We start from the raw sequence: 267,873 nt of genomic DNA, 5'->3' as shown, positions 1-267,873 counted from the left end.
TGGCAACCCTAGGACTAATTCCCTCGAAAACCCTAGGAAGGCCCTGGAAACCCAAGTGCACTCTCATCTCCTAGAAACCCCAAGATTGCACTCATATTCCCTTGGCAACCCCAGGAAGGCTCTAGCAACCTAGGCACACTCAAATTCCCTAGCAAACCTAGGAAGGCCCTGGCAGCCCCAGGCACACTCAGATTCCTTGGCAACCCTAAGAAGGCCCTAGCAACCCCGGGCGCGCTCACATTCCCTTGCAACACCAGGCGACAACCTCGGGAAGGCTCTAGCAACCTTAGACGCACTTAGATTCCCTAGAAACCATAGGAAGGCCCTGGCAACCCCAGGTGCACTCATATTCCCTTGCAACCTTGGAAAGGCTCTAGAAACCCCAAACACACTCAAATTCCCTAGCAACCCCAGGAAGGCCCTGACAGCCCCAAGTGCACTTAGATTCCCCAAGAAGGCCCTGGCAACCCCAGGTGCGGTCACATTCCCTAGCAACCCCAAGCGCACTTAGATTCCCTGGAAACTCCACTAATAGCCTTCACCCAATGGTCATCTCGACATCCATCAACAATAGAATATGATAGCAGTCGAATCACTCACCATCGACAAATACTAAGAATTGAACAGTCTTTTACACCGTTACACAGGGGGGGCTTCGCCCTGCTAGGCCATTAATGATAGCACCCTTCTCCAATCCCCTTTTCGCCGATAATAGCTAGGGGCTTGACACTCCAACAAATACCCTTTCGCCAACAGCTAGGGAGCTAAAATTTACAAACCGAACGTAAGTTTGCCCCTTAGCAGAAAGGAGACGGTCGGCAGTAGTAATTCGTAGTGTCTTTTGCCAATTTCCTTCCCATCAACGGTCAAGGGTGCTAAAACACACAAACAGAGCATAGCATTGACCATTGATAGGAAGGAAATCACCAAAATACAAGGGGGCTAAAACCATGGAATGCAAGAAATCTCCACCGCAAACACAAGGTGCACATCATCTACAAAAATAGGGCAAATTCCCAGACCCAATGCACGCAAACGAACCCACCACAAGATCCAAAGATGAGAAAGCAAGTGCTTATCGACAAGCTCCCACTTACCAATAAGCAGGGGGGCTAATGTAGGCATATAGTGTTCATTCAAACCTTCAGAGAACATTAAACACTATATTGATACCACACGGATGCGTGTGAATAGCCCACAGTCAACTTCCCTTTTGCGATGAACCTACAGCGTGCATCATAGAACCACGATAAATCCTTATTTCACCGCACGCTCTCGACGAGCCCACTTGTAGCCCGAGCCAAGGCAAACCTGGGCCAAATCTATGGCGAGACCTACACATGCCTAGACCTACGATAAACCCTCAATTGTCACGACACCATGGCCTATTAAGGAACCATGTCCAAATGCCACCCATGCGAGTAATGTCCAAGGGACGAAAGTGGCAAGGTGCCACGTAGGGCTGACAAGACGTTGCCCGCCAGGTGGTGACGTCGTTAGTGCAACGTCAATCAAGTGAGGCATACAAAAGGTGGTAACACACGTGAGTAATGATGGTTCCTGAGTGAAAGGAAAGCCAATCCTCAAGAAGATCCCTACGAGACACATGGCAAAACCCTAGTTGTGCACTTAATGATTGATAGCAAACACAGTATCCCCTTTCCTAGCAGGAGATGAGCATCTTTATCTCCTACCTTTTAGGATCTCGAGATCTCCCCCAGAAATAGAGATCCTCCTCGTATTGAAAGATATTCAGCAATTAAGCACCCTTTGCCTTTGACTCCCAATTCTACCACTCAAACCGAGCAACCTATCTTGAGATCTAATCCACCTTCAACCCTTAGTCTTTATCTTTCAAAGAGACCATCCCCCAATTTAGCCTTACCCTACCTACACATATTGTTTTTGCATTTTTTCACAACTTTTCCTTACCCCTTGTGCATTTATGTCAACCCAAATCCCCCATTGGATCTAATGAGTAAATGGTTCATTTAATTACATTCATCTTCGATCCTAGAAACTCATTTCTTGATTCTAAGTGCTTAAATTTCCTCAGGCATCCCCCAACTGGATTCTTTATCTTAATCTTCGATCAAGACAGTTATCATTTTCCAAAAGGGGATAATTTTTCTTAGCATTAGTTTATTTTCAAAACCAAGAAAAAATATATTTTCTTAAAAACAAAAAAAAAAAATAAAAAAGTTTCATAGTACAAAACAATTCAAAAAATTTCAAAAAAACCCCTCAAAAATAAAAAAAGCAAAAAACTTCAAAAATCCAAAAGTAGCTTTCACTCATGCATTATTTTCAAAATATCCAAAAAAAAAATGTTAGCATTTCATTGTCTCTAGAAACAAGATTTTCATTGGCACTGAAGCACATTGAGAAGGATTTGACCTATTGACATGCGAAGCTAAACTACCTACTCAAGATTAAATGGATCCTAGAAATATTGAAGTTTATGACTCTCTACCTGGAAAGTTGGTCAAGTGTTGGAATCATAACAAGAACAAAAGTGCATCACCATTTGTCGAGAATTCATCAATCATCGTGAGTAAAAAAAAAAAACAACTAATTAATCACCAGGGCAAGTCATCAAAGTACATCCCAACATTGGTTTGCATCGTAACAAAATCACCTATCATCAGCACATCCCAACATTGGTTTGCATCGTAACAAAATCACCTATCATCAGCACATCCCAACATTGGTTTGCATCGTAACAAAATCACCTATCATTAGCACACTTGTTATCTGATCAACACTTGGCATATCATCAATTATTAGTCTAGTCCACAACAAGGAAAGTCGCTAGCATGACAAGTTACCTTGATCTGCATCATGCTCATACATCTGATCAACATGTTAAATCAACATTGTGAGGTCCTCAACATAACAAGTCAGCCTATCAACTCTCAATGCAACCCCTTAGCATGACATCTCAATCGAGCCATATGTAGTAAATTCCACACATGTCATCAATTCAGGTATGATTGGACCTCTTAAGTTCAAAGTACTTGGAAATAGGGCTGTTCATAAGAATGCCCAACCTAACCAAACCGACCAACCTGGACCGACCCAACCCGAGTCGGCCGGGTTTTCATTCGTACCGGTCAGTTTCGGGTTGGGCACATACATAAACCGAAATCTCGGGTCGGTTTCGGTTTTCTTGCGTGAAAACCGAAACCAACCCGGCCCCAACCGAATAGTTTGGTAGTTCCTACTTCCTAGTTTGGTAGTTCCTACTTCCTAGTTTGAGTAGTTCCCTAATTCCTACTAGTCTTTTACTTTTAAACTTCTACTAGAACTAGAACTCTAGAAGGCCCATTCATTAGGCAATTACAATTAGAATTCAATTAGGTGTCCTTTTTTAGTTTTATACCTAGATTAGAATTTAGAAGGTTTCTAAATTTTTATTTTATTGATTTACCTACCTAGATTTACCTAGTTTTTTACTCTAGAAGGCTCATTATTGACACTTGTTTTTACATGAAGAATTTATTGATTTTATTCTTTACCTGAATTAAATTTAGATTTATCTTGGACTCTTGAATATCAAATTATCAACTAATTCAGATTTTATTTGGCTTTGTACAGGAGAAAAACCGAAACCGATTGAAACCGACCCAACCCGATTCAAACCGACCAGGTCGGTTGGCCTGTTAGTGGATCGGTTTCGATTCCCACCTTAGCTAACCCGGCCAGGTCGGGTCGGTTGGGAAAATCCCAAGAAACCGATCCAACCCGACCCGTGAACACCCCTACTTGGAAAAAATGAAAAAAAAAAGATAAAAAAGATAAAAAAGAAAGAAAAAAGAGCCAAAAAAAGAAAAAGAAAAAATGGAAGTGTCATTTCCATTCTTTCCTAACTCTTATGAGACTATGGGCAAAGTAGTCGATTAAGGTTGACCAAAAAGAAAAAATGGAACTTAGCCCTTCCTCTATGAACCATGAAATTTGACCCCTGAACCCTTTCATAAGTGGATATTTCATCTTCTCAATCTCTTTAAGCAACAAGAAAAATAATCTAAAAAAGTTGAGTGAGACAAGGATTCTTTGAGTTAACCATCTATATCTTAGGCAAGGGGCAACAAAAGCCTTTCGGAATCCACAAAAGGGGAGGCCATCTTTGGCCCAACACTTACCTTGAGCCACCCATGATCACATTTTAATCCCTTGCAAGCCACTTTGAACCTAGCTTTTCCTTTCTACAACCTCAAAAAAAAATTTTCTTTTTACACCCTTTCACATTCCCTAGGGTCCTTTTGAGGAATATTCACCCACCTCCATCTAAACTAGGGGCAACATGGTCATGAGAAAAAGAAGTTTAGTTTTTAGAAAAAAATCCCGAATAAAGCTAAAAAAAATTCAAAGAAATAAGAGAAAATTCAAGTAGAAGATAAGTCAAAGTTGCAGTCCATCATAACTGCAATTATCCAATCATTCAAGTGAGGTAATGCAATGCACTCATAATCCCTCAATAAGCCCCCAAGTGCCATTTTCAATTTAAGCCTTTTATTCCTTCATTTTTTCACCCAAGCCCTGGGTTACATTTCATCATAAGAAAAATTTCTCCTTGGTTCCCTAGGCAACGGAATCCTTAAGCCAAACAAGATAGTAGAAACGACTTTGAGAAACTCCCTTACTCAAAAAATAAAATAAAAAATAGCCCCACAAAAAAATCAACAAGAAGGTGACCCTTGAACACTTACACCCCATTGTCATTTTTATAAACCAACAAACCATCAAAGAAACCTTATGTCCTCTATCCCTCTCTTTCCTAACCTAAATGCCAAACCACATTTTGTCCTAAACAAAGTCCTCTCTAAATCTTAAGAAACTGCCAAGCACCTATTATCAAAATCAATTTCCCTAGAACTGTGCTAGCTTGATCCCACATTGGGTACATAGGCAATTTAGACCCTTGTTCTAGATGCAGCCATTCCAAAGGAAGGGCATCTCCCTAGCTCATTGAGTTGAAATTTTGAAAGGGCAACTCAGGCAAAAGATATGGCACAAAAAAAAAAAACAAAAAGAAAAAAGAAAAAAAATGAGAAGTAACCCTAATAGATAAAACCTGAAAGGGCATCTCGACCAATGATAAGACATGAAAAAAATAAGCGGCACGACCAATGAAGTCCATATCCCTTCAAGATGAGCTTACAAGCTACACATATATGAGGATAAAGGAAATTCAAGCCAAGAACATGACTTATGTTGAGCTTTGCTAAAAGATTCCAAATCAAGGAGATCATGAATGACTAATTTGATGATAAGGTCTAGACCTAGGTAGATCTGGGTGACATGTATATCTTGAGGAAATAGCTAAGCTTCTAAGTCAGTAATCTGAATCAATTCTTTATGTGTAACGTGCCGATAATAGTTCAATAACTTAATAAGTGCTTCTAAGGCAAGAAAGTCCCAACAACAAAAAAAAAGGTGCTAGCTTGGAATTGATGCCAATTCATGGGTGGATGTTGGTGCATAGAGTGGGGGTATTTGACATTTTAAATGTTTATATGTCCGTAGTGAAATTTAGAAATCTACATTGGGCCTGTCCGTACTTTTCTATAGAATTTTTTGGAAAAATGCATTAGAATAGATATTCCATGCCTTTTTTTTTTATTTAAAGAGTGAGAGTTAACAACTTAAATATAGGACTTGGAAAAATCCCTTATGAAGTCCAATTGCATTGGATTGGAACTACTTTTTAATAGCCCTTTTATTTCACTTAATTGAGGCAACTTAAAAAGGGATGCCATGTAGTGAATTTTTTCAGAAAATAAATGTTATAATAGGTAATTTATCAGATTGGTTCTTCTAATTATTTTTTGTTATATGTTTATAATTAGTTTTTCCGTTTGTAAATTTTTTGTTATATGTTTATAATTAGCGTACATTTCTTTTTTATTGGATGATTTTTAATGGGAGGATGAGGTGGCATCTATCCACATAAATGACTTTTATGGTTCAACAATGACTATTACAATATTAAACGTCTTAATTGGTGTTTTGTTAAAGCGCACATTTGTCTCAAGAAATTTAATGATTAAAGGATAATTTATGTCCAATGAAAATTCCATAAATTTACAATATTAAGAGTTCGTTTGTTTCATGATCGGAATTGGAATCGGAATCAACCATTTCCAATTTTGCCCCTAATAAAAAACATATAAAGAAATAAAAAATCTATAAAAATTCCATGTCCAATACAATCCAATTAAGTCTTGCAGAAACATTAGAAACAAACGAGAACAAGCAAGTGATTAAAGAAAGGACGAATCGAACCAGAAATGGACGACGGAGCAGGAAGACCCATGCAGAACATAAATGAGAAGAATAATTGCACACTTTTCAGACAAGCTTCAACAGCCACCCTCTTCTCCCCATGTCTATGGGGTTCCGGACAATGCACGTCGGCTATCGTAAGGCGTTGATGCGACTCTCCGAAATGGCTTCTTCTGGAATTTCCCACTTGCTCCTCCTTTGTACCCTCCTACCGCCATTTCCATGAAAGATCGATCAACTGCAAGCTCGACTCAAGACACAAAAACGGAAGCAACGCCTACCTATAATAGGGTTTTTACTTTTTCATTTCCCAAAAGAAGAGAAGGGGAGAGAGAGAGATCCATGATCACTTACCTGGCTAGAGTAGTCCACCGAACTGTTGAAGGGTTTGAAGGAGGGAGTGACAAGAGATGAGAAAGAGGGTTGGAAACATGGAATCAGGGGTTTGAGGGGCTTTTTGTCATTTTCATTTTTCTTGTGTTAATTGGCTAGAATGGGAATCCGATTCTAAGGGGGTGGGCCGGGAATGGCCATCCCCTCAAATGGGGGAATGCCATTCTGCTCGGAATGGGAATCCAATTCCAATTACACTCAACCAAATGGCTGGAATACCCTAAATGTCTTAATTATGGTGTTTTGTCAAAGCACACATTTGTCCCCAAGAAATTTAGTGATTAATGGGTAACTTATGTCCAATGAAAATTTCAGAAAACTAAAATTTAAATCTTAATTATGGTGTTTTTCAAATTACACATTTGCCCCCCCAAGAAATTTAGTGATTAAGGGGTAACTTATGTCCAATGAAAATTCCAAAAAAAATACAATTTAAATGTCTTAATTATGGTGTTTTGTCAAAGTACAAATTTGTTCTAAAAAAATTCAGTGATTAAGGGGTAATTTATGTCCAATAAAAAATTCCAGAAAACTAGACCCTATTCCCACTAGGTAGGGGTGTACATTCGGTCAGTTTGGTTCGGTTCAGTTTAAACCGGGGACCTAACTGACTATTCAGTTTTACCATTTCCTCTAACTAAACTGAACCAAATTATATTTTAGAACTAAGCCGACCCTAACCGAATTCGGTTCGGTTTGGTTGGACCCTGATTCCACATAAATGACAAGCATTGAAAAGTTAAAATTCCCCAAAAGCCAATGGTTTTAATTAATTAATTATTAACTATTATTATTTAAAAGTTAGAATGACCCCAAAGTCCAATGGTTTTAACTAATTAGCTATTATTAATTAAAAGCTAAAATAGGCCCAAAGCCCTACGCCAATGGGGAATTGATGAATTGGTCATTTTCAAAAGTAATTAATGATTGATGAATAATTAATGACTAATAAGCAATTAAGAATGAGTCTAGGTTTTAATTAACTATTATTAATTGTTCATTGAAAAATATAATAATTAATTAGTATAAAGTATTAAATAAAACATTAATGATTAATATATTTAATTAAATAACGACATTAATTCGATTTTTGGTTCGATTTAGTTGAAAATTTCAGTCAATCCAAATTAAAACCAAAAACCGATTTTTTTATAAATACAAACCAAACTGAACCGATAGCTGAATTAACCAAACCGAATTAATTTATTCGATTTAATTTAGTTTGATTTTCGGTTTATCAACCAAATTTGAACACTCCTACCACTAGGGGTTGGTCAGTCAACTCACATTTAAATTTGACATACGTGTATATATGTATATGAAAAGATATGCTTATACTATGTATATATATAGTTTAGTTGGACAAGTTCACATCGTCCCTAGGTGGGGGTGAGGTCAGGCCAAAGTCCTAACTAGGGTTTCCTAACAACTAGGCCCAGGCCTAATTTAAAAAATAATAATCAAGCCTAACGTTTTGAGCTAGGTCCATTCGAAGGACCACAAATCCAAAGCCCAACTCAAATTGTGGGCCGGGTGGGTTTGGGCTCAGGTTAATAAAGACCAAGTTGCACTCGATAATCATGCCTTATCTTGGTAATACAGTGGGCCAGTATAGACCGGTAATTATATCAATTGGGACGTGCTGGACTTATGTAGGAGACCAGATCGGATCCTCTTACATGCGCCTCACACCTCCTTACACGCATATCATAATACCATGCAGGGGACATTTTCCATACTTTTAAATTATTATTTACGAGAGATATTTCTAATACACAGTGAATGTGTATGTGAGGCGCTCAAGTGTGAATGGGGAGATGTTCTTAATGCACGGGAGGATGTGCATCTGAGGCGCCCTCTATGAGGAGGAGCAGATCCGATAGTGCAATAAAGTGGGCCATGTTGGCATGACACAAAATGGCGCACACATACGTTTATTTATATGTAATATATTAATATATAAATATAAATGTATTATAATGTGTTGCTTTCAATATTATTATACTATTTTATTTCATTTTTTTTAATTTGTTTCTTCAATTTCATTTTGTTATTTATACATAAACATTATATATATATTAAAATTCGTATAGAATAAAATTTTATATTCTTAAAATTTTTTCTATCTTGTTAATTTATTTTAATATTTTTCATTATTCTTTTAATTTTTCTAAAAATATCATACTGCCCACGAGTCCACGGTACGACTGACCATGGGCCCCTCTAGGCTTGTGACACGGACTGTGTTAAGCTTCCCTTTTTGAGGGGTTTCGGGCCAAACAGGCACGACCCACAAAACAAAATTGGATTCAGTCCTACTAATAAAACACCTTTCAATCCTCTACCAACATAATCTCACACCGCACATAGGACTGGATCCGAATTCCGCAAAAACACCTCTACGGCTGTACCTGATAAGGCTGAATGGCTGATAAGTGATAACCAATCAACCTGTATTCATTAAAGTTTACGTATAGGGTTTTCAAGTGTCATCCCTTTTTAGGTATCATAAAAATTGCTTACTAAAAAAGAAAAAAAGAAAATTACCATATTGTTTTCCCTCGTTTTTAAACCAAATTTAAATTTCAAAATGAAGCCGAACAATCAAACAACCAAACAAACAATCTCGCGTTCCACAAATGGAAAGCTGAAAAAGAATCCGCTCCGACTCGTCATCTTCGCTTGTCTTCGTTTCCTCTTCTTTTGTCGGCTTGTCCCCCCTCTCTCTAGGTCTCAGTCTTGGCTACTCTAATCTCTCCGATTTATGATATGTGCTTTCGGTTTGATCGTGTTCCAGGGTCTATCTTTAGATTGTTGAGAAAGATGGGGTGTTTCTTTGGTTGTTTTCGAATTAAAGATGCAGACCGGTCTCAATCTCATATCATTTCTGATTCAGTTGCTTCAAAGGGCAAGGTAGTCTTTTTTTTATTGTTTATTTTGTTTCAATTCTGTAGTTACACGTCTTCTTAGTATTGGATTTTTTAAGTAGATGAAGAATGTATCCTTTTTTCTGCTTATTAGTTTGTGAATGCATGCGTGATTTCTTGTTGGTTTCGTTTAATCTAGCAGGGTGGTTCCATTGCATCGAGAAATCAACTATCGTCTTTACTTCTATCTGAAGGTAAAAACTGATGTTGGAAATTGAGGGTATCGAATTGTTTGTGATTTGAGTGATTTGGATTTCACCCCTGTTTTGTAATTAGGATCTATCTTGTGAGGTATTTGTTAGTGTAAAACTGCATTTGAGGTGATCTTGATTCATATTTTTATCTTGCCATTTTGGTAATTCTTACTTTCTATCAACTATGGAATTTCTGATTATTTAAATGAACTTTTCCTTCATCTGTAGAGTATCTGATCATTTAAATTAAAATTTGCTTCATCTGTTTGTTTTTGTACATTTTCCATAAAGTATTTTATAGTAGTACAGCTGAATGGACTTCTATTTTTTTTTCTTCTTAAAGAGAAAGAAGGTTTTCCTTGCGAGGATCTGGAGAATCATAATCCGGGATCTCCACTCCCTGATGTTTATGGAGATGGTGATGTCAGGGAGCTCAAGGATGAGGTGTGAGTTGTCTTTATTTATGCCGTTAGATTTTTTGCAAACCTTTTGGTATCCGTAGCTTGATCTGCTTTAAAAATTGCACTTCGAGAGAAAATACATGTTTCTGTGATCATGTTCTAACTGGTAAACAACTAACAAAATATAGTTCTGTTTGGTTACATGGAAGTTAAATAATAATGCATTTATTGAGCCTTGAAGTTTTGAAGATATTCTAAAGCAAGCATAAATTCATATATAAAATTTATTTATTTCTCTTGTCAGATTAATTTCACAAGGTGTAGATTACACTACAGTAACTGTGATATTGCATTTCCTTTTCCTTGATGTGTTCCTTAGGTGCTCTACTATTCCAATGTATTATGATAGAACAGTGATTTTAGTGGATACTTTAAGTATTTACTTTTTTTTTCCTTTTGGTTGCATTTAATTTCTTGTAAAATGACAGAAAAATGATTCCTTTCATTGACAAATGATATCCAAATTCAATATGAAAACAAAACATTTTCCTATTGCTTGATTTATCTTGGAGAATTAGTGCTGTTAATAGGTCTTGACCTGGACCCTACTTAATAAGTAAAAGTGCAAAACCACTTCCAAACCAGACCTATAGGGTCTGCAATTGGGACTATTAGGTTTGACCTGATAGTCCTGATTATAATTGACAGTTATTCCTTTGAGATGTAATTTGACAATAACCTAAGTATTTGATAAATTGGCACATTTGGAGATCATAATATGGTAATTCTACAGTTATATCATGGTAAAATAGGTATTCTTGTGAAGGAAAAAGTAGGTATCAGATTGAGGTATCTTTGTAATATGCGGATATCATAACCATCATCGTCCAAGCCTTATCCCAACCATATGTGGTCACGAGTCCTGTTTCTCCATTCCATTCTGTTTATCCATTGTTAAATTCTAGGTGCTTAAATCGTTTTTTACTACTTCAATCAATGTCTTTTTTTTGCTTACCCCTAGTCCTTCTAGCCCCTTCAACTTGCAACAGATCACTTCTTATGGGTGTTATTAATGGTCTTCTATGCATGTGATCAAACCATCTCAGTCTACTTTCTCTCATTTTATCACCTCTTGGAGTTATTCCTAGGATTTATCGAATGACTTTATTTTTGATCCTATTCTTTTTAGTTTTTCCACTCATCCATCTAACTGCATTTTTGCCACATTCTGTTTGGTACCGTTGCTCTTTCTTCTTAAACATTTTGGGTTGACCAATACAAATTGTTGAAAAAAATATGCTGTCACATTACATAATATAGTCTTCTCTACTAAAAAATGCATATGGGGAACTAATCATTGCTATTTAGAGTTGAAGCCTTAAATTTGATGTTTTACCACTAAATGGCAATGACATGCATTTTTTCGTTGAAGCGAGTGTTTAATGTGATGCGACGAGATAAATGTCTCACCAATTTGTATTGATCAACCCCAAATGTGTCAAGAAGAAACATCAATGGTACCAAACTGTTCAAGCACAACTTTAGTTGTTGGACATGTTTCTTGACTGTCCAATACTTTGCTCCATACAACATACCTGTTCTTACAATTGTTTTATATAAATTTCCTTTTAGATTAAGTAGTATTCACCTATCACATAAAACTTTGGATGCACCCTTTCATTTTGCCCGTCCTGCTTTAATTCTATGTATGCAATCCTCCTCAATCTCTCCCTTGTTATGAATTATTGAACCAAGGCATAGGAAAAGGTCACATTGTGTTTATCTCTTGGTCTCCATTCCTAAGTGAACGATTCACACTCCTATTATTATTTACCTGTCATATATTCCATATTAGTCCTACTTATAATAAAACTCTTTTTGCTAAGACATTTGTCCATAGGCTTAATTTTTTCATTTAATCCTTCATTAGATTCATCAATTAAAACAATGTATCAGCAAACAATGCACACCATGGGACCATGGGTAACCTCTTCAATATGTTTAGCCAATTCATCTATGCTTAGTGCAAATAAATAAGGGCTAGGTGCTGAACCTTGGTGAAGATCCATTGTTATTGTAAACTTTGTTATATCTCTTGGGTGCTTTAACATTGGTTGTTGCACCCTCATACATATCCTTAAGAAGTTTCAAAATACCACAACGTATCCGTGTGTATTGACTGATATGAATTAGTTTTTAGTGTCAATGACATGTTTAATATAAATATTAAAAGAATTCATTCTTTTCAAACTCAATGTGTTATATGATAGATCTCTTGTGAATTTTCTAGACCAAAAAATATAAAAAATAGTTTCAGTCAAATGAAAAATTTAATTTGCATATGGGGAGTATTGATGCTTTGAACCTTAATTAGCTTTCTCTAGGTAAATTAACACCATATGAAGATCTCTCTTTATCTCTTTAAATGTTTCTACCAATTAAATATGCATATACATGATTATATATGTAATTATATATAATCAGTCTTGGGTCTTAATTGTTTTAAAACAACCAAAACTTAAACTAACATAATTACAATAATATTGATCCAAACCCTATATATTTTTCTTGTTTGATTTGGATCTGTTAGACCTACCTGATCCATTGACAACTCTATGGAAAATGAATTTGAATGATTTAATGTCATTAGATTTAATCAGGGGGGTAAACCCTCACTTCAGAAAATAACTCATGGAAAGATAGAGGGCATGCAGGTTTCCCACAACTACTGCTCAAAATTTCCAAAACATTTCTCAAAGCCATTTTACATGCAACCAAGCACAATATAATAAGTATCATTTTTTGGACAAATCATTTGCTTTCTTTCATTTCAAATGCAAGTATGCAACCATATAGAGCCTTGTGCAAGTGAAGTTTCTAAAAATTGTGATATTTTCTTCAACTCAACTCAACTCAACTAAGGGCCTGTTCGTTTGCTTTGAAGTCTGACATTTGAAAGTGCAATAATTACATTAAGAGGTCTATTGGAATTGGTCAACTTTTCTTTCCTCTGAACTCTGAATGCAGAGAATGTTGTTCTGAATTTTGAATTCTGAAACTTATCAAATATCCATTTTGACCCCCATATATGAGAGTTTTTGTTTGTCTTTTTGGGGGTATTATTGGAAAACAAAAAATTGTATGATTGCACTTTAAGAAATAAGAGATAAGAGGAAATAGACAACTATTTTTCTCTTAAAGTTAAAAGATTCCTCTTATGAGGTAAGAGTTAAGAGGAAATGAATAGGCCCTAAGCCTTGATGCCTTGTCCCAACTATATAGGGTTCCACATAATTCCGTTCCCAAAATCCACTCTGTTCGGTTCCCTATCCATTTTTAAATTATGGGCCATTTATATATTTAAACAACATTTTCAATCTTCTTTTGATCTCATGAATTGCTTTCTTTTCCATTTAATATTTTGGGTTGCAAGCATACTTGAATGACTTAATGGGCTTGGTACAAAAGTGGCTCGTAAAATCGGGAATGCATAATGTCTAACATCACATTGGCTCTTTGAAGTAATGCAATTGGAGAAAAAAAATAAAGAGGTTGAGAGTTTTTCATGTTGGAATTTGTTTTGTATGTTATACATGGTTTTATTTTTGAATTTTCATGTTAGATATGTTTTACATGTTATGTTTATGTATTTTAATTTGAGACAATAGGTTTTTAAAACATTTATTTTAAATTTGAGTTTATATTTTTAATTAATATTATGTTTCATATATATATATATATTTATCTTTTGCAATTTTTTTTGAAAAATTTGGCATATTTAATTTTTTTTTGCATTTTTGTGCCTTGCTTTGAAAAGGCGTGTGCCTCGTACCTCAGGTGCAAAATGCCCCTTGCACTTTTTTTGTGCCTTGTGCTTATAAAACACTGGTTCTATAATTTTGGCTTTCTTTTTTGAGGGTCACATTTCAGTTTTTGGAATGCCCAATAAGTTTCTGTTTTGTGTTCTTTATATAAAGCTTTTTCCCTAACAGGCAAAATTCCTTAAAGCTTGTGGGGCACTTCTTGAAACTCCGGCTGAAATTCGGAAAGTGTCTGAGAAAATCAAAGATGCAGCAATCCACAATGGAGATTCAGAACCTTCCAATTTCCACTCGTGGCTTCCTGGTGCATCTATCAAGAAACTCCAATGGGATGAGCATCCCAATCAGATTTCCATTTCCCCTGTTAAGCTTTGTGAAGAATTGGGAAAGGAATCGGATTCTCAAAATCATACATCTATCAGGTTAAATTTCTCTATTCAATTCATCATGTGTGAAATAAGATCTATCATCTATGCTTGATTGTTAATGTTATGGCTAAATTGATTTCAACCATTTATATATGATACATGGAACTCTCCTTAATAGGTAGAAGAAGAAATATGGCAGAAGATTCCTTAAACAAAGCCTGAAACTTGTGGTGACATACCCATTTTTTATTAAGATATGTTCCAGAGAGATCCAACAAACCATTTTTCTTTTAGTTTTTACCATATGTATGAGCATCCACTGGTGGACCTCTGGTTTCATTTTCACAAAATTTGTGTAGCTAGCTAATGTTTGACTGTTTTCATTACTTGAAGCAGCATGCCAAAGGGGCAGGAGCTGGTAGGAAGGGACTATACCAGGCATCATGAATGCAGTGAGGTTGAAAATCCTAGTACGGCAATAACATTTCCTCTTCATCCTAGTACTAATGAAACATCCGCATTAGTTACTCCGGAGATACCAGCTGTTGCTTCTGAATCTAAAAGCAAGTGTGTGCGTTTCAAATGTGAGTTAGATACGGAAAATCTTCCTTCAAATGGAAAAAGCTTGAAATCTAATTCCTCGGGTAGACACAATGAATCAGAGTCTTCTCCTTATCCAACTCCATTAAAACTAACTGATGAGATGCAAACACCTGGAACCATTTATCCAGTAAACCTAGACAAATATGCAAATGGGAATAATGCTCGGATCAGGTCCCAGTATGTTTATCCAGTTCTGAACCCTGTTGAGAATTTTTCTCAGTGGAAAGCACTGAAGGAAGTAGATTTTAGCACCCATCAGGAACAACTTGGTCACACAGGAGACTCTCTTGAGGAGATTGCAAGTGCAGTTCCTGAGTATGCATCTGTTTCTTACTCAAACAAGTTAGAAATGGAACAGGAGAGAGAAAGTATGGCTGTCAAGGAGTCAAAGGTTGACGCAAGCTTGTCTCACTGGCTGAAGCCATCATCACCCCCAAAAGATGATGCTGATCAAAATTGTGGGGTTTTCCCGGGTGGAAGATCTTATTCTTCTAAAACTTCTGATGGGGATAGGCCTATTCTTGGAATGGTTGCTGCACACTGGAATGATGAAGAGCCTTCTCGTATCTCATCTAAGTGGTGGGATGGGAATGGGATCCCAAATTCAACTAACAAATACAAAGAGGTACTTCATTATATTTTGTATTGTTCATTTTATATACACCTACTTGCACATGTAGAAGTATACATGTATCTATGTATATATTTATGTATGGCCTCTTAGAGGTTACTAAGGTTTTGAAGGAATGTTATTTTGTTTATAGGACCAGAAAGTCCACTGGCATGCAACACCATTTGAGGAAAGGTTAGAGAAGGCATTATCAGAAGAGAGTCTTGGCTACAAAAGGTGCGCATTGCTACTTATAACACTACTTGAAGTGTGAAGGCATGTTGCAATTTGCAAATAATAGTTGTGGTTGAACATGTTTTGATGTGTCCAAGGCTCCACCAGAAATACAACCATGTTGGTTGTGTAGTTGTTCATCTATAGGCCACAACCCAGAAATTGTTATCAAATATATGGACCATGTAATTGTATGACAGGTCCAACCCAGAAATTGTTACATCATAATGTAAATGTGAGTTATATACTACCCCAACTTCTATTACTCCAACTCCCTAAGTAGCCCTAACAAATTGAAATTTCAAATTTTAATCTAAAAGCTATTAGAGAAGAGGTTTCTTGCTGGGAAAATTTCAGGTCAATAGTCTCTGCATGTGGCCAAAGAAGCTCTCTTTTATTTCTTACTTAATTTATCAAACTCTATTGATATTTTAACTGCTAGAATTAATAGGAGCAAAGGTCCAATACATGGTGGAGTGTAGATGCCATCGATTGTTTGTGTTTTTTTAATATACTTAACTCATGATGCAACTATATCACATATGCTTTCTCTATATCAATGGATGCTAAATAAAGATTTCACCTTCTCTCCAAACTTTTTAATTAACCTTCTCAATAGAAAGATAGCTTTCATGGTTGTTTTTCTTGTTGTAAAACCAATTTGGTTTTATACACTTGTTTCATGATGTTACCTTGCTTCATTACACTCTTCCTAAGTTTCATAATGCATTAATGTGGCTCATCAGTGTTGAATCTCACAATAATTATTACAACTTTGTATTTTGCCTTTGTTTTAAAATATATGCACCATAGAGCTTTTCTCAAATCATCCAACATCTTCTTTGTTTTGATAAAAAGGGCAGCCCAGTGCATGAGGCTCTTGCCAATGTGGGGTTTAGGGAGGGACAAGTGTGTGCAGCCTTACCCCTGCTCATGTTTTGATAATCTTATTAAATAGTTTAATTAGCCATACTAAGCATATCTCTCCCATGACTTTCCAAGCTTTTATTGGGATACCTTTTTGTCCTAAATTCCTAATGCATTTCCCTTCATCTTTTTTATCAAATCCTTTACTTTGGAAACGTCAATTTTACAATGGTACACAACAACATACTGTTTCCATTTATATTGGAGTTCTAGTACAACCTCCATTAGAACCCTCTTTATGTTCATTAAATAAATTTCCTAAAACTTTCAGCTTTTCTTAGTTTCCCCATCTTTTATTAAGATTCTTTAATCTTCCTCTTTGATGCATCTAATATGATTTAAATATTTGTTTGAATGCAGTGCAACCCTAAAATTAGACTTCTGTTTCAGCTGGCAAGTATGTTCTAGTTTTGCAAACATAGGTTCAAAATTCCATGAGTTTATATTTTATAATACATGACAGAATCTTCATCCTGTTTATGGTTTCTTTGGCATAACTTTGTTTACGAAGGCCATGTGTTAGATTCCTTGGTTGTCCGGCTGTAACTGTAACACCTCATTCAGTAAACTATATGCCTGGTTTTCTCCCTTTATGTGTAAAGATATCTTTGCTTCATTTTCTTCTGATATTGTACAAAACCACATAATATCCCTTTTATTACTTTTATCTCTGGATTTGTCCAGTGGCTTTCTATCTTTCTTTTTCCATTCATCATCATCATTGCCAACATTATTTAAGCCTTGTCCCAGCGATATGGTATTTCACCATTCTGTTCTGTTCAGTGCCATATCCATTGTTAATTTTTCCTTTTCCTGTACTTGAGCTTATTTGGCATTGAATCTGTTATCCAGATCATATCTAATTCTTGGTCTTTTTGACTCCAGGAAACTTATTAATGGGAGACCAATAGACTTTGAAGAGAATGAGGAAACTGATACTGCTGTATCTCGACTACAGTCTTCTTTACATCCTGAATCAGTGGTCTCTTTCTGATCGTAGGTGGCAATGCCTTTAGTCATTGATGATGCAAGGTTGATTATAGCACTATGCATTCTTAATGGGGTCTAAGTAAAAGTTGTCTGCCATGTACTATTCAGTGTAGTGTAAGTATGCAAGGCTGATTTGGAGGATGTTATTAGACTTCGAACATACTTGGGAAAGCTTGGGTTTTCTTCGAGTTACAATGTTTTGTTGTTTTGCAGTCCAAAAGAGCTTCTTGCTATGTATATAGTAATTGACATTGTTTGTGAAACTATGTGAAGAGGTATATCATGGTTTCAATCTTTTGAATCTTTTAAACATGGATGATCTGTATAAGATCATCCGATTTTGGTTTCAGTTCATCTATTTTTTTCATTTATGATATTTACAATCCAGATAGAAGAGTATTTAGCTATTTTCTATGTATATAGTAATTGACATGGTTTGTGAAACTATGCGAAGAGGTATATCAGGGTTTCAATCTTTTGAATCTTTTAAACATGGATGATTTGTATAAGATCATCCGATTTTGGCTTCTTGCTATTTTTTCATTTATGATATTTACTCTTCTGATGTGGTGTCTTGATCTCGGGGAAGTCGGGGATGATAACCTGCTTAAGGAGGGGGTTCGCCCAACATGTTAGGTAGGTCGCTAGCTGACTCAGGTCAAGTCGGTAGAAGTGGGTTGCCTTTCATGCCGACTTGATATCTTGCCTGGGCCAAGGTAGTTCGGTGGAAGCAAGTCACCTCTTACATTGACCTCAGGTCCCACCTAGTTGTGTCGGTCGGTCCGACCTAGGCACAAGGTTATTGGGGACTCAAGGATGCCACACAACCATTAGGTCGTGTGGACGTAAAAAATGTGCTAAACTGATCATTAAGGCAAGGAATCACCTTGCCTGGGCCAAAGTTAGGTCGATTCCTTGACTTGAGTAGCGGAATACGAATCACCTTACCCTCACAAATTGTTTGATCCACTTGATCTCAACATAGTCCATAGTTTGGTTCATCTGCCTATAAATAGGACGCTTGAGGGCTCATTTTTCTCATCCCTATCTTTGGGGTTCCTGGTGAGATCGTGGAGCTCGGCATTATCAGAGTGATTGGTATTATCAACTAGGTCGGTCTGTTCATCTAGCAGTGAGTCTAGAGAAGAGGGGGGTCCGTCTTGTCAGGTCGAGGAATGGACCTCGGCCCAAGACCGGCGAGTTTCTCATAAGAGGGCCTTGTCTTCACATGGACTAAAACACCAAACCAGTTTAGTCCCTCCGAGCTCTCTGTCGACAGTCTATGAGCTTACAACTTAGTATAAGATTCTGAATCAGTTTAGATACTCTCTTCCTCTTGAGGGGTACCCGTGGGAGCATGGGGATGATGAGATTGCTATCTTCGAGGAGGCCCTGAAAGTGGGTCTTTGGTTCCCCCTTCATTTGCTTATTCCCAAGGTACTAAACTATTACAACATTAGTTTAGATCAACTTCATCCCAACTCCATTTGGACCTTGATCAGCACTATCTCATTCTGTCACCACGTCGGCTTCCCTTTAGATATTAAGATCTTTGTCGGCCTGTGCTATATAAAAAGAACCCTTCCAACACTCCATTGACTTAGGTGTAAGTTGCTGAACGAATTTCCCTCCAAGGTACCGGCCTGGAAGTAGAGTTGCAAATGGATTGGATTGGATTCGGTAAGGGTATATCTGATCCGACCCGTTAAGAAAATATGATTGATCCAAATCCGATAAGGATTCATCGGATTTTTAAATGTATGATTTGAATTGGAATTTGAATATACTATTTGATATTCGATTTGATTAAAATTATATTTATAAAATAATATATTATATTATTTATATAGTATAATAATATATTAAAATATATAATATATAATAATATATAAAATATACATATATAATATGTAAATAATATATAATATATAATATTTCATAATTAACGGATCGGAGTGGGTCACAATGGATCAGATAAATCAATATCCAAATTCGATTCGTTAAGTTAACGGATCGGCTTTTCCGATTCGATCCGATTTGTTAGGATTTGTTAGGATCTGGAGGGATATCTGAATCTGCTTCTTAACTGATCGATATCAGATTCAGATCGGATCTGATCTGACTTATTTGCAGCCCTACCTGGAAGAGGAAGTATATCTTCCTTGACTTGAGTAGCGGATGACCATTCTTGATGACCTGGAGAGATGGAGTGAGGGACTCTGGGGAGGAAACTCTAAGTGAGCGACTGCAGGTAAGAGTGTAGGTCCTAGTGGGTGGACCAGAAGTCGATGCTGAGTGAGTACTTGGTTGAGGAGAAGCTGATCCAGGTCGGGATCAGTCCTCCAGGTAGGTCATCACCTTAGGCTTGGGCATTTTCTTTTTCTTCTTTACTTTCTTTTCTTTTTATAGTTTGACTCACCCTTGATTTCTTGTGCAGGAGACATGTCGGGCATGCCAACTTCCAGGCTATTCCAAGCCATGAAGAGGAAGGTGGCCTACCAAGAGGCATCCTAGATCGCTACTCTAGAGGCTGCCATGCGAATTATTGAGATCGAGTCGGTTGTCGACCTAGTCGAGCGAGACCAGCTAGGAAGGACCTTGCTAGAGCCCGAGGCCACCCATATATCCGAGGAGCCCCTTCAACCACCCGAGATCGGGGAGTCTGGAGGCTCAAACGCTGAAACCGATCCTAAGGAGAGGCACACCACCATGGACTTTCAGACTGCCCTAGTGAGGAGCAAGGAGGTCGTCTTTTTTGAAGAGGTTGTGAGGCTTTGCAAGTCACGTCTCGGTGAGCTCGGGGGAAAGCTTATGCATTGCCTCATGATGGTATGTTCCCGACCTTCTCGTTGTATTCATTCTGACCTACATTCTGGATTCATTTCCCTTTATATCTTCTGTAGGCAAACACTTTGGCGCATTCTTTGTTGGGGTAGGCTGAGGGTGGTTTGGCTAGGGCCTAGGCGACTTGAAGGACGAGCTCGTGGTGGAGCGAAGTCGTAATGCAGACCTAACGAGGGAGGTCAAGAAGCTAAACAAGGAGCTCAAGCATAAGGACCAATAGTTACAGGAGAAGGAAGCTGAGCTCACCGAGCAACAATCAAAAGTTTCTTGACGATGTCCATGTAGTTGAGATCTGTGTAGTTGAAGAGTTAAAGGCTTCTCCCAACTTCTTGAAGGAGAGGGAGGAATTCGAATTTGGCACCTTTCATAAGGGATTTGAGCTGTGTCAGATACTAGTAGCCTTGGTGTGCCCGGAGTTCGACCTCAGCAAGTTAAAGTCCTCGGTATGCACCGACGAGATGATGGGTCAGGTTGATCAAGAGCTTGACTTCGAGGAGGAGGACGAGATAACTGATGCTAGTATGGAAGATATGGGGGCAGACGAGCCCCAAAATGTTTGATTTTTTTACCTATTTTCTTGGACCTCCGATGTATATATATTGGGAATCTGAAGTTGCTCCAGGTTGAACCATTTGATGTAGTGAATAGGTTGGCCAACTGGTTCCAACTCTTAATGGAGCTGGTGGCCAACCCCAAATACCACATCCGAGCTGTGCCCCAGAAAGTGGTCGAGAAGGCCATGCAAAGGCTTGCATTGGTTACCCTGTGTAGTTGCATCAGGGCCTTGAAGTCTTTTGGTCTTGGTGACAGCTCGGATGTCAGACTGAGTAGGTCGCTAGGTTGAGTTGCAAGAGAGAGAGAGAGAGAGAGAGAGAGAGAGAGAGAGAGAGAGAGAGAGAGAGAGAGAGAGAGAGAGAGAGAGATCAGAGTGTCCGGGTTGCTTGAGTCAGCAAAGAGTGTTGAGAGAGCTAAAAGGGAGAAAGCTAGAGAGCTGTGAATTTTAAGTCGTGCATACCTTTTCAGAGGAAGGGAATGCCTTTATATAGGCAAGCTACTGTGAGGCTCACGAAGCGTGTCCGAGATCTCCAGCTCGTCTGGTTCGGAGGTGGTTTCACACCTGGAGGTTGACTTTGCGTAAGCGAGTAGTGTTTATCCAGTCGTGCCTGAAGTGGGCAGGTGATAACCGGGTCTTTCGACATGATGTCTTGATCTCAGGGAAGTTGGAGACTATAACCTACTTAAGGAGGGGTCGCCCGACACGTTAGGCAGGTCGCTAGTTGAACTCAGGTCAGGTTGACCGAAGCGGGTTGCCTCATACCGACCTAATGTCTTGTCGAGGCCAGGGTAATTTGGTGGAAGCAAGTTGCCTCTTACACCAACTTGAGGTCCTGCCTAGTTGTTTATGGTTCGGTTTACCCAGGTGGTGTCGTGGTCATTGATACAGCTATGAAGAGTCCGAATTAGTTTGCTTATGTGGTACCAAGGTGTCACCCAACTGTTCTCCGATGCCACGTGTCATGATGTCATTGGAGGACCAAAATCTAGGTATTTGCAAATGAACTTTCTGAACTAGTGGTTAAAATGCTTATGTTTCAAGTAAAACAACCTACTTTAAAATCCTTTTAATATCTCAATTTTATACAATACTGGTTTTAAATATATTTAAATGGAATTAATTAATTTAATTATGATATGCAGATAATTAATGAAGCTAATTAATGTTATAAGTGTTATGTTAAATAAGATAAATTATGGGGTCAATCATGATGATTTAATGGGTATTAATTAAGGTAATTAAATTTGAATTTCAAATTTGATAAATGATAGCAATAATAGGATATGTCAAATAATAATCAGGTAGAACGGGTCAGGACAGGTTACGTGGGTTTGGGATGAGAAGGGTTCAGGAGAAGAAAGAAGTGGAGAGAGAGAGAGAGAGAGAGAGAGAGAGAGAGAGAGAGAGAGAGAGAGAGAGAGAGAACTTTCTGAACTAGTTACAAGTAGACCCCCTATGTTAGAATCTTCTAATAAGAGGTACAAAATGTCCAAAATACCCATGTCCCATGCATTTACTTTTGACCAAAATGTTTATTTTTCAAAAATTTCTTCATATCAAACACTACCAAAGCCTCTCCAATCTAGTTTGTGAAATTGATTTATTTTTCATATTTGCTTTTCATATTAATCACTCAAAGGTAAAACTATAACTTTAAACTCCTTTTCTTGTTGTTCATAAAATTTGTATTATTTTTTTTTATGTGGAAATCAGCCTATCAGAATTAGTAGTAACTTTATGGGTATTTTGGACATTTTTGTGCCTCTTATTAGAAGATTCTAACAGAGAGGGTCCACTTGCAACTATGTTTGAAAGTTTAGGGGAGGTGATTGCAATTACAAAACTTTAGGGGAAGTTTCATCAATTTATCCATGAATAAATAAAAATGAATATCTGTTGGAGTCCATACTATTGTTGACTCTCCACTCCTGTTAACTTTGAAATTTGATAGTTGAGTTGAGCTGCAGGCGTGGTGCATTGCTATTGAAGGGTCTAGGTAAGTGCTGGAGTGCTAGGTCCAAGGGAAAACATGGGATTTCACAGCAACATAATACAGATTTCAACCAATAAAAAAATGACTGAACAAAAAATGTAGACATGAAACTTTAAGTAGCTTGAGGGTGATTGCTCCCAACTCCCATGCCCAAGCCATTGGGTACCGTTGTCAATGACGGCCAGCTAACCCACCCAGTATCTAACCCACTCAACTCGCCCTTTTACTTGGCGGGTTGGAAATGGGTTGTTCATCCATTGGGTCAATTTAAATGGGTTGGGTTGTGGATAACCATTGGGTTAACCACTAAAGATATACATATTAATTCCTTGGTTATTCTTTTTAATTTTCTTTATTTGAATGAAATAATTTATAATTAATACATTAGTTTTCTATTAATTATTGACTAAAATTAGTTTTGTCTCGAATCAATACACTTCACCCAAATTGACATAAATCCAAATCAACTTGACCCGAGTCTGGACCAACACAACTTGATCTAAATATAAACAAACCCGATCACCTCGGTTCGGTTCGTTTGGGTCGGCCAGCCCAGTCTGAACCCAATCTGATCCAAGGCAGGCCGATTTAGGTTGACCTAAATCTGAAATGGGGCTGGGCGGGACCCTGCTTGCTTTGGCCAATCTGATATGAGTCCGGCCTGACTCATATCTATACAATCCGACCCGAATATGGACCAATCCGATTTACTTCCCTTGACCTGCTTCGGGTTAGTCAGTTCGGTCCCAAACCCGTGCACAAACCTGATATGGGCTGGTCCAAGTCAATCCGCCATTGACTGAACCGGTTCGGTTTGGTCTTGTTGGACTGATCCGAATCCAAATGGTTCAGCTACTCTTGATGTGATTAGCTCGAAGACAATCCAATTAGATAGTTCAAGTTGGTTTGACCAATTTGAACCTAAGTGGTTCGGTCAAACCCAAAACCCAAACATAGTCAAATGGCTTTGCCGCTTGTGTGAAAATAATATGCATGTAATGTGATTTGAACCTTCGCCACTTGTGTAAATAGAAATTACTATTAGCACCAAGCTATGAGCAACTTATTTGTCAAGAGGGAGTTACTTTTTTTTTTTTTTGTTTTAAGTACATAAATATAAGATTAATGGGTTTGGGTGGATTGGATTGGGTCAAAGTGGGTTTGAGTTGAACCCAATCCATTTAATTTTATATAACTGGGTCATTAATGGGTTGGAAGGTTAGATGAATTGGGTTAAAGGTCAACCCAAACCAAAACCAATCCAACCCGCCTAATTGCCACTACTACTTGGGTCACTGTTGTAGTGAGTTATTCACCAGCACAAGCCTTGAGTCGTTGTTGCAAGCCTTGGGTTTCTCTACTGAGTTGGTTGTCGTTGCAAGAACAAACCCTTGTCATCTCTGCAAGTGGTGATTGTCGATGGCTAATACTAGACAAAGGGGATTGATAGATATTGCCTTAGCCTTGAGACTCCTATCGTCTAGTATTGGGATTCCAATCCTCCAGAGTTGAGTCTTTCTATCATATGTAAATGGTAAACCCCACGGAAAAATGGAATAAACTACTCCTTCATACATACATACATACATACATACATACATACATATATATATATATATATATATATATATATATATATATATATATATATATATATATATACTTTTCTTATAAATTTAAATGTAAGCCATAAACTGTTGACTAGGTTGAACAGTTCAATCATCTGATTCAGCGGTTTTCTGCTCTTTTCAAAATTTTCTTAGCAAATAATAGTTCAAGGCATAACCATACCTGGAATCATGATCCATTCTTGTTTTGAATGATCTGATCGTTTGGTCAACAACATTTTAAAAGTCATGGTATCAGGCATATCGTATCCTATTTTTAAGGCATTGAAATGCCAAAAACACAGAACATCTAGCCACTTACGCCATGTTTGGTTGAATTTTCATTCTTTTTCATTCTTATCCAAGATGAAATTCTAAAATGGACATGAGTGGGTAAAAATAGGTAGAATGAGAAAATATTGCTATGAACCGAACACTTTTTTCCTAAAAATGAATTCTTTTCATACTAACAAATGTCCTATGTTTTTCGTTTTCATTCTTAAAAAAAATTCATGCCAGTATTCACCAACCGCTAGCCTAGGTCTCCAGCAATCATTGTTTACAACTTGGCATAGATGTTTTGTAAAAGTACTTCCATAAAAGTGCTTTCATTAAAGTACTTTCATAAAAGTGCTTTTATAAAAGTACATTCCTAAAAGTGCTTTTGTAAAAGTACTTCCGTAAAAGTGCTTTCATAAAAGTACTTCCATAAAAGTGCTTCCACAAAAGTGCTTTCATAAAAGTACTTCCATAAAAGTATTTTTGTAAGTCCTTTTATAAAAGTACTTTCCTGAAAGTGCTTTTGTAAAAGTACTTTCGTAAAAGGCTTTCATAAAAGTGCTTCTATGAGTGCTTTTGTAAAAGCGCTTCCTTAAAAGTCCTTTTATAAAAGTGCTTTCACAAAAGTACTTTCCTAAAAGTGCTTTTATAAAAGTACTTTCCTAAAAGTGCTTTTATAAAAGTACTTTCCTAAAAGTGCTTTTATAAAAGTACTTTCCTAAAAGTGCTTCCATAAAAGTGCTTTCGTAAAGGCACTTTTGTAAAAGCGCTTCCATAAAAGTGCTTTTGTAAAAGTCTTTTTATAAAAGTGCTTTCACAAAATTACTTTCTAAAAGTGCTTTTCTAAAAGTACTTCCGTAAAAGTGTTCATAAAAGTACTTCCATAAAAGTGCTTTTATAAAAGTGCTTTCATAAGTCCTTTTCTAAAATTGCTTTCGTAAAAGTTATTTTATAAAAGTATTTTCGTAAAAATGCTTTTATAAAAGTACTTTCATAAAAGTGCTTTAGTAAAGTACTTTTATAAAAGTGCTTTCGTAAAAGTGTTTTTATAAAAGTACTTTCACAAGTGCTTTTGTAAAGTACTTCCACAAAAGTGCTTTTATATAAGTACTTCCAAAAAAGTGCTTTCATAAAAGTGCTTTCATAAAAGTACTTTCGTAAAAGTGCTTTCATGTAAAAGTATTTTTGTAAAAGTACTTTTGTAAAAGTAAACATTTATGGCAATAGTTTTGTAGGCAGAGTTTCCTCAAAGAATGAAATGAGCAAGATGGGGTATGATTATTTTTCATGATACAGGCTACTCAATTTTCGTGCTATGAAGTTGATTTTTCATTATAAAAAGAATGTGGCCCTTGGCAAGAATTTTGTAACGAAACACTCTAATGTTATTCATTCTTGCCCATTCTTGCCTAAAATGAGAGGAGGCCCAGAGGAGCGAACCAAACATGGCCTTATATTTCTGCCTTTGTCCAATTTTTTCATACAGTTAAATAGATCTCCAATAAGAATATAATTTAGGCCATTATTCAATTAAAAGGATGGAAGTTTGAAAGGAGATTTGAGGGCTCATAATTGGTAAGACACTAAACATAAGGAAGGGAATGACAAGATGAAATTCATGTAGCCAACCCAAATTAGGAGATGATGATGATGATGATGATCTTTAATCAATTCAAAGAATTGAATTAGAGAGAGAGAGAGAATATTAATTGTTAGATGTTGAACCTCTCCTATAGTTTCCTAGTGCTGCAGTTGCACTCTATCTTTATTCCCCGGTTTTTTTCAGACAGCGTAGAATGATTCCCAACTTCCCTAATAGTTCGGATCTCCACAAATGGAACTCTATTACACCTTGTTCTTGCTTACCAAAAAATGAAGAAAAAGAAAAAGACTATTAATTCTTGGGTTTGTTTTTGTTTGCTTTAAACTTGTCCTCTAGCAACTTCAATAGGAAGAATTGTCCTTTAGCAATTGCAGGTTGCTGAAACCACGTCCAATGATGTCTCTCCTACACTATTTCTTCTTAGTTTCCATCAATGTGTTCTTCTTAGTCCCGGCATATGGTGGTGAGTCTGGTGACACAGTGCGGTTCGACCTGATTCACAAGAATGACCCTCGTCTCCAGGGAAAGCCTGGTATGGGGCCACCGACAAACAATATGGAACAAATGAAGCAACATGTTCACTACGATTCTCAGCGTGTCCAAATGATCTCCCGTGCGATGAAAAAGAGGAGGAAAGCTGAAGAGACTGCTACCGATGATGTAATAAGAGCTCCATTCTTCTCTGGGGCATCGGTTAGGTCAGGCCATTACCTCATTCCTCTGAAAGTGGGGACTCCACCCCAGCAGTTGATTATGATCGCAAACACAGCTAGCGAGCTTACATGGATGAAATGTGGAAGTAATAAAGATGAAGGGAAGCAGGTGTCTTTCGATCCAACAAAGTCGTCTTCCTTTCAAACAATTAATTGCTCGTCCACGATGTGTACTCAAGATCTTGGGGATTTGTTTGCTTTGGGTATATGCCCCATGCCAGATAGCCCCTGCAAGTATGACTACAGGTATGTATTGGCTGCCTTCTTCTCTAGCTATAGCTAGCTAAGCTCTCGTCTTCTTCTGTTCGATCTATATATATCCATCCATTCTTCTCTTTTAATTTGGGTGTTTCTAATTTGATCATCATCATCACTTGATTCTATATCTATAGTTATGGAGCTGGGCAGAGTGTGCTAGGCTTCTTTGCCAACGAAACACTGACCCTACAAATGAAGAGCGGCACGGAGAAAAAAATGGAACAATTCCTGGTGGGATGCAACGAGATAATTGAAGGTATAGAGGAAAATGACGCTATCGATGGTGTAGTCGGGCTGGGATACAGCATCTACTCCTTCGCCGTGAGAGGTTCAGAAAGTTTTGGCTACAAGTTCTCATATTGCCTGGTTGATCATTTCAGCCCCGAGAACGTCCGCAGTTACCTTGTCTTCGGCGAGACTCGACATCCACCACATATGCAGCACACGGATCTAGTCCTTGGCAAGGTCCTTACGTTCTATGGTGTGAATGTGGTTGGCATCTCACTGGATGGTGTTATGTTAGACATTCCGTCCAAAGTGTGGGAGCTGAGGGATGATAGGGGAGGAACCATTATTGATGAAGGTAGCACCTTGACGTTTCTGGCAATGGAGGCTTACAGGCCTCTGATGGATGCTTTGATTAAGTCTTTGACTAAGTACACCAAGTATGAGGATCCTCGTTTTGAGTTCTGCATCAGCGTGAAACCGGGAGAGTTTAATGCCACTGAAGTGCCTAAACTCAGAATCCATTTCACCGGTGAGGCTCGAATGGAGCCGCCGGTGAAGAACTATGTGATCCAGGTGGATGATGGAGTAAGGTGCCTTGGGTTTCAGCCCCTTCCTCCTGAAGGCGGTGTCTCAGTCATTGGGAACATAATGCAGCAAAACATGTTTTGGGAGTTTGATTTGAAGACCAGCAGGTTGGGCTTTGCACCCTCCAGCTGCACTGATGAATAGCTTGATTCGATCCCTGTGATGATAGCTAGTCTAATCGAAACAGTGTTGTTGTAGAGTTGAAATTAAATTAAGATGATCTTTTGGGTGGTTTTGACAACCAGAACGATTTGATCCAGTTGAGTTTTCTGTTCTCTAGCTATCCGGTCCAAGAGTACTGGTTTTCAGGTTGATCATCTTTCAATTGTAGTGTAATTTTTTTTACCCTTAATTCTTTGCTTTCTCAATAAATACACATTTGTATCTTTCTTCTTCTTCTCAACAATAAACCAGTTTTATAGGGTTTAATTAATGCAGCTAATCCGATACTTGGATTGTGAAAATAAGGTTGTGCATTCCTTGTTGCTGTTGTTACCTGAAACGTTTTTTTATGCACCTGAAACGTTGTGGGTTGAACATTACAAATGGGTGGAAAATATGTGTTATCACATCATATATCAGCTAGAAAAATATCTGTGTGGGAACGAGGCTTAAACTATTTGTGCAATATCACAAGATTCAAAAGGATGATATACTTGGGCAATGTTTGGATAGATTTTTTTTGTACTTTGTATTTTAAAAAGTTCCAATGTATAAAATGCATATTATACTTTTATTTAGATATTTTTATTTTGAAATGTGTGTAGATATTTCCAAAGCATACTTTTCAAAATAAAAGCACTAGTACCCATATATAGAAAAAATATAGGGCAAGTTCATTTTTTTTTTTCATTTTGAGAGGGGGAAAGTTGGTTAATGGGATATTGGTTTTCATTGAGGAAGAAACCCATGTTCTTTTTTTTTTTTCAGATTTATGTGGGGCCTATAAAAAAATTATTTTCCCAGGTAAGTGATTCCCATCTCCTAGGTGAATAAATAACTTTCTCACCTAAGGGAAAAGTTGCCAATACTTGGATGAGAGAAAATTTTCACTTTTAATAATGACATTTTATGGCTAGTTAAAGCTGTCATTGTCTTATATATCTGAGAAATAAAAGAATATGGATAAATGCACTTACCTAGTTAATTGCATTTACCCATATAAATAACTTACCCAAAAACGAATAGGACCATAAATTGAGTTCTGATCCCATTGCTTTCGAATTTGGAGAATTAAATAATGGCATCTCTACCTTCAAATGCAAGTCTGGGTCGTACATTTTAATGATCATCTTGCTGACTACTTTATGATAGGGTGCCATCTATCCACACATAGGTTGAAGCCTTTTGTGTGGGGAATTAGTAATAGATGGGAATTAAACCCATCGCTTAATTTCCAAAAAAGTTGTTAGACAGTTTTGTATGCCCTTAGCTTCAATCTGATTTGATGTACTTTTGTTATTTAGTGGAAATAAATAAAGTGCATGTTTGATTCATGTTGTTTGGTTTAATTCTGTGTAAAACCCTAAAACTGGACATTTATAGAGACTCGTGTTAGTTTTAAATGTTCACAGCCATTGGATAAGTCTGGGGAGATTTATCCTGCCAAGGCTGATACTGGTGTGCCACCAAGTGTTGGGATGGCCTGTCTCAGCCACCAGGGTAAGACACGAGGCACATGCAGTATGGGATTACTTGAATCCTTGAACCGGACCAGATTTCCAGTATTGCCCTGGACCTTGGAGATAGATGGGCAAAACTGAAAAGTTACACCTGACCCCTAGACTCGATTATGACATTTCACTAGGTGTTGGATCAGGCTGCTTTTGATATGCCATTCAGTGAGATCCTTAGCGGGGATCAAAACCTGGGTATGTTAGGGCAGTTTGAGAATTCATCTGAGTGGGTGATCATAGTGACAGAATCAGCCACTTTGTCGGACAAAGGGTAATGATCGGGAATGCACTCTCTCTGATGGAAACCAAACTGCCGGCAGTTGATTTCAATCGTTGGAATTTTGTTTTGCAAAATTAATATATTTATATATATATGTACGGTTTCGAATTGTTTGCAAATGGTTTTAATTCCCGGGATCCATGTGAGAGGAGAGTGCAGCACTGTTCCTTGCAGCCGAGGGAGAGGTCATCTCTTGTCGGGCAGTGCTTGATCATTAAGGGATGAGAGGTTAAGTGTAAGACCATTGAGGATAATACCTGATGGCCTAATCTTGCACCTGCCCACAGTCCCTGTGTTTTTATAAGATGGCTTGCCCCAGGGACCACTTAATGTAAGTGTTGGGCCCATAGGGTCCATATGATGGACTCAAGGGGTTCATTGAGTTTTTCAGTGAATTCAGCTGGGCCTTGTTTTAGAGGCTGGGCCGAACCCATGTGGCTGGTGTGTAGATCAATGCTTGGGTCCCACGCCATACAAAGAAGCCCAATTGGGCAGCAGATTGGAAAGTAATTAGACACTAAACACTTAATGGGCCAAAAGCTCATTTCGAGGTGGGCTGATATGATCACCCATCCATGGGGCAAATTTGAGATTAAAGTTAGTAAAAGGATTGGGCCTTTAGCCTTATCCACTCTTAGAGACCAAATTCAAATTAGATTTGAATATGGTAACCTCCTGATAAGATCAGGAGTAAGCTAACTCTATATGCAGAAATGATTAAGATTATCCCCTATCCAAATACTGATTTGGATTGGGATAACTCCTAAAAAGGAGTTTTCTTAATCAAGAAGAAAGGAGGAGATTTCGAACCACCTTGAAGAGGTATAGGATATCTCCTATGAATTGAGAGAGGATCTCATTCATACTCTCCAGAAAAACAGAAAAAGCAGTTCAGCCTTTTTCGGTTTTTGGAGATCTCCTCCTGCCGCCGCCATCTGCCTTTGCAAGATTAGATCTTTGCAGAAAAAAAAGTCAAGAAATCTGTTCTTGACATCAGTCTTGCAAGAAAGACTGAAAAAGATTCAGTGTTTAATACTTTTAGAGGATTCTTGTGAAGGATCCAGTGTGTAGGACGCACCCTACTGGTTCTGTTCCATTCACAACTGTGTCATCTTCAGCAGGAACGGATCTTGGAGCATTCTTTGGGCGTGAACACCAACTTTGGGAGATACTGTTTCTCCGGATCAGGTATATTCCTCCCATTTATCTTTTGGTACAGATCTGGTTTGATTATGGTTCAAGTAGGATCCTTGAATATTGTATTCTAAATTTAGGGAATATGATTCCCAGTTGAGAGAAGGTAGGAAATTTTTGAAATTCGCCCACCCATTCCGCAACCTTTATGGCATCCATTAGATGGATCCTACCATTCTTTCAGTGGTATCAGAGCCACAGGTTCGAATCTTGAACCAAAAGAAAATCAGATTTGACCCTGCGCAGATGGATAGAAGGTGTTCTTTCAGGATTTGCGCAGATTGTTTTCTTTATTTCAAGAAACTGTTTCTTGTTAAGGGCGATTGATCTGAAATTAATTTTATTAAATCCAAAACTTATTTAGAATTGTTCTTTATTTGTTTTGATTTAATGGACTGTTCGAACCTGGAGATCACAGTGCAGATTTGGCGCAGATAGTCTGCGCACCATTTTTCTTTCTATTTATTTATATTCGGTTTGTAAATAATTTTTTTTTTTTATTTTAGACTGAATGTATAGGATTTGATCAAGAATGTAATTAATAGAAATAGGATTTCTGTTATTTTTTCTTGATTAAAGAAGAAGGAAGAAGAAGGCGGCGCTGGAGATTTGCAGTTGGAGAAATCGCTTTCTGCGATTTGCAGTTTGTGAAACTGCAACCCTTGTGATTAACCTCTGTTTTGCAGGTGGTGCGAACAGTCCATAGTTTGATTTGTGATTGTTTGAAATCAAAATTATTAATTTCAGATCTTTCATGAATTAATTCTTGAATTGAAAATTAGTTTTGGATCCTCTCGGACTAGATTGGACCAAAACTGTTTGGACCGAATCTGGGGTTCGATAGGGACTGTTTTTCAGTCTGTATTTCTCACACTTGCTGTTCCAAATCTGATGTTCAATTACAAGGATTAATTCGGCCCACCTGTAAAGCCCAGTTTTAAAGGGTTAAAACTGCAAAAGGCCCATTACTGTGAGATAAGCTGTATGGGCCGAACTGCTATCTGCGATTCAGCCCATACACCTAGTAGACATTAATTGTTAATGACTTGGATTTCAATGGGCTATTCGATGGGCTTTACAGCAGTTAATTGATTGGATCAATTCCTCCTTTACATGTGATGTTTGGATGTTTGATGTGTTGCGACCATGGGCCATAAGTACTTGGCCCATGAAGACTCGTTAGTGGCTCTTGCGCACACCATGGCTGAATGCACATCATTGCCATAGTGTCCTTCAAGGTCATTGGATGACCCCTCTTTGCTTGGTGGGCCCCACAACCCTGAAAAGGGATGCGAATGGAACCCCTAGCCGATTAAGGCCCACCAGAAATCTGACTTTATGAAAGTCAGTGGGAGCCACTCTGGTTTGACCTAAATTAAAACTAGGGCGTTTTTGTTCCCTCCAGCAAATATGAATGCTTGTGATAGGGAGACCCATGTGATGGACTCTCTAAAGGCCTTCCGTCATTAGCACAATGATGGGTCCTTCAGTAATGAGGAAACACACCATAAAATTGGGCTATCCATTTGCTGTTGGATCTATTAGAGTGTTTCATAAGATGATAGGGGCGTCATAGACCGATGTGGGAGGGGCTTCACCAGAAAATGGGAACTCTCTCACGGTACCTTGGCGTAACCTGAATATGATGGGTAAGCACTCACTGGACAGAAAGGTTTACCTGAAAACGGCTCTGAACCTTGTCTGACAAAGGCCAAAGGGAAACTCATTTGATGAGTGGATATGATCCGTCACAGAAAGGTGGTGAGGTTATGCAGCTGAAACAGTTGGCTTCACACACCCCATGTGATTTCCCACATTTCCAGAGACATTTCGTCATCTCCGTCACTGAGAAAAGAGGGAAATCTCAGAGATGAACAAATGGGATGGAACATAGATTAAAAGCCATATTTATGTAGGTAACATGAATCAAACTAAGGTTGTGGACTAATGATTTTGCTATTTTATCAGAAAATGGCAAACGGTCAATTTGCAAAGCTTCTAGATGATAACAAGCTTAAGGGCCCAAACTATGCCGACTGGTACAGAAATCTTATGCTGGTCCTAACTTCCGAAAAGTTAGACAAGGTGGTGAAAAATTCTGCACCGGAACGTCCGGGTGATAGGGCTTCTGAGGCCCGTAGGAGGGACTACCAAGAGTGGGAGGATAAGAACTCCCTAGCCCGCTGCTTTGTCGTTGCCTCATTAGACAACTCAATACAGAGGCAGTTCGATCAGATCGAACTAGCCAAGGACATATTGGACAGTCTAAGAACAATGTATGAAGAGCAGAACCGTTCTACTCGACAGAAGGTCCTGAAATTGTTCATGACCGCGCAGATGACCAAAGGGAAGAAAGTTCATGACCATTGTCTTCGGATGATGGGTTACATTAACGAACTTGAAGCTCTTGGATCCGGGCTAGATCTTGGCACGCAAGTGGATGCCATCCTCAATTCTTTGCCCTCTTCCTTCAATGCGTTCACAATGAACTACAATATGAATAAGCTGAATGTCAGCGTCCAGGAACTCAACAATATGTTGCAGAGAGCCGAGGATCTACTCAAGAAGGATGAGCCTGTAGTTATGCTTGCTGAAGCTAACAAATCGGGCAAGAAAAAGAGAAAGGCAAAGAAGGCTCAGAAGAAGGCTACCAATCCTAAGAAGCAGAAGAAGAACAAGGCATCTGATGTCTGTCACTTCTGCAAGCAGACTGACCACTGGAAGAGGAATTGTCCTGCCTACCTGGAATCTAAGAAAGGTAACATCGAAACTTGTGTCATAGAAACTAACATGTTAGTTACTTCTGTGTCCTGGTGTGTTGACTCCGGGGCTTCAACTCATGCGTGTAACTCACTACAGGGGTTCAAAGTTAGCAGAAGGTTGAGTGAAGGTGAAGTGACATTATTCTTGGGAACAACTGCAAGTGTTGCAGCAGCGGCAATAGGAACCGTAGAATTAGTTTTTAAAGAAGGATTACTTGTACTTAAAGATTGTCTTTATGTACAGAACTTGAGAAGAAATTTAATTTCTGTTTCAAAACTGTGTGCTGATGGATATACTGTTTATTTTAGTAATGTGGTTACTGTTAAACGGAATAATAAATTCATCGCATGCGGGGAACAAGAGAACGGTCTCTATGTTCTACATCCTTCTCTGGAAACTAACTTAACCGAAACTACGTCGGTCGAAAATCCCAAGAAAAGGAATCGTGATACAGTAAGTCCCACGTGCCTCTGGCATTACCGACTTGGCCATATTGGTATTGACCGAATCACAAGGTTGGTAAAGGATGGTCCTTTGGATTTTCTAACTGTAGAAAATCTTCCCACTTGTGAACCTTGCCTTCAAGGTAAGATGTCTAAGCGGCCATTTGACGGTAAGCCTGAAAGATCTAAAGGCACACTTGACCTAATACATACTGATGTATGTGGTCCCCTGAGTGTTAGGACACGGAATCAACACGTGTACTTCATCACCTTTATAGATGATTTTTCACGATATGGTTACGTGTACCTAATGAGACATAAGTCTGAATCATTTGAAAAGTTCAAAGAGTTCAGACAGGAAGTCGAGAAACAGTTAGGGAGAGAAATTAAGGCCCTTCGATCAGATCGAGGTGGCGAGTATCTCTCTGACGAATTCAGGGACTACTTAAAGGCCAATGGGATAGTGTCACAATTAGCTCCTCCTGCTACACCTCAACTCAACGGTGTCTCAGAAAGGAGGAATAGGACCTTGTTAGACATGATCCGGTCACTTCTCGTATGCTCACAATTACCCACATCCTTTTGGGGATACGCATTAGAGACTGCTATCTACGTGCTGAATCGGGTTCCAACCAAATCAGTTCCGAAAACTCCATATGAACTTTGGACCGGAAGGAAGCCAAGTGTAAGACACTTGAAGATTTGGGGTTGTCCTGCACACGTTAAAAGAACAAGTGCGGACAAGTTGGAATCTAAAACCAGTCGTTGCCTGTTTATAGGCTACCCAAAGGATTCGGTGGGTTATCTATTCTATGACCCGAGTGAGCAAAAAGTGTTCTATAGTCGAAACGCCCAGTTCTTAGAATCCGATTACATCCTGGACACCCATCGTCAGGAAATAGTTCTTGATGAGGAAAGCTCAGGAGCAGTGGGAGATGTCCCACAAATTCCAGGTAATGACCAACCTAGAAGAACCACCCGGGTATCCAGACCACCAGCCCGATATGGTTATGACCAGGATAGTTACCTGGTGGAAACCTTGACTAGTGAAGAGGATCCCGTGACTTACGCGGAAGCTATGTTAGACATAGACTCCTAGAAGTGGGTGGAGGCCATGAGAGCTGAAATGGACTCAATGGAGACCAATGGAGTCTGGACTCTAGTGGATCCGCCCCCCAGGGTAAAAGCAATTGGTTGCAAATGGATCTACAAGAGGAAGAAGGGCCCCGATGGCAGGATTGAGACCTTTAAAGCTCGCTTGGTGGCGAAAGGGTATACTCAGAAAGAAGGCATCGACTATGAGGAAACCTTTTCGCCCGTGGCCATGCTTAAATCCATTAGGATCCTACTAGCTGTAGCAGCGTACCATGACTATGAGATTTGGCAAATGGATGTCAAAACCGCATTCCTGAATGGAGATCTTAGTGAAGATATCTACATGCAGCAGCCGCAAGGCTTCATTGCTGCTGGTCAGGAACACATGGTATGTAAACTTAATAGATCCATATATGGACTTAAGCAGGCTTTTAGGAGTTGGAACATCCGTTTTGATTCTGCAGTCAAAACGTTTGACTTTGAGCAGAATCCGGATGAGCCCTGTGTTTACAGAAAGTCCAGTGGGGATAAGATCACCTTTTTGGTGTTGTACGTGGACGATATCCTACTCATTGGGAATGATGTAGGAATGTTGACTTCGGTCAAGGTATGGCTATCACAGCAGTTCTCCATGAAAGATCTTGGAGAAGCTTCATACATACTGGGTCTTCGACTCTATAGAGATAGATCGAAGCGGATAATTGGATTATCCCAGGCTGCTTATATTGACAAAATTGTCAAGAGGTACAACATGGAGAACTCCAAGAAAGGAAACGTTCCTTTCAGGCACGGAGTCACTCTCTCCAAGAAGATGTCTCCCAAGACTTCTGAGGAGATTGAGAGCATGAGAGACGTTCCCTATGCCTCAGCCGTAGGGAGCATCATGTATGCCATGCTGTGCACTCGCCCTGACATTGCTCAGGCGGTGAGTGTGGTAAGCAGATTCCAGGCAAACCCAGGGCAGGAGCATTGGACTGCTGTAAATAACATACTCAAATACCTTCGAAGGACAAAAGAGTTTTGTCTGGTATTCGATGGTAGTTCACTACAAGTGCTAGGGTATACCGATGCCGATTTCCAGTCAGATCCAGATGATAGAAAATCTACATCTGGGTATATTTTCATGATAGGATCGTGTGTTGTTTCCTGAGTGTCAGCAAACAGGGGTCTTAAGTTGCAAATTAATAGTCAACAACCCAAGCCAAGCGCATTGCCGTAAGTGATGCTGCCTTATGAATGAAGGTGTTCATTCATGAATTTGGAATTCAGCACATCACCCATTCCATTGTTGTATGACAACACTGGATCTACGGGAGGGTGATAGCAAGAGGTAGCATCAGCGGAGAATGTGGTAGACCCATTGACTAAGCGACTGACACAGAAGGTGTTTGAGAAACACGTGGACAGTATGGGACTCCGACTTGTACCAGATTGGACCTAAGTGCAAGTGGGAGCTGTTAGACAGTTTTGTATGCCCTTAGCTTCAATCTGATTTGATGTACTTTTGTTATTTAGTGGAAATAAATAAAGTGCATGTTTGATTCATGTTGTTTGGTTTAATTCTGTGTAAAACCCTAAAACTGGACATTTATAGAGACTCGTGTTAGTTTTAAATGTTCACAGCCATTGGATAAGTCTGGGGAGATTTATCCTGCCAAGGCTGATACTGGTGTGCCACCAAGTGTTGGGATGGCCTGTCTCAGCCACCAGGGTAAGACCCGAGGCACATGCAGTATGGGATTACTTGAATCCTTGAACCGGACCAGATTTCCAGTATTGCCCTGGACCTTGGAGATAGATGGACAAAACTGGAAAGTTACACCTGACCCCTAGACTCGATTATGACATTTCACTAGGTGTTGGATCAGGCTGCCTTTGATATGCCATTCAGTGAGATCCTTAGCGGGGATCAAAACCTGGGTATGTTGGGGCAGTTTGAGAATTCATCTGAGTGGGTGATCATAGTGACAGAATCAGCCACTTTGTCGGACAAAGGGTAATGATCGGGAATGCACTCTCTCTGATGGAAACCAAACTGCCGACAGTTGATTTCAATCGTTGGAATTTTGTTTTGCAAAATTAATATATTTATATATATATGTACGGTTTTGAATTGTTTGCAAATGGTTTTAATTCCCGGGATCCATGTGAGAGGAGAGTGCAACACTGTTCCTTGCAACCGAGGGAGAGGTCCTCTCTTATCGGGCAGTGCTTGATCATTAAGGGCTGAGAGGTTAAGTGTAAGACCATTGAGGATAATACCTGATGGGCTAATCTTGCACCTGCCCACAGTCCCTGGGTTTTTATAAGATGGCTTGGCCCAGGGACCACTTAATGTAAGTGTTGGACCCATAGGTTCTATATGATGGACTCAAGGGGTTCATTGAGTTTTTCAGTGAATTCAGTTGGGCCTTGTTTTAGAGGCTGGGCCGAACCCATGTGGCTGGTGTGTAGATCAATGCTTGGGTCCCACGCCATACAAAGAAGCCCAACTGGGCAGCAGATTGGAAAGTAATTAGACACTGAACACTTAATGGGCCAAAAGCCCATTTCGAGGTGGGCTGATATGATCACCCATCCATGGGGCGAATTTGAGATTAAAGTTAGTAAAAGGATTGGGCATTTAGCCTTATCCACTCTTAGAGACCAAATTCAAATTAGATTTGAATATGGTAACCTCCTGATAAGATCAGGAGTAAGCTAACTCTATCTGCAGAAATGATTAAGATTATCCCCTATCCAAATACTGATTTGGATTGGGATAACTCCTAAAAAGGAGGTTTCTTAATCAAGAAGAAAGGAGGAGATTTCGAACCACCTTGAAGAGGTATAGGATATATCCTGCGAATTGAGAGAGGATCTCATTCATACTCTCCAGAAAAACAAAAAAAGCAGTTCAGCCTTTTTCGGTTTTTGGAGATCTCCTCCTGCCGCCGCCATCTGCCTTTGCAAGATTAGATCTTTGCAGAAAAGAAAGTCAAGAAATATGTTCTTGACATCAGTCTTGCAAGAAAGACTGAAAAAGATTCAGTGTTTAATACTTCCAGAGGATTTTTGTGAAGGATCCAGTGTGTAGGACGCACCCTGCTAGTTCTGTTTCATTCATAGCTGTGTCATCTTCAGCAGGAACGGATCTTGGAGCATTCTTTGGGCGTGAACACCAACTTTGGGAGATACTGTTTCTCCGGATCAGGTATATTCCTCCCATTTATCTTTTGGTACAGATCTGGTTTGATTATGGTTCAAGTAGGATCCTTGAATATTGTATTCTAAATTTAGGGAATATGATTCCCAGTTGAGAGAAGGTAGGAAATTTTTGAAATTCGCCCACCCATTCCGCAACCTTTATGGCGTCCATTAGATGGATCCTACCATTCTTTTAAAAGTTTCATTTCAATTTCAAAAACCTAACTTTTCTCCCCTTTCTTCTTTGCACCATTGTCTTCTCTAATCAAAACACCTAACTAGTCAATTTCTTCTCTTCTTCTTTGAACTGTTGTCTTCCCGACATTCTCAACTCTTTGTCACTGCTGTGGTGCTTCTCTCATTGGCGCTTCTACAAGTGGTTCATATAGCTTAAGATTTTCTATAATTTGCATCCTTTCAATTTTTCCAAGCTTCCTGTGACATTCATATATAAGACTGTGTACAAGCATTGCACAAAAGGTTTTTGTCTTCTCTATGTATGATACTTTGTTGGAATCTCCCCCTTCCCTTGTTCTATATAATTCTAGTTTAAATGACCCATGTACAACCATGGCTTAAGATTTAGTTTCGCGTTTTTATCTAGGTGGTGTTAATTTTATACCTATCGTGAAGCAATATAAATAAGACAGGATGGAAAAAATGGAGAAGACCTTTTTCTAGGTGTTGGAATGCATAGTGATAAGGGTGATTCATTGGGTCAAAACTTCATACTTCTCCGAGCTGATTTCGTTTGATGATATTTGGAGGAATTGGGGTTTAGTGGTGAAAAGTTCTTTCAAGAAGGAGATTTCTATTTTCTCGTTGTCACCACCAATTAAAGACTTTGTAAAGCTTAATTTTGTTGAGAGTAGTGCATTTAGAAACAAAGAAGGAAATGTTCTTGCACTCTTCTTGGGACCATCATATATAGTAGGAAATTCAACTAGAGCTGAACCCCTTGTTGCAAAACAATTGAATTGACAATTTAATTATTGAAGGAGACTCTAAGGGGGTAATAGGCTGGCTAAAGGATTTCGAATCGACAAGATTGGATTATAGAGAAGAACTGAAGTAATTTGAATGGTTAACTAGTGGGAAGAAACTAGAAAGGAGGTCGACTAATGGTATTGCGGGTGCTTTAGATAAGCAAGGGGTGGCTAGGGACCTTTTGTTTTGGGCTTAGTTGTAATGGTTTAGCTGATAGGGAGAGGATGCACCCTATACCTCTCGTTATTTTTTTTATAATGATAGCCACTTCAGAAGTTTATCAAGAACATGGGAATCTTCTCTGAGATAACTCTCTACCTATTTTCTCTCACTCTCCAACTCAATCTGTTGTATTTCTTATCATTAACTACTCTTGCATTCTTATCTAAAATTTGTATATATGCACTTCACCAAAATACACAAGTAGTGGAGAATAAAGTTTTCTCTTATTTTGTCATGGTATCAGAGATGTTCTGGGACTCACGTCATCTATCTGAAAGACATGTCTTCTATCAGTGGATCGAGCAACTCAAATAATACTGCAACAAGCACTCCACCATCACTAATGGCTCAGACCGTTTCTCCCACCTTTCTGCAGCTAATTATACTTCAACTGACTGGATCGAACTATTATCTCCTGTCCAGGTTGAGAATGATTTGATCAGCCATGAAGTACTTGGCTATGTCGATGGACCTCTCTCTTGTCCATTAGATGAGAATGGAAAGTCTTCCTCGACAAAGCAAGATCGATTGTTATTGAGTTTACATGTCGCCACTCTATCAGAACCCATTCTTGCATATGTTGTTGGCTCCACAACAAGCCGAGAGGTATGGACTCACTTGAAAAAAATCTATGCTTCTAAGCATTTGTTTGGCATCGATGTTGTTGCTCTAGAAAACGGTAACACATCAGCACCACATTGGAAAAAATGGTGCTCTAGGAAATGACTGTTTGTTTAGAACAATTTTTTTTATAAAACAATGGTGCTCCAAGCCACGCCTTAGAAATAAAAAAGGCATGGTTTGGAGTAACCCCGAATTTAGCATTTTCTCAGCATCTTATTGCTGCCAACGAAGATGTGATGTGGCAGTCATATGGACTTCCTATAATGGGTACCAGTGTTGAAAACATACATGGAGCACTGGTACCAAACAGAAAGTATCGATATTGCTCTAAGAAACGTCCTACCTAGCAGCAATGTTTCCAAACAGAAAAAAGACACTATTTTCTCAGTAAACAGTATTTCCAACCAACATCAGCAGCACCGAACATTAGTATATCTGCAGCATCAATGTCAAACATGTACTAAATCAACTGCATGAGCCGTTAACGTCAGAGATGTTGTTACCACTCTTCGTAAAGGTAACTTATCTATGAATCAATATCTTCAAGAAATGAAATTCTTTGCTGATCATCTGTCATCCTTAGGTGAGCCACTCACAAATTCTCAACTTATACATCACACCCTAAAAGGGTTGGACTTTGAATACGAATCATTTATTACTACAATCGCTACTCGAAATGATGATAGAACCTTTGAGGACTAGCAATGAAAGGCAATTGCAACGACCTCAAGAAAGGCTATTCTAAGCCAAGTTCTAATCAAAGATCCCTTCCAATGATAACGTAAACCATGTCAAATTTGCAATGGGAGGAATCATGCCACCTAGTATTATTACAAGCTAAAAGCTGCTATTGAATATCTAAGAAGTCAGAAGCAGGCATATACAACTAACTCTTCAGCCAAGGAATCATACTTCTCTCAGTGTAATAATGCCTAGATTTCAGACTCCAAAACGACTAATCATCTTACAAATGACCTGAATCGACTCAATGTTAACTCAGAATATCAGGGTGCTGATCAAATTTCCATAGGTGATGGGTCAGGTTTGGGTATTTCTCACACTGGACATTCTTGTATTATCTCTTCTATTTGATCTCTATTAATATTGTGTGACATCTTACATGTTCCTTCCACACATAAGCACTTGGTCTTTGTTTCAAAATTCACCAAGTATAATAATTGCTTCTTTGAATTTAACCTTGACTATTTCCTTGTGAAGGATTGACGAACGGGACAAATAATGCTTGGCGACATGAATGAGTATGGCCTATATATATCAACTATGAGACTCACCGTGATCTGCCTTTATTGGAGAATGAGCTTCCCTTGATGTTTGGCACAAACGCCTGGATTATCCCTCTACAACCCTTGTTAAGCGTATTGTTAATGAGGATGAATTATTAGTTTCTACAAACAAATCCCCTCTCCTTCCCCCTTACCTGTGGCAACTGTTAACACACATCCCGTGATCATTCATGCTAAAGCCGGAATCGTTAAACCAAACCCCAAGCATGCCCTCACGGTCTAAGCCGGCGGTTTCAACCGGCGGTCTGAATGACCGCCAGTATAGTGATGTACATTGGGTTCGGGAACAGACGCAGCGGAGGGCGGTTTTAAAATTAAACCGGTCTAATACAATCACGCGGATGCGAGGAGTCCAAATTTTTTCCCCGCGCAAAGGCAATCTGGTTCTAGCTAGGTTTTTGACGAAGATTCTTATAGAGGGAGAAACATTGATCAAATGGGGAATGAGAAAGAAATCTAAGTTATAAGTGCCATGCGACTCTAAACTAGCATGGGAAGATTTCTTTTGATTTGGAGATATTCAAGCCAGCATCGGCCCTTCTTCGTTCGAGTAAGAGAAGAGAAGGTACTTCTATATAAACCCTTGATGGCTAATTGTATTTTGGAAGTAGGAGGTCGACAGGTATAAGGGATTCTAAATAGGAGGTCGAAGGGTTTTGGAGAGGCAAACCATTTAACTACTTTTTGCTTTCCTGCGTGCAATGCACAATTGTGCTTAAATTAGTTTTTTTTGGCATTCTTAGGGTTTTAGAACTCTGCGTTGTGTGGTTTCTGCAAATCATATATTTTTTTTCATGGTTGATAGTGGCCTGGCATAATGTCTCAAGTCTATGTTGGGAACTTAGATCCCAGAGTTACTGAAGGAGAACTCAAAGATGAATTTCGAGATTATGATGTTATTAGGAGGTATGGTTTTTATTTTTAAAGGTTTAATATGTTATTTTGATAAAGATGATTGTTTCTTGCTTATTTTTAAAGGTTCTACTCATGTAGAACATGATTCATCAGTATCGGTTTTAAAAACCATGCTTAATTGTTCTTATCAAGGTTTTTGAACCGTCGTTGATCCAAACGGTCAGACCATTCAGCCCGGAAACCATTCAGGCAACTAGTTCCGTTTTACCTAAAACCCGCATTTGGTCAAAAACATCGAAAAAGTCAATAAACTGTTGAACTGGGCTATCGAACCAGGCGGTCAAATCATTGAACAAGCAATCGATTCATAATTTTTGAAATTTTAATTAATTTTTGATGTTTTTCCATTATTATTCAATATTTTTTGATTGGCACGCCCTACTAGATCATGATTAGGAGGAGTTAGGGTATCCATCAATTGATGAGAAGGGAGGGAAAGTTCAATATTAAAGTTAAAATTAAAAATGATCAATCGGGGGTAAAATTTATCCTCCATCCTTGATCCCCATTCATTGTTATTCAATATTTTTTGTGATAAAATATAATTGATTTGTTTTTTTATTATTTTTTTGTATTTTATTTAAGCTTTAGGTTTTTCAGAATTTTTTGATTTTTAATTAATTATTGATGTTTTTTCATTATTGTTTAGTAATTTTTGCATATGAATATTGTCCAATAATTTTTGATTGGCGCGCCCTACTAGATCATGATTAGGGGGTGCAAGTTAGGGCTGTCAATTGGGTCTAGTTGGAACCGAAATCAACTCGATAAGAAAATTTAAGGACATATAATTGAATTGGACTTGACAAGCTTTATAATTTTTAGACCTATAATCGAACTTACTGGTTCTCAGGACAATTGGCTCTAATAATGTATTAGGACTTGAAACCAACCCAAATCGATTTTTTGTCCATCGGGTTGTACTTGACCCATTGACAGCCCTAATGCAAGTTAGGCTAGGTTATGTCAAGTATAGGCCCTAGTTCATACTTTTTAACTCTAACTTTAACTTAAATATTAGCCTAATGGACCTACTCCAACCCTTCTCAAAATTTTCAAGTTGCAGGCCAAGTCATGCACCTAAATTGAGCACTCACCCCTAATGAACAAACTAGTTAATTAATTAATAATTACCAATAAAATTAAAATTATAACATAATAGAAAACATAATTAATTAATTAATTAAAATAATATTTAACATTTAATTAATTAATAATTGTTATTGGGGTTGCTTTATCTACTATTTTTCTTTTTTTTTATAACCAACCAATCAAATGTAAATATTTCCACCTATTTATTTATCTATCATTACTAAAATTAATGTATAAGTATTTTAATTATAATTAATTATAATATGGATATATTTAAAATTTTTAATATTCAAAATAATTTTAACTAAAATGAGAGTATACTTAATATTTGAATATAAATTTCTAATATTAATGAATAGACTAATAAAAATAATTAATTAATTATTTCAAAAACATTAGTTATACTTATAAAACTTAAAAATAATTTGCAAAAATTAAAACTATCACTTAATATATAAACATATTTCTATATGTATTATCAAATAATAATAATAATAATAAGAAGAAGAAGAAGAATGATACGTGGTGGTAGTAGTAGTAATAATAGACTAAGTATAAACAACTAAAAATCAATTCCTTTAACGACGTTTACGATAAACGTCAATATAGGTTCAAAAGTAAACGTCGTCAGATGTGTTTTGACGACGTTTGAGACAAACGTCACCGAAAACATATAGCGGAAAGGAGAGGAAATGGCGGGAAATTTTTTTTTGCGACGTCTTTAAACGTCGTTGGCAACAATTATTTATAACCGTTGCAACAATTATTATAACCGTCACAACAATTATTTATAACCGTTGCAAAAAGTTCCTTTTTTGCACCGTTTAACATTAACGTCATTAAAAGAGGACTTTTTTACGACATTTCGTTTAAACGTTACAAAACTAACGTCACTAAAACCCTATTTTTTTCTAGTGCAAGCAAGGTGAGGGAGGAAGTGAGCATAGTAGTTGCACATCTAGCTCCTATATTGTTGTTCCAACCCTCCCCCTTGGTGCTAAAGATCCTTGCGGCCCCAAGGCCAAAATACTTCAAAACACCCGCCTAGAGGTGTACGATGGGAAGTCCGATCCTAACGACCACGTCGATGCGTTCCAGTCTCAGATGCTCCTTGCCGAGGCAGATGAGGCAAGCATGTGCGTGGCCTTCTCCATCGCCTTCAGAGGGTTAGCTAGATTGTGGTACACGAACATAGCACCAACCTCGATCTAGAGCTGGGCTCAGTTCATCGTCACTTTCATTGCTCATTTCATCACTAGTAAGAAGTGTTTGAAATCCATGTCAAACCTTCTGAATGTGGTACAAAAAGACAATGAATCAATCAGAAGCTATATCGTGCATTCCAATGAAGAGTGTCTACAGATACTTGACCTCAACCTAGCCATACGCCTCACCACAACTCAAAAAGGAGAGAAGCATGTTGAGTTTGCATGGCACCTCGAAGTACACCAGTCAAAGATGATTGAGAAGTTCCTTTCCAACGCCGAGAAGTTCAGGAAGTCGAAAGAGGCCCTAGGCTCCAAGGCAGAGATTTAGTAGGGGGAAAAGAGGAAAAGAGAAGATGAAGGGACCCGTAGCAGCAAGCATCAGCGAAGGAAGAGCAAGTCACCAAGAAGAAGCAAGTCTCCACCTCGGGGTTCTAGGTCAGGTCGGCGATCTAGGAGCCCCCCCAGTAGAGAGGACCACCTACACCCCCTCAACGCAAAACAAGGTGGGATTTGATGGCAATCAAGGATGTTAACTACATCAAGTGGCCACCCAGGATGCGGGAAGACCCAACAACCAGAAACCTGAATGTCTATTACCACTTTCTTTATGACATTGAGCACAACACTAAGTATTGTCAAAACCTTCGCGATGAGATCAAAGAACTAATTTATTGTAGGTATCTGAAGAAATTGATGCGGGAAGACCCAGCAACCAGAAACCCGAATGTCTATTGCCACTTTCTTCATGGCATTGGGCACAACATTGAGTATTGTCGAAACCTTCGTGATGAGATGGAAGAACTAATTCATCGTAGGTATCTGAAGAAATTCATTCATCATGAGGATAGGGAGACAGTGAGCCGGTAGGCCGACCAGAGAAGAGAAGCTCCAAAGTCAAGCAGAAGAAACAATCAACCACCTCGCAACAGCCACCGCCAGAAGACAGACTGATTTGCAGGGTGATTAGTATGATCACCGGTGCATCTATTGTTGCGGGGTGCAACACAACGGCAAGGAAGACATCGATCTGAGAATTGGAATATGAAGCAAAAAATCTGCCTAAGCGACCTCGGGTAGAAGAGCCTATTTAATTTACCGAGGACGATGTGTGTGGAATATAGTATCCACACAATGATGCCCTCGTTGTCAAGCTCGTAATCAACAAATTCGAGGTAAAACGGGTATTGGTAGATTCCGGGAGTTCAGCAGATATCTTGTTCTTGGAAACATTTGACAAGCTACAGTTAAGTTGGAAGGACTTGAAGCCCGTAGACACACCATTAATCGGGTAGTATGAGGTGACTAGCTCGAATCACGTAAGTGCTACGTGGTCGCGTTGAAGGGCAAGGCAAAGTTGGTAGAGGATGTTGAGCTAGAGCTTCCTCCCGAACATACAGAAGAGCAAGCTGCACCAATGGAGGAAGCTGTCTAGGTTCCAGTCTCCAACGCCAAACCGAAGAAGACATTCTAGATTAGCGCATTGCTAAGCGAACCACTTCGGTCGCAACTAGTAAATTTCTTATTCAGTAAGTTAGATGTGTTTGCCTAGTCCACAATAGAAATGCCCGGTATAGACCCCGATATCATAACTTACAAACTTAATGTGTACCCATCTATCAGGCCAATTAGACAAAGAAAATGAAACATCACCCCAGAATGGTGGAAGGTAGTCGATGAGGAGGTCAAGAATCTCCTCATAGAAAACTTCATTAAGGAGGTTCAATACCCAAGTTGGGTGGTCAACCCCATGCTAGTGAAGAAGGCCAATGGAAAGTGATGCATGTGCGTCGACTAAACTGACCTCAACAGAGCTTGCCCGAAGGACTACTTCCCACTCCCTAGAATAGATCGCCTATTAGACACGACCTTAGGGCACGAGTTGCTGAGCTTCATGGACGCTCACTCCGGCTATAACCAAATTAGGATGGACATAGCTGACCAGGACAAGACCGCTTTTGTAACCGAACTAGGGCTATACTATTATAAAGTGATGCCCTTTGGAGTAAAAAATGTTAGAGCGACCTTCCAACGCCTTGTAAATAAAGTCTTCAAACCGTTAATTGGCAACAAAGTTGAGTATTACATTGATGACATGGTCGTGAAGGCCCAATTTTCAAATTCTTTAATTGATGTCTTAAATTGCGTTTTCCAAATTTTAAGAAAATTTAACATGAAGCTCAACCCAAACAAGTGTGTCTTCGGGGTCACGTCGGCCAAATTCCTTGGTTATATAGTAAACCGACGTGGCACCGATGCCAACTCGGATAAAATAAAAGCCATACTGAATATGAGACCATCCCAGAAAGTAAAGGAAGTTCAAAAACCAACTGACCTAGTAGCTGCCCTGAGCCAATTCATGTCTATATTGGTAGGTCAATGCCTATTCTTTTTTAAAGCCATAAAAAATAATGAAAACTTTGAGTGGACCAAAGGATGCCAACTCATGGTCGATGATCTAAAAAGGTACCTAAGCACTCTACCGATTCTGACTCGACCTGAAGAAGGAGACGACTTGAAGCTGCACCTCTCAGCAAGTGATAAGGTGGTCTGCTCGGTACTAATCTGAGAGGTAGACCGGGTCCAACGACCCATTTACTATGTAAGCAAAGTGTTGTAGGCAACTGAGACTAGATATCCCGATATCAAAAAGTTGCATAGGCATTAGTAATAGCAGCTTAGAAATTGCACCCATACTTTCAAGCTCACACAATCGTCGTCCTCACCAATAAACCCTTAAGACATGTTCTACTGAAGCTCGAGGTATTAGGAAGGTTGACAAAGTGGGTTATCGAGTTGAGTGAATACAACATCCGGTACGAGCCATGTCCAACGATCAAAGCTCAGACCTTGGTGGATTTCATTGTGGAATGCACATTCAGCACGTTGACCCCTGAGGTGACTGAACCTGCAGGCACGTTGGAAGTGACAACCAATGTGGCACCGGTCCCAATTGAGGAAGCCCTGACTTGGGACAAGGATCCTTGGATCCTCCACATGGATGGCTCGTCTAATCAGCGAGGAAGTGGTGCTAGGCTGAGGAGATTTTTAGTCGTGGTAGTTGACTACTTCACGAAGCGAGTGAAAGTTGAGCCGCTAGTAACAATTACAGTCAGGAATGTCAAAACTTTTCCTAGAAGAGCACAATTTGTCGCTTTGGGCTACTCAAAGCGCTAATATCAGACAATGAAAAATAGTTCAATGATATTAAGTTTCGGAACTAGTGTGCCAAAATGGGGATCCAACAAAATTTCACTTTGGTTGCATACCCTCAAGCGAATGGACAGGCCGAGGTGACGTACAGGGCAATCCTCCGCGGACTAAAAGCTCGTTTCGAGCGAGCTAAGGGGTTGTGGGTGGATAAGCTACCCAGTGTCCTCTAGGCCTACCGAACAACTATCAAGACTGTGATCGTAGAAACGCCATTCAATTTGACATATGGAATAGAACCCATGATTCCAGGTGAGATCAAAGTACCCACCTTGCGTCTCGAGGTGTACGACGAAGATGCCAACAACGACGAACTACGAACCAGCCTTGACTTGATCGAGGAGGTATGCGACCTGACCTATATTCGGACTGCGGCCTAACAGTAGTGAGTAGCTCAATACTACAATGCCCGGGTCAAGAAACACCAATTTTGAGTTGGCGACCTAGTGCTCTAGAAGGTGATGGTACCTGAGCCCGAGGTCGGTAAGCTTGGTCCGAACTGGGAAGGTTCGTGTAGGGTAAGGAAAGTTTTTAGCGAAAGCACATATGAGCTCGAGACGGTGGAGGGGAAGCAAGTACCCCATGCTTGGAATGCTGACAACTTAAGAAGATACTATGTATGAGCATATAGACTGGACATACTCAGGAAAGCAGACTATGAGTCACTCCCAAGGCTTAAGGGCTAAGTCAAGAAGACCACCAAGCTGGTCAGTTCGTACATAGGAGAGTGGACTATGAGTTGCTCCCAAAGCCTAAAGGCTAATAGGTCGAGTTGGGAAAAGACCTCGACACTATAAGATCTAGTTGCCTTGTCAACACAGACAAAATGAAAATAGTTCACGATCAACCTCAATGGTGCACAGGCAGGTTGGGCATACACCTTACAGTACCCGCACACCTCGACTTATATTGACTTCAGATCTATCCATACTTAAAAAATTCTTTGCACAACAGAGCAAAATGGAGAACTAAACATGCTTCATTACTTCAAAAGGGGGATGGTCCTAGTACATACAAAAAAAGGGGTAGGGGAGAGTGAATCTGATAAGCCAAGCTCGGAGGATCGATATAAGTATATATACATGGAGGTACAAGAAAAGAGGCAGCAGATCAATCAACTCGGGGCTCCTCACCCCCGCCTTCGACATGTTTGCTAGATCTAGGAGGTTTGATCTCCATGGAATCTGCAACAGCAATAACCTCATCGGTCCCAACGACCTTGTCGACTATTGTCATCCCCTCTCCCTCATCAAGTTCGTCGTCACTCGCCTCATCTGAGTCTAGGTCCTGCTTGGCTTCTGTAGCCACAGCCTTAGTGACTCGCCTAGTAGTGATGGTGTGAAGGCCAAGCTTGGGGAACTCGCACCTGGTCAGCCACCGGTACAACTTGAAGCCTTTCCTTTAAGCAGTGGTGCCGATCTCTATTTTTAGCACACAGAATTCCTCTGAACTTTGATACTCCACGAAAGCGGCCTTCCTGGCCTTATCGATCTCCTCATCAGAGGCAGCCTCACACTCTTCCATAGTCTTCTTCAACTTCTCGGCTTCCTTCATCATGTGCTCGAGCAATTCCTTCTGAGTCCACGCATCATTCTTGAGCTTATGGATTTGGCTACAGACCTTCGACAATTCAACCTGGGCAGAGATAGTCCATTCATCTGCTTCCTCAACCTTGGCCTTACTAGCTCAAGCTTCCTGTTGATGTAGCTTAAACTATTGGGCGAGGGAGTGTAGTATGGAATTCACCTGCGAGACAAGAAAATTTAGACCAAGTGTTGAAAACCAAAGAAGTTAAAGGAGTCTAGGCTGGAGACATACCACCATGCAAGTACTCACACCCTGAGACAACAATTGCTCGATAGGCAACTCGGAAAACTTCTGGACTTCAGAGGGGAAGACAACATCCCTACTCTTCAGATGGTTGGCTTTGATGTTCAGGATGCTCGGGACCACCTCGGGGCCCTTGCTGGAGGAGCCAACCCTAGGGGTGGTGACCTGGCGTGATGGAGATCAAACTGCTTCGGGTGGAGGAGGTGGAGTCTGTTCATGGTCTTCCTCGACAATACTAATGACTGGAGGTTACCGAGCACTGGTAGTTGAGGGCTTGGTGGTGTGAGTGCTGGCAGCCTGAAGAGGGGCGCTACTCCTTGATGATGTCCTCTTCTTCCTCTTTTTATATTCCCGACAAGCTTAGCGTCGGGAATGTCAGCCATAGTTACTATAGAAATCACAACAGATTAGTCGAAGTAATCAAAAAGGCAAACAAGAAAAATCTTATGCGTCGAGGCACTGACCTACCTGGAGGACTTAATTTGGCCTCCACAAGCATCTTTTTAGACAAATAATCCTCCATAGACAACTAGAGATCGACCAAGAAATATATCTCCCATCGCTGCTCCGAGTTGAGCTTGTTTGCAGGGTCCTTAATACAGGTCCTCCAATGAGTAGGATAAAGGCTACCCCTCTTTGGCAGAGACAGTAAAATACCTCATTTTTCAAGTCGGGACATTGTTCGGGTAATTGTGGAGGATTTTGTACCCAAATCGAAAGGAGATATAATAACTCCACTTGTCTTCTTGGATGAGGGAATCGAATTCTTCTTGACCCCGCAAAGCGAACTGAAGACATCTAATTCTAAAGGCAAGCTAAAGTTGCAGAAGACCGAGATGGTTCCTATGATGGTTCGAATGAAGTTTGGGTGCAACTGATCTACGGTGACGATGAAATACTTAATGACCTCAACAAAGAAATGATGAAGCGGGAGACGAAGCCCAGCCACGAGCTGCTCCTCAAAGATAGTGATTTCATTGTGGTCGTGCTGCCAAGGATGTTGCCCCAAGGGAATTGAGTAACCAAGGTTCTTGGGAAGATTGTATTTGAGGACCAAGGCCTGAAGTCTTTCGGGAGATAGAGTTGAAGGGCCGAACTTGTTTGGACCCCAGGATTGCTTGGCACTTTTCTCTGGCCTAGACGATTTTTTGGGTGGTATGGAAGAAGATGCCTTCCCACTAGATGACTTGCATTCTCGAAGGGCCACCTCGGCCAGACTGGGATCAATAAGACGCATTGAGGAAGTCACCTCGGTGGTGCCGACCTCATGTTCTTGGGCCGAGGTGGTAACCTCGTTCGGACCGGACTCGTGCTCACTAGCCAAGGAAGAGCTAGCTGAGGAGGTTTCCCTGGTTTAAGTAGACTCGCCATCACTAAAGGAAAAACTAAAATCACTCATGTTGAAACAAAGGAGCAGACTGAAGCAAGGAGAACTTACCCCAAAGAGAAAGCAACCCCATGGAGAAAAGAAAGTGACTTCAGACACAAAGGCGGACACCACCGAACTAGACACCAAGGTGCGGGCTCGAGACACGACAACTCCAAGTACAAGCAACAAAATGGGACCTCCAAGGCCCCTATTTATAATCGGAATAACTGATATTGGACGGTCCAGATCTGAAGCATCCAACGGTTCTCGTTCAAAACCGGTTGCACGCACCTCGAGATGAAAATAGTTGACCGCGTGTTTTGACGTCTACGGAGTTTTGGAATTTGCATGATGTCCGCGCATTCCTAACACGCGATCTATGCTTACAGTCGGACCGGGTGGGTCGCTAACGATAGACCGCCGAGCTGGGTGATGACCCAAAAGAAGACGAGCCAAACCGACCTAGCCTCGTCGTGACCTCCCCGCACCAGGTCAGGACCCCTGGCATAGGAGTGGGGGAAAACTGATGAGGGGTGATTTGGCCCAACTTAGTAAGCAGCGGACGCATGGATTCGATCAGGTGACTGGACATGTGACTCAACATCCTCAGCTATTTGGCAAACTAACTTTGCATACCTGATCACCTCAACAGGTCAGGCTACTCAACGACCACCTCGGCTGGTCGCTTCACCTCAGGCACATTGGCCACCTTGGTTAGTACCTAAACCCAGGTACCCCAGAAGACCGCACTTATTAGGATGATACATGGCGAATGTCTAGAAGGCTAACTGCTGTCTCCGAGCTTTCGTGGGAACATTGCGTAATCATAGGCATTGATTCTATCCCATCCTAATCGGAAGGAAATAGTAACTCTCGTTAGTTAGCAGAATCCTCGCCTTTTGGAAATGGACTCCAATGGCTCAGAACGAAGATCCCGGGGACGTTTCACAAGAGTTATAGTCACCCACCTATATATGGGCTTCAACCATCCGAAATCGAGGTATGCATGTCTATCTGCTCTCTAGCTCTCTAGCATTCAACCTATAGCTCACACATCTAAATACTGGCTTAAGCATCGGAGCGACCTCCTTGGGTTAGCCACCCCGGGTTCTCTGATATGTTCATCTTGCAGATTAATTATCCTACTAAGTAAGTGACGTCAACAGCACTCTCCAGCTAGGAGCATTTAGGTCGTGCACTATCACCATGTGTATTTCCTTTTCTCATGCATTTAGAGAAGGCAACGAATATGTGGACGTCTTTGCTAATAAGGTTGTGTTTGGTTTGAAGAAAATGGTAGCCTAAACGTATCAATGAAGGAAACTTCTATGTTACAATTCTATCAACGAAGGAAACTTCTATTTCTTTGTATAGGTCAATGGTATTGTTGGTTTATGATTGGATTTTGTTTTTCTAAATTTTGAGCGGCCTTATATTGGGTTGGGATAAGAAGGTGAGGTTGTGTGTAAGGTTTCGGGGCAAGGCGAGTTTCATCCTCACTATATATATTGATTTACCTCCGTATATATATATTGGTTTATCACGCATATGTTAATGTAAATGCCTTCAACTTGTGATTGGATAGGTAGCATCTTATCATGAAGTGATCAATAAACTGTGGTTAATAGATTCGTACTCTTAAACTACACTTTGTGTGGATCAAAGCTCTCATGTACAAAACACTGCAATTCATTCATGATTGATTATATAGCCCATTATTCACCATACGGTACAAGCACAAATGTATAAAGTTGGCTATGTGATCAATCACGAGAGAACTCATTATAGAATGTTGGGGCCACATTCATAATTGTGTGCAAGCAATAGATCTCGATGATCAAAAGCGCATCTCCCAGCTCATCGTATTTAGTATATTGGTGGGTCCGAAAATGGGCATCTGGGACCAGCATGACCCGACCCCTGAGTTCACATCTCTGCCCCACAAGGGGTTGCCTCACAACACCTTACAATACATTCCCGCCATGTATTAAGAACATCACCCAGCCCTTGAGTTCACATCTTCGCCCTACAACACCCCACAGTATTATTGGGAGATGTTTCCAATACACGACGGGGATGTGTTGTGGAGTATTGTGGGGCAGCCCCTTGTGGGGCGGAGATGTGATCTCCCGACTCCTAGGCTGGGTTAGGCTGCAGCCTATGTGGGCTCATGCCAGCATGACCTGTTTGCCAGGAATGACATACCCATGGCATGGTCCACATTGCACCATTATATTGATATTTTAAGCATTGCATTTACATTTGAAACATCATATTTAAGTATCAAATATAACAATTTGTATTGAGAAGCTCAAACATTTCAGTTAGAAAAAATCTCTCACTCATGAAAATAACAATTTTACTAAATACAACGGTTTTTTTTTGTCAATTAACAAATACAACATAAATAAATAAGGAAAAGTTTCCCACTAGTACTCTGTACTTTGGGCCTAGTGTCAATTTGGTACTTAAACTTTAAAATGCGATAATTTAGTATCTGAACTTTCAAAACATGTCAATTTAGTACTTATCGTTAACCAGCCGCTAAGTGACATTTAAAAATATACAAATGCCCTTTGAGTGTCATTTAATTTTCTTTATCAATCATCCAAACAATGATAAAAAAAGAACAGTCCCAAATCCTTTCATCTTCTATTCAAGAAAATTGGGGTTACCAAAATGATGTAACCCCAACTTTCTTGAATAGAAGAGATAAGTATTTGGGATTGTTAATTTTTTGTCAATGTTTAGATGGTTGATAAAGAGAAATAGATGATACTTGAAGGTATTTTTATCTTTTCAAATGCCACGGCTGATTAACAATTGGTTAATGATAAGTACTGAATAAACATGTTTTGGAAGTTTGAATACTAAATTGTCACATTTTAAAGTTCGGGAAACAAAGTGTTTAGTAGTGGCCATGAGTCGAGGTTCTTACGAGCTATTCGACTCGTCTCGTGAAAAGCTCGGCTAGGCTTAATTTAAATTGACCTTCGAGTCGAGCTCGAGCCTGTTATATAGGCTCGTTTGTTAATCAAGCCGAGCTTGAACCTAGCAAAGCTCAACTCATGAGGCTCGTGAGCTTAATATAATAAATAAATAATTTTTTATTATATACATACATACATACATATATATATATATGTATGTATGTATATATATATATATACATATACATATATAAATATATAGAATAAATAATTTTTATTATATAATAATATTTTATATATAATATTTTTATTTTTAAGTATAATGGTAATCACTTGAACCAAACCGAGCTCAAACTTACGATCTTTAAACCGAATTAAACTCGAGATCAAATGTCTGATTCGAATCTAAGTCGAAATCGAGCACAAACCTAACACAGTTTCTACGAGCCGAGCTCGAATAGCATGTATTCGGCTCGAATAGCATGTATTCGGCTCGGCTCGAATACACGCGAGTAGTGTAGTGTGAGGTTAGTAATCGGGAATTATCATAAGCGATTTTGCTATTTTACATTTGTTTGGAAACCAATGTTTAGGTAATCTGTGTATAAATATGCAGGGGAGCTTCCGTTTGGGCAACACAGGGGAGAGCGAGAGATGTGGGTGGGCGTGGGCGACGAAAGAAAAGGAGTGAGCGAAGGGACTCGTAGCGGCAAAAGAGAACATGTGGAGAAGAAAACAGAGGCTTTTCACAGTCTCTCTGAGGGGATCGTGATGGTGATTTTATAGTTTTCAATCTGAATCAAAGAATCGATTGCTGCTCGTCCCTTGCACTTCTTATTTTTTCCTCTCTCTTTCTCTCTGCTCTTTCTTTCACGCTCTCCTCCGGCCTGATGATGATTTGAACTCCGTTTCTGAAGGTCAACTGGTAGATATCTAAATTCTTTTCCTTGTTCCGTTTCAAATCGTTTAGGATATTTCTCTCTATTTGCATTTTGCCTTTTCTTTCTTCTTTATATGGATTTATTGCGAGATTTGCATAATAGAAACCATGATTTTTCGGTTCTTAAAACCCTAGTTTGCTTACTCGATGTCAATGGGTTTTCGTTTGTGTTTTGATAAATACAAGGGCAAAAGAAGGGCAGTTTGTAAGGCAAAAAATTTTCTTTGTAAGAGATTGATTAAAAATAATAAAATACAACCCGCAAAAAGTCACTATCTGTTGAGCCTGGGACTTGGCCAAATAATTAGTATAACCAATCGGATTTTTTTTGTATCTAACCAATCAGTTCAGGTTTATTAATACAATTTCTATCGATTAGCATAAATGCAAGCATTGAAACCATTAAGTTTGTTGATTCAAAGAATTTGATTCCAACATTTCAAGAGGAAGTAGCCAACTGCACCAAGGTCTCTCTGCTGCCATCAAAGTTGGGGGTTTGCATGGATTATCGATGGTAATTTCATCAGAAATTTGGGGTACCCAACCTATATCAACCCAAATAGAACCTGGTTATCAAAGCCTTAAAGTTTGACTTTATCAAAACCATGTCTCATGCATGGTTAATTTGTTGCTTTTAACCTCAATCGTCCAGGATTCAGGTTTTGCAAAAACAAAAGGTGGATTAATGGTAATAAGCTAATTTAGTAGCTGTTTCAGTGTGACACTTTATTTGGTGTATAAAATCCATTAATCAATCCAATGGTCAAAATTACATGTGAAAGACCAATTTTCAGATCCAACTGTAGAAATATGATATAACCCACATCTAATATTGGATACATGACACTTTCACTTTGACTCTCTCTCTTTCTCTCTCTCCTTCTCTCTCTCAATAGTTATTACATGACGGCCATGGATAGCATGGGCGTCTTGATGGTTCGAATTGCCTAATCTTTTCTGTTTGATGAGTGTGCTCTATACATGCTTTTTCATGGCGTTTATGTGAATATGTTGACGGAGTCTTCGAGGTGGTTTGTGGTTTTGAAACTCTTTTAGAGTTTCAAATTTTGAACTTCAAAACGTCCATTTTAGTTTTGAGGTTTCTTCCTTGGATCAGATATTTTTCTTTTAGATATGATCATATATAGTTATGTTTCTCTATGCATGAAGGAAAGCATAAGAATATGGTGAGGCATAAGAATTTGAGGTTTCTTCATTGGCCTAAATGAGATTTCAAGGAATGGCCTCTAAACCCAGATATTCTCTTTTCCTTTATGAAATCTATTATTACATACTTGTTTTCTATTCCCTATGTAATTAAACCCAGTAAGGCTTTTCAAAGCTTGCACATTTTTTGTAGACATAAATGAAACAGTAGATGGTTGAACATGAACATGTGGAATCATTTTGTGCACTTTATAGACATTTGGTTAGGACTCCATGTCATTAAGTTCAATTCAATTTGGTCTAATCTCATAGTACTCTCTCTCTCTCTCTCTCTCAACTGCATCCAAGAAAATAAAAAAAATAAAAAAGAAAAGCACAAAAGCCTTATGTGTTCCATACTAACAAATATGCACTGCTAATTAACAAGTCTGATAAGTTTTTGAATATAAGCCTACATCACTATGAGATCTATCAAGCTTTAGTACATAGTTAAATTCTAAAAAGTCTATACTACTAGACGGGTTCCATATTTTTATCATTTTATTTCATAAGCTTGAATACTAGAACAACCAAGCATACTCATACCCAAAATATAGGATATTGCAACCACAACAAGCTAACAAAGCAATGTTACTATTATTTGGTTGTGGTTGCACAACTAATGAAGAACGGTGTTGTCTTGGAGCATTCCTACCCGGTGTTGGGTATCCCCATTGTATTGGTCTACCCATATAAAAGCGCTCATCTGATCCCCTCTCAGTGGACAACGGAAAAACCACCGTCCATAGTTATTTTTAGTCCTGACCATATGCAATGGCATTTCTCCCTTTCCACATGAGCATATTGGCAAAAAAAACTCCCTCCGTCATTAGTAACTGCATATAATTTTATATGGCAATTGTAAAAACAAGTATCATGAATAAACTAAAGGGTAACATAAAAGTGGAATGAACAATTGCAATGTGTATAAATCCTACAATTTTAGCTAATGTCTTGTTATCGACTTAGTCCAGTGCATAATAAACGTACGAAATAAAAGCAAATTGAACACAATCCACACTAGATTGTAAATATGCTAGTGTGTCATTTGATATCTCTCCCATAGCTCATTGATAATCTGATCTCGCACTAAGTTGATTCGTCGGTTGCTACTAGAAGCATGTTCACTATTGTGCCAACCATCACCACCATTTACTTCATCATCTTCATTGTCGACTATTTGTTCCCCGGCCCATATGTTTAGATGTACATCCTTATGTGCCTTGATGAAGTTATAAGTAATGAATAGAGGTGTAAATTGAGTCAGGCTGCTCGTGGCCCGGCACAATACGGCATGAAAGCCATGGGTCATGCCAGGCCTGACACGAAGGTTCATGCTGTGTTGGGCTGGGGGTTCGAGGTCCACTAGTTGGTACGATTCAGCCCGTGGCACGGCCCGCAACACAGCCTATCATGGGCCGGCATGGCATGGCTCATGAGGCTCGTAATGGGCCGAGCGTGGCCCACTCGGAATGTAACCGTTGGGCCTGGGGCCTAAAGGGGCCCAACGGTTAGTTTTAGCTTTTGGGGTTTTTACAAAAATACTCCCAATAGCTATAAATAGCCATATTAGGGGGTATTTGTGTATTTTGCTTACGAGGGTTGAAAAAATGACATAAAGGCCCATAATAGTTATAAATAACTTTATAATGACCAAAATACCCCTCTTAACAACTAAATAACAGCTAGTTTTTTGGGTATTTTGGACAATTGAATTATGTTCAATTCCTATAAATAGCCCTATCCTCCACCATTCTCATCACACCAATTTAACAATTCTCTTAATCTCATCTCTCTCATACTCATACATTCTCAATTATCTGCAATTTGAGTAATTCTAATTAGCTAATTGTTTGATTATGCATTCTCCAATTCTCAAGTCTCAACTTTATTGAAGTTTCAACTTTCAACAAGAAGAATACTTGTTCAACTAGCTCAAATATCTCAATTTGGGAGGCTTGGGCGTTGAAAGGCTTCAATCGTTGAAATCAAGTTGGGATTTTGAACTGACAATCTGAGTAAGTCGATTTAGACTAATTTTTATCTTTTTAGAATTAAAAAAATGGCTGGCTCTTCTGAAAACCAATCCTCAACATGTTCACCATTGATGATATTCAATCGCATCATTATAGTGTTAGTACTAATGCAATTGTTGTCGATGAAAGTTGAACTTTCACCCCCAGTACTGATACTAGGGGAAAAAGGAGGGCCTCTAAGTTGAGTAGTCCGGTTTGAAAAATTTTCAAAGTAGAGGATATTGAGGGGAATGGGAAAATGGTCGTTTGTCAAAAATTTAGAAAGAATTTTACTTATTGTAACAAGGGTGGTACGGGTCATTTAATTAGACATTTGTTCACACATGAGAAATAAGAAGATGAATGGATTGAAACAACCCTAACACAAATTGGGAGGGGGAATAGTTTTGGTACTTTTAAATATTCACAAGAAAAAATGAGACAAAAACTTGCTATTGTATATGTAGAACAACCATTTATATTAGCAGAAGATCCAAAGATAGAAAAATGGTTGCATAGTTCTATAAACCCACAATATAAAAAAGTTTCTAGGAATACTATAAGAACTAATGCTTTAAAAATTTTTTATTCATATAAACAAAATTTAATTTATTTGTTAGCAAATCTTAATTCTAAAGTTGCAATTACTTCGAATGTTTGGACATCCAAATTTAATATTAGTTATATTTATGTTACTGACCATTTCATTGATGAAAATTGGCTATTGAATAAAAGAATTTTAAGTTTTACTAGGCTTTAATGGCTACATAATGGCCCAGCTATTTTAAATAATTTACATGCTTATGGAAGTTTTGATAATACAAGCAATAATGATTATGCAATAAATATTTTAAAATCTCAATTAATACCATACTTAATGGTAAGTTATTTCATATTAGATGTGCATGCCACATCTTAAATTTATGTATTCAAGATGCATTGAATATCATTTCTACTCATATAACAAAAACTAGAAATTGTAATATATATATAATATAAAGTTCAGGGGCAAGAAAACAAGAATTTAAATATTTATGTCAAAATTATGGTTTAAAATATAAACATTTTATATTAGATGTAAAGAATAGGTGGAATTATACTAATGCTATGTTAGAAAGTTGTATATTTCATAAACAAATTCTTTCTGATTTTTATAATTCAAAAATGTCTAATGATATGATATTTAAGGAAGACTGGGAAATGACAGTTTGTATAAGAGATTTTTTAAAACATTTTTATGATGCAACTAATGAATTATCTGGAATTTATTATCCAACTAGTTGTAATTTTTACCTTATCAATTAATGGTAATTAATGATTGTTTTGCAAAATATACAAATAATCCACAATTTCAATGTATTATTGAAATAATGGAAAATAAATTTAAAAAATATTGGGAGAACATTTCTCCCCTCTATTGTTTAGCTACAATATTAGACCCTAGGATTAGGAAAATATGAATATTGATATAGGAAATAAAAAAGAAGAAATTAATAATTTATTATTTAAAATGTACAATTTGTATGAATCTAAAATTGTAGGAAATATTTCTACTTGTACATCATCTTCTACTTCTGACCTTGAGCCCAATAGTAGAAGAGAAAAACTTTTTTATTTAATAAGTAGAAGGCATAAATCTGCTAATTCTACAACAAGTTCATTTACTGAACTTAATTTTTATTTACAAGCAATTTTGTTTTTATTTAGGTGAAAGATCAAGTAATTTTGATATTTTAGCCTAGTGGAGTGAACATTCGAAAAATTATCCAATTCTTGTCACCATGGCACGCAATCTACTAACCCCTTCGGTGTCTACAGTTCCATTAGAGTCTTGTTTTATTGCAGGTACCAAGGTGCTCGATGACAGAAGAAGTTGCATGAACGATGAAAGCATAGAGATGTGCATCTGCTTCAAGGATTGGGTAGATGCTAGAAAAATAGATTACAAGACAAAAAAAAGGCATGATACTACACCTGATATTTCACCCGAAGCAGATGATGAAAGTCATGAATGATGATGATTCATGAATTTGACTACTTGTATAGAATTTTTTATTTTTCAAATTATTGTAAATTTTTTAATTTATTTAATTTATTTGATATTTTTTTAATTTTTGAACAATGTAATTTTGTATTTTTAATTTGTAACCATATTGTATTTTTTATATTTTATTAATTTACTCCATTTTCATATTTCATTCATCTAAGTGTCCAATGATCCAATCATTGTATTTGTAATTTGTACCATTCAAATTTAAATGAAATAAAATTCCTATTTTTCTTCCAATTTGTTATTCCACCATTCTTATTTCAATTTGGTTAAGTATTTTTTTTCATTTATGTGTTAGATAACTTAAATTTCTCATTTCTTAATTTTTTAAATAGTTCCCAATTCCCAAAGTTCAAAGGAAATTTAAATATTTTAGTTTTGCAATTTTACTTAGAAAATAAATCAAAATTAAAAATAAAAAATAAAAAAGAGACAATGCAGCTCGGTTCAGCCCAGGCCCAAGGCCTGCCTTGTGGTCCGACCTGGCATGGCCCAAGCCCATGGCACGGCCTGCAGCCCGGCCCGGCCCAGGTCCATAGCATGGCACGACAAGGCATGGGCCCACACGGGCCTAGGCCGTGGGCTATGCCGGGCCAACCCCCAAAATTTCCACCAGGGAGGGTGGCACGACCTGCCTTTTGCGTGGGCTACCCATAGGCCATGTCGTGCTGGCTTGGCATGGCCCACTTTACACCTCTACATACATACATACATACATACATACATACATACATACATACACACATGCATATACATACATACTACATACATACATACATACATACATACATACATACGTACGTATGGGGGTATTTGACATTTTGAATGTTTATAGATCTGTAGTGGAATTCAGAAATATACAATGGGCCTGGCCGTACTTTTCTGTAATTTTTACTTTTTAGAAAAAAATTGACTTGTAATCCAACTCGAGCCAAACCAAACTCAAACTTGCAAGCTTTAACCAAGCTGGGCTCGAGTTAATTTTGCCATTGGATTTTAATCGCATAAGTGTTAGGGGTTTTCATTTTGTGACAGGGGGCTAAGAGTCATTTGGCCATAATAATTTAAAAGCAATTCCTGAACTTAACAATCAATACGATATGGGGCATATCATATCCGTATCTATGATCATGGATACAGGATATGCTACGACTGGATGCATATCCCATGAGTCATGCGTATCGGTATGTTATGCCTTCGTATCGGTGGATATGGTTTGATACACACTGATGCGAAGGCGTATCCGTGTCTAGTTTGACAAAATTGTACATTGATTACTTTTGGATTGTTTTTCATCTTTAATACAAATTAAAAATAGTATTATGAAAAATGAAATAAATAATTTAAGATTTATTTTTTTCAAAAAATTAATAAAAACTAAAAATTAGTTATTATATAAAAATACTAAATAAACAAATTTTCCCAACAAAATTAATGGAAAGCAGAAAATTATAATTATAAAAACTGAAACGAATAATTTAAGATTTAATTTTACCAAAAGATTTAACAGAAATTGAAAATTAAATATAATTTATTTTATCTACCTTAAATGGTTTATTTGTTTTATTTTACAATTATGTAAAATAAAAATATTATATGTTAAAAATGAAAACATATTTACTATTTAAAAAATAGTTGTTATTTAAATAAAATATTAAATTAATAAATATTCTAAAAAACTAATAAAAATTGAAAATTATAATTATAAAATTGAAAGAATAATAATTATTGTACAATGTTTGAATGTTCTAGGATCCCCATATTGTTTATTGTAATATTTCTCTTCATATAACCTATTAAATTATGCATTTCTCATATCTTTGTATCTTATTCATAGATAATTCAGCTTTTGGTTTAGTATTATTAATATATTTATGTGATTTTTACCCATTTCACCGGTGTATCCCAGTGTTTATATTTGCTATCTATAAATTTTCAAAACTTATCCCTTTCCGTATTCATTCCGATACTTTGATCATTGCTAGGAGGTTAATGGTCTGTCCTCCCTGTATCGCAAATTGTGTGGTCTACTACGATCAAGTTCTCCACTTCCTTTTCAGGTTTGTGGAAGATAAAAGGGTAAAGGAGCTGCGACTACAACAGACTGATCATTGAGAGAAAGTGATGGAGAAAACGGAGCTCGTGTTTCTTCCGGCATTTGGAGTTGGTCACCTGTTCTCAGCAGTTGAGCTCGCGAAGTAACTTATCGATCGAGATGATCGCCTCTCCATCACCGTCCTGTGTATGCAGCCACCATCTTCCTTCGGTATTGACCTTTATGTTGAATCGTTTGCTGCCTCCACCCCTGACATCCGTTTCATTGGTCTGCCTCAGGTCGATCCACCATCGCCGGAAGTTTATACAAGTCTGGTAGGATTTGCATCTCTTCATTGAAAGCCACAAACCACACGTTAGGCACGCTCTCACCCAACTTATGTCGTCCGATTCTGGTGCTGCCGCTGGCACGGATCGAGTCGCTGGGATGGTGATTGATGTCTTCTGCACCCCCATGATCGATGTAGCCAACGAGTTCGGCATCCCTTCGTACTTATTCTTTACTTCTAACGCGGGGTTGCTCGGTCTTATGCTCTACCGTCCAACGCTCGATACTCAGATTGCCACTGGTACCGAGTTTAAGGACGCGGAGACAGAGTTAAAATTCCCAACCTTTGTCAATCCAGTTCCTCCATTCTCCTTGCCTATGCCCTTATGGAACAGGAAGGGAGATGGCTATACATAGTTCGTCTATCACGGCTGCTGGTTCAAGGAGGCGAGGGGCATCATAATTAACACGTATGCAGAGCTCGAATCCCATGCCGTCAACTCGATGTCTGATGGTCAAACACCAGTGATTTACCCAGTTGGACCGTTGCTTCAACTCGGGGGTCTGTCCAACTTCTTGTCCGACTGCACCCGCACCCAATACAGCGAGATCATGAATTGGCTCGACGACCAGCCTCCGTCGTCGGTGGTGCTCCTGTGCTTTGGCAGCGTGGGCGTGTTTGATGAAGCCAAGGTAAAAGAGATAGCCATTGGCATTGAGCGGAGTGGTCACCGGTTCTTGTGGTCGCTGCGTCAACCCGGGGAGGGGATGACCATGCCTAGTGCTTATCCGAATCCGGAGGAAGTTCTGCCTGATGGGTTCTTGGGAAGAACAGAGGGAAGGGGATTCGTCGATGACTGGGTCCCGCAGGTGAAGGTCCTAGTCCACCCAGCCATCGGAAGGTTTGTATCTCACTGTGGATGGAACTCGACACCAGAGAGTCTGTGGTATGGTGTACTATGCGGAGCAACATTTAAACGCGTTTCAGTTGGTAAAGGAATTGGGGTTGGCGGTGGAGTACCGGAACGGTGCGGATCTGGCGAGTGCAGAGGAGGTGGAGAGAGGTATAAGGTCTCTCATGGCCGCTGATAGTGAAGTGAGAAGAAGGATTAAGGAGATGGGGGAGAAGAGTAGGGCGGTTTTGATGGAAGGTGGATCTTCCTTTGTTTCATTAGAACGCCTGATTGAGTATCTGATGCGAGGAGAGTAGAGAAATCTCTGAAATAGTGCAGTAATTAAAGTAGTTTTTGTATTTTTATCCCTTTTATTTTCCTTTTTCTCTATTCTGTCATCTTGGTGAACAAATTCCGAAGTTACTTTGATAACGAATAAATGTAATAATTTTTGTAAATATTACTTAGTAAATATATAAAATTATATTATAGTCATTATTAATAAATTTATAAATTAATTTTTTGTCATAATTAAATTAATTTAAGCCCAATTTCAAGCTAAGAGCATTGGAATATTTGTAATTAGACTGCACCAAATCAAGTATAACCTATCCATACATTATTTCTAGGGTTTTAATTATTCATATCATTCAAATGAATAAAAAAAAAGGAATACAGAATGCAATAGACAGGAAGTGCAAAATTAAGCTCAACCGACGAAACCAATTACACCGGTCAAGCACCTTCATTCATCAAACAACTGCAATGAAATAACAGAAAAAAAAAAAAAAACTCCAACTATTGAGAAAATGAACCGTTGCAACCTATCCATTAGACCTACTCATGGGCGGGGCTGGGCTTAGGCCGGACTTTGCCTCTTTATTAACAGAAAATGTGTAGGTTCGAGACCGAGCCTAGCCCTTATATAAAGCTCGAAACTCTATCTGTAAATAAAATGTCTTATTTTTAATGTACTTTTATAAATTAATATTATATTAATTTACTAATAACTTAATAAATTAATAAACAAAATTGTGTCTCCTAATAGTAAATTAATATTTATTAATAATTTAAAAAATAAATATATTATAAATAACATAAGTAATTTTTTATTATATGTAAGTATCGGGCCTAGACTGGACTTATTTGAAAAAGTCCAAACCCAAGCCCATAGACCTAAAATTTTGTCCAAAACCCAAAAAATAATGGGCCGGGCCAAACCGTTGGGCTACCCGGCCCATGAATAATTCTACTATCCATGGGACACTAGCTCTTCAACTGCTAAGAAATAATAGAAATGGTCTCTCATCTATTATAAAACTAAAACACACATTTATCTTCTCAAAAGGTCTTTTATTCTTGGAAAGCTTCTCAAGACGACGAAAAGGGCCATCACCACCACTCCAGCTGTTTTCTTCTTCCCTTTCCATAGACCAAAACATAAAAGTCAACAAAACCGTGGGAAAAATTTCAAAACCAAACCAGATGCACACAAAGAAAATAACAGTACTAAAAACAGGTTTCTTGAAACCCGACTATGTGAAAAACCTCTAACAGAAGTTGTTTGAATCTGTACTTGGTCGTAGGCTGTTTTCAACCAATAAAACATCTTTATATAGTTCACTGCGCTTCCTCTCTTAATCCATGGCTCCTTCTCCACTGGTTGAGGCTTATCACTTTGGGTTCTCAACTGAAACGTAACATCAATTCTGCTCTGCGAGGGTTGGGAGTTGAAGAATGAAAATAGTAAGAATAAAAACAACGAAAAAAGTGTCCAATTGAAAGTGGCTCCGGATCTCCCAGCCACTCGGGGCTCCCAACATTGCTCCCCACTTTATAGGATAGTGACATTTGTCCCTTACATCATCTTGCTCTTCCATGTGTGAGCATAAGCCCATTTTGCATTTGCCACCACTACTTAAACTTGCAACTGCTCCATCAGAATTAAAAGAGCTCACCTGAACTCCAACCTATCTTCTTCTCCCTTCATCTGTTCCTCTCCTATCTAACAACAGTGTTCGAAGACCATTGTTCTCGAGCTTTTCTCCGGTGTGAGAATGCTCCATTTTCACGTTTCACCAACAAATAGGGTGCTTCTAGCAAGAAAGAGCAAACCGTAGGTGAAATGAGCTGGGGAGATCGAGATCTGAGGGAAGGGCAAAGTTGGTTAGGATTCAGGCAACTTATATAAATAATGGGAGAGGAATTTTTTTTTGGTACAAAATATTTATCTCTTGCGTGAAATGAGCTAGGGAGAGAATAGGTCTGTTAATGATACCCAAAAATTTGAGGCCCAATTTGACATCAGATCCAATTATCGTAGATTTGAATAATGCATTTATGTAATTGGATTGGATTTGGGTTTTATAATCTACATCTGATTAATAATCAGGTCCAACTCTGATTATATTATAATATTTATTTATTTTAATATATAAGTTTTACATAACTATATTTAAACTTATAAAAAAATATTTTTATATATTATGTTATCTATGAATATATATAATAAATTTTGTATGTATATTTACATTAATTTATTATATAAAAGTTGAAATGTAATTAGATTTTTTATTTTTGATATTTTAAAAAAGGGCAAATTACAAAGACCCCCTGTACTATGGGGCCTGTGACAAAGATCCCCCTATACTTTGTTTTGTAACAAAGACCCCCCTATACTATGACCTGAAGGGATAGGAAATCCATCACATGGACGCCCAAAGATTGCGGAATAAGGGGGCGAATTTGAAAAATTTTTCCTCTCCCTTCAACTGGGAATCGAATTCCCTATTTAGAAAATCATATTTTCAAAGATCATTCTTGAACCATAAACTGAACCAGATTTGAACCAAAAGGAGTAGGGAGAGATAATACCTGATACAAAGAAGTAGTATCTCCCAATGGATGTGTTCACGCCCAAGGAAGGATCCAAAATCTGCTCCCACTATAGATGGCGCAGTGTAGAGTGGAGCGGAATCAGCAGTGTTCTTCCAAAAAAACTTGATCCTTCTCAAGAATCACTTGGACGGCTTGTGAATACAACTCCCACCAATCTTTTCTCCAAAAGATTGGAATCAAGATCTAATTTTGATTTCTCCTAAGAACTGGAGATCGAACTGCTGTAAGTGGCGGTTGCAGGAAGGAGGCGGCAAGAGAGTATTTGCAGGGTGCAGAATTCTTTCCTCTATGATTTCAGCTCTGAAGACAAGACTATCTATTGCTTGCTTGTGAGGTCTAAAGGCTGCCACCCCCTCTTCCTTTTATAGAGTTAAAGGGATAAGCTCCTAATCCCATTAGGAGCTGCTAAGCCAAATCATATCTGGATTTGAAGTCCCTTTAAGATAAGGGATAACCCTTATCTTATCTGCAGATTAGATTAGCCATCTCCTAACCTAATTAGGAAATTTTCAGATCCAAATCTTATTTAGAACTTGGACTCTCTAAGTGGATAGGGTGTGGGCCCAATCCTATCAGCTGATCCATCTCAGAATTCGCCCCTTAAGTGACTAATCAAATTAGCCTAGTTCGAAATGGGCTTAAGGCCCATTTAAGGTCATGTATTCATTTAGCCTTCCAAACTACTACCCAGTTGGGCTTCCTTGTATGGCATGAGACCCAAACATTAATCTATACATCAGCCACATGGGTTCAGCCCAACCATTGTTACAAGGCCGAATACACTGTTATGGACAGTGCACCCCTAAAAACCCATCAGATGGGCTCTATGGGCCCAACACTTACCCTAAGTGGTCCTTGGGCCAAGCCACCTTATAACACCCTGGGACTGTGGGCAGATGCAAGATTAGCCCATCAGGTATTATCCTCAACGGTCTTACACTTAACCTCTCAGCCCATAATGATCATACACTACCCGACAAGAGAGGACCTCTCCCTCGGCTGCAAGGAACAGTGTTGCACTCTCTGCTTATATGGATCCCGGGAATTAAAACCTTTTGCAAATCATTTTGAAACCATAATTTATATACTTTTATATCTCATATAAAATATATTTTGCAAAACAAATCTTTATGATTGAAATCGGCTGCCGGCAGTCTTGGTTTCCATCAGTGAGAGTGCATCTCCGATCATTACCTTTGTCCGACAAAGGAGCTGATCCTGTCACTATGATCACCCACTCAGGTGAATTCTCAGACTGTCCCAACATACCCAGGTTTTGACCCCCGCTAAGAATCTCACTGATTGGTACATCAAAGACAACCCAATCCAACACCTAGTGCAGTATCATAATTGAGTCTAGGGGTCGGGTGTAACTTTCTAGTTTTACCCATCAATCTCCAAGGTCTAGGGCAATACTGGAAATCTGGTCCAGTTCAAAGATTCAATTAATCCTACACTGTATGTGCCTAGGGTCTCACCCCGGTAGGTGAGACAAGCCACCCCAACCGGCTTGGTGGCACCACAGTGTCAACCTTGTCAGGATAGGTCTCCCCAGACCGACCCACTGTCTGTGAACATTCTAAACTAACACGAGTCTCATTAAGTGTTCAGTTTAAGGGTATTACACAAAAACATACCAAGGGAACATGAATCAAATATGCACTTCTTTTACAATAAACTCATAAAGTACATCATTTTGATTGAAGCTAAGGGCATACAAAACTGTCTAACAGCTCCCACTTGCACTTAGGTCCAATTAGGTACTAACCGGAGTCCCATGCTTTCCACGTGTTTCTCAAATACTTTCTGTGGTAGTGGCTTTGTCAATGGGTCTACTACATTTTCCGCTGACGCTACCTTCTGAATCAAGACGTCCCCTCTACCAACAATCTCCCTTAGTACATGGTACTTCCTCTCGATGTGCTTCGACTTCGAGTGGGCTCGTGGCTCCTTAGCCTGAGTAATAGCTCCATTGTTGTCACACAACAATGGGATGGGTGATGTGCTGGACGGAACTACTCCCAACTCGTGAACGAACTTCTTCATCCACACGGCTTCTTTGGCAGCCTCACTTGCGGCAATGTACTTGGCCTCGGTCGTGGAGTTGTAGTAGACCCCTGTTTGTTGCTTTTCTAGCAAACAACACACGATCCTATCATGAAAACATATCCAGATGTAGACTTTCTATCATTTGGATCCGACTGGAAATCGGCATCAGTATACCCTTGGATCTGTAGTGAATTACCATCGAATACTAGACAAAACTCTTTTGTCCTTCGAAGGTACTTAAGTATGTTTTTCACAGCAGTCCAGTGCTCCTGCCCTGGGTTGGCCTGAAATCTGTTTACTACACTCACTGCTTGAGAAATATCAAGAGGAGTGCACAGCATGGCATACATGATGCTCCCTACGGTAGAGGCATAGGGAATGTCTTTCATGCCATCACAATCTCCTCAGAAGTCTTGGGAGACATCTTCTTGGAGAGAGTGACTCCATGCCTGAAAGGAACATTTCCTTTCTTGGAGTTTTCCATGCTGTATCTTTTGACTATTTTGTCAATGTAGGCAGATTGGGATAATCCTATTATCCACTTCAATCTATCTCTATAGAGTCGAAGACCTAGTATATAGGAGGCTTCTCCAAGATCTTTCATGGAGAATTGCTGTGAAAGCCATACTTTCATCGTAGTCAACATTCCTACATCATTCCCAAAGAGTAGAATGTCATCTACATACAGAGCCAAGAAGGTAACCTTATATCCACTGTACTTCCTGTAAACACAAGGTTCATCCGGATTCTTCTCGAAGTCAAACGATTTGATGGCAGAGTCAAAACGGATGTTCCAACTTCTAGAAGCTTGCTTAAGTCCATAAATGGATCTATTGAGTTTACATACCATGTTTTTTTGACCTGCAGCAATGAAGCCTTGCGGCTGTTGCATATAGATATCTTCAGTAAGATCTCCATTCAGGAATGCAATTTTGACATCCATCTGCCAAATCTCATAATCATGGTATGCTGCTATAGCTAACAGGATCCTAATGGATTTAAGCATGGCCACAGGCGAAAAGGTTTCCTCATAATCATTGCCCTCTTTTTGAGTGTACCCTTTCACCACCAGACGAGCTTTGAAGGTCTCAATCCTACCATTGGGGCCCTTCTTCCTTTTGTAAATCCATTTGCAACCGATTGCTTTTACCTCGGAGGGTGGATCTACTAGAGTCCAGACTCCAATGGTCTCCATTGAGTCCATCTCTGCTATCATGGCCTCCACCCACTTCTGGGAATCTATGTCCAACATAGCTTCCACGTAAGTCACGAGATCCTCCTCACTAGTCAAGGTTTCCACCAGGTAACTATCCTGGTCATAACCATAACGGACTGGTGGCCTGGATACCCGAGTGGATCTTATAGGTTGGTCACTACTTGGAACTTGTGGGACATCTCCCACTGATCCTGAGCTCTCCTCATCAAGAACAATTTCCTAACGATGGGTGTCCAGGATGTAATCGGTCTCCAAGAATTGGACATTTCGATAGCAGAACACTTTCTGCTCACTTGGGTCATAGAATAGGTAACCTACAGAGCCTTTTGGGTAGCCTACAAATAGGCAACGGCTGGTCTTGGATCCAACTTGTCTGCACTCGTTCTTTTAACGTGTGCTGGACAACCCCAAATCTTCAAGTGTCTAACACTTGGTTTCTTTCTGGTCCAAAGTTCATATGGAGTGTTCGGAACCGATTTGGTTGGAACCCGATTCAACACGTAAATCACAGTCTCTAATGCGTAACCCCAAAAGGATGTGGGTAACTCTGAGTGTATGAGAAGTGACCGGAGTTGTGGTGTAGCAGGAGGAGCTAATTGTGATACTATTCCATTGTCCTTTAAGTAGTCCCTGAATTCGTCAGAGAGATACTCGCCACCTCGATCAGATCGAAGGGCTTTAATTTCTCTCCCCAACTGTTTTCAACCTCTTGTCTAAACTCTTTGAACTTTTCAAAGGATTCAGACTTGTGTCTCATTAGGTACACATAACCATATCGTGAGAAATCATCTGTGAAGGTGATGAAATACACGTGTTGATTCTGTGTCCTAACACTCAGGGGACCACATACATCCGTATGTATTAGGTCAAGTGTGCCTATACATCTTTCAGGCTTACTGTCAAATGACTGTTTCGTCATCTTGCCTTGTAGGCAAGGCTCACAAGTGGGAAGATCTTCTACAGTTAGAAAATCCAAAGGACCATCCTTTACCAACCTTGTGATTTGGTCAACATCGATGTGGCCAAGTCGGTAATACCACAGACACGTGGGATTAACTGTATCACGGGCTCTCTTCTTGGGGATTTCAGCCAACGTAGTTTCAGTTATGTTAGTTTCTAGAGAAGGATGTAGAACATAGAGACCGTTCTCCAGTTCCCCGTATGCAATGAATCTGTTATTTCTTTTAATAGTAATCGTATTACTAAAGAAGACAAAATAACCATCTGCACACACTTTTGAAACAGAAATCAAATTTTTCTTAAATTTTGTTTATAAAGACAATATTTCAGTACAAATTTTCCTTCTCTAAAAATTAACTCCACGGTTCCTATTGCCGCGGCTGCAACCGTTTCTCCTTCACTCAGCCTTCTGCTTACCTTGAACCCCTGCAGTGAGTTACACGCATGAGTTGAAGCCCCGGAGTCAATACACCAGGATGCAGAAGCTACCAATAGATTGGTTTTATAACACAAGATTCAAAATTACCTTTCTTGGATTCCAAGTAGGTAGGACAGTTCCTTTTCTAGTGGTCAGTCTTCTTGCAGAAGTGACAGGCATCCGATGCTTTGTCTTTCTTCTGCTTCTTACCCTTAGTGGCTTTCTTCTAAGGCTTCTCTGCCTTCCTCTTTCTCTTGCCCGTCTTGCTAGCTTCAACAAGCATAGCTACAGGCTCATCCTTTCTAATCAGTTCTTCGGCTCTTTGCAACATATTGCTGAGCTCTTACAAACTGACATTCAGCTTGTTCATGTTATAATTCATGATGAACGGATTAAAGGAAGGAGGCAAAGAATTAAGGATAGCATCTATCTGGGTAGCAAGGTCCAGCCTGGATCCAAGAGCCTCCAGTTCGTTGATGTAACCCATCATCCGAAGACAATGGTCGTGAACTTGTTGGCCCTTGGACATTTGTGCGGTCATGAACTATTTCAAGAACTTTTGTCGAGTAGAACGATTATGTTCTTCATACATCATCCTCAGGTTGTCCAATATGTCCTTGGCAAGTTCGATTTGATCGAATTGCCTTTGTATTGGGTTGTCCAAGGAGGCAATAATGCAAAACCGGACAAGGGAGTTTTTCTCCTCCCATTCCTGATAGTCTCTCCTTCGGGCGTCAGAAGCCCTATCACCCGGACGCTCTAAAGTAGGATTCTTTGCCACTTTGTCCAGCTTTTCAGAAGCTAGGACCAGCATAAGGTTCCTGTACCAGTCGGCATAGTTTGGGCCGAATTAGGGCTGAATTAGGGTTACCCCGTTAAAAATCCATAATATTAACCATTAATATTATCTAGGTATATGGGTTGAATTAGGGTTACCCAGTTCGGCCCATATAGCTTTATCCTTTGAAGTGGGCTTTTAGCAGTTTTAACCATTTAAAACTGGGCCTTTACAGGTTGGGCCGAATTAACCATTTAAGTAAGTATCAATCCTCAGGCCCATTAGTGGGAAAATTAGGGCTGACTTTCAGCCTTGATTAAACTCTAGATTTGGCCCAAACAGTTTGAACCAATCTTGGTTCGAATGGGTCTAGGGTTTGATTTTTAATTAAATCTTTAATTCAAGAAAATAATCTGAAATTAAATAACTGATAAAAGAAAATCAAGAATCAGTCAATCAGGGTTGTTCGCACACTCCATCTTGCAACATAGAGGTTAGATTACATATTGTAGTTTCACAAACTGCAAATCGCAGATAGCGAATGTCCCATTTGCGAAATCTCCTTCTCTGCGCCGCCATCTTCGATCCAAAAATAAAAATAAATAGAAATCCTATTTCTATTAATAATTATATCAGATCGAATGTTTGTACATTGAGTCTAAAAATAAAAAAAAATATTTACAGACCAAATGTAATAAATAAATTCAAGAAACTACAAATCTTGCAGTTCTCCCTACGCAAACCAAGAATTCGATCTCCTCTTGTACGAACAGTCCATAAATCAAGAAAATCATATAGAACTATTCTAAACAATAATCGGATTTATATAAAATTAATTTCAGATTATTTGCCCATCAGTTTTGGGAACAAATTTCCCAAAACCCATATCTGCGCAAATTGGGTAGAACGCCTTCTCCCTATTTGCGCAAGTTCAGATCTGAAATAGAATGGTTCAAGATTTGAACCATGGCTCTGATACCACTGAAGAGATAGGAAATCCATCACATTGACGCCCAAAGATTACGGAATAAGGGGGCGAATTTGAAAAAAAATTTCTCTCCCTTCAATTGTGAATCGAATTCCCTATTTAGAAAATCATATTTTCAATGATCATTCTTGAACCATAAACTGAACCGGATCTGAACCAGAAAGAGTAGGGAGAAATAATACCTGATACAGAGAAGTAGTATCTCCCAATGGAGGTATTCACGCCCAAGGAAGGATCCAAAATCTGCTCCGACTGAAGATGGCGCAGTGCAGGGTGGAGCGGAATCAGCAGTATTCTTCCAAAAGAACTTGATCATTCTTCCTGCTGTAGGCAGCGGCTGCAGGAAGGAGGCGGCAAGAGAGTATTTGCAGGGTGCAGAATTCTCTCCTCTGTGATTTCAGCTCTGAAGACAAGACTATCTATTGCTGGTTTGTGATGTCTAAAGGCTGCCGCCCCCTCTTCCTTTTATAGACTTAAAGGGATAAGCTCGTAATCCCATTAGGAGTTGCTAGCCCATATCATATATGGATTAGAAGTCCCTTTAAGATAAGGGATAACCCTTATCTTATCTGCAAATTAGATCATCCATCTCCTAATCTAATTAAGAAGTTTCCATATCTAAATTTTATTTAGATCTTGGACTCTCTAAGTGGATAGGGTGTGGGCCCAATCCTATCAGCTGATCCATCTCAGAATTTGCCCCTTAAGTGACTAATCAAATTAACCTAGTTTGAAATGGGCTTAAGGCCCATTTAAGGTTATGTATTCATTTAGCCTTCCAAACTGCAACCCAATTGGGCTTCCTTGTATGGTGTGGAACCCAAACATTGATCTACACATCAGCCACATGGGTTCAGCCCAGCCTTTGTTACAAGGTCTAGCCAAATACACTGTTATGGACAGTGCACACCCTGAAAACCCATCAAATGGGCTCTATAGGCCCAACACTTACCCTAAGTGGTCCTTGGGCCAAGCCACCTTGTAACACCCAGGGACTGTGGGCAGATGCAAGATTAGCCCATCAGGTATTATCCTCAATGGTCTTACACTTAACCTCTCAGCCCATAATGATCATACACTGCTCGAGAAGAGAGGACCTCTCCCTCGACTACAAGGAATAGTGTTGCACTCTCTGCTTATATGGATCCTGGGAATTAAAACCTTTTGCAAATCATTTTGAAACCATAATTTATATACTTTTATATCTCATATAAAATATATTTTGCAAAACAAATCTCAACGATTGAAATCGGTTGCCAGCAGTCTTTGTTTCCATCAGTGAGAGTGCATCCCCGATCATTACCTTTGTCCGACAAAGGGGCTGATCTTGTCACTATGATCACCCACTCAGGTGAATTCTCAGACTGTCCCAACATACATAGGTTTTGACCCCCGCTAAGGATCTCACTGATTGGTACATCAAAGACAGTCCAATCCGATACTTAGTGCAGTATCATAATCGAGTCTAGGGGTCAGGTGTAACTTTCAAGTTTTGCCCATCAATCTCCAAGGTCCAGGGCAATACTGAAAATTAGGTCTAGTTCAAAGATTCAATTAATCCTACACTGTATGTGCCTAGGGTCTCACCCCGGTAGCTGAGACAAACCACCCCATCCGGCTTGGTGGCACCACAGTGTCAGCCTTGTCAGGATAGGTCTCCCCAGACTGACCCATTAGCTGTGAACATTATAAACTAACACTAGTCTCATTAAGTGTCAAGTTTAAGGGTATAACACAGAAACATACCAAGGGAACATGAATCAAATATGCACTTTTATTCATTTACAATAAACTCATAAAGTACATCATTTTGATTGAAGCTAAGGGCATACAAAACTGTCTAACATGATCGTGAGACAAAGACACATTTTTATTAGCTTTCCGTTGAAATCCGCCATTGCAATATATTTTAATCCCTATACTACCTTTGTAATAACTATTCGGACAACTGGGAGAAAAACACTGTTCATCTTCCCTGACCTCACAATACATGAACAATTGCGGTGGTAACCCATTCTACCTCAGATTCCTTCACATTTTTCTCTCTCTCCACCCTGATCTCTCTTCTTCCCCTTTCTCTCCTCCCCTTTCTTCTTCCCGCTTTCCTTTGTTCTGTATGTTCTATCCAAAGTGTCCAAATATTAGGGTTTCGAGGAGGTACGGGGAGAAGATGAGGTTCCCTGGACATCAGAGTTTGGGATTGGGAAAGGCGGCAGCTGCAACGACAACGGAAACACTGGGTTCATCCCAATCTAACGTGCAAGATGTGTTCTCTATCGGCAATGGTCCATCCAAGGCGTCTCGCATCGTCACATTCCATTCCACAACCCGATGGAAAGTTCACTTCGACTCCTACAAAAATTCCACTAAGCTGGTAATTAAATTACCTACACAAAAAAATAGTAAAACACGGTTCTCTCCTAGCTATTTATTTATGTATATGAATTAAGCCTATCAATTAGGGATCATCCCATGTTTTCTTTTTCCTTCCAACCGAAGATGGTGATCTATTTCATGGTGTCGTGGTGCGGGCCTTGTCGATCCATGGAGCTAGCACTCGACGAGTTCGCTGCCAAATACACAGACGACATGGAGTTTGTCATGATCAATGCCATGAATTAATGGTATTCTCTCACTCTTTCCCCTCTCCATTTCTGCTTTATTGAATGTTTCGATGGTGCATCTGAGCATTGAATGAATGGATGATCTAATTCTTGGGTTTTTCTTGATTGTTTTGAATTCTGATGATCAGGAGATGTTGGATGAATAGTGTTTTCAAGTTGTTTCTTCTCCTTTTCTTCTCAAGAAGCAACGACGTTCATCTTCGCCTACACTTGAAGAATTAGTAGAGACTCGACAACAACAGATTACTGTAGCTCTATGTATTTCCGTCCCTCCTTATGTTCCGACTAGGGGAATCTCTATTCAGTTGGAACAACAACAGTGTGAAGCTATGAATCCGAAGACCCAGATACGCTACCGATCAATGGAAGCTCCTACCTTCATCATCCCAACAGCAATAGCGAAATCCACAAATGACTGAGATTAATAGCAAATCGAGCCCGTCTCCGACAGATAACCCACAAGCCCAAAGTCACAGCACTGCAGAATCCTCTTCTCCAACAGCCTCGTCTCCCTCGCACTATCCTCTCCCTTCTTTATCAGCTGCGTCGGGCCATGACACCAACAAGCCGGACAGCCAGCAGTTTCATCAACAACTTTGACAGGGGAAATAATTTCATCAACAGCCAGACACCAACAATTTCATCAACAACGGGAAGAAGAAAAGGGAGGAGAGAAAGGGGAAGGGGAAGAGAGAGAGGGAGAAAGAGGGAGAGAGAGAGAACTGTGAAGGAATTTGAGGAGATTACCGTCGTTGTTGTCTGTGTGTTTTTCTTTCAATTGTCCTTATTACAAGGGTAGTATAAGGATTAAAAAATATTACAACAACAGATTTCAATGGAAAACTAACGGAAGAGGGTCTTTGTCTCACTGTCATAATACAGGGGGGTCTTTGTCGCAAAACAAAGTATAAGGGGATCTTTATCACATACCCCATAGTATATGGGGGTCTTTATAATTTGCCTCTTTAAAAAATAAAGTAAAGTTGAATTAAATCCAAATACGATGCAAGTTCGTAAAGGATTTGAATTTGAGTATGAAGTATTTAAGTCTGATTGTATTTTAGATAGGATTTAGATGCAAACTTTCTCGGATCGGAGTCAGATTTTGTTGAATACGATCCAATTAATTACAGCCCGAGGAGAAACCAAGTGGCTAAGATGAGAGAAAAATAGGACTAAGGTGGTGTTTGGTGGTGTGGATTGGCCACGATATATTCAGTTTCAATCCACACCACCCCTATGGCATGCATTCGGTTGGATGTAGTGTGGATTGATCCACACTATCTCATAGATTGGTCCACATCACGGTCCATTTTCTCATCCATGGGTTTATCTCGTGAAAGCATTTACACCACACCGTTTTGCATATGGAATAACGATCCCATACTTCGCATGGATGTTTAACCCTAGTATAAGACCTCATTTCTTTTTACCGTTGGAATACTTTTTTGTGAGCTCGCCGATGTTATTCTTCTCTAGGGGTGAGCAAAAAAAATCAAAAAAGCAAACCAAAAAATCAGTTAACCGAACCAATAAGTTCGGTTTCAGTTAGCCAATATAGAAAACTGGCGGTTAACCGAACCGACCAGTATACATATATTTCTATATATTTTTTATATATTATAAATTAATAAATATGCATTATATAAATAAATATATATAATATGATATATTATTTATTAATTAAAATATAACATTATATATATTTTTAATATATATTATAAAAATTAAAAAAACCAAAAAACCAATGAATCAAACCAACGGTTAACCGAACCGGTCAACTGGTTAATCGACTAGTTTTGGTTCGGTTTCGGTTACCAATTTTCCAAAAATCGGTAGTACCGGTTCGGTCCAAGAAAAAGCCCCACAGTTCAGTCCCCTATTCTTCTCTACTTGTCATTGCTATTCTTCTTTATTTGAACTATGGTTGTAATTGGATCAGATTCAGATCGGATGCAACAAAACCCTCATTCAATCCGATTATTGGTAACCTACATCTGATTCCAATTGGCTTGGATTCGAATTCAAATCCTAACGAACTTGGATCAGATCGGGATTTAATTCGACTCCGCTATAAATTTTCTAAAATACCATAAAAAATAAAATTTATTTATTTTTCAACTTTTATATATAATAAATTAATATAATATAACATACTAAATTATTATATATAAATTCATATATAATATAATATATAGAATATATTTTTATAATTTTAAATACAATTATATAAAATTTATATATTAAAATTAATAAATACTATAATATCTGGTTTCATATTTTAATCGAATTGGATGGGGTCAAATTCGAATTCAATCCGACTATTAATTTGATGTAGATTGTAACATCCGAATCCAATTTGATTACATAAATACATCATTTGAATCTGAGATAATCAGATCGGATGTTAGATCAAGCATTAGATTTTCAAGTATTATTGACAAACCTAGTTTGAACTACTCGTGACTCCTCCGACCACTGTTGCATCACATTATCGATAGTAACTAGTAAGTATTCATCCTTTGTTTATTCTCATGCTATATTACTCTTCTCTATTTGAACCACTGGCCACTACTACTCATGTTTATTAATTAATATTAATATTATTTTATTAATTATTAAGTTTCAAATATTACTTTTATTAATATTAATTGTTATTGATATTATTAATTATTATTAGAATTATTGTTAATATTATCAAATATCATTAATGATGAAGGAAGATTTGGCCCGACCTCACTGTTACGTGACACGTGGCAGAAACAACAGCTCGGCAAAAGGGGCCAAGCCTAAGGCGGGAACAAGGGGACACCAGCGGACCGAACTCCCTACGGGGGGCCCGAACTCACCCTTTGCCCAAAACCAGAATAATCCGAACTGGCCAACCTTGTAACAGCTCGGGATACACCTCGTCGAACTGACCCACCTTGTAACAGCTCGGGATACACCTCGCCGAACTGGCCAACTTTGTAACAGCTCGGGATACACCTCGCCGAACTGACCCACCTTGTAACGGCTCGGGATACACCTCGCCGAACTAGCCAACTTTGTAACAGCTCGGGATACACTTCGCCAAATTGACCCACCTTGTAACAGCTCGGGATATACCTTGCCGAACTGGCCAACCTTGTAACAGCTCGGGATATACCTCGCCGAACTGGCCTGCCTTGTAACAGCTCGGGATACACCTCGCCGAACTGACCTGCCCTATAGATACCTCCGAGCTCAAGACTTCGCCTCGCTCAGCACTCCGCATCACCTTATGGGCACCAAACCAAACAAGTCGTACCATGCCTGACACTGAGGAAGTCCGTGCCCGAGGGCGTCGCACCTGACACCGCCATCTCCAGTTAGAGAGACGGTTGGGCAGTGACAGTTCTGTCCTAGCGGAAAGGACGACGACCAAATTGACAAGCACAAGGGTAATCATACCCGACCCGACAAGGACCTTGGGGCGAGTGCACAAAGTGATTATAAGAGCCCCCTACCCCCAACAAACAAGGTATGCAAAACTTTGCGCTATCTAGTATTATCTTGCTTTTGAAGGATTCTAACTTGAGCTTCGGAGCCTCTACATCGGGTTCCCCCCGGAGCTTCCTCATCTCCTCCGTTTTAGGTTCCTTGCGACCCCGTTCAGAAGCAAGGTCGTCGACAGCTAAGACCGGCCGGATCGCGCTCCATCAATTGGCGTCGTCTGTTGGAACGCTTCAAAAAGCCTCCCTCCAAACTTCCATAACCCCTTTTCTTCAAAAAACCCAACACTCATGGCCTCCTCCAGCAACACCGGACGTGGCACGGAGACAAACACCACCGAGGAACAACTTCAAGTCCCCGTGGTGTGCGTTGGACAGTTCACCATCCCCCTTTCGGTGGATGGGATCCCCAGCTTGAACGCGCCACAAGCAGTGGCGCCCGTAAATCTTCCTGCCACAAGCATCCCCTTTCCTCTCCCCATTGGGACAACCTTTACTGAACCGACTGCCGTCCCCCTATCAGCTAGCCAAAACCAGTTGCACGACCTGATGCAGTGCATGCGGGCAATGCAAGCCCAAATGCAACAGTTCCAGCAGCACCAGCTTCACCAGCACCAAGTACTACACAACATCTCCCAGTATCACTATCAACAGCAGTTCCCCCAATTGCCACTGAACCAACCACTACTTCCACCTCGCCACCCCGCTCCGATGTCGGTCAAGGCCTCCCCGCAGGATAGACGCCCCCACCAGGCGAAGGCCTCCCGGCCCCATAACCCCCCTAACAGCCAGGCCTCGTCCCTAGGCCGAAGAGAGAAAAATATCATCCCCGCCTCGCAACCCGCAGGCAGGTCGGGAACCTCGCCCGCGAGGTCGGCACCCCGGCGCTCCAAGCCCGAGTTCCCGCTCACCGAAAACCGATTCGGCGCCCTGGCGGCAGACTACCAGCATTCCGGGCCCATCGAGCTCGATAACACGGAGGCCAGCAATGCCAGTACAAGGCCCGCTCAACAACGAAGGCGTCGGTGAAGTCGTCGAACCGCCACCCATGCCTTGTCAGAACTCAGAGGCAAAGAGACGAGCTCGGACAAGGTAGAAGCTGCCCCGATTCTCTCGGTTCCTTACCATCTCTGGACAAGTACGACGGGTCCTTCGACCCCAACAACCACGTTGACGCCTTTCAGTCCCAAATGCACCTCGCCAGGGCCAGTGAATCGTGCATGTGCGTGGCCTTTACCACCACCCTCAGGGAGTAGCCCGCACTTGGTACAAGAACTTGGTCCCCGGGTTGATAAAGTGTTGGGCCCAGTTCGTGCAGGTCTTCACCGCACACTTTGTCACCAGCCAACGGTGCCCCAGAACAGAGGAAAGCATCTTCGGAGTAGTCCAAAGAGAAGGAGAATCCATACGGGGCTACATCAAGCGATTCAACAAAGCATGCTTGCAGATACCGCGGTTGGACCCCGCAGTGCAGCTCGCGGCGGCCAAAAGAGGGGTGACGCACAAAGAATTCAAATGGCACATGGTGGCTAACCAGCCCGCAACCGTGGCCGAATTCCTCAAGCTCGCGGATAAGTTCATGAGGATAGAGGAAGAAATCAACCAACGAACCGAAGGCGGGAACGAGAAAAGAAAGAGAGAAGGTGAGCTCTCCAACCCGGTCGACAGAAAAAACCCGACCCGGGAGCCAAAGCCGAACCAGTCGTTCCAGGCTCCCCTAGTAGTTCAGACAGACTACACGCCGTTAAACACGAGGCGGACGGAGATCTTAATGACGATCAAAGACGCCCCGTACGTGAAGTGGCCACCCCGCCTAAAGGAAAATCCGAACGAGAGAAATAAGAATTTGTATTGTAGTTTCCATAGAGACCATGGTCATAGTACCGAGTAGTATAATAACCTCCGGGACGAGATAGAGGGGATCATCCGTCGCAGATACTTGAGAAACTTTGTACAGCACAACAATAATAACAATAAGGCAGATCGGCAAGGGGAGAACGAAAAGGATGCCCCCGAGTCTAGCAATAGACCTGTCGAACCGTTGCAGCGGCAGCCTCCGGAAGAGAGGCCAGTTCGGGGAACCATCCACGTAATTGTGAGAGGTTCGGTGGTAGCGGGGTGTACCTCGGCAGCGGCCCGGACTTTAGTTCGTGAAGCGGCCCTCGAAGAACGGAACCCCCCAAAGAGACCAAAGACCGAAGAACCAATCTTCTTCACGGAGGACGACGCGCGAGGGGTCCGCTACCCCCATGATGACGCGCTTGTCATTAAACTAAGGATCAGCGACATCGAGGTCAGACGCATACTCGTAGATTCGGGCAGCTCAGCGGACATCCTCTTTAAATCAGCATTTGACCAGCTGCAGTTACAGAGGAGCGAGCTGAAGCCCGCGAACACTCCCTTGGTGGGTTTCAGCGGAGAGGAAGTCAGGCCCCTCGGAAAAATAACAGTACCTGTGGAAGTCGGCACATGGCCTTGTGCAGTCAGACTCAACCATGATTTCCTAGTAGTCGCGACCCCCTCCCCATACAATGCCATAATAGGGCGGCCGATCACGCATATCCTACGGGCGGTGGTCTCCACCTACTATTTGGCCATGAAGTTCCCTACGGACTTCGGTGTAGGGGTAGCGCGGGGCGACCAGCTCGAGTCCCGCAAGTGTTATGTTGCCGCCCTGAAGGGAAAAACCAAGGCGGCCGACGACCTCGAACTGGAGCGGCCTGCGGAGCAGGGTGAGGAACGAGCTTCGCCCACGGAGGAAACGATCGCAATCCCAACTTCGGCTACGGACCCAGCTCGCACACTTCAGATCGGAGCTTCCAACGAGGATCCCCTACGAACCGAACTGGTGAGTTTTTTACTTCAAAATTTAGATATTTTTGCCTGGTCCGTGGCCGACATGCCCGGCGTTAGCCCCGGCCTGATAACTCACAAACTTAATACTGACCCTGTAGTCAGACCCGTTAGACAGAAGAAACGCAACTTAGCCCCAGAACGCTGGAGGGCAGTCGACGAGGAGGTCGAGAAGCTCCTCGCAGCAAACTTCATAAGGGAAGTCCATTACCCGAGCTGGGTGGCCAACCTGGTGTTGGTAAAAAAGGCAAACGGCAAGTGGTGCATGTGCGTCGACTACACCGACCTGAACCGAGCTTGCCCGAAAGATTGCTTCCCCCTCCCCAGAATTGACTGCCTAGTGGACGCGACCTCAAGAAATGAGTTGCTAAGCTTCCTGGACGCCTACTCGGGCTACAACCAAGTCAGGATGGACCCATTCGATGAGGAAAAAACCAGCTTCATAACCGAGTTTGGCCTATATTGCTACAAGGTCATGTCCTTCGAACTAAAAAATGCTGAGGCGACTTTCCAAAGACTTGTAAATAGGCTATTTTGGCCCCTAATTGGCACGAAAATAGAGTGCTATGTAGACGACATGGTCGTCAAGACTCAGTTTTCACAAGAATTAATACAAGACTTAAATTTTGTCTTCCAAATCCTGCGTCAGTTTAGCATGAAATTGAACCCCAACAAATGTGTCTTCGGCATCACCTTGGGCAAATTCCTAGGGTACATTGTCAATCAGCACGGTATTGAGGCCAACCCAGACAAAATAAAAGCCATTCTAGATATGAGACCACCTCGGAAAGTAAAAGAGGTTCAGAGGCTAAACGGTCGCATAGCCGCTCTAAGCCGCTTCATGTCCAAATCAGCAGACCGCTGCCTACCCTTCTTCAAGGCAATCAAAGGCAAAGGGTTCGAGTAGACCCAGGACTGTCAGCTCGCGTTTGACGAGCTAAAAGGTTACCTCGCTAGTGTGCCGACCTTAGCTCGGCCCGAGGTGGGCGAGGTCTTAGAACTGTACCTCTCAGCAAGCGACGAGGTGGTCAGTTTGGTACTAATAAAAGAAACAGACCGGGTCCAGCAACCCATCTATTATGTTAGTAAAATTTTGCAGGGAGCAGAGGCAAGGTACCCACAGATAGAAAAACTAGCATACGCCCTAGTGACAGTAGCTCGGAAACTCTGCCCATACTTCCAGGCTCACACCGTCATCGTCCTGACTGACAAACCTCTGAGACAAGTTTTACTCAAACCCAAGGTTTCCGGTCGACTGACGAAATGGGCCATCGAACTCAGCGAGTATGACCTTCAGTACAAACCAAGAACCGCTATTAAGGCCCAAGCTTTGGCAGATTTTATCGTCGAGTGCACTTTCAGCCACGAAGCCCCACAGGTCAAGCCCGAGGACCCTAGTTCGGACGAACCCGGAGCTCCCGAGCCCATAGAGTTCGAACCCCGTGAAGTAGCAGCTAGTGTGGCATCTCTCCTGGTCAAGCAAAGCGCGAATTGGGATGAGGAGCCCTGGATCCTTCACGTGGATGGTTCCTCGAACCGGCAAGGCAGCGGAGCTGGAATAGTCTTGTGCGGCCCGGGCGGCACAAAATTAGAATACGCACTACGCTTTGAGTTCGCGGCATCCAACAACGAGGCAGAGTACGAAGCACTGATAGCCGGGTTGGACCTAGCGCAAAAGGTAAAGGCAAAACACTTGGTCATCTACAGCGATTCTCAGCTCGTGGTCAACCAAGTTACAGGCGAGTATGAAGCACGCGAGCTCTCCATGATCGCATATTTGGCCAAAGTAAAAGAAGACCTACTCAACTTCCAGTCACACTTCATCAGGCAAATCCCAAGGTTAGAGAACACTGAGGCCGACGCCCTGTCCCGTTTAGCCAGTACAAGTCACAACAACATGAGAACTGTTTACATAGAGGACTTACCTCGGCCTAGTATTCTCGGGGGGACAGAGGAGGTCGCTCCCGTCTTGGAGGCAGAGCCGAGCTGGATCGACCCACTCGTGAGCTTCTTGATAAACGGAACCCTTCTTGCAGAACGCAATGCGGCCAAGATGGTGCAGTGCCAGGCAGCCAAATACGTCATAATAGACGAACGGTTATACCGACAGTCCTACACGCTCCCCTACTTGCGTTGTCTGCGACCTGCCGAAGCCGAGTTTGTACTCCGCGACACTCATGAAGGCCTGTGCGGCGGACACTTGGGGGGCAGAGCACTCGCCCAAAAAGCACTTCGACAAGGATACTACTGGCCAACGATGAAGGCAGAAGCTGTCGAGCTCGTCAGAAAATGCGACAAGTGTCAGAAGCACGCCAATATCCACCATCAACCTGCCTCCAACCTCAAATACCTCGCCAGCCCATGGCCCTTTGCACAATGGGGCATCGACCTCCTGGGGCCATTCCCACCAGCAATAGGTGGAAGAAAATTCCTAGTTGTTGCAGTAGATTACTTTACAAAGTGGATAGAAGCCGAACCTCTGGCAACTGTTACGGCTCGAAACATATAGAACTTCTTTTGGAAGAACATAGTATGTCGCTTCGGGTTACCTCGGGTACTAATCTCCGACAACGGCAAGCAGTTCGAGGATATCAAGTTCCAAGAGTGGTGCCAGAACATGGGGATTCGACAAAACTTCACGTCAGTCGCGCACAACGGTCAGACGGAAGTAATGAACAGAGCCATCCTGCGCGGACTGAAAGCATGTCTGGATCGAGCTAAGGGATTGTGGGCCAAAGAGCTACCAAGTGTCTTATGGGCTCACCAAACTACCGAAAAAACCGCCACGGGAGAAACCCCCTTCAACCTCACCTACGGCACTGAAGCAGTGATCCCGGCAGAAATCGAAGTACCAACATTGCGACTAGAAACATACGACGATCGGACGAACGGAGATGAGTTACGTACCAACCTTGACCTATTGGACGAGGTAAGGGACCTCGCGCACATCCGAACAGCGGCATACCAGCAGTAGGTAGCTCGCTACTACAATAGTAGAGTAAAGCAACGAAGCATCCAAGTCGGCGACCTGGTCCTTCGTAAGATTATGGTGCCCGAACCCGGCGTGGGCAAACTTGGACCAAACTGGGAAGGGCCCTATAAAGTAAAAAGAGCGCTCGGGGGGGCATACGAACTCGAAACCTTGGAAGGCAAACAAGTACCTCGAGCGTGGAACATCATGAACTTAAGGCGATACTACCTATAAACCACCAAGAGAAGTGGACGAAATCAGGTCCTATGTGCCACGATGCAAGCCAAGAGGAACCTCGGCGTAAACAAGCAAAGAAGTCGAGCATATTATCAGCTCGGCAAAAAACTAGTTCGCTGCAAAAAAAAAAAAGCCTTCGCGACAAAACAGGTCGCAGAAGTATAATAACCCGGACAAAGTGGCATCGACAAAGAATCAGTTCGGGGAAAAAGAACACGAGCAAAAAGAATATCTATTCCATTGCAAGAAACAGGAGTACATTGGCCATCAGAAAGGACTTACAAAAAAAAAAGGCCTTCGCGGCAGAACAGGCCGCGGAAGTATAATAACCAGGACAAAGTGGCATCGACAAAGAATCAGTTCGGGGAAAAAGAACACGGGCAAAAAGAATAACTATTCCATTGCAAGAAATAGGAGTACATTGGCCATCAGAAAGGACTTACAAAAGAAAAAAAGAAAAAATCACATGCCCGGAGCCACTTCTTAGCCATCAGAAGGCACTTCAACAACACCCGAAGGCCCTGCCTCTCCTTTAGAGTCTGGCTCGCCATCGACAGCATTGGCCATCTCCTGAGTTATACACGAAGTGGATATGGCACTAACATCGAGGTCGGGGTACGTATTCCGGATCATCCACCTGCCTTCTTCCTGGCGTCTTCAATGCCTTGGGAAAAAATATGTGTTCTCTCCCTGATGTCCTCCTGAAGATATTCAACTTGATACTGCAAATCCAACTTCAAGTCCGCCATATGCTTGACAACTACCCCCATGGCCTCGGCATCACGCTGAGACCTTGCCTGCCTGGCCATCGTGACGCGAGCAGCCTCTTCAGCAGCGTAAGCAGCCGCCTCAGCAGCCCGGGTATTTGCCTCTGCAGCACGGAAAGCTTCTTCAGCAGCATGAGCGGCAGCCTCAGCAACTCGTGCCTGTCGCGAGCTCCTTTCCACTTGGGCCGCCAAGGCATGAATTGAAGAATTCACCTACCAAAAGAAACAAGTGAGCAATAACAGCAGAAGTGACAGAAAATGAAAAAGGCAGACGAAATCTAACTTACCACCATGGCATGTGTTACGGAGCGGCAGGCGACCTGATTCAAGGGAAGATCGGTCCACACCGCGATCTCCTTAGGAAAAGTAGCCTCCCTACTCTTCTGAAGAGCGTAGGCGTCAACACGCTCCTAAACTCCCCTTGAGCTCCCGAGCCCGAGGGCCCAGCCCGCGTATGAGCAGACCCGGAGTGAGCAGGAGCACTTGAGTATGCAGGAGCGCCCGTATGAGTGGTCTCAGCGTAAGGCGCCCCGGCAGTTTCGTGCATCGGTGGAGTCACCTCGGGCTCCCTGGGCAGATCCTCCGGTGTGTGGTCTGGAACTTGGGGCTCATCATCCAGGGGCAGCTCGGTACGAGTTCGCTTGGCGACCCGCTTCCTCCTCTTCATACCTTGGAACAGACGCCCCCCACGAGTTCTCTCTGTGTCCATTACACCTGTAGAAACGAGTTCGACATCAGAAAAAATGAAAAGAACAGAGCAAGCAAGAAACCGCATAGCTAGAAACCTACCCGAACTCAGGACGGCCGCAATAAGCTTGGCCTCCGTTAAGTAGTGGTGGCACTTTAAACCTTGTCGTGCCCATTGTCGGAGGCCCTTCACCGTCTCTTTATTGAGAGTCACACCTAAATCAGGAGCAGCCTCACCCCACCCGGTCTGAAAGGGCCATCCTTGTGCACTTCGCACGCCGAAGTAGTCCCGCTTCCACGCCGGGACCTTATTAGGAAGATCGTGCAGAAGCTTAAAACCCTGGCGAGGAGAAAGGTAATATGCCCGTTTTCCCCCAGGAAGAGAACCCGCATGTCTCTTGAGCATCAAGATAGAGGAGAATATCTCTAAGTCCAAGGGGAAGTTCTGCTCGCAAAAAAGGGAAACTGTCCCCACCAGGTTTCGAGTAGAGTTTGGATGAATTTGGCCAATGGTGACACCGAAGTGGTTTATGACTTCGACGAGAAGGGGATGGAAAGGAAGTCGCAACCCTGCAGCGTGCTGCTCTCGAAAAATCACGATCTCATCAGGACCGTGTTCCCAAGGAAAGCTACCCGAAGGAATAAAATATGTATACCCCCCAGGAAGGTTGTAAGACACAAGTATGGATTGAAGCCCCTCAGGCGTCATGGTCGAAGGACCAAACCTGTCTAGCATCCAACCTCGGCGGGAGGTAGACGCCAAACTGCCCGAAGCGGCTCGGCCTACTGGTTCATAGTCCTCAAGTTCCACCTCAGGATCACTGAGGCAGTCGGGGGACACGGCTCGGTTGGTGGAACCTACGTCGGCCCTACTTGAAGAATCATCTGAGCTATCAAAGCTAGACATTGGGGAAAAGATGGATTCAAGAAAGTACTCACCGGAAGAAAGTTTGAAGGCTCCGGAGACTGGAACAAGCCAAAGAACCGTGAAGGCTATATAACCAGCCTTGACGCGAGCTGGAAAAAACTTGGACGCGAGCTCAGTAGACAAACCGCAGAAGTGACAAACCGACTGGGGTCCCCCACTATTTATAGCTACAGTAACCAAGAATCGACCGTGCAGATCGAAGATGATCCGACGGCCCACGTTTTCACTGACCGCACGTCCCATAAGGTCGAGACGTGATTGGCGCACATCTTTCCGAAAAAAGCGAAATGGCAGCGCACGTCTTTTTGAAACCAACGTCGCTTCGACACGCGTCTTTCCGAAACTAATGCGCCACACGTCTCCCTGACAGTCGCCCGCGCACGTACAGCAGTGGCATGCCTTTTTGAATGACCCGTTGTCACGTCCCAGCGGCGCGAATTTTTGAAATTTAAAACGCGCGCTGTCACAACCATCAGCGGCGCGAATTTCCAGCCTTCTCGGAAACCGAAGAACCCTAGCAAAAGCAACTCGCGCAATCAAGATTCGAAGGACGGGACAAATCCACTGCTACCTCGCGAAACTCCCCGCACCATGGCAAGACCCTTGGCGCGAGGAGTGGGGGGCAATTGATGAAGGAAGATTTGGCCCGACCTCTGACTCGTAACAGCTCGGGATATACCTTGCCGAACTGGCCAACCTTGTAACGGCTCGGGATATACCTCACCGAACTGGCCTGCCTTGTAACAGTTCGGGATACACCTCGCCGAACTGACCTGCCCTATAGATACCTCCGAGCTCAAGACTTCGCCTCGCTCAGCACTCCGCATCACCTTCTGGGCACTAAACCAAACAAGTCGTACCATGCCTGACACTGAGGAAGTCCGTGCCCGAGGGCGCCGAACCTGACTGACTTGGGATCTGACGTTTGGCGGCCGTACTCTAAACGGCCACCTGCCACCGCCACTGACACCGCCATCTCCAGTTAGAGAGACGGTTGGGCAGTGACGGTTCTGTCCCAGCAGAAAGGACGACAGCCGAATTGACAAGCACAAGGGTAATCATACCCAAACTGACAAGGACCTCGGGGCGAGTGCACGAAGTGATTATAAGAGCCCCCTGCCCCCAACAAACAAGGTATGCAAAACTTTGCGCTATCTGGTATTATCTTGCTTTTGAAGGATTCTAACTTGAGCTTCGGAGCCTCTACACCGGGTTCCCCCCGGAGCTTCCTCATCTCCTCCGTTTCAAGTTCCCTGCTACCCCGTTCAGAAGCAAGGTCGTGGACAGCTAAGACCGGCCAGATCGCACTCCATCAATTAATATTACTACTTGTTTTTAATTAATATTAATATCATTATATGTTATTTAATATTATTAATTATTACTAATATTATTTTTATTAACTATTAAAATCCTTGGCAATTTACTAATATTTTTCTATTATGTATATTACAAAAAAATAATATATTGTTTTTTAATGATTAACGACATAGATTATCTCAAGTGTTGTAGTTGAGATGCATAGAATCAAATGCAATGTGCAGACTGAAATATGCCACACCTTGTAGAACACTCATGGAAGTGTGGTGTGGATCAGTCCACACATTTTTGTCTACAGTGTAGAACAACTACCTTGTTGGAGTGTGGTTTGTTTTCATCCACACCACACCCATGGTGTAGAAAAAAAACACACTAACCAATTTCTCGTCTACGCTATAGAACACCCCCCAAGTGGATTAGGTTTCTAGTGTCCTACTCTTTGAAAGTTCAAATGGAGATGAGAGAATTTTTTTTGTTTCAAACATTTTTTATTTTTAGATTCCATTAACTAATTAATGGGATTGATTTAATGAGTTAATGTCCTTCCCATTATAGTGACCAATGTTTTCAAACCGTAGTTGACCCAGACGGTTGGATATGCATAATTAAAAAGAGAACACGAGAAAACCATGGCCGGACTGAGTCGATACTAAGAACTTACAAGGGTTTGTTTGGAAAATCAGCTCTATTGGTTCCTTCTCTTCCAAATTCCAAGCTCAACAACGGAAAAGAAAAACTACGAACTAATTACAATGTGAAGTATAACCGGACTTACCTGAAGATATATCGGCCTAAACGTTGACGCAATGAGACACAACTTTCGATCATAGATTTCGAGTTCGAACGGTGGAGTTGGGCACGCTTTATCTTGAGAAGCTAGAGAACAGAGATGGGAGATCTCAAGACAAACTTTGATCTCAGATTATTCATCCTCAGATAACAGCTGCTTTGGAATAGTTCCGTCGGGAGGTTGACGGAGGTAAGACAAGTTTCTAGCCGCAAGGATAGCAACTCAAGTGATGACTACAACGACTCTGCCCTATCTGGTCGGTGGAAACAATGACAAGTAGGGCAACTATGTTCGGTGGTGACAGAGTGCGAGAGGGCAAATAGTGAGAGAAATAATAGGAGAGAGGGGGAATGAAAAAGAGGATAGAGAAGAAGGAGAGAGGGAGAGGAAGAATGACATCACTACCACTGGTTCGGTGGTGATTCAGAGGGTGACAACTATGGGAAGGAGCGGAAAAAGAAAAAAAAAATGAATAATAAAAGATAGAAGGGAGAGAGGTCGGTGGTGGGTTCCCTACCACTTCCGATTTTGTATGCGGATGAGATCTGCCGCTTCTTATAGCCGGGGGTGGATTCGAGCCAAGCCCAGCCGAATAGTACGATGCTCGAGTTCGGCTCGCTAAGGTAGTACACGGCTCGAGCTCTGGTTTGGTTCAAGCTAGAACCTTAAGCGTAAGCTAGAGCTCGGCTCGAGTTCGAGCTCGACTTGAGAAAAATATTTTATAAAAATAAAAATTATATATAAAAAATATTTCATTTGATATTCAAAAAATTAAGAATTATAATAATTAATAATTATAATACTTTTATTATATATATTATTTTTTATAATTTTATTTTATATATATATATATATATATATATATATATATATATATATTCGAGCTCGATTCCCAAGCCTCACGAGCCGAGCTCTATTAGGCTCAAGCTCGGCTCGTTTATTAATCGAGCCTATAAATTGGGTTCGAGCTTGGCTCATGGCCACCCCTATGTTGCAACAGCAATAATGAAAACAAGAACAAGAGGGGAAATGTAGGAAAGAGAAGAAGAAAAAGAAGGAAGAGAGATCGGCGATAAGAGATCGGAGAGGAGATCGTCATTGAGTTCGAGGCAGAAATGGAATAGAGAAAGGGAAAAGGGGGAAGAAGGGCAAATAGGGGAATCTAGGGTTAAAACTTTATGGGAGGGTATTTTGATGTATCCGGAGTTTAATGTCTGATTGGTTTGGATGTGTTAAGATGAAGAGGTTCTGGGTTTCGAGTGTTTAGTCTAACGAGAGGCATCAAAATGGAACATTTACTTGATGAAGGGATAAATGAGGGAATTTTGGGTTGAAATTTCATGGGTAAGTGTTTTGGGAGGTCTTGGGTCTGATGGTTGTGTCTAATCTAATGGTTGAGGTGTAAGTAGGGGTTTATCAGGGCCATCAGATAGGTATCAGATAGGTTTAGCGATGAATCTGAGGGCTCTTGGGATGAAATTCGGGTTTTTTGGCTTTTTAGGGTGTTTTGGGGAGATTGGAAGGGTCTAATCAGATGTTTAGGTGAGTTAAAGGTTAGGCGAGGCACTGAACAAAAATCAGGTGCTGACACCCGATCCTAACACCCGATCCTATAATCAACTTTTTATGCCAAGAAAAAGGCAATTCATTCAAAAGTTAGTTCAGTGTACAATCCTAGAGAAATGAAGTAAGTAAGAAATCAGGAACTATGGACCAAATATAAAAAGATGAAATGTTAAAATCTTTCTTGTCCATGGTGTCTATCACTTGGTTTCCCAAGTGCTTGATTTAAGGCCAAAGCTTCTATCTCCACAGATGAACAAAGAGGGAAGGCGATGGAACGAGCTATTATGAGTGAACCCCAATGATCTCTTGCTATTAAACCAACCCTGGATTTGGTAGAAGATGTTGCTCCAACGAAATTTATCTTAATATGTAGGGGGAGGTCATACCTAGATCTAAAGAGAAGGAGACAAACCAACATTTGTACTAGGGATTTGGTCTTGAGCCTCAAATTCAAATTGTTTTCAAGATCTAAAAATGGAGAAGATTGTTTGCAATGGTAAACAGATTGAGAGATTTTTTGTTGAAGATCACCTCACACCGTGCTTTCTAGATCTGCTAGTAGGGTTGGCAATCTTGTCCCTAACCCATTTGACCCACCCAACCCACCCACTCTATTGGTGGGTCGATATGGGTCAAGTAACCCATTAGGGTCAGTAGAAAAGGATTAGGGTGGGTTGGGTTGAGGGTACCCATTAGGGCCAAGATGAGTTGGTCGCACAGATTTGGTCAAAGTCAATTCTATCTATACTCACCAAATCTCAAAAACTAGAAGTTGTAGTAATTCAATTTCAAACTCATGCCTCCTACCATGGCCACATCTCATTAGACTTTCAAATCAGCATGCCACATTTCATTTTGAGATTAAAAGTGAAATTAAATAGATTTTATTAACTTTTGCATTGGCATGCAATTTGACAAAAGTACTTTTATAAAAGTACATTTACGAAAGTACTTTTCCAAAAATACTTTTACACTAATGCATTTTATGAGAGTACTTTCTGAGAACACTTTTATGAAAGCATAAAAGTGCTTTTATAAAAGTTCTTTTATGAAAGCACTTTTACAAAAGTACTTTTACACAAAAGCACTTTTATTAAAGTACTGAAAGCATAAAATCACTTTTATAAAAGTACTTTTGTTTATAAATATACTTTTACGAATGCACTTTTATGAAAGTACAAAAGCATTTTTATAGAATTTTTTTTGAAAGAACTTTTATGAAAGCATTTTTATAGAAGTATTTTTGTAGAAGTACTTTCATAAAAAATACTTTTGCGAAAGCACTTTTATAAAACTTTTGTATTTTTTGCATTTTATGTATTTTCTACATTTTCTTTGCAAATTTTTGGTATTTTTTCTGCATTTTTTTACGATTTTTTTGGTGCTTTTCTACATAATTTTTGCATTCTTTGGTGTTTTTCATGCATTCCCTACAATTTTTTGGTATTTTTTGCATATTTTCTGATTTTTTCTACAAAAGTTCTGAATTTTATGTAATGTTTTAGTTTTTTTTTGTTTTTTTTTTTTTGTCTTTTTTGTGTTTTCCTACATTTTTTGGGATTTTTTTTTTGCATTTTTTGCATTTATCTGCAATTTTTGCATTTTCGGGTATACGAGTTGATCAGACTCATTTTTGTCACATGGCAATCTTGAGAGAGATTATTCTCTCAATTTATTATTTTGGATATACAGGTCATCTCGACTCATTTTTGTATTTATAAGTGAAGATAAATGGTTTAGTATGGGTGATGGTGGTTAAGGGTCAATATGAATGGGACATAATGGATTAAAGATAGGGTGGATTATAACCCTTTAACAATGATTGATGATGGATCATGGTGGGTTGGTGGGTCAATATAGGTGGATTGGTATTCCACCCTAACTCAACCCAATCCAATCCACCCATTTGCCACCCCTATAAGGATTAGAGAATTTGGGGAAATGACGAATGATAGTCACAAGTCCCACTCACTTTCTTATTGTGAAGAGTGACATTCATGAGAGTTCAATTGAGATAAAACTATAAATGGTGATCGTGTAAAGGGATAGCTATTTCTATTAAGAGCCCATTTGGGAATTGGGACGGCTTCAGCTTTGATTGATCTGCACTAATTGAACTAGCAAAACTAATTTCAAGGCAGTTATTAGATGAATTATCACATACTGAACTCATTGCCGTAATAGCCATTACTGAGAATATGAGAACGGTCGGCGTATCTGCATTTCTTCTTGGGACTATCATTCACGAACCCATCATAGCAATTGGATGTGCTGGGTTACTCTGCAGATTCATCAAGGTCGAAAGCATGTCGAGGGACGGCCTTAGTGCTAGGAATCTTGTTGGATCCTGTCCCGAATTTGTAGAAGCAGGAGATTTTCACATCAACTAGTGTTTTCCGAAGCATGCCAGCCGCAAATTCCTCATTCCCATCTCTGTGATGTTATTGCATCCTTGAACCTCGAATTTGGCCAGCCTTGGGCAGCCATGAGAGATGGCCAGCAAACCAGAGTCAGTGTAATCACCGGTGTTCTTCAAGGACAAAAAGACTCCAGCCCAGTACGGAGTGCAATGCCGTCATAGACAGATCAAGCCGATTGATCAGTAAGCAAGAGATTGAAAGGCTAACGCAGGCAGAGCAAAGAGCGAGAAGCAGAGAAGGTTGGTTTGATGTTGAGTGAGCAATCCAAGTGTACGCATCAAGTTCCCCCGACCCCGACGGCGACGATTACACTTTCACTTCAGTTCTCGAGGCCTGTACCAGTCTCGTTGGTGTAGTAGATGGCTGTAAAATACATGCCGTGGTCACCAATTCAATCCAAAGTTTAGGTACTGGATTCACACCTTATGAAGTTCAGGGACCAAAGTGAGATTAGGTCCAAAGTACAGGGTACTGATATGTAATTTTCCTTAAATATAAAATATTAAAATAATAAAATCCTAAAATTCAGAAAAAAAATTAAATACTTCTTACTCAGTTGCCAATTCAGTATCCAACTTGATTTCAACTAATGAAACTTCTAAACCTCTCGAATTGTTAACTTGAAACACTTGAACAAATCAAATTGTTATTTGAAACACTTGAGCAAATCTTCTCCGTGTTGACACTTTAAATAAAGAAAATTAGGGACTATGGAATAAGAAACTAAGAGAGTAGGAGAAAATATGTAAGTATATGTGGAGTATGAGAGTTTATGCAATGAGAATGAGGGATGGTAAGAGTATTTATAAGAGTTGTGAATTCAATTAATCAAAAAACCCTCATAAACTAGTTACTCACAGTTGTTCAGAGGGGTACTTTGGTCTTTCAAAAGTTAATTAATCACTTTACCAAGATGTCCTCCCAAACTAATTGCTATGTAGTTATTTTTTTCTTGCAGTTGTTATGTAATTGTTGGGAACACATTTAAGTCATTTTTTGCCCTAAGGTAAAGTACACAAATACACAAATAGTTTATAATTATTGGGGGTTATTTTTGTAAATTTTCCCGAAAAGTTGAAAATAGCCATTGGAGTCCCCAATGGCTATATTCCTCAGATAGGATGACATGTGTAGGCTTCATGCCAAGTTGGCACGCGAGCAGTACTATGCTAGCCCGACATGGGCTAATTTCCAATGGCGTGTCATGCAGGCCCATTGGCCTCAAAACTCAACCCAACCCATCTAACCTGCCAATCCATTAATGACCCAGTTATAGAAAATTAAATGGGTTGGGTTCAACCCAACCCATCTAACCTGCCAACCCATTAATGACCCAGTTATATAAAATTAAATGGGTTGGGTTCAACCCAAACCCGCTTTAACCCAATCCAACCAGCCGAAACACATTAATCTTATATTTATGTACTAAAATAAAAAACTAACTCCCTCTTAACAAATAAGTTGGTTATAGCTTGGTGGTAATAGTATTTTCTATTTACATAAGTGATGAAGGTTCAAATCACATTATATGCATGTTATTTTTACACAAGTGGTGAAACCATTTGATTATGTTCGGGTTTCAAGTTTGATCGAACCACTTAGGTTCAAACCGGTCAGACCAACTTGAACTATCTAATTGGATTGTCTTCAAGCTAATCACATCAAGGGTGGTTGAACCGTTTAAATTTGGATCAATCCTATTGGACCAGACCAGACCGATTCAGTCAATGGCGGATTGACATGGACTGGCCTATATCAGGTTTATGCACGGGTTTGGGACCGATCCGACTAGCTCGAAGCGGGTCGAGAGAATTAAATCAGATTGCTTCAGATTCGGGTGGGCTTCGAGTCAGGATGGGGTCGGAATTTAGACCAAACCAGCTCACGCGGACCTGTTTTGTATTCGAGTTGGCCCGTATCGATTTGCCCTAAGTCTGGTCAGGTTTAGACTAGGCTGGCCGACCCTAACGAACCGAACCGAGGTGATCAGGTCTGTTCATATTTAGACCAAGTTGAGCTGGTCCAGACTTGGGTCAAGTTGATTTGGATTTATGTCAATCTGGGTGAAGTGTGTTAATTCGAAACAAAACTAATTTTAGTCAATAACTAATAGAAAATTAATGCATTAATTATAAATTATTTCATTCAAATGAATAAAATAAAAAATGGTTAAGGAATTAATACTTGTATCTTTAGTGGTTAACCCAATGGTTATCTACAATCCAACCCATTTCCAACCCGCCAAATAAATGGGTGGGTTGGGTGGATTCAGCAGGTTGGGTGAAAAATTGCCACTCCTAGCTTTGGATAGGTGAGCCATGTTGGGCCATGCTAGCCTATGGGTGGCCAGACTGAGTTTGGCTTCAATCAATGCAAGCCCATGCTCACACCGTTCGAACAACCTCTTGCCACCTTGCATTGGGAATATCTCCCCATAAAATAAGACACATAAGTACGGAGATATTCCTAACGCAAGGCTATAAAGACTGTTAAAACGGTTATTGCCCTGACTGAAGCTGAGCTGGGCTGGACCCATCTTACAGCTCTAGTTTTGTTGCCTCTTGTACATAACACATTATCTTGTGTTGGATAGAAAAATATTTGCAATAAATATTCTTCTAGTCAAAAATACAAATATCGACATGAATTAGGTAGCATATCATGCTTTTTAAATAACCAAAAAATATTTGCAATAAATATTCTTTTAGCCAAAAAGACAACTGGACCTGAATTAGGTAACGTATCAATATTATGGTAGATTAGTACCACTAACATTGATAGTTTTTCAGGCTTTTAGGAGAAAAGCTTACATGTTTACTCTAGTACTGATGAAGGATGATTTGGCCCGACCTAGTAAAAAGAGGACACGTGGACACGACTTGACTAAGATGACAACTCAGCCTGACATGCCTAGTCCGCAACAGATCAAGCTCGGATATTCAACCACCTCGGGACAAGGTCACCTTAGGACGAGATCACCTCGGTACAAGATCGCAACAGGATAACCTCGACCCCAAGGCACTTCGGCATTCAATCCAGTTCGGAACTAAAAAGCATCAACTCGGGGATACCAACTCAGACCTCTACGTGATGATCCCGAAAATCCCTCCAACGGATTCCAAACCTCACAGGATCATGCCGTGTAACGGCAAGCTTTATATCATCCCCGCCCGGTTTGGGTGGAATTGATAAGCCTTATCAGTTGATAATGTTATCCTCCAATTAAAGTGAAAACAGATCCCATCGTGATGAAGATCTCGGAACCGATCCGCAAAACCCACGAGGACTCAACTATATGAAAGCTCCAACCTCGATGGCTCAAGGTACACGTGATTTCTCTGCTCTCTAGCTCTCTAGCTCTCTACATTCAAAGCTATTTCAGCTCGCAAACAGCTTACTAACTTAAGCATCAGAGCGACCTCGACGGGCTAGCCACCCCGGGTTCTCGTCTTATTTTGCAGATTTACCTAGCTCGTTGTCCGACTGGAAGCCAGATCATTCTCCAGAAGGGAGCAATCAGACCGCGCAACATCAATTGGCGCTGTCTGTGGCAATCGCTACAAAAAGCCTTCTCCACATTCAACAGCTCATTTGAAATCAAGGGCATCCTCTAGTCACGTCGGACAGAGCATTGAAATGAACGTCTCTGGGGGGCAACCTCAACTTCCATCAGTCAGCATCGGTCAGTTCACCATACCGCTCACTGTGGATGGGGTTCCAACACTAACCATGCCGCAAGCTTCTACGTAGGTAAACGCACCACTCCCTCCTAAAGTTGGCGCGACCTTCGCTGAACCATTTGTGGTTCCCCCCGGAGTCAGGCAATCCTAGTTCGATGACCTGGTACACTGTATGCGGGCCATTCAGGTCCAAATGCAATAGGTCCAACAATTCCAACAATACTGGCAATAGATGTTTCACTAGTTCTACCAGCAGTAGTTCCCTCCACTGCCGCAAAGCCAGTAGCCGGCTCCACCCCGGCACCCAGCAACTCAACAGAACCGACCTCGCATGCAAGATATCACTCGATCTCCCCATCGAGAAGAGGAGACTTCACAGGTCCCAGTCCCTCTAAGGAGCCAAGTCTCACCTCGTGGAAGGAGGGACGGGCACATCACTCCGCCTGCTTCGCAAGATAACCTCGGAAACAGGTCCGGAGACACTCAGCCCGCCAGAGCCATTCTTCCTCTGCGTTCGCATCAAGGTGGTTTGTTCGCAGGTAACCGGTTCGGAGTTCTAGCTGCGAACTCAAGGAAAGGCCCTTCCATCAATGGCAGTCAGACCCAACGTCTAGGGAGCCAAGAGCTACCTCGCAGCAGAACAGTACTAGACTACACAGAGGTTAGCAGTACCAATGAAAAGCCGACAAAGAAGCAGCAGTGAAGGTGTCGTAAGGCACGCCGAACCTCAGCTCAGAACAGCTAGCTCGCAAGGCTCAATCAGTAGGAACAAGTAAAAGGTAAAGAGGAGGCGAGCTCAGTAGCCACAAAGACCGCTCCTCTTCTCTCCAGGTTGTCCCCTCTTTCCTCTGAGCTATTGGCGACCCCAATGCCCAAGGACTTCAAAATGCCTCCCCTCGACAAGTATGACGGATCTTTTGATCCTAATGACCATGTAGACTCCTTTCAGTCCCAGATGCACCTAGCCGGGGATGACGAGCCCTGCATGTGCGTGGCTTTCTCCACCACATTTAAAGGAGTAGCTCGCACATGGTACCGAAACCTCGCACCAGGAACAATCAAGAGTTGGGCGCAATTCGTGGAGTTGTTCACCTCGCACTTCATCACCAACAAGAAGTGTTTGAGGTCCCAAGAAAGCCTCCTCAATGCAGTTCAAAGAGAATGGGAGTTCATCAAAAGTTACATCAAATGCTTCAATGACACCTGCCTGTAGATCCCCGACCTAGACCAAGTGGTGAGGCTCACGGCAGCAAAGAAGGGTATAACTCACAGGGAGTTCAAATGGCATGTGGTGGCCAACAAGCCGAAAGACATCACAGAATTCCTCAAGCTCGCCGATCAGTTCATCGGGAAGAGGAAGAGATGAATCAGATGACTGATAATCCAATAGAAAAAAAAAAAGAAAAAGAGAAGGTGACAACACAGGTAATGACTGGAACAAGAGAAGAAAGAGTAAGTCCCCCACCAGGGGAGGAAACAAGTCTGGGAGCCGATCTCCTTCGCGATCTCGTAAGTCAGGTCAGCATTCCAGAACTCTACCTATTGAAAGGATGAGCTATACACCCCTCAACGCGAAGCAAGGAGAAATCCTTATGGCAATCAAAGACTCCTCCTATGTGAAGTGGCCACCTCGGTTGAGGGGAGATCCCGCCACCAGGAACAGGAATGTTTACTATCACTTTCATAAAGACCATGAGCATAGTACAGAGAATTGTAGGAACCTCCGCAACGAGATCGAGGAGCTCATTCATCGCATGTATCTAAAAAATTTTATACAAAGAGAAGAAAGAAACCAAGCAGATCGGCAAGCAGACTGATAGGGGGACCAGAGAAGAAATGCTCCCAAGTCCAGTAGCAGACAGAGTGAGCAGTCGCCATGGTAGTTGCCTGAAGGAAGGCCAATCCGCGAAGTAATCAACATGATTACTGGCGGGACCATCATCGTAGACTACACTTTGGCAGTAGGTCAAACTTTAGTTCACGAACTAGAAAATGAGGAGCAGAACCCGCTGAAGTGACCCAGACTTGAAGACCCTATCTACTTCACAGAGGATGATGCATGCGGGATCCAATATCCTCATGATGACACCCTGGTGATAAAGCTGAGGATAAATGATTTCAAAGTCAAGTGCGTCCTAGTGGATTCGGGTAGCTCGATCGACATTCTGTTCAAAGATGCCTTCAACAAGCTGCAGCTCTAGACAAGCGATCTAAAGCCGACGGATACTCCTCTAGTAGGCTTCAGCGGTGAGGCGTCAGACCTCTAGGGTGAGTTTCGGTACCCGTAGAGGTCGGCACGTGGCCAAATATTGTAAGGTTTGAGCAAACATTCTTAGTGGTCGCAACTCCCTCCCCGTACAATTCCATAGTAGGTCGGCCCATTATGCACGTACTATGTGCGGTAGAATCCACCTACTAATTGGCAATGAAGTTCCCTACAGACTATGGAGTAAGGGTTGTGCGAGGCGACTAGCTCGAATCTCGCAAATGCTACGTCGCCGACCTCAAAGGGAAAGCCAAACTAGCGGCTGATGTCGAGCTCGAGCGACTATGGAGTATGCCGAGGAGCGAGCTACACCGATAGAGGAGACGATTCACATCCCGGTCTCAACAAATGATCCAGCTAAGACCCTACATATTGGTACTTCGATCGAGGAACCCCTTCGCTCTCAACTGGTAAGTTTTTTACTTAAAAATTTAGATGTATTTACTTGGTCTGCGGGAGAAATGCCTAGAATAGATTCTAAAGCCCTAACTCACAAACTAAACACTGATCCCTTAGTTAGGCCCGTTAGACAAAAAAATGCAACCTCGCCCCGGAGCGTTGGAGGGTAGTTAACGAAGAGATCGAGAAGCTCTTAGCGGCAGACTTCATCAGGGAGGTCCATTACCCGAGCTGGGTAGCTAACCCAGTTCTGGTAAAAAAGGCCAATGGTAAATGGCGCATGTGCGTCGATTATACCGACATGAATAGAACCTGTCCAAAAGATTGTTTCCTGCTGCCTAAGATCGACCACCTAGTGGATGCGACCTCAAAGCATGAGTTGTTGAGCTTTCTGGATGCATATTCGGGTTATAACCAAATTAGGATGGACCCTATCGATGAAGAAAAAACAGCCTTTGTAACTGAGCTTGGATTGTATTGCTATAAGGTTATGCCCTTCGGACTAAAAAATGTCGGGGCAACCTTTCAAAGACTTGTAAACATAATTTTTGAGTCGTTAATCGGCAATAAAGTTGAATGTTATGTAGATGATATGGTCATTAAGACCCAATTTTCAAAATTTTTATTAAATGATTTGCAATATGTTTTTGAAATTTTACGAAAGTACAACATGAAATTAAATCCTAACAAGTTTGTCTTCGGGGTCACCTCGGGTAAATTTTTTGGTTACATAGTCAACCGACGTGGCATCGAAGCCAACCCGAAAAGGTAAAGGCCATCTTAGATATGAGACCACCTCACAAACTAAACGAGGTTCAGAGACTAAATGGTCGCATAGTTGCTCTGAGCCGTTTTATGTCAAAGTCGGCAGATCACTGCCGACCTTTCTTTAAGGCCATACAGAAGAGCAAAGACTTCGAGTGGACTACGGAGTGTCAGCTTGCTTTCGGCGAGCTAAAAAGATACCTAGCTAGTATCCTGATTCTGACCTGACCTGAGGAAGAGGATATTTTAAAGGTGTACCTCTCCACAAGTGACGAGGTGGTTAGCTCGGTACTGATAAAAGAAGTAGATCGGGTCCAACAACCCATCTACTATGTTAGCAAGGTTTTGCAGGATGCTGAGACAAGGTATCTGGAGATCGAGAAACTGGCGTACGCACTAGTCATAGCAGTTCGGAAGCTTCGTCCATACTTGCAAGCCCACACCATTGTCATCCTCACCAACAAGCCTCTGAGGCAGATTTTGCTCAAGCCCGAGGTGTCTGGAAGATTGACAAAATGGGCTATCGAACTCAGTGAGTACAACATCCAATACAAACCTCGGACGACAAATAAGGCTCAAGCCTTAGTCGAATTCATGGCAGAATGTACGTTCAGCACTGCAATCCCTGAGCTGGCCAAGCTCGAGCACACGAAGGAAACTTCAACCAGCGCGGCACCAGTCCTGGTTAGAGCAGGTCCGACCTGGAACGAGGAGCCCTAGATCCTCCACGTTGACGGCTCGTCCAAACAACAAGGAAGTGGTGTGGGCATAATTTTGTACGGCCAAGCGAGGTGAAGCTGGAATATGCGCTCTGGTTCGGGTTCGTAGCATCCAACAACGAAGTAGAGTACGAGGCATTAATAGTCGGGCTCACTTTAGTGAAGGAAATAGAGGCTAAACACTTTATCATCTGCAACGACTCCCAGCTCATGGTCAACCAAGTCAGTGGTGAATATGAAGCCTGCGACCCCACCATGGCTGCTTATTTGGCCAAGGTCAGAGAGGTCCTACATGGCTTCATATCTTATTTCATCAGGCAAATCCCGAGATTCGAGAACGTTGAGGCTGACGCCTTATCCCGGTTAGCCAGCACAAGCAACAATACCATGTGGACCATGTACATAGAGGGCCTACCTCGGCCTAGCATTCTCGGGGGGGGGGGGGATTTGTAGGAGAGTTCGCTCCTGTAGCACAAGCAAAGCCGAGCTGGATTGATCCACTCACGAATTATCTGCTTCACGGGACCCTCCCTATAGATCGCAATGCAGCCAGAAGGGTAGAGCGCTAGTCAGCTAAGTACGTCATTATAGATGGACAACTGTATAGGAGATCCTTTATGCTTCCCTACTTATGCTGCTTGTGACCCTCACCGAGCTCGTTCTCTGCGACACTCATGAAGGCCTGCGTGGCAGACACTTGGGGGTAGGGCTCTCGCCCAGAAGGCGCTTCAACAAGGCTACTGTTGGCTCACAATGAAGGCAGACGCACTCAAGCTAGTCAAGAAGTGTGACAAATGTCAGAGGCACGCCAACATTCACCATTGACCTGCGGCCGACCTCAAATACCTTACCAGCCCATGGCCCTTCGCACAGTGGGGAATCAACATACTTGGCCCATTCTCGCCTGCGATAAGACAGAAGAGGTTTCTAGTGGTAGCAGTTGATTATCTTACAAAGTGGGTGGAAGCAGAACCCCTAACGACGATTACTGCCCACAACGTAAAAAATTTCTTCTAGAGGAATATAGTATGTCGCTTTGGGCTACCTCGGGTACTCATCTTTGACAATGGAAAGCAATTCGAGGACATCAAGTTTCAGAATTTGTGTGCTGAAATGGGAATACAGCAAAACTTCATTTCGGTGGCACACCCCCAGGAAAACGGGCAAGCAGAAGTCATCAACAAAGCCATACTCCATGGACTGAAAGCCCGCTTAGCTCAAGCAAAAGGACTATGGGTGGACGAACTACCTAGTGTGCTATGGGCTTACCGAACCACTATCAAGACTACCACGGGTGAGACTCCCTTCAATCTCACTTATGGCACGGAAGCGGTGATCCCAACAAAAATTGAGGTGCTAGCACTACGCTTAGAAGCCTACGACGAGGATACAAACAATGACGAGCTCCATAGCAACCTTGACCTGGAGGAGGAAGTACAAAACCTGGCATACATCCGGACTACAGCTTACCAGCAGAAAGTAGCCCGGTACTATAATGCCCGGGTCAAGAAGCGACACTTCTGTGTCGGTGACCTGGTTCTTTGGAAGGTTATGGTACCTGAGCCCGGTGTTGGTAAGCTCGGACTGAACTGGGAAGGCTTGTACCGAGTAAGATGGGTATTTGGGGAAGATACATACGAGCTCGAGACCTTGGAAGGGAAACAAGTACCTCAAGCGTGGAAAATCGGCAACCTAAGAAGATACTACCTATGATCACCGAACTGAAGAGAGAACTGCGAGTCACTCCCAGAGGACGAAGGGCCATGATGTCGAGCGAACATAAGACCTCGGCATTACGATAAGTCCCAGTCGCCTCTTCAGCATGGGCAGACAAGTCCCAGTCGCCTCTTCAATATGGGCAAACAAGTCTTAGTCGCCTCTTCAGCATAGGCAAATCACCCCTTAAGCCTAAGGCATAGACAGTTCGGGTATAAACCCTACGACGTCTAGCCCAGTTTGGCATATAATAATAGGTTGGACCCACTAGCTCTAAGGGACAATCGACATCTAAGCAAGTAGCCCATGCGCAGACAGGTTGGGTATATACCCTACAATGTCTGCTCACCTCGACGTACATTATGTGAAGTTACCCTTACTAGTAGTCCAGCTCGGTAGCTCGGCAGTTCGAGGTAACCTGCACTTGGAAAAATGTTATTTCGGTTATCCCTACTTGTAGTCCAGCTCGGTAGCTCGACAGTTCAGGGTAACCTACACATTTCTACTCCTACTTGGTTAGTTCGCCAGTTCGGGAGTTATTTACACGGAATATTTTTGAACAAAAGATGTCAAAATGTGCATTTCATTGATTTCAAACTTCGAGTACAAGTGAAAAAAAGGTCACTATAAACCGAGCTCAAAGGCCCAAGGTACACTATAGGAGATAAAAGAACTCTATTCATCTCGATGCTCCTCCCCCTTGTTCGAGGCTTCGGCAAGAGCGTCCATACACTCACCAGCACCTGTCTCCTCGACGTCACCGAGCAGCTCGCTGTCGCTTTCCGCTTTGGAGTCCGGATCTTCAGCAGCTTCGGCAGCCATTTCCTCTATGACCCTCAAAGTAGTGATGGCGCTAAGGTCGAGCTGAAGGAATTCACGTCGGGTCAGCCACCTACTAAGCTTCAAGCCTTTGCGGTAGCTCTCCATCCCCACCTCGATCATTTCCCTCTAGTACTCCTCCGAGGATTTGTATTCCTCGATAGCCTTGACTCTGGCCTCCTCCACAGCTTGAAGGAGTATCTCAGTTCGCTCCTTTACGTGGGCCTCGAAGTTCTCCACCTCCCTTTTCAGCACCGCTTTCTGCCTCGTTAGCTCCTCCTTCTCGAACATGAGTAGTGTGATCAACTCCTTTTTAGCCCGCGCATCTTTCTTTAATTGGTTAACTTCATTGCGGGCCAAGTTTAGCTCGGCATGAGCCTCGCGGGAAGAAGACTCAGCAGCAAGAGCTCACTTCATATGTACCTCGGATTGGTATGCCAGGACATGTATAGCAGAGTTCACCTGCCAAGAGAAGGACACAAGAGTTAGTACAAGAAAAGTTTTAAGTACAAAATTGAAGAAGCTAAGGCAGAACTTACCACCATGCAATGGGTAGCCGCTCGCGCTCCGAGCTAAGCGACTAGTAGCTCGGCCCAACTAGCAACCTCCTCGGCATATACTGCGCTTTGGCTCTTGAGAAGGCTATACTTCGGGGTCAGTATGCTCCAAGTTGCTTCATCGCTGCCTAAAGAAGCAGCAGTTGCAGGGGCAGGCTCCGAAGACGCCTCCTCGGGCGTGTGGGGTAGGGAGACCTTCCCGGATTCCTCCTCGACCAGATCGATCATGGGAGGTTGCTCGGCGGAGGGCTGCTCAGGCTCTAGAACGGCAGCCTATGGAGACTCAATACGAGCTCTTTTGGAAGCTCGCTTCTTCTTTCCCTTCTTCATGCTACCGAAGAGTTCGGCCGCTGGGATTTTCATGGTTGCTGCAACAAAGGCAAACGACCAAAAATGACACCGAAATAAAACAAAGGGAACACAACAAGTGACGACCTACCAGGACTCAAACCAGCATGCACGAGCTTGTCTTCGGTCACGTAGTCCATGAACTTGAGACCGAGCTCTGCCCAAGATCAGAGCGCTTCCCTTGTCTTCAAGTCCAACCTGACACCGAGATCTTGAATGGCCGCCCTCCAGTGGGTCGGGAAAGGCCACCCCTCCAATGGGTCGGGGACCTTATTTGGGAGCTCGTGCAAGAGTTTATAGCCTGGACGAGGTGATAGGTAATAAGTTTGCCTGTGTTCAGGTAGAACACAGGAGGAAATTTTCTTTATTGAGAGAATGGAAGAAAAGATATCAAGGTCAAGAGGAAGGTTATAGTTGTTGAAGAGGTAAATGGTTTCTAGTACATTACGAATGGAATTCGGGTGTAGCTGATCTATGGTAATGTTAAAAAGTTTTATGACTTCGACAATCAAAGGGTGAAGTGGAAGACAAAAACCAGTTGCGAGTTGCTCCTCCAAGATCACGATCTCGTCGTGACCGTGCTCCCAAGGAAAGTTTCCTAAGGGAAGACTATAGACAAAGTTGCTTGGAAGCCTATACCGAGTTACTAGGGACAGGAGCCTGTCCGCCGTCATTGTCGACGGGCCAAAGTTATATGGCTGCCAACCTCGATGCGAGGTGGACGCCGGATCACCTGAGGCCTCTCAAGCCTCTCTGGGTGATTCCACCTCGGGAGGATCGTGGACCACATCTTGACCCGAAGTAGCTTTTTTGGTATGACAATCTACGATATGATCCAAGGTACCCACCTCGGCCCTAGCGGATTCACCGCTCTCATATAAAAGATTGTCAAAACTAAAGGTAGACATGAAAAAGACACGGAATCAAAAAGGAGAGTTAGAGAAGACTCACCAAAGAGAGACTGAACTGAAGGAAGACACTGAACTGAAGAAATCGAGCTAAGGAACTTGAATGCGACCTCAGATCAAAGGCTAGCGAATTTGTGGCGAAACAAATGTGTCTCGGGCCACCTATTTATAGCCGCTGTGTCCGAGAATCAACAATCGAGATTGAAGTGATCCAACAGCTCCCAAGAAAACCAGTTGCGCGGCCCCCGAGGTTGAAATTGGTTTAGCGTCCATAAAGTTTATAGATTGTGTGACGTCCGTGCGTAGACTAGACGCGACCTGGGTTATTCTTGGTTGAGCCGGGTGGCCGAACAGGTCCGACCAGCGATTTGTCTGACAAGCCGCCTAGACGTCGAACCAAATCCACCTGGACTCGTCATGAACTCCCCGCACCGAGTCGGGACCCCTAGCTCGGGGAGTGGGGGGCAATTGATGAATGAAGATTTGGCTCGACCTAGTAAAAAGGGGACACGTGGACACAACCTGACTAAGATGGCAACTCAGCCTGACATGCCTAGTCTGCAACAGATCGAGCTCGGATATTCAACCACCTCGGGACAAGGTCACCACAGGACGAGATCACCTTGGTACAAGACTGCAATAGGATCACCTCGACCCCAAGGCAGTTCGGCATTCAATCCAGTTCAGAACTAAAAAGCATTAGCTCGGGGATACCGACTCAGACCACTAGGTGATGATCCTGAAAATCTCTCCAACGGATTCCGAACCTCACGGGATCACGCTACGTAACGGCAAGCCTTATCTCCTCCCCACCCGGTTCGGGCGGAATTGATAAGCCTTATCAGTTGATAACGTTATCCTCAATTAAAGCGGAAACGGATCCCATCGTAACGAAGATCCCAGAACCGATCCGCAAAACCCGCGATGACTCAACTATATAAAGGCTCCAACCACGATGGCTCAAGGTATGCATGATTTCTCTGCTCTCTAGCTCTCTACAATCAAAGCTATTTCAGCTCACAAACAATTTACTAACTTAAGCATCGGAGCGACCTCGCCGGGCTAGCCACCCTGGGTTCTCGTCTTATTTTGTAGATTTACCTAGCTCGCCGTCTGACTAGAAGCCAGATCATCCTCCAACAGGGAGCAATCGGATCGCACATCAGGTACTATGAAAAAATCGAAATGAGAAAATATTTAATAATAAGTCACTTCCCCCTATTATACTTAGAAAGAGGTTGGAATACGTCTTTCTTTTACGGTGAATAATTTGGGGATTTGCAAAGAAAAGTCGTGGATCCTTGTTCTTTGGAAGAACCCATGCTTGGATGCTATAATGATTAATTTGATGCCTCTTGTATAATGGTTTATATTCTGTTCATATGGGGTTCAACTCTGATATGGAAAAGATATTGTATAGGAAAAACAATTGACCAATAAATTGAAATCATAAATATGGTAGCAAATAAGGTGTTATTTATCAAAATTCATGGGTGGATTTTGATTGGTCAAAACTCTTTCTATATCATATCTTTTCTGCATCATAGATTTTTAGGTTTATCTGTTGCTTGTGTGGCTAGGGACCACAAGTCAAATTCATGACTTGAAAATATATAATATTGGTACAACTACACAGATCAGATTGGCACCCCACATGCACATCTCAACGTGCATTGAGAACATCTCCCATACTTGTCATTAGGAGATGTTCCTATTACACGACTAGGAAGTGTTGTGGGGCACCAATCTGATTTCACAACTACGATCGCTTTAACTGAAGCCTAAGTCACCTAGGTAGCCACAATCTTACTTTGAATTTCAATAATAAATACATTACCATCAAAGGTGACTCTAAGTTGGTGATTGACTGTTTAAAGCCCCACGCAAGGTTTAAACTTTCATAACATATCGGCCCGTATTGGCCGATACGTACCATTTCCATTAGAAACTGATACACAAAACATGTAAAATTCATGTGTTCCATTTCTTTTTGTATGTATTGATCGGTACGGGCCTGTATCGAGCCGTATCAGATCTGTACCAGCCGATACAATCCCAATACAGGCTGATACAAACCTTGTTAGTATAAAAACTACAAATATTAACAATAGCAAGAATCAAACCTTGGTCACCAGATTTTGATGCACATAATTTCACCACTAAACCAGTCCAATTTGTTTGTTGTAATTACATGCATTTTTAGTTTTAAGTCAATTGTTTTTCTTTTCTTAGTGATGCTTATTAATAAATGCTGAAATTAATTATTAAAATTTATATATTAATAAATATTAAGATAATTATATCGGTTATTTGAAAATTGATGTATATACATTCATATTTTAGTTTTTTTTTCACATTTTAATTATCCCATCATTTTTCAGTGGCTACTACTTATGTATCGATATGTCACATTTTATATAAAAGTTAAATTATGATTTTTTACATTTAAATGATTTATTTACAATCATATAAAACTTATAAGCATTGTTAATAACATATTTTTTCTAATTTATTTGAACTTTTTAACATATTTATGCTATCTTGATTTTTCATCTATATCTATACGTATCCAAAACGTATCCCGATACACCTTGCGTTTCCGATACTTTAAACCTTGGCTCCACGGAGATTAAAGACGATTATTGATAACTATAGAGCCTTATGCGAGATGGAGGGTGATGACTGATGAGTACCGTCATGTCTATCTTGAAGCCAACAAGGATGGATGGTAAGCTAATTGTGCCAAGTCGTGTTGATGTTACTAACCTCCCTTAGACCCCTAAACTCTAAAAAAAGCTTGCGTGTTTACAAGTTCAGCTCTCAGAAGGACGCTTGCATATTTCCTGGAATGAGCGAAGATGAACTACCTGCTATAGCTTATAAGTAGAACTAGACTACTAAGGATATTGCATGCATCAGGTGTCTAAAATTCAATTAATGATGTCTTTTTAAGGAGCAACCTAGCCATGGGTCTTGGCCTTCTGAATGTTCAACATGCAGCCAGGTATGGAGCCACATCTTAAATCGGGTTTTAAAATTACCTTGAATAAATATAGAAATGAATGATGACGGTTCATTCATTAAGAAAGCAACTACCGTCTTACCCAAGAATATATTTGATCCATTTACCAAAAAAAAAAGAAAATATTTGATCCGGCCAATACCATGCAAGTAAAAAGATTCAAGAAGCATTGATGAATGATGAACACTGAAATTAGAACGTTGGATGTTAATTAACCCATAGAATAATAATAATCCATATTAAGAGGGTAGCACAGAGCTTGGTGACAAATGACAACTGACACTCTCTAGCCCGATCCCGATGTCAAGGTGGAAACAAATTTTATCCCTAATCCAAATCATGTATCCTTATATAGCCTTCAACAATTTCCAATTGTTGTACGTCGGCTCTCTTTTCTCCTTTTTCTCATACATTGCAAATAAGCTGTGTATCTTGCTGGATTTGCAGCAGCCCATGAAATGTGTAAGCAATGAGGTAAAAGATATTTATACCAGCAGGGCTCAAGGCTCATTCCTTAATTGGAGTTCTTCATTAGATACGCTACAATACATCCCAAAGTCGCACCGGCAGCAACCTGTAACCATATAAAGAGAAGTAAGATCTCCTCAACTGAAAAAGAACCACCAGAGTGGAAAATATAGGCATTGTATTCAGGAACTCAGAGAGGCAGGAATAGGAGGGGTAATCAGGAACTCAGAAAGGAAGATGATGGCATTGTATTCAGGACAGGTTGGCATGGGAAATTCTTTTAAGGCTGAACTGTTGACCTTGCTGCAGGGGCTCAGATTAGCTAAACAGTTGGGCCTTTGATCGATTGAGGTACAAGGGGATTCAAAAGTAGTTATCTCTTGGGCAAACACAAACAAGCATATCCCATGGATTTGCCGACTCTCTTGCTAAGCAAGGAGTTACAAGACAACACCTGTTTTGGGCTTCTGTGTAACATGGGTATAAGGAAAGGGTTTGTCTACTTTATATTCATGTTGTACTAAGCCCCACTGTCACTATTTTTTATTTAATGAATTAGAATTAAATTTCTGCTGATCCAAAAAAAAAGAAGCACCAGAGAGTGATGCCATCTTTCTTGCATATATGTTCCTGCTGGTGTAAATGAAATGAAGTGGTGCCCAACCTCTGAACATGGATTCCCAAAGTAAAGACATGGAGGGACATTTATATTCCCCTAATTGGAGTTTGAGTCTGAGAGCAGCCACTCTGTGCAAAAAAATGTCTAAGGTTAGGACAGTATCCAGTCTACCCCTTCCAAGATGATAGCTGGGATTGACATTGGATAATGGCCTACACACACAAATAGTATGGCTGTATGCATGTATATGTATATGGGTAAATCTGGGTATGATACCGGAAGAGCTTTGATGAACCAACAAGAATTGGATGTTTGAAATCTTCTGTGTTAATGCTAATTGGATGTAATATATAATGTTCATTTAGACAACAAGAATTGAAAAACAAGTGACATCTGAAAACAATGAGTTAGGAAAATATTAAATCTGTGTGTGTGTGTGTGTGTCTGTGTCTGAGTCTATCTTAGTGGAAAGAATGATTTTTTACACATTGAAGGGGCTAGAAGAGCTAAAGGTAGACCAAAAGGGCACATGGGTACAAGTAAGAAATGATTTAAGCACTAATAATTTAACAGTGGATGCGGCTTTAAATAGAACGGATTGTTGAAACAGGATTCATGTAGCCAATCCCATATAGTTGGGACGATGTTTATTATGAGCAACTCAGCCCAACCATGAGCATTCATATGCCAAATTTAACCAAAGAAACAGATATTATCAAGTTGGAAAATTCTGAAATTTGGTTATCAAAAATCTATGCATTAAATAGCTGATTGGAGAAAACATATGCAACATCTGAAGGTAAATGAGAAGAAGAATTCATACAAATGAATATTCAATTATCTGAAAATAACACATATAATCAAATGCAAATCTGTGCCACTAACCTGAAGTGGAGTATGACCAAGTGAATCACGCAAAGGCCTAGCATTAGACAATGGGTGTTCAGGAGGAAATTCACACACTATTTGGTTCAGCAACTGCAATGAGCACCAAATACAATTGCATAAATTCAAATTACCATGTTAGTTTAGCTATAGTTAATTCAGTAACATCCACTGAACATGTTTCACCCCACAACTCAAAACAAAAGATGACCAAACACAATTTAACCACAAACTGGGCAACCACCTAAAGATTGCAATGAATTTTGAGATTCCAACCACATATCATGAATGGCAAAGCTTTTTTTCTTTTCTTTTTTTTTTGAGAAATAGTAAAAACATTTTATTAGATAAAAAAGAGGAACATAAGTGGATGTACAACACAGACGGGAATCCCCAAAAGCTTACACAAAACCTCCAAAAGAGCACCAAATTTAGTTAAGCCATATGCAATAGGATTTAGCTCCCTCAGAATCCAGATCAGGTTTGCATTTAAACAATCCAGAGAGTCCCTAGCCTCTGCCAAAAAAATGACTCAATCTCCATGGTGCACCCTCCTTGTCCCTTGGCCATTTTATCGTATTTGCTGAATCCCCTACAATATTTAAGTTCTGAAAACCCAAGTTTCTCACTACTCTAATTCCTGTTAGAGAAGCCAACACTTCGGTCTTCGTAGAGTCAGCAAAGCCTATTGGACCCATAGTTGTCAAGGTGACGCCTAGGCGACAAGGCACCCTTGGAGGCTGGCCAAGAAGTTTTGCAATACTGTGTAATAAAATACTTTTATATTGTTATTTTTTTAGATTATAATTAACCAATAAGTAAGGGAAGAACAAAAAATTTTGTCTAATCAACACATTTCTTCTTCTTCTTATGAAAATTATGGATAGTTATTAAAGAAAGTTGGTTACGGAACCTAGTGAACTACCCTAGGATATGTCATTTTTACTTCAAAAAATCCATCGCCTAGGCGACAAGGCACCGCCCTGTTGCCTAGCCTCGCCTTGGGCCCTTGGCACCTTGAAAACTATGATTAGACCACTGTAAACCCAGCAGACATTACCCCTTTCATCCCTTATAATGCCTCCAATGCCAGCAGCCAGCTACTGCTAAACCAGGATTACCTGAAGCGCTTCCATTAAAGTTTAGAGTTGTCATTCCTTCACAGCTAAAGACTGGCCCTCTCAAGACAGTTTGAGAAAGTGTGGGAGGAACAGAAAAGTATGAGCACTTCTGCTAAGGCCATTAACTGAGAAACCTCTGAACAAATCAAAATTAACATCCCATAGATTGCAAAGGTAAGTAATATAAGAAATTAACTCTTCAAGGAGCTGGTCTTTTTGTCAAGAAGGTGCTTATTTCTTTCCTCCCAAATTCCCCACATCATTGTATGCAAAACAGTTTTCCGGTAAATTTTACCTCTTTTTCTTAAGCCTCTTCCTTGCTACTGTTGTATAAAATCCAGAATATGCTCTGGAACAACCCAACTGTAACTCCTACCAAAATTGGAGCTTTTTGTTGAGAGGTGTACCATGGGAAGATCAACACTGTGGACATACTACAGAAAAGGAGACCCCCCCCCCATTATGCTTATCCCCACGCTGGTGTACTCTATGTAAATCCAATGAAGAGAATTGTGGAAGAGAATTGTTACCACTTACTAACATCCTGTCCTTTTGCTGCAGATATATGGGATTGGCTTTTCTCTTTGTTAGGTTGCAGGTGGTCCTTGCCAATGGAGGTAGACAAGCTTTTTGACCTTTCTACCTTTGCCAATGGAGGTCCTTGCATTAACCAATGGTGGTCCTTGGCAAAGTTTTATCTTTTACACTTTCAACTAACATGGTTGAGCCATAAACATAATACTTTAACCAATGGTATCAGATTCTGATTTTGCATTGCATATGCCAGAGATGTTTATCGTTACATGAATGCTATGAAGGCAATGGTTGACATGAGAAATTGCTAAAACCTATGTTGACCATATGCAGTTCAGCAAAATAGATAAAGAAGAAAACAGTCGGAAATTAATGAAGAAACCAAAAATAATGATAAAGTTCAGAACTTCAGATTGAATGTCGAACCAATACTGCACTACTTTATACAATTTTTAAGTACAGTAAATGACCTTTCTTTTTTATCAGCACAGTATATGACCTTTTCGCCTAGAAAAAACAACCATCAGCCTGATAACAAGTCAAAAAGGTTATATAGAGGGTCCCAAGATAAGGGCATTTTTCAAACTAGTTGCATGGAACCATGTTTAGGTCTTTGTCATCATATACTCATCAATGACCCTAGGAGCAAACTGTGAGAATAAGCAGCAGACCTCCTATTATGGTCACACCAACTGGCAGCGCACTGCGGCGCAGTCATAGGCAGCAGCATGCACAGCTGACCGCACAGCAGCAGGCACCGCCTGGCAGCGCCGCACAGCAGCACGCACCGCCGACAGCGCGCAGCACGCACCGCCCGGCAGCGCGCACCGCGCACCGCCTGGCAGCGCACAGCACGCACTGCCCGGCAGCACACAGCACGCACCGCCCGACAGCGCAGCACAGCAGCGCAGCACGGCAGCACACACCACCCGACAGCGCACAGCATGCACCGCCTGGCAGCACGCAGCACGCAACGCACGGCAGCAGCACCGCGAAGCGCGCGCACCGCCCGGCAGCAGCAATAGGGCGGGGCCCACATGACAGCTCATCAGGCCGGGCCCACACTTATCTTACCACATCAGCTCTGCCCGCCAACTCACCACCAACTTACCTTATCCCTTATCCCTTATCTTATCCTTATCTTTATCTTATCTTAAGTAAGAGTGTGTTACCAATAGGAGTAGGTAATTAGGAGTTTGAGTTCAAGTTGGAGTTTGAGTTTAGTTAGGAATTTCCTTCTGTAATCTCCTATTTAAGGAGCTACGAATTGAAATAAAGGCATTCAGTTTTCACAGTCAAGAAAGAGAGTGGGGAGAGTTCGGGTGATCTCTTAGACAAATCACCCATTAGGAGAGTTTGAATGATCTCTTGGACAAATCACCCATTAGGAGGGTTCGGGTGATCTCTTGGACAAATCACCCACGCGATTGCCACCATAGGGTCTGTACGCAAGGGCAAGGGCAAGGGAAGACAGGAGTCCCTCCCGATGGACCGACCCGTGACGAGATCCTACACGCGGGCCCATAACATTTTGGTATCAGAGCCAAATATCACGGGCGATACGGAGCAACTATCATTCAAGGTCAACGAACTGGAACATAGGCTAGTAGAAACCAGCACGGAGGTTCGTGAAGTCAAGGAAGATGTCCGGGAGATGCAACGCCTGCTGGAAGCATTCCTCTCCAACAAGGAAAGGAGTTTTGTGGGAATCGCCAACACAAACAGTCGTCGTTCGGACTGGGCAGAGGCATCCAACGAACAACAGATCGCTGCCCCTACAGCCACAGTTATTCCCAAGGATCAGCGTGCAGAGGATGAAACTGTAAAGCCTCCTCCTTTGGCCGAGGACAATGTCACGAACATTATATTGGTACCTGCAGAATGCGCTCCTTTGTCGAAGACAGGTGGGTTGGGCGATGTTGCTGGGGCTTTACCAAAGGCTTTGGCTCAGCGTGGACATAGAGTTACGGTTGTGGCACCACGGTATGGTGCAAAAGTCCAAGAAACAGGGGTGCGCAAGAGATATAAGGTGGATGGGCAAGATAGGGAGGTAACTTTCTTTCAAGCTTATATTGATGGCATGGATTTTGTGTTCAGGGACAGCCCTATGTTTCGCAATATGGAGGAAAATATATATGGGGGAGGCCGAAGGGATATTTTAAAATGAATGGCTCTCTTCGGTAAGACTGCTCTTGAGGTTCTCTTCTGTAAGTATACCCGGTGCATTCCTGTGATCCACAACATAGCACACTGGGGCCGTGGTCCAATACGCGATTTTTGTTGTGTGGATCTTCCACAAAACCACTTCAAACTATATGACCCAGGAGGTGGGGAACACTTCAATGTCCTTGCGGCTGGCCTGAGTGCAGCAGATCGTGTAGTCACTATAAGACATGGTTACGCCTGGGAGTTGGAAACTAAAGAAGGGGGCTGGGGTCTGCATCAAAGAATCCAACTTTATGCACTGAGCTACGGGGCAGCCCCTATTGCTGGTGGACTGAGAGATAGTGTGCAGCCGTTTGATCCATTGGAAGAGTTCCAAGCCCCGTATCCGAAATTCGAGCTTGAGGACAAGCTCGTTGTCCAGGAGGGGTGTAATGTTATGGTCACACCAACCGACAGCACATTGCGGCGCAGTCATAGGCAGCAGCACGCACAGCTAGCCGCACAGCACAGCAACACGCACTGCCAACAGCGCAGCACGGCAGCACGCACTGCCGACAGCGCGCAGCACGCACTACCGACAGCGCGCAGCATGCACCGCCTAGCAGCACGCAGCACGCACCGCCCGACAGTGCGCAGCACGCACCGCCTGGCAGCACGCAGCACGACAGCAGCACGCAACGCACCGCACGGCAACAGCACCGCGAGGCACGCACACCGCCCAGCAGCAGCAGCGGAGGGCGGGGCCCACATGGCAGCTCATCAAGCCGGGCCCACACTTATCTTACCACATCAGCTCTGCCCGCCAACTCACCACTAGCTTACCTTATCCCTTATCCCTTATCTTATCTTAAGTAAGAGTGTGTTACCAATAGGAGTAGGTAATTAGGAGTTTGAGTTTGAGTTCAAGTTGGAGTTTGAGTTTAATTAGGAATTTCCTTCTGTAATCTCCTATTTAAGGAGCTACAAATTGAAATAAAGGCATTCAGTTTTCACAGTCAAGAAAGAGAGTGGGGAGAGTTCGGGTGATCTCTTGGACAAATCACCCATTAGGAGAGTTCGGGTGATCTCTTGGACAAATCACCCACGCGATTGCCACCATAGGGTCTGTACGCAAGGGCAAGGGCAAGGGAAAGGGAAGACAGGAGTCCCTCCCGATGGACCGACCCGTGACGAGATCCTACACGCGGGCCCATAACACCTCCAGCAGACACTTAAACAACCTCAGCAACAACAGTGGCTAGGTTCCAACCGTGCTTCCAGGATTTAATGGTACCTTATTAGATTTTGTTGCCCCACCATTACAAGGTGTGATTGTAAAATATCAGGCTGTCAAGTGTGAGGATGCGGGTTCAAGTCTGAGAGCAGTCACTTTGTGCAAAAAAAAAAAAAGGCAAAGGTTAAGACCATAAATCCCATATCCAGTCCACCCCTCCCAAGACCCAAGATAGCTGGGACCCACATTGGGTAATAGCCTTTTTCTAATCAGATTTCGTTGTCTCCACCAGATCCAACAAAGTCCAACCTTGCTTCAAGGATTTAATATAAGTAATACCCCAATTAAATTGTGTTCTCCCTACCAAATAAGCAAGCATATATAACATAGGATCCGAAGCCCCCAACCCCTCAAATCTTAGTCCCCTCTCATCCCAAACCAATCATTTAAAGCTTATGTTATATTCTAACATAAGCTTTTATACCAAGAAAATTCAGGGTGGAACCATCTTACTTTTGGAAGAGAGTAGACAAAGTGGAAGAGAACATCATAGTTCACCTATAGAAAATCCATAATAGGACATCTGATGGGGTACTAACTAACCCACAATACATGTCATCCCTTAAAAAAAATAAAAATTTGGTTTTACTAAAGCCACATAAGATGGTCACTTCAGGTTAAAGGATAATAATCTTCACTCCAGACGATAAAACAATGAAGAATAGAAATATCTTTGTCACATCATCTTCTTATCCCCAGCCTATGGTTACAAAGAAATCCATAATTTGAGATGCATGGCTATGTGGACCAGATGAACTTGAGATTAAATAGTTCTGTCTTGTATTTTCATGTTAAATACTGAATCTAGGGGTGCAATTTGTGTCGGGTTAGGGTGGGAACTTGTTAAATTTTCAATGGGCCCAAACCCTAACTCAAGCCTGATGTAAAGGAAATTCCTCAAGTCAAGCAACCTGGCTTGCAGCCCTAATTGAACCATTTGGTTAAACAGTGGGCAAACTTCTTGTGGAAGGTGGTTACTATTATAACTCAAAAAATAGGTAGTTACTATTATACAACTTTTAATACTACTAAATTCTTAAAAAGTTTCAGCTACAACAATACTGACTAATGACTTGTAGACATATTTAGGTACATTTAATTAAACAGTGGGCAATCTCTGAACAAGAAACTTAAAAGAAAATATTCATAATATTAAAACAAGACACGTTTTACAATTGATAACAGGTGAAAATTTTTATTTAATAAGGAAAAACAAACTAAACTTTAAAGAAAAAAAGCTAGCGAAAAGGATGGCTAGCTCACCTGTAATGTTTTAAAAAGAAGAGCAGATTGAGTGGTTGAAGGAGGTTCAACCAAAACTGAACCTCTTCCTGGTCCAGTATAGATGGATTGAACCTTGTAAACCAGAGTTGAGAACTGTTAGAGCCAGAGTGGTTGAATTTTCAGTTAACTGACCAGCACAGTTTGTAAAACATTTTTCACCCAAAACAAAACCCTGAATCATTAATCAATGTTTTCAAACCGCTGTTGACCCAGACGGTCAGACTGTTTGGCTCGGGAACTGTCTAGGCAACCAGTTCCGTTTTACCCCAAACTCGGTCCCTGGCTAAAAACCGTTGAATTGGTCAATGACCCATTGACCTGGGCAGTCGAACCATCAACCCGTTCAATGGTTTTTGGCCTTTTATTTTATTTTTTTTGTCAGAACGGGCCGTCCATTTGAACTGAACGGTTGAACTGCCAGCCCAGAAACCAGTGGCCAAAACAGTTCAGGTTCCGGGTTGTTTTTTAAAATATTGATTCAATTACATGATTTAGATCTTGTTGGTTAGACAGGTGCTTAACCAAGGTTCATCTATCAAAAAGAGGTGGCCAAGGCTTAGAGGATAGTAACCATCCGTTTCTTCACTGCTCTATCTCGGCTAAGATCTGGAACCACTACTTTTCAGCTCTGGGTCTTGCCTGGGTTATGCCTGTTTCTGTGAAGGAGTTGTTGAGGTGTTGGGACTTGGGAGTTACATGGTCTGTCAAAGCTTGCTAGAAGTCTGTGGGGGTCTATTCCAGCTGCTGTGATCAGTACTATTTGGGTAGAAAGAAATAAAGACTTTTCCACAGCATTTCCAGAGATCCAGAAGAACTTATTGCCTTTTCTTTTGGAAAATTGCTCTCTTGGGTCTCGACTGTAAAGGGAATTTAGATCTCTCATCTTGGAATTGTAAATCAACATTGGGTATATAATTAAGTAGGTTGTTTCTGTTTCTTCCCTCCCTCTCTACAAAATAAAGGAAACCGAGGATTGGTTTGACTGTAGAACAGGGGACAAACTTGACTCTGAAAGGTTGGAAGCTCAGTTACTCTGCGGAAAGAGGAAACCGTGATTTCACTCTTCAGGCATTCAAGCTTCTTTCGTGATGATCAATCCCACGCTCCAGTTAGGGCATTGAGGTTACTCCAAGATGGTATATGGTACCCATCCTAACAACCCCAAACCGCTCAAGCTAAAACTAAAGGACAAACAGTGTTTCCGCAACCAAAGAGGCTGTGGAAGACTGGAGGCACAGAAAGCAGGTAATCATTACAATATGCTCTACATTTCAGCTGTTATTGGCTTCTCATTGCAAATATTTTGGTTAGAGTTGGTTAAAATAAGACATTGAGGTCTACAGTGACCTAACAACCAGATGCTAGCATAATCCTATGATATCACAAACTGCAACTGGGTATGTTGCCTCGTCAAATATCATTCTGGTAGAAGCTTCAATAAGAATATTGTTGTTAATTTGCTACCAATCAAATCACTGGTTGTTTCACTTGCTAATGTTCTGGATAGGGATTCTTGTACATCGATTTTCCTTATATATAAGTGCCATCTTGCCGATATTTGGAAACAGGACCAGGATGAATGGTTGGGCTTAGTTGAAACTTTGGTGGCTCTGTTACATGCTGGTTATAAGAAATTAATTGCTTTAAACTGTACTGGATTGGACTCAAGTTACCATGTTTCATGCAAGGGAAACCCTATAACTGACGATTGGATTCCTGTTTCCCTTTTTGCTTCCTAATGTCATTTATCAGGCTGCTTCAAATACAGCACATAAAAATATTCCCTCAGCCTCAACTCATCCCATCATGTGTAGGTCTCGTCCTCAGCTTCTCTGTCGTCTTCTGCTATGAAATTATGAATTCCCCAAAAAGGTAATTCTAGATTTCTGGTTTAATCTATTAAGAGAGTTTAGGCATTTACATTGTTTTGATATTTAAGGCTTCTTAATTGTATTGTCTTTTGTCCTTTGGACTCATCCATTGGGTTTATTTATATTATAGAAGGTGAAGTTTAGAGGAAAAGTTTTATTTTGGATAATATCCTTATTCTTCTTAGAATTGTACCTATGCTTTTTCCTGGCCTGTTGTGTTCTGTTGTTTTTGGAAACATAAGGGGAGCTTAGAAGAGAGTTTCTTTTTAGTTAGAAGTTAATATAATATGGATGAAGCTAATTTAATATGATATTTGATACAAAATTTATGTTTTCTGTTTGGCTTTTAATCATCTCCAAAAATTATCAGGCCCCTAAGTATCTCTAGCTTCAATGTTCTTTTTTGGTATTAGGTGCTACACATTAGAGTGGAAGTGGTGGCCAGATCAAAGTAGGTTGCATACGAGGCCCACTAGCCATTGAGAGCTTGTAGTTCCACAGATTTGACCCCGTGCCTACTAGGAGGTGCCAAGTGACCATCTGGATGATTGAATCATTGGTTCCTTTCACTATTCAAATGAATACATTTTTGTTAGCTCCATCACTGAGGTTCTATTTGTCCACTCTATGCCAATCTATGGGATTTTTTTTTTAGATGCATCATCTATGGGATTACTTTTTCCCTCCTTGCTTTGTTTGCAAGTCTATGAGATATTGGTATTGTTCTTTCCATTTACACATATGATATTACCATAATTTTGAGGCTTCTGAAGTACTGTATCTAGACTTTTCATACAAGCATACTTCCTGTTGATTGTATGGGGCTTGCATGCTGCATGAAGGTGATGTATTACTGCACATTCAGCACCTTGTGTTACTTTGGTATTCATCATGTTATCTTGCTACAAATATTTTCTTTGATGGTTCAAGTATGAGGCTTTGCTATTCATCTCACTTTTCTTGCTTTGTATTATTATTATTTAGATTTAGATTTTGGGTCCCAAAATGTCCTTAGCTGAGTAATTATTGAATAAGTATTAAAGAATAAATTTGTATTAAATGAGTTTGGTAAATAATGAGAATAGCTACTAATTGTAGCTATTTTGCAACAATTGAATAAGTGTAACTAAAACTAAATGCACTCACAAAAAATCAGTGAGTGCATTTAGTTGAAATTTGTGTGTATTGTGTGTAGATCTCAACTTCTCAAGTGGGATTTGTTGTGTTATTCCTTGTAATAAATGGATATAATTTTGGAAATATCTTTTACAATCCTTTGTAAAACTTAGTTGAGGATCTAAATCTTTGAGGTTCTACTATGGTTTTTGGCAGTTGTTTCTCAAAGCTGGCCTTTTCCACTCATAATTTTTGTTTATGTATATTTTGTGAAATAAATGAAAAGAAGAGTACAGTTCTTGCAAACCTAAAGTTTCCGTTTATAGGTGTTATGTTTTTATTTTCTGATAGCTAGTTTTTTCCATTTATAGTTTTTGTTTATTTACTTTGAACAAAATCTAAAGATGCTTTTAGTTCTTGCAACCAGAGAAGAAGCTCCTTACTTTTTGTCATTATTCTTATTCTTCAATATTTCCTTTTAAATTTTCTATAATGTTCTTACTACTGAAATTTGCATAACCATTATTTTAATTTACTTTTTTTCTTGAGGGATATTTCCAGTAACAAGATTAGTGACTCCATCCTTTCTTCCCTTGGTGACTTGAAGTATTTTGTAAACCTATGAGTTCCGCCAGTACTCTATGATCTAGAATATTCTTATTCTACCTCTGGAATTTGCTTAACGATCATTTTGTTTTACATTTTTTCTTCAGGGATATTAGTGGTTCCATTCCTTCTTCTGTTGGTGATTTTGAATATCTACTAAAACTGCAAGTTCTACCATATGGTGAATCTCTTTCTGTAAAAAATAAATAAATGCTTTATATAATATCGGCTTTTTCCCAGAAAAGAGATTTAAGCAAGATTCATTTATCTAAGTTCATCCCCATTTCAGTCAAATTGTCCTGTATTTAGTTGAGATTTTTCATATATCTTAAAAGTAAATTATAGTGGCCATTTGAGTGATGCATAGGCTGAGTGAACTTAAATTAAGTTCAATGAGTGTTCCCTTGAGGATAGTTTCAGGTGTTGAAGGCATTGTTAGGTTGTTCCACAAACAATTAGTTGTTTCCCTTTATGGCTACAAAAAACTTAATGTGAAAAAATCAGTCGGGAGAAAGTTCTGACAGTAGTAATGGAGACTTTCAGGATCAAATGTGTCAGTTGTCCAAACAACACTGAATCAAAGCTTAATCCAAAATGCACATGAGAAGATAGATTTATTTTGTATTTTTTTTGTTTGGTCAATAATAGATTTATTTTGTATTATTTGATGCATAGGATAAATTGATGAATCCAAAATTGTTATGTGAGATCAAAATAAAATGTAATTACCCAGTGAAGAACCTAAAACAGTGGTTTTGAATCTACCCATGGACCCAATGTATGGTGTGTACTATCTCAACATTGCACGAAGATATGAATTTGATTTGGAGAACTGAAAACCCACTCCCCCAAACATAAGGAAAAAGAAAGTATAAGTAATAATGGTAGAAATAATTATTACAATGATGACAACAACAAAATTCACAAATAAAAGTAAAGATTCTTTAGAACAAAAAGTCAAGAAGCATATCTCTAAAATTTACACCAAATGAGTGTATGACTGTATGTAAAACTAAAAATTAGGTTCTCAACCTCAATGCGTATTATGTATTTACTTGGAACTAAGTTATTCAAAACTCGTATTATTTATTTCTGAAAGTCAGATGCAAGTTGCTATAGTCACTTTTTCCATATTTTTCTTTTTTGAGAAAATGGTAACTTTCATAGAAGAAAAAAAGGGAAGGATGTAAAAATCAGAAGGACTAGACAACAGAAGAACAAAAGCCCTTTCAAGAAATAGGTAATCTTACTTCAGCTTGCCGACCAGCATGAAGTCTAACTCCAGTTGCATCATACATCACCTGTAGAAATTCCACAACAATTTTAATCCTGAAAAGATATCTAAGATATCTTTTATCAATCAAAAAAGAAAACATATCTAAGATAAATGCATAATTACAATAGAAGATGCTTATCCAAGAAAGGAATTAAAATCAGAGATAGCAGAAACAATTTTTTTATATCTTTGGAAGGGCTACACAACGGGGGTAACCCATCCTCCAACCCACGTGCAGGCGGGATTCAATCCCAAGTCTCCGCTACGACCAACAGGAGACCTTACCAACCTGCTGGTTGGCACCTCGCAAGATAGCAGAAACAAATTATGAGATCATAAAGGGAGTAAAGGTATTTAGAAATTACAATCACATAATGAATGTAATAAAGCAATTGCTTTATGGAATAGATCAGACATGAATCCAATCCATAAGTACTTTTTCTGTTGGCATTGTTGTATTCCTAGTACTAATTAGAAATAGAAGTTCATTGATCAAAATTGTTGGAAAAAGGCTCTAAATGCACTAGATTAAATATGGATTGAGCAAAAGAAGGAAATGTCTTTTTTTTTTTTTGATAAATGAGTAAGATTTTATTAAACCAGCAAATAAGAGTTACCGGCAACCCATGGAAAGGCACGAGGTGCAACCTTTCCTTTAAAACTAGTTACAGAATTATAAAAGAAATTTCCTATACTTAATTACCAAAGTATAGGAAATTTCCAAGGTTTAATTGTTAATAAATGGTTAAATTAGTTTCAAAACCTTAACAAAATCCATGAAAAAAGATTGCAAACAACATCAATAAGAAAATGGAAAAGAAAATATTAGAAAAAAAAGGATTCTAAATGCACTTGTGACAGGGAAATAGACAATAAGCAATAAAACAACAACCATATCCAAATAAAAGAATGAAGAAAACCCAATTAATAGGTACATACAACAGATGCCAAAACCACTGCAATAGCAAATGCTGATCCTCCTGTCCCGTCCTGTAAAGCAATAGCCATTGCAAGAGCTGTCACAGTTGCTGAGTGTGATGATGGCATTCCACCTGACCCAAGCAATCTTCTAGAATCCCACCTCTTCTCCTTGAACCTGCACATCTAGGTGAAATGTTTTGGAAAAATTAAGCCAGTAATTCATAAAGAAATAAAGTATACTAGGAAATTCTTACAAGTTTTCACACAATAGACAAGCAGATCACTTTCTAAAAAAGAAATTTATGTTTTTCTATCCAATAAAAAGCAACAAGTACAGACAAATGGTTATAGCTCATTAACATAGGATGATACAAGGAACTGCTTTTTCTTAAGAATTAAGACCAACTTCCGATGCATAATATAATGAACTTAGAATATCCATGCTTCAGAAGAAAAAATCCCATAACCAAGGCTTTTTTGTCATACTTTCTCATTGATTGAAACAAAACAACAGTGACATCAAGCATTCCCTTTGGTATAGGTCCAATTAACCATACAACCTAAAAACTAGATGGTAAGGAAACTCAAGCATAGATTTAAATAAAATTTAAAAAATCAAAAAATAATAGAGATAGGATTAATTATGAAAGATAATACAAACCAGGTGGTGAAAAGCTTCAGAAATTGGGCAAGAGCGAAGGCTAACAATGCAGAGAGGAGTGGAAGATTCGAGGGGAGAAGAGAAGGTGGAGATGTCACCAACCGGGAGTTGGATGACGCATCGGCAGCGGTGATCACCTCATCCATATCCGCCACTAGCAAATCAATCAAAAGGATTCAAACAATTGATTATTACTCACTAAGAAGAAGAAAAACAACTTTGTACAAATGAAAAATAGACCTTGTGAAGTCTTTAATATGATTGGTTAAAATTTTGATTACTGTGAGTATCGGGAAATAGCTCACTTGGGCTGATAAAGAGTCGCCATCCATCATTGAATTGAGTTGGAGGTGATGGGCCCTCCGGACATTATAGAAAATTCATTTGGTCCAATAGCAACTCCATATGCAAGGAACTGGTTTAACCAATCTGAGTAAGACTCGGATGAGAGATGGAAAGGATTAGGCACCCCTCTCCCATTTCAAATAGGTGGGGTCCATAGGGGAGGCTCCCAAAGCAAATAAGCACGCAATGATGGAAATTACCAAACATGAATATTGCATAATTAGATAACAAAGATCATTTAACAGAAGATAAAAAATAAAGCCTAATTAATGTTAAGAGAACATATAAGAACAAGAATTATTTCATTTAAACTAAAAAGGAAAAAAACACATAATGATAAGGGATACATGCAAATTAAAGCTAGGAACCATTAGCTAAAAAAATAGATTACCAACAGCACTACATAACCATTATTGAATGGCAGGACAGATCATCCCGAAGCCTACGAAATAGGTTATCTAAAAGCACATAAGAAACTCTTTATGAGAGAGAACAGAACAGATAAATGAATTACTTACCAACATGAATCGAGATTACCACTATAAATTTCGATGATAAACACCAAATCAAGGTTATTTGGTGATATGGGAGAACAACAACTAATAGCCTGATACGAACTGCTTAATGATCTAAGGAAGCAAAATCTTTGACTGATACTAAGATGATAACATGAAGCCTTCTATTTGAAGAGAATGAAGAGGAAAAAGAAAAAGAAAAAAATGACACTCTAGAATGATTCTACAAGACAATATTAGAATTCCAGCATTATTTTAACAGATGAGGATTAATACCCTAGACACCTCATGCGATAGAGACAGGGTCCATAGGGTCAGAACTCAGAAACATCCTAGAACGTAAAATGCATGCAGCAAGCTTACCTTTCAGACCAATAGGCCATATAACGGCACAGCATAACCAGGGGAAATGACACACTGAACCACTCAATTCCAGAAAATGTCAGGTTCAAATCACTTGACAGAGCAATACAAAGACAGATAAATGATCAAATATCAGAAGAAAGCAAAAAATCATCACACAGCCTGTATAACAGGATTCATTTTGCAATACGAAAATGGTTGAACACCCTTGGCATTAGCATTGATGGATATTACAATTTAAGAAAATCATGGCATGACGCAACAACCATGGTAAGATGAGGATTCGTGGCATGGACATGATACAATAAACAAAGCAAAAAAAGGACAAAAAAATAAAAAATAATTAATAGAGACATCAATTAACTAAGCGACCCAATCATTCTTCTTACCTCCACCAATTCGAAATATGAATTGGTAACTTAAACAGAAACTAAAACGTTAAGCAAGAACAAATTGCCGTAACCAAACATTACAAAGAAAACCGAGGCAACGATATCACGACGACCCGAACTAAGATCATAGCAAGGACAGCACAATAACTCAAAGGAGGAGCATACCTCCTTATTATGTAACCTTGGAATCAATGGCTGAGTGTAGATGGTAATATGTGCACAGTGAACCGAGCTAATGAAGATTATCGAAGAGATTACCGTCGCTGATGTATCCTACCAGGAACTCCCAAAATTCAGGTCTCGTTTCAAAGGAAGAGCCAAGAAGAGAGGATTCGAACCGTCCAGTTGGTGGCGATAGTGCGGACTCAGTTCAGCAATGGCGAAGATGCTCTGTTTTCACACTTATTGCATCAGCAAGTAGGGAGGAGAGAGAAAAGAAAAGGAGGGCAAAACGAGGAAAGAGAAGGTGAGGGAGGAATAGAGAGAGGAAAGGAGGGTGGCGATTCAGATCTGGTTTGTGGAAAAGAAACAGGGAATGGGGATTTGAAGAAGAGAAGAAAGATTGAAGGAAAGAATAAAATAAAAAATAGGGAGGAGAAAGAAAGATCAGGTTTTAGGGGATTTCCGCCGCCGCTGGTCGTCTCCGGACAATGAAATGAAGAAGACGCTACCGTGATGGGTTTTTTATTCCACCCAATTCATTACAATGTGGGCCAATCAGAAAAAAAATTTATTACATCGGGAGGAATTAATTAATCGGGGCGGGTTTGGGATAAATCCGGCATTGTCGAGGCCGCCTAGAATATATATGTTAATTATGAAATGTTAGACTGATTCATTTGACCTATAAAGTTAAAATGGTTTCATTTCTTAAATTTTGTATAGCCACCCCTTAATTGTATATTCAAAGTTCGTCACTAATAAAATATATTTTATCATATATGTATTTTTTAATATGATAAATATATAATAGGGAAAATTTCCAATTAGTACCATGTAGAACTTTAAAACAAGGACAATTCATTACCCAAACTTTCAAAGCGTGCCAATTTAATACCTATCATTAACTAATATGTTAACTAACTATTAAAGTGGCATTTGAAAAGACACAAATGTCCTTTAAGTGTCATCTAATTTTCTTTATCAACAATTCAAATGTTGATAAAGAATAAACAGCCCCAAATATTTCTCTTCTATTCAAGAAATTTGAGGTCACTGGAATGTCCGTTGAGATGTGACCCTGATTTTCTTGAATAGAAGATGTATTAATTTGGGATTATTCATTTTTTGTCAACAATGGTTGATAAAGAGGATTAGATGAAACTCACAGGGCATTTGTGTCTTTTTAAATGTCACTTAATGGCTAGTTAACAGGTTGGTTAACGATAGGTATTAGATTGGCACATTTTGAAAGTATGGGTATTGAATTATTCCATTTTAAAGTTCAGGGACCAAAATGGAACTAGGCCCAAAGTACAAGTACTAATTGGGAATTTTCCCTATATAATAATAAAATGTGTCTAATTTTGTTACCAATTTCTTTTATTTCTATATTTTTTGTATCTTTTATATTTCTAAATTTATATTATTTATTTATGACATACTGGAATTATCCATTTGATCCATATGGTTGAAATGCTTACCCACCACCTAGATGGAACATATGGTTTCATTTCTAGGTTTATTTTAAAAATATATAATTCCATTTTTATTGATGTTATTGTGTACAGATTTATTAGTGGAATTTATTGATGAAAAAGAGGCTTTAAAACAATGATGAGAAATAAAAGTAACTTAAATGTTTAATTCAATGAGATGGAGAATGAGATTTATTCAATGACTTAAATACAAGACTTAGAGGTAATTGAATGTACATAATAGTATTATTTTATAGGTAAATTGTAGATTAGTACCCTATACTTTGGGGCTAGTCTCACTTTAGTACCCAAAATTTAAAACATGACAATGTAATACTTAAGCTCCTAAAAACTATTAGTTAGGCCCCACCATAAGCATTTTGTCAATATATGATGCACAAGATATCACATGTTATTTGAAACATTTTAAAATTCCAAAATTACCCCTTAAAAGAAGACACTATTCATTGTATTCTTCCTTGAGATTAAACCAGAGCAATGATGAACAAAGTCCCAAATAGGGGTGGATTTCAGCCAAGATCAGCCAAATATTTGGCTATTCAACCTCAATTTGCCAAAAAGCTATGAGGCTCGAGCTCTATTTCAGCTCAAGCTAGAGAGCCGAGCTTCTTATAAAATAAAAAAATTATAAATATAAAAGATATTTTTTTATTTTATATATGAAAATTTAAGAATTATAAAAATAAAAATATTATATATATATATATATATATATATTGCTCGATTAGGCTTGTGAGCTTTACAAGCAAAGCTATATTAGAAAATGAGTTTATATGTTGAGCTTGAGTTTGGCTTAAAGCTCGGTTTAAACCAAGTCGAATCGAACTTTTTCATGAGTTGATCTAAAATAGCTCGTGAAAGGCTCAATTTGTTTCCACCCCTAGTCCCAAATCCACCATTGGTTACAACCATTACCTGAAATATGTTTTTCCATGGATTTTAATATTCTTTTTTAGCTCTTGTCATTTTCAAATAAATAAATTTATTAAAAAAAAACAGAGTTTATTCATAAATCATAAAGACTAATTATAAGGCTCTACTTTTGCAAGAGGAATAAAAAAATGCTCAAATAGGCAAAGAACTATCAATCAAGAAGAAGGAAAATATTTAGAATGACGGAGGGGTTATTTGTTCTCGTAACTAGGACCGGTGTTGGAAAGAACCTTGTCAAATGAAATTATCAAATACCACACAAACTGTTGGAATGATTAATAGTGGTGCAGCTCAGAGGGGAGAAGTAGAAAAGCTCCATGAAAGGAGTAAATCTGTTAATAGCTACCCCTGGGAGGCTTCTTGACCATCTTCAAATTACCAAAGAACTAGTGGAGACCCGTGCAATGCACAAACTTTGTTTTTTTTTATGAATAATAATAAGTTTATTGATTCATAAGCAAATTAGAGTGAGTTCATACATCATCCCAATGAGAGGCGCGAACTGCAGCCCCTCCTTGAAACTTACAAGTAAACTAGGAAAGAAAAACAAGAATCGTAACTGAGCCCAAAATAATTCTTCCATATTTACCCCTTGCTTAGCTAACACATCTAACAAGGTATTTGCTGATCTTCCCACCCACTGTACAGTGACCAACATATTCCTTGTCAACCAACTAAATTTCTCCATTTCATTCTTGTATTGCCACATAGCCTCTTCAGAATTTTTCAACCAACCCACCACCATTTTGGAATCCCCCTCGATTATTAGTTGTTGTACCCCCAACTGGTTTGCAAATTGGACCCCATGTATAGTAGCTAAAAGTTCTGCCCTGATGGAATTCCCAATTCCCAAAGAACCTAAGTAGAGCAACAAAATCTCTCCCTTCTCATTTCTCAAAGCACCCTCCACTCCGGATAATCCTGGATTACCCATACTGCTTCCATCAAAGTTCAACTTGATTGAGCCTTCGGGTGGAGGAGACCAACTTGTAATTGATTTGGCCTTTAAAGATGAACACCATGCTACTGCTGACCAATTTCTCCAAATGTCATTAAATGAGAACTGATGAAAGATTTCCAAGGTCTTTAGCCAACGTAGTGCCCTGTTTAACACACAGTCTTTCAAATCTTTGTTGTTTCTTTCCTTATCTTGAAAATTTATGAGATTCCTTTCTTCCCAAAGAGTCCAAGACAAGGTAGCACGACCACATCTCCACATAATTCTCCCTATTTTTGTAGGCCAATAAAAAGTAGAATGGTTGAAGAGCATGTGAACTTCTGTTGGTAGAGTCCAACTACCCTCAAACAACGAAAGTAGCCAAGCCCAAAAGTCTGCAGAAAATGGACAAGATACTAATAGATGGTAACAATCCTCACCGTGAGCTCTACAGAGGATACACCAATTAGGAGAAATACAGAGAAAATGTCTTCTCTTTTGTAGGTTGTCTAAAGTGTTAACTTTCCTATGAAAAACTTCCCAACAAAAAGTCATAATTTTGGGGGGGACTGGCCTACACCAAATTTCTTTTGATGGAAAGGGTTGGTGAGTAGAAAGTTGAGAGATGGACTTGAAAAAAAAAGCACAAGTGAAAGTTCCATTGGGTCTAGGAGTCAAAACCCTCTTATCTGGCTTGGAGGGATCCAAACAAATCTGATTAAGACATCCAAGCAAAAAAGAAAATGCACGGGCTTTGTTAAGCAATAGTGAAAGAACATCAACGTATACCATTTCTAATTGAGGTTTGTCCCAATTGGAATAACCATTATTCTAATTTACTAATTTACTTATTTACTTAAAATAGTAACTTTATTAGTAAATTATTAAATAATTTTACTAACTTTCTATTTCTATTCTAATAATTTAAGTAATTATGATAACTTTATTAGTTTACTAATTTTCTAACTTAGTAATTTATAGTAACTTTACTGATTTATTAATGTTCTAATTTACTAATTTAATAATGTACTATTTACCATAAATTTTACTAATTATTAACATTTTACTAATATACTAACTTCTAGCAATTCAAGTAATTATTAATGTTATTGTTAACTAACTTTACTAAGTGATTAATTTTAAGAAATTCACTAGTTTAAGTAATTTTCTAGTTCAATAATTTAAGTAGATTAAGTAATTTAGTAATTTAAGTAATTTTCTAATTTAAACTTTATTGGTTCACTTACGACAAACAAATTTATATACCTAATACATTAAATTTAATGGATCAATCCGAGTAATTAAGAAATTTACTAATTATAATTAATAAATGTTCACCTTTGTTTTTTAAGTAAATCAATGATTAGCTAATTTTAGTAGTTTATATATATATATATATATATATATATATATATATATATATATATATATATATTGAATTATTTAATTTCTAGCAGAGTTTTTCTTTTCCTCCACCTTCACGTACCTGGGTTTTAGGTAAGTTTCCCTTCCAGATCAGGATTTGTGTGGAGAGAGAGAGAGAGATTTATTTTAGAAAAACTTTTAGTTGGGGTGAGAGTCTGAAACGTGAGTGGTTGAATGTAGGTATTATGTGACTTTTATAGGAGGGAGTAGGGACATCATGGACTATATATATATATATATATATATATATATATATATCCTACCAAAGAGTAAATCATAGGAGGGACATCATTAACAAACTTCAGATTGGAATCTACATAGCATCTATAGCTCCTCTTGTAATTGTATTCATCTAAACCGATCTAATGGTTAAAAGAGGCAATTCGTGTGAATGTCCCTATACTGAATCTCGACCCTCCTTGGAATTTCATATGTTGGATGCATAAAGGAAGAAGGAATTGCCTAATTTGCAAAAGGATGGATTCATCAACAAAGCAATCACCTGAGAAGGACAAAAATAGAGGAATATTCCCAGCACCCAGGAAGGAAGAAAGGAAGGAAAGAATAGGTGGATGCAAGGTAAAGCAGATTCATACGATGAATCACGAATCATGGATCATGTGCAACCGATTTTCAATTAAGAGCTTTGGTGGGTCCCATAACTTTTAACTTCTTTTAATTCTGTGGATGTCAGAACGGCTATATGCTACCATTCCGATCAGGTGGGGTTATAAGAAGTTTAATGGTAGTAAGAAAATGAGCTAAAGTTCTGAAACCATGTTTGGTGCGATGGATTGTATGCATGAAATCAAACAAAAACAAATGGAAAGATTTGATACCAAAAATGCTTCAAAACGAGTTCGACCATGATACTTGTACCTGAAAGACATGATACTGAATATTAGTCAAAGCCCTTTTGATATCATGTCTTTTCGACAGCATAGTTTTCCTTGAAACAAAAGGCTGTAATCAGCAAAACCAAGTGTAAAGCAAATAAAGAAATAAATAACTTCAATTAGTGATAAAACAATACATCAGTATTAAAAATAGACTAATTCACCTTGTAAAATATAAAATATGATTGAATGAAAAATAAATCTTGTGAAGTTTTTAACGTGATTGGTTAAAATTTTGATTACAATGCATCAAGTATTCAAAATATACCATAGATTTGAAAAACAAAATCATATATATTGGCGGTCATCCCTCAGACACTCCGTTTTCTAGATGGAAACCAGTCCAACAATCAAACTGTAATCACATGATTGCACTTGCAAGTTGCAACTACAAGTAACGTTCATTTAAGTTGGCAGATCAATCCCAATTTCACATGTACACTTGAAGAAGCAAGTATCATTACCCGCCACTAATTGTGAAAAGCTTGAAAACCGTATTGAATTTTGTACTGCAGCATCGCAACAGTAGTATCATTCATATCTTTTTCCCAATTTCATTGATGTGTGCTGTACATGCTAATTTGGCCCAATACACTGTTCAATGATCTATTTCCTCCACACTTGAAAAGAATACACAAGCTCGCCTCAAAAGTCAAAACCAGTGAGGTAAGGGCAAGGTTACCTGCTCCCTACCTTAACATTTTGCTTGTCTAGGATAACATTCAAGATTCTACCTGGAACATATATTCTCTTTTTGATTGTCTTTTCAACCAAATATTTAGAGAGCTTCTCATCTAATGATGCCAATCTGAAAGCTTCCTCTTCCGAACATCCCTCCTCAACCTTTATGGTACCCCTTGTCTTGCCATTTATCTGAACTGGTAGGACTATTGTTGATTCCTTCAAGTATTCAGGGTTGGCCTGTGATTCAGACGATTTAATCAGAAGGTTGTAAAGAATTCCCCAGGAGAATAAAGACTTTTACAGGTAAATCTCCCAGTCTTGGAATGTCAATGAAGCAAGCAACAGAATTTCAGAATAACTCCAATTTAGAATACTCGTCAAGCTTCAAATTAAGCATTCAAAATATGAAAGAATAATACGTAGGAAGGAATAATAGAATGAACTAGCAGTAACACATGTTTTACATTACACTGAAGATTCAACTGGAAGCCAAAATTATCGGAAAAAAATAAGCAACATCTGGACCCCAAGTAATTCCTCCATTCTCATATATCTAATCATCTAACTAGATGACATTCCGCCTCATCTTTAAAAGAAACCTAAATACTACCAAGATCCCAGTTTTAACAGCTGGAGTGTATAATGGAACACAACACAATATTTTTTAATGAAATTCAGATACATGCAACAGCTCACAGCATAAATACCCTAGTTATCAGAATCAAAAGGATCTACATTAGTTTACACATAAAATCCCCTAGTTCTTTTTTCCCCCAAGTACCCAATCCACAGAAACTTTTGATCATGAATAACAGGAAAATATATTAGTGCTTAACTACATTCTCTGGTCATGTTCAAAGACACTAGTTTTTAACCCACCAAGCTCATCCAATGCAAATGTGAACAATCATACCTCAATTATATTCCAGCATAACTCACAGAATAACTTGAAAAGGAAAAATAATACTTAATCTTCATCTAGTTAATAGAAAAATTTATAATTCACAAATAAGACACTAGAAATATATATATATATATATATATATATATATATATATATATATATATATATATATAGTATCCATTTATTCTGCATGTGTGAATGATTCAATTAACACTAGTTCAGTCCTAGGCCTGAGATAAGTAAGAAGGAAAGAAAGAAGAAGAAGAAGAAGAAGAGAAAGAAGAGAGGAGAAAATGAAAGGGTTCAGTTTGAGAAGAGGAAAAGTCCATCCCTCCCAGCGACCACCTTATATTTATACTCTTTGCATTAGACTACAAAAGACAAATCTTTCCCTCATTAAATATGGGACACACAACTTAAACCCACACAAAATAGACAACCCATCCTTAATTAAATAGACAAATGACCAAACTACCCTTGTATTGTCAATTCTAACACCCCCTCAAGCTGGAGAGTATATATCATATAGTCCCAACTTGTTACATATGTAATCCACTCTTCCCCGACTCAACCCTTTTGTAAACAAATCTGCCCACTAGTTTCCTAAACTCACATGAACTATATTTATCACTCCACTGATCACTTTTTCTCTTACAAAATGACAGTCAACTTCAATATGCTTTGTTCTTTCGTGAAAGATTGGATTAGAAGAAATATGGATTGCAGCTTGGTTATTATAATACAATTTCATAGGTCTGTCAATTGAGAACCCCATCTCCTGCAAAAGATTTTTCAGCCACACTAGTTCACATGTAGTATGAGCCATGGCCCTGAATTCAGCTTCAACACTGCTTCTTGCTACTGCAGTTTGTTTCTTGCTTTTCCAAGTCACTAGATTGCCACCAATGAAAGTACAATGCCCTGTAGTGGATCTCTTGCCGGACACAAATCCGGCCCAATCAGCATTTGCGTACCCCTCTATCTCAAGAGTTCCTCCACCCTTGTATAACGGTCCACGACCTGGAGCTCCCTTCAAGTACAAAACAATTCTTAGAACTGCCTCCCAATGTGGACCTCGAGGATGTTGCATAAACTAACTCACCATACTTATTGAACATGATATATTTGGCCAAGTAATAATCAAGTAGTTCAATTTACCCACCAACCTTCTGTACCTTCTAAGATCATCAAACTCTTCACTTGCATCAATGCTCAACTTGACATTTGGTTCCATGGGTGTTTCAGCTGGTTTGGCACCCAACAACATTGTTTCTTCAAGTAAATCAAGGACATACTTTCTTTGACACAAGTTAACACTATGTCTTGACCTTGAAACTTTTTTTGTTTGATAGATAAGATTCAATTGATTTCATTAGAAGCAAATGATAAATAGTTCATTGCAAGCATCCCAATATGAGGCGCAAGGTGTAGCCTCATTCATTGATACAAAAACATCATAAAGTTACAATTGGGCCCAATACAATTGTTCCCTAGTTACCCCTTGTTTAGCTAGAGAATCAACAAATAGTATTACTAATTCCTTAAACTGTTCAGTGACCTTTTTCCCTTCTTACCGTGTGATTCAGGATCTGGCCTCGGGGAGGACGATTGGTAGAGGATGTATGGTTGATGGACTTTACATGCTAGAGAATAAGGCTGGTCTTCAAGTCACAGAGTCTAAGTGTCAGTCCTGTAAGAGTCAAGTTTATTTATGGCATTGTCGTCTTGGTCATATATCTTTTGAGTCTTTGAAAGTGGTGTTTCCAGAATTGTTTAAGTCAGTGTCCGTTTTAGATTTCTCTTATCAAAGTTGTCAATTGAGTAAGCAGTGTAGAACTCATTTTCTTTCAAAAAATAATAAATCTGAATTTCCTTTTCACATTGTTCATTCTAATGTGTGGGGCCCTGTTACTTTACCATTTGAGAGTGGCTACAAGTATTTTATTACCATTATCGATGATTATTCTAGATATACATGGGTATACCCCATGCAGACTAGGGATGAAGTACCAAATATTATCCAAGATTTTCAGCGGATGGTCTTCACCCAATTTTCACTTCACCGTAGCTCTTGTACCCAAACACCACAACAAAATAGTGTTGCTGAAAGAAAGAACCAAAACCTCCTTGAAGTGGCCCGTGGTTTACAATTCCATATGAATGTCCCAAAACGCTTTTGGCTTGAGGTTGTCCTTTGTGCTACCTACCTCATCAACCGCATGCCCTCTCGTTGGTTAGAGTGCAAAACCCCACATCGACTTCTCTTTCCTAAGGCCTCCCTTCTTCCCATTCCTCCTCGTGTGTTTGGTTGTTGTTGCTTTGTCCAAAATCTGTCACCCACTCATGGAAAATTGGACCCTCATGCTATTCCTTGCATATTCCTGGGGTACTCCCTTACTCAGAAGGGATACAGTTGTTTTGATCTTGTTTCTTGGAAATTCTATATTTCCATGGATGTCTCTTTCTTTGAGAGTGAGCCTTTTTTCCCTGTTTCTCCTTAGGGGGAGAGTAGGAATGAGGAGAAACTGGTTCAGCTCCCTCATGGAAAATTGGACCCTCATGCTATTCCTTGCATATTCCTGGGGTACTCCTTTACTCAGAAGGGATACAGTTGTTTTGATCTTGTTTCTTGGAAATTCTATATTTCCATGGATGTCTCTTTCTTTGAGAGTGAGCATTTTTTCCCTGTTTCTCCTTAGGGGGAGAGTAGGAATGAGAAGAAACTGGTTCAGCTCCCTCTTCCTGATCCTCCTCCTTTTCGTGTCTTCTTCTGTCGTCACAAAGGCCAACCAAATTCAAAAGCTGTGGAGAATCCAGAAGTAGTACCTCCAATGCCATTAAACGCTTAGGGGGCGGATCATACTCACTCAGGTATCTTGGTTCCCATTGATGTCCCTGACCCCATTGCAATTGATACCTCTGTTGCTAATGACCTTGACCTTCCTATTGCTCACAAGAAAGGTGTTAGATCATGCACCACTAAACACTCCATTTCCCACTTTGTTTCCTATGAAAACATTTCACCCTCTTTTCGAGCCTTCCTCACATCCATTGACAATATCCCTATCTCTAAGAATGTGGCAGAAGCTCTTTCAGTACCTGAATGGACAGATGCTATGAAGGAAGAAATTAATGCCCTTCATAAAAATGGCACATGGGAACTTGTAGATCTTCCTAAGGGAAATGATCCAATTGGATGTAAATGGGTGTTCATAGTCAAACATAGGGCTGCTGGCACGGTGGGGAGGTATAAAGCTCGTTTAGTGGCAAAGGGGTTTACACAAGTGTACGGAGTTGATTATGTAGAGACTTTTGCACACATTTCCAAGATGAACTCAGTAGAAGATCAAGACTGTAATCAGTCTTGAATCCTAAAAGGTTTTAGGTTTGCAAAATAGAAGAGACAGTGAGAGAAAGGAGAGAGAATAGAAGAGAAGCAAGAGAACACAAGTTGTTGAAAGGAAGGATAGATTCTAACAGATCTACCGCCGCCACTCTCTTAATATTTATAGGTTATGTTTAGTACATAATGGAAAGGACACATCTGCCCTTGGTACTTACATAATAAATAAAGTAAATAAAAACTGAAATAAATAACAACTGAATTGACAAGTTGGGGCCCACATCAGTGTTCTCTACACTCCCCCTCAAGTTGGGGGTAGATATCTATCATGCCCAACTTGGATAGGTCTGTCTCTAACTTCTTCCTTGGTACAACCTTGGTGAGGATATCCGCGAGCTGCATATTAGATGTGATGTACGGAAGACACACTTCTTGTGATGTGACCCTTTCTTGCACAAAATGTCGATCAACTTCGATATGTTTAGTTCTGTCATGCTGCACTAGGTTGTGGGCTATATTAATAGCTGCCTGATTATCACAATACAACATTAAGGGCTTTTCATAGTCAATACCCAACTCTTCAAGTAGTGACCTCAGCCATAAGATTTCAGCCACTCCATTAGCCATTGACCTGTATTCCGCTTCAGCACTGGAGCAGGAAACAACACTCTGCTTCTTACTCCTCCAAGAGACAAGGTTACCTCCCACCAGGGCACAATATCCAGAGGTAGACCTTCTGTCATCAACACTTCCAGCCCAATCGGCATCTGTATAGACTTCCACCCTCATGTGATTATTGTTCTTGAGCAATATACCTCTACCCGGGCATCTCTTCAAGTATGCTAATATTCTCTCTGCCGCAAGAAGATGAGAAGTTCTAGGGGAGTGCATGTACTGGCTAACAATACTAACTGCATAGCTGATATCCGACCGAGTGAGGCAGAGATATAGAAACTTTCCAACCAACCGTTTGAACATAACTTTGTCTTCAAGAGGCTCCCCACCCTCTGCAATAATCTTGTGATTTTGTTCGATGGGTGTATTAGCCGGCTTAACACCCAACTTTCCAGTTTCCGCCAACAGATCTAGAACATATTCTTTGAGAGATAAAAATCCCCTGCTTGGATCTAGCAACCTCAATACCCAAAAAGTACCATAGTGCACCAAGATCTTTCACCTCAAACTCTTGATGAATGAGCTATTTGAGGGACTCAATCTCATGATTGTCATTTCCTGTCACCACAATATCATCAACATATACTGCTAGTAGTGTCAGAGAGGACTCCACCTCTTGATGAATAGTGTATGATCTGACTGGGCCTGTACATAACCAAACCTTCCAAAGACTAATCTGAACCTATCAAACCAGGCTCTAGGTGACTGCTTCAAACCATACAATGCCTTGTTCAGTCGGCAAACCTTCTTACCTGTCTCTGTATCATAGAATCCAAGAGGCAACTGCATGTAAACCTCTTCTTGTAAGTCTCCATTCAGAAAGGCATTTTTAACATCCATTTGAAACAGGGGCCAAGAATGATTTGCTGCAAGGGATAACAAAACTCGAATGGTGGTCATCTTGGCTACTGGGGCAAAGGTCTCCAAGTAGTCTATACCGTAAGTCTGAGTGAACCCCTTTGCAACCAGCCGGGCTTTGTACCTTTCAATAGAGCCATTAGCATTATGCTTCACAGTGAACACCCATCTGCATCCCACCGGTTTCTTTCCTTTTGGTGGGTCAACTAGTGCCCAAGTATAATTCTTCAACAGGGCATCCATTTTGACTTGCATTGCATCTTTCCATTCTGGAACTGATAAGGCTTCTTGCACTGTTCTTGGAATAGGGACATCGGCAATGGGAGTGAGATAGGACCGATAAGATGGTGATAGACGATAATAGGATAAGAACTGTGAGATGTTGTGAGCTGTAGAAGTGGTGCAATGTTGTTTCCCTTTGCGAATGGCAATAGGGAGATCAAGGTCATCCACAGGAGAGGAAATGGCAACAGTGAGAGGTATCTCAGTAGGCTCTGGATCTAGAGGTGCAGAAGGAACTGGAGCTGGCCGGGACTACCAAAGACTAGGATCAACCTGCCTGCATCGCCTGTGATAGACTCTCAACTCTGGCTCCCTCTAACCACCCTCACCACTACAACCTTCATTACCCATTGGAATAGGTAAAGGAACAGCCCCACTTCCACTCTCACTGCTCTCCCCCTGAGGAAAGAAACTCAAAACAGCCCGACTCTCACTGCTCTCCCCCTGAGGAGAAACCCTAGGATAATAGGGTGTCTCCTCAAAGAATGTGACATCCATGGAGACAAACCGTTTCCCTGAAACCGGATCATAGCAGCAATAACCCTTTTGAGTTTGTGCATAACCAAGGAAAATGCATTTGGAGGCCTTAGGTTCAAATTTGGAATGATGAGACCCGAGAAGCTGAACGAAATAAGTATAACCAAAGGTTTTAAGAGGAACAATGAACAACTCCTCGTCTGAGTATAGAAGGGAAAAGGGGGTTCTCATATCAAGGACCCGGGAAGGAACTCGATTAATGAGATAAACTGCCGTGAGGATAGCATCACCCCAGAAGCGAATAGGTACATTGGAGGTAAACATAATGCTTCTAGCCACCTCCAAGATATGCCTATTCTTCCTTTCGGCAACGCCGTTCTGCTGTGGTGTATAAGGGCAAGTGCTCTGGTGAATAACTCCATGGCTAAGAAAGTAGGAGGCCAATGGCTGAGCAAAGGCATTATCAGATCTAAGGACTTTGATTTTGGTCCCAAACTGAGTGAGAACCATCTGATGAAAGTTTTGGGTCAGAGCAGGAACCCCATCCCAAGAACGCATAAGATAGACCCAAGAAAACCGGGTATGGTCATCAACAAACAGTAGAAAATATCTGTACCCACCCATAAAAGAGATATGATATGGCCCCCAAACATCAATATGCACAATATCAAAAGAGGAATTACTCCTTTTATTACTTAAAGAATAAGAGGTTCTACAATGTTTGGCAAACTCACAACTCTCACACCTCAACTTTGATAACTCAACAGACTCAAATAAAGCAGGAAACAGACTCTTCAAAGACTTAAAAGACAAATGACCTAATCGGTTATGCCAAAGCATAACCAAACTCACAGACTGGGAAACAAAAGACTTCTTATCCACTGACTCCTCCCGACGAGAACTCTCTCCAAGCAGATAGATCCCATTCGTCTCACGGCCAGTCCCAATCACCTTCCTTGTCTCCAAATCCTGAAAAAACACATCGATCAGGGAAAAAGGTTACTGAACAGTTCATGTGTTTGGTAATACTACTAACTAAAAGCAGGTTAGCATCAAGCTTAGAAACATGCAAGACAGAAGATAAAGAGATAGTATCCGATAGCTTGATGTCCCCCTTGCCCGAAATGGGAACAAGAGAGCCATCAACAATGGATACTCTATCTCGGCCAGAGGACAAGTGATAAGAAGTGAACAAAGATGACAAGCTAGTCATATGGTCAGATTCACCTGAATCTATTACCCAACAGTGATCAGTATTACCTGGAGCTGAAGCATGGTAAGCTGAGGCTCGAGTACCTGAATGTGCAAATGCAGATGTGGCAGGAGCTGATGGTGACTGTGATGGCTGAGCTGAACTCCCAACTTCCTTTTCCAACTGTATGAGGGCAGCCCGAATAGCAGCTAAAGTCTCCAGGGATGTGCCTGATGAGGATGTTGAATCAGTGTTCACTGCCATATGAGCATTACCCTTCTTATTTCTTAGTTTTGCTGGGACCAAGTGAGGATGTAGCTTCCAACAAGTATCTTTTGTGTGCTTGGGTTTCTTGCAATGTTCACATACCAGATCCCGTTTATCTTCCTTCTTCCAGTCCCTTTCTGAGTCACCCCCTGGCTTGGGTTTAATAGCTGTCAAGGCTGGGAAAGAGGGCTGAGGCTGCATCATAACTTTCCTCCTGGTCTCTTCACTATGCACCAGGGAGTATGCTTGAGAAAGGGTCACACTATCTCTTGTCAATATCTGTTGTCGCATAATGTCATATTCTGAATTCAAACCAGCCAGAAACTCAAATACCCTATTTGTCTCGACTTGCTTTCTGTGAGTCTGTGCATCTTTGGGACTCTCCCACTCAAGGGTCTCTAGATGGTCAATCTCATGCCACAAGGATTTCAAGGTAGAGAAGTAGACAAAAATTGGCTTCTCTCCTTGTTTAAGGTTGTTCACCTCACACTTCAGTTCATAGGCTCTGGCAACATTAAGGGGTTGGGAATAGGTTTCTTTCACAACATCCCATATCTCTTTGGCTGTCTTGGCCCACAAGTGATTTCGGCTGATATGTGGTTGCATAAAATTACATAGCCATGCCATAACTAAATAGTTCTCTTGAACCCACTTGGTGTATGTTGGGTCCTCCTTGGAAGGTTCTTTCACATCTCCCAAGAGGTAACCCAGTTTTCCCTTTCCTTCAATAGCCATCATGGCTGATTGCGCCCACTCCAAATAATTTGACCCATCAAATCTCATAGTTGTAATCTGAAACCCAGTTTCAGATACATTACCATAACTGTGGTTTCCAAAACTACTTTCTCCCTGACCCTTAAACTCCATCTTTGATCAAGATTTAGTGGCTACAAACTGTTAGAGCAATTATACCAGAAAACAGAGTCAAGCAAGTAAGTCTGAAATCTGATCCGAAACCAACACAAATCTGATCTGATCTGAAATCTGATTTGATCCAATCTGAAACCAACCCAAATCTGATCTGAAATCAATCGGCATTCACATTATCAGGCAGCCTATCAATCTGAGTTGCTATTTTCTGAAATCACTACTGTGGGGCCCACTGCTGCGAGAGCAAAAATAGGGTTTCAACTGTAGGTTTGAAGTAAGTGCTCAGCTGCACTCTCCAAGCAGTCCACACAAGTGGGACTTGTCGTAGAGCAATATGAAACCCTAAAAACTAATCACCTTTGAAGAGGGTTCGGCCCAATAGTCAAACCCTAGAAACAAACTTAACCACAGTTCGGCAAGCCAAACCCTAGAGCAAACTTGAACACAGTTCGGTCCCTCTTTCTAGATAGGTCCAACCTATCTCGGCTGGTTGCAGTCTCTGAAACTCAATAAAAAAAAAACTTACTTACTGATTACCTGTCTTCGGTTTACTGTCTTCTAGGGTTACTTGAACCCTAACCTTCACTGCCTCTTCTTGATTACCAACTCTCTGCAAGCCGCGGCAAGTCTTCAACTGCTGCGAACCTCTCCTGGTAATCTCCAAGATTCAGCCACCGAAAAACTTCTTCAAAGCTTCCAGCCCTAGCTAGTCCTCATGTGGTCGACTGGACTAGACACACATGAGAAGCCCTAGATAGGCTCTGATACCAAGTAGAAGATCAAGATTGTAATCAGTCTTGAATCCTAAAAGGTTTTAGGTTTGCAAAACAGAAGAGAAAGTGAGAGAAAGGAGAGAGAATAGAAGAGAAGCAAGAGAACACAAGTTGTTGAAAGGAGGGACAGATTCTAATAGATCTTCCGCCGCCACTCTCTTAATATTTATAGGTTATGTTTAGTACATAATGGAAATGACACATCTGCCCTTGGTACTTACACAATAAATAAAGTAAATAAAAACAGAAATAAATAACAACTGAATTAACAAACTGACTCAAATTGACACTACTATAACTGAAATAAATAACTACACTGCTGTTCTATTCTCTCTTGCTGCTAATCTTGACTGGGATCTACATCAGCTTGATATCAAGAATGCATGATGGTGACCTTGAAGAGGAAGTTTACATGATACAACCCCTTGGTTTTCAGGATCGAGGCAATGAACAAAAGGTGTGCAGGTTGAAGAAGTCTTTATACGGGCTGAAACAATCACCGAGAGCCTGATTCAGCAGATTCCATGCAACGGTTCAGCAGAAAGGATACGAGCAATGCCAATCTGATCACACATTGTTTGTGAAAAGAGGAGAAGGTAAAATTGTTGCTTTGATGGTATATGTTTATGATATAATTATCACTAGCGACTGGAAGGATGAAATCCAAAAGTTGAAGAGTTTTCTTGCCACACAGTTTGAAGTAAAGGATCTAGGTCCTCTAAGATACTTCCTAGGAATTGAAGTTGCCTGGTCAAAAAGGGGTATCTTCATTTCCTAAAGGAAGTATGTCCTTGATTTACTCCAGGATACAGAAAAAATGGGAGTGAAGCCAATTGATTCCCCTATTGATCCTAACCATAAATTGGGTGACAGCCAAGGTGAACCTATCAAGGATGTAAAACAGTTTCAGAGACTTATGGGAGATTGTTATATCTTTCTATGACCTGCCCAGACATTGCTTATGCAATTGGTGTCCTTAGCCAGTTCATGCATGCCCCTATGACCACTCATCTTGAAGTAGCAGAAAGAATCCTCCGATACCTTAAAAGGTTTCCAGGTGCTGGCTTGTTGTTTCAAAGGCATGGACATTTGAAAGTTGAAGTGTATACTGATGCAGATTGGGCAGGATCCCTAAATTACAGAAAGCCAACTAGTGGCTATTGTACCTTCATAGGAGGAAATCTAGTTACATGGAGAAGCAAAAAGCAAAGTGTGGTAGCTAGGTCCAGTGCTGAAGCTGAATATCGAGCAATGGCTCATGGAGTGGCTGAAATTATGTGGATAAAGAATTTGTTGAGTGAGTTGGGTTTTCTAGTGGACAAACCTATGACCCTATTCTGTGATAACAAAGCAGCCATAAACATTGCTGCTAACCCTGTGCTACATGATAGAACTAAACACATCGAAGTCGACAAACATTTTATCAGATAGAAGGTTATCACAGGGGAAGTGTCAACTTTGAGGATCAACTTGCAGACATCTTTACAAAATGACTACACCACTCACAACATCATGATTTATGTGACAAGTTGGGCATGATTAACATTTATGTCCCAACTTGAGGGGGAGTGTTAACAGATGTTATTTTTCCTATGTATAGTACCACAGGGGTACTATTGTACTTTTACTCTTTTTATTTTAGTTGCTGTCGCCCTAGTATATATATTAAAAAAGTTGCGCTGCCAGCAGTATCTTTTGCTCTCAGTTCTCTCTTCTCTATTCTCTCTTCTCTCTCTCTCTCTTTTCTCTCTTCTTCCATTCTTCTCTCCTGCATAACAACTCTCAAGAACACTTCCACTGATTTAGGCCATGGCACATAGTTCTCATCATTTAATTTGATAGAGGTCATTTGAACATTCAGGTAATCGGGGGAAATGATAACACTGGTTTTATTATCACTACCCTTTTCAGTTGTTGCCAATATAACAAAATCACCACACACCAAAAGAAGATTCAACTACAAGAGACAAGGTCACCCTTCACTATTCAGCACTAGACCACACACCACACAATAAAACACTGTTGTTACAACACTGCTGCTGTCATAGGTTCAGCACCAGAAACCCTACTGTTACCACACATATTCAGACATAAAAAGAGAGAAAAGCAATCCATACGCATACCTATCAATCAGCACTGCCACTTGGATGAAATCCAGTGCAAAAGAGGGAGAACACACTACATTATCAGCTGACTAGAGAGTTCTGTTCACACCTGTCCACAACCAGCCCTCTTCGAGTCATCGATTAGAGGGTTTCTAGCAAACCACCATCACAGCAATTGGAGGCATAATTACCTCCAAGAAGGAAAAGCGACCACTCCTTTTTGGTCCCTTATTGATCCTCCAATTAGTTTGGGAGTTATTTCAACAGGAAGTTCTGATATGGCAATCCAAGGACAAAGGAAAGAAATTAAGTTCTAGACTGATTTTCTAGTGCTCTAATACCATGTGAAAGATTCAATTAACACTAGTTCAGTCCTAGGTCTGAGATAAGAAGAAGAAGAAGAAGAAGAAGAAGAAGAAGAAGAAGAAGAAGAAGAAGAAAGGGTTCAGTCTGAGAAGGGGAAAAGTCCATCCCTTTCAGCCGACCCACCTTATATTTATACTCCTTGCATTAGACTACAAAAGACAAATATGCCCCTCATTAAGTATGGGACACACAATTTAAACCCAGACAAAATAGACAACTCATCCTTAATTAAATAGACAAATGACCAAACTACCCTTCTACTGTTGATTCTAACAGCATGCATGCCACATACCTCAGGAAAACCTTCATACACCAATGAGTTCAAGTGTCCAAGCCGAAACCAAAGCTCCTCTGCCATGTGTGGCGCATAAGGTGAAAGCAACAAAACAAATGCTTCAATTATTGACTTTGGATGCTTATCCCACTAGAAACATTAACCATAGAAGGTTTGGTTAGATAATATGCAAAGAACAACTCAAGTTGGATACAGAAATAATAGTAAACAAAAAAAATACCATCTAGGCCAGACTAATGCAATAATGTACAAAAATAACATCACATTAAGAAAAACACTTATAAGAGACAAAAAAGTGGGAGCTCTTTTTCTTGGTGGTTTTTTTTTATTGGGGGGGGGGGGGATTAGAAAACATAAGAGAAAATCCCAACTGCCAAAACCTCAACCAGTAGAAACCAAAACTTCAAATGGGTATTCAGAACACCATTGCTTGATAAACCAAAACATCATAGGAGATTACATCCTTATGGCATCAGAGATAAGATTCTGTGATGCCTTAAACAGATAAATAACACAGTTAATCTGTTTATATGGGTATATGCATATATGATGGGACTGTTACATTATCGAGCTTGGGTTAGGGTGGTTGCTTAACTCCTCAACTCAGGCATCATCAACTCCTCAGCCAGATGTTTATCTCTTTGGTCAAGCAGATCCTAGTATCAAAAAAAGTGAGCAATACCCATCCTTGAAGTCAGGATGGGTCAGTTATTTGGTACAAGTTGAGCCAACATGAGTAACAAGTGAAGCTCCCTAGAAACCATAGCATGTACAACCAGGTAGCAAGCTCTTAAGGTTGTGAAGGAAGACCTTATATGCTGCATTAATGAACTCCATCATTGCAGAAATTCCAGTGTTGAATCTCATTCCTTCAATTTCATCTGTTACCTGCAAATAAAATTAGGTCATTAAGAAAGATAGTTACAATGCTCTTAAGAAAATATAAAAACAAGACATGCAGGAATAACTGCAACACATATATACACAAAACACACTATATGAGGATAGCCTTTTTTTTCTTTTCTTTTCATTCATTCTTTTTTTTTTTCCACTGGTAACTGGTAAATAGTAGCCATTGACTTTGACCTGACAGAATCCAAAGGACCAAAACCTGCCACCCAAAAGAGCCCATCCTATACAAAAGGACCAAGATATACCCCTACTTTCTGACAGACCTTAAAACAAAAATTTTGACAGCATTACCACAGATACTACTAACCATCAAGAAGAACCATGGCCACCATCAACCATGAAATCTCAACCTGTTCCTTTCTCAAGTAAAAACCCCTAAATTACATTTCAATAGACCTAGAACCCCAACCAAAAAGCATTAACAATTTAACAAGGAACAATTTCCTTATTATTCTGCTATAAAAAAATCCTACCACTAGAACCCACACCTTTCCCCTTTCCCCCACAGAACAGTTCTTGTTGATTTTACACTGAGGAACAAACCTGATAAGTAGTGATTTTATCCCATCTACCTGCCAAACCCAGGTCCCTTCACCATAGACTTATTCACCTCCTCATCCAACAATCTATTCCAAACAAATGAAGAAATCATAACATGCTAACCACAAAGGGCCCACCACAAAGGAGAGCATAGTATATGATGCTATAGGTCTAGCAGCACTGCTTTGAGAACGAATATTATCACTATCAACAAAAATTGAGTTGGCATTAAGATAATGAAAGAAAACTAACACCAATAACTACATCAAGTTCAGAAAAGAGTAACCTTCTCAATGCATTTGTGGAGAGTGCGAAGCTGTTCCAAAGTAGGTTCATCATCAGTTGCCACCGCTCCATCTCTGAATGATCCATCAGGCAAAGGTGAACCAACAACTAACCTCCAAGTCCTCCCCAGAAATCGATGGACACCTTCAATACCACTGGTACTCCATGTTTTCGAATCTCTACAAAAGCGAATGTGTCAGAGAGCCATAAGAGAAAACAGATCCAATTTGTGCTCTAACTCTGAAATCTCCAGAGAGAAGAGCTAAAAGGTGCAAATGATCAGCGAAATAAGTACATGATGAAATGTAAACCTCAATTTCACTACCTTAGTGGTCCCATAAACATTTCATATAAGCGAAGAGAATCTGCACCATATTCAGCAACAACATCATCGGGATTGATGACATTTCCCCTACTTTTGCTCATTTTGTGAGCCCGTGCAATCAGACGAATGTTTGGGTTATCTTTCAGCACAAAGTAATCACCAGACTTCATTACCTACAAAAGGGGAAACAGTGTCTCTTAAGCAAATAAATAACATGATAACTGTCATAGAGAAGTACGATTTATCCTATTTCAAGAGTTGAAGGGACTATTGCAGAAACAAATGACATACTATGCAGGTAGGCAAACAAACCTTGTCTTCTGGAACTCTTTCTTGCTGAAGCTCACCTAGAGCATCAGTAGAGTCTGCAGATATTAGCTTCCCTTCTAGGTCTCTGTATGCTGTGTACTCAACCTGTTAATTTAGATCAACAGAATTTTTCTTATGGATCTTATGGATTACATCACTTCACATGGGAAAGAAACTCTACTTACTTCCCCAAGTATTAGCCCCTGATTTATGAGGCACTGGAAAGGTTCTTTCGTTGAAACAACACCAATGTCATAAAGCACCTGAAAACGGAAAGGCCAATAAAGTCTTAAAAGAATTACACAAGCAAATATCAAGATTCAATATCCAGTTAATTAATACAAAAGCTTTTGTCATATCCTAGAAAAGGAAAGATTAGATGACTAATTAGGTATGACAACAAGAATAGTGGATCAGGATCAATTATTAAGCATCCTGATTTCTCAAAAGAAACCAAAATAAACTATTGGACAAAGGAAGAGAATCAAACAGAAAAGAGAGTTAAAAGAGAGGCAGATTATAAATATTGATGAAAACTTAGTTTATCAAGAAGCACTAGGTTGTAGTATGGAATAGTTCTTATAAAGATAATATTGTGCTAGGTTCTGAATATTTCTAACCAAAATGGAACAATTTGAGCTTGGGTTGAGGAATCACCAGCAATATATAATTCTCAATGAGATTGTGAGTTTCTGTCAATAGTGCATTCCCATGTACCATGCTTCTACATGACCAAATAACTGTTTCTTGGAAAATTAATTACACAACATTGTTTAAAGTTGCTTATGAATCATAAAAGGCAATGCATATGACTACTTTTTTTTATGGGAAACTATTGAGCTTTATTTGATTATGTATAAATATTTAAACTGATATAACTACTGAAGCTCATCATCATCATCCATGCCTTATCCCAACTATATGGGGTCGGCTACATGAATCCAGTTTTGCCAATCCGTTCTATTTTACCAGTCCTGCTTATCCTAATTTCTAGACCAACATTTTCTAGCAAGAAGATGTTAAGAGCGGGGAAAGGCTTAGAACATTCAGCATGCATCTAAAACACCCATGATTTATGTTGCATAAAAACCTAGAAATATGGATTTGGATAGTGCAAAGAAAATGAAGTAAAAGAGAGATAAAGAGAACCAAAACAGAGCACACACACATTTACGTGGTTCGGCTTATTGCCTATGTCCATTGGCGATGGAGGAGCAGAATCAACTAAAGAAAACTGACAATGGAGGATACACCTATGTTCTCACTCTCTAACTTGCTCAGTTGTTCTCTATCTTCTTTTTTCTTTTTTTTTTTTTGGATCAATAACTGAAATTCATTAATTCATTAATAAATCATAAAAAGAAGATGCAAATAAGGAGGAGATAAACTCTCTTAACTCCCCCAGAGTGAAGCAAGAAAATGGATTACAGCATAGCCCAGAGATTAGGTTTTCTTCCCACCCCTTGTTTAGCTAAAGCAACAGTCATGGAGTTGGAATCCCTCTTTACTCAATTCAGCTTGATATCCATTCCTTGTGTCAAATGTCTAAATTTCCTTTTCTATTGATGTAACCCCACCATCCCCTCTCCTCCTCTTTTTGAAGCCAGCCAATAACCAGCTTAGAATCCCCTTCAATTAGGAACTTAGAAAGGTTAAGCTCTTTGGCTCTCTTGGCTGCTTCCAACGCTGCAAGGATTTCTGCCCTTAATGAGACCCCAACACCAATGGGCGCAGAGAAAAGAGCCATGATATTGGCATCCTCATCCCTGAACACACCTCAATACCTGAGGGCCGGGGGTTTCCTACACTACTACCATCAAAATTTAGCTTGATGAATCTATTACTAGGGGGAGACCAAGTAGGCATAACTAACTCCTTAAATGGCTCAAAATCAGCCACTTCTCTCCACTTCCTTCTCAAATCAACTGCTGGAATTCCATAAAAAATTTTCAAAGTTTTCACCCAACGGATCACCCTAACTAACTCCTTGCTCTCTATCTTCTTGTGCAAGACAAAAATTACATAATAAAGAAAGCCCTAACAACATAATGTATTCGGGATGGACCCACAAACTGAAAATGGATCGGGTCCATACCGCCAGTTGTCTCCACTTCCACCACAGACCACTATGAAATTTTGCCTTAGGGTTTTTCCAACAAATGCAGGTTGGGCCATGGAGCAGGCTGCAACAAGAATTCAAGGCATGACTCAACAATTTATCATATTGCCTTATATCTAGTCAAGGTTATACACTAGGAACAGTAAGTGAAAGGACCAGAGGATAATTATTAGGAATGAGCTTGAGGAGTGGCATGAATGTAAATGAATTTTATATCTTCTTCTCAAAATTCTGATCCTGCAGAGACTATGAGGGGAAAAGTTCCATTGTCTATTTTTTCTAGTGTATGAGTAGAAGTTCAGGACTGTTATCAGCCTTGAACCTTAATGGATTTCAGGTTCGAAAATAAGGAAGGTAAAGAGAAAAGAGGAGAAAGAGGGAGGAGAAGCAGTAGAACACAAGAGTTGAAAAGGAGGAGCAGAAGCTTGATTTTTTGCTGCCGCCACTTTAATTAATATTTATAGGTTATGCTCATTACATGGAAATGACAGATCTGCCCTTAGTCTTTACATAACAAATAAAGCAAAAAGACTGAAATAAATAACACAATTGTAACAACTAAATGACCAATAGATAACCCTAGGAAGACTAGAACACCTTCTACCCTACGAACACAGTGGGACCGTAGCTGTGGGGCCCACATCAGTGTTCTCTACACTCCCCCTCAAGTTGGGAATAAATGTTTATCATTCCCAACTTTGATAGATCCGCCTCTAGCTTCTTCCATGGTACAGCTTTGGTGAGGATATCTGCCAGCTGCATGTTGGAGGTGATGTATGGGAGACACACTTCTTGTGATGAGACCCTCTCTCGTACAAAGTGTCGATCAACTTCAATGTGTTTAGTTCTATCATGCTGCATCGGGTTGTGTGCTATATTAATATCCGCTTGATTATCACAATACAGCATCAGGGGCTTCTCATACTCAATACCCAACTCCTCAAGTAGTGATCTCAGCCAAAGAATTTCAGCCATTCCGTTAACCATTGACCTATACTCAACTTCAGCACTAGATCGGGAGACAACACTCTGTTTCTTACTTCTCCAAGAGACCAGGTTACCTCCCACAAGAGCACAATATCCAGAGGTAGACCTTCTGTCATCAACACTCCCAGCCCAATCGGCATCCGTATAGACTTCCACCTTTATGTGGTCATTGTTCTTGAACAGTATACCTCTACCCGGGCATCTCTTCAAGTATGCTAGTATTCTTTCTGCTGCTAGAAGGTGCGTGGTTCTAGGAGAATGCATGTAATGGCTGACAACACTAACTGCATAACTAATATCTAGCCGAGTGAGGCATAGATATAGGAGCTTTCCACACTCTGCACTAATCCTATGGTTCTGTTCAATGGGTGTATCTGCAGGTTTGACACCCAGCTTTCCAGTTTCAGCCAACAGATCTAGAACATATTTCCTTTGAGAGACAAAGATCCCCTGTTTAGATCTAGCAACCTCAATACCCAAAAAATACCGTAGTGTACCCAGATCTTTCACCTCAAACTCTTGATGAAGGAGATGTTTGAGAGACTCAATCTCATGGCTGTCATTTCCTGTCACCACAATATCATCAACATATACTGCAAGTAGTGTCAATGAGGACTCCATCATCTTGATGAACAGTGTATGATCTGACTGGGCCTGTACATAACCGAACTTCCCAAGGGCTAGTCTGAATCTGTCGAACCAAGCTCTAGGTGACTGCTTCAAACCATACAACGCCTTATTGAGCCAGCAGACCTTCTTACTTGCCTCTGTATCATAGAATCTAGGAGGCAACTGCATGTAAACCTCTTCCTGCAAGTCTCCATTCAGGAAGGCATTTTTAACATCCATTTGGTACAAAGGCCAAGTGTAGCTTGCTGCAAGAGATAATAGAACCCGAATGGTGGTCATCTTGGCTACCGGGGCAAATGTCTCCAAGTAATCTATACCATACGTCTGAGTGAACCCTTTTGCAACTAGCCGAGCTTTGTACCTCTCAATGGAACCATCCACATTGTGCTTCACAATAAATACCCATCTGCATCCAACTGGTTTTTTTCCTTCGGGCAAGTCAACTAGCTCCCAGGTACTATTTGTCAATAGGGCATCCATTTCAACTTGCATTGCACCTTTCCACTCCGGGACTGATAGGGCTTCGTGCACTGTTCTTGGAATAGGGACATTAGCAACGGAAGTGAGATAGGACCTGTAGGAGGGAGATAGGCGATCATAGGACAAAAACTGGGAGATGCAATGGGCTGTAGATGTGGTACAATGTCGTTTTCCTTTACGGATGGCAATGGAAAGGGAACAACCCCAAAAGTATTAACCCTACCCTCACTGCACTCCCCCTGAAGAAAAGGACCCAAATCTCCATGCTCACTACTCTCCCCCTGAGGAGAGACCCGAGAATAGTAGGGTGTCTCCTCAAAGAAAGTGACATCCATGGATACAAACTTCTTCCCTGAGATAGGATCATAGCAACAATAACCCTTTTGAGTTTGTGCATAACCAAAAAGATGCATTTGGAGGCCTTGGGTTCGAACTTGGAGTGATGGGGACCGAGCAGCTGAACAAAACAAGTACAACCAAATGTTTTGAGGGGAACAGTGAACAACTCCTCATATGAGTATAGAAGGGAAAAAGGAGATGACATATCAAGAACCCGGGAAGGAACCCGATTAATAAGATATACCGCCGTGAGGATAGCATCACCCCAGAAGCGAATAGAGACATTGGAGGTAAACATAATGCTTCTAGTCACCTCCAAGATGTGCCTATTCTTCCTTTCTGCAACCCCATTATGCTGAGGTGTATGAGGGCAAGTGCTCTGGTGAATAACCCCATGGGTAAAGAAGGTAAGATGCCAATGGCTTAGCAAAGTATTCATTTGCATTATCAGATCTAAGAATTTTGATCTTGGCATCAAACTGGGTTAGGATCATTTGGTGAATGTTTTGGGTTAGGGCGGGAACCTCATCTCGTGAACGCATAAGATAAACCCAAGAAAACCGGGTATGGTCATCAACAAATAACAGAAAATATTTGTACCCACCCATGGAAGGAATGTGATATGGCCCCCAAACATCCGTATGCACAAGATCAAAAGGACGATTGCTCCTTTTATTGCTCAACGAATAAGAGTGTCTACAATGTTTAGCAAACTCACAGCTTTCACATTGCAACTGGGACAACTCAACAGACTCAAACAAATTAGGAAACAAACTCCTTAAGGACCGAAAAGACAAATGGCCCAATCGGTTATGCCAAAGCATAACCGAACTCACACTCTGGGAAACAAGTGACTTCTTATCCCCTGACTCTTCCCGACGAGAACTCTCCCCGAGCAGATAGATCCCATTCGTCTCACGGCCAGTCCCAATCGCCTTCTTCGTCTTCAGGTCCTGAAAAACACACCGGTCGGGGAAGAAGGTTACTAAGCAGTTCATGTGTTTGGTAATACTACTGACTGAAAGAAGGTTAGTATCAAGTTTAGGGACATGTAAGACAGAAGACAAGGAGATGGTATCTGATAGCTTGATGTCACCCTTGCCAGAAATGGGGACAAGAGAGCCATCAGCAATAGATACTTTATCCCTACCAGAAGATAGATGATAAGTGGTAAACAATGAAGGCAAGCTAGTCATATGGTCGGATGCACTTGAATCTATTACCCAACAGGGTTCAGTGGTACCTAGAGCTGAGGCATGGCAGGTTGAGGCTCGAGTACCTGAATGTGTGGAAGCAAATGTGGCGGGGGCTAATGGTGACTGCGGTGGCTGAGCTGAGTTCCCAACTTCCCCTTCCAACTGTATAAGAGCAGCCTGAACTGCGGCTAAGGTCTCTAAGAATGTACCTCTTGTGCCAGACGAGGATGCTGAATTAGTATGCACTACCACATCAACGTTACCCTTCTTGCTTCTTAGCTTTGTCGGGACCAAATAAGGATGTAGCTTCCAACATGTTTCTTTTGTGTGTTTGGGTTTCTTACAATGCCCACATACCACATAACTGTTGTTCCCAATACTGCCTTCTGCCTGATCCTTAAACTCCATTTCGATCAAGAACCAGAAATCTCAAAATTAGGGTTACTACAGTCAAAAACAGCACTTGGACTATCAACCACAATCACAAAATCAGTATAGAACCAATCTGTACTCACAGTGGATGTACATGAAACAGGTATAAAACTGATTTGGAATCAGTAACCACACACAACAGCAACAGTCCGAACTGTTTTCACCCCCTTAGAAGAGTTCGAAACCCTAAAAGAAAACTGAAAAACAGTTTGAAGAACAATCTGATATGTTGAAGCCGAATTGGGGTTTTAATCAGTCCTAAAAGTAAACTCTCAGCCGTTCACTCCAGACAGTACCGTACGAATAAGGTTTGTAGTAGGATTAATATGAAACCCTAAAACTGATCAAGGTTGAGAACTATTAGGGTTTGCCGTAGTATTAGATCACAAGGTGCAGTCAGCACTAGGGTTTGCCACAGGCTTAAGACAAAACCCTAGAGAATAGAAAGATAAAACCCTAGAGTGGTTCGGCCGCCCTTGCTAGATAGGTCCAACCTATCTTCTCTGATAGTACTTCTCTCAGAAAATAAAAAACTTACAATAGGATGTTGTTCGCTGCCTTCCAAGGTTACCCGGACCCTAGCCTTCTCTGATTCTAACTGATCACCAACTTGTTGCAACTGTGGCAATTCTTCAAACAGCTGCTAATCCTCTAGAGATCTCCAAGAACCAGTCAACGAACTCTACTTTCTCAGCTTCCAGCCTTAGATGGTTCTCATGTGGTCGGCTGGACTAGACTCACATGAGAAACCCTAGCTCTGATACCAAGTAGAAGTTCAGGACTGTTATCAGTCTTGAACCTTATTGGATTTCAGGTTCGAAAATAAGGAAGGTAAAGAGAAAAGAGGAGGAAGAGGGAGGAGAAGCAATAGAACACAAGAGTTGAAAAGAAGGAGCAGAAGCTTGATTTTTTGCTGCTGCCACTTTAATTAATATTTATAGGTTATGCTCATTACATGGAAAGGACAGATCTGCCCTTAGTCTTTACATAACAAATAAAGCAAAAAGACTGAAATAAATAACACAACTGTAACAACTAAATGACCAATAGCTAACCCTAGGAAGACTAGAACACCTTCTACCCTATGAACACAATGGGACCGTAGCTGTGGGGCCCACATCAGTGTTCTCTACAGCATGCAAGTGTGGTATTGAAATCTGGACACTAATATCACACACTTGTAGTGCCTACCTATACGCTAATGATCTCAGTGGCAAAATCACAAAAGACACAAGTAATCAAGATAAATACTATGCCCTAGCCCCTGAACATAAGCCAAGGTGGATTTATAAAACAAACCTTGTGCCAGAACCTCGCATAAAGTAAGTGAAGGACAGAGTGTTCAGCACCGCCAATATAAACATCAACTGGGCTCCAATACCTGCATATGAAAATAATAATGAAATGGTTTACACATCAATATAATAGGATGTGCTTCTACTTCAAATATTTGACAAACAGAACACCATGTTGACCATTCAAGGAAAATAATACAATAATGGAATGTGTGAGTAATAGTTAGTCTTACTTTTCTTTTGTCTTATCAACCAATGCATCAGAATTCTTTGGATCCATAAATCTCAAATAGTACCTGAAAGCATATATATAAAAATGTAAAACTTCACAAGGCACTTCATGGCTCAGCCTTTACATTTAATAAACATCAAAGAAGAATAAATCTTATATCACTATAGGATGTGAAAATTTTGAATAGTACCTGAAAGCATTCTACATTTAATGAACAAGCATCAGAACATAAAAAATAAGGTAAGTTACTCTTGCAAGTATGACCAAGAAACACATAGTGCGAGACTATGTTAGCCGGATACAGAAAGGACAGCTGGATATACGAAGTTTACTGAAAAAATTGAAGCATTCAACATGATAAAGCATCCCTGTATAGGTATCTGGGTATCATATGAAGATGTTAGTTGTGTGGGAAAAAATTGCTTAATGACAAAAAAAAAAAAAAAAATCCAGTTGGTCGCAAAAGAGAGAAGACAGAGGAAGGAGAAAATGTTGTCAGGCTCAATTTGGAAGGCTCAAAAAATCTGTGGGCATGATCAAAATACATGGGCTGAGCCCTTCCACCGTGCTCAACTTTTAAGCTCATGGAATCTAGCAAGCAATGTGGCACTTATATCTCCAAGGTCCTTTCCACAGGAATCCCAAGTAATTGCATTATCAAACTCTCCTTCCAAAAACTAGGCTCATCATGATGCCTAGCAAATGATGAGAGCAAGTTCTTCATCTTTGTTAATATTCATCTAGATCTTCAAAGAAATTATAAATTTTCTTCATTATCTTCGAAGTAATTCACATGGACCCAAGTCAAGCAGATTTCACATTCAGTTCAACAATATTCCCATTGCATATCACTATCATCACCATTTGCACGTGCAGTTACGACAGCAACCAGATCCAATTTCACAATAAAGATGGGAAAAGATTGCATGGAAACAACAAAGAATAGGACATTCCAATATAATGGTAGATAATGTGAACAAGCTTCTTGACAATATGGCCGGCCAGAAATAAGAGGAAGAGAAGAGAGAAGGGAGAAGAGTTTGCAATGTAACAGTGCTGGCAGCGCCAGATTTTATTATAATATATATAGGGCGGCAGAAATAAGAAGGGAAAAGACCTTTGTGCCCCTGCTATAAGTGAGTACAATAACAGACATAACAGAAGTGAAAAATTAGAAATAAAAAACACTTTAACTAGTCAAACAGACCCTAACACCAACAACTAAATTATTTCAACAAAGCTCATACAAGAAATAACAAAAAAAATCTTTGCTGAAGAAGATGCTTTACAACTTACAAATAGCTTTAAACATATAATAGTGTACACGAAGTAAGGAACATGCATAGAATATGTGATCAAAGTTATTTTAATAGCTATTATTCATTTCAGTTCACCTTATCCAAGTGTCGACTTAGGGGCTATTCACCAATATTAATGATTTTGTAGTGTTACATGGACTCTTCTAAATGAATATGTCCAAATCAAACATGTGTCGGATTCTGAAACTCCATGGATTCTTGCGGGAAATGTCTTAAAAATCGACATGGAACGGAATCTCTTTGGCCTCTAGTTTCTCGGTCATCAGTTCAACTGTTTGGGTCAGACGGTTCAACCCATTGCATCTTAAATAAAGGTGATAAAAATATATATTTAAAAAGATAAAGTAGCTGAACTGACAGAAGGTACGATTCCTTACTTCTTTTTGGTTATTAAGGACACTGAGGTTTCAAACATTTCTCAAAGACAATGAAAGTAAATCAAGGTTTGAAAAGTTTTAAGATCGTTTGCAGTTGTTTTTGAAGATCATTCCTGGTGGTCAATCTTCAGTTCTTGCTGGTCATTTTTTTTTTCTGATCAGCAAGGAAAGATTAATTTTATTAATAAAAGATAGAAATGGATACAGAACACAACAAACAGAAAAACACAGTCGATATTGCAGAATGTGTTACAATAATGCCCAGAAAAGTTGCTTCCTGCCCTTGTTTATCTAGCAAGTCAGCCATCCCATTTGCAGTCCCCTTCTGATCCATGTGAAAGAAGCATTGGGTTCCCTTGCTAAGTTTTCAATCTCTCGCAGGGAATGTCTATAAATCCAAGGAACATTACCTGTGGCGTTAGACCAAGAGATCACCAGATTTGAGTCCCCTTCAACCTCAGAGTATTTAAAATCTGCTTGTTTGTGTAGTTTTAACCCCTGAAGAAGTGCTAGTAGCTCAGCCTTTATTGAGTCGCCAACCCCTATAGGCCTTGAATACATTGCCAACACTTTGTTTGCTGAGTCTCTGAACACACTGCCCATGCCTGCCAATCCCAGGTTTCCTATGGAACTCCCATCAAAATTCAGCTTTAATTTGTTTGGAGCTGGGGGCTTCCATTCCATCCCCATCTTTTCTTGCTGGTTGTTCTCCAAGAAGAAGACGTGTAGAGTTGCAAATTTGCATTTGCATGTTGTTAGTCGCCAATAGCAGCTATTTTTTGGTCACTGAAGCCAAAGAGATTGTCGCCATAGCATAAGGTAAGAATCTCTATTCCCATCACTCCGTCAGGCTGTCTCGACCTCTAAGTTGCAGGGTTGCAGATGTAGGCGACTCACAAACGGATGTAGCCCGTAGGTCACTTCTAGAGTTGGGGATGTAACCATAGTTGTCAAGGTGATGCCTAGGCGCCTGCCTAGGCGACATGGCACCCTTGGAGGGTCTTCTCACCCAGTCGCCAAGCAGTTTTCTGCACTGTGTTATAAAATACTTTTAATATTTTTAATTTTTCGACATTATAATTATAAAATAGACATTATTAAACTAGAATATTCATTTTGTGTTTATATACTAATTTATTTTTATTATTTTCTTATTTGTTAGGGTTTAATCAACATAAACATTGCTAACTTCTGTATTGAACCCATGGTTCAAAGTATCTGTGTATCGGCAGAGGTGAATCAGTACTTATAACGATACTCCCCCTATTTTTTTATTTCTTTGGTTTTCAATTTCATTTTTAAATATATATATATATTATTTTAAAAAAGGTCCCTGAAAACACCTGTAAACAGGTGTATCGGGACCCCAAAGATACAATACAATACACCCAATACGGGGCGTATCATATCGAAATTTTGGTCCTTGATTGAACCCTCAAAGATTTCAAAACCTGAACCAATAAGCAAGGGAAGAACTTAAAATTTTGTCTAATCAACACATTTTCTTCTTCCACATCTTCTCCTTCCACCTTTTCTTTCTTCTTTTCCTATAACAAAAGTAGGGGTTCAGCCCCTATATTTTTTTATTTTCTTTCCTTTGTTCTTTTTCTTCTCATAAAATGTTGATTTTCTAGACTTAAACATGAAATTTATACTTCTCCTATGAAAATTATGAATAGCTATTAAGGAAAGATGGTTATGGAACCTAGGTAACTACCCTAGGATATATGGTTTTACTTAAAAAAAATCCATCGCCTAGGCGACTAGTGCCCCCCTGTCGCCTAGCCTCACCTTGGCACCTTGAAAACTGGATGTAGGTGTTGCATAGAAGAGTTACAGATGCAGGCCTCTTGCAGCCACTCAAGAGTCAAGAAAGAAAAAAACGAATACCTAAAAACCTTATTTCTATATAGACAATTTAGTTTAGGACATAAGTGTCATTTTCTGTATTTATTTTAAATTATATTAAAGTCAGCCTGTAATCGTTACCCGGGTTGAACAGTTTGACAGTTCAACTGTCTGGGTCGGCAATTCGCTGACTAGTTCAACATTTTTCTTCAAATAACAGTTCATAGGGTAAATGGGAACAGAATAATACCTGTTTCCGAGTCAAACAGTTCAACCGTCCGGGTCAACGACAGTTTTAAAATATTTCTTGAGGGGCACTTCTACATAACATTTCCTTTTTATCCCCTAGCTAATTTAACATAAATGAACAACTAATGTACAAGACTAATGTCATTTTCATATTAAACACTACTTATTAACAAAGGCAACACTTTAAACCCATTTTTTGATGTATGGTGTTAGAATTCCAAAAAAAAGGAACTATTTCAATGGGCAGCAATGGATATTGATTTTCCAAATAGCTATCAGCTATCAGAGAAGATTATTCAAGCATACATGGTCCTCTTCAATTTCATTAACAATTGAAAATTTTATATATATACTGAAAGTAATAAAGAAACATATTACCAGCAGGAACCTGCCCATTGTGGCATGGTACTTGTTTCTCGTGTTGCAGACTTTCCAGATATAGGATCTATGGTTCTAACCTGGAAAGGAGAAAAACAGTTATAAGAGAGCAAGCAAGTGATGAAATGATGGAGTCAAAGGACACAGAATGATAACTTTGTTGTAAGTCTCAATGTTGTTTGGGCTGGGATGTTACTTGTTTCAGTTTTTTTTTATTGGGTTTGTTGGGCCTTAGTTACTCTACACTTAAAGTCGGTTTACGTACAGCCCGCCTAATGAGGGGCAATCTTGTACTTTTCATGTCTTTTAAGTTTCACTTAAATGCTATCTTGGACTGGAAAGAACCAATGCTGCTGCCCATTTTTCTCATTTACTTCTTTTCTTGTTTTCTCTTTTTTCTCTTCTTCTCTTCTTCTCTTGCTCAAAATACTTCATGGTATCAGAGCATTAGAAGTTCTCCTTGTATGTTCAGGGACCACTAAGGAATAATTTTACCTTATTCTTAGGGTTTCTTCCTGGAGAAGAAACCCAGTGAACCCTAAGCAGCTTTGGTTAGTCCTACTAGGGTAAGAAGAAGAAGAAGTATTTTAAGCAGTCTATGAACTGCCAGAGAGACCTGAGTTTCAGGTCTAGTTCCTGTACAGCAGAAGGAGAGGCATTGGTGGATGCTGGATTGTGAGGTTCTGCTTCAGAGGCCTACTAGGGAGTGAAGAAGCTCTATGTTTTTTGTTATTTTTACACCCAGAATTTGTATGAGCTGATTCCTGGGCTGTTCACAGGTGTTATTTGGGATTTTTTTTTTCAGACTGTCAACAATTGTTCTTGACTCTTGAACTTATTACTGTATCAGTTTCTTGCTTCCTTAGGTGGGCGGTAGGGTGTCGTTTTGAGCTGCTGGTGTTTTTGGGTGATTGTGTTCTATTTTAAGTTTTTAACAATGTCTACCAGTAGTGAGGTCTCTTCTAAGGAAACTAAGTCAGAGGAGGGTCTTTTCCATCTTGAAAACCCTACCCTTCAGATTACCAACATCAAGTTGGATGAGTACAACTATGCTGAGTGGGCCATTTCAGCTAAGCTTGCCGTAATCAGTAGAGGTATGGAAGGATATATTAATGGCCAGATTGTAGAACCAAAGAAAGAACAGCCTAGATACAAGACTTGGTGTAGGGAGAATCCCACTGTAATGTCTTGGCTTCTCTATTCTATGACACCTAAATTACTAGGACTGTGCAACACTATAGTACTGCATATAGGATATGGGATAAACCCCCAAGGACCTATGGGCAGAAGAAGAATTTCGCAAGGATCTATAGACTCAATCAAGACATTGTAGCCATGTGTCAAGAAGAGCTTAGTGTGGCAACGTATTTTGCAACTCTTGAAGGTCTTGGGGAAGAACTTGACCACCACTTGATATTGGACTGGGAGAGTACCAAGGATAAGGAAAACCATGATAAACAAGTTTAAGAAAGGAAAATTTCCAAGTTTCTTGCAGATCTGAATTCCTCTTATGAGGGCATTCACTCTCAGATTTTGGGAAGGGATGACTGACCTTCAGCATTTTTTCTACCTAATCATAAATGAAGAATTAAGGAGAAAGGAGATGGGGAGTGAGGTTCAGTTTCAGCCAACTGAACAATCAGCCCTTTGTATCAGCACCGTGTAGAGGAAATAAGGGTGGAGACAAGAAATATTTGAAGTATTCTCACTGTAGAGGAGAGACATACAAAAGATACATTCTGGATTTTGTATTCCCACCTCAAACCAGCAGATCTAAGGAAGGATAATAAGCCATTAAAGGTCCTAATGGTGCTGATCATGTTGCAAGTTCAAATTTGGCTGGTTGTGGGAAAAAAGAATATTACCTCAAGTGTTTCTACTCATTTTGGACAGACTACTACTCACAGTCTGCCTGACTTTACAGCTGAGTAGGTGGATCTTCTTAACCAAGCTATGGCTTGGCTAAAACAGTCTTCATTTACTTCTTTATTTGCTATGATGGGTATAGCTTTTGCCTTCAATGTTATTCAACCCTCTCCCTTTTGCTCCTGGGTGATTTATTCAGGAGCCTCAGGGAATATGACTAGTGTATCCTCCTTGTTCAACTCATATCATCCTTCTTTTCTAGCTAGGACAAAGTACAAATTGTTGATGGCTCTCTTTCTAGTATTTTAGGGAAGGGAGACATCATGCTTGGGAATGATCTATCTCTGAAATCTGTGTTGCATGTCCTTAGCTTTACCACTAATTTGTTGTCTATATTCAAAATTACCAAAGATCTGAACTGTAGTGTGACTTTCTTTCCCATTCATTGTGTTTCAAGACCAGTTGACGAGACAAATGTTTGGGAGTGATTGTGAGGCTGAGGTCTCTATTACCTCAAAGAAGATATTGGTGCTGCTATGCAGGCACCAAGTGGTGATGACAGCAATAGTCAGGAGTTAGCTACTAAAGTTTTTTTTTTTTTCTTTTTGGTGGCATGTTAGACTTGGTCATTTGTCTTTTCCTTCATTGAAAGTTATGTTTCCTGTATTATTTGAAAAGATGCTATTAAAAAATCTTTGGTGTGTTAGTGTCGAATATGTAGGGGGCTGTCTTTATACTTATGTTTATGTGCTGATGTGTAAGATTATGTTATATTTAGTGTCCTTACTTAAGTAGGGGCCCATGTGTCTTTCCCACAATATAAGTAATATAAATCAATTCTGGCCGAATAGGAGAGTGATCTTTTTTCTCATTCAAACCAGTTCTTTCTCTCTCTTTCTTCTCTTCTCTTTTTTTTTTCTCTCTCTTTCTCTTCCTTCTTGACTGTTATCAGCTTAATAGGATTCAAGGGTAGGCCGAATCCTAATATGGTATCAGAGCCAAACTGAGCAATTCAGACCTGCCAGAATTCTGTTCTCTACACACCCAGTCCAGGGTTTTCTCTTGGTTTCCTTGTCATCTATTGGAGATAAGGGAAAGGGCTGAAAAGGAGTGGTGAAGGGATGAGAGATCCACATATGGATGGCCGAACCCTGCAGGTAGGTTGGGCGAAATTTCAAAAATTTCTCTCTCTCCCATGTGGGAATCACATTCCCTATTTTAGAAAACTGCATTTTCAATGATCAATCTTGAACCTAAACCAGACCAGATCTGAAACCAAAAAGGGAGTGGAGGGATATACCTGATACGAAGTAGTAATAACCTCCAATAAAGGTCTTCAAGCCCAAGGAAAGATCAAAAGACTGCTTCCACCAAAGACGACACGATGCAGGATGAAGCAAAATCAGCAGTATGGTTCTTCAACAAGAACCAAATTCTTCAGCAAGAATATGATTGAGGGCTAGTGAGCACGACTTCAGATTACCTTTTCTGCCAAAAGGTAATATCAAGAACTCCTCTTAATCGCTCACACAGGTGGAGATCGAACTGGTATGGTGGCAAGAGCAGGATAGGGAGACAGTGCAGTCAAACTGTGTTGTCTCTCTCTGGAATTCATCCGTCAGTCAGATGATTTTTGATATCCCTGAGGGTTCGCCCTACTATCCTATTTATAACCTTAAAGAGAGGTTCTCCTAATCCCATTAGGAGTTTCCTAATCCAAATCTTGTATTTGGATCTGGGCTCTCTTTAAGAGATAATGATAATCCCTTATCTTATCTGCAGATAAAGATCAGCCCTCCTAATCCAATTAGGAATTTCCTGATCCAAATCTTTATTTGGATCTGGACTCTATGAGTGGATAGGGATAATCCCTTATCCTATCTGTTGATCTAAATCCTAGAACCGCCCTCTTTTAATAAATCTTATTAAGACAGTTCAAATTGGGCTTTAGGCCCATTAAGTCCATCTGCTCACTTAGCCTCCTAACTGCTGCCCAGTTGCTTATCCTTGTATGGCATGGGACCCAAACATTGGTCTACACATCAACCACATAGATTCAGCCCAACCTCTATTACAAGGCCAGGCTGAATTCACTGTAGGAGACAGTGAACCCCGGAGTCCATCACCATGGACTCTTAATGGGCCCAACATTTACACTAAATGGTCATTGGGTCAAGCCACCTTATAAAAACCCAAGGACTGTGGGCAGATGCAAGATTAGCCCATCAGGTATTAACCTCAATGGTCTCCCTCAGCTGCAAGGTACAGTGATGCACTCTCTACTCACATGCATCACGGGAATTAAAACCTTTTACAAATATTTTGAAACCATAATATATATATATATATATATATATATATATATATATGTATATCTCTATATAAATATATTATGCAAAAAAAATTTCAAAGGTTGAAATCGACTGCCGACAGTTTTGATTTCCATCAGAGAGTGCCTCCCCGATCATTCACTTTGTCCGACAAAGGGGCTGATCCTGTCACTATGAACACCCACTCAGATGAATTCTCGAACTGTCCCAACATACCCAAGTTTTGACCCCCTCTAAGGATCTCACTGATTAGCATATCAAAGACAGCCCAATCCGACACCTAGTAAAGTATCATAATCGAGTCCAGGGGTCATGTGTAACATTCCAGTTTTGTCCATCTATCTCCAAGGTCCAGGGCAATACTGGAATTCTGGTCCGGTTTAGAGTTTCAAGAAAACCCACACTGCATGTACCTCAGGTCTTATCCTGGCAACTGAGACAAGCCACCCCAACCAACTTAGCGGCACATTAGTGTCAGCCTTGGCAGGATAAATCTCCCCAGATCTATCCAACGGTTGTGAAGATTCTAAACTAACACGAGTCTCATATATGTCCAGTTTAAGGGTATTACACAAAAACACACCATAATAACATGAATCAAATATGTACTTTATTCATTTACATTAAATGTCATAATGTACATCATTCTGATTGGAGCTAAGGGCATACACTGTCTAACAGCTCCCACTTGCACTTAAGTCCAATTTGGAACGTAGCCTTATCCCCACTGGATTTCCTATAAACACAGGGCTCATCAAGATTTTGCTCAAAGTCAAACTGTTTGACAGTAGAGTCAAACACAAAATTCCAACTCCTAGAAACTTGCTTAAGTCCATATATGGATCGATTTAGTTTGCATACCATATGTTCCTGACCCGCAGCTATGAAACCTTGCGGTTGCTACATATAGATATCTTCACTAAGATCTCCATTCAAGAACGCAGTTTTGACATCCATTTGCCAAATCTTGTAATAATGATACGCTGCTACATGTAGCAGGATCCTAATGGATTTAAGCATGGCCACCGGCGAAAAGGTTTCCTCATAATCAATTCCTTCTTTCTGAGTGTACCCTTTCGCCACAAGACGAACCTTGTAAGTCTCAACCTTACCATCGGGGCCCTTCTTCCTCTTATAAATCCATTTGCAACCAATTGCTTTTACCCCAGGGAGCGGATCTACTAGAGTCCAAACTCCATTGGTCTCCATTAAGTCCATCTCAGCTCTCATGGCATCTACCCACTTCAAAAAATCTTGTCCAACATAGCTTTCATATAAGTCACGGGATCCTCCTCACTGGTCGTAGCTTCCACCAAGTAACTTTCTTGGTCATAGACAAAACAAATTGGAGGCCTGGAAAACCGGGTAGATCTCCTAGGTTGGTCATTAACTGGAGCTTGTGGGACATCTCCCACTACCCCTGAGCTCTTCTCATCAAGAACAACTTCTTGACGATAATTGTTTAGGATGTAATCATCTTCCAAGAAATGGGCATTTCGACTACAAAACACCTTCTGTTCTCCTAGGTCATAGAATAATTAACCCACAAAGCCTTTAGGGTAGCCTATGAACAGACAACGACTGAATTTGGATTCCAATTTGTCCGCACTCGTTCTTTTAACATGTATCGGACAACCCCAAATCTTCAAGTGTCTCATACTTGGTTTCTAATCGGTCCAAAGCTCATAGGGAGTCTTCGGAACTGATTTGGTTGGAACCTGGTTCAGCACGTATAATCGCAGTCTCTAATGTGTAACCCCAAAAGGATGTGGGTAATTTTGAGTGCACGAGAAGTGATCGGACCATATCCAATAAAGTTTGGTTCCTCCTCTCTGACACATCGTTTAGTTGTAGTGTAGTAGGAGCTAGTTGTGATACTATCCCATTGACCTTTAAGTAGTCTCTGAATTCGTCAGAGAGATACTCGCCACGTCGATCTGATTGAAGGGTCTTAAGTTCTCTCCCTAACTATTTCTCGACCTCTTGTCTGAATTCTTTGAACTTTTCAAAAGACTCAGACTTATGTCTCATTAGGTACACGTAATCATACTGTGAATAATCATTGGTAAATGTTATGAAATAAACGCACTGGTTACGTGTCCTAACATTCATGGGACCACATACATTAGTATTTATAAGGTCAATTGTGCCCGTCGATCTTTCAAGCTTACTGTTAAATGGCCATTTCATCATCTTACCCTAAAGGCAAGGTTCACAGGTTGGAAGATCTTCTACAGTTAGAAAATCCAAATGACCATCATTTACCAACCTTGTGATACGATCTATGTTAATGTGGCCAAGTCGGTAATGCCACAGGCATGTGGGATTAACTGTATCACGGGTTCTTTTCTTGGGGATATCATCCAACGTAATTTCCGTTATATTTGTTTCTAGAGAAGGATAGAGAACATAGAGTCCATTCTCAAGTTCTCCGTATGCGAGGAATTTGTTATTTCTTTTAATAATAACCATATTACTAAAGAGAACAGAATATCCATCCACACACAATTTTGAAATAGAAATCAAATTTCTTCTCAAAGTGGGTACATAAAGACAATCTTTTAATGTAATTGATCCTTCTCTGAAATACAATTCTACAGTCCCTATGGCTATAGCTGCAACACTGGCAGAGGTCCCCAAGTAAAGAATCACCTCTCCGTCACTTAGTCTTCTGCTTGTCCTAAACCCCTACAATGAGTTACACGCATGAGTTGAAGCCCTAGAGTCAATACACCAAGAAGCAGAAATCACCAACAAATTGGTTTCTATGACAGGATTCGAAATTACCTTGTTTCTTAGTCTCCATGTACTGAGGATAGTTCCTCTTCCAGTGACCGACCTGCTTGCAAAAGTGACAAGCATCTGATGCTTTGTCCTTCCTCTGCCTTTCGGTCTTGCTAACTCTCTTTTGAGGCTTCTTCTTTGCCTTCCTCTTCCTGCCCGATTTGCCAAATTCAACAAGCATGGCAATGGGCTCATCCTTTTTTATTAGTTCCTCGACCCTCTGCAACATATTACTGAGTTTCTGAATGCTAACATTTAGCTTGTTCATGTTATAGTTCATGATGAACTGATTGAAGGAATGAGGCAAAGAGTTCAGGATGGCATCAACCTTGGTGACATGATCTAGCCCAAATCCAAGAGCCTCCAGTTCATTGATGTATCCCATCATCTTAAGATAATGATCATGAACTAGTTGGTTCTTGGACATTTGTGCGGTCATGAACTGTTTCAGAACCTTCTGACGAATAGAACGATTCTGCTCCTCATACATTGTCCTTAAACTATCCAAGATATCCTTAGACAATTCAATCTAATCGAATTGTCACTGTATCTGATTATCTAAGGAGGCTATGATATAGCACCGGGCAAGAGAATTTTTCTCCTCCCATTTTTGATAGTCCCTCCCGCGGGCCTCAGAAGCCCTATCACCAGGACATTCCAAAGCAGGGTTCTTAGCTACCTTGTCCAATTTCTCGGACGTTAGGACCAACATAAGGTTACGATACCAGTCAATGTAATTTGGGCCCTTAAGCTTGTTGTAGTTCAACAGTTTAGCGAATTGACCATTTGCCATTTCTGATAAAGGGCAAAGCAAATATTAGTCCACAACCTTATTTGATTCATGCTATCTACATAAATATGGCTTTTAATCTATGTTCCAATTCCATTTATTCATCTATGAGATTTCCTTCCTATCTCAGTGACGGAGACTGCGAATTATGTCACTGGAAATGTAGAAAATCACATAGGGTGCATGGAGCCAACTGTTTCAACTGCATAACCCCACCACCTTTCTGTGAATGATCATATCCATTCATCTTATGAGTTTTCCCTTTGGCCTCTGTCAGACAAGGTTCATTGCCATTTAGGTTAAACCTTTCTGTCTAGTGAGTGCTCACCCATCATAATCGTAAACACCAAGGTACCGTGAGAGAGTCTTCCATTTTAGGATAGGCCCCTCCCACATCGGTCTATGACGCCCCTATCATCTTATGAAACAATCCAACAGATCTAGTAGCAAATGGATAGTCCAATTTTATGTTGTATTTCCTCATTATTGAATGACCCATCTTCATGTTAATGATAGAATGCCTTTAGAGAGTTCATCACAGGAAAATCATAATTGATCCAATCAATTAAATAAATGTAAAACCCACGATTAAAGCCTATAAGAATTCATAATATTACTGATTAATATTATCTAGGTATATGGGCTGAATTGCAAAGAGCAATTCGACCCATATAACTTTTATGCTGAAATGGGCTAAAGCAGTTTTAACATATTAAAACTGGGTTTTATAGGTGTGGGCTGAATTGCATCTTGCAATTAACCATCAACTCCTGGACCCATGAGTGAAGAATTAGGGTTGAGAACAGCCCCCATCGAACCACAGATTCGGTCCAACCAGTTTGGTCCAATATGGTTTGAATGGGTCTACGGTTTGATTTTTAATTCAAGATTTAATTTAAAAACATGATCTGAAATTAAATTACTAAAACAAGACATTCAAGAATCAGTAGGGGGCTGTTTGTAGGATTGCTACCCTACAAAACAAAAGTTAGATCACAGCATGCAGTTTCCAAAATTGCAAATCGCAAATGGCCGAACCCTAATCTGTGAAATTCTCCTCCTTGCACTTTCTGCTTCAACTATGAATGGAATAAAATAGAAAACCTAATTTCTATTAATATTACATCAAAATTGAATTTCTATACATTCCGTCTAAAAATTAAAAAATAATTAATTATAGACCAAGAATGAAAAAGAACAACAGATGCGCAGATTTCTTGCACCATTAAAGATTTCGATCTCCACCGTACGAACAACACAAAATTCAAGAAAAATATGTAGAACAATTCTAAATATAATTCAGTTTTATAAACATTTAATTTCAGATCAATTGCCCAAAATTTGGGAACAAATTTCCCAGAAAACGCTAATCTGCGCAAATCGGGAAGAACACCTTCTGCCCATTTGCGTAGTTCCAGATCTAGTTAATTTTGGTTCAAGATTTGAATCTGACTCTGATACCATTGAAGGGATGAGAGATCCATCGTATGGATGGCCGAACCCTACAAGTAGGTTGGGCAAATTTTCAAAAATTTCTCTCTCCCCCATGTGGAAATCACATTCCCCATTTTAGAAAACTGCATTTTCAATGATCAATCTTGAACCTAAACCAGACCATATCTGAAACCAAAATGGGAGTGGAAGGATACACCTGATACGAAGTAGTAATAACCTCCAATGAAGGTGTTCACGCCCAAGGAAAGATCCAAAGACTGCTTCCACCGAAAATAACACGGTGCAGGATGAAACAGAATCAACAAGATGGTTCTTCAGCAAGAACCGAATTCTTCAGCAAGAATCTAATAGAGGGCTAGTGAGCACGACTTCAGATTATCTTTACTACCAAAAGGTAATATCAAAAACTCTTCTTGATCGCTCCCACAGGGGGAGATCGAACTGGTATGGCGGCAAGAGCAGGAGAGGGAAGCAGTGCAGTCAAACTGTGTTGTCTCTCTCTAGAATTCAACAGTCAGTCAAATGATTTCTCATATCCCTGAGGGTTCGCCCTGCTCTCCTATTTATAACCTTAAAGAGATGTTCTCCTAATCCAAATTTTGTATTTGGATCTGGACTCTCTTTAAGAGATACGGATAATTCCTTATCTTATCTGCAGATAAAGATCAGCCATCCTAAACTAATTAGGAATTTCCTTATCCAAATCTTTATTTGGATTTGGACTCTCTGAGTGGATAGGAATAATCCCTTATCCTATCTGCTGATCTAAATCCCAGAACCACCATCTTTTAATTAATCTTATTAAGCCAGTTCAAATTGCGCTTTAGGCCCATTAAGTCCATCTGCTCACTTAACCTCCTAACTGTTGCCCAGTTGGTTATCCTTGTATGGCGTGGGACCCAAACATTGGTCTACACATCAGCCACATGGGTTCAGCCCAACCTCTGTTACAAGGCCAGGCTGAAAACACTGTAGGAGACAATGAACCCCGGAGTCCATCACCATGAACTCTTAATGGACCCAACATTTACACTAAATGGTCTTTGGGTCAAGCCACCTTATAAAAACCCAAAGACTGTGGGCAGATGTAAGATTAACCCATCAGGTATTACCCTCAATGGTCTTACACTTAACCTCTCAGCCCATAATGATCAAACACTGCCCGACAAGAGATGACCTCTCCCTCGACTGCAAGGTACGATGCTGCACTCTTTACTCACAAGGATCCCGGGAATTAAAACATTTTGCAAACATTTTGAAACCATAATATATACATTTATATATATGTATATCTCTATATATATTTATAAAAAACCTAAGGACTGTGGGCAGATGCAAGATTAGCCCATCAGGTATTATCCTCAATGGTCTTACACTTAACCTCTCAGCCCATAATGATCAAACACTACCTGACAAGAGAGGACCTTTCCCTCGGCTGCAAGGTACAATGCTACACTCTGTACTCACATGGATCCTGGGAATTAAAACATTTTGCAAACATTTTGAAACCATAATATATATATTTATATATATGTATATCTCTATATAAATATGTTTTGCAAAACAAATTTCAACAGTTGAAATCGACTGCCGGCAATTTTGGTTTCCATCAGAGAGAGTGCACCCTCGATCATTCACTTTGTCCGATAAAGGGGCTAATCCTGTCACTATGATCACCCACTAAGATGAATTCTCGAACTGTCCCAACATACCCAAGTTTTGACCCCCTCTAAGGATCTTACTGATTAGCATATCAAAGACAACCCAATCCGACACCTAGTAAAGTATCATAATCGAGTCTAGGTGTCATGTGTAACATTCCAGTTTTGCCCATCTATCTCCAAGATCTAGGGCAATACTGGAGTTCTGGTCCAGTTCAGGGTTTCAAGAAAACCCACACTGTCTGTACCTCAGGTCTTACCCTGGCAGCTAAAACAAGCCACCCCTACCAACTTGGCGGCACATCAGTGTCAGTCTTGGTAGGATAAATCTCTTCAGATCTATCCAACGGCTGTGAAGATTCTAAACTAACACGAGTCTCATATTTGTCCAGTTTAAGGGTATTACACAAAAAAGCACCATAATAACATGAATCAAATATGTACTTTATTCATTTACAATAAATGTCATAATGTACATCATTCTGATTGGAGCTAAGGGCATACACTGTCTAACAAGTGGTCGTCTTCTTCCCTTGGGAGGTTTCTATGCCTCCAGTTGTGCTGTTTATGGTTGGTTGTTGTGGTTTCTAAGAAGCCCTCCCCTGATCGATGAAAAGAAGAGGGCTGATTCGTGTGATGCAGTGGATGTCTTGTGTGGTCTGATTTTTGGGTGACTAGGTAAGAGATTTCTATGCAATTTCATGCTATGAATCAAATCATAAGACTGTTTCAGATTGTATGGTGGGATTTCAGATTGTAATGTGCTAGGGTTTATGTTTTATTTCAGTACGATTCGAAAGGGGAGTGGTCCTCAAATAGTGTGGTGAGTGTTCAGGTAGTTGTGGGGTAGGGTTTGTGGTGTAAAGAGTATAATTTTCAGCAGTACTAAGTGCTGAAACTAGTGTGTTCAATGTGTGGTGTGGTCTAGTGTGCAGTGTACTGAATTCAGCAATATCAAAATTCAGCTATGGGAGACATCAGTGATAGCAAAACTAATGTGATGATCCCTACTGACTACTTGAATGTCCAAATGACCTCCATTAAATTGAATGGAGAAAATTATGTACCCTGGGCTAAATCTGTAGAATTTTTTCTTAAGGCAAAGAAGAAGGTGAAACACATAAGAGAAGAAAAACCCTCCACCGGTTCTCATGAGTATGATGACTGGGAACAAGAAGATGCACAGATTATCACATGGTTATGGAATAGTATGGAACCTAAGATTAGTGTAAACTTCATGTTTCTTGACACTACTAAAGAAGTGTGGGATCATGCTAAGAAGTTGTATTCGGGTCAAGACAATACAACCAGAGTATATCAGCTGTATCAGGAATACTTTAATCTACAACAGGGTAATTAGAGTCTTGAGGAGTACTATGCTAGTATGAGAAACATCCGTAATGAGTTGAATGTTTATCACCTCCTCACTTCTGATGTCAAAATTCAGCAACAGCAGAGAGAACAATTTGATGTAACTCGATTTTTGGTGGGGCTGAAGTCTGAATATGAACCAGTGTGGGCCCAAATACTAGGAGGATCAGCTCTCCCTTCCTTAGAAGAAGTGTTTGCTTGACTTAGGAGGATTTCCTTAGGATATATCGAGAACACTAGTGTTTCGATAGATCAGCCTTTGCAGTATGGAGGGGTTGTGGTGTTAGAGGTGGAGCTCAGGGAGCTCAATCTAGCCGTAGTGGTAGCAATGGACTGGTATATGGTTGGAGTGATGGTGGTGGACCTACCTATAACCGTGGTGGTGGTCGTATTGGAGGTAGAGATTCAGGGGGAGCTCGTGGTCGATGACGTTGTTCGAGTCCGAGGAGGTGTACACACTGTGGTATGGATGGACATACCATTAATTATTGCTATGACTTGCATGGTCCACCTTCAACTTGGACCAATCATGCCATGACTAGTGATAGTAGCTTCAGACGGAAGAGTCGTTCAGCTGATTAGATGTTTCCTACATCCACAGATGTTCCCGGGAATGAGCCTACATCCACAGACGGAAGAGTGTTCCCCGTGATGAGTATGAGAGGTTTGTTCAAACCACATTTTAGCAGAATACGGCCACTCTTGCACACTCAGGTATGGCTTGTCTAGCATCCACACCCAATCCCTGGATTATTGACTCTAGAGCCTCCAATCACATGATTGGAACTCCAAGTGTGTTTTCTTCCCTCTCTCATTGCTCAACATCACAATATGTTACCCTTGCTAATGGTTCCACATCCTCCATTTGTAGTGTGGGTAGTGTTAACATGACCCCCTTACCCTTATCCTCAGTTTTGTATGTCCCTAAATTTCCGTTTAACCTTATGTCTGTTAGTAAGTTGACAAGTCACTTAATTGCTCTATTACTTTTTACCCTTCTTCATGTGTTATTATAGATCTCAAGACGGGGATGAAGATTAGTGGAGGGCATGAAGTCAATGGATTGTATTATCTTGATAGTAGTGGAAGAGCGTCAACAGCTCTCCAGTCATCTCTCTCTCCTCTCCAATGGCACTATTGATTTGGTCATCCTTCACTGAAAGTTTTGAAGTCTTTGGTTGCTTCGTTGAGTCATCTTTCTGTTTTGGATTGTGAATCGTGTCAATTAGGGAAACATCATCGTGTTCCCTTTAGTCCTAGGATTGATAACTGTATGTCAAGTCCTTTTTCTTTGGTTCATTTAGATGTTTGGGGTCCTTATAAAGTAATGTCATACAATGGATATAGATATTTTGTCATTTTTGTTTATGATTATTCAAGGATGACGTGGCTCTATTTAATGAAATAAAGGAGTGAATTGTTTACCATTTTCCAAAAATTTTATGCTGAGATTCACAACCAATTTGGTGTTCACATTAAAATTTTTCGTTCCGACAATGGCCATGAATATTTTTCTTCATCATTTCAATAATACTTGGACCAACATGGCATTATCGATCTGACTTCGTGTACCTACACCCCACAACAAAATAGAGTGGCTGAGAAAAAGAATCGTCATCTTTTGGAAATAGCTCGATTTCTCATGCATCACATGAATGTCCCCAAACCCCCCTTTTTGAGTGATGTGGTGCTTCTTGCTTCATGATTAACTGGATGCCCACGTCTATCCTTGATGGTTGTTCTCCATTCACCACTTTGTTTTTTACCTTGTCTCCGTTTCCTCTATCTCCTCGGGTTTTTTGGTGTGTCTGCTTTGTCCATAATCTAGGGCCAGGAAGGGACAAGTTAGATGCACGATACATTAAGTGCATCTTCCTTGGCTATTCTCGAACTCAGAAAGGGTATAAATGTTATCATCCTAGCTCTCTACGTTCCTTTGTGTGTGTTGATGTTTCCTTCTTTGAGTCTACTCCATTTTTCTTGGGGTTCGATGATGTTTCTTCCTCCTCATCACCTCCTCCCCTTCCTCTTCCAGTTGCAGATTCCATTCCTTTTGTTCCAGTTGTGACCAAGTCCTTGCCTCCGGTGCCACCACCTGTTGAATGGCCACCTATCCGTCAAGTGTATACACATCACCCACATGTATTGACTCCTCAGCTCCATCATCGTCGGCAGATCCGACAGTTGTCCCCACACCAGCCCCACCCCCAGTATCTGACCTTGATCTTCCCATTGCTGTGCGGAAAGGTAAACGCAGTTGTACCCTTCACCCTATTTCTAATTATGTTTATCTCACCCTCCTTTCTGCTTTCCATCGCTAGTTTATCTCCTTGTTGTCCTCTGTTGTTGTCCCTAAGGATGTCCAGGTAGCCCTTGCCTCTCCATGATGGCGTCGTGCAATGGAAGAACTCTCAGCTTTAACTCATAATCATACATGGGACCTCACTCCTCTTCCTCCTGGTAAGCAGGTTGTCGGTTGTAAGTAGGTTTATACTATTAAATACTTACCTAATGGTAGTGTAGAGCAGTTGAAAGCTAGACTAGTTGCCAAAGGATACTCCCAAACCTATGGTATTGACTACATAGAGACCTCCCCGATTGCTAAGATTGGTTGAGTTCGTATTGTGATCTCTCTTGTTGCTATGTATGATTGGCCCCTCTATCAACTTGATATCAAGAATGCTTTCTTGCATGGTGATCTACTCGAAGAGGTCTATATGGAGCAACCACCACGGTTTGTTGCTCAGGGGGAGGATGGTAAGGTGTGCAGACTAAAGAAGGCCATTTATGGGCTTAAACAGTCTCCTCGAGCATAGTTTGGTAGGTTCAGTGAGGTGGTAAAGAAGTTTGGTATGAAACAGTGCCAAATTGACCATTCAGTCTTCAGTCATGACTCTCAAGCAGGAAAGATCCTATTTGTGGTGTATGTAAATGATATTGTTATTACTAGAAATGATAAAATGGGAATTGATAAGTTGAAGGCTTTTCTGCAGGAACATTTTCAAACAAAGGACCTTGGTAAATTGAAATATTTCTTGGGGATAGAGGTAGCAAGGTCTAAGCATGGTATTAATTTGTGTCAGAGGAAATATGTCATTGATTTGCTGGAAGCAACAGGTTTGTTAGGTGCTAAACCAACTGAAACACCTATGGATACTAACACTAAGTTGAGTAGCGATATGGGTGAGGTGTTTGAAGACCTTGGCAGATACCGGTGGCTTGTAGGTAAACTGAACTACCTAACCATTACTTGGCCAGATATTTCATTTGCGGTTAGTGTGGTAAGTCAGTTCATGTATAATCCTCTGGTTCCACATTGGGATGCGGTTCTAAGAATAGTGAGGTATTTAAAGGGGACTCCTGGTCGTGGTTTGATATACAAGAGTGGTGGAAAACTTGAAATAAAAGGATATACTGATGCTGACTAGGCCGATTCTATGTTTGATAGGAGATCTACCACAGGCTATTGCACTTTTCTTGGGGGTAATCTAGTGACATGGAAAAGTAAGAAGCAGACAGTTGTGGCAAGAAGCAGTGCAGAGGCAGAATATAGAGCTATGGCACATACTACTTGTGAGTTAGTGTGGCTGAAAAACCTTCTACAGGAGATGGGATACACTGTTGACACTCTGATGAAGCTTTACTGTGACAATCAGGCTGCAGTTCATATTTCTTCTAATCCGGTGTTTCATGAGAGAACCAAGCACATAGAGGTTGATTGTCATTTTGTGAGAGAGAAGGTGCTGAGTGGAGTGATAGATATTGCATATGTTAACACAGGGAACTAGTGGGCAGACTTGTTTACTGAAGGGTTGAGTCGGGGAAGAGTGGACTACATATGTAACAAGCTAGGATTATATGATATATATTCTCCAGCTTGAGGGGGAGTGTTAGTGTCGAATATGTAGGGGTAGTTCTGTCTTTATACTTATGTTTATGTGCTGATGTGTACCATTATGTTAGATTTAGTGTCCCTTACTTAAGTAGGGGCACATGTGTCTTTTCCACAATATAAGTAATATAAATCAATTCTGGCTGAATGGGAGAGTGATCTTTTCTCTCATTCGAACCAATTCTTTCTCTCCCTTCTCTTCTCTTCTTCTTTCTCTTTCTCTCTTTCTCTTCCTTCTTCTTGATTGTTATCAGCTTAATAGGATTCAAGGGCAGGCTGAATCCTAATAGTGTGAAGTTTGTTAGATGTCAAAGCATTGTAAGGGGACCTATCCAAAATCTATAAGTGAAATTTCCAATCCAAAATCTATGTGGGACCCTCCCATTGTCTCTATGGATGGCAATCACTCTTTTATTAGTTTTATCAATCACTTCTCTCAATGTATGTGGATATATTTGATGAAAGGGAGAAGTGAAGTTCCTAAATTTACTACAGTCGTTTGCAAAATGATTGAGACACAATTCAAGAAGAAAGTCAAGCAGTTTCGATCAGACAATGCAGCTCAATACTTTGAAGGTTCCTTGAATATCTTCCTTGAAGATGAAGGAATTCTCCATCAATCATCTTGTATTGCAGATAGCCCTGTTCATGGGTTGGGTAGCCCGACGGGCGGCCGACCCGACCCTATCTAAGTCGGGCTTGGACAAGATTTCAGGTCTGCAAGCTCAAGCTCAGGCCTAAAATACCAGGCTCGGGCTTTCTCAAAAAATCCTGGCCTGAGCCCGACTTGACAATATATTATATAATAAAAGTATATTTTATATAATAAACAAGCATATATATATAATATTTTTCTTCTCTTTTTTTAAGTAATAATGAGATCTTTCATTATTTTTTTTAGGTTTTGAGGACTTTTAATGTAAATAAAATAGCTTTTAATTGAATTAAAAAGGAAAAAAATCTTTTTTCCAAATTTTTTGGCCAGACTCGAGCTTAGGCCCAAGCTTCGGGCTTTATATGAGGGTCGGGCTCGGGCTTAGGCCTAAGCATATTATGTTAATGTAGAGGCAAAGCCCAACCCGAACCCGGCTGGGCCTGGCCCATGAACAGGTTTAGTTACAGAAAGGAAAAATCTCCACTTACTTGAAGTTGCTTGTGCCCTATTGTTCCAGCACAAGGTACCAAAGAAATTTTGGTCACATGCAATGCTTATTGCCTCTTATTTGATAAATAGGATGCCATCCAGGGTGTTGGGCATGCAAACCCCGTTTTCTGTTCTTTATCCTAATCAGGTTAAGCTTTATTTACCACCCAAACTGTTTGGTTCTGTGTGTTTTATCCATGTCATTGACCACAAGAGAACCAAATTGGATCCTAGGGCTATTGGTGGTGTTTTCCTTGGATATTTCCCCACTCAATAGGGCTATAAGTGTCTTGATCCTCATACCGGAAGGAAATTTGTTACCAAGGATGTCACCTTTTTTTGAATCTCAATCTTTTTTTGAGCCTCCCTGAAATCCTCTTCAAGGAGAGACTAGTAGGGTGAAAGAGGTTTCTTTTGAGGTAACTCCTTTTATGCCTCAGCCCCATCCTGATTCTTCATCTTATCCCTCCTCTCCACCTTCTTCCTTTGATCCATTTTTCCATGAAAAGACTTCTACGTCTCCTGATCCTGTGACCACTCAACCCACTACACATGATGGAATGGGGATGAGTGTGTATCAAAGGAAGAGAAAGAGGGTTACTTATCAGCCTTGTGAAGGAGATCCTCTAGCTGAAGTCCATGACTAATCGGTTGGGACTAGTTCCACCTAGACCTAACCCAAACCCAACCCATTAGCAACCCTATTCCTTTGTGTCTACTTTATCTTCTATTACTACTCCTTCCAAGTATTAAGAAGCTATTCTTCATCACAAATGGAGAGAAACAATCAATGAAGAGATGAAAGCTCTTTTGAAGGTTGGTACTTGGGAGTTAGTGGATCTACCACATGGAAAAAAATTTGTGGGTTGCAAATGGGTTTACACAATAAAACACAAGGCAGATGGACCAGTAGAGAGATACAAGGCAAGACTGGTTGCTAAGGGGTTCACTCAAAGAAAGGGCATTGACTACAAGGAGAATTTGCTCCGGATGCAAAGCCAAATACTATATGGGTTCCTCTCTCTAGCTGCAAACTACTCTTGGGAGTTGCATTGACTTGATGTCAAGAATGCATTCAGCATTCCTAAATGGAGATCCCCAAGAAGTTTATATGGATTCTCCTTTAGGGTATGATATGAAAGGAAAGGTGTGCATGTTAAAAAGAACTCGTATGGCTTAAAGCAATCTCCAAGAGCATGGTTTGAAAGAATATGTAAAGACATGAAGAATGTGGGGTATAAGAAAAGTGGTGCTTACCACACCCTATTCTATAAAAAGGTGGATGACAAATTGACTGCCTTGATTGTATATGCTGACCATATGGTGATCACTAGAAATTACACAAAAGAGATTCAAAGATTGAAAGAAATTTCAGCATCTGAATTTGAAATTAAGGACCTAGGACCTCTAAAGTACTTCATTGGAATAGAAGTTGCAAGATCTAAGGGATTTGTATATGCCAATAGAAAAATTCATTCGATTTACTAAAAGAAATAGGAAAGCTGAGAAGTAAACCTGTTGATACTCTAATTAAACAAAACAATGGATTGCAAGAAAGTGAGGAAGATGAGTTATACACTGACAGAGAGGCGTACCAATGCTTGGTAGGTAAACTCCTATACTTATCTCTTACTAGGACAGATATAGCTTATGTTGTTCACATTGTGAGTCAATACAAGTAGGTTCCCAGAACCTCTCACAAGAGAGCAATTGAACATATTCTGAAGTACCTTAAGTCATGTCCAGGAAAGGGATTGTTGTTCAGGAAACATGATAAAATGATTATAGAAGGCTTTGCAGATGCTGATTGGGTAAGGTCAATTTATTAGACACTATATGCCCTCGTCTCCACTGGACATTTATGAGACTTATGTTAAGTTTAGAATGTTCCCAGCCATTTGATAAGCTTGAGGAGTTTATCATGTCAAGGTTGACATCATTGTACTACCGAATTGGTAGGGCAATTTGTTTCAACTGCTAGGGTTAGACCTTGGAGAAAAATGTGTAAAACTAGAAAGTTGCACTTAACCCCTAACTTGATGATTGTACTACACTACATGTTGGACTAGGCTACTTTTGATAATGCCAACCAGTGAGATCCACTAACGATCACATATCTAAGTATATTGGAGCAGTTTGGAATATCACTTGAGTGGGTGATCATTGTGATAGGATCAACCACTTTGTTAGACAGAGAATATCCTAATTTATACTCTCTTTAATGGAAACAAAAAATGGCCGACAATGTATTTCGACTTGTTTTTGAGATCAATTAGTTTATTTTTATAAAAAGGGTTTGCAAAAGGTCTTAATCTCGAGATCCATCTAAGTAGAGGGTGTGACACTGCATCTTCTAGCCAAGGAAGAGGTCCTTCCCTATGGGCAATGTACTGATATTACGGGCAGAGAGGTCGAAAGCAAATGTCTATTTGGGTTGAAACCTGATGAGCTTTTTCTCTAGTTAAGCCATTGGATTTGGGCTCATAGGATGGTTGAAACCCAAATCCAAAACTCACTTGTAATAAAGTATTGTGATTTGGGCCAAATTTAAACCCAATTGGATTTGGGCTGGTTCATTAAGGATCACTTAGTGAATTTGGCCCATGTGTTTCAACATATGGGCCGAACCCATGTAGTACAACTTGGGAGCTTGGTGGGTCCCATGGCATACAAGGAAGAAGCCAAGGTGGCTGGCCGGCCATGTGAGAATAAATAACCACTTGAGAGTTTTGATAATATTCCAACAATGTAAGTTTGACTAGCAGCTTACCTAGTTAGACTAGGAGTTATGTTGTTGGGATTCTTGGGCTGAATTAGTAAAGTACTTTGTTCTCTCCAAGTCCTAATTAGATTAGGATCTGATCCCAATTAGCAACTCTCCAAAGCAGTTGGAAACCATTGAGATATTCCTTTTAGGACTCTAGGAGTCTAGCTCTATATAAGATAGAGTGTAGGAGAGTTAAGAGATAACTTCATCAAGAATAGTTCTCCCAAAACCCTAGTTCGACCAAGGCTGAAGGAGATCCTTTTATTCTCTCTCTCTCTCTCTCTCTCTTTTCCGAGTTTCTCCAGCAAATACCCTAGTCTCTCAAGTTATTAACAGCTGCAAACCATTGGAGATACAATCAGTCCATTGGAGTGAAAATCAGCAAGGTTCGATTCTCACAAAGTTAACCTACATCGAATTCTTGAATTGGGTTGTGCCATCTTCAGCTTGGAGCTCGAGTTTGGCTGATTTCTTCAGTGTGTTACACCATCTTGGGTGGAGAAAGGAGCTTGGGAGAAGAATGTGATTTTATCATCTGCCAAAAAACTCACTGATTGGGGAAGAATTGCGAAGGTGGTTGAAGAGAGTTTCAATTTGAAAGGCCGTGTGAACATTAAACCTTTCGACGATTCGAAGGCTGTATTAGTCGCAGATGGTCAAGAAGTAGTGATTCACATCACTGAATTGGTGGATTCTCCAGATGGTGGAATAAAGGCAGCGAGATGGTACATGCCTTGTAATCAGTTGTTTATTGCTGAAGGAATTCTTGAGCTTCAGCTTGTGGGACTTCTGTTTAATCTCTGGACTGAGGAATTCCTTGAAAAATTAATTCAAACTATGGGTGGAATTATGGTAGCGTTTAATCTTCAAGATCTTCACATAACAAAAGTCAGAACCTAAGGCCTGAATCCTGAAGATGTTCCTAGATGCATTAATCTGTTTGCAGACGGTCTCTGACCTGGCTAAAGGTTTGGGTTTGCCTGGAATTTGAAGCATCACTGTGGACGAAATACTCTAAGGAAGAAGATGATGATAGCAGTGAAGGATGGATTACACGTGGAAAAGAAAGAATGGAGCAAGGGGAGAAAGTGAGTGGACAAATGTCGAAGGAAACTGAACAGACGTCACATGGGTTAGACAGAAAGACTTCGGAAATTAAATTCTGCAGACCAAAAGTTTTTGAAAATGAAGAGCAAGGTTTAAGCGAAAAAACTTTAGTGGAGACTATTAGGGGTGGAGCCACATCACACAATAAGTTGGGACCACAGAAGAATTTGAAATTAAATCAGATTCAGGCCCTTTAGAGGCAAATCCGGATTTAGGATCTGGATGGGTAAGCAGGAGCTAGGCAGGTGATCACTTAAGCAACCATGTGACACGGGTGATGAGGCCAGCATTTAGCTGATTGGAGGAGATTTATCTCCTCTTACATTACAAGAAAGGATCCCTGAAGTTTTCAGAGCAAGTGGATTCGTTGAAATCCCCACGAGGGCATGAGAGAGCTCTTTCGAACTGTGATGCTCAAACCATCATCGTCCTCCTCTGTTCAGGGTTTTGGCACAAGACTTTGCCAAGCCCAAGCGGAATTTCAGTTGATGTTGAATATCTCAAGGTAGAGGTGCAGTTTGGCATGAAGGAAAAGCAGCTTAGGAAAAGGAAAGGCGGTAACAGTAAGTCCTTAGAGATTAACAGACCAATCTTCAAAAGAAAAGGAAATTTTAGGAAGGAACGTCTCGATCAAGACTACAGAAGGAAAGGGAAAAAGATGGATCTAGGTGATCACCAAGTATGAAAAAAGCAGCAAAAAGTTGATCGTTAGTGAAACAGGTGCAAATCTTGACAAATGCCCTTATTCACCAGTGTTTGATGATACTGGACAATTTGCTCAGGCCAGTAGAGATTCCATTTGAGACTCGTGCTTCATCCGAGCACAGGGTTGATGTCTCAGTGTCGCTAGTAGTGAATCGGAAATTCCAGACTTTCTGGCTCGCGGGGGGGGGGGGGGGGGGGGGGGGAAGAAGGAAATTGGGAAATGGAGCGATAGCATCAAAATTGAATTGGAAAATGTAGGTGAGATCAGAGGTAAGGAAGTCTCAGTTGTTGATGATTTCTCTGGAGCTCAGGCTGTAAATCACATCAAAGATTGTTTGCAATATGTGGAAGTGAAGGTTGGATGGTTGGGCATTGATTTGGGCTGAAAGAGCAAGCCTGAAGAAAAGGAAGAGGAGCAAAGTCAAGAAATCGCATAATGCACGAAACCATAGTACTGTGCATATGACAAAGATTTTTTCAAGATTAAAACTTGACCTACCAGGGGTTGGACCTACTAAAAGATACAATGGATGTATAGGAGGAAAAAAAAAACAAGAGGAAACGGGACACAAGGTACTGATCATAGGGGGGAACTGATGCAAATTCAGTCATCAGTCCCTCTTTCGATGAAGAGTCAACAAGAAAATAAGTTGAGTGGGGTAGAATCTAATTCTGATGCAATCTAGTTGCCGCAAAATAAGGAGGTTATTGACGGAGATTCAGGAGGGGTGACTATCCAGAAATTAGTGGATAGAGAGGTCACGATTGGGAAAAGCCTGGCTCTGATGTTCTGAGGTGGTGAGGAGTTTGCTAGAAGAGCCTTTGAGGAGTTTGAAAGAAGAAAAATCGTAGAGAAATTGAAGAAGAAAGTCCTTCGGGAAGGGAGAAAGGAATGGATGAGGATGACTCAATCCAGGAGGATAGTCTCACCGATGAGGGGGGCTCTGCTTTTGGATAATCATTGGGCTGTTGGTTGCTGTATAATTGGAAGTCATCGGGCCTGTTTTGAGCAGCTCTCAGAATCGTTTGGGTGTAGCTTTTGTTTGTTAGCTGTGGGTTTAATGGGGTTTTTGGGCTTTCTGAGCTGCTCTTCCCTTTTATTTTTAATAATTTTTTCTTTATTCTTCAAAAAAAAAAAAAAAAGATATCTATTCTCAACTTGAGGGGAGAGTGTTCTAAGTTTTAATGTTGTTTGGGCTGGGATGTTACTTTTTTCAGTTTATTTCTTACTGGGTCCGTTGGGCCTAAGTTATTTAATCTTAAAGTCAGTTTATGTACTGCCCGTCTAATAAGGAGCAATCTTGTACTTTTCATGTCTCTTAAGCTTCATTTAAATGCTATCTTGGGCTGTATAGAACCTAAGCAGCCACCCAATTTTCTCATTCACCTCTCCTCTTGTCTTCTCTCTTTTCTTTTCTTTTCTTATCTTCTCTTCTCTTCTTCTCTTTCTCAAAATACTTCAAAATTAAACAAGCTAGGGCTATTAGATAAAAGAGTGCCAAAATGATAGAAGCAGCTTGTAGAATTCATGTATGCAGAAGAAGACCAGATTTCTCATAAGGGTTCATAGAATACATGTCCCACATGCTGGTTTTAGGCCTAGTTATCAGAACTGAATTCAGCAGTGGAACATCTCAAAAAGGCATTTTTGCAAGGGTGGAAATCTTGTGGCATGAATATGATCAGTTGCAGGGAAAAACAGCTGAAGAATAGATTGCATAGTAGCCTCTTGAATATGCAAAGAAAAACAAAATTTCAGTTAGGATTGAACATAAGATACTAGTTTAGGCAAAGAGTTCAGGAGCAGGTACACTGGGGAAATATTTCAACAAGATAATTCTCTATAGTTTATAAAGTCCCACAGTTTCAATGTGACCAATTATAAAGATGTACCAGTTAATGTACAGACTATGCAGATTAAAGGTTCTCCTCAAATGGTTTGCCTAAAGAAATCATCATTGTCAGTTTGTTTTCCAGAAGAGCACATGACTATTTGGCAAGCCTTGGGTACCTCCAAGATACATTCAACCAGTTGATGGCCACTTGGCCCTCAAAAGGCTTTAGTAGAAGGGCAAGCTCCTACAGGCTCTTCTACCTTTATCCATATGTTTAAGAGAAACAGGAGCACCTTTGAATGGAAAGGATCCAATATAGAGGCTGTAATGGGGTGGGTGGAAAGGGATACTATTAGATTGGGTTTGCCTTCATAAATAACTCAAATGTTTTAAATGGCAAGACTTTAGAAATAACTGGAGTCAAATCATTTGGGTCAATAACTTTGCCTTGGGTTTTTGAAGCTATGTGTATACAAATCTATACAAACAAAGAGAGAGGTCAGTCGTTGATACATGCATGTATGTAAATGTCATGTCCCTTAATGGGTGTATTTGCTTTTTAGGTTACCTGCTATGCTTGATACAAATTACTTTTATTTTTCCCATAAAAAAGTGAAAGGAGTATAGATAAGATGCTAAAAGCAGACAAGGAAGGTTATTTTTGCCACAGAATCTGCAAATAGTGAATTAAAAACAAATTGAGTACAGTACGTTAGCAGATCATACCCAAGATACAGCTTTTGCCAATGGTGGCTCCCCTGTTCCAGTTGGAGTGAAATCATCTAATTCAGGTAGTGTAAGAGGCAGATCACTTTCAAGAAGTGGGACAATTTCACCAGTATCATCTAAGAAGATAACTGGGAAAGGCTCTCCCCAGTAGCGTTGCCGAGCAAAAAGCCAGTCTCGCAGCTTGTAGTTTACCTAGAGGAAGAGAAGTATGTTAACATGAAGCTTAAGTAACTCCACGCCCCACATCTCCTAAGCTGAGAAATATACCTTTCTTATCCCATGCCCAGTACTCTCAGCCCAATCTATGACTTTGGAAGCAGCTTCTTTGCTACGCAAGCCATTGATATTAAGCCCAGATGCCAAATTTGATGAGTTTATAATGATACCTTCTCCTGAATATGATCCTTCAGAATCATTGTAGCTTTTATCCTCTGGGTTCACAACCCAGGAAACTGGAATATCATATTTCAAAGCAAACTCATAGTCACGAGAATCATGTGCAGGTACAGCCATTATTGCCCCAGTACCATAACTGCAACATAACAAAGTTCAAATGTTCTGGTCATACTTCACAATGATTTCTTAAATATTTATCTAGGATCTAACAAGAAAAGTAACATCATGTGCCATGTGGTCCAACCATATAACTTAAGAAATAGAACTTTTAGTGTATAATATGTCTGGAGCCAGTAACACATGCCAACAGTAAACCACATTTCAAAGTAAGATGAAAGAAAAATAAGAACTCTAGAACCTCCCCAAAACATAATCTGCCACCCATATGGGAATTGCTTCCCCATTTGCTGGATTTCTGGCATATGAACCACTGAAGACACCAGTTTTCTCCTTCTGAAGCTCTGTCCTTTCAAGATCACTCTTTCTTGATGCTATCTCTCTGTATTCTTCCACCTGCGTTCAAATATCAGTCCTCCGATATTTATCCAAAATCAAGGCATTCTGTATTTTGGAAACCACAATGAATGAACATACACATTCTCTTTGGGCATTGGACACCAATGATGACAACAGGTGATGTTCAGGTGCCACGACCAGATATCTGCAGGCACAGAGTGAATGCAATAAATGCACATTTAATTCCATATAAAATGGTTGTATTTTTTGTGTCTAAATGTATGGATTCTACTAATTATGGACAATCAAAAGGAAGTTCACGATGAATACGTTGCTCCAAAGATGGTGTCTGGTCTTGTTGTATACACGGTAAGCTTTATGTCCCGTTCATGTCCATCTTGATCAAGTACAGAGAATTCCATCTCCGCCCCTTCTGACCTGCCTATCCAGTTCCGCTGCATTTCCTTTATGCTTTCAGGCCAATCAAGATCATCCAAATCTTCAAGAAGGCGATCAGCATATGCAGTAATCTTGAGCATCCATTGGCGCATTGGCTGCTTGGTGATAAAAGGATGTTACTGTAAAATTTCTATAAACTGGAAGAAAGACAAAGAGAGGGAGATCTCAAAAACTCATTTTGTATAATAGGACGAAGATTGATAGGAAAGTGCTACTAAGTGCATAATTGATCCACCTTTCTTATGACTGGATAACCACCTCGCTCACTAACACCATCCACTACCTCTTCATTTGCCAAAACAGTGCCAAGAGCTGGACACCAGTTCACTGGTACTTCAGCCTGAAAACGCAAACCATGGACCATGAGATGCTGATATTCAGTGCAAACTAAAAGGAAAACTTAACATGAAGAAGAAACAATGTGGACCTGATATGCCAATCCTTTCTTGAAAAGCTGAAGAAATATCCATTGCGTCCATTTATAATATTCTGGTTCGGTTGTAGAAATTTCACGGTCCCAATCATATGAGAAACCCAGTGACTTAAGCTGAAAAAAAGAAGATAATAAATGAACAAAACTAACTAGGAACCAAACGGTATGACATAGTAAAGTGTTCATATAAGAGAATAATTGGCCACAAACAGAAAATATGGAATCACATTATTTTTAGTTTGCTCCTGTTATACTAGCAATTACCCAGAGTTCTAGCGATTCAAAACAGTCCAGCACTTGCTCGTTTACCAGGCAAATAAAATGAAAACATACTTGCCTTAAATTACATCACGAATGAAAGGTATCAAGATAAATAGACATCATATGACCTGCGAGCGGAAGCGTTCGATATTTCTCGCTGTTGTAATCTTTGGATGGGTTCCCGTCTGTTCACAGAAAGAAAAGAATAAAAAAGAAAAGAAAAACAATAATAGGGAATGACCACAGAGATATCGCGTAAAGCCCACATTACAATTGCAAAATCAAACCTCAATTGCATACTGCTCTGCCGGCAATCCAAATGCATCCCATCCCATTGGATGCAAAACGTTAAAACCTTTCATGCGCTTGTATCTGGCAAGAATGTCAGTGGCAGTATATCCAAGAGGATGACCGACATGTAACCCAGCTCCACTGCAAAAAATACTCAAACCGTGAACATCATAGGTCTTCAGAAAATTAGCATCAAAATGGAATCGAGACACCGAGAAATAAGATATTTTCGTAAGCTCCCTAACAATGCTTATTGCTTATATGCAAAAGTTATCGCTATGAAACTTGATGAAATTCACAAATTTATCGATAATTTTTGTACAAGCCAGAACTCTGACCTTGGTGCATGTTCCTGTTTGATGTGATTGAAGTTCAATAATAAAATTGAGTAAATTCAGTAAGAGAAGTGCAGAAGCGATGAAACACCTGGGATAGGGGAACATATCGAGTATGTAGAACTTGGGTTTTGAGGTATCGACTTCGTCTGGGGTCCTGAAAGTACGATTCTCCTCCCAGTAGCGCTGCCAACGCGGCTCAATTTCGTGAAATGGGTAAGCCCTAGTTCTCGGTTGCTGAAGCTTCTGCTGCTCTTCTTTATTGTACTCCTCCTTGAGTGTGCTTTGGCTACTGATACTGCTGTTGCTGACACCATTCGAGACTCGAAGACGATAAGAGGTTGCAGTGGTAGTGGTAGTGGTCCAAAGATACGGCCGTCTATGAAAGGAGAAGAAAGTGTTTCGATGGTGGAAAGAAGAGGGTAGAAGCATTTGCATCTGCATTTGCGTTTGCATTTTCCAAAGAGCAGTAAGGCGGAGGAGGACTGGACTGGTTTAAGCGTGGAAGAGCTTGGTGGGAGTGGACGGGAATGGAACAAGGAGATAACGCTCAACCTCAACGCGGTAAAACTAATTCTAAGGTTCTTTATACTGCGGGGCCGTTTGATAACGGCTAAATTTGTTTAACTCAAGGGATATTATATAAAAAAATTCACCACGAGTTTTTCACATTTTTCTTAAACTCACTAAACTTTTCAAAACCTAAAAAACTCCTGATAACAATTTTTTATTATCTGAAACTCACCTTCCATTATACATCGTTATCAGCAATAAATTCCACTTTACTATTCTGAACTTTGGGATAGTGTCAAGTTAGTATCTAAAAAAGTGTTTAATTGGTCTTTAATTGGTTTCTGTCATTAACCGATTGTCCCTTATTTATTTAAAATGTCAAGATACCCTTCAAAAAATACATTGTTTATTGTCTTCTAATTTAAGACCGAACCATTTATCTTAAAAGAAAAAGAGAGAAAAAACATGAAATATAATAGAGAGACAATAATGGCAAGTAAAGTAATAATTAGACAAGAATATGTTTCAGGTCTAAAGGTAGAAGATAATGACTGCATTAGTCTAGAATCTCAAGCGCCTCAATTGGTTTATTCTCAAGGTAGAAGACAATAAACAATGTCTTCTTTTGAAGGTAGTTTTGACATTATCAATAGATAAATGACAATTGGTTAACGACAAATAATTAAGTATTGGTGTAGTACGGAAATAAAACACGTTGAGAAAAGCTTCAAAGAAAATATTAGAAGTTGAACTATTAGGAAGAAGAATTCTTTACTAAATAATTAAGAGAAAATCCAATATCAAAAACTATCTTAGCCTTCCCCTAGCTACTCTTTATATCAGCATTTTCAGCAATGTCTTGTTCGTGGCTTCCGCCTGACCGTTGCCCTGGGGGTAGTGTGTTATTAACGTCCCCAGTCTTGCCCTGTACTGCCCTAAAAGGTCTCGAACCTCTTGGTTTTTTACTGACAAACTGTTATCCGTTAGTATCCATATCGACACCCCAAACCTGTGGACGATGTTCTGCCGTAAGAGTTTGTTGCGTTGTCATCGCAAATACGTCGTAAGGGAATGGTTTTCGCCCATTTAGTGAAGTAATCCGTCGCGACAATGATGAAACAATACCCTTTGGATTGTGGGTGTATTTTTCCTATAAGATCTACCCCCCAAGTATGAAAGGGCCATGGTGTAATAATAAGGTGCAGGGTATTGGTCGGTTTGTGAATCTTGTCTCCGTGAATTTGGCACTTATAACACCAACGCATGTGTCGCTATGTGTCCCCCATCATAGTTGGCCAGTAGAACTTGAGATGCAAGATATGGTTGTGTAAGGCGAGCTAACCCTGATGAATCGCGGGTTCGGAATTATGGGCCGCCTCCAAGATATCGTCAAATTCCTCGCCAACCAAGCATTCTTTGCTATCTATCCATGGGATGCACTTGACGCACTCCCATTGTGTTTTATTTGAATCATATTTCATCATAAGCCAATAGTATCCCAATCACTATAATTTTCGAAATAGGGGACCCATAGCTACCCCACAAGTGGCTTCATAGACTTTGTTGAGCATGGCTTCCGCTTCCTTCTTCCCTAAACACCTTGCCCTCACGCCGTTTGACTCTCGATGGTATAATACCCCTTGCACCAGTTGAAACTTCGCAATCAACCCTATGTCTTGGGTCCCCATGATCCACCCTTTTAGTTTCTGTATCACTTCATGCCTCCAATCATCGACCATTATCCGCTCTTCATCCTCCACTTGATCTTTTAGGGTGATAGTCGATTGTTCATCAATGGCTTGGACAGTGATCTCTATCGTCTAAGGGCTAGTTTGTATATTGGATCCTAGTGAGGCCAGAGCATTAGCGAACCTATTCTTGGCTCTATTTTGATGTTTGAAGCATATGTCGAGACCATGAATCAACTTTTGTATCAAGGTCCTATATGGTAGGATGGTAAGCTCTTTTACCGCTGTGCTTCCGTCGAGCTGCCCGATCAGACCAAGAACCAATGCCTCATATTCTGCTATATTATGCGAGCATGGAAACTAGAGTTTAAATGAAAAGGTTGTCGTTTATCCGTTAGGTAAAGTCAGTGTCACTCTAGCACTAGTAGAGGTGCTTGTACTGCTTCCGTCGAAGGTTAGGATCCACTCACTATCTCCTATCAGAGTGACCATGGGCAGATCTCTAGGGATTTCTTTCGATAGGGAAAATCGAAGGTAGACGAGAAAATGGCCAAGAGGTTAGCGACAACTTGACACTTAATGGCTTTAGGTTGCGTATACTCTACGTCGTATTCGTTAAGATGCATCATCCTATTGTACAATTTTTGTATGCCCTTAGCTTCAATCAATTCTGATGTACTTTTGGTATTTAATGTAAATAAATAAAGTACATGTTTGATTCATGTTGTGTGGTATATTTCTGTGTAAGACCCTAAAACTGGACACTTAATGAGGCTTGTATTGGTTTTGAATGTTCATAGCCGTTGGATAAGCCTGGGGAGATTTATCCTGCCAAGACTGACATTGGTGTGCTGCTAACTGTTGGGGTGGCTTGTCTCAGCCGCCAGGGTTAGACTGCAGTGTAGGATTACTCGAACCCTTGAATCGAACCAGATTTCCAGTATTGCCCTGGACCTTGGAGATTGATGGGCAAAACTGGAAAGTTACACCTGACCCCTAGACCTGATTATGGTACTACACTAGGTGTCAGATTGGGCTGTCTTTGATATGCCAATCAGTGAGATCCTTAGCAGGGGTCAAAACCTGGGTATGTTGGGATAGTCTGAGAATTCATCTGAGTGGGTGATCATGGTGACAAGATCAGCCTCTTTGTCGGACAAAGGTAATGATTGGGGATGCACTCTCTCTGATGGAAACCAAACTGCCGGTAGTTGATTTCAATCATTGGAATTTTGTTTTACAAAATTTATATATATGATATATATTTAAGTATGGTTTCAAAATGTTCGCAAATGGTTTTAATTCCCGTGATCCATGTGAGTAGAGAGTGCAGCATTGTTCCTTGCAACCAAGGGAGAAGTCCTCTCTTGTCGGGCAGTGCTTGATCATTATGGACTGAGAGGTTAAGTGTAAGGCCATTTGGGATAATACCTGATGGGCTAATCTTGCACCTGCCCACAGTCCCTGGGTTTTTATAAGATGGCTTAGCCCAGGGACCACTTAATGTATGTGTTGGGCTCATAGGGTCCATATGATGGGCTCAAGGGGTTCACTAGGCTCACCAGTGAATTCGGCTAGGCCTTATAACAGAGGCTAGGTTGAACCCATGTGGTTGGTGTGTAGATCAATGCTTGGGTCCCACGCCATATAAAGAAGCCCAACTGGGCAGCAGTTTGAGAGACTTTTGAGCACATAACCTTATTGGGCCTAAAGCCCATTTTCAAACTAGGCTGATTTGATCAGTCATTATTAAGGGGCGGGTTTGAGATTAGGATGAGCCCAAAAGCTTATCTATTCTGCAGATAGGATTAAGAAGAGTCCTAATCCAAATACATATTTGGATAAGGGCAACTTCTGATATGATCAGGAAATCTTTTCTTAATCATCAAGCAACTGGAGGAAAACCTAATATTGAATACACAAGAATTTGAACCCTAAGAAGAATACACACCCTGCAGTTTTGTGAGATAGGATCTTAGAAACCCTAGAGAAGAAAAGCAGTTCGCCACCTTCTTCTCCAGTTTCTTTCTGTTGCAGCCGCCGCCATCTGTCACAGTTCGTTTTTTCTGTCAAAGAAAGATCAAGAAAAGTTCTTGATATTAGTCTTTCTTGAAAGGCTGATTTGGTTTGGTGCTCATTGTCATCCAAAGGATTCTTGTGAAGGATTCAGTGTGTAGGACGCACCCTGCTGGTTCTGTTCCACAGTTGCTGTGTCATCTTCAACAGGAGCAGATATTGGTTTCTTCTTTGGGCGTGAACACCAACTTTGGGAGATATTGTTTCTCTGGATCATGTACAATTACTCCCTTCACTTTTGGTTCAGATTTGGTTCAGTTCTGGTTCAAGTAGGATCCTTGAATCTTGATTCTAAAATCAGGGAATGCGATTCCCAATTGAAAGGTAGGTAGAAAATTTTTGAAATTCGCCCACCCATTCCGCAACATTTTTGGCATCCATACGATAGATTCTACCATTCCTTTCACATCCACTTCACAAGCTTTCCAGACAAAGGAGATTTGTCCATAAAAAAACTTGATCGGATCATTTCGTGCGATGAGCCTCACCTTCTACCCAAGGATATAATGCCTAAATTTCTGCATGGCGAAGACTAGGGCTAGACATTGTTTCTCCATGCGAGAATAGTTCTTCCCCGCCATCTTGAGGGTTCTACTGGCATAATAGATGGGGATTTCTAGTTTATCATTGCCTTCCTGTGCCAACAGACACCCTATCGCTTCCGGCCCCGTTGTGATGTACATCCTGAACTCTTGTCCATCCTTAGGAGGCTGCACCGAAGGTGCTTTGGCCAGTGCTCTTTTTAGCTGTTCGAAAGCATCTTCATGTTTGTTGGCCCATTTGAATCCGATGACTTTCTGAACTAATTTCATCAGTGGTCGAGCGAAGTGAGCAAGGCCATGAATGAATCTTCTTCAGTAGGAGACTTTCCCGAGGAAGGTCTTCAGTTGGGACTAATTCACCGGCTGTGGTAAGTCTAGAATGGCTCGTACCTTGTTTTCATCCAGATATGTCCTGTTTTGGTCTACTCGGTAACCTAGGAATTTACCCAATTGCACTCCAAACGCGCATTTTAGTGGGTTTAGTCTCAGTTTGAATTCTCAGCATCTAGTGAAGATTTTCCTTAATATTTCGGGGTGTTCCTCTTTCTTCTTGTCCTTCACTACTATATCATCTATGTGACATTCTATCTCTTAGTGGATCATGTTGTGGAAGATACTAGTCATCATTCTCTGGTATGTGGTCCCAGCATTCTTTAGCCCAAAGGGCATCATCTTGTAGTAAAAATTTCCTACATCCATGAAGATTTGATTGTACTCGCTATAGGCATCTAGAAAGGAAAAGAGTCAGTGCCCCGTCGTCGAGTCTATTAATACCTCTATATTGGGGAAAGGGAACTCATCTTTTGGACAGGCTTTGTTCAAGTCTCTAAAGTCAATGCAACATCTTAGTTGTCCATTCTTTTTCTTCACTGGAACTACGTTAGCCAACCATTGGGGATGCACTATGGGCTTGGTGAAACCTACCTTCAAAAGCCGTTCTATTTCTTCTTTGATTTTCAGTGTCACTTCCGGCTTGAAGATCCTTTGTGGTTGTTTGATCGACTGATGCTTTGGATCTATGCACAGGCAGTGGTAGACTAATTCTAGGTTGAGTCTTTGCATTTGGTCATATGACCAGGCAAACACATCCTAAAACTCTTCTAAGAGCACCACCAATTGCTCTGTATCTCTTACGGGCAATTTGGCAGAAATGTCAACAGCTCTTCAACTGTGTCGATGGAGTCCATCATGCTTTTCGGAGGTGCTCTAACTTCTTCACAATATTCTAGCATTTCTCCTTCCAACTCCTGGGGTTATTTTTTTAACTGTTATTCTTCTCTCTCTCTCTCTCTCTCTCTCTATATATATATATATATATATATATATATACATATATGTGTATTTTTTTTCAACTCTTATGCATGTATGGTATGGATGTTATACCTTCGTGCTCAATGCAAAATTTGATCCATTGCTTGGTGACGTGGTCATAGCAACTCCACTTTGAGGTGCGATGAAATAGTTTTGGTTGAAACATCACTTGAAATCTTTCGGTCAAAAGAACACAACGGTTCTCTTTCTTATAAATATGCTTTTTTGAAAACATGTATACTGCGATTAGGCTACATTTAACCAGCTATGCATAAAAATGAAATCGCTCTCATACCTCAGGGATGGCCTTCTTGGTCGTGGGAGGTCCATCACTCTCGTGCTCCTTGACGTTAGTGTAGTATTCTTTTCCATCATCCGCACACACCTACTCCTCTTCTATCGCTCTAGCATCCCTGCAAGTTCGTCTCTAGGAGGCTGAGGCAGCTTTGTCCATTCAACTTTTGCTATCCGGGACCCACCGTCATCTGCTAGCTCTATGAAGTAGATAGCATCTTGAAGATGTGTTTTGGATTTGTCAAACGGAGCCCTGGTGGCCAGAATCCTTATCAACCTCCCGCGATACCTCGCCTTGATGCATTAATGGTACACCAAAAGAACAAGGGCCAGGTCATTTATCAACGGTCATCCTAGGAGTGCATGGTAGGAGGTTCTTCCTTGAACCACTTGGAATTCCTACATTATGCTGAGCGGCCCGATCACAACTTGCCCCCTCGGTGGTCGAGGGGGTTTTGTTGAAGTTTGTTATTTCCAGTGGGAGCCTCTTGACGTCCTCCTTCTGGATGCCCATGAGCTTCAGCGTGTGGACTGGCATAAGGTTTATGAAACTCTCGGGATCAACCATGGATCTACGAACTCCATGTTACTGTGATTGTTGCTACACGGCTATAGGGGGTGTTGAAAGACTTCCGCTAGTGCCTTGATGGCTAATCTCTACGTCGCCGAGTTGGCCCCTTGCTTGGCGAAGAATTGGCTTAGTTCTTTGCTTCGCTCTAGCCTTTCCATCAGGGCATCTGCTTGGTGCTGTCCTGCAGCCCCGACTACGTTGACGCTACCTCCTTGAGCGTGTACTAGCAAAGGATTAGCCTCTACACAAGCTGGTTCTTTGGTCACGTACTGATCCAACTTTACCTTCTGTGCAAATATCCTTCTAAGGGAGAAACAATCCATCAATTCGCGGTGAGGTGTTTGATGGTACTCACACCACCTTCCACCATGCTTGCCTTTTTCTGGGTTTACTCCTAGGGGTGGTGGCAGTAAGGCAATGACCCCATCTTCCACCAACTTGTTCATAATCATGACCACCTCCTCCCTAGTGCACGGAAAGGGGGGAGGCATTGACATGTCTTTTCTTCCTTGGGTGTTGTTTCTTTGGTACGGCCCTGGTCTAGCCATACCATGGTTTCGGGGCCTCTTGTTGATCCACATATGACTCTTCCCTAGCATGCAGGTTTGTGCCCTTGACTGTCCGCGTTGTCCTTTTTGCACATTTCTAGAGCTGGTTAAAGGTCTCTGCTTTGACGTTTTCAATGCCGATGCGATATGCTGGACGCATTCCTTGAACGCATTGTTCGACAAAGTTCTTCTCAGCGGCGTGTTTGTCAAAAACAGAATGGGTAAGCTTCTGAAACCTCAAGACATAGGCCAGTAGATCCTCCCCTGGCCCCTGCTCTGCATTCCGAAGGCCCGCCATTGTTAGCTTCTTTTCTTGTGTGAACCATTTCGATAAGAATTTCCTCGCTAACTCCCCCACGAATCGATGCTCCTAGGAATGAGGCTTACAAACTTTGAGAACTCTGGTCCCGTTAATGATTTTGAGAACTCTCGCACTTTGAGGTCCCCATCTAGAGCAAAGGGCCCGAGAGAATCTTCAAACTTGCTTATGTGTTCCTGTAGGCTGCCTCTTTGCCCGCCATACTGGGGCCATTATTGAGGGGAGGTGTACCTGACAGGATACGACTTGTATATGATGCGATCGGAATAAGGCTTTGGCAAAACCGTTGAATCCTGCACCCGGTCATGGCTCTCGATCACTAGCCCCTAGACGTATTCCTTCAATTCATCCCTGCTAAAGGGAATTTAAGATGGTGAGTTAGCACCGGATGAAGTGCTGGGTTGGTAGGCGGGTGCGGATCCCGCTCAGGACGGGGCCAGGTTGCCTTCGTGGTGTTGTTCGGGCATGTCGAGGAAAGTGGGCATGACATTAGGGGCGAGCCGGTTGGGGTTGGTATTTGGGACGCTAGGGATAGTGGCGGCGGGTGTTTGCTCCGCATGGGCTGAGCGACTCAACAGTATTTGGAGGGTACTTCTCATCTCTTCCATGCTTTGTTCCATCCTTTTGAAGCGCTCCTCAAGGAGCGGAAGAGAAGCTTCGAACCCGTAGATCTTTCTTGATAGGATCTCGATATCATAATGAATGGTTGTCTTTGTTTCCGATTGGTTCTCGACTTCGAGGATGACATTTTCCAGGATGTCGTTTTGTTCTTTAGGGATGGTAGTGAGGTTAATTCTCCTTGAGGCCATCCTGTGTGATCGAAGACTAGGGCTATTCATAAGAAGGCCCAACCGGACCAAACCAACCAACTCGGACCGACCCAACCTGAGTTGGCCGGGTTTTCATCAGCACCGGTCGGTTTCGGGTTGGGCAAATTCATAAACCGAAACATTGGGTCAGTTTCGGTTTCCTTGTGTAAAACCCGAAACCGAACTGAACTAGTCTTCTACTAGTTCGGTAGTTCCTAGTTTCATACTTAACTAGTCTTCTACTAGAACTAGAACAACCCTATCTTCTAGTTCCTACTTAACTAAATTGTATTTATCCTAGTTTCTATAGTCTTTTACACCAAATAGGCAACTCATTAGGCAATTACAATTAGAATTAGGTGTCATCTTTTACCTATATTAGAATTTAGAAAGTTTCTTTAAATATAAATGTTTCGGCCTTCTTTCTATAAAACAACTTGACTTTCTATTTTATTGTTTCATTGAATATTGATAACTTTTGTCTTTTGTCTTCTAACTTTTGTCTTATTGAATATTGAATATTGATAACTTTTGTTTTCTATAAAACAATTTTGTCTTTTGTCTTATTGAATACAAAAACTTTTTGAGTGGAACAGGGGTTAGTAAGGTTGACATTGGACCAAAGGTGAGACAAGTTTTAGAAATAAGGTTTGACTACAGGAGCAAAACCGAAACCAACCCAAAGCGACCCAACCCGACTCAAATCGACCAGGTCGGTTTTGCCTATTAGTGGGTTGGTTTCGGTTTCCATCTCAGGTAACCCGACCAGGTCGGGTCGGTTGGGAAAACCTCAGTAAACCGATCCAACCCGACCCGTGTACAGCCCTATCGAAGACGGAACCAGAGAGAAGTGGGCCCGAAGGGGAATGAGAGAGTTGTGTGTCTAAAGATGCTTGTAGTGAGCTGCTTAAGATTTCTCTATCTCCTAACCACGAAGAGGACTCTCATATTTATGGAGGGAGCGCTAGGACCCCAAAAGGTAGAAGACGAGGACATTCGCTATATATCGGGAAAGGAAATATACTACTTGTTGGCCATTATTGGATACACTACTAGGCATCACCATGTGTTTCATGAAGATATCCTTGGGGATCAGCTTTCCTTATCCTTGAGATTTTCATGACTCACGAGGGCTACTACCTTTTCCGCACACCATCACTAATCCTACGTGGGGATATTGACATCACCGTCCGAAAGTCGATGTTCATTGATGTCACGTGATGATTCACGAGGCATTTCTTTGTAACGGTTCCGTGTGTTTGGATACACGTTTGGGTGTCGCCGTGGGTTTGGTTCGTTGTCCTCTCGATCCGTTGTGGATGTGACCTCATCTTATATCAAGCGTGCTCATGTTTTTTGTGGACGAATCTTTCTAGGGGTTGGTTGTTGATTCTTTGCAACTATTTATATGTTCTTAGTGTGTGAGTATTGGGTCTAAATAAGCTGAATGTAACTACACTCGTAATTATATTATTCACGGGAGATATTTCCAATCCACGGTGGATGTGCTTGAGCCTCCCGTTCCGGTGATTGCAGCCTGAATTCAATTAAGGTAATGCTTCCCACGTAATTCACGTGACTTCCAATTTGGACTCAGACATCAACGGCGAGAAAGTGCACAGGCCAGATTCTAATGCCTTTCATTTTTGTCCTTACAATTCCATATTTTTCATTTATGCCCAACGTAATTAGCTGGGATGACCTTGATGCGCTTATCATTTTAGCTGGGATGAATGATTGAACGAGGATATTCTGGTCATTTGAAGTCTGGAAATCTCTATCCCCAAAGAACGCGTGTTCTTAGATGCCTGTAACTCTGTGACTGAACTCTGGAAACCATTATAAGAACCAGAGGCCTTTAGCTCATACCCCATCCTTATTTGCTTTGAGCTTTCTATTGAGTTTCAGTTTCATTCTAAGAGAAGAAAACGATGGTGGTCAAGGTACACGGCCCAGCCTACGCTTCCTGTTCAAGGAGAGTCCTCGCTTGTCTGGTAGAGAAGGAGATTGAGTTCGATATCGTTCCAGTCGACCTGCTCAAAGGAGAGCAGAAGAGCCCTGAATTCCTCGAATTGCAGGTAATTAGCCAATCTTCCTCAAAAAAGATTATTGACTTGGTTGGCTTTATATAAGCTATTAACCACTGGTTTAATTTATTAATTGCAGCCCTTTGGCGTAGTTCCTGTGATACAAGACGGTGATTACACACTTTACGGTAGGCACAGCACAATACTGCAGGCCCTAATTAATTCACTTAAGTTGCTTGTGAATAGTTCTAAATGGCGTTGAATCTGATTTGCAGAGTCTCGTGCAATTATAAGGTTCTATGCGGAGAAGTACAGGACTCAAGGAACTGATTTGCTGGGGAAGACAGTGGAGGAGAGAGGCGTTGTGGAACAGTGGCTAGAGGTTGAAGGGCAGAACTACCACCCACCCATTTACACACTGGTGGTGCAGCTTCTGTTCCACCCCAAATTAGGTCTCCCTGTGGACCAGAAGATTGTTCAGGAGTGTGAAGAGAAGCTTGGAAAGGTATTGGATGTCTATGAGGAGAGGCTCTCTCAGAGCAAGTATTTGGCTGGGGATTTCTTTAGCCTTGCTGACCTTACACACCTGCCCTTCACACATTATTTGGTAAATGATATTGGGAAGGAGCACTTGGTAAGGGATAGGAAGCATGTCTCTGCATGGTGGGATGATATTAGTAGCAGACCATCTTGGAAGAAAGTCCTCCAGCTCTAGGATTCTTGGGTCGGTATTTGGAAAATGTTGGGGGAGGAGGTGTTTGTTTCTCTGCAATTGTCTTACTGTCTTTTGCTTAAGATTATCAATCTCTTGGTTGTAAGGCTTAGTCCTTGTGGAGAGAAGGAAAGAGGAATAAATAAGGTTGTGTTCTGATCAGCTTCAGTATTTGTGCTTTTAAAGCCCAAATTTTTTTAAGCCTCAATTTAAGCTTTTGTGTTTTGGAGAAGAAAGTTTTGGCATGGAGAGTGTCCTATCTTACTCCCAGAAGAACTTGTGTAAGATGAATTGTTGGCAATTTAGAATACTCCATGGATCAACTAGTTACCTATTGGTGGGATCCATTGCTGTATCCCCAATAGGAATTCACCTTTGAGCTTACAAATATAAATTGTTGCATAAATACCATATGCAGTCTGTATTTGATGACTGAAGGTGCATCCTTTGGGGATATTGCAATGGATCCTGCTAATAGAGCTGCAACAGTATCTCTTTGTCCCAATTCTAATTTGAATTCAAATCCATCAAGACAGATCTGAATTCACTCCGTTTATAATCGGATTAAACATGAATCCACCCCTATCCGATTTGATAAAATTCGATTTAAATGCTCATATTTGTATTAATTAATAAAATTGGTTTGAATGTTGTGTTTTTACTAAATTGTCATGCGTGTAAGTTTCATCCAAGTTATTTTTTGTTCGTTTTATTCATGAAATACAATATAAAAGTCATTATTAGTTCATTTTATTAATAATATATAATATTTTGATCATTCTTAACTTAGTTTATTAACACTATTAATCAATATCCAATTGCAATTCAAATTCGAATATAGATGAATCAGATTTGGATCTATCTATATCTTTTTCGAATCAATCCGTTTGCAGCCCTATCTGCAAATAGGTAAGCCAGCAGTTAAGCATGTTAATAGAAAATGTAATTGGCTCATCTTCATAAAAGTTTTTTGAGGGAGAAATTCTTGTGGAATTGTCCCATTTGGGTGCTAATACTTTAAAATTGTGATGCATCTATTGCTGTTAAATGATGTAATTTCATTATATATATAAAAATAAATTGAAAATTATAGTACCCCACACAAATATTTATTTATTTTTTATTTTATTTTGCAAAACCCACACCTATCACCCACCTATCTCCTTTGAATTGTGTCAGTTTCCCCACCTATCACTGTTACAAACAGTGGCAATTTAGCCAATTTGGAAGGTGAGGAAATCAATATTCAATAATTTACCCAAAATAATAGAGAAAAAAATAAGAAAAGCAAGGAAGCCAGCATAATTATTATTCTATCCTATATATTAACCCTAAGGCAAGGTCTGTACATTTGGATTGGGCCTGAGAGAGACTGGTGGAGCCCATGTTATTTATTCTATCCTATATATTATTATAACATATATGATAAACAATAAGTAATAATCTTTAAATATCATGCATATAAAGACACATGGATAAAATAAATGACATGGATAACATAACGTACAATAAGTATCTTTGATTATGGCTAGTCTAATAAGGTTGGGCTTGTTAGAGTCCAACCACAGGCTGCGCCTGGACTAACCTCGGCAATCAGCCCACCATAATATATACATTTTGGACGGCACATCTGCTGCAACCGTGGTTGCATGCAAACCCCAGTGAAATATGGATACATCGGTGTATGAAATGAAAATAAGTTGATAGTTGAATTTATGGCAAACCTGATGTGTTTTTATCTTTTTGAAAGGTCGCAGGGCATGGTTACAGTAGTTGAGCGCTTAATATTTTGATATATTATATGTTTGGCATGGTTTTCATTTATTAAATAAATGTTTATACTTGATTTGTCTTCATAGCCGAAAAAAAGTGATTGGTAAACGTTTTTTTTTTTTTGGATTTGTTGACAACTAGACGCCATTAAGCACCATATCACCGAAAAAGTGAATACCTGCTTTACTGTTGATGTGCACATAAATCAAGGCCAACTTTTATTAATACCTATGCATAGAAATCAACATGATAGGATAAATGCTGATTTGATGATAACATGACATCATTCATCAAATAAATGGAAGCTATACCAAACACCACCACAATTATGGTCCTTGGTCCACTAGCAAGGGGCACTCATGCTGAACACTCGCATGTACCTAGAAAATTACTTTAATTAATTTTATACAAATATAAAATTAAAACATCTCCTAAATATGACATAAGGTCCCATTGGGTCCCACATAATCTCCCACTTTTTCACTTCACCTCTCTCTCTCTCTCTCGTCTGGTTATGGCTAAATTCTCCATTATGACACCGAGTCCCATGTCACATAATCTCTCTCTGTAATTCCATACTTCAATGAATGGTAGAGATTGCTCCCTTCAATTGGGTTTTGAATGCATGATAAAAAGAGGGAATCTATGAGACTATATCTTTGCTCATCAAAAGATGGTGTGTGTGTTTTCTCCTTCTCCATGAGCCTTTTTACTTCATTTAGTTTCTGACCGAAAGATCTCTTCCCTCTTGACGAGAGCTTCTATTTATAGATTTTTTGGTTTAATCTCATCCTCCCCTTGGTTGATGATTTGATTGATTATTCTTATCCTTTCTAGAGAGTAAAATATTGTAATTGTTACCATTCTTGGAGAGAATGATTTATCATCCATTATCTCTCTTCAGTCATTGACTAATTTCTATCTATAGGAAAATATGTTAACTAGAGATTTGATTAGCTCTAGTTACCTCTTATAAACAAGAAGGTTGACAAATTGCACTTCATGGAGAGAATAATTTTCTTTACTTATTCTTTCTTCAATCATTGGATAAATTTCTATATACATCTCAATTGACTATAGATTTGATTATCTCTACTTACCTTTTGAGGAGGTTGGCAAATTGCTATTTATAGAGAGAATAATTTTTAATCAATTATTTTCTTTTCAATCATTGACTAGGTTTCCATTTTAGGACATGAGAGCAACTTTAGTTAGATTTATTTCCATAAATCATCAAGACTTGCATTTTGAATTTAAATTTAAATTTGAATTTTGAATTTAGCTTTAGAATGAATCCCACATGGACCCTCTCCTCATATGAATTGGACTTGTAAAAGCAAGGCTCAAAATGGAATTATAGATTTGAGTATATGGCACATGGCTTAAATAGAAATGATCTACACTAAGGCCTATGAATGATAACACTTCTTAATAGAATCCTACTTAAACTCCTCAAAAAGAAAGTACTAATTGAACAAAAGTTTGGAATTCACGATCCAACGCTAACTTGGTAATTATGAACTAAGATAGAAGTTCCACACTAATGCTAACTTGGTAAATTTGTACTAAGATAGAAATTCCTTATTAGCGCTAACTTGGTAATTGATTATTTGGTTGGTTCAGTAACATCATCCCAACTTTTTACGTGTCTTGGAGTGGTCTCAATTTGCATAGAACTTATTGGCCTTCTCCTGTATTGCATTATCCTTCCCGGGCTGGAGAGAATCCGACCTTGGACTCAAGTGATCATTTGAATGATCGCCAATATACGATACCAAGTGTTTGACATTGAAGACATCATATGGCTGGGTAGCTTTAGTCTACAGCATTCTCATTAATAACTTTAACTATCTTAGATGGTCCATTCGGTAGATGGTCCTCTATTAAAATGGCCCAAACACAGTCACCCGCATCAAATACTACTCTCATTCTCTTTCCACCAAAATGTTGTTTGTACTTAGCATTGGCTACCTCCAGCTTGTTGTGGATTCCTTTCTAAAGGTTCTTAAGCTTCTGCACCATATCATCAACCTTGCCATGAATTTGGCATGGCAAAGTACTGGTAGCAAGATCAAGGTCGTTACGGGGATTGACCCCATATACTACCTCAAATGGCCTGTATCCTGTGCTCCTATTTTTGGATCTATTGTAGATGAACTTGCCTTGCACTAATAAGATATCCCGCAATCGTTCATGGCTAGCTGCAAAGGTTTTCAAAAGATTTTCCAAACTCCTATTGACTACTTCTATTTGACCATCCGTTTGAGAATGATATGAACTATTGAATTGTAATGGAGTATCCATTAGCCTCCAAAGACTTCTCCAAAAGTGTGATATGAACTTAGAGTCTTTATCTGAAGTAATCGAAAAGTCGTGGAGTTTGACAATCTCTTTGAGGAATAAACTGGCAATAAGTGAGGCATCCATTGTCTTCCTACAAGCCACAAAGTGAGCCATTTTCGAAAAATGGTCTACGACCACCATTATAGAATCTACTTGTCGCTGGGTACATGCATCCCGAGAACAAAATCCATAGATATATTTACCCAAGGTCTTTTAGGAACTGAGAAGGGCATGTATAATCCAACATTGGTTTCTATCCCCTTAGAAACTTGGCATATGTGATAATACTCCACAAATCTTGTAATGTCTCTTGTCATCTTGGGCCAAAAGTAACTTGTTAAGATGAGATAAATTGTTTTGTCTCACCTAAAATGTCATTCATTGTTAAGCTCTTTGACAATTTTTAGTCGTCGTGAGCAATCAGAGACACATAGGTAGGCTCCCTTGAATAGAAAGCCATCATATACCACAAAGTTTGTCCTACTACCTACTTGCACATCTTCCACGAGACCAGCAAAATAAGGGTTAGTGAAAGATAATTCATGGAAAGTATTAAACCTAGGTACCTGTGCTCATAATGTGGATAACATGGCTCTCCTTTGGTTAAGCGCATCTACAACTTGATTGTGTACACCCAACTTGTGTTTTAACACAAATGAATATCTTGGAGGTATGCTACTCATTTAGGATGCCTTGCATTCAACTTATGTTGCCCTCAATATGCTTTAGTGCCTCATGATCTGAATATAAGACAAACTCTTTATAGATGAGATAATGTCACCAACACTAGAGCGCTTGTACCACTATATAGAATTATGCATCATAAGTTGAGTAGTTGAGGTGTGATCCACTCAAATTTTCATATAGTAGGTTATGGGTCTACCACATTGGTTAAGAACAACACCGATTCCAATCTTAGAGGCATTACAATCAAACTCAAAGGGTTACTCGAAGTTGGGAAGTGCTAGCATGGGCGCAACTATCAATCACACTTTAATCTTAATGAAAGCCTTTTTTACTTCAGTGGTGAACACAAAATTGGTATTGGTCTTCATACAATTGGTGTATGGTGCCATAACAGTGTTGAAATTTCTAATGAATTACCGATAAAAGCTTACAAGACTATGGAAATTTCATGCTTTAGTAAGTGTTTTTGGGGTGGGCCACTCAATGATGGAACATACTTCTTCTGGGTCTACAAAAACTCCTTCCCTTGAGATAGCATGCTCAAGGAATAAGACATGATCTGTGGCAATGATACACTTCTTCATGGTTGCATAAAGTTGCTCCTTATGCAAAGTCATAAGTATATCTTGAAGATGCAACAAATGAGAATTCATATTAGTATTATATGTGAGAATGCCATCAAAGTATACCACAACACACTGACCAATAGAAAGCTTGAGAACCTAGTCCATGACCCTCATGAATGTGTTTGGTGCATTAGACAAACCAAGTGGCATCACTATCCATTCATACAAGTCATCCCGTGTTTTGAATGCTATTTTCCACTCATCACCAGGACGGATTCTAATTTGATGGTGGCCTGATTTCAAATCCAAACTCATGGTGGTGGAAATGTGTGATGCAATTGAAGGATGACCTAGATGAATGCTACTGAAGATTGGTTAAGGCACTACTATTGATGCTCTCTAAGACCCTTGGATACCATGGACAATAAACAATTGGACTTCCCTCAACACAACTTTTGCTCATCATGCCCAACCTGAGGAAATCACCAACATTCCATTAAATCTAGGTGCAATGGAAGATACATTGCTTTGGAAATATACAAGAAATGACGAATTCTTTCTTCGCTCAACCTATCAAACCTTTTAACCACTACGAATGATGACTCTCACCAAGCAACTCCATGGAAATTACTTTCATCAACCCTAGCTCCTTATAGATGCCAACTATCAAAAAGAATAAATTAAAGCAAAAGGATCACTTGTTCTTCTTGGGTTGATTTTTTTAGCCCCAAACTTTATTCTAGGTGGAGGTGTGGCCACCTTAGGAATTTATTAACCATTATCAAAAGAAAGAAAAAGTAATACAAGGGAAGCCCCATGAAAAAGTAATACATGAGCTATTGTCAGTTACTTGGCGCACTAAGACATTGGATTGGACCCAAAAAAGATACCAAAGTCATTAGGAGTATTGATCCGATGGGCAACTGGACTAGTCAACATCATAGAAGGCACTTAGCTGGATTGGGCCTAGTTTGAAATGCAGCCCAAGAGGTGATACTTCCCTTTAAATAGCATAGAATACGCTTAACAACAATGACATTGGCTTCAATTGGGTGTTGGAGATGCTAGCAAGCTTGATTAACATGGAAGGTGATGTCGGGCCTGGTTAGGGTCATGTATTGCAACACTCCAACTAAATTGTATTAAGTAGTGAGGTGCTTTAGTGGTGGACTTGAGGTGAACCAAACTTTGTAGAGGAGGTTGGAGTGCGAGTAGGTTTGTAGCCACCCATGTCATCCCAATCACCTAGATCCAAAATGTACTTGGATTGGAGGCAAAGATACCAGCACTAGTGTGTTGGACTTAAAGCCTAAGAAAAGTATGATAATGGACCTAAGTCTTTCATCTTTAGAGACCAACTAAGTTGTTGAATCAAGGCTGAAATGGAGGAGGGACTATTGCTTATGAGAAATATGTCAACATACAATATTAGTAAAACATGAGTGTGGCCATGATAGATAAACAGAGGGGAGTCGAATTAATGTTGAAGCGTGAAACCTAAGTTCAAGGATGATGGATCTAAATTTATCATACTAGGCATGAGTATGGGTGTCAATTGGACTGAATTTGGTCCAACCCGATCCAGTCCAATGTGAGTCCATTATAAATGGACCAGGTCTAATCCAATCCAATGAATGTTTTGGACCAATTTGGACTGGTCCAATTCAATGTCTGACCATCCAATCTGTTCAAATTCATTTTGATTTAGATTAGCTCCAACCCAAACCTGATCCATTGACACATATATTCTTATCTTATGTCAATGGACCGGATATTGGCTTAATCCAACCTAATCCAATATAAATTTGTTATGGATGGACCGGGTCAAATCCAATCTAATAAATATTTTGGACTGGATTGATCCAATTCAATATGTCTTGTTGGTCTGTCCAATCCGTCCAAATTGATTTTGGACTGGATAGGGTCCAATACAAAACTGGTCCATTGACATCCTTAGGCATGAGGGGCCCAATGGAGCCCATAAATGGATTTCTGCATATGATAATAGTGATTGGAGAGTGTGGAATCCAAATAGCTAGGTGGTGAGCCCATATAAACCTCCTCTTGAAGGTCACCATGCAAGAATACACACACGATGTCCAATTGATAGAGTGGCCATCCATAGGTTGCTACTAGTGAGAGTACAAAATGAACCATGGTATGCTTCACTACTGGACTGATGGTCTCAGTGAAGTTGATGAGCAGTTGCTAGTGAAACCCCTTTTTGATGAAACATAAATTTATTAATGGAGTTGTTGAGGTTGTGTTTAACGTGGTACACTCATTTGCAACCTACTACATTCATTTCAGGTCAGTATGGGATAAGAGCCCATGTTTGTTTCTAGTGAAGAGATTCTAGTTCTTGGTCCTTGGCATTCGGAATTCAAGGTGTTGGGATGCTTTGGCATAGGTGTGAGGTTCCACAATGGTGGAGATTGGAGGTAGTGAGGGCAGTTGATAGGGAGTATTTAGTGGTGTAAACTCTAGGCTTAAAGATCCCATATTGGGATCAGGTGACCATGGTATGAGTCCGATGAGTGTTGGGGGGTCGGCTGGGTGTGAGTGGGCCAGGTGGGCTGTTGGAAGCAGTGGGAGAAGGAGGAGGAGGAGGAGGCTAATGGTGGAGACAGGTTAGGCTTCATTAGGCGGGTCTATTGACGAGCAAGGAAGGGATATGGTCTCGGATGTGAACCTGGGTTAGTTGCTGTAATCTCTGATCACCTAAGTAGGAAACATCTAGAAGGTATGTACACCTAAATCTATTCATGGGCCGGGTATCTTGATAGGCAGACCTAGTCCAACTTGTTCTTAGTTGGTCTTGGACATGAATTTAGGCTCACAGGCTCAGGCTTAGGCCAAAAACACTAGGCCCGAGCTTGAGCTCAACCTGATAACATATTATATAAAAAAGACATCATATTTATGCATGTGATTGTGTATATATATATGTGTTGTTTTCTTTGTTCCTGTTCTCTTTTCTCAAGCCATAATGAGACTTTTCATTAGTTTTGGGTTTTGAGGTCTTTTAATATAAATGAATTAATTTTATTATTGAGTAAAGAAAAGAAAAAATCTTTTTTCCCAATTCCTTGGCTAGGTTTCGAGCTCAGGCCTAGGATTAATTTAAGCTTTACATGAGGGTTGGGCTTAGGATCAAGATCTAGGCCTGATGGTTGGGCTAGACTTGGGCTCGGGTTGAATGTGGGAAGAACCAATGTCAAAACACTAGGTTGTATTATCAAGATTATCATGAGATGGTGGCATGGTTCTGCCACTGCAACGAGCTTCTCAGGTAGTTGTCAACCTTGATAAGATAGGTTTAGCGTTTGGAAACAATCAATGGCTATGTGGCAAACTTTGTTGCAGATCTAGTAGGTTGGTCTCGGTCTTGTTGGATGGATGATTGTTGAGAGCAGATTGACTTCATCCTTGCTGCTCTTTCTGTCTACTATATATCATTCTATTCTATATATATATATTGCTGGTTGGAGGAAGACAAGTGGTGATTGTATTGAGTCGGTTGTACATGGGGTTTAGTAGCAGCTAGTGTAGTTAAGATGTTGATGGGTAGGTTATTTTTTACATCTCTTTACATATATAAGTAGGTTGTGGGTCTTGGAGGGTTATAGCTGCAATCCGAGTATGTCTATGTATAGTTGTATAGTCAAGGCAAATAGGTGGTAAGAGGGTGGCAACCCATTGAGATTATAGATTAGCAGCTTATCATCTAACGAGACCGGATCTGTTCTTTACACCGACCTCACAGGCACATTCTACCATGTATTGAGAACATCTTGTATGCTTATGTGTTATTATTTACAGGAGATGTTCCCAATGCATGGTGAGATGTGCCTGCAAGGTCGTTGTGAGGCACCCTATGTGAGGAGTAGATCCCAATTCTCATTTAACATAGATGAACCGTATGCTGCGAATTAGTGATTGATGATCTTAGCTTGTTGAAGATAATCATTCGTGATAAGGGTGCCTTTCTCCCAAAAATGAAATTGTCTATGAAGAGAGGTGACGTGTATGGGGGTGGAGAACACATAGCGAATCTCCAAAATGTCCCACACTTCCTTAGAAGATCTGATGCATGTTGAGCCAAGGTGAACAAGGTGGCTTGAATCCATGATAGTAACATTTTATCATTTCCATACCAAGTAGAGTATGATGGATCATCCTTGTTTAGGGTAGGACTAGATCTATCAATGATGGACATGAAATGGTGTCTTTTGAGTATAGGCTTGAACAAAGATTTCAGATCAAATAATTTGTGCTATCTAGTTTGATAGGCACGAGACAAGTGATGTTGGGAGATCACTAAGATGGAGTAGATGCAATTGAGGATGGCAATGCAGTCAATTGGTGGAGCAATAGGATTGACCAAATAAAGTATTTTAGGTGGCTATCATACCATAAAGAAGTTTAGAGTCAATCAAAGAGAATAAGTTGAAGCAAAAGGATCACTTATTCTTCTTGGGTTGATTGAGTGTTGTATTTATATTGTTTATCTGTACAAACATGTTAGGTTAGAGTAGTGATCGATTACAATTGTTAGTCATGAGATATAGACTTATGAGGGATGGTGTCTATGTAGATGAGTGTTAGATTCGATGGACTCTAGTGTTCGTTCAGTCAGTGAATTAGTTGCATGGGACAAATCGCATGGCTCTCTATCAGGTTTTCTAGTAGATTTTGCAAATTTTGCACTTGATAAATTTGAATTTTCAAGGCAAACTATATGTTTGTAGAAACATCTTGAATTTTACTTTCCAATGCATCAAACAAATTCGGATTTGGAGTTTTCCATGCAAAGATATATTCAATTTACTAAAGGGGTTCAGAGTTGACCATGAAGATTAATTGCAAATATGCTAATTCCGAGTTTTGAGTCTGAATTTAATTACGAAGTCTCCTTTTTTATTATATACTAGGGACCCGTGCGATGCATGGGAAAATCAGAATGATTTAATAATTTTATTTTTCATTTAATGTTGATTTATAAAAGTAATTATTATTAATTGAATATGAACATAAATTATAAAGACACCCCCTATACTTTGTTTTGCACAAAGACCCCCCTGTACTATGACCGTGAGACAAAAACCCTCTTCTGTTAGCTTTCTGTTAAAATCTGCCATTACAATATTTCTTAATCTCCAATACTACCCTTGTAGACAATTGGGAGAAAAACACTATTTATCTTCTCCAACCTCAGGATACAGCAGCAGTGGTAATCCACATTTTTCTCTCTCCCTCTCTCTCTCTCTTCTTCCTCTTTCATTTGTTCCTTTTTTTTTTCCTTCATCTTATTTTCCTTTTTCTTTTTGCTGGAATTGGGAGATAGACCGTGGTGTACGTGATGGGGCAGTAGTGATTTGGTTTTGGGAGAGTACTTTGTAAATGAATTTGGTCTAAAAAAATTTCAAGCAATAATTTACTTGTTTGATCTGAAGTTTTCTCTAAATGAAAACAATATATTAATTTCAAAGGAAAAATACTTTCTTTGATTTAATTTACCTTGTATTTATTTTCTCATATATTCTTTTAAATTTGAATATATGAGAATTAACCAATGTTCTGTTATGTTGTAGGTCAACATAGAAAAACCCCATCTCATTTGCATGATGAACTCGAAGAAAGTTTGTAGTCAAAACACAGAAGAACAAGCCATGATTTTTTATAATCCTGTGTTTGACATCAAGCACAAAAACAAAGAAACCAAGGGAAACCATATTCTTTTGCTCTGTGCTGTCATTTCTGGTTCTGAATCATCACCAATGCAGCAACACCTGTTCAGTACTCTCTCTTTTACATCTCCATCTCCTCCTCGTTTCAGCTTCTCTCCCATCTCTCACCCTCTCCTCTTTTGTTCATTGCAATCTGATACGTGCATGCATGCAGCAGCCGAAGACCCGGTCAAAGTGGATAGCAACAGAAGACCCGGTCATGTTAGCTCTTAATTGGGATAAGCCTTATCCATTCAGTTTTAATTCTGTTAGAATAGATAAGTCTTCAATTCTGCTCCTAGATAAGTGCATTCTGTTTCCTAGATAAGTGCATTAGATAAGTCTTCAATTTCTGTTCCTAGATAAGTGCATTCTGTTTTTTTGTTGATAAGCTCCTAAGATTAAGGGGCAGTAGTTCCTATTTCTACTCCCAGTTTGTAGCACCATAAGGCTATAAATATAGCCGGAATGAATGGAGTTGGCATTGGCTTTTCTACAAACAAACTCTCTCTCTCTCTCTCTCTTCTCCTTATTCTAGATCCTTCTCCCTCTTGTTAGATAACTTGAGCGTATCATTGGTATCAGAGCCGGTTCGACCATGGACACCCGTGGAAAGACGAACGCGGAGTTCCGCAATGAGGTCAATGAAACCTTAGCACGGCATGAGTCGAGCTTCGACCAAATGAACACTGTCTTGCAAGCAGTGTTAACTGAACTCCAAGCCCTTCGAGCCTCACGAACCACTCCCAATACCACTCCCGAGACCAACCCCTTCGCCCATGAAGAATCCTCACAGCCCCATACTTCCCGTTCAAGCTCCACCCATGACCACCCTCATCAACACGTCAAGCTGTCATTCCCAAAATTTAATGGGGATGATTTGAGCGGTTGGATTTACAAGGCGGAGCAGTATTTTGAATTTCAAAATATTGTTCCGGACCAACTGGTGCAGCTAGCTTCCTTCCATTTGGAAGGCATAGTCTTATAGTGGCACAGGTGGTTGACCAAGCATCGCGGACCGCTCACATGGGAAGAACTCTCCAAAGCGGTGTTACAACGGTTCGGCCCCACCGACTACGAGGACCCATCAGAGGCATTAACCCACCTAAAGCAAACCACCACTGTGACGGCTTATCAAGAAGCCTTCGAGAGGCTCTCTCACCAAGTTGACGGCCTGCCCGAGAGCTTTCTCATTGGCTGTTTCATTGCAGGACTTCGTGATGACGTTCGTTTAGATGTGAAGATCAAGCAGCCTCGAACTTTGATAGAGGCGATTGGAGTGGCCCGGTTAATTGAGGAACGAAATCACTTACAGCGGAGAGCTAGCCAACCGATTCGATCCCCATCAGCCATGACAACCCAGAAGGCGTCGCCCAACCCCATGGCCGGTGTACTTGGGCCTCCACCAAGCTCGCGCGCGAACCAGGTTTCCAGTGCTCCTTCCTCAACATTCCGGCGACTCACCAACCAGGAAGCGCGAGAACGTCGTGAGAAGGGGCTGTGTTACTACTGTGATGAGAAGTTCACCTCCGGCCACCGTTGTGCACGTCCACAACTGTTCATGATTGAGGATCCGGAACCGGCGGACGCGGAGACTGTCGAATCAGAGGAGGAAAACCAAGAAGCCATCCCTGAAATCTCCTTCCATGCTATTGCAGGAGCTGAGCACCCGCAAACCATACGTGTTCTTGGGAAACTGAAAAACAAGAACGTGACCGTATTAATTGATGGCGGCAGCACCCACAACTTCATTGACCAAGCCATCGTCTCCAAGCTCGGGTTGCCAGTGAACCGAGACAAGAAATTTCAAGTTATGGTGGCCAACCGTGAAAAGATCGAGTGTATGGGGCAGTGCCGACCTCTCACCCTCGCCATTCAAGGACACCTCGTTACCGCTGACTATTATGTTCTTCCCGTCGCAGCATGCCAGTTGGTGTTGGGAGTACAGTGGCTAGAGACGCTTGGACCCGTCGAGATGGATTACAAACAACTAACCTTGACGTTCAAAAAGGAGGGACTCTCTTGCACCTTCCAAGGATTGGGACGAGCCAGCATCGAAGCCTTAACCAACAAGGAATGCAATGGGTTACAAGGTACGAGATTTTTTTTTTCAAATAGTTCCTTCACATAGCAGCGGCCAACCAGGTTTTCTTCCACCCGAGATGGACCACCTTCTCACCGAATTTTCCCATGTGTTTGAGCCGCCCACAAGCCTGCCTCCTAAACGACCACATGACCACCGGATTGCACTGCTTCCCGACAAAGGACCGGTGAGTGTGAGGCCATATCAATACCCGTATTACCAGAAGACCGAAATAGAGAAGATGGTGAAGGAGCTTTTGCAGACAGGGCTGATAAGACCAAGCAATAGCCCATTCTCATCGCCGGTTTTGCTAGTGAAGAAGGCTGATGGAGCTTGGCAGTTTTGCGTGGATTACCGAGCACTGAACGAAATCACTATTAAAAACAAGTATCCCATTCCCGTGATTGATGAATTATGAGATGAGCTCTACGGCACCAAATTTTACTCCAAACTAGATCTACGGTCGGGATACCATCAGATTCGAGTGCAAGAAGAAGACGTTCCTAAAACGGCTTTCTGAACACATGAAGGGCATTACAAGTTCTTAGTGATGCCGTTCGGCTTGACGAATGCACCTGCAACTTTTCAAAGCCTCATGAACGACCTCTTCCGCCCATACCTCCGGAAATTTATTTTGGTCTTCTTTGACGACATTCTGGTTTATTCTAAATCATGGGAAGACCACCTATCTCATTTGAGAGTTGTTCTAACTGTATTATCCTCTAACAAATTATTTGCAAAAATGTCAAAATGTCAATTTGGGGTTTCGCAGGTCGAGTACTTGGGTCATGTGATTTCAGAACAAGGCGTGTCCGTTGATCCAGCCAAAATACAAGCTGTTCTCGCATGGCCTACACCGACATCAGCAAAGGGGGTCCGTGGCTTCCTCGGGTTAGCAGGATATTACCGGAAGTTCATCTGCTACTTCGGAAGCATTGCAGCTCCCTTAACCCAACTGTGGACCAAAGGGGGATTTCAATGGAACGAAGCAGCAGAGCTGGCCTTTCAGCAATTGAAGAAGGCACTCACTTCACCGCCAATCCTACGTCTACCAGATTTCTCCCAACGGTTTGTGATTGAATGCGATGTGAGTGGAACCGGTATTGGCACCATCCTCATCCAGCAAAACCGACCGGTGGCCTACTTCAGTGAAGCATTGAAAGGTTCAGCCTTGGCATTATCCACCTATGAGAAGGAGATGTTAGCTATTGTCAAAGCCGTTAAGAAATGGCGCCCATATCTGCTTGGGAAACCATTCACAGTCCGCACCGACCAAAAAAGTATTAAATATTTACTCGAGCAGAGGATAACCACACCGGCACAAATGCGGTGGCTGCCAAAGATACTGGGCTACGACTATGAGATCGAGTATAAAAAAGGGGCTGAGAACCAAGGTGCGGATTCCTTGTCACGTATGGCTGAATTTCAGTTTCTTTCCATCTCTATACCACATGCAGACTGGTGGCTGATGCTACAAGAAGAGGTCAAACAAGACACCTTTTATGGGGAATTGATGAAAAAGCGACCCTCCCACAAGTTGCTTCAACGGGATGGGGTATGGTTCAAGGGGGACAAGATTTATTTGACCCCCACCTCCACCTTGATTTCAAAGGTGGTGGCGGACTGCCACTCATCCCCTGTAGGGGGACACTTTGGGTTTCATAAGACCCTCTCTCGCATCAAGCACAGCTTCCTTTGGCCCCACATGCGTCGGACGGTGAAGGAGTTCTTGCAACAATGTGACGTATGTCAGCGCTTCAAAACAGATTGCATGAGACCAACGGGATTGCTTCAGCCATTACCAATTCCTACTCAAATGTGGACAGACATCTCCATGGACTTCATCGAAGGATTGCCTTCCTCCAATGGGTACACGATTATCATGGTAATTGTGGATCGGTTGACAAAATATGCTCACTTCATTCCCTTAAAACACCCATTCACTACCACCACAGTCGCGAAGGCATTTGTTGCCAACGTTGTCCGCCTACACGGAGTACCAACATCCATTGTTAGCGACCGTGACAAGGTATTCATCAGCTCATTCTGGCAGACACTTTTTCAGATGCATGGGACGAAATTGTGTATGAGCTCCAGTTACCACCCCCAAACCGATGGGCAAACCGAAGTTGTTAACCGGATGTTGGAGCAATATCTACGGTGCTTTGCAGTTGACCAGCCGCGAAAATGGGTAGAGGGTTCCTTGGGCAGAATACAGCTACAACACCTCCACTCACTCTTCCACCAAAATGACACCCTTCGAAGCAGTCTACAGAATCCCACCCCCTAGTCTCTTGACCTATGTACCGGGTACAGCTCGAGTAGGGGCAGTTGACGAATACTTGCGTGACCGGGACATCATCCTACGTGAGCTACAACATAACCTCCAGGTAGCCCGGAACCGGATGAAATGTCAAGCGGACCAGCACCGACGAGAAGTCTTGTTCGTAGCAGGTGACTTCGTGTATGTGAAGCTACAGCCTTACCGGCAGACCTCGGTGGCGTTTCGGCGTTCCATGAAGCTCGCCCCACGTTATTTTGGGCCGTACCCAATCATTGAGAAGATTGGTCCAGTAGCCTACCGCTTAGCCTTGCCCCCCGGCTCTCAAATCCACAATGTGTTTCATGTCAGTTTGTTGCGGAAGCACTTGGGACCCATCACCCCTACTTCCACTCAGCTTCCTCCAATCTCGGATACTTCGACCATCCTACCCCAACCGGAAGCAATCCTGGATCGCCGTATTATTCACAAGGGCAAATACCGCCCAAAATCCGAAGTCTTGGTCAAATGGATTGGGGCGCCAACTGAGGATGCAACTTGGGAGAATGAATGGCGCTTCAGAAAAGCTTATCCCGACTTCCTTGCGGACAAGGTTCCTTCAGGGGGGGAGGAGAATGATACGTGCATGCAAGCAGCAGCCGAAGACCCGGTCAAAGTGGATAGCAGCAGAAGACCCGGTCATGTTAGCTCTTAATTGGGATAAGCCTTATCCATTCAGTTTTAATTCTGTTAGAATAGATAAGTCTTCAATTCTGCTCCTAGATAAGTGCATTCTGTTTCCTAGATAAGTGCATTAGATAAGTCTTCAATTTCTGTTCCTAGATAAGTGCATTCTGTTTCCTAGATAAGTGCATTCTGTTTTTTTGTTGATAAGCTCCTAAGATTAAGGGGCAGTAGTTCCTATTTCTACTCCCAGTTTGTAGCACCATAAGGCTATAAATATAGCCGGAATGAATGGAGTTGGCATTGGCTTTTCTACAAACAAACTCTCTCTCTCTCTCTCTTCTCCTTATTCTAGATCCTTCTCCCTCTTGTTAGATAACTTGAGCGTATCACAATCCGCATGATAAAAGGGTCATGAGAATCAAGAAATCTATAAACAATCCCAATGCCCTTGTCTCCTGGGATCCCGAAATCGATTGTTGTGATTGGGACTACGTCGTCTGCAACCCTCAAACCTACCGAGTTACCCAACTCGCCTTCTTCCGAGCCTACATCCCCGACCAAATTCCATCCTCCATCGGTGACCTTCCCTATCTTGAAATCCTCTCCTTCGATGAAGTCACCCAGCTCAACGGTTCCATCCCCTACTCCATCACCAAACTTTGAAACATCAAATTGTTTCGTCTCAATCGGATTTCGTTCTCTGGCCCCATCCCTGAATTCCTCGGCCAACTCAAGAACTTGGACTACCTCGATTTGGGCTAAAACCATTTCTCTAGTCCAATCCCGGCTTCCCTCGGTGATCCCCCAAAACTAGAAAATCTTTACCTCAACCGGAACAACCTCACAGGAAAAATACCGGATTATGTAGAATCTGTTGCATTTGGGTTTTGGAGAGGCAGAAGAGAGGGAGAAATGTGGATTACCCCCCTGCTGTTCGTGTATCTGAGGTAGGGGAAGATGAACAGTGTTTTTAAGAAGTTAGTCCAGGGATTAAAAAATATTGCATATAGGGGTCTTTGTCACAGATCCCATACAGGGGGTTTTTGTAATTTATCCAATATTTTTTAATAAATTTAGTTTTATTAATAATTTGTAATAATTTTAATAATTTTTATTCTTTTTATTATTTTTAAATGAAAATTTGATTAACTTTAAATAAATAAAAATAATTATAAAACCTAACATTTTTATTAATTCCATTTTTATCTAATTTTAGTATTTTTAGTTATTGAAATATTTAAATAACGTGTTATTTTTAATGTTAATTTTTTATCATTTGAATAACATTTAAATTGAATAATTTGTAAAATTATAATTTATTTTGTTACTACATAATTTCATGATGAATTTTGTAAAAATATTGAATTATTAATAATATGAATATTTTTAAATCTATTAATTTTTTATGTTTTGAATAAATATTTTAAATTTGGTATATAATTTCGTTATAACTTTTAAATAGTTCTGAATTTTTTTATTGAAACTTTCTTTATATAGATATAGATAAAAGTGGGGGAGAGGATAAATAGGAATTAGAGATAGTTTAGGAGAGAATTCTCTACTAAATTAGAGATAATTTCAAAGATAAATAAGAGTTAGAGATAATTTAGGAGATAAATAGGAATTAGAGACAATTTAGGAGGAAGTGGGGACAAGTGGTGCCACTTGGCTAAATATTTGAAAAGCAAATCCATGTTTCTTTATGGTTGTTAGAAATAGTTAAGCATATGTGGTTTTCTTATTGGTTTAATGGGTAATTATGTGGAATTAAAAAAATAAAAAATTCAAAAAAACAGAAAATTAGGAATGGGGGTTTTGAAGCAGGGAGAGGTAAGGTGACATGGACAGACCAATATATATATAGATGGTATTTTATAAATTTTGAGTCCAATTAGGTGTTTTCTATTTTAGTTGATGAATTATTTATAAATAAGACCACTGTACATTGAATTAGTATAGTGAATTGAATACAATAATCTTTGAGTTTCTTTTTTCCATGTGGATTCAAGGAATTGTCTTCTTTTTGTGGATTCAAGAAGCTAATTTTTGAAGAAGATGATGCTCTTCTTCATGATAGGGCTGATTATGGTTGGGTCGAGTTGGGCTTTTCACCTATGATAAAGGCTATCTTAAGCTAGCCTACGTTCCAAGCTTGAAATGTAAGCCCGAACCCAAACTTGACTCTTTGCCTATGTCTTTTATATATAAAATATTACAAATATATAATATTTTATATTGAATATAATATAATATATATAAATTTATTTTATATGCATGTCTTAGTGGTTAAGGATGGTATATATGACATTCACCAATGTTTCCTCTAAAATCGAGACCTTAATAGAGGAGTTTTTAGAAATAATTTCCAATGACCTCCCTAGTGGGTTACCTCCCATGAGGGACACCCAACACCACATATCTAGTGCTAGCCTTCCTAACTTGTCACACTATAGGATGAGCCCAAATGAACATGGAATATTATAAGGTAAAGTTGGATAATCGTTGTAATAAAAGGGCTTGAGTAGAGAGAGCATGGGCCCATGTGTTGTACCTGCACTATTAAAGTGCTATCTAAGATTGACTTAAAAAGTCGATACCATTAGATTTGCAGAAGTCTAGGGGACGAATGGAAGACAACCATTAAGATAAAGGAAGGGATGTATGAATTGTTGGTTATGCCATTCAGGTTATCCATTGCACCAAGTGCTTTCATGTTGTTGATGAACGAGATTGAAACCATTCACTGATTATTTTGTTGTTGTTGTTGTTGTTGTTTACTTTGATGATATTTTGATCTACAACCATAGTGAATGAGACCACATTAATTATCTATTTGAAGTACTAACAATCCTTAAAGAGAACAAGTTGTGCATCAACTTGTGGGTTGTCATATGAGTTCTAACTATACAATATTGTACATTTTTACAACAGTGGTGACATTATTTTATGCAATAGGAGTTTGTACTCCACTAAACACCAAACTCTCATATACATCGCCACTATTGGTCAATCAAATATGAGCAGAAAACATGTATGGTGGATTTTTTTTTTCTACAACAGTTTACCATTGTATTGAAGCACCGAGCGGATTAGTAAAATAAAATAACAAATACGTTGTGTAGACACCTCATTTTTGTGCCTCTATTATTATCTTCTCTATAGTAATTTGATCTTCAATCACTGCTTCTACTAACTTCTTAGTTGACCTAAGGGTATTTTTTTTAGGATTTTTACTAAATTTGGATCTCCAAATTAGCCTAATCAAATCAATTGACACATATATCCAGAAGTTCTAAATCCAATAACACCAAACCCAACCCAACCTTCGATTTAGAATCCTTTAGATCCTAAACCTAATGTCACAAATCTAGCTTGATTGATAGGTTGAACCTGAAATTTCGAATCCAACAATAACAATATTTTCCCAAACCCGACATTGTTTTTCCTTTCGTTTTAAGACCTAGAGTTAGATCTGATCTTGACCCTTGGTTTGGAATCTTTTTGATCCCAAGCTTAAGGTCACTAATTAAACTTGATATATACATAGAGCCTCAAATTCTAAATCCAACGATACCAAGATTTTCCCAAACCCAACATTGTTCACCCCTCTATTTTAAGACCTAGAGCTAGACCGATTCCCACCCTCAGTTTGAAATCTTTTTAATTTCAATCCTAACGCCACAAGTTCGACTTAACAGATATATAGAGCTTGAAATTCTGAATCCAACAACACCAAGACTGCCCAAACCCAACATTATTCACCCTTATGTTATAAGATCCAAAGCTAGAATTGATTCCAACCATTGATTTGGAATCTTTTTGATCACAAGCCTGACACCGCAAATATGACTTAATGGATATGTCGAACCTAAAATTCTAAATCCAATGATACTAAGTCTACCCAAAACTGACACCATTTGACCCATCACCCTAAGACCTGAAGTCGAGACCAATTCTGATCATATGCTTGGAATCTTTTTGATCAACAACCTTATTTCGTGTCAAGATAGAAATCTGAAACCATAGGTACATAGAGCCTGAAATGCTGAATCTAATAATACCAAAATCATCAGAATATGATAGCATTTACCCACCCATCTTATGTCCCAAACTCAAACTGTGCTCGACCAATTGTAACATTCAAATTGGTATCCCCAATGGCATAGGTGTAATTTTATTGTTTCTCAAAGTTGGGCATCTTATACTACATGTAAGACTAAAATGTCTCAACCTTTTAGTAGGAGTGTAGGTGAGGTGTTCTATTTTATCTTGCAAGCCTTCTTCTAATCCAAAGCAAACTAAGATTGCACCCTAACTCTACATGTCCATTCCTTATTGGTGAACTTCTAAGACACCCTTTCCCAATCTAAGAAAGACTTCATAGCCATTGATCTTCCAACATCAAATTTTTTCCCTTAAGATTTAATGCTATATAAACTCAAACTTCTCTATAAATAGAGGTCCTCACTATTGGGCTGAATGGAACAACATTTTAAAGACAGCAAGGTAATCTTTGTCTAGAACAACCTTTTTTCCTCTCTTTTTCTCTTTTCCAACCACTTCATTGGTCCCATTCCAAAAGGTTTAAGAAACTACACAAGCTTAGTGAGACTTCGTCTTGAAAACAACCAACTGACCGGGAATATAATAGAAGACTTTGGCATCTACCCAAGTCTTGAGTATATTGATTTGAGCTATAACAAATTGTATGGGGAGCTTTCCAGAAATTGGGTGCAGTGTCAAAGTCTCAAGGGTCTTCTCTTATCTAGAAATCTGATCAATGCACTACAAGAAAAGAGGGCTATAGCTATTGTATTTTAGCTACGGACTAAAACAACCGTAGTTAAAACATGAGATATAGCCACAGACAACATTATGTCCGTAGCAAGAAAATGAACATTAGCTACTGGCATTTTGGCCGTGGCTACAAACTATTTGACCGTGGATAAAAAATACTTGTAACCACGGTTTTAAGTTATTCGTGGCTATAATCCGTGGCTATAACTATTCTATAGCCACAGATTTTATTCGTGGCTAAATATACATTGTGCGTGGCTAAAAGCTATGTATAGCAATAGCTATAAATTTATTTGAAAATATTAATTTAAAATAATAAAAAATGAATTTATTTTTAATTAATTATTTTTTAACTTTTTAAATAATTAATGATTATTTATTTTCGTATACTACATTTAATAATTTTTATAATACTAAAATAACAATAATTAATTATTATAATTAAAAGTTAATTAATACTAATTAATAATAATTAATTATTATGATCACTTTTGCTAATTATTAATTAATATTAATCATCATAACAATTATTAACGTTAATTCTTTATTAAATTACAAAAAATTAATAATTAATTATTATAGTAATTATTATTAATTGCTAAAAATTCATAATTATTATAATAGACATTAATTCATAATTCATAATTATTATTTTTTCATTAATTATTCTGATAATTAGTATTAGTTATAATTTAAATTTTAATTACATATTATTAATTAATAATTACTATAATTAATTATTAATTGTTGTTAATTAACTATTAATCATTATAATATTTTTTAATATCATTTTTATTGAATTACAAAGACAAACAAAAATTCTCATACATGGGGTTAAAATGGACATTTGACAATTTTTAGAATTCAAAACAACTTTCTTTATATTAAGAGTTTAGAGGAAAGAAAAGTTCACCAATACCAATATACTTCTAAATATAATAATTGCACTTTTAGATGTCAAACACCAGAGCAAACGAACAGGCCCTTAGTTATTAAATTAAATTATCCATAAAATAATAATTTGTATTAATATTATTAGAAAATTTTGTTATAGTATTTAAATAATTTCTATTTTTTTTTATTTCAAACTTAGATAAAAATCTATGAAAAGTGGGGGAGAGGATAAATAGAAATGAGAGATAATTTAGAAGATAAATATGATGAATTAAAGATAATTTAGGAAAAGTGGGGGATAGTAGTGCTAGACATCAAAACCCGTCAATCGGTAAAAGAATGTTGACTTGGTAAAAAACCATCCAACCGGGCTGGTTCAACCATCACCTGTTCAACCTGGTCACCAGGTCGTGGGTTGCACACTCAATGCATGCAAACTTTCAGAGGCCATAACTTTGCACTCCAATGTCCGATTGGTGTGATTTTTTTTTATTTTATTTTGGGTAACTTTTCGAGATCTATGCATCCCAATGCATTGTAGCCCATTATTTTTTGCAAAAACAAATCCCTTTTTTGGCCTTACATTATAAATTTGAAAAGTTTTATAAATAAAAAAAATTAAAAAACATAAATTAAATATAAAATAATACATATAATATATCTAAAACATATTTATACATTATTTATTGCTAAAATATATATTTATACACACCCACCTACCTACACCCCCCCACATATATATAATTATATGCCTTAAATACACGTGAGACTAGTGACCCATTCAACCTAGATGATCGAACTGTGACTCATGACCTAGAGGCAAAAATTGTTTGGCCTCCGGGTCGGTTTTTAAATCATTGGTACACACACATATTAAATAAGTAGATGTTGATGTGGCATAAACAATCGAACTGGTGACCCGTGACCTAGAGGCAAAAACGGTTCGGCCTCCAGTTCGGTATGAACTCGGGATGACAATTTCATGGGAATCTTCTGGTATCCGACCCGACCTGACCCTAACAGGACTCGTTTATATAGGGTTTTGATTTTCGATTAAAACCTTATAGGTTTTGGGATGGATTTGGGTTTTGACAGTAGGGTATCTGATACCCGATACTGGTTTTTCTGACGCGGGTACCCATTCCTAATACCCGATTACAAACCCGACTATATATATTATATATTATTTTATTTCTTATATATATATATCTCAAAGAAATAAAATACGTGGCATGGTATGATATATAGTATAAAATAATTTATAATATATAATATATTAAGAGAAATTAATTATGTAGAAACCAGCTAGGAGGAGCCCTATGGGCTATGGCCTATAAGCCTATGCCATTCTTATAATGTTTAATTAGTAAGTTTGGGACATTTGCACACTTGAAAAATTGCACACTTGAAAACTTAAGTTTGGGACATTCTTAAAGCCTATGTTTAATTAATAAGTTTAGGTTCAAGTCCAATCAAAGCAATTCTTTAAAGTGAATTGCACACTTGAAAACTTGCTTGTTTATGAAATTTAATTTTTTATTAGTTAATTTTAAAATTTCAGTGACACAATTATTATTAAATTTAATTGGATTTTAAATTAATACAGTTAGGATTTAAGATTACAAAATACAATTGGTATCTATTTGTCTAAATTCAAATTAAGAATCAATTTGTTTCGGCAAGTTTAACTCCAATCCAAGTAATATTTCTAGGTGAAATATTTGTCTATGAATTTTAATTTTTTATCAATTAATTTAAAAAATTTATTGATCTAATTATTTTTAAGTCCAATTCAAGCATTATATTTGGTTGACCAAATTCGACTCTCACATGGGACAGGATTGGGGGTTATGACCTTATGGGTATGGGGAAATCAGAAATGAACATAGGCTACCCTCATCCCTAATCCCCTTAGCCCTAACATCTGATGCTTATGATGTTAAAATTAAAAAAAAAATAAAGAAAAAAAGAAAGTGAGTGCTTTAGAATTTGGTAGGGGTGTTCTTAGTTTAACTAATTAATTGGTTTAGTTTTTGATGGGTTCACTTCTTTAGATTTTTATATTTATAATATATATTATAGGTCCCCATCAAGAATATATGGTATATATATGTAATATATATATATATATATATATATATATATATATATATATATATATATATATAAATTAAAAGTTATTTGATAAAATATATAATATTAAATATATATGGACCAAATCACCACCATAGCCTTTAAATAGGAATTGGGACTTTAAGAATTAAGAATACTTGAATGTGAAAAGAAAAAAAAATCCAAAAAGCTTTAGGAATGCTTGAATCAGAAAAGCATTTGGATTTTTGGTTTTTTAAAATTATAAATTTACAATACTTGACTACTTGAATGCATGGTTTTTGAACCTTCTCTGGCCCGAACGGTCAGACCGTTCGGCCTGAAACCGTTCAGGCAACCAATTCCATTTTACCCCAAACCCGATCTCTGGCCAAAAGCTTAGATGCCCAATTTTGGAGATCAAATCAGTGCTCATGTCGTGTACTTGTCATTGAGAGATGTTCCTAAAACATAGATTGGATGCATTGTAGGACAGGGTGCCAATCTGAACTCCCAATCTTTCCTGGACTGGAACTGCAAATCGGCACATGAAACAACTTTATGGTGACATTTGTAATTTAGTACACAAAAAGTCAAAATTTTAAAATACACGCGTAGTAGCCAAAATTTTAAAATACCCATGCAACTACGTGCTTGAAAGCAAGCAAGTGAAAGGACACATACACACACATATATATATATATATATATATATATATATATATATATATATATATATATATATATATATATATATATATATATATATATATATATAGATAGATAGATAGAGAGAGAGAGAGAGAGAGAGAGAGAGAGAGAGATGTACCCACTCCCATTTTCTTACCCTAACAAGGAAAACGGAGCAGACTCAACAAGAGAGACTTGTATTTCCTTCCTCTTCAATTTTATTCCTTTCTTTCTCTTTTCTTTGTTTGAGTTTTCAATGGTATTGAAATTAGTCAATGTGTTGATCCTTTGGTATCAAAGCTTCCTCTCCATTTCTTCGAGAGAGATGACATCGATTTGATCTAATGCGGGGCACACAATTGAACTGGAGGATAACCCTAAGGTTTATTTCCTTAACGAATTGTTGCTTGTGTAGTGGGAGGACCCGATGAGCCAAAGGCTCTTCCACTACAATGTGACAACATGAGACCACAAGGTTATTACTCCTAGGGATTATGGATTCATTGCTCAACTAAATGAAGGTCACCACTTGAAGAAACGGCCGACTGAGTTCTGTATAGATCAGGTTCTCCAACCATTTGATGAAAATAAATTCAATTTCACTAAGGTTGGTCACGAGGAGGTGGTCTTCATGTTCGAGCAGAGTGCTTCCATCAGCAATAACTCCAAATCCCCAAATGTTGTTGCCATAAATGTGAGACCAATGAGATTTGGAATTACTTCATCAAAGGTTGTGGTAGAATATTTAGGGCAACTTGATATAGAACAACTCTTGTTTGACATATGTTCTATTTGGTTTTGAGGTAAGCCCAATTGATTATGAACATGAGCTTCTGATTCCCCGAGTTGTTGATTGCTTGCATTATAGGATTGACCATGGGAGTTTCTTTCTTGCTCTTCATATGAAATTTGAAGCAACAAATCCCTTCTTTAGATTGGGTTACAATAGATGGTGCCTTCACAACCATTAATCACCTCCGTTTTTAGTTTATAATTTCTTTATTTTATTTAATAGCTTTGTTCCCCATGAGTGCTCACTTGTTGTTCTTACAAATTGTTTTGCACCATGGACGAATTTTAGAATGCTTATATGCACCATGGAGATTGTTTTGCAAAATCATTCAATTGGTGTGATAAGACTTTTTTTTTTTTGAAATCTTTGAATCCGTAACCTATAATAAAAGAGAGTTTTACTCCCCTCATTTTGTCAACCATCAAACTTTTGAATTCCTATAATATTTTTTTTTCCTACCTCTACTCTTAATTGTTAGATTTGGTTTGTTCTTTAATTAGGCCAAAACACAAAAGCAGTAATTGGTAATAACTGCTGCAAATGTGTCTATTTCTTAGTTGAAATGTGTATCTATACATCATTTATGCGACCACCTACATCCCGACAATATTTTTCTTTGGTTTTTTCTCTCTTCCGCTATGTAATAGATCCATGCATGAATGGATTTTTTTTTCATGTTATGCTGTTAATTTGGTAAGTTTTATAGACCCCCTCCCACTAAAATGTAAAATCAATGTAGGCAATATGAGAAATTTCAATTTGGTTACTGTAGGAGTGCTTGAGCCTATCTCATACACCCATTTAGACATGCATATTAATAATCACGTCTTTGTATATTTCCTTTTTTTCTTGAAAATAGCCCTTATTTTCTTAGGCTTATTCCATTAATAACATAGCTATTTCTTCAAAAGTTTGCTTCTCATTATAAGGTTCTTTTTCCATATCATTAGACAACCGATATTGAGTTTGTAAATGAATAAAACTAGGATTCCATAAGTATCTTTATCAAAAATGTTAATTTCCCTTGAAACCTATTCAACTCTACTCCCCATTGACTCCCCTCCCCTCCCTCCTTTCTTCTTCTTCATCCTCAACTTGGACTTCCATTTCTATAAATTTTTTCAAGTCACCAAATCCATTTAATTAGAAATTCAAAATTTACTTTGCATTATTTCATTATTTATTAGATTTTGTTACCTAGCTTCTTTTACATCCTTTCATTGTATATTGCATATTTAATTAGACAATCAAAGTAATCATTGTTCTTAATTTTTTTTCTTTGTAGGTCAAATATGTAATAAACGATTCTTAAAGCGTGGTCGGAAACAATGGACAACTCTTATATTATAGAATTTGTCTATTTTCCTTTAATATGTATTAAGGAGAATTTGACATTTGTAATATATTTGTAACAATGGATGTATTCAAACTATACATGATATGTAATTTCTTATTACAATAATATAATCATTTGCTAGAAATTAATATATAATTTCCATGTAATGTATGAATGAAACAAAAGTATTGCTTTAAAGTGGCGATCCTGATTGTTGCTATTTTACTACTTAAATTGGAATATAGCTATGATTTTTTAAAGAACCATGGCTATAAATTGAAACAATTAGCTATGGTTTTGAAAGAAATTGTTGCCATAGATTTTAGTTTTCAGCCATGGTTTGTTCAAACCCATAGACATAGGTTAATGCATTTAGCCACGATTTTACAAGAAATTGTGGTTATAAATTGTACCTTTTAGCCACAATTTGTCAAAAACCGTATCTATAGGTTAAGTATTTAGCTTTGGTTTTGGAAAAAATTAGTGGATATAAATTGACATATTTAGCTATGATTTTGTAATAAATTGTGGTTATAAATGGAAGACCTCAGCTATGGTTTTGTGAAAATCCGTGGTTTTAGATTTGGATATATAGCTACAAATAGCTTAAAAACCATAGTTATATACATCTTTTAGCTACGGTTTAGTCCGTGGCTAAAACGGTTATATGGTTTGCATGTCCTTTAGCTACAGACAGGTACCGTAGTTATAGATGGGCTATAGCCATGGATTAATTGAACAATAGCTGTAGGATATAGCCACGCGAACATAGGCTACGGTTTTTTGTCCGTAGCCAAATCGTAGCTATAGGTCTTTAGCTACAGTTTTTTTGACCTTTAGTCACGATTTAGAAAGAAGTAATACAATGATAAAAAAATTATTGATGGAGAAGTTAACAATACATTGAAGACATTTGATATTTCTTTCATTATATCTATTGTTAAAAACAATAACACCATTTTACTACATTTTTGTTGGAAACATTAACGGAGAATGATTGATCAGTCTAGGTTAAAATTTTTTATCTTCACTGTACAGGGGGGATGAATCTTGATCGTGGACTGATGCCAAATCCATAGGCAAAATGTTGTTTATAGGGGCTCCTAATAGACTATAGGGGGCTGTAATTCAGAATTTTGCGTTGGGTTGCAATTTACTTAACCAAAATATTAATAACTTTTATTAAATGCTACATGCTTTTTGTATTTACATTTGTATATGAAGAAAATCAAAATTTATATGCATCTTATGATAGGATATATCAATAGTTTTATAACCATCCAATTATTTTATGTTAGGTTATAATAATGGTATAACATTTATAGTAACGGTTTTTTATGTAAATTGATGCTATATGTATCTTTTAGAAATGATTTTATATAATAACCGTTGTTAAAAGAGAGTTGTAGCAATGGTTTTTCACGTTGCATCATTGCTACAAGTATTATTTAGCAATGATTTTCTTAATATATCATTATGATATCTACTATATAACAATGATTTTTTTATAAACTATTACGATAAGTAGTATATAGCAACGATTTTCTATATAAACCATTGCAATAAACCTTTTTTAGCTAATATTTTCATGAAAAATCGTAATGATAGGTATTATATAACCACAATTTTCTTTATTAACCGTTGCGATAAGTATTCTATAACCATAATTTTCATGAAGAATCATTACAATAGACATTCTATAATCACGATTTTCTTTATAAATCGTTGTGATAGGCATTATATTGTCATGATTTTATTTATAAACTAATGCGATAAACATTCTGTAGCCATGGTTTTCTCTATAAACCGTTGTAATAAGCATTCTATAACCACGGTTTTCATGAACAACTATTGTAATAGGCATTATGTAGCTATGATTTTTTGTCTGAACTATTGCGATAAGCATTCTATAGCCATGGTTTTCTCTATAAACCATTGCGATGGGCATTCTATAATCATAGTTTTCATAAAAACCATTGAGATAGGTATTATGTAGTAGCAATTTTCTGTTTGAACCCTTGCGATAGGTATCATATGACAACAATTTTCATAATGATTGTTGCAATAAACTGTTGCAATAAAAGCACCAAATTTTCTTTTTCAAATGTTTTTAGCCACATTTTTTTCCATTGCTATAGCTATTTTTGCAACGGTTTTTGTAATGTTATAGCAACAGACATGATCTGTTGCTAAACGTTAACTCTATTAACGGTTTCAAAACCTCATTGCGAGAACCTATGGCCATGGTGGAAGATGCATCGTTTTGTGTCCATTGCTAGCAATGGTTTTGCCGTTGCTAGAAGTCCATTTTCCTGTAGTGTGTTCAAATATCTAAACTCAGGTCTTGAATGTGAGGGGATAGATGGTAAAGGTTTTTTAGTACTAGAATCATTTATTGATAAATTTTGTATTTTAAATCAACATTATATGGAATGGAGTATTTTTATCACAAAAAAGTATTAGTGGTTGCCTAAATGTTGGAGCTTGTCACTATTTGATTAGCCACCTTATGGGTCTCAAATGTATCATTCAATCATGAAAGGAAATTTACAAAATTTATTTAAAGAATGAACTTATAAACTAACAAATAAGATTTGGAACAAAATATGAGCTTATTTTGGTAGGTGAAAAAAAAAGAAGAAATTAGAGATTTAGTGGCAATCATGACTATTGCTGAAATATATGGGCCAAAAAAGGCATCAAACTTATAGTGGCAGTTTTTTGAGCTTTACTAGTAGTCACCAAAACTGTCTCTAGAACCTTTAGTGGTAGTTTGTTAATTTCCGATAAAACTTCTAGTGGTAATTTTAAGGATTTTTAGCGGCAATAAAAGTCATTTTTCTTGTAGTATTTGGTGGTGGTTCACCTCTAGAAAGAGCATTTTCCTACTGTAACATGACATAACCTGAATAATAAGAATTTTGGGTTTTACAAAATAGTGAAGAAGATCAATGATAATGCCCATGTGGTAAATTTTCCATATAACTAGGCAAAATTACACATACTTTCAATGTTGTTGATTTGTACAAGTACCTTACTTAAAATCATATTGATGAGAATTCAGGTACAATTTTACTTAAAATGGAAGGGATTGGTGTAGAATGAGTATCTAAAGGGTTCTTGAAGGCCCATGAACATTAAGAAAGAAAGGGAAGAGGCCAAAACTGAGACTGTAAATATAGTAGGTCAGTCTTGTAGTGGATTTTGCACCCATTTTGAACTTAATAATATAGAATTCTCAAGGCAAGCTGTAAGTCTATGAAAAGCTCTTGAAATGTATTCTCAAATGCATAAAACTAACCTGGATTTAGAGTTACCTAAGTGGAGATATGTCCAATTTATTAGAGTGTTGAATTCACCATAAAGATTGCAAATACACTAATTCCGAGCTTTGAGTTACCTAAGTGGAGATATGTTCAATTTATTACCTAAGAAAGTAAGAAGATTATTTTTTATTAGATATAGTATTTTAGAAACTTTGTGTTCAATTAGGAGTTTTCTAATTTAGTTGATATGTTATGTATAAATATTGATCATTATATATTAAATTAATATAACAAATTGAATACAACTGCTTTAAGTTTTTCATCTCCTTGTGGATTCGAGGGCTTCTCTTAGCTCCTTATTGAAGAATGTGGTTCTCTTCTTCCTCCCAGACTTTCCATTCTATGTCACCAAGGCAATGGTTTATTTTAAAAATTTGAAAATGACATTTGTGTCTCAAGACTCCCAAGTGACCACTTCAACAAAACAAGTTAGGGTTCTCTTCTTCTTTTCATTGTTATTGTTTGTCCTCACCCCCAATGCTATGCAATACTTCTTCTCTCCTCTCCTTCAACCGGTCAAATGTTAGTTGTAACAAGAACCTTTTTGGGTGGCAATGAAGAGAATGACAGCAACCTTTTTGTTCTTGGGTGGTGAGTAGAATTGCGACAAATTTATTGGGTAGCAATGACCTTTAGATATCATCTTTCCCTCTTATTTCTTTAATTTCCCCATCAAACAATGAAAGGATTATAATTTCATCTTCTCTTTCTTTCTTTCTTTCTTTTATATCTAAAACCACTAATGAAAACTCTATTACAGACCCTACAACCAGTATGAATTACTTGAATGAGCAATATCCAAATCTCGTGTAATAGGTTGGATGGTAAGGCTACAGATGGGGCTCCATGAAAGACAAATGATGATTGAAGAGGTAGGGAAAGTTGGGGGTAGTGTTGCTAAGGGTAAGGTGGTAGGAGGTAGAAGGTTGGGAATCTAGGGCTTTCTAGGCTCTTGAATTGATCTCGTGTGGAGAACTTCAGACCTCTCCTACTTATATAGGAAGGGGTAAAGCTATTAAGGGAGACAGAAAAACGATAGGAGGAAACTTGTTTGTTCTAGATAGGTAACTATGATTTGTTAAATACATAACAGGTAAGTTTCTTATGCTCTGTTTGGTTCGTGGGAAGATTTTGGTGGGAGGAAAGGATATGATGAAAAAGTGTAAAATTTTCACTTTTAATTGTTTGGTTATACAAAGGAAAATAGTGGGAAATTTTTTTTTTCCATGTAGTGTCAAATTAAGTTGAGAGTGGTGATGGATGTGATAGTGCATCATATGTTAGTTACACTACTAATGTTTATTAGGGACATCACATATCGTATTTTTGTCATTGTTCATTCTGAATGATATATTTGCTAGTAATGAGGTTACTGAGTTCATTGTAGGTGCCACCGCAGGTTCCATATGGTTTGTTAGGTCGCGGGACCCTATGATTTTAGTTGCTAGCAACATGGTTGTATTGCTTTTGGTGATGGTGACAGACTTCACCATAGGTACTGTGGCAATTACTTTTGTATCATTATGATGCCCATTGCAAATTTTGTGATGGTGATCTACATGTAGTACTTACACTCTCAAGTAGTAGAAACATGTAATCTTCTCTAGCTTGGATGATTTGCAGAACTCTCAGCGTTGATTTGGCCAACTACAATTTCCTTTTGGAAATATTTGTTGATTGATTTCAATGGTTGTGGCAGGTAGAAATAACGGGTTTTAAATAAATTAGAAAAATCAAAAGAACTCTAATAAAGCCATAAGACTTGTAAATTACACAACATTTGCATAAAATGAGATTGGGTAAAGGGTTTCCATAAGAAATCAGATGTGCATGCTCTATAAGAAATTAGTTTCTATAAATATTTCTTTTATTTTTCTTTAATATTTCATCTATTTTTATATTATATTTATAAATATTTTAAATTTTAAAATTTATTATTTTATTTATGATATCATGGATTGAACCATTTCACTTAGATGGTTGAATCATTGACCCAAAGATAGGTGGCAAAGCAGTTCCATTTCTTTTTTATTTTTTATTTTTAGGCGATTCCATTTCCATGTCAATTTTTAAAACTTTGGTGTAAAGTCCACATACGCCCCATTGTTTTGGTGGTCTCACTTATTTAGGAGTGATCATGTGTCAAACTAGTCAAAGCCGAGCTTTGGTGTAAAGTCCACATACCCATGGTTTTCGAACCGCTGTTGACGTGTATGGTCAGACCATTCGACCCGGGTGGTCGAACTATCGACCAGTTCAACGGTTTTAACCATTTTTTATTTTTAATTATTTTTAATTATCTTTTTAATTTGCATTGTCAGAATAAACCATTCGTTCGAACTAGACAGTTGAACCATCAACCTAAAAACCGGTGGCCAAAACAATTCCATTTTTGAATTATTTTTTAAAACCACGATTTTCACCACCTACCTTCTTGCTTGGTGAATTGCACCCATTGATCAGCAAATAAGGCTGCTCATGCTATAGCAAAATGGGAGCCAGGTCGGTTATTCCAGATATCTTGAATTCTATTCTTGTAAATGATATTTCATCAAGCTTGAATCAACGAAATCAGCATACGAGCTTTCTATCCTAAAAAAAGAAAAGATTTAGAGTATTAAAGTGGGGTCTCAAATTAGTCAACTGATATTGAAATGCAGATGACGTGAAAAGGTTCCAACTAACCTTGCCATCGAAATGGAATGACATATAGATGAAACTAATATGGTCCATCTATCGGCATGGTGTCCTAATTGATATGCCAAATCAGTCTAAAGATCTACGTGATCGAAGTCATTTTTTAACAATCATTGAATTAATCTCAATTATCTAAATGTATTGGGATTTCAATCAATTTAGGCCATTCAATTAAGTATATATTTGGTATGGATGCTGCATATACAACAATATTTTATGAGAAAATGATGATTTTTTTTTTGTCTGGAAATGTTACTGTCAAATAGAACGTTTTATGGGACAACAACAACACCTTCTGTTTGGTACCATTGCTCCATATCTATTTTCGACATTGATATTATTGTAGGAAGTAGTTCAGGACAATGCCACATCATGTCTTCATTGGCAGCAACGAGCTCCAAACTGAGAAAACGTCAAATTCGATGTTTCCCTAGACCATGCCTTTTTGATTTTCAAGGCATGGCTTGGAGCACAATTTTTTATGGAAAAACGGTTTCAAACATGCTACCGTTTTTGGGAGCACCGATTTTTCCAAGATAACACTGATGTATCACCATTTTCTGGAGCAACGGCATTGATATCAAACACCGCCTAAATCAATCAAATAATCTATGTTATCTAAGTGGTCTCTTGAAAGTAATGAATTAATCATGAGCATGTATCAATGTCTCAATTGATCTCATCCATTCAATTAATGAATGAAGATTTCTAAGTGTGTATCAAGTTACCTATATATTTATCATAAAAAGAAAAAAATCTATTTTGAAAAACCATCCAAATGATGTACCTATTTTGTTTTAGAATGCATTGGATTAAATTGGGATCTGTTTTGGTTCTTTTGGGTCTGGTGTCGTTTTAGCCAAGTTAATTGGGATCTCTTTTTGGCTTTCCTTGTTTTAGGCAGGTTATGGTTGACCCTCATTTTTGTACTTGTTTTCTTTTTCTTCTTTTATAATGTATTTATTCCTTACCATTTGCTTTTAAAAAGTCATAGGTTCAACTTTCATACAAGTTCTTAATTTTCAATTTATAGCATAAGACATCAAAGTCATTTGCAGTTCATTTCATAATAACTTATAATGTTTTGACCTTTTATTAGTTTAATTTATTGATATTAGTCAATTTTTGATATCAATCCAAATTTGATTCAATTTCAAAGTTCAACTATATATAGTGAATTTCCGAATATTTATTGCACATTAAATTAAAATTTCAACCATTCACGTCAAGACTTTAACAACATTAAAGATGTTAGATATGACGTGTTGTTTTATCATTGGTTCACATCTTTTGCTGAACGGATAGAGATGTTAGATAAGGTTTTATTCAAATTCAAATATTAACAATTCAAATTCGTATCTAACTATATCTGATTCAAATTGACTCATTTTGCACCTTAGATAGAGAGATGTTACCCTAAATTCCCAAAATTTCAAGTTATATAGGTATCTCTACAAAGAAACTAATTAATTTATGAAAACATATTAGACTAACTTCAAATTCCATACATTCTAATTTAATTAAAATGATATAATCCTGTTAAGGCTTCTCAAAAAAAAAAAAAAAAAAAGAAAAGAAAAGGAAAAGGTTAAGCTATAAGACTCACATCTAACCATTTTCAACCACGACAGAACTAGTGAACCTAACAATGTTCTTCTATGGTCTTGAATTTCACTGTAAATAGAAGCTTAAGATGCCAATAGGTCATACAAACCTATTAAATAAGTAACTTTTGTAAAAAATATTTTAGAAAATCCAAGTGCGAAAGTGCAACCACTAGAGATCTGTAAAAATATACGGAACAACATCCTTTAAGCTATGTTTGGTTTAAAGGAAAAGGTAAGAAAGGAAGGAAAAGGTATGAAAACCCATACAAGATTTATAAAGGTTTTTCTACCTTTCCTCTCCTTTTTCTACTTTTTCCTTTAAACCAAACACAGCTTTCGTGCAACCTGAGCCAATTGAGATTGTGCTATCACCATACAATGGGATAGATTACCAAATATTCAGTCACAAAACAATGAAAAAAATTAACGGAATTTCTTCATGTTAATTATTACTTATAATGCACAATTGATGCCTCCTTACAATTTTGCCCTCATAATAAAACTGGAGCAAATTAACAAATATATGTGTTTGTCACAAAAAAGTTCAGAAATTCAGTGGCACATTCAAACCAGTTTTAAGTTCCTAATTCCTAAATTTGTTTTTGTTTCTTAATGTACCAACGCACAAGTTCCTAGGTGGCGAAATTGATTTTTAGGACAGTGGTTGCTAGCTACACACCTGATCAGCTATTACAAATAAGTTTCTCTCTCTCTCTCTATTTTGCATATTGTTCCAATTTCAGTAGAGTACTGCTATTGCCTGTTGCCTCCAATTTCAGTAGAGTACTGCTATTGCCTGTTGTCATTTGTAGTTCATTTTATTAATAATATATAATATTTAATTATTTTAATTTAATAGTGCTATTAAATATTTAATTGCATTTTCAAATTCATTTTTAATCCAATACAAATTCAACGGATAAGATTAAATTCAATTTTTTTCGATAAAGACAGAAGGGGCCATGGTTTTCAAAACCGGACTGGACCAGACGGTCGGACCGGAAAAACCGAGAACCAGTCAGGTGTTCGGTTCCATTTTCCCCTAAAAACCAGATTTCTCCCCAAAATTGTTGATTTTGGTCAACAAACTGCTGAACTGGGTGGTTAACCATTTGAACAGTTTTGATCATTTTTTATTTTTTTGTTAGAATGGGCCAAGCATTCGGTTCGAACGATCGGACCATTCGACCCGGTAACCGAACCCCTAACTGGTTCGGTCACTAGGTCGGTTTTAAAAACCATGGAAGGGGCTACACAAGACAGGGGGAGGGAAGAGAGACTAAAAGACAAAGAATCCGAAGAGAATGAAAGCACTTCATGAGCCAACCGATCTATAGACTGATTAGCCTCCCAAAAACACATGTTTGTACCTTAATCCTCTGTCGAACAAGCTCTTCATCTGAACACATTCTTTGATCATGTTAGTTATGCTCCAAAGAGGGAGAGTTTTCTCATTGAGACATGAGATAACAAGCTTGGAGTCGTCTTCAATAATGATAGGAGATTCTCTGAAATTCTAAGCCATATTGTGGGCTTCCCAAATTGCCCAAGCTTCATCTTGGTTGATGGTGGAAACCTCTAATTTAAACACTTTTAAGTCTAAGACTTTTCCAAGGTGGCCTTGAGCAATACTTTCTATTGAGAAATTTCTATCACTGTTGCCGGAAGCGTCAAAATTAATCTAGATATAGCTGATATTGGGGATTTCCATACTATAGGCTTCTGGTGCTTAGCACACATTCAACAATGGATTATCTCATTCCCTCTAAATATTCTAAAAAGAGGTTCATCGCCCTTTCCAGAACAATTGGAGGGCGAGAAAACTTGTACTTAGAAACTCTTTCATTCATATTTTCCCAAATTAACCATAAGATAAATGCTAGTTTTTTCTCTTATATGAGCACTCCCATCCCCCTTGTTATTTCCAATACGAAACCATCGCTCCACAATAGATTGATCATTCTCATTAGGACCTCAAGAGAGGGGTTAATTATAGCCCAAATCTATTTAGAGAAATTATAGTAACTAAAAATATGGTCAGTGTCCTCAACTTCCCCACAAAAAACAAGTATGTCAAAACCTCTCTTCCTAAGATGATTTCTTGTAGGAAGTTTGTTTTGGAGAAGAAGGTATAGAAAAGTTTTTATTTTTGGAGGGCATCCAATTCTTTGAATCATTTTTGCTCAACCATGCATGATCGTTTTAGAGAATATGCTGATTTGATGGTGAATTCACCTTTAGGATTATAGCCCCAAATTAATTTATTATTTGCTAAATGAGGAGATGAGATTGGTTTTATTATCTGCCAAATCCGATTAAGAACTATCCTACCAACTTTATCTTCGACCTAAAATTTTCTCTCATAATCAATCAAGTTTGAGACATACATGTTGCTGCCAAGGATGGTGCCGAGGGTAACAAGGTAACTTCAATTCTTTGGCCGAGGCCGATGTGTCCAAACTGAGAACAAGAGAGTGCATGTTAGAGGCCCCGGGTTATATCTACGGGGTGGAGACTTCGACGGTCAAATTAATTAAGTGTATGAGAGGGGTTGGACCAAGCTAGAGACGAGGGCTTAGACGAGGTCACTTAAGAACAAGAGAGTTAGAGAACAATATGGAGCAAGATGGATTTACCTTAAGTTGGGTACCCCCTTTTATATTTGACCTTGCAATGGAGTGGTTAAGGGTTGTTAGGAATGGATGGCCTGGATCTTGTCCGGCCGATGCCATGTGGTGCAATCTTGGGCCTTGCCATATATGCCTACATCAATACATATCTTTATTTCATCATTTTCAATGCTTATTTCTTCGGTTAGAGGTTTCCCAAACACCCAATTATCTCCATTCCCACTAACTAACAGAGGATTCCGGGCAACGAGAATGCGTTTCTAGACCCAAGAGATATCTTTATAATTAATATTGACATCCCAAAAACTCTCTTCAAGTATTTATCCTTAATGACTTTGACCCATAGGTTTTCCTCCTCACTTGAAAATTTTCATCCAAGTTTTGCCAGAAGATTAAATTCGAATTTGAATACAAGCAAATCAAATTTAATTTCGATCCAGGTATATATCTGAGTTGATCTGATTGGTTTGCAACCCTAATTGTAAAAATGGGGAAAGCGTCACACAATCCAGACATGGAAGAGAGAGAGAGAAAGAAAATAGAGCCATTTGTAGGTCGTATGAATAATGTCCACTAGGCCCACAACTTTTCGATCGTTCTCATAAAATGCCATTAAACTAACAGTTCCATGGTCCAAATTAAATAAACGTTATCTTGTGAGCAAGATGACGGTATAATTGCAGAATATTTGCAATATAACAACGTAAATAATTGTCTTAAAATCATGAACTGCATCCGCAATTTTACAATTAGCTATCTTGGTGCTTACCTGTTATTGACATCTATTTGGTTTCACGGCTGATGAGGAGGGTAGAAATAGGCATAAACATTGAAGAAGGTCTGAGCCATGGTGAGGAGGAGGAGCACAACAGCAGCAAACAGTGAAATGAACGACCAAGGAGAGTTGAAATAAGTATTCTTCAAACTTGCCCAGTAGACATGCCAATGGCTGTCATAGTACGTATTCACATCGTCAAACAGTTTGGTTAGGTAGCATCTCTGGATGTCGAAGGCCACATCCTTGCCTAAATTATTGAAGAGATCTGCAATATCTGCATCAGTTCCGAAGTAGTTCTCAATGATATTGTGTTTGGAAAGGTACCCAACATCCTTTGGGGTGTCAATCAGGCAATCCAGTAGAGTTGCATAAGTGGTGATGTGCTTGGAGCAATGTCTGTGGCACTGTTCGTAAGCAACACAGTTAAGGAAGAAGGAGCCCATGAAGTCATCAATCGTTATTGTTGGCATTTTGAACACCCCATTTCTGAATTTCACATCCAGGAAACTATCTGCCTCTACTTTCCTGAACTGGATTCCTGCCCGCCGGAGCCTTTTAACGCATTGAATTACTTGGGTTGACGAGGTGGACTTCTGTGGCTCTGGTTGGGTCTCTGGGATGAAGCTTGAGCGGAATAAATCAAGCAAATGTTTGGGTTGGAGTCGGAGCTTATCATACTTGTTAATAATTTCGTCAGGTCTTTGCACTGCATTGTTGAAGAATTCCAAGGCAAGTTTGACGAGGGAGGGGCCTGATTCATCTCCTGGCATCTGTGATAAATCGAACAAGGATTCGAGAACAAAAAATGGAAGTTGGTTCTCAAGCCGAATTAGATCCCTCAAGATGAAGGGGAAGACCCAAGACATGGAGAAGATGGGGTCAGCATGGTCTCCCTGCACACACCTCCCAACTATCCTAAAGAGCTCGATGACAAAGCAACCATCCAAAACCATCGTCTCGACAAATTCATCACTGTCCAGGCCAATTGTCTCTGAGTAGCATTCTCTGGCCTTCTCCTCTAATGATTTGACAGTCCTCACATAGTCTTCTAGGCCTAAGCCCTTGCTTTCTGTTCTGGAAAGGAGGGAGCCCAGGAAGCGCCACTTGTGCTCTTCGATCATCTTGAGCTGACTCTCACCATGGTGGTAAGGACCGATTGATACAATATGAGGTTGGTAAGCCTTGCCGTTGGCGTCGATGAGGCTTTGAGGGACTCTAAATATGCAACAGGATCTCCGGCCAGCTGAGCTTTTCAGAAGCCACGGGGTTCTTGAGATCTTCTGTTGCATGAAAGCTAATTTCTCCTTGTTCACATCACAAATCCTTGCGACATGATCAGTCTCTTGCTTTACATCTTCAGGGTTTATTTCCATCTCTCAGTTTCCTCCTTGTTAATGTTTTTGAATTCATGACCTTTAATCTGTCTCTCTTATCTTGCACGCTCTTAATAGTGAACCAACTAGAAGAACGCACTCAGAATGGTAGATGAAGGGAAGTTGAAAGAGACTTGGAATGTTTCTTGTATGACTAGTCTAGTGGCCAAGTGGATAGATATTCCAAGTAGTCCACTAATCCTTCACTGAAATAATCAAACAGGTGGGGTGATGAAAGAGATTTAGACCTTGGCGCAGTTGGTTCTGATGAAGTTAGGGAGCTGCAGTTAATTTGTTTACTCTTACTTATTGTCCACGTTCTTCCCTTGTATATATATATATATATAGCCAGCTGCGCGTCTACCTCTCTAATTGCTCCACTGATAATGATTTTCCCGTATTGATTAGTACTTAAATGGAGTATTACATTCCATATGATTCAAAATTGCTTGGATAGTACTTCACTAGTACGTTGCATAACAATAGTTCTCATGGATAATTCCACAATTGCTTGGGTGGTATCTGATGGGGGTATTTTGGTTCTCCGAATGACATCACGACACATGGCATCCAAGTGATATCTCAGTGTCGAGTAAGCAGATCATCTCGATAAATCAGCTTGTAGCATCTCGCATAGGCCAACCTGGAGTACCTCGGCTTTGGTCGAACTAATAGGCCTCCGAGCTAAGAGCGACCTACTTCCGAACTGGCCGAGCTATGAGAAGTATCAATGGCGACCTACAAGGCATGCTCGCTGGCTTGTCATATAGATCCGTTAACAGAGATTGATGAGTTGACCATTAGGCTGGCCAACCCACACGTACCACATGCATCAGAGTTAATCGGACGGACCTCAGCCCCCTGTGCAGATCACGTAACCAATGTCATTATTCTCCCGACTTAATGGAAATGACTCTATGAGAACACGAGACTCATTGCTAGAGGTCTATAACCACTCATACCTATATAAAGGACTCATCTTCACCTAAAGATGTATGCATGATTAAGTTATCACTCTCTCTAAATCCTCAAGAATTCCTAAAAATTCTCTTCACTGACTTAAGCATCGGAGTGCCCATCTTGAATACGAACAACCCGAACACTCTAACTCTTTTTCTTGCAAAGTTGCACAACTCTACCAGCCCTAGCTCAAAAAGGCAAGCATCTGATTAGGTGTCTAAAGCATTTGACACATGAGAACCTCTAGATCGCACACCATCATTATCTACACAACTTTCTATCCTTTGGTAACATGAGACAGATCTAGTGAGAGATCAAGAGAGAGCAGTTTAATAATATAATATGATTGAAAATAGAGCTGAGGTAGTGGCAATAGTACTAACTGTTGACTTCAGTATTAATTTGGCCTGAGATATGCCCTAAGGAAAGCAACAAAGAACAGGATATCTGGCCTACCCCACTAGGTATATAATTATTTTTTTGTTTTTTTTTTCTATTTTCGTTCTATAATAATCATGATCATCTACTTCTATGAAGGTGTTAGGCAGAAGTCACCAACCAGTCTTCTTATAATCTGGGACAAACCATAACCTACCAAAAGAGAGTATTCCACCTTCCACGCACAGTTTTAATTTCTACAGTACGTTTTTTGGTTTAAAAAAGGCAACGTAATAATGGAATGAAGCATATACCTAGTAGTGTAAACATTTTGTTGGTTCTATACTCTAGATTTGGTAAATGGATTCACAAATTAACTGAACCGAAGTAACCTTTGGACAAATCACAATTTCTCTCTCTTGTTTATAGAGAAATCTTTTGTTAGCGAAATTGCGTTGTGTGTTGCAAAGAATATTTTGCACATTGTTAACACTTTTAGATTCACGAGTTTTGATTTGAAAAAAATTAAAAGGTATATATTAATTCGACATGCTTTTATTGTTTTTAATAGATAAAAGATATTAATTCAACAAGTTTTGGGTAAGTTTTGTTTTTGTGCTTGATTTGTCGAGGCTTGTAGAGGCTTGCGAGGGGTTGTTTTGCTTTGGCACTTGTTTTTGTAAGTTCGGCTTCAGTCGGTGCAATTATGTTTACACTGTTCGAACAGTCTCTTGCAATCTTGTATTAGGAATATCTTCTCATGAAATAAAGTATTTAAGTATATATATTTTTTTTCTTTTAATTATAAAATTTACCTTACTTTTTCAAAAAAAAAAAAGATAAGTTTATTAAAACTTAGAGGCATTGATCACAAATAGTAAAAGCGGAAGAATCAATTAGGCAAGGAGCGGATCCATCTAGGAGTTCTGAGGTGGAGGCGCCAGGATCCGCAGACTCTTCAGGTGGCGAGATCAATGGGGCTGTTCTTTTGGGGTGGTGAAGCTTTTGCAAGTGAATCGTTCCGAAGGTTTGAAGCAGAAGCTGAAGAGTTACGAGCTAAAGAAGGGGTTGACTGTGACCTCGAAGAGTTCTTGGAAAACAACGACTCCTTGGATGAAGCCAATGAGGCTTCCTAGTTTGGAGGTCTACCTGGCAGTAGAAAACTAAGAGGCTTATTGATTATTATGTGGATGCCTCAGTTAAAGCAGATAGAGGAGGAAGGAAGGCAGTTAGGGGTAGAAGAAGAGGAGGAAGGCAGTTTAGGTCTTTTGAAGATTTTTTAATTTGATGGTGGTTCAACTCTGTGTTTTTTTGAGATTCTTCTGCTTTTTGTGGGTTTCAGAAGGACGTCACTCTCTCAGGGTTTGGTTGTTTGGGAGAATGACGGTTCAGCCTAATTGGGGTAATGGGGTAGGTGCCAGTTTGGAATTGATGTCAATTCACGGCCCGTATTGATGTATAAGGTGGGGGTGTTTGACATTTTAAATTATTATAGGTATACAGTAAAATTCAGAATTCTGTAGTGGACTGCAGCATACTTTTCTGTTGTTTTAGGTTGGAAGATGTGAAGTTTTTTGTGCTTAGTTTTAACCTGGAAAATGTTCTAGCCTCTTTTGAGAGCCTCAATCCTCTTACTCGGATTGTATTGTTCTCTTCTTTTCTTCACCTTTTTTTCTCTTTTAATAATTTTTCTTTCCTTTTTACTCTGCACAAAAAAAAAAAAAATATTTTACATCACTTCTGTCATTGGCCCATGCTTTGTCGCGAATTCTAGGGTTTCATAATGTAACTTTTACTCCTTTTATAAAGTTAATAGTGGAACTAAAATCATTTCATTCAACGTTCAAAAATTTTCACAAAAACAAGCTAAGGAGGTGCGACCTTTCATCCACCCTAAAAGGTGAAAATACTGGAGCGATTTTTTTTTTTTTGGTTTTCGTTATAGAACTCCCCTTCAATGGTTAGTTCCCCCCACTATTTCTTATTTTTAAATTTTTTTCCTCTTTTTTTTCTCATGTTCTTAACATTTTTCTTGATGAAGTTTATTTTCCTATTCAATTCGTTCTCTTTAGTTAATGACCTATGCTCAGTATGAGAATACTATACATATTTAAGTTAGAATTAAAACATGTTAGAACAAGAGTATGGTGCAGCACGTCCCTTTACATATATTTTTATTTTGATATTTTTTAGCGAGTAACAAGAGTACGGCCCCATTCGGTGCACAGAAAAATTAGAAGTTGACTAATTTTATTAATTGAAAATTTGAAAGATATCAAGGATTTTTCTTTTTAGGTAGAGCTTAAAATATAAGGAAGGCTTAAAAATTGTTTCTCCATGAGACTACACAACCAGGGGGATCATTGATGAGAATAAAATTTGTCATATTTTTATCCCTTAATATTCAGTATTTTACACTTAATTGGTATCTAATTGGACTCATTACTCTTGTATTTCGATTCAGGGCAAGCAAGAAGGTGATTGAAAGAAAACAAGGCTAATGGGATGATTTTGCACAGTTTCGGCACCGATCAGTTATTTGGGCATAATTCTCAATTCCAGACTCCGATTTGGACAATTCAAGAAGCACTAGAAAGATAAGAAAAAGGCCCACAACTTTTATGTTTTGGGTTTTGGTAGAATCGGTCCATATCAAAGACGAATTCGGGCCCAAAGTTGGAGTAAATTCGTAGTAAGGCCCATTTTACAAGCTGAATCCCAATTTGCAGAATAGTCTTGAAGCAAGCCCGAATTGTTAAAGAAGCACAGTTCGAATTCAAGATCCAAGAGTCTCATTAGAATAGAAGTTGAATGTAATATCAATAAAAGAGTTTTATCAGATTTAAATTCTCAAATTGTAATCCTAAAAAGATAAGAGATAAGAGTTAGGTAGGATAAGTTCAAATTAGACTAGGACTTTCCAGTTTGAGGATAATCTCCTTAAGGGAGTTGGAGAGCAGTCATCTCCCCAAATCTACATAAAGGGAGGGCAGACCAGCACCCAAGGCATCAATTTCCTCAAAGAGAGCTTCAGTCTTCAGAGAGAGAAATCAGCAACCAAGGAGGAAGATGCAAGAGTTCACCCCTCTTTCTCATCTGGAAGCTGCGATTTCATCATGAGGTGTCTGTATGTTTTTATTTCTGGTTGAAGGGTTAGGGAAGCTTTGATTCTTTAAACATTGTGAGATCTAATTGATTTTTATTTCAGTTCATTGTTTATGAGTATTCATATGTTTTCTACGAATTAACTATGATGATTATTTTTGTTGATTAAGCAAGAAGGGCCTCTTGCTCATTCAATGAAAATAATCTATGGCCGATTGAACCTCCAGTTTCGTATATGATTGGTAGGTTCAATCATGGTGGCAACTAACATAAATTGATTGCAAAAAAAGTTTTCGATCTATGTTAGGAAAATGTATGATCTGGTTTAAACGGTCCAAACTTGTGAGATCGCTGACCAGAATTGTGTCTCTCCCCTCTTAATGCTATTAATAGGTTAAATCCTAAGAGCTTGTTTAGGACTGCCTATTAATAAGGGAAGCAATCAAAGAGCTTGTTTTGGTTGTCGAATAATAAGAGTAGAGGCTAGCTGTTAGAGCTTGTTAATAGCTATAACCAATTTATTCATAAACATATGAATCTATCTTTGCATCAATGATCAATGCTATGAATGAAAGCTGAACTTGTCCCTTCAACCGGAAGCCATCTCCCATCGATTTAATCTTTGTTTTCTGTTATTTTCTGCTATCTTCTTATTTTCCTTAGATTTACAATCCCCCTTAATCCATCTACTTAGAAATAAATCCACCCAATCCCTGTGGAGAACGACCTTGCTCATCACTATCTGCAAATTATTAACCCAGAGCAAGACTATTTATCTTTGGTTGGGTTTGGCACCCATCAATCATCTCCAAACCTATAAAACCTCCCAACCCTAGTGCAAACCGGGTTTTATCCCATGTCTCTGCTACAACCAAAAGATTACCAACCAACCAATTGACACTTTGCCATGGAATGTTAAAACTAAATTAATAAAAAATATCTATTTATAATTTATTGTTGTTTGCACAACAGAAAATAAAAAAAATAGAAAGAAAATTTGGAATATCCTAAAAATCATTAGTATGAATATTGATATAAATAAATTAATATGAATAAAATTTTTAAAATTTATTGATATGAATAAATTAATTTTTAAAAAATTTTGAATTTATGAAAAATTAATTATTGAAAATATAAACAGTTTCAGAAATTTAGATTTTAAAATTAAATTTCACCAAATTAAATTACCAAAAACATGAAAATTAGTTTATGGAAATCACTAAATTAAAAATTCCCAATAAATACCAAAAGACAATGTAAATTACCAGTAATTATAGAAATTATTAATAATTACCAAATATAAATATCAATATTAAAATTATCCAATATTTTTTTTTTCAAATTAATAATTACCAAAAACCAATGTAAATTACTAATAATTAATTATGGAAATTATCAAAAGTTTCCAGTTTAACAAATTTCAAAAAATATCATATTTTCTAAATTTATAGGGAAATTATAAATATACTTAAAATTTCCCAATAGTTTTCCAATTTAAAATTAAGTTTTATTAATTTTTATTACCAAAATTAAGTTTTAAACTCATAATTTTTGGAAAATTATGTAAAATTACTGAAAAATAATTTCTTTAAAATTTTTAAAAATAATTATCTTTAAATTACTTAATTTTTTATGTAATAATAATCAATATTAGATAATAGTAATATACCATTAATTTGTATAATAATAAATTAATATTTAAATATTCAAATTTGATTATTCATCAAATATCCATATTTAAATATTAAAATATCAAAAGATATAGGTATTTAAATTATTTAAATTATCTTATACCATTAATGTTTGTTATGACGTTGAAATGGGAGGCAGGGTGACATCACCAGAGGCTAAGAGTCAGATAATGTGAAAAAATGAGGGGCCTAGGTTGGGTGAAGGTAGAGCCGTATTGAACTTGACTTGTCGTGTTTATTTTTCATTATTTTAAAATTAATTTAATTGGAATTTAAATTAATATTTTTACTTTATTAAATTTTAATTTATTTAGTAAATTTTTATTGATGCATAATTTAAGCTATGATACTATACCAAGTTTATTACTATTTAAAATTCTTAATCTTGTTGGAATTTGTTATTATAAATTAAGTATAATATTTCTATAATTAATTTTAATAATTATTATTATTAAAATTAAAAATAGTAATTTATGTTGAATTTTCTATTGTGTTTATCATTTTTAAATTAAAATTAGTATAGTATATATAAACTTATTATAATTAATTATTAAATTTTTAATGATGATATGAAAAATATTATGTATAATTACAATAATTTTTTAATTATTAAATTTTATTACTTTTATTATTTGTCTTATTGTCTTACTTATTTTATTCTTATTAGTCTTTTGGATAATTTTTACTCATCTTGTTAGTATTTTAGATAGAGAAAAAGAGATGGGGTGTTGGGAAAGAGGCGTTAGAGTTAGGTTGTTTTTTGTGAGATAGGTTAGGAGATGTTGATGGAGGAAGTTTTAAGTGGGGGAGGAGATAGTTTAGAAGAACCTTTAGGAGAGGAGATGATTTAGTTGAGAGAGAGAGAGAGAGAGAGAGAGAGAGAGAGAGAGAGAGAGAGAGAGAGAGAGAGAGAGAGAGAGAGAGAGAGAGATTTTAGGAACAAGATATATAAATGAGATTATTGCCTATGTTGTTTCCCTATTGGTTTAATGGACAATTACGTGGAATTAAAAAAATTAAAAATTCAAAAAAAAAAAAGGAAATTTGGAAGGGGGTTTGGAGCAAGGAGAGGCTGAAATGCTACTGTTGGCTGATGTATGCAAAAGCTGAATTTCAAGCAAAAGAAATTTAAACTGACACAGTGACACTAAATTGGAAGAACCAATGAAAAAAATGATCCAATAGATGAATTCTACTGCTTGGGTTCATGCATTGAAATATTAACACCTTCCTTGGTTGATGGAAAACAAAAATTTCTCCCCAAGAAGGAAGCGAAAACATGTATACACTAGGTGGTGATCTATTCTGTGTATAGAGATCAAAACTTGAGAGTCCTATCCATCAAGGACTCAAAGTTTAACTAGGATATAAACTCTCATGCCAAATTATCGCTATCAATTATCATATCCATCTAATAGTAGAAATTAATTGACTTGTTGGAAGCTTGCATCCTAGTTGAACTTGAAGTCCTTGATGGGTAGAGACTCTCTCAAGTTTTGATCTCTATACATAGGATAGATTACCACCCAGTGGCTGTTTGGCATCGTTGTCATTTTCTGGAGCAATGGCGCCACATCAGCGCCACATCGGAAAAACGGTGCTCTAGGAAACAGGCATTTGTTTGGAACCATACGTTTTTCCATAAAAACATGCTCCAAGCCATGTCTTGGAAATCGGGAATCCATGGCTTGGAGCAATGCTAAATTTGGTGTTTCTTGGAACTGCAGTTCGTTGCCACCAATAGGGCAGTGATGTGGCACTGGATAATGGGTACCAATGCTGAAAATGTTTCTTTGAGCAATGGTACCAAATAAAAAAACTTGTTGTTGCTCCAGGAAATGTCCTACCTGGCAGAAATAATTCCAAACAAAAATAAAGATCCAAACCACACATCACATCAGCAGAAAACAGTGCTGCAACTGCAGCATCGATGCCAAACATATACCTAGTGAATACATGTTTTTCTCTTCTTTGGAGAGGAATTTTTGTTTCCAGCAACCAAGGTGTATGAGAATTGGATGAAGAACCATCCCAAGGAAGGTGTTAATATTTCAATGCATGCATGAACACAAACAAGGTGCATGAAATTCGGCTTCTACTAACAGATGCAACATCCTTTCATCTTAGTCATTGAAGTAACATAAAGAAGAATATTGATAGGTTCACAAGTTAAGTAGTGATTAAGAATGGTTGTATGTGAGGCTTCTAGCCTAGCTAGCCTTTTTTTTCTCTTTTTAAGCGTAAATGCAAATTCATAAGACGATAGTTTAAAACATGTTATTTAAGCTTAAATTTATGGCATCTGAATTTAATTAAATACTAGTAGGGGCCCGTGTTAAGTGAAAGTTAAACAATAGAAACATATAAGAGTAGACAATTGTTTTATATTGTAATTTTTTAAATAATTAATAATTATTTATATTTTATATAATAATTGTAATTTTTTTTGCAATACAAAAATAATAATTAATTTCACTTAGGGTTGCTTATCAAACCAATGAAAATGACCAAACTGACCAGCCCGACCCAAGTTGACCTGAGTTGATCGGTTTTCCAATATTTCCAGTCAACTTTGGTTCAACAATTTTCCAACTTGATTAGGATGGGTCAATTTTGGTTTTCTTTTTTTTTTTTTTTTGAAAATGGTCAATTTTGGTTTGGCCATTTGTAAGCTAACCAAATTCAAACCAACCTCGCTATAGATGTATATTAATATTTTATATTTTAAATATAATTTTCTAATATGGGAAAGTGGAAAATTCTCATATTTCTAAGGGGTTGTTTGATTGCACTTTTCAGAGGTCTGAATCTGAAAATGTTGCTTTTCAGACCTCACCCCTTGTTTGGTTTTACCTCTTAAACATGGTCTGAATCTTATACTCATATATGAAAATAATAGACCTTGGGCTGGCTCTTAACGTGCTCAGATGCATTTCAGAGCCGGTGCAAGGTCGAATCTACCCTTCTATTTTTGTAGAAATGACGTGTGCTACCCTTGATTACCCCCAAATCCAAAAAACCTAACCATTTTGCAGGAAGGAAGAACGCCTTTCTCACTCTCACTTAGGGATCTCTCTCTCTCTCTCTCTCAGGGAGGAAGAACGCCTCTCTATCTCTCAAGGTGGAAGAACGTCTCTCTCTCTCAAAACTACCCCTCTCTCTCTCTCTCTCCTCCCTATCTTCTCTCTCTCACTCTCTCCCTCCCTTGTGTTCTTGCCACCACTGCCGCTACTGCAAGTTGCAATGGCGACTCTCTCTCTCTCCCCCTGTCTTCTTTCTCTCTCTCTCCCTCCCTTGTTCACATCACTGCCACCGCCGCTGCAAGTTGTAGTAGCGGCTCTCTCTCTTTCCCCCTGTCTTCCCTCTCACTCTCGCTCCCGCTCTCTCTCTCTCTAAAAATGGTTTTGAGCCTATTTTTAAAGGGTGAATCTCAAACTATCATTTCGAGTTTGTTAATTGGAAGCCGATTCTATACCTCCATGGAGAATTAGGATTGTTATCACTGATTGTAAAATCCTCATGATGCAAATTCCTAATCACTGCTCGATTAGTTGGGCCCCTCGTACTAGTAACAAGGCAGCCCACTTGTTGGCCAAGCATGCTCTTAACTTGAATCATGTTTTTAGTTGGTCCCCCCTCCCTTTCTTTTTTGTTTCAATGTTTATTGGATGATTGTAATTCCGAGCAAGTTTAATAATGAATTTGGTCTCTAGTTTTCTGTTGGGAGGTGTTGGGATTTGGCTGTAGTTTTAGCTAACTATGGGTGCATGAAAAGTGGAGAAAATAGAGAGTTTACATGCAGCAGATTGAAGTAATAATACAAAGCAAGAATGGAGCAAGAGAAGGGCTGAATATCACTTCATACGTATTCTGGTTTTCTCTTGGTTAGAGTAATACAAGAATAACTTCTTGAGCAAGCCAAATAGAAGCTTCTTCAAGTACACCTTTTCAACTAACCCAAGTTTACAAAAAGTAGAAAATAACCCAATTAAAGTTACTTTTCACAACTGTAGAAAAAGACAAAATAAATATAAAATAGTTTAGCTTCCTAGCACATTAACTGTAACATTCTCCCCCTTAATGTGCTGTTGTTGTGATGTTGTTGGACTCCTAATGCTTCTCTTATTTCTTAAAACTTCTCTCTTGCCAATGGCTTGGTGAAAATATCAGCCAATTGCTCTTGAGTCTTGCAATATACTAATTCAATTTCTCTATCTTCAATGGCATCTCGAATGAAGTGATGTTTTAGAGCAATGTGCTTGGTTCTGCTATGATAACATGGGTTATTTGACATAGCAATGACAGATTTGTTGTCACAGTGGATCACCGTAGCATTCTCTTGCTTCTCATTAATATCTTTCATAATTATCCTAAGCCAAATTGTTTGAGATGTTGTCTTTGAAGCTGAAACATACTTTGCTTCTATTGAAGATTGAGCTACTGTTTTTTGTTTCTTTGAACAACAATAAAACACACCACTACCAATGGAAAAATAATAACCAGAGGTGTTTTTCATGTCATTAGCACATCCTCCCCAATCAGTGTCACAAAAACCAATAAGTCTTACTCCATTTCCTTTGTCATATTTGATTCCATAACCCATGGTGCCTTGCACATACCTTAGCACTCTTTTTGTAGCCCCAAAATGAATGTGATTGGGACTGTTCATAAATCTGGACAATAAATTTGCAGCATACATGATGTTCGACCTTGTAGCAGTGAGATAAAATAGGTTTCCAACCAAGCTTCTATACAGGGTGTCATCCACTTTCTTACCGCCATCTTCCTTCATTAATTTCTCATTAACAACTAGTGGAGTAGATACAAGTTTGCATCTAAATATTCTGAATTGTTTGAGAACTTTTTCAGCATACTTGCTTTGACAAATGAATACTCCATCATCACCTTGATAAATTTCAATACCAAGAAAGTGATGTAACAGTCCCATATCATTAATTTCATATTTTTTCACCATTTCATTTTTGAAATCTTCAATCATTTTCATATTGCTTTTGGTAAAAACCAAGTCATCAACATAAAGAGCAACATTGAAAACGTCATCCATACCGTGTTTCTTCACATACAATGTAGGTTTACTCTTGCTTTTTATGAACCCTTTCTCAGCAAAATAGGCATCGATTTAACTATACCATGCTCTTTGTGCTTGTTTTAACCCAAATAGAGCCTTCTTCAACTTGAACACCTTTTCTTCTTTGCCTTGAATCACAAAGCCTTGTGTTTGTTCTACATACACATCTTCTTTTAATTCTCCATTCAAAAAAGATGATTTAACATCAAGTTTCCATAAAAACCAACATTTGTGGGCAAAAATTGCAATAAGAGCTCTAACAATATCCAACCTTGCTACCAGATCAAATGTTTCAGAATAATCAACACCGGGTTGTTGTGCATAGCCCTTAGCAACTAGCCTTGCTTTGTTTCTTTGCACAAAACCATCAGAATTGTACTTCACTCTATAGACCCATTTAACACCAATCACTTTTTTGTTGTTTGGTCTATCAACCAACTCCCAAGTTTTATTATTTTCTATGATGACAACTTCCTCTTCAATTGCATTTTTCTAAGCTTCTTCCTTAATAGCTTCTTCAAAACTTTTCGGTTCCATAACATAGAAATTGCACCTTGCGTAAACATCACCCAAGGTCCTCATTTTTCTTGTAGCTGAGCTAGATGAAGATGAGCTTGAACTTGGAGATAATTGAGAAATTCCCTCATCATTTTGGGTTGTATTATCTTCCAAATTAAACATGAGAATATGTTTTTCTTCAATTTTTTCTTGCTCCCAATTCCCAACAGCTTTCTCACCAAAAAAGACATCCCTAATAATAACCATCTTGTTTGTTTTCAAACTGTACAAACTATAACCCTTTGACATAGAGCTATAGCCAACAAAAATACACTTCTCATTTGTTTCATCAAGCTTTGATCTCTTCTTTTTGGAACTTGGGAATAACACACACTACCAAACACTTTTAAGTGTCTTACCGATGGTTTCCTTCCACTCCAAGCTTCTAATGGAGTCATTCCTTTAATAGCTACAATGGAGCATCGATTCATCAAATACATAGCTATGTTTACAGCTTCAGCCCAAAAACTTTTGGAAAGTTTCTTCTCATGTAGCATGGATTTTTCCATCTCCATTACAATTTGGTTCCTCTCTCCGATACTCCATTTTTTTTAGGAGTATAACAGACTGTAAGTTGCCTTTCCATGCTTTCATCTTCACAAAATTTATCAAATTCTTTTGAAATGTACTCCTTGCCACAATCACTTCTCAAATTTTTAATGTAATACCCACTTTGTTTCTCAACAAGACATTTAAATTTCTTGAAAATAGTAAATACATCAGATTTTTTCTCTTATAAAATAAACCCAAGTCATACGAGTATAATCATCAATAAAGAGAATGAAATACCTATTTTGGGAATGAGAGGGAGTCTTCATGGGTCTACACACATTGGTATGAACTAATTCCAACACTTTATTGGCTCTCCATGCAACTCATTTTGGAAATGGTTGTCAGTGATGCTTTCCTAGTGCACAACCTTCACAAATTTCATGTTTTTCTTTAATGTTTGGAAGCCCTTGAACCATCTCCTTTTGTGATAACAATTTCAGCCCCTTGAAATTTAGGTGGCCAAATCTTCTATGCTATAGCCAAGATTCATCAATTTCCTTGATATTCATAGCAACCTTTCTTGCATAATTAAATACTAGTGGAAAGCTTCTATTTGTCTTCATTTTCACATTTTTCACCACATGTTTCTCATGGTCATAAATGGTACAACCAAAATCTCCAAAATAGAGTGAATAACCATGCTTCGAAAGCTGTCCAACGCTAAGAAGATTCTCATTCAACTCAGGTACAAATAAGACGTCATGTATAAATTTTCTTCATTTCTTTGTTTCAACACCAATTATGCCTTTGCCTTTTACTTCAACAATTTCTCCATTTCTCAACTTCACTTTTGAGCTAAATGATGTGTCAATGTCAAGAAAAATATTTGGATGCCCTGTCATATGATTGCTACACCCACTGTCTAAGAACCACACATCATTGTTTTCCTCCATGGCACTTTGACATGCATAAAACAAATTTCCTTCATCTTCTTTTTCTTCTGTAAAATTTGTTTGCTGATTGTTTTTCTATCTACAGTCCTTTTGTAGAACACCAATGTGATGACCCTTCATCAGACTTTCCGTCAAAAGTACCTCTGCTTCTTCCTCTTTGGTTTCTACCTCTTCCTCTTCCTCTAGAATATCTACCTCCTCTATAGGATTCTCCTTTTCCATGCTTATGAGTTGAGGATGTTCCATCATGATTTTTGGAACTAAGCTTGGATTGGAATGCACTCTCTATTGATTTTTCGGAGTGACGTGCCAATCTTTGCTCATATGATTTTAGAGATGCCAACAATTCTTGAACTCTTAATTCAGTGAGATCCTTTGTTTCTTCAATGACAGCCACAATAGGATCAAATTTTTTAGGTAAGCTAATTAAAATCTTCTCAACAATTCTTCTATCATCAAAATTTTCACCATATGCTTTCATCTGATTTATCAACTCCATAAATCTACTGAATTAATCATTTAAACTTTCATTTTCAATACCACTTGTTGGAATTTGGTTATAATTTCAGCTAACTATGGGTGCATGCAAAGTGGAGAAAACAGAGAGTTCACACGCATCAAATTGAAGTAAAAATATAGAGAAAGAATAGAGCAAGAGAAGGGTTGAAAATCACTTCTTACGTATTCTAGTTTTCTCTTGGTTAGAGTAATACAAGAATAGTTTCTTAAGCAAGCCAAATAGAAGCTTCTTCAAGTATACCTTTTCAACTAACCCAAGTTTACAAAAAGTAGAAAATGACCCAACTAAAGTTACTTTTTACAATTGTAGAAAAAGACAAAATAAATATAAAATAGTTTAACTTCCTAGCACATTAACTATAACAGGAGGCCTTATGCCTTCGAAAAAAAAAACATAGCCAACCTAGCTTAGTACATACAAAAAAAAGGCCATTCCCCAATGTTGGTCCCAGTTATATATGGGGTTGGGAGGGGTGGACTGGATACGATAGCGTAATATTTTATTTTGCTTTTTTTTTTTTCCTTTCCTGGTAAGATTAGAATCTGCTCTCAAACCTGATAGCCTAATATTTTACCATTACACCAAGATCATTATTTTCTAAGTCCAAGAAATTCAGTATTGGTATTAAGTTTAAAAAAAATGCACGTAGAGAGTGCATTCATTCATTAAAACCAAGATTACTATATATATATATAAGAGAATAATTAAGATAATCTCTTCATCTTAATCTTATCTAACCATTAATCTGATCTTATTCTATTGAGATGAGGAAAATTGATATGGTCATGCAATACCTATTACAATATTCCTTAACACATGCATGTCGTCAAACACCTAATGGAGTGGAAAGGAGCAAAGACTAGTGTTGGACAAAATACAAAAGTGAAGGGTCTCGAAGATGACTCTTGAAGGCTTATCATTGATGGTGGTTGATGAAGGTTGCGGTGTTGGTTAAGACAATAATTGGATTCGGCAATGAAAAGAAAGAGATAGAAATGATGGTGCAGTTGATGGTTACTAATATTGATAGTGATGAGGTTGGAGGAGTCATTATGGACTTGGTTGGTACTACAAAATTAAATTTCAATATTGTTTGTGTTATGAAACAAATAATTTAGAGGTGGTTCAACACCCAATGATGGAGATGGGAGTGGTAAACTTCTGGTATGTTGGGTTTTCCCTTCTCATATGAAGGATGGGATAGCTATTCTCAACCTCCCAAGATGGCGGCTTCATAGCCTTGTGGATCCATGGCTTTGCAACCTCATAAGATGGTAACCTCTGTATCTCCTTAGATGATGGTTGTGCCAACTCCATCTCATCGTCCCTTAGACCTCAGCATCCAGTATTGTAGCTTTTCCTTTGTCTTCACAAGCTAGCCTTACCCCCCAAACCTCATTATCTTCTTTGGGCCTCGCTAATGGTGGCTCCTCAACCTCACAACTTTTGGTATTCCACAAAGTTGTAACCTTGGTTTATAAAGACCTCGTTACTCTACGACAAGATGATTAATTATTTTAGGTATTTTTAATGGTTGAAGAATTGGAAGATGGACCATGACCCTCTATTTATTTAAGTTTCTCATTTTTTACAACATATTGTATCAACTATTTAGTTTCTGAAACCCTACCAAGGTTATCCTTTACAATACAAAAGAACTCATCTTTCGCTACGTTATCCTCTTATAGAGATTAGAGAAGTTGTAATCCTACTATTGAAAAAGATAGTGAAAGTTTCTAGTATCCCATGGTTTTTGCCTTCAAGCCTAGAAGGGTTTTTCCCATTAAAAGTTCTTCTGTGTGCTTCTTTCTTGTTCTTATTTTTTCTCAATTGTCTTCTCCATCTCGTTCATTTTCTATACATCTAGAATCACATGCTCCCCTACTCAACAGTGGTATTAGAGCCCGAGTTCACTATTGTGTTATTTCTATTAACTTCTAGTGACATGGAAGAAAAACTCCTATACTACTGAAAAATTAATTTGTAGAGGCACTCATAACTGTCTTTAAAATCATACTATGTGCATTTAAAACAAATAGGAGGTAGCCAGGTGAGTGCCTCTAAAAGCCCTACTGCTAAATGTTTTAGAGGCGCTTGGTTAAGAATTAAAGGTAGATTATATAAATTTGACTTTTAGAGGCACATACAATTGTCTTTATTGCATTGATGCTAAAATTCTTGTATAAAGGCAGTTACAAGTGCCTTTGAAAGTCTAATTTAGAGGCGTACTTTTGAATGCCTTTAAATGATTTTGCAGCGATTTTATGTGCCCCTAAAAGTCTTGTATAAATATAGTTACAAGTGCCTCTGAAAGTCTAATTTAGAGGTGCATTTGAATGCCTTTAAATGATTTTGTAATGATTTTATGTGCCTCTAAAAGAAATCTAAGAAGAGGAAAAATCTCAATTGAAATGTTTTAACTATGTTTTTGGTTGCCTCTAAAGATATGCTCTTTAATATTAGAGGCACTTTTGCTGCCTTTAAAAATGTTCTAATTTTTTTTAAAAGTGCAATTTGTGAATATTGTTTCATAAATATTTCAAGTGATACACTTGTATGAAAATATATTCTTCAATCAAAACATAAAACCTGTATGAAAATATATACTTCATAAAAAAAATACACCTTATCAATAAATTGTGGATATTGTTATGTAAATATTCTAATTGAATTTCATCATCATTTTAATAACAAAAGGAAACAAAAAATCATGACAATTCTCTCTTCCTCTACAATCTGTAAAGAAAATCAAATATAGTCCAAAAGAAAATCCTTCTAATATAGCTTTTTACTATCTAATCAAATATAGTCCAAAAGAAAATCCTTCTAATATATAAAGAAAAAAAATGCTCTATGTAGTCCTTATCCAATTCTCTCTTCCTCTACAATCTGTAAAGAAAATCAACAAAAAGAAAAAAGACAAATTAAATAAATAGGTATAAATTTTGTAAATAAATAGCTTTTGACTATCTAATCACATATAACAACAAATATGAAATAAAAATAATTATATGTAAGTTTGTAATATTATCAAAACCAAAGGCCATGCGGTTGTAGTTCTGACAGATGTATCAACTGTCTTATAATGTCCATGGGGCCTTATTAAATGCTCTTCATGCATTATCAGTCCCCCAACATATACCTCCCAAAAATCTTGACCCAATTCAGTATCTCCTACTTTTTTTACATGGGTCTTTGCTTACAACAACTTCTTTGGCCACAATTTTTTGCTTCCTTAAACTCTTCAAGAAATCCTTAATCATATCCTACAATTTTTTTATCAAATTGAAGACATCAAAACAACATAAGAAAATAAGGATTTCAAAGAGATTATTGATAGACTTAAAAGTCATTGTTACGTTATCGTTAATATTTTTTCTTGTAGTAGATTATTAATTAGTTGGTTGAAGTTGACAATGGGTTTTGAACCTATTTTAGATTCTTGATTGAAGGTTAGTTCAAAATCAATTCAAGAAAGGTAATGAAAGAAGAGAGAGAGCCTTTTTGGCTTTCTCCTTTTTTACTGAATTGAAAACCTTTTTGAATTTTTGAAAATCAATTCAAAGTTGTCAAATTTAATTCCTTTGCACTGATAGAATGGCAGGAAAATACATCCTAGATTGCAAAAAGGTAGTTAAATTCTTGAATAATGAAAGGGTTCTGAAACCAACCATATATCTAAGATTGCCTATGGAACTTGCCATGTCATAACCTTTTTCTAGTTTCTCTGTGTTTCTTCTCTTTACATTTAACTTATTTTCAATCTTACCAGTTTAAGCATGAAAATCTAGGATTGATATCTTAGCTCAAATTCAACCCATTGGTTTGAACTTAAAAGATTCATTTCAGAAAAAATACCTTTAATTAGAGAAAAATAACAAAATAGATTGAATGATAACCACTTCTCTAATTTGTTTCATACACAAGTGACAAATTTTCAGATTTCCAACTGTCACCTAGATCTTGAAGATTCAATTTGAGTAGTTTATTACTTTATAAACATGTGGTATGGAGTTTATTCTAGAGAAATGATCTGCAAAACTAAAAAAAATGCTCTAAAAACTGAATTTCTCATTGGTAAATGCTCTGCAAACAAAGCATTTCAATTGTCACTTATTCTGACATTCCAACTGAATCAAACCAAGGAAGGTAGTATGAATTCAGTTGATACATCTTATACTAGTAAAATGAAGGGAGGGAGGGCCGAAAGAGGATTGCTTAAGTAGAACGCCTTCTAATGGAGGAAAGAATAAAAAAGAGAGCATGAGATTATTGACTTGACTGATCATTTCATTTTAGTTTTAGTACATTGTCTTCCTTTGAATCTACATTGACAATTGTTTCCTTCTAGCAACCATATGGTCAATACAGTCCTCCAAATGGCCTAAGCAAAAATTTTCACTTTTGATGGTGCTGCTCTCTATATACTCTTCATCAAATTCAGTATCAATTTGATGGTTCTCTTCATTCTCAAGTAAAATTGTTGTACCATTACACATGGCCTATCCTAACTAATATCATCATCCACGCTTTGATCAGAACATGATATGCTTTGTAAATTTGCTTCAATATCATCTTCTAATCCATCTTCATATATCTTTCTTGTTTTTTTTTTTCTTCACAACAACATGCCAATCAATATCCATAGGATCTCTCACATAAAACACTTTCTTGCTTGAGACGCTAAAACAAATGGTTCATCATGCAAGTTTCCTCTAGTATGACATAATTGTGTAAAATTGACAACTGTAAATCCAAATTCATCATTCTTGATTCCTCTACCATAGTTTAGAACATCAGCCTAGACACTTAAAAAAAAAACTTGTGGTTCCCATGATAATCCAACTTAATGATATAAGTTAGCACACCATAGTAACTTATATCTCCTGTAATGGGATTCTGATCATTGGCACTTGCAAAGCTTGATGTTTTTGCATTAACAATAATCCCCTTATGTTGAGTTTTCCTTCTACCATCACATTTCTTGGTATGAAATTTAGTCCTATTCATTATAAACAACTGAAATCTTCTAGTAATATTGTTAGGACCAATGGCATAATAAATATCAATAATGCAATTTGCATTAACAATAATAAATATCATTAAGGCAATTTGCATTAACAATAATATCACTTAATACTTGTCCACACCTTGTCTGCTGCATATCCATGACATAATAAATAAACTAAGAGTTATGAAAAAATTAATCAATAAACTAAATGTACGCATGGTACTACATCGTAATAATAATTTCTTACATGGTTGTGAAATAATTCATGAAAGTTCTCACTATGAATCCGTTCTATATCTCTTACTCATCTACGATGAACACTTAGATTAAGAGTGTTCATGTACTCTCTACATGTGATTTAATCTATGTTAGATTCAAAAAATTGCATTCTATTTAATTTAATAAAACAATTACATCTTACTCTTTGAAGGGGATGAGTTCATCACAATTGAAAAGCACATATCAATATGTTTGCATCCTTAATTTATTGCCAAGGACAAATGATTCACACTTTCCAAATGCACATTTTACATGTCGAAAAATAAAAAAAAATTGTTTTTTATAGAAATATTATTGTGATCATCATTCATGATCTTGTCTTCACTCCATGTAAGTACCTTGAACAAAATATTAAGCATTCTTCTACAAGATACCCTTCTGCAATCGAGCGCTCAGGTTGATTTCTATTACGCACATATGACTTTAATGTAGATAAATGCTTATATCCACATGAAATTGGATAAATATGGATTAAGCTTTAATTAGTAGTATAAGCATATAATCAAATCAAACTTTCTAATTACTATCACATACATCTCAATAGGGTACATCCAATGATATTGTACGGGTCCACATATCATGGCTTCACCTACTAAATGGATCGGCAAATGCACCATAATGTCAAAAAATGATGGTGGAAAGGTTATTTCCAAGTTGTAAAGAATTAATGCAATTCAAGATACCAACATTTGAAAACAATGTATTTGAACAACATTAGAACATAATTCCCTAAATGATTAGTTTAATTCAATCAAAATTGAGGTTACATTCTTAGGTAATGTCCTTTGAATAACCAAGGGAAGTAATTGTTACATCAAAATATGGTAATCATGGTTCTTCAATGTTGTGATTTTCCACTCCTTTTAAGTATACACATCTAGAAATGTTAGATGCATAGCCATGTATAACTTTTACTTGCTTTAAGACTTGGCAAAAAATTTTCTTCTCCTTATCGATTGTGAAGCATGTTGGAGGCAAATATGTTTTATTTTGCCCAATTTGCACCAGATACAGAGTTGGTTTTCTTATATTCATTGCTTCAAAATCTTGATGAGACTTCACGTTATCTTTATCTTTTCCTTCAATATTCAATAATGTTTCAACTACATTATCACATACATTCTTTTCAATGTGCATAACATCAAGATTATAGCGTAATAAAAGATCTTTCCAGTGTGACAACTCAAAGAAGATACTCTTTTTCTTCTAGTTACATGGAAGATTGTTATCACATATATTCTTTCTAAATGTAACATTAATGTCACTCACCTCTGCTAATACATAAGACCTAAAGAATGAAATCGGTGCATCTCTATATTCTTGTTTACCATTAAAAGATCTTTTATCACTTCTAAATTTATGATCATCATTCAAAAATCGTCGATGGCCCATGTAACATATCTTTCAACTTTTTGGTAAGTATGTAGAGCAAGTATCCTTATGGCAATATGGACAAGCTAAGTAACCTTTAGTGCTCTACCCAAACAAATTAGCATATCTTGGAAATTCATTAATTGTCCATAATACAACTTCATAAAGTAGAAATTTCTCTTTTCTTAAAGCAACGTAAGTTTCTATACCACCCCACAATTTTTTTAGCTCATTCACTAAAGGTTGTAAGTACACATCAATGTTATAATCCGGTGCATATGGGCCAGGAATATAAGTAATGACAACATAAAATAGGGTTGCTTCATACACATCTATGGTGGCAAGTTGTATAGTATAATAACAAGAATCCATGTGTTATAGGAAAGATTCATTATCATGAATGGATTAAAGCCATCTATAGTTAATCCAAGTTTAACATTAAGACTATCCATAGCAAATGTATAATGTAAGAAGTTGTTTTCTAGGCAGGTGAATTTGTAGGACGCCTCAACTTTCCTTCTTTAAGGTGTTCATCATGCCAATGCATGAAAGAAGCTATTTTCTCAGACATGAATAGCCTTTGAAGCATTGGTATTAGGGAAAATAACACAATATCTTCTTTAGAATCTTTTGATTTTTCTCAAATGATGTATTGTTATCTAAATCCCACCTAGGAGTACCACATGTAATACATGACTCATACTTGGCAGCCTCTTCCCAATATAACATACAATCATTTGGGCATGCATCAATTTTTTTTCAAAATGAAGACCCAATTCCTTGATGATCTTTTTAGTTTCATAAAATGACTTTGGCATTGTTTCTTCCTCTAGAAATGTTTCTTTTAATAGATCAAGCAACATGGTAATGATTTGTTGGTCCGTCTACCCAAACATTTTATGTGATATAGTCGAACTAGAAAAGAAAGCATGAAAAACTTCTTACATCTTGGATATAAATCTTTATTAACGTCTTCTACCAACTTAAAAAACTTTTGAGGATAATCATTAATCTCATGTCTAGATGCATGTGCCACATCATTTGAGTCATCGTTTGAGCTTAAATAACCAAATGCATCATGTGACATACCATGCATCATATGGACCTAGCTTACTATTTGCAGCATTTGTAGTAGTAGTCTTAGAAGTTGTAGCTTCACCATGGTACACCCAATTCATGTAAGTCATAAAACCCCTCACAAATGATATGGTCATACACTTCTGTTCGATTTCTCAACATAGAGTTGTTGCACTTAATACATTGACATAAAATTTTCCCTTATTGATTTGCATTTGCAAATGCAAAATCAAGGAACTGTGAAGATCCTTCCAAGTAACCATGCTTGTCCTATATAATCAAATAAAATAGGATACTCATAAGGCAATTACCTAGGAAAGAAATTTTAAGTTAGAGATAAAGATTCATTGTGAAATTTTTTTACTAAGGTACCTTGGTCAATAAATCCAACTCTTTTTCATAGTATATTCGTTAACTACTAAACATCCAATTGAAGCTCCCTATAACCTTCTAAGAGTGCCCTGGTCACATAAGTAAGAAGGAATTATAATGATTAAAGAAATAACTCTTATATAAAACACCCCATTTGGCATCTAGAGTGAATCATATATGGCTACCTATAGCCCTTGATATGATTCCAAGAGCTGATTACTCCCCTAATACAATTGCAAATGTATACATAACTTGCCCAATAGGAAGTAGTGTCCTAGTGTAGTAGGAGAAGCTAGGTTTGGGAGTGGAAATTTTGGCATGTCATTAGGATTAGGAGTGGAAAGTGTTAGTTGTCCTAAAGGAAATGAATCTCTTACTTTCTCTCTTTCCTTACCTAGCAATTATCAACTTGCCATTATGGTGGTTGATTTTGAAATAGTAAAGATGAATGCAACCAAAAATGATTTATCAAAAAAATTACTGAGAAAGGGAAAGTTGTGGGGAAGTCCACAAAACATTTTATGAAATTGATTAAATTCTTAAGAACTAGGGGTGTTCAGGGGCTGGCTTGGTTTGGTTGTAGGGTTCTTGCTCAACCAAACCTAGTTGGTTGGGTTGGTGAAACCAGTTGGAGTGACATTGAGCAAAATAGAAAATTTAATAGTTGAAATACAAAATTTAATGCAGCTTCTTCATTTGCTTCCAAAGTTATTTATTTATTTTTATCAGTCCTATAAAAATATTCCAAGGCTTTTAGTAAATATGCTTTAACAATGCCCTAACAGCTCTTGAAGAAATCTTCCAAGGCTTTTAGTTAATTCTGGATGCTCAACCAAATCACATTCCTAGAGTCCTTCAACCACTAAAAGCTTGGCTAAAATAGACATAGCTACCTTGAGGCCAACTAATAAGGCTCTGATTTTGGCTTTAGTTGCATCTACATGCCCATCAAGTCCAATGAATGCACAAACTACCCTACCATCAAAAGATAGAATCAATAAACCACCAATGCCAACTGCCTCCAAAAGTCCATGCTCATATTTTCTATTGCCATCAAACCTCAATACGTAATCAGTAATTAGTAATGTGGTGTTTACTATCCACCTAAGAAAGACAGCCCTAACTTCTTCCCTAATTCTATTTGTTTATCAGCAATTCTATTAAGATTATGAGATCCCCTTCAAGCTTGTCAATACCAAAGCTGAATCCAAATAATAAAGTTGGGAACCATGCATGGAAGAGCCAAACATCCATTGACTCACCTATATAGGTCGTAAATGGTGAAGCTGTTTCAAATGGTCCTAACAAAACGAGATTGCTGTAACAACAGCCAACTCCTAAGCCAAAATCTCAACCAACAAAAAGGCATGCTATCTCCATCCTAGAGTAACTAAAGGACACTAGGCTTGTGTGTATAAAACCACATACTTAATTATTTATCTTTTCTTTTAATTAGTCTGAAAATATAAAGAACAATGATCCCAATGGAGTTTCAATATTGAACAATTCTTATGTTGTTTCTTTTATAAAATTTTGTACTCATTATTTACATGGTTGTTTCTTGCTTTGTCTATACTAGACGCTCATCTTGTCGACTACAAAGGTAATGATAATTCCCAATCAACTCAATCCTGCATTGTTTCTTTCTTTATCAATGGAGTAATCACTTATTTGAACAATTTAACCTATTTTTAGGATCTTTGGTTAATTCCTAAGTCGCAATGGTGTTTGGATTCTACCCTGCTTGAACTCAAAAGAGCATTCTTCGCAGGAATGGCCTTGTTGTAAGAACTAACAACATTTAATTAGCAAAAAATTTTGGCTGGTTAAAAGAATCAAGACCCAAAATTTGGGCCATCATGTGAAATGGAAGCAAAGGCAGAGTGAAAAAGAGAGCAGACACCCCACAAGAAGCCCACTTTCTTGCATTTGAGATGCTTGTCACCAGAAACTACTATTCATATGAAGATCCGAGTAAAGAAAATACTACAAAAGTATCTCAGTTATCTTGACTCCACAACACATGGAACTCTTCCTCTCACTCTTGCTCCAAGGATCTGCTGTCAATCCTCTCTCGAGAGTTCTTATTCTTCTCAAGAGAGGAATATCAATTCAAACCTTGAGGAGAGTTCTTTAGCAGCACCAAACCTTGAATTTAGTGATCCTAGAAGTTTCTAAATATCAATTCAAGCCAAACATAATAGTAATTCTGACTTTAATGATTTACCAATTGAAATGTGCCAAGAAGAGTGTATTTTCATCAATTGTATAAAGAAGGAAAAACCAGGATACTAAACTAAGTCTCCTAGTTTTCCGCTATAGTTTCTTGAAAACTTAAAAGAGAAAAAATATTAAAAATAATGGCAAAAATTAAGAGTCTAATAGTCTAATCCTTGGATTTGTATTTTAATGGAGACGTAAAGATTGAAGGATCCATAAAAGATTGTTTGACTTTGACCACTTTGGAAAGATTCAACTTTAATGGTTAATATATATATTTGGAATCACTATACAGTATGCATATTTTTGTTAAAGTTCCTATGAGCATCCAAATTCTTGGGACATTCTTGAGAACTAGAAGAGTATCTAAGAGGAATAGAGGAAATTAAGAAAGGTTTGATCATTTTCTGAAGTTGTTCTTGAGGAACAAGAAATGAAAACTCTGACATCTGACAGGGGATTGTGCTTTAAGAGTGATATAACTAGTACTTCATATTGTGGGATGCTTTTGTGAAGGCCTTTAATGAACTTAGATGCCAAGTTTTTAGCTCAGATTTGCAGTAGAGTAGCCTCTATGGGTGGTTATGATCTAAGTACATAGTCCAAAGTGATGTAAATGGAGACTTCTTGGGGAGCTTTTTTCCTAATCTTCCTATATATATATAATGAAATATGGTTAACCATCCAAAAGAAGAAAAAGAACGTAAAAAAAAAAGGAAAGCTGAACAATGTTTCATTGTGTAATTTTCTAGGGTTTCATAAGGGAAAGAAGATTGGTCGATGCTTTAGTTCATAACTCAACAAGGATTCTAATAAAGCATTTAATGATTTTCCTCATAATAGTGAGGTGAGGTCTAGTTTAGTAGACAAGTTGATGCCAATGATTCGTAATTAACCCTATATGTATAGAAATCCCTATACTTTCTATCATTTCAAAGCATTAATCATGAACTCTTCCATTTTGTTAGTCTTCCAATTCAGAAGTTAAGTTGCTTGATAAGGATGTTTTTGTATGAACTAAACATTGTAGATAAAAAAATATTTGAATGTAAAGAAATCATCATCGGAAAGTAAACACACAAGCAAATTTATTGAAAGTAATCCAGGCTTTCACCTTAATCCATGCTACCGAATGATGCAAGAACTAGGTTGAATGGCTTCTTTCCTTCTATACAACTTGACTCCAAACTCAACCTCAGGTGTTAAAGAAATGGAGAAGTAAAGAGGAAGAAAGGAGGAAGTAAAGAAGAGATGAAAAAGAATGAATAGAGAAGAAATGGAGAAGAAAAGAGAGAAAATGAACAAACAAAGAACTAGGTTTGGTTCCAAAGAAAGTGAGGAGTTGTCATAACTCGAGAATAGACTTGGCTATGTGCACATAATTGTTTTTGGGCACCAAACCTCAAACCATGACTATTTTTTAGGCCTGCTAATATCAAAAGGCAAAATTCTTAACCATAAAGGCAATAGATAGTGCTTCTATACTAACGAAATAACTAGGCCTTCTTTAATATTATATAGAGGCAATTTTTTTTACCACTTCTGGCTAAGTGCCTCTAAATCCAAGTATTCTAGCAGTGTGCACAATGTCAAGTTAACTACTTCAAACTACAAAGTCTGGAAGAGTAGAATGGAATATATCCTATACTACAAAGAGATGTTCCAACTCATCAAACTGAAAGGTGTTAAACCCAGACCAAGACTAACGATGACTAGGAATTTCTGAATAGGAAAGGAGTTGGACAAATCTTAAAATAGGTGGATCAAAGTGTCTTTCACCACATTACACAAGAAGTTGGTGCATACAAACACAAGACGTTGTAAAACAAGGATTTTATGATTTGAAAGCTAGTAAACATGAAGTAAAAGGATGATTGTAGTGTTGCAAAGCATTTGATAAAGTTCTAAGAAGTATTAAACAAGTTGTCTAGCATGAAGATGGTGTTTTATGATGAAGTCTAAGTCTAAGCACTACTTCTAAGTTCTCTACTTGATAGCTAGAAAACCTTGGTGGTTTCAATCAACAACTCAGCTCTTAATGGCATACTGAACTTGAACATGGTAAATGACTGCATGTTCAATGAAGAAATAAGGAGAAAAGAGAACGGAACTTTCTCTCAATGTGAAACTCTTGTTGAAAAGTGAGGCAAGAGCAAAACTAGTAAATCTGATGAAGATAGAGATCCCAGAGGAAGACCCAAGTCTAGAAAAGGGGTTGAGTGTTACTATTGTGGCAAGGTTGGCCACATCAAGAAAGAATGTAGAAAACTCAAGAGGGAGCAGTCCAAAGGAATATGTGACGATAGAAGAGAGGATAAGGACAAAATTGTGGTTGCATCGGATGTCAAGGTTATTATTGTCTGCAGTGAAGTTAATGCCAACCTTGTATGCCAAGATTCTTTCTGGGTGATAGATTCAGGTGCCTCATTTCACAGCACCTCTTGATTAGGTTTCTTCTCATCCTATACTACTAGTGACTTTGGCTGTGTTAGGCTTGGGAATGATGTTGTTTCCAAGATCTCTGGCATGAGAGATGTTTGTTTGAAGACAATCATCGATCACAAGATGTTGTTGAACAATGTCAAACATGTCCCTTACATCCGCATCAACCTTCTCTTTATCGGTTGCCTTGGTGATGTTAGATACACCAATTACTTTGGTGAAAGGAGATGGAAGCTCAACAATGGATGTCTTGTGTTTTCTAGAGGAGAAAATGTGAACAGCCTCTATGTCACACAAGCTACAATCTACAACAGGAAGGTGAACTCTATTGAAGACTCTCCATTAAACTATGGCAGAAAAGGCTCAGTCACATGCATGAGAAGGTTCTCTAGACCCTTGCAAGGTAGGAGATTTTTCCCATTGCCAAAGGTATGCATTTGAAGACCTGCTTTAACTATTTAGCAGGCAAGCAACACACAATCTCTTTTCAGTGATCTCTTCTTTATCAAAGCTATGATATTCTTGATTTTATTCATATCGATGTTTGTTCTATGAGCACTAGAGCTCTTGGTGGTGGTATTCTCTATTTTGTTACTTTTATTGATGATCACTCTAGAAAAGTTTGGGCTTATGCACTAAAGTCCAAGGACCAAGTACTAGCCATTTTTCAGAACTTCCATGCCATTGTTGAAAGGGAAACTAGAAGGAAGCTAAAGTGTGTATGAGTTGACAATGGTGGTGAGTATAGGGTTCTGTTTGTTTAATATAGTAAAGAACATGGCATCAAGTTGGAGAAGACCATCCCAAATATACCTCGACATAATGGAGTTTCCAAAAGAATTAACTGCACCAATGTAGAGAGAATAGGTGCATGCTCTCTTACTCAAAGCTACCAAAGCCAATCTGGAGAGACTAGAGAGGCTATGAGAACTATTGTAGATTTAATCAATTTTTCTCCATTGGTTTTAGAGTGGGTCTAGAAAGGGAAAAATATTAATTACAAACATTTATGCATTTTCAACTATAAGGCATATATTTGCATTCCAAATAATGAAAGGTCCTAGCTTGACACTAAGATGAAACATTGCAACTTCTTAGACTATAGTTATGAAGTGTTTGGTTATAGGTTATGGGATCCTGTAAATAAGAAAATCATCAAAAGTAGAGGTTTGGTATTCTTGTTAGACAGTTTTGTATGCCCTTAGCTTCAATCAAAATTGATGTACTTTATGAGTTTATTGTAAATGAATAAAAGTGCATATTTGATTCATGTTCCCTTGGTATGTTTCTGTGCAATACCCTTAAACTAGACACTTATTGAGACTTGTGTTAGTTCAGAATGTTCACAGCTAGTGGGTTGGTCTGGGGAGACCTATCCTGATAAGGCTGACACTGTGGTGCCACCAAGTCGGTTGGGGTGGCTTGTCTCAGCTACCGGGGTGAGACCCTAGGCACATACAGTGTGGGATTAATTGAATCTTTGAACTGGACCAGATTTCCAGTATTGCCCTGGACCTTGGAGATTGATGGGCAAAACTGGAAAGTTACACCCGACCCCTAGACTCGATTATGATACTCACTAGGTGTTGGATCAGGGTGTCTTTGATGTACCAATTAGTGAGATCCTTAGCGGGGGTAAAAACCTGGGTATGTTGGGACAATCCAAAAATTCATCTGAGTGGGTGATCATAGTGACAGGATCAGCCCCTTTGTCGGAGAAAGGTAATGATCAGGGATGCGCTCTCACTGTTGGAAACCAAGACTGTCGACAGCCGATTTCAACCGTTGAGATTTGTTTTGCAAAGTATATTTTATATGAGATATAAAAGTATATATATTATGGTTTCTAAAATGTTTGCAAAAGGTTTTAATTCCCGGGATCCATATAAGTGGAGAGTGCAACACTGTTCCTTGCAGCCGAGGGAGAGGTCCTCTCTTGTCGGGCAGTGTATGATCATTAAGGGTTGAGAGGTTAAGTGTAAGACCATTGAGGATAATACCTGATGGGCTAATCTTGCATCTACCCACAGTCCCTGGGTGTTACAAGGTGGCTTGGCCCAGGGACCACTTAGGGTAAGTGTTGGGCCCATAGAGCCCATTCGATAGGTTTCAGGGGGTGCACTGTCTTTAACAGTGTATTCGACTAGGCCTTGTAACAAAGGCTGGGCCGAACCCATGTGGCTGATGTGTAGATCAATGCTTGGGTCCCACGCCATACAAGGAAGCCCAACTGGGCAGCAGTTAGGAAGGTTAAGTGAGCACATAAGCTTGATGGGCCTAAAGCCCATTTCGAACTGGGCTATTTATTTAGTTAATTAAAGGGGCGAATTCTGAGATGGATTAGTAGATAGGATAGGGTCTTAATCCTATCCACTCAGAGAGTCTAGATCTGAATGTGATTCAAATCTAGAAACCTCTTAATGGGATTAGGATAAAGCTAATCTAATCTGTAGATAAGATAAGGGTTTATCCTTATCACTAGAAGAGAAGGCTGATCCAAATATGATTTGGATAAGCACCTCCTAATGGGATTAGGAGCTGATCTTTTAATTTAACAAAAAAGAAGGAGGGGGCGGCATCCTAGAGAAAAAAGAGAGACCAAGAAACACATCAGATCTTCTTTAGTGCTGAAATCAAGAAGAGAGAATTTCTGCACCCTGCGAATACTCTCTTGCTGCCTCCTTGCTCTTGTCGTCCTGTTTTCCAGTTCGATCTCCAGTTGTGGGAGAAGTCAAGATTGGATCTTGACATCAATTCTTTGAGAAAGGATTGAAAAGGAAGCTATGCTCACATACCATTCTACTGATTCTTGCGAAGGACAGAGTTCTTGGGGAAGAACATTGTTGATTCTGCTCCATCCTGCACTGCGCCATCTTCAGTGGGAGCAGTCTTTGGATCCTTCCTTGGGCGTGAACACCTTCGTTGGGAGATATTACTTCTCCGTATCAGGTATTATTCTCTCCCTTTCCTTTTGGTTCAGATCTGGTTCAGTTTAAGGTTTAAGATTTATCCTTGAAAATATGATTTTCTAAATAGGGAATGTGATTCCCAGTTGAAGGGAGAGGAAAAATTTTTGAAATTCGCCATGGGATGGATCTCTCATCCTTTCAATTATTTGAAGACAAAATCATTGAAGGCCTTGAAAAGACAAAGAAGCTAAGGTTTGCACAAGAAATCATTGTGGACTTAGTTTCAAGTCCTCCACCCAAGATGCAAGAAGAAAATGGGGGAGAGATTCATGAAGAACTGATGAATATATAATTTACATATAATTTATGAGGTTTTATGCATGATTTTATGACGATTTGTTTGATTTTCACATCATTTCAGCTTAATTTCAGAACATATTTCAGGGGAAACCAATTCAGGAGAAAGAAGGCATAAAACAAGAAGAAAAGAGCCAAATTTAAGGTTATTTAGCCCAGCTAGAACCATAGCCCAACCGAGAGAACAAGGGAAGATCACTCGGCCACTATAGCCCATGCTACACTCTTTGGGAGAACTCAAAGAGAGAGCCTAGCAAGAAAGCTAATTCAGCCCAGTAAGGAGGAGGCCCATTTCAGCTCAGGAGCAGTATAAATTGCAGCCCAAAAACAACCCACAGTTTAGCCAAGGTGCAGCCCAAGAAGAGCTAGGGGCAGCAACTTCTAGAGAATTCAAGAGAAATAGGCAACATTTTCTAGAAGTTTCAAGAGAGGCTAGAGGTGGCAGCTTCTAGACTCCTTGAAAGCCTATTTAAGGAGGTCTCTTGGAGGGGAATGGTGTTTAATTGCCTAAGTTCAAGTCTCATTGGTCTCTTGGGTTCGAAATTCAAGGAGAGGAGAAGAGAGATAGCTAGGCGCAAAGGAGAAGGAGCTGAGGAAATTCAAACATTCCAAGAAGAGAAGAAGGTGAATTCGAAGGGAGGAGGAGCTTTTGGGAGATTTAGGTTACACTCTTCCTTGATTTCTGCATACTTTGTTTTCAAATTCAGCTAGAGATTATGTAATTTCCCCATCTATCTTTCTTTCTTGCTGTAATGGAAGTTTGATTGTTGTAAATTCAATTCTGTAATTAGTTTTCTTGAATCATTTGAATAGATCAGATCCAACTTTTATGTTTCTTGATTAGAAAATTGATTGTAGAACTGATTGGCCGAACTGCTATCTTACAAATCCAGATTTGTAATTTCAGATCTGTAATTTGTAATATCTAAATTGCTTGAGAGAGAATTCAAACATTCTTCATTCAGTATTGGTCGATCTGTTCTAGACTGTTGGAAATTCTAGAGTGCTTGAGAAAGACTCTAGAATTTCAGATATGCTAATCAAGAACTGAATTGAATGCAAGGTTAGAGATAACTTGCACAATTCAGTTGGCGATCATTCAGATGGATTGATGTTCATTCAGCTGAATTGATGCCCTTGAAATGCTTGATCTTAATGCATGCATGAATGATTAGATTCTTGGTAGAGATATAAGAATTATTGCATAGGATGAACATGTGCTTGAAAGAGGCTATTCATTGCCTTGGGGTTTCACCAAACCAAGGCTGAATCAAATTCTATTTGAATGATCTAGAGAACTAATTGCTAAATCATTTTTGTAGCTTATCCTCTCAGCTTGAATGAAAGGTGTTTGAGCCAATTCCTAGTAGATAGTTTGTTATCTAGAGTTTTCGATTTGAATTAGATTTAGAATTCGGCTAGTCAGATAAGAGTAGGTTGATTTAATATTAGTAGTTGCTACACAAGTCCTCATGGCAACGATACTCTATTCATCACTCTATTACTTGAGTTGCTAGTGCACTTGCTAGTGTCACCAAGACGCACCAAG

General features: G+C 39.2%; 8 protein-coding genes, 3 long non-coding RNA genes and 1 pseudogene across 19 annotated transcripts; 6 read left to right on the top strand and 6 right to left on the bottom strand.

Moving 5' to 3' along the window:
- Nucleotides 1–9,214: 9,214 nt before the first annotated feature.
- On the top strand, nt 9,215–18,048 carry LOC148846350 (protein JASON-like). 4 transcript variants are annotated; one of them, XM_088955775.1, is made up of 7 exons: nt 9,215–9,594; nt 9,751–9,802; nt 10,146–10,246; nt 14,196–14,446; nt 14,789–15,620; nt 15,760–15,842; nt 17,652–18,048. In XM_088955775.1, the coding sequence occupies exons 1-7, from the start codon at nt 9,451–9,453 to the stop codon at nt 17,758–17,760; spliced, it is 1,572 nt and encodes a 523-aa protein (XP_088811901.1). In that variant the 5' UTR covers nt 9,215–9,450; the 3' UTR covers nt 17,761–18,048. The 4 variants fall into 4 exon arrangements, with proteins under 4 accessions (XP_088811901.1, XP_088811899.1, XP_088811898.1 ...); XM_088955773.1 differs by having other exon boundaries at nt 9,277–9,594; nt 9,748–9,802; XM_088955772.1 differs by having other exon boundaries at nt 9,277–9,594; nt 9,748–9,802; nt 14,786–15,620.
- An 8,861-nt stretch (nt 18,049–26,909) lies between these two features.
- Nucleotides 26,910–28,855, top strand: LOC148846349 (aspartic proteinase NANA, chloroplast-like). The gene is made up of 2 exons (XM_088952733.1): nt 26,910–27,597; nt 27,744–28,855. The coding sequence occupies exons 1-2, from the start codon at nt 27,032–27,034 to the stop codon at nt 28,564–28,566; spliced, it is 1,389 nt and encodes a 462-aa protein (XP_088808859.1). The 5' UTR covers nt 26,910–27,031; the 3' UTR covers nt 28,567–28,855.
- A 26,288-nt stretch (nt 28,856–55,143) lies between these two features.
- LOC148846348 (uncharacterized) lies at nt 55,144–55,962 on the top strand. The gene is made up of 2 exons (XR_016101736.1): nt 55,144–55,274; nt 55,364–55,962. It is a non-coding gene; the product is annotated as an uncharacterized LOC148846348 (long non-coding RNA).
- A 7,124-nt stretch (nt 55,963–63,086) lies between these two features.
- On the top strand, nt 63,087–64,642 carry LOC148846347 (UDP-glucose flavonoid 3-O-glucosyltransferase 6-like; annotated as a pseudogene). Its single transcript, XR_016102462.1, has 2 exons — nt 63,087–63,200; nt 63,293–64,642. The product of XR_016102462.1 is annotated as a UDP-glucose flavonoid 3-O-glucosyltransferase 6-like (transcript).
- An 821-nt stretch (nt 64,643–65,463) lies between these two features.
- LOC148846346 (uncharacterized) lies at nt 65,464–90,631 on the bottom strand. Of its 2 annotated transcripts, none has more exons than XR_016101922.1 (2): nt 90,117–90,631; nt 65,464–66,320 (listed from the first exon to the last, which is right to left on the bottom strand). It is a non-coding gene; the product is annotated as an uncharacterized LOC148846346 (long non-coding RNA). The 2 variants fall into 2 exon arrangements; XR_016101923.1 differs by having other exon boundaries at nt 65,464–66,270; nt 90,117–90,558.
- Nucleotides 90,632–109,485: 18,854 nt separating this feature from the next.
- Nucleotides 109,486–126,601, bottom strand: LOC148846345 (Acid phosphatase/vanadium-dependent haloperoxidase-related protein). 3 transcript variants are annotated; one of them, XM_088954544.1, is made up of 7 exons: nt 125,898–126,601; nt 124,423–124,546; nt 124,118–124,271; nt 123,475–123,631; nt 122,510–122,560; nt 111,289–111,381; nt 109,486–109,890 (listed from the first exon to the last, which is right to left on the bottom strand). In XM_088954544.1, coding segments are annotated over exons 2-7 (516 nt in total). In that variant the 5' UTR covers nt 124,424–124,546; nt 125,898–126,601; the 3' UTR covers nt 109,486–109,830. The 3 variants fall into 3 exon arrangements, with proteins under 3 accessions (XP_088810670.1, XP_088810671.1, XP_088810672.1); XM_088954545.1 differs by having other exon boundaries at nt 124,423–124,532; nt 125,898–126,551; XM_088954546.1 differs by lacking the exon at nt 124,423–124,546 and having other exon boundaries at nt 125,898–126,578.
- A 5,303-nt stretch (nt 126,602–131,904) lies between these two features.
- Nucleotides 131,905–186,561, bottom strand: EMB2369 (tRNA synthetase class I (I, L, M and V) family protein). Of its 2 annotated transcripts, none has more exons than XM_088955009.1 (20): nt 186,083–186,560; nt 185,653–185,797; nt 185,494–185,550; nt 185,099–185,218; nt 184,907–185,011; nt 184,543–184,766; nt 184,351–184,417; nt 184,115–184,269; nt 183,628–183,892; nt 183,358–183,552; nt 158,925–159,004; nt 154,755–154,817; nt 154,526–154,607; nt 147,229–147,306; nt 147,047–147,148; nt 146,735–146,907; nt 146,411–146,588; nt 145,483–145,560; nt 144,670–144,801; nt 131,905–132,502 (listed from the first exon to the last, which is right to left on the bottom strand). In XM_088955009.1, exons 1-20 carry the CDS (start codon nt 186,445–186,447, stop codon nt 132,260–132,262), a joined length of 2,907 nt encoding a protein of 968 aa, XP_088811135.1. In that variant the 5' UTR covers nt 186,448–186,560; the 3' UTR covers nt 131,905–132,259. The 2 variants fall into 2 exon arrangements, 1 of the variants encoding a protein (XP_088811135.1); XR_016102237.1 differs by having other exon boundaries at nt 132,056–132,502; nt 145,235–145,560; nt 186,083–186,561.
- LOC148846344 (uncharacterized) lies at nt 165,618–166,124 on the bottom strand. The gene is made up of 2 exons (XR_016102238.1): nt 165,908–166,124; nt 165,618–165,808 (listed from the first exon to the last, which is right to left on the bottom strand). It is a non-coding gene; the product is annotated as an uncharacterized LOC148846344 (long non-coding RNA).
- A 9,461-nt stretch (nt 186,562–196,022) lies between the features above and the next one.
- Nucleotides 196,023–197,563, top strand: LOC148846342 (glutathione S-transferase F10-like). Its single transcript, XM_088953017.1, has 3 exons — nt 196,023–196,740; nt 196,829–196,877; nt 196,965–197,563. Exons 1-3 carry the CDS (start codon nt 196,594–196,596, stop codon nt 197,402–197,404), a joined length of 636 nt encoding a protein of 211 aa, XP_088809143.1. The 5' UTR covers nt 196,023–196,593; the 3' UTR covers nt 197,405–197,563.
- A 12,287-nt stretch (nt 197,564–209,850) lies between these two features.
- Nucleotides 209,851–211,000, top strand: LOC148846341 (uncharacterized). Its single transcript, XM_088955964.1, has 2 exons — nt 209,851–210,592; nt 210,645–211,000. Exons 1-2 carry the CDS (start codon nt 209,851–209,853, stop codon nt 210,998–211,000), a joined length of 1,098 nt encoding a protein of 365 aa, XP_088812090.1.
- Nucleotides 211,001–235,030: 24,030 nt separating this feature from the next.
- LOC148846340 (UPF0481 protein At3g47200-like) lies at nt 235,031–236,569 on the bottom strand. Its single transcript, XM_088955615.1, has one exon. It carries the CDS (start codon nt 236,538–236,540, stop codon nt 235,182–235,184), a length of 1,359 nt encoding a protein of 452 aa, XP_088811741.1. The 5' UTR covers nt 236,541–236,569; the 3' UTR covers nt 235,031–235,181.
- Nucleotides 236,570–247,814: 11,245 nt separating this feature from the next.
- On the bottom strand, nt 247,815–248,836 carry LOC148846339 (uncharacterized). Its single transcript, XM_088955962.1, has 3 exons — nt 248,681–248,836; nt 248,317–248,561; nt 247,815–248,148 (listed from the first exon to the last, which is right to left on the bottom strand). The coding sequence occupies exons 1-3, from the start codon at nt 248,834–248,836 to the stop codon at nt 247,815–247,817; spliced, it is 735 nt and encodes a 244-aa protein (XP_088812088.1).
- Nucleotides 248,837–267,873: the final 19,037 nt, after the last annotated feature.

The sequence above is a fragment of the Nelumbo lutea genome, chromosome 7 (genome assembly GCF_056320005.1).
Source record: "Nelumbo lutea isolate HS-2025 chromosome 7, American lotus-T2T, whole genome shotgun sequence".
Taxonomy (NCBI): Eukaryota; Viridiplantae; Streptophyta; class Magnoliopsida; order Proteales; family Nelumbonaceae; genus Nelumbo; species Nelumbo lutea.
Note: the sequence above shows the minus strand (reverse complement) of the source record. Positions and strands in the feature narration are given on the sequence as shown.

What these genes read in the sequence shown, in the direction of transcription:
- LOC148846349 (XM_088952733.1), top strand. Translation starts at nt 27,032, where the DNA reads ATGATGTCTCTCCTACACTATTTCTTCTTAGTTTCCATCAATGTGTTC. An exon ending in CCCTGCAAGTATGACTACAG is followed by an intron (nt 27,598 to 27,743) that starts GTATGTATTGGC and finishes CTATATCTATAG; the next exon opens with TTATGGAGCTGGGCAGAGTG.
- LOC148846340 (XM_088955615.1), bottom strand. Translation starts at nt 236,540, where the DNA reads ATGGAAATAAACCCTGAAGATGTAAAGCAAGAGACTGATCATGTCGCA.
- LOC148846341 (XM_088955964.1), top strand. Translation starts at nt 209,851, where the DNA reads ATGACAACCCAGAAGGCGTCGCCCAACCCCATGGCCGGTGTACTTGGG. An exon ending in GGAATGCAATGGGTTACAAG is followed by an intron (nt 210,593 to 210,644) that starts GTACGAGATTTT and finishes GCGGCCAACCAG; the next exon opens with GTTTTCTTCCACCCGAGATG.
- LOC148846350 (XM_088955772.1), top strand. Translation starts at nt 9,451, where the DNA reads ATGTGCTTTCGGTTTGATCGTGTTCCAGGGTCTATCTTTAGATTGTTG. An exon ending in CAACTAACAAATACAAAGAG is followed by an intron (nt 15,621 to 15,759) that starts GTACTTCATTAT and finishes TTTTGTTTATAG; the next exon opens with GACCAGAAAGTCCACTGGCA. An exon ending in GAGAGTCTTGGCTACAAAAG is followed by an intron (nt 15,843 to 17,651) that starts GTGCGCATTGCT and finishes TTTTGACTCCAG; the next exon opens with GAAACTTATTAATGGGAGAC.
- EMB2369 (XM_088955009.1), bottom strand. Translation starts at nt 186,447, where the DNA reads ATGCAAACGCAAATGCAGATGCAAATGCTTCTACCCTCTTCTTTCCAC. An exon ending in CTGGGCATGGGATAAGAAAG is followed by an intron (nt 183,553 to 183,627) that starts GTATATTTCTCA and finishes CTCTTCCTCTAG; the next exon opens with GTAAACTACAAGCTGCGAGA. An exon ending in TCCACAAATGCATTGAGAAG is followed by an intron (nt 145,561 to 146,410) that starts GTTACTCTTTTC and finishes TTTTATTTGCAG; the next exon opens with GTAACAGATGAAATTGAAGG.
- LOC148846339 (XM_088955962.1), bottom strand. Translation starts at nt 248,836, where the DNA reads ATGGAGATGGAAAAATCCATGCTACATGAGAAGAAACTTTCCAAAAGT. An exon ending in GGAGTGGAAGGAAACCATCG is followed by an intron (nt 248,562 to 248,680) that starts GTAAGACACTTA and finishes TCTATGTCAAAG; the next exon opens with GGTTATAGTTTGTACAGTTT. An exon ending in TTGGGTGATGTTTACGCAAG is followed by an intron (nt 248,149 to 248,316) that starts GTGCAATTTCTA and finishes ATGGGTCTATAG; the next exon opens with AGTGAAGTACAATTCTGATG.
- LOC148846345 (XM_088954544.1), bottom strand. An exon ending in CTGAAGCTTTTCACCACCTG is followed by an intron (nt 123,632 to 124,117) that starts GTTTGTATTATC and finishes CTAGATGTGCAG; the next exon opens with GTTCAAGGAGAAGAGGTGGG. An exon ending in ATGCTGGTCGGCAAGCTGAA is followed by an intron (nt 111,382 to 122,509) that starts GTAAGATTACCT and finishes TGCTCATTGCAG; the next exon opens with TTGCTGAACCAAATAGTGTG.
- LOC148846342 (XM_088953017.1), top strand. Translation starts at nt 196,594, where the DNA reads ATGGTGGTCAAGGTACACGGCCCAGCCTACGCTTCCTGTTCAAGGAGA. An exon ending in CTGAATTCCTCGAATTGCAG is followed by an intron (nt 196,741 to 196,828) that starts GTAATTAGCCAA and finishes TATTAATTGCAG; the next exon opens with CCCTTTGGCGTAGTTCCTGT. An exon ending in CGGTGATTACACACTTTACG is followed by an intron (nt 196,878 to 196,964) that starts GTAGGCACAGCA and finishes TCTGATTTGCAG; the next exon opens with AGTCTCGTGCAATTATAAGG.